The sequence below is a fragment of the Falco cherrug genome, chromosome 12 (assembly GCF_023634085.1).
Source record: "Falco cherrug isolate bFalChe1 chromosome 12, bFalChe1.pri, whole genome shotgun sequence".
Lineage (NCBI taxonomy): Eukaryota > Metazoa > Chordata > Aves > Falconiformes > Falconidae > Falco > Falco cherrug.
Window position 1 is genome coordinate 5,703,719 of NC_073708.1, and position 242,079 is coordinate 5,945,797.

The following is a 242,079-nucleotide window of genomic DNA, read 5'->3' on the forward strand; positions in this document are numbered from 1 at the left end:
ATCCTTGCTTTTCTTTTCTGCTCTGTGTGACCAAAGCATGTGAGAAGACCTCACAATCCTCCTGGGAGGATCAGAATCAGACTATTAACACCTGGAGGACATGAGACACCTTTCACATGCCACTGGTTACAGTTCCTTGATGGGTGGCCCAGGACTTCAGCATAGCCTTGCTTTGCTAACATGGAAAGCAAAGTCCCTGGGGCAATCCCAGCCTCAGAGGTGTGAGGGAGAAGCCTACTGCAACGAATGAACATAGAGAGATTCTGTTTGCAAACCAAAATGCTTCCCACAGGTATCACTGTATACACATTACACCTTTGCCACCCACAGCTAAGACAAGATGGTACACCCACCAATTCCACTTTCAAGCTTAATGAGTTCTGGCAGCAATCCTGACAGCTCAGCACGGCTGCTACTCACAAAGACCGTCTGCACCTTCCTACCCTCCCTCCCCGCTATCCTGCCAACAAAGCAACAACGACTCTTCGCATCATGGTTTATTCCCCCTCCATATGTACAATTAAGTGTATGCATGACCATTAAAAATAAGGCTACTTATATCATGGCTCTGAAACACATTACAAACCAACTCCATCCCCCCTCATGACAACATTCAAAATGCTTGGTTTCCATGGTGTGCAGAAAGGGGCAAAAACAACCAGACCACATGGGCGATTAAGTGGTATGGGGCTTTGGTAACTGGATCTAGAAGCTTCCTTCTCTAGCTGAGATAGTCAAACACAGCCAGGCCAGTGGGAGGGAGATCGTTATCCCACCACGTCCTGGTGAGGTCAGTCCAGGTCCCACGCAGCTGCAGGTCACCTCATCTCAGCACGTTGCTGGTGGCAGGCAGCAGAAGCCCAGGCTCACAGACAGCAGGACAACTTCAGGCTCCCCTTTGGAGCTGCCCCTCCAGGTCGAGGCAGGGGCGTAAGGAGAGGAGGAAGGAGAAGCTGCCCTTCTCGATGGCCAGAGGACTTCAGTCTCCAGAGGTGTCAACCTGGGTGACATTTCTCAACATTTAATGCATCTAAAAAAAAATAAATCAAAGAAACAACCAAACTGTATCATTATGGGATCTCAAAGTGAATTGCTTGCATGTCCAGATAAGGCTTAGAGACTTCTTCCAGTGGGGATGAAGAACAGTCCGGATGAAAGTACCTGGAGATGTGCAACGGAGGATAGCCCTGTGTGGTCCTGTAAGCTCCCTTCCCAAGTAAATCTGTTCCCATATGCAACAAGAGAGAATCTTCCAGCTTCAGCTTGTGGCTCAATAAATTTTATTATTCCTTTTTGTTTTTATTTAAAAGAATTTGTTCTCCTATCATAAAAATTAGACAACCATACCACCACCACCAGCAGCAGCAAAGTCTGTGGAGTTAATGTTGATGGCAGACAGTTCACTGGTGTTTCCAGTGTCTCAAAATGTCCTAGAAAGTCCATAAATGGAAAAAAAATCCAAACATGATGGTTTTGGGGAGGAACATCAAGGTGATTTTGGTTTCTTGTCCCACTGAGGATCCCAGATGAATACTGTAGCATATCAGCAGGACCAAGTACCTCATGCCTTGAGAGAAAACCCTTCATACCAGCTCCAGTACCTGATTAGTAGGGAAGACAAGACATTTAGAATAGGAATTTATGACACTCATTATCTCCTACATCAGCATATAGATCACTAGGACAGGACTGACCCTTCTGTCTCCACCCCTTACCCTTTATTCACCGGCATGCAATAATATCACGCAAATGGGATAAGCACTTGGCAAGGATCCCAATTTTGATGTCTCTCCGCACTATGATAAATTACAGCATGAAGCAAAAAAATCCACAGTTGCCTCATTTCCACACTCATCCCAATCAAGCAGCTCTTGGAAGCTTTGTAAAATGGAGATCAGAGATCTTGTCCTCTCAGCCCTCTGTGCTCACAGTTCCCTTGCCCACGCTAAGACGGTACAGCAGCCTCTCAAGGCGTAGTCTCGAGATGGCAGAAGAGTGACCATGAGGGCTGTCACAGCCTCTATTAACCTCGTTTGGTTTTACTGGGGAAGGCTCTAGAGCTTTAGCTTGTGGGTACTGTCTAGCACAGCATCTGCCCCCAGACTGGATTCGTCCTTTCCCAGACCACCCCACCTCCCCCCTGCACGCTGCCAAAGGCAAATGGACATACCCGAGCTCTGACAGCCCTGGCTGTTTGCACATTTCTCTGCCTTCCCTCATTAACAAGCAAACTGCATGACCAAAATCTCTCCCAATCACTCTCCTGTTGCTGCTGGATTCATTTCAAGATATTAAAAATATCTGTGCATTTTTTGTCCATTTTACTAAGAAGGAAGCAACCAAAGTAATGAGCAACCAAGTACAAGGCCTGCTATGTACAAGAGGCTATGGCATCCCATGCTGCAACAGCAGGAGTAAATAGGCTACTCATGGACTAAAAAGGTGGAAAAAAAATATGTTTTCATATGCAGTCAAACACAGATGACTCTGGTCTCTCCCCATTCCTTCTTTTTTCTGTGATTTTTCTGGGACTGTTCAGACCAGATATTCTGGTCTGGCTCCAAAGAGCTGCTGTTGTCAGAGGGATGCGAGAGGAAATCAGGATGAGAACCCCAGCTTCATGAAAGTGACAATTCAGAGTGTAACCAAACAGCAAGTAAAGCCCTTTATCAGTAGCTACAGAAAGCTGCCAGAGCTCTGGGCTACAAGTTTACGGTGTTAACCACCAAGCCTCAAAAGCACGGTGGAAGTCAATGTTGCTGTGTACAATCTGGGGTGGCATCAGACCTGGGGGGTCTCCAGAGGATCAGCACCAGCCTGGGTTTGAGTTTTTCCTGGCTGTCTGATAGACACGTGAAGAAAATACCAAGTATTTTCCATATTACACTTCATGGATAGAAATACATTGAACAGACAACCTGGAAGACTTTTAATTCAAGTGCTGAAAACCTGGCAAAATGCTGGCACCTCAGTGCACAGGGAAGGCTGTTGCTTTCACAAAACCCTGCGCTGGCAGCTGCCGTCTGTTACAGCCAGCCTGGGCACCAGGAGTAAGCAAAGCGAAGGAGCATCCCTGCTCATTTCAAACACTGCTCCAGCCGGCTGCACATCAGAAGCTCAGCTTCGAGCTCTGCTGTACCCAGTGTCAGCAGCAGCCGCCAGAGGATGGGCTGTGGTTAACGCACAGCCTCAGCTGCCACGAGAACCAGTGTGAGCCTGGGGAGATGCTTGGGCCAGACTCCCCATACTAGTAAGACCTCAGGAGCAGCGGAGGCATGGCAGGAGCTGGACGGCCACCAGCAGCTTTTCTACACCTTGCTTTAACTGGGTTTCATTGCTGGTGCACTGTCTGCTCGCTCTACCACATGCCAGAGGCAAATACGTCATTTAAATTACAAACTTCTACAGTTGGGATGACCTCCTCTAGTGGTTTGTCCTGGCTGTATGATTTCTCTGACCTTGCTCTTCACTAACAACAGATTCCAGCATTCAAGAGGAGATCTATGAAATAACTTACCTTAATTGTACCCTGACTGTTAGCAGCAATCAGCACGTTGGACTCCTGGAAAAAAACAGAAGAGGTACTATCACAATCTGCATTGCTTTTTTTTTTTTCCTCGCCACCCCCCCTGCCTTTTTTTTTCCTTCCTCCTGCTCCTTTTTGGAAGAATGAGCAGAGAAGCAGCAGTTGTTTTCACCTTAGCCATTAGAATTCTAGATAATTTCAAAGGGACTTAATTCTTACTATTTCCAAGATGCTTTCCAGGCTAACTCTTATAAAAGTTACACTACCTTGAAGAATTAGAAAGCAATAATCCTTAGTGCTTGTACAGAGCTTTAAATCTCCAAAGCAATTTACAAACATAAAATAATCCTCACAGTCTCCCCGTGAAGTGGGCTAATAATAACAATAATAATAATAGTAATAATATTAATCTTTTGGCAGCATATGGACAAAGGTCTCCAGTGCCCTAACTAAACTGCCTATCACCATGACAAAACCTCCCCAGCTCTGAGGCCACACCACCTCTCCCACAGCCAAGAGGTTTCAGACAAGTAAAACAAAGAGAAGAGATGAGAGTAATAGTAGATACACCCAGTTTGGAAGGGAAGATAAACAGAAGTCTCCAGCCCTGCTTTATGCACAAAGGCAGTATCTATTTACCTCCTGCCAATTGATGGAGTTGCATTTGGAGATGTCCTGGTTGTCTGCAAATTAATGGTCTGCTGCATCAGTCAGGCAACCCCCAGGCAAAAACTAGGAGACAGCGGCTGCTCTTCAGACTGCATTCCTGATGTGGCCAGCAAGTGCAGATGCACAAAAATTGTTCAGCCAGGGGAAATCCAAAGGAACTTGACTGTGCCAATAAACCTAAAGCATGTAAGTGCTGGGGTGCTGGCAACAACCCTGGAGATGCCAAGGTCAAACCGCTGCTCCCAGACCAGTGTCCCGCATCCGCTTTATATCCCCACTACTGTGCCAGTAGTAGCACAGACTGCCAAACTGCCTGCCACGAACCGTTTTCTCTAAAGACAGCTGATATCTTCTCAGACACATTTTTCGATTTCTCTTGCTGCTTCTATCCATCCCCAGACAAACTTGCTGCAATTATCCCATCGCTTAACACATGCATTTTTAATAAACTCAGTGACTAGAATATGCCCCGCTCCAAAGGGAGCAGACAGGCAGCTCAGCCCAGCCCCAACAGGATTGCACACTGCCTCGCCACGAGGTTCAGGACTTTGCACTGCCATCAGCTTTGAAGCAAAGGGAGAAAAAACCTTTTCAATGCACAAACCCACTGATCAGGTAAGAGTAGCCTTGTGGTGGACCGCTGGGCTAATTGTTATACATAGATTTGTTCACCCCGGTTACAATCATTAAAGGATTAGTTAAAACTCCTGATATTATCTCACCAATGATCCTGTAAGTCAAAGCTCCTGAAAAGAAAGTGTATCCTCAAAGGAAGCATATACTCCAATTTCCATTAATTTGGTGGCTAAAAGGGTCTAATCCCATGAACTGCTCAGCTTCTGGTTAGCAGCATTAAAATCAAAACCCACCAGGGGGAATGCAGCTATAGATGTGATTTGGGGACTAAAACAGGGACCGGGATACCAGAAAGGATTTTGGACGCAAGGGAGAGAGACCAGCAGCTATCTAGTGTGCAGTGCAAGAGCCTTGAACTCCTGAGTACAGATGATCCAAGGTTTGAATGATTCCTGTTTGCACCGTAAGCGATTGGTAATTCATCCTGCTGCTGCAGTCTGCTGGGGTACCACTGTAAATGAACTCTGGTTCAATGAACAGTTTTACCTGCTAAATAAAATAAAAACGCCAGAGGGTAATATACTCTCACTCCCTTGTTCTTCAGAAGCCACTGGGTTCTTTTTTCAGCAGGGTCTGAGCTAATCACCGCTCTGCTGCTTTCAGCCACAACCATGAGACGCAAACGGGAGCAGACAGCAACAAAATTAGCACCAAATCTGTCATCGAACAAACAGTGACTTGCTTGTTAAGGTACTCCAGCACTGCTTCCCTGGGAACGCAGCTAAGTAACTTGTTTTTAATCCTCTAAAGAAACAATTCTCTTCCTTTCGTGCTGCCTGTAAAACAGCCAATATATTCAACGTGTTAAACGCCTAAGCAAGTCGTGAGGTTGCTTAGATCCGTAGGTTTGTAACTCATGACAGCTGTGTGCATGCTGAACCAATCTTTTTGCCAAGACATGTACGAATGGAGTGACCATGTCCTCAAAACATGACCACCATGACCACTGAACTGGTAGAATACCCACGTCACCCACTGCACCACTACAAGCACCTGTATCTCTCAGGCATGAAAATAGAAGGTATCACCATCCATTGTGGTTGCATGTTCTACTTTACCATAATTCATGTTTCTAGGCAGAACAAGAAGGTTGAAAGGCTGGCCTTCCCTCCTCATCCCTCCTAAATTTGTTGTCTGCAGGAGCCAGGAACTCTCAAAGCAGAGGCAGGGGCTCTATTGGAGATCCACCCCAAGTGAGTAGTCCTGCTCTGAAGAAATCAGTTATTAAAGTGCCCCTTCTATGCATGCACCTCCTCCTACGGGTGGTTAGCACTTGTAGCCCTACTTCAAAGAAGAGGCAAAAGGTGCCAGCTACCTTTGCTAAAATAAAATTGAAGGAAAACAAAATGAAAACTCACAACAAAAACCAAGAAATGAGAGATTGCTGCCTGGCAAGCAACAGCATTTTGTTCCACGTGGTTGCTAATCTCAAGCATTACTGCACACTGGTGGAAAGCCACCGACTGTGTAACCTGATGAAATGTGGCAACCTCTCTTCTGCACATCAAAGCAGATAAGGAGAGATGGGTGGAGACGTGGCATGGTGCGCTCTGGTTCGCTGTGATGAGATAATGTGGCATCTCAACAAGCCAGGGACAGCCATAAAATTGATGGGGAACAGCTTAAAAGTTTTGGTCCTGTTAAGTCAACAGGAAAGAACAAGGCTCTGGGGATGACAGGAGTATGCATCTTCTTGTCTCTTGGCATTACATACGAATTTAGAAAGATTAATCGACAAATGTAGGGGCGTCTTAGGACTTACATTAAGATTAATACAGGGTGCAGGTCCAGTACTGCTCTAAGATGCTCCAGGCCTGTCCTGTGGTAAGCCTTATGAACAGCCTTCCACACATGCCAACTTTTTCCTTGACTGCAGAGGCAGTGTTGTGGGAAGCCTGAAGGACAGTTCCTTGACATTGGGAAGGACTTGACTCCACCACAAATCTTTGTTATTGCCTACAGCCTGGACACATATCCACATGGAGGTAGGCATTATGCAAAGTGAAGCTGTAAATCAGTCCTGAGTGCAAAGACAGACCAGGCAGAAGCACCTCTGCCTTCAACCTGACGCATCCCTGTTCTCCCAGATGTGGCACTGGATGAACATGACTGGTCCACCCATAGGAACTCAGGAGCATTTGCCCTTGGGATTTGAAGGGACTTTCATTGATTGTGCCAAACCAGCACATTCTTGATGGCAAAGAAAAACAAAATCAAATCTAGGACCTTCCTGAGTAGATGAAATACCTGCTACATTCACCATTCCAACAAATTATTCACCCAGTGACAGCTGGTTTTTGAAGCACACCAATTTCCTTCCCTCCTAGAGCCCTGTGTTTGGATGGCCCTGGGGAGACAATTTGTACAGGGAAGGAAGGGAGGAGAAGGAAAGTCTGGCTGACTGCTAGTATTCATGCAAGAGCAGTCGCATTAAGAAAATCAGAAATGCTCTGGGTGTTTCGCGAAGCTTGAGGAAACCCAGCTGAACAACTGAAAAGTTGTCAGTGCTGCTTCTGTGCAATAGGGAGTAAGAGACAGCTGAGGTTGTAGCTCTTCCACTCTTTCTTTATATCTTTGTGCAAGAAAACATGGGGGTTGGGGGGGAACTAAATTAATGTCACCCCAGATAGCTGTTAAAACCCCACACATCTCCTTGGAGGGACACACACTGATGCCCAAGCAGACTCAAACTCTATGGAGCAAGAGAAAATTCCAGACAGACCCTCTAGCTAAGCTGTAAATCCAGCCTCCCAGTAACTGCAGGGCTCATCTCCAGCCATCCCTCTTCCCTTCTAAAGAGTCACCATGGACACCTGACTGCAGCCACAGTGCTTCGGGAGTTCAGCATCCCTCCCCATCAGAAGGCTCAGGCAAAATCACAGCTGAGTGTTTACTGTCTTCTTTCCTGACACAAAAGAGACAGCCTGTCCCAAAGGGGCTCAAAATAGGCAAAATGAGCACAAATCACTTGGACAGTTTGTTTTTCCTTTAATGTAATCCTTTGTAAAACCACGCCTCCTCCATTATCCCGCATGTATCAGTCCTTGAAGTGAAATACAGAAGCTCACACTGAGGGAAAAGCTGGAGCATGGTCTACAGAAGAGGAGGAGCCTGGATGCTGACTTTGAAACATCTCGGTCCCCCTGTTGGGAGCGAAACTGTCAACCAGAACATTTATATGTGAACATAACCTACACTTTTGTAGCTCATAAATGCAGTAGTTTTGCAAAAAGAGACTCAAGAGTACTTGAAGGTTGGGAACTACAGTGGGTAGCTAACAATCACAGCCTTGACCATGTAAGCCAACACATAAAAGATACAGCAGCACTTCTCGGTGCTGTTAACCTGACAAAACAACCCTTTAAACAAACTTAACCAACAGTGTTTCCCTGCAAGGCCCATGCTGAGGAAAGAAGAAAGTTTGGCTAAAGGAGAAATGATACAACACGGACTTATTTCCTACTTCTGCTCTCCATCCTACCTTCCACAGATACCAGCAGTAACACAAAAGGCTGAAGAAATTGTCCCTTCGAATTGTAAAGATGCCAGTGGCGAAGCAAGATGTGTCTCCAGGTTATACATGCATGTGTTCATGCAAGGGACTGTAAATCATATTTCAGACTTTCACCATATTCTAAAATAACTACAGGCCACAAAGTTTGTGCCTCTTACGCCCCTTTTCTGCACAAATAAGTCATATATGATTCAAACTTCCAGCAGAGTCATCACTGAGGTAAGTGTAAATTTTCTGGATTTTCAGCTAGGTTTGTTCCATGGATTCACAATTAGGATTCCTAAAGCTTTCATTTTAAATTAACAACTCACCTCGCCACCCCAGCAGACATTTTTGCTAATGAATGGCTGGTTCGTCAGCAATTCCCTTTCAAGCAGACGGACTCGCTGCCAGCGAACTCTGAACACTCACTCAAAGGAACAGGAGCCTAATTAAGTAAAGTTGTTGATACAATAGGAAAATACACTGGGTGAGAAAGCCTGCACTCAAGTGGCCATTGCCTTATGTTATTTATAGGCAGAATAAAAGTATATAGTTGAACTAAATCTAGTGGTGTTTGTACAGAAAGCCCTTTAAGTAAAGCTACTCAGTCCTTACTGAAGATGGCAGCTATTACTTAGGTGCTGGCTTTTAGGACTGAGCTGCAGACCATCTGCAAGACATATTTCACCAAAACTTTTCCCATCGACATCACACACAAAGTCTTTTCATACATCAAAATACGTGAAAGCAGTTCCCCAACAGACCACCACTGCTTGACTGCTCTTCATCTTGTAATTAGCAGATTCTAACGGCTTTTCACTCAATTCCCCTGAGACTCAGTTATTTTCTTGTTGTATGACTCAAGTCAGCTTTTGTTTTTGAAAGAAAATTACAAATTCTAACCTAGGAAACACGATGAACCTCCAGCGTACAAAAAATCAAGATGCTTTTAAAAGCTAAACTGCTAGATTAGATCTCTTCCCAGCAGGACGATGTGCGGCACATGGAATTCTGTTCTTTTTATTTCCATTGTTGTGATACAATTGTTAGCAACGGAGGGGTGCACGATGGGGTTGTTAAAGTGGTGCACAACCCTCTACCTCTCTGTGTGCCAGAATTTGCCTTATATGCCATCACACTCACCTAATGTTAATCCATTTTGAACAATTTTAAGGGATTATTTATTATGTATACTTCGAACATCAGGCCCAAGCAAAAATTAATTACTTCTTTAAACCAAGTACTTTAAAGAACAAGGTCTTACATATAAAAGATGTCACATTTCAGGAGTGGCAACACCTGACTTGTTGTTTGAAACCTGGAATGGAACACACATGCCTAAACTGTGTCTTTTAATCCTTAGAAACTGTATTTTTATCGCATTCTGAAGGTAATTCCTTTGTACACACAGAGATAAAGCCTCCTCAGGCTTATCTGGACACCCCCCCCCACCCCCCCCCCCCCCCCAAAGCAACAGCTCAATATATCTGGAAAAGGTCTCGCCTGTGCTTCCTTCTAGATCCAGCCGCAAATACACAATCTTTTGGGTTTTTAAGTTTATAAATGCTGCACAATTACACCCACAGAGCATAATAAAGGTATTTTCCTAAAACATTAACCCACAGATTTACAGATGACAGCACTCCTTTGCCTTGCTTTCCATAGAAAGACTTGCCTACGGTCACATGCACACATGTATAGTTTCTTCTCACGTAGGAATTCATGGACACAGTATAAAGGGGAAAAAAAGCTTTCAAACAAATTAGTGTTTTCATCATCCTACATCACGCAGAGTTTGCAGCTTCTGCACAAGATGAAGCACGTCTCGCTAGGAAACATGCACAGGTAGAAATTCAACACTCCTTGAATCCCTCCCCTCATTTTTCTGCAATTCCAGACTTTAATCTCTGTACCAGGGATGCTTTTATCAAGTTTTCTGACACTTCCACATCTGGTATTTTCTAACCGCGACACTCAATACATGAATATATCCCTCTTTCCTGCTCCCTGAAGCAGCAGTCTTCTCATTTTTGGATTTTACACTTAATGCATTTTTTTACTTCTATTTAGACCAAACTCAGCACAAGAAGATGCTGTATAACTGGAAGCTTATTTGCTATCATATATACTCAGGTCTCTGTATTCACAGAGCATGGGTGCCCAGGGGAAGGCAGTCCAAGGCTTGCTCCAGTGACACACTCAAATGAGTAGTAAGCTATCTCCCAGCCAAGTGAGAAATCACTTTTTCTTAGCATGACCTTTCTTTTCAGCATGTAGCTCTCAAGAAAACGAGATCAACAAGGCAACTGAAGACCAGGCTAGAAGAAAATAGAGGTACACACGTGCGGTGCTGCACACAGACACGAATTTGCACCATCTTCTGAATTCAAGATGGAAATGGAGGCCAGTGAGACTGATGAAAGAGGGCAAAGAAAGCTCTGCAAATTTCCACCTCAGGAATTGTTGCTATATTACAGGCGACTGCCTCTATAATTTAGTCTTTCTGGAACAAAACTGGTTTTGATGAGCGCCTAATTTATTTAGAATTCAAGATGAGAATAACTCATCAGACACTTATTATTCTGCATCTACTGCAAAGTGAAGTACACAGCTCTAACAGCTGTTGCACACTCCCGATCAGGCAAGGTAGGGAGACATATGCTAAAACCAAATTATGGTGGCATTAACCCCCCTCCCCCAAAGGGCAAGTCTTCTCCTCCTTTATATGTAGGAATATTGAGCTCCACTGCCCATCTATCTGTGACAAGGTCTCTAAAGCTACTTGTTCCTGTGGTCGTATATCCTGGGATTTCAGACGCTCCCCATAAACAATATGCTCCAGGCCTTGAACAAAGCAGCAGCAGTATATAAATATAGTTCGCAATAAGCCTACAAAAAACGTATACATAAACATGCAACACATTAGCATCAATATTGCAAAACCACAGGAAATGGCTAGGCATTAGTTTAGTGAAAACAGCTTTTAACATCTATTCTCTTAATACTTAACGCTCCCCAAATATTCGTTTGGCAATTTTACATAATGCAGTGCTGTATGTCCCTTGACAACTGCACAGTCAGAGACCTGCATTTCTACCGCTGATACATTTTCCTCCTTTCTTTTCTACTTTTTCTTGCAGTCAGTCATTACATCATGCTGGAGGTGATGAATTTAATCTCTCCCTAGCCAAGGTCATGTTGCCCTGCCCATCAGTGCCGTATGTGGCAAAACCAAGCCCTGGGGTTGTATCATTACTATTGCTATCACTTACGCTTCTCTTCCGAACCGGCCTCAAAACCAAAATGAGCCATCTGAAGTAACGGCCACCAATCTGCATGACAGTATTCAGAAATGTGACCTAAAGCTGGTAGTTTTAGGTAGTGATTTTGTGCAGACCAATGGCAAACCATCGGGGACTGGAGCCATAAACAGAAATCAGCAGAACATGAAAAGCCTCTTCAGTCAAAACTACCCCAGAATAGACAAACAGTCCACCCTACAAGCACAGCCTACCATGAGTGCCACACAGCCCAGTCCTGAAGCACAGCAAGGACCACCACTCCCTGATGTTGCACTGGGAAGGAACAGATGCAGCTGGGAAACTCCTGAGAAGCTAAAAACCATCCTTTCCCACACCTCCTCAGTCCTCTAATTTACAACATATTCCTTGCCCTACTGTGAAGGGCAAACTCCAGTTTAAGCCCTGCTTCATGTTTAGCTGCTTGTCTTATGTCTCTTCCTTTCACTTTCAATGTGTTTCTCCCATCCCTCTTACCCTCTCTCTTCTTCCTTCTCCTTTTTGCCAGGTCAGTGCTTTCTCTTCCAGCTCAACTGTATCCAACACTCCTCAGTTGCTCAGTTCCCTCTTTCAAATCTTCTTCACACTTAAATCAGCAATTCCCTAGTTTGTGCAAGAACGCTTTTCATCTTTCCCAGACCATCTGTCCCATATACCCTTTAGGGCTTTTGTATCTGTGAGATCATTGTCCCTTGCATGGTATCTCTCATCAAACCCTGCTTCCAGCACTCTGTTCTTGAATTTCAACTGCCTCTTCCACAGCACCATGTACATCTTCCCACCTTCCCTTCCCTCCCCTTGTGAATCCACCTTTGAAAATCCTACTTACAGAACAATTTTCATTTCTTTGCAACGCCTTTGCCTCCAACATACTAGCACCCACACCAATGTGCACAACTTCCTTGGGTTCAGAACAGTTAACCTTCCTCTCTGGTCCCAGTAGCCGATCAACCAACCATATCTGCTCCCACAGGCTGCCTTCCCTTTTTAGCTCTGTTCTTCTAGGTCCTCAAACTCATTACTGCACTAGGATGACATATCTGTTCCTCTGGTCCCTGCCTGGCTGTCAGCTGCAGCTCATTCCCACATCCACCTCAGAAACATCGGCCTAGATAAAGAACAGAGGATAGATGAATATAAGGAGGTAGAAGTCTTAAGGTTAGACACTGAAACACCATGTTATTTTGTGGGAAAAAACCACTGCTGGGTCAGGAGCTTTGAACAGGAGAAGGTGATCCAAGTCAGCAGCCTTGCAGGCGCACACATGCCCCGGATAACCTTTCTTTCATGCTTTTTCCTGATACACAAGAGTGAATACCACACATCAGCTGCTGTCCTGAACTGATGCACGCTCCTCCGAAGGCCGACAAACTGTTTCTAAGTTGGGCCAAGAGGGATCACTGCTAGGTGATGCATCTCCTGTGCTCTACGAAGCTCTCAGCGTGCTGTTGATGCTGCCAGTGGTTTCCCTGGGCCAGGCACTGGAATCTGGATCCTGTTATCAAACCAGTCCCCAAATAGAAATATCACAAAATAAGCTGTTAGCTGGGCCAGCTCCTGCTTCCCTTCCTCTCCCAGTGCCATTACTTTCAGTCTCTAAATAGCAGAATGATACAGGCTTAAAACTGACCCAACCACCTTGGCATTAATATTTTAAATTATTAAGTCTTAGCTCTCTAATGCCAACAAATCATTTATATGTGCACATTTAATTAACAATCCAATCAGTAAAAACAACTTAGCATTCGCCCAGCACATTTTATCAGAGGAACCAAAGACACATTACAACATTAATTAAGTGTAACAAATGCTCTGGTAAGGTAGCTGAGTATTATCCTGCTTTGACATGTGGGGAAACCGAGGCAACACACTCAGTGGATTTGCCCAAGGTTAATCCAGATGTTCACAATGAGGTGCTGAAGAGAGAAAGCAAGGAGAAATACCACTGAGATTTAACTCTCCTAATAAACATTCCTTTTCTGAACTGCACTATTTACTTATTTGCTGATGAGAAATCTGTTCCAGCTGTGATCCTCTCCCAAACAGACTAGGGGCACAAACCACTGCTGTCAAGTATGCTAAAAATCAACCCTAAACTGCAGCAGCCTGCCAGGTGAAGCTGAATGCGCTGGGTCCAACTCGATACCCAGCTAAAGCCCAAGGTTTTGATGAACACTTAATGACCCTTTCCACCCCACAGTTCACACTATGCACACATGTAAGCTCATGGGATGCTGGACACTTGCCCAGCAGTCATAGGTCCTAGATCTACACTGAGTGTCTCCTCAAGGGCTCCAACAACTCATCCAATCCTTGGCGAGTTTCACACCAGGTTCCCATGCCAGGAGCATGGGAGAAGAGCAAGAAATTCCCGACTGACGCCGAGTATGCTCACAACATGCTGAACAGTCATGAATCTTGGAAAATATCAGGTGTCCCAGTATCCTCACTTTTCTACAAACCCATAGTTTAACCAGTCTTCAGGCCACACAGAGCCCATCTTGCCATCTCCTCTTTCCTTCCCACACCCAGGTGACAACCCCCACAGTGGCCCCAGACAATGGTGGCACCCACACTATTGCAGCAGCTCTGTTTGAGGACATGCTCCCTTGTGCCCTCAACTTAGGGGAGTTCTAGATCCAGCAGTTTTGTTTGCTTTCCCCATTTGGTACAGAAAAACACTGGTTTTGGGACTAAGGGTACAGCTGACAGCCAAATTTGTTTGCCCAAAGCATCAGGGATGGCTCTTTTGATAGTGCCTGGCAGCCATCTAGAATTCGGTCCAACAGCTCATACTGGAACAAGTTCATCCTCAATTTTTCCAAAAATCATGAGTTCTGCTCTGTATGCAAATTACATGCTGTGGAAACACTTTATGTTTCCCAATTACCATGTGATGAAACGTTTCAGACCCTGATGATGATGCCCGCTGCCAGTCCCTTTAACCCAAGTGCACACCTCTCGGCAAAGCTGGATGGATTTTTGCAAGTTCTCACTGAAACCCAGAGAGCTCATCTCTTCAACACCTTTGGCAACTGGATCTCTATGATTAAGGGACCCGAGTACAGACACAAAGTCTGTCTCATGACGGTAGGATGCAAAGCCTTCCTTCTCCAAGCAGAAGGATGCACAGAGTTGCTTATGAGACAATAATCACAAAGTCGACGGCTCCTGCATGGCTCCCAGTCTGAGACAGGGCACGCAGAAGATTAAATAACACGGAATTCACCTAATTAAAGCAAGAAAGAAAAAGGCTTGGCTATTATTAAGGTATTGAAGCTACCATAGGCTTAAGACAGGGCAGATAAAACCCTGAACTAACCTCTAGAGAAAGAGGTCTTGCAACTGTGTAACTGGTGGGAACACCTCCTGGCCAGTGCTAGTGGGACAGGGTGGGAAGAAAAGCCTTACTAAACCCTTCACATGAAACCATCCCCTCAAAGCAAAAGTGGAAGAACAATTAATCCATTACAACCACAGATGGTGGCAATCAATACAGGAGAACAGGTTAATCATAGGAGATGTCAGGAATGATGAAGGGAGCCAAGCCGAGTCAGGCTGGCTGGGTCAGCAAGAGGGGAACACTTTGGCAGGAACTCATGAAATGTCTGATGGACCGAGGAAATCAATTTATTTAAAACTGATAATGCATTCATACTCTGCTATTGTTCATTTTATACTGTTTGGCTGTCAACGGTTTGGGGCAAGGAGCTGTCACCTGCTGTCTGGACAACATCTAGTGTGGTGGGTTGGTCCTGGCTGGATGCCAGGTGCCCACCGAAGCTGGTCTGTCACCCCCGTCAGCCGGACAGGGGAGAGAAAATGTAACTGAAGGCTCATGGATCAAGGTAAGGGCAGAGAGAGACCACTCACCAATTACCATCACGGGCAAAACATGCTACAAAATTTAACGTATTGCCTCTGAGAAGTCAGACTACAGTAAAGAGAAATAATCCCCAAATCTTCAAACACCATCTCCTTGCTCCTCCCTTCTTCCTGTGCTCCACTTTACTCGCAAATTCTCTATCTGCTCACCCACAGGGGTGCAGGGGGACAGGGAATGGGGGCTGGGGTCAGTACACCACACACTGCCTGCCTCCTCCCCCTCCTCCCCAGCAGGTGGTCCCTCCCACAGGACCCCAGACTCCACAAACCCCTCCAATGCAGGCCCTTCCCAGGGGCAGCAGCTCTTTCATACTGCCCCAGCCTGGGTCCCCCCCGCGGGGTGCAGCCCCCTGGGCACAGCCGGCTCCAGCCTGGGCCCCCGTGGGGTCAGAACTGCCCCCAGCACGGGCTTCTTTCCCGATGGGCCCGGCCAGGAGCTGTGCCAGCATAGCTGCCCATGGATCAGGGCTCCTTCGGGCACCCCCTGCTCTGGGGAAGGGGGGGATCTGCCCCCCCATGGGCTGGGGGCTTCACCACGGGCTGCCCAGGAATCTCTGCTCCAGTGCCTGGAGCCCCCCCGGCCTCCTCCTGCCCTGACCTGGGTGCCTGCAGCGCTGCTGCTCTCACATTCTCATTCCTGTTGAACATGCAGTTTTCTTTCTCTATTTCTTAAATGTGCCATCCCAGGGGTGCTGCCACCGCCGATGGGCTCAGCCTTGGCCAGCGGCTGGCCTGCCTTGAAGCCAGCTGGCATTAGCCCCACTGGGCGTGGAAGCCTCTGCTATCTGCTCACAGAAGCCACCTCTACAGCCCCCTCTACCAAACCCTAGCCGCACAAACCCAATACACCTCATCCATTGCATCTCCTGCCAATTTTAACTTCTTTGCATCGTCCTAACAAAAATAATTTCCACCTTTAAGACTGGCCTGACACAATGCAAGCCTTCGAACTGTGTTACTGGATGGGCCAAAAGCCCGGCACCCACGGAAATCAAAGCTTTTGTTTCCCTTTAAGCCAGGAATAGTGTATTTAATAGCAACAAGAACAGAGTCACGGGTCTAAGTGTCAGCGCTGAGGATGCTGTCTGGGGGAGGGGGGGAAATGACAGCATGTAAGGATGCTGCATCTCCAGCAGAGGCTGCAGGCAGGGAGGGTGGGGGATTACACATCTGCAGGGTGAGCAGAGCTACAGGAAGGGGAAGGGAAGCACAGCAGGAGAGCAAAAATATCTCATCCCCTAGAGGCTACTTCCACCCAAAGGGCTGCAAGCTGCTCAGTGGTAAGAACAGAAGAGGGAAGGGTACCTGCCTGCAAGGTGGCCCAGCTCGTAGCTGCATAAGCTACTACAGGAAACATAGTTCTTGTATTTTCTATGTGACATGTGCCACAGAAGTGAAATCACCAGGACCCCATGAGATAACAGAAGAGACAAACTGTTTCTTGCAGAGAAAAATCAGGGCACAAACATTAGCATGCATATAAGCTTCATACCTATACTAATGCTATTTATAACATACACCGATTTGGGAAAGAGGACTTCGATATAAGGAATGGAAGTTTAATTAAGGTAAAACTAAAGTTTCCATTAATCTTGAAAGGATCATAACCTGCTGCCTCTCCTTCAGCATTCAATTCAGCTAATGCTGTAACAGGATCAAGCACAGCATTACACACCTGAATCCTCCCACAAGGCAGACAAGGCTAGGCAAGCTGTACCAAACCACACTGCCTTCTCTAGTCCTGAGAAATAAGAAGAGCCATCTCCTCAAATTATTGTTTCAAAACTGCCCCAAGTGCAGTGGGCAAATATTTTCACTAGCCAGGCATGCAGGAAAATTATGAAGGAGAAGAGATGTTGATAAACTTGAGATTGGCAATGAAATATAGCAAGAGCCTATACCTGCAAGCAGCAGGTTCTGAGGATACCCAAAACTGCGTTTAAAGTCACAAACAGAAGTTTACTCTTGAGCAGTAACTACACAAAACCCCAGCTATATTTAAATCTTCTCCCTGCATAAAGTCATAGGGTTAACTGTTTCCTGTCTTCTGTTCCTGTGGTACAGGGTAGCACAGGTAAGGATGGGGCCGCAGAGCAGAGCATCCTCCTCCAGCCAGCAGAACAATCTCCTCTTCATCTACAGCCAAGAACAGCTCTAAAGCTGGCCTGGCTTGCAGTTAGCATAGTCTTTGTAAATTTGTTATGACCATATGCAAAAGGGAGCTGAACTGGACTTTGAGCTGGGGCAGGTCTGCAAGGCTGTTTGGAAGAGAGCAATCTTTCATTTGTAAACTGGAAGATGATGGAATCTCTGAAAGCAGATACACTGAAGCCCACAAGCCATTTCTGCAGGTCAGTTTTCAAAGTAAGGCCACACTGCAAAATATCAGCTTTGATTACCAAATTTTATAGCTGGTATTGAAAAAGACAGTACAGTAAATGGAATTTTAATAAGGTCTGACTGTACATAAAAGGTGAAGAACTTCATTAAAAAAAACATACAGAGTGCAGGTGACATGTATGAGGTTGCTTCTCTAATATCCTACTACTGATGCTTTCCCCATTGCATTTATCTCGGGGGAGAAGGGAGTGGGAAGAGAAGACAGCTATGCCTTTGGTATTAAGAATGATGAGAGTACAGCTTTATAGCTTTAGTACAATAAATGCAAAGCATGACATCTTCCCTACTTCGTTCTGCAGAATGAACTATTCAAAAGATAATAATGAACTTTGCATCATCTAGAAGACTCAATTGTGCTCTGCTGCCTGCTTCCCTAATCCCATCCATCTAAAACACCCTCGAATCCGGAAGGATGAGTGAAACCAGCAACAAAAATGCACCTGAGAAATCAGAAATCACTGGGTCATTCAGCTGTTGAAAAGCATTTTACATTTAAAAACAAAGGATGTAGAAAAGAAAAACAACTAAAAACCCCACCAAGGACTAAGATTAAAGTCAGAAGAAAAATGAAGGATGTCTTTAGACAAGTTCATTGATTGTGAGAGGGGAAAAAAATATCTGAGCTCTACATATAATTTTTACTAGAGAGAAACTCCCTATTCTTTCATTCACCTTCCACTTTCCCCACTCCCCAAACTCGCTCACTCACCTCTCTCCTTCACCTTACCCTCCCCTAAGGAATACCAGGAGGTAGCCCCTGAATTCTAATTGCATTCGCTATTCTACTAAATCACATAGATTAGAATGGGCAAAATTAGTGGGACTCGCCTATCAGGCATTCTCTGCAATACTGGATGAGAAGTCACCTGAAGCTCTAGATGGGCTTTCTTTTGTTTATGGCCTTTAAATAATTCAGAGAGAGGAGCTGTCAAGCTGAATCTGCAAAGCTCCCTTGACTTTGGGCTTGCACTATTAGACTGCCTGCCTATTGTTTATGAAGACAAAAAGGAAAAACGTTACAAGATTGTATGTCTGCATGGGAGGGGAGTCAAGGACTAGAAGAACAAGGGCTGTCATGACAGAAGTCATAAAAAAACCAGATGGGAAAGCAAAAGTAGGCAATAGGTGAAATACAGATATACCAGCAAAGCAGCAAGAGCAAGTTGCCTGTTTGGTCGTGCTATAAATAAATAATACTAGCAGTTTCTTGTGTAATATAATGTAATTCTTTAAAAAGGAAAACTCCAAATGCGAATGGTAACTCTAATTAGCAATTAAAAGCACAACTTCTCAGCTATACAGTTGCAGCCACCTCTCCGAGCTCTCTCTCACTTCTGCAAGCCAGTGACAGTCATCAGGCACCGGGCCAGCACTTAATAATCGTCCCAAACCACAGAGAATAATTTCATCCTTTTTCCCTTTCTTCCCTTCTTTTTCCTGGGCTCTTCGTGCAGCCAAAGATTTACTAGGTCCTGCTTGGGGACACCAGCAAACTACAGGCAATGGCCCCTGGCATCCAGGGAGCTCACACACTTCAAGGTGCCTTTTAGATTTATTATTTTTTTAAATTACTCTGGGGCATGCATGGCTTTGATGGGGTTTTGCACAGTCATTTTCAATCAAAGCTGCAAACCTGGCTTTACGGCAAATGACTCTTCCTTGAAGCAGCAAGAAGAATTGAGAGGGCAGGGGAACCTCAGGACATGCAGCCCTGCTCCACCCATGCACATCTCTCCAACCAGAATGTAATCACCTCCACAGCCAGCTTGCTAAACCTAATGAGAACTTAAAAAAACCCCAACATTTTAATACAAAACCAATAAACTATGATTACAGTCTTGCTTTAAACTACTGAGCTGGATTAACTCTTGGCAATTATACTTAGCTCTGGATGCTGCAGACAAAACCCTGTCCAAGGGCTGTCCCCACGCGGTGGGCCACTGCAGCTGGGCAGCTGTCTCAGCACATTACGGGATCATGCACATGTATGGAGGGGAACGATCCGGTTTAGTTGGCTCACCTAAAGCAGACAGAGACCTCCACTTTGCTCTGGGAAGACTGCAACGGTGGACAAAACATATTTCTTTTGCCCACGTCTGGTCCCAAATGGTCCCAGCAGCTTCCAGTCCTACAAAATTTCATGATTAAAACAGCCTTTTCTAACACTGTCTTTTCTCCCGGGCTTCTCACTGTATCAAATCCTAAATGAAACATGATGTAACGCATGCAAATAAGCTGAAGAAAAGAGGATTCAAATAATAGTAAAATACCATTAACTGGGAAAGTTTAACTCAGAAGGTCAAAGACAGAAGAAAGATGCTGCAAGAGATGCTGCACAGGGCACATATGCATGCCCAACAGCTTTAAACGTGGCACTGCCGGCTCCCTTCTTACTTGCTCCGTGACTGCCAGCTAACAGCAGGGCCTGAAGCTGCAGTGCCATTAATAAGTCCCTAAATCTCCTGGCCTTGAATATGCTCCTAAACTCCGGGGAACAGCTTGCCAACGGTGTGCTGCCTGCCAGTGTCCTTACAGCAAGGCCATTACACAGCAAGCTGCTCCCCCCCATCTTTTTTTTTTTTCTTATAATTCTAAATAAGTATTGCCATCTGAAATAAGTATTGCCATCTGAAGTATTGCCAGCTCCCAAACATTGCTACCTGAGAGCAGGCTGTGATCAGTAGTCCTGAAATTAACTGAAGGGCTGTCAAGCTCACACGTCACAGGTCACAGCCTGGAAATCCTTGAATTAGATGCTTCCCCCCATGCTCTCTCCTTGGCCCTCCAAAAAGGCAAGAACCAGATGACACCCATACTCCTTTCTATGCTGTAATGGGGGATTTAGGACAACCTGATGGCTCTACATGCTTCCTGCTGGAAAACAGATTAAAAAAAGCCCCAACTTTAATTCTTAAAACCATGGTTTTGTTGTTAGCATCACTGGCAGCGAACATTTGGGGCTGGTGGCAGCAAACGGGAGTGGTGGATTGAATACGCTGCCCGATGGGCTTGGGTTGCTGAAGCCTGAGCTAGTCCTTCTCTGGGTTCCGAAAGAAGAAACAAAGCTGCGTCATGGTACTTAATTTTCCATCCTGGCCACTCCACAAACCCAGCAGCAGCTCATTTAACGGCAGACCTTCAAGCCACCAGAGGCTTTTGCAGGTAGAGTGAACCCTTCTTACTGCACGCCAAAATCATTTCTAGTTAATATACTACACAGATTTGACCCATTCCATACAACACCTCCTAAGAACTTAATTCTCAAAAAACAGAAAGCATTGTACTTTTTAATGAGCCAGCAAATGAGGAAAAAGCATCCTTCTTCATGTGACGTACTCACAAGCAGCTCTCATACACTTGTGATCTGTCAGCACTGCAAGACCGAAAAAGGCTTTCAATAAAGTGAGATCTGGGTAATGTTCTACATCGCTGTTTAAGGACAATTCAATCATCTTTGTTCTGGATTAAGTCTTGCTCCCGATTAATCTTAACAGAGCAATGAATAGGAAATCCACAACTCAGGAAGCAGGCAGATTTTATCTTTAAACCCAATTCACAAGCAAAATCATCTCTCTTACAATGGATAATTCTGCTACTGTTCAAGTTATTTTCACACAGTGGGTATAAAAAAATTATCTCTAGATACCTCAAATTGAAATGAGTGTTTTTAACACTCCCTGTCATTTTGAACGCATGCAAAGACTAACAATACTGTATCAAAAAGAAGAGCTCAACAATCAAGAAATCCATTAAGCTACCAACGGCACTAATAGCAAGAAAGGAAGTTTAAAAAGACTCAAGTATATAAAGAAAGAAAACCATGTCATTTTCCTACTGGGATTATAGGAGTGAACAAAACCCCCTGTATTGCAACACAGTACTTCTGATTTTATAATATCCTTCAGCTACATAAATACTGGAATACAAACCTGTGCTCTGCTGACAAAGGGTGAGGAGAGACAGACAGACATTTGATTTTTTTAAAATTTTTTTTTAATTTTTTTTAAGCTAACCTGCTTCATTCTCCCTCGATTTTAGATACTCCTTCTGAAGAGATGCTGCTTTTGACTTACTCCTCAGATGCCACAAAGCTGAAGCTGGAGTGTGCAGCAGGTACCCCCTGCTTTTCTCTCAGCCTGATGATGCCTCAAACATTTCAGAGCAGAGATAGTGAGAAATACAAGACAAAAATACAGTGGAATACAAGAAAATAAAACCAACTGTTCTCTGTAAGGACCACACATGACATTTCTTGTCACAAACCCATGTGTACTGCTACAATCATGAACAGAACAGCTCCTGTGAAGAGTTCATGATCATCTACTGCCCTAGCTATAGCTTTCAAGGAAGAAATAAGTGATAGTATAAAAAATGGCCTCTAAAAAAAAAAAAGCCGCACATGGCACATAGACAGTATGCATTTCTCTGAATAAGGATAGACTGAGATGATGGGGCTTGGCATGCATCACATCCATTACTTCAACTTTGATTTGTAGTGAGCTAGGCTCAAATTCCATATTCATATTTTACCTGAAATTAACACAGAAGTCCCAACCAGGCCAAGAATACACTTGTGTCTACATCATAAACCTCAACATTGCTCGCAAAGGGAAACAATGGAAACTTCAAAAATCTGTACAAAAATGAGTTTTCATAGCTTCTCTCCCCACTCTAGAATGGGTAATTCCCAGGATTACAATGAATAGCATAACCCAAAGACTGAGTGATTGTGGTGGGCTTACGAGGAGACTGTTCTTGTCCCTGCTTCTGCACTCAGACAGCTCTGCTCTTGGAGGAAAAAAAAAACACAAAAAAACACAAAACCAAAAAAACCAAAGAACCTTATGATGGGAAGAAAAGGGATCACTGCAGAGGGTGGCCAAGGTTTGATTTTGCATTCAAGGATACAACAGGAAAGCCGTAGCCAAACTGCACCCCTTCACCCTGTAACCATACATCTAGCCAAACATTTACTCAAAAGAAATCTCTGAAGTGGTATTTTTCTTATACAAACATATGAGCATCAGCAAAGTGATTTTTCAGTGTAGATCTTTACTTACTTTTGGCAAGGTAAATATATATTCTTAAGTTTTGAAACAAAAACCCACCCAAGTTCCCAGTGCAGGCTGCTGCCTGCTGTAATACTAGAATAAAAGTTTCACAAGCTGCTAACTCCTGTTTTACTCTGGATTTTCATGCATTTCCTAACCATTTAAATTTCTTCTTTCGCATTGTCAAGCCAAGTGTGAACCTAACAAAAACAGAAAGCTGACAGTGAGATGAATCTTTGTACTAAACAAAGACATTTCTATTTTACTGCCAGCTCTTTTCCCCTCCCTCTCTCTTTTTTCTTACTCCTGCTGGCCCAAATTTATCTTTTCAAATGCTAGAGCTAATATGCCAGTTGTGAAGCAAGGCACATAGAGAAGCACTATTAACCTCCTATTTTAATCAAGGATATTTCACTCTAAACAAGTCAAGACATCCTGCAAGCACATACTCCCCAGCCTAGACTGGCTTGCTATTACTTGTTGGTTGGAAGAAACCTGGACAGAGCAGTCTGCTTTGTAGAAGGTCTTCCTTGGAAGAAAAAAAAAATCATGTATGCCTGATTTACATTTGGAGACTTGGCTAGTGATGCTGAGCTTCTGCCAGCGCAGGTAGCGGGGAGAGAAGCAGCTTCTGCTGCAGTTAATTTATGTGCTATCTGCAGATTACAGGCAAAATGAACTTTTTTTTTTATTATTTAATAGATCTGAACCAATCTTTCTTCCCAGTATATGTAATATTGCTTATCTTCCCTCTAGTATCTCTCATTATTATAAACGGGAAACAATGCACTGTCTCATCTACCAGCTCCCCAGGCTGCCCCAGCTATACCTCTTTGCTTAACTTAATATTCACTTCAGACATACTGAAGTAAAACCAGAAAATCTTGTACTGCAAACAGCTCACTTCTCTCCAGCTTTAGCAACTAGATAAGAGCTTCAGAAGTGATTATGATATAACAATAACATATAAAAGATGTAACTGTTTGGAACAGCGCTTCCCTCGCAGAATTCAAAACACTTTGTGCAAGAGCGAATGCAACTCTTTTCAGCCGCACAACCCCAAATTTAACAGTATCATTTCTGTCTAAAAGGTACTCATTAAATCACTAAACATAACTTTCCTGCCATACTGGCTTTCTCTTTCTTCAGAAAGAGTGATTATTATAATTTCTGTGTATTCTATATAAAATAATTACATATCCTAATTACATATCCAGGTAGTTTCAATTCAGACACGAGATTGCTTTCTAAGGAGTGACTATTTTCACTCTGTGCACATAGCTAGCTCATCCATCATTAGCTAGAAATAGATCAGGACACCACAAAAAGGAAACTAAGTCTTATTTAAATAGGTTAAAAGATACAAATCTGTGTTGCTGTTGGAAAACCAGTCTGAGCAGTTGTTTTTACAAAGAGTATCATAAAAGCCTTAATTCTTGCTTTACTAGCTTGCAACATAACTGGCATTAAGCTGGTCACAAGTTACTGGGTTTCAAAATGCTCTGGGATTTTGTTACTGATAACAGAAGGGCAGGAAACATATGAAAAACTTCAGAGCAGTTGCCCAAAGCCAAGCAGTAACAATATTAATGCAGAGACCTACATAAAGTAATGTTTTTGCAGAGAAAACCACCTGTGCATAAATGCTTCTACTTCCATTTCACCCAGAGGTTAAATTATCTGATCAAAATCTTGTGCTGGAAAAAAAAGCCAACCCAGTTCATATTTTTCCACTTCATTTAGACTCTGTAAAACATTAAATCCTGCCATTAAAATTGCTTAATTAGGAGCGTTAGAGCAAAAGGTTGATGCAGCTCATGAGCTGTGACTACTGAATGGTGGTGGCCTGGCAGGCCTTGCCATCAATAGATACGCTGAAGAATACGGAGAAAGAGAAAAAAAGACAAAATTGTGAGGTTGCTTTGACTGTAACTGAGGCAGTGCCACTTGTTAGAGGGAATGAGGTTATAAACCCACCTTCAAACAGCAGTGACAGCAGACCACCAGCAGCAAGGGTTTCAAACACCCTTGACGTGGGAATTCTGCTGCTGCACTGAAGCAGACTTCAAAGGCAGTGGTTAGCCCAATGCCAATGGCTTTTCAAAACCTACCTTACTCTCTCTCACTTAGCTCTTGCTGGTCTGAAACCAGAGTCCTCCTTCAGCAGTAAGTGTTGAGAAACGCAGCTTTATCCCTGCAGCTTCTACCTGAAACGACCCCCTTCATCTGCTTGACAAAACACTGAATACTGCCCGACTCACTGAGGTTAGCTATGAGCGTTCAGACCTCATCTCACTGGCACTTCGTGCCAACCAGGGACTTGAGCAGACAGATGGCACTTAAAAACCCAAAAGCCAGCATGAACCTAGCAGTGGAAAAGTAAAGCAAAGGCTGCTCGCACAGGAGATGCTCTGACTCAGAGGAGACCAGCTTTAGTTGGAACTTGAGATCAGGCAATAGATGTTGGCTCAGTACCCACAAAACTTGCCTGGATCCTACAACGCATTACTGGTTTCACAGGGCTCTGCTCCAGGACACTACACTATACATAATAATCCCCCCCGAAAATACTAGGGATTAGCCTTCCTGCCCAAAGGCTAAAAGTTGTCAGGGAAGAGAAAGATCACGCCTGCCGCCCCCAATTCCCAGGGCAATAAAGGGGGAAATGCTGGTGAGGCACAACACTAAGAACAAGCATGGAAAGATAAGAGCTTACAACTCACATGAAGTAGGCTTCCAAGCACCATCTAAAAAAACCCCAACCAACCCCTAAACTGTACAACAGCCCAATAAAGTAATCTGTGTCTCTAGAACCCAGCAGGTTTCTGTATCAGAGTTCAGACCAAGGGGCCCAACAACAACACTGCAGAGGTTGGGTGAGAAGGGAAAAGAGTTGTTCAACTATTTAATTCTAAAAGCAAATGCTCTCTAAATACAAATCTGCTCTTTTTCTCTCTCCACTTCAATACACAGCATAAGGGTAACCGTGAGTATCACCCTAGTACAATTAATTTTCTATTAGGTTGTACTGTTTGGGACATAGTTTACCCAAAGGGCCACATGACACATACTGCTGCACTTCAGCCTGTACCTTGTAACATTATGGTTCAGTAGGGAGTTGGGGACAGAGTCAGGAATGAAGTCCAGGTTCCAGGTGAAATCCTGACTAGGGTTCATCTGTTATGAAACCCATACTTGAATAAAGAATTTATGGTTACTAAAGCAGCAGAGTCCCAACAGGAGAGAAACATCCACCTAGAAGTTTAATGACAGCCACAGAGAGACTTCTTTGCATCCCCAGTTCACAGTGTGTATCACTGCGATACAATTTGTGATTGCATTGGGATGCTCTTATTTTTTAAAGCCTAGGAAACAACAAGAGCCTGCTTGGACCTCTGCTTCCACCAGCAATGAACTGCAATCCATTATCTCTACAGCTGCACCATTGGGATCACCTACTGGAACTGCAATGTCAACAGCACTCAGAGTTATGTCGACTACTGTGTCATTGACTCGCTCTAGGAAAGAGATGACTCTAATAGGTCTGAAGTCCTCCTTATCTACAGCATGCTGTCTACTTGCCTTGGCATTAGGAGAGACTCATCAGCAGGCAAACATCAGCTGTAAAAGTCTGAAAGAGTAAATGCTGTCTTCATTCAAGAAACATGTGAGACTTTGATCTGCCTTCACTTCAAAAAAACATCAACTCCTTGGCAATTTTCTGTGATTATGCAGGGGAAAAGAAAGATATATGCCTCACCTTGCAGAAGGAGAGAGAAACCAAGTTTGCAAATGTAAAGTTAAAACCAAAAAAGAAGAAAAGCCTAAGCCACCTCTATATTTCTTGAAGAAGCTATTCTTAAAATAGAAGCGAGAATATCAGAGTGCTGCAGTACCACAGGGGACCTGAACTTCCAGAGCTGAACAAAAGCTACAGACTCATCCCCTCTGTTCACAGCGGTGGCTCGGCCAGCTGCTCTGCATTTCAGAAAGGAAGAGTTAACATAGGTGCTGATGTATCAGCCACCCGCTGGCATGCCACCTTGAGCCCCAAAACAGCAAAATAAACAGTGCGATACACTTCCCCACCCCGGACAGGAGGAGCACAGTGGACAGAGATCGGAGTTACCAGGGGATCACCCAGCTCCTTTCACCCCTGCCCACACTCCACTGCCCTGACCTGGAGGAAGCTCAGAGGGTGTTCTGCAACTGGGGAGAAGGCAATACAAAAAAAAGAACATTTACCAATATTATTCTTCTTCTACAGAAGACTCAAAATTAAACACTTTCTCCTAAAGCCTGTCATTTGCATAATCACATTATCAAGATGGTCTTTCATATGGACCAAAGTTTCAACACACAGATTTCAATATAATGCGTGAACTGTCTGATTATTTCTTCTTTCTCCGCCCCCCCCCCCCCCCCCAAAGTTCTGTGGCTGGACTCCAAGGGTTGTGATGGGAAATAAAATATTGTTAGTCACCTGAGTATTTTTAATTAATTCTCCTTAGCCACAGAAAAAATAGAGCCCAAAATAAGCACTTGAAGAGATAGGGGCAACGAAAGTACACGAGCATGTTCAGCACAAAGGAGCATACATACTGAACTTGCAACATCTTTTTCAGCAAGGTAAAAAATTTATTCTGCATATGAAAATAGTTTTCAAGCAGCATATAAAATAGTCGTGCTGGTATACATAGGTAACACTAAAATTTTTTGGGAAAAATATCAAGCATGATATATTTTTTGATATTCTGGGTTTCACTCATTTTTAATAAGGATTTGAGATTTTCAATTGAGTAAGGGAGCAATAAACATGAAAAAGGTAGGATGAAAGAGAAATAAAATACATTTACTACTAAGGAAAGTGTGAAGCAGCGAAGTAAAAAAAAAAAAAAAAGGCAAAGAAAACACTTCTTGTTTAAAGCATTGCCAATGGCCAGAGAGCAGAGGGCATGTCAAGAGGAGTGTGAAGCCATCACACAGACAGCTGTGAGCTTCATAGCACACGTGCTACAGGGCTTAGACAGCTTCCACAGGAGGAAGAAAAATCTTTGAAGATTTTCAGGCAGGGAAGAAAAAACAGTAGAATAAACCTGATCAAAGTCACATCTTGCTTTTTTTAAAAGCTGATCATTCCCCGCTTCCCATAAACTGCTGTGCATTTCAATCACGAGAAAGAAGATGAAGACAATCGTATTTCCATGATAAAGCAGTAGTGTGACACTGCACTGGAGAATAACGTGTATGAATACCAGTTTGGGAGATGCTGCACACAAACGGTACAGGCTAGCCCTCGTCTAGGAAAGAAAGGATGAATCAGAAAACAGCAGGTGCCCTCCCCGAAAGTACTGTGGTTAGAGCTACTCATGCTGCTACCTGTGCCACAGCTGGTATCAGAGGCAGGTAAGGGACAGCTTGGGTCTGATCACTCCAGGCAGGCATTTATCTCATAAGCTTTAGATTACTACCCAGGTATATCTTAACCAACACTTGAACAACTAGTTGAGGATGCTGCAAAAATAGAACACCACTGAGCTGAAGCTGGAAGTCAGAATCTTCACCAATTTTGAGACTTGAAAATTGCAGCAAAGCAGCACACACACAAAAAATTTTTTTTAAAAAAATCAAGTATTACACTTGTTTTCCCTCAAAAATCCCACTGGAATTCATATTTCAAGCTACAAGAGATGTAGTTACAGTCAATACAAGTTGCTTAAGAATGACACTGAATAAGCATTTAGTTATTTGGGAATGACAAAGGAGGTTTCATTTTTAATGTTCATAAGTCATCCAAATTAATTAGTGCTTTAAAATGGCAATGAATCACTTCCCGAAATAATTTGTATCGGCTAAATTAATTCCAGCGAAGCAAGCCAATTTGCTGATTGTAAATTATCAAGAGTCCCTGACTAGCTCCTGTGTACATTGTGTACCATTTATTAGGCTACTGGGAAACAAAGGATGGCTACTTTTCATCGGTGAACAAGATTACAGCCCTATTAAGTGACCAGCTTATTGTGGTACAATTATAGGTTTCTATTTAAAGAATTAAAGCCAGACATCATTACCAAAGTTGAATGTTCAGAGGAAAGGAAAAATAAACCGAAGGAAAGCTTATTTTCTGAAGAGATGCACCAAAAACCTATTTGAAGGGAGTACTTCCTATATCATCATCCTCTTAGATGAACAAAGAGAAGTTCAGAGATGCAAGACTAATTATGAAGATACTCCCATCATATGACAACGCCTAACAACCTGAAGCCTGGAGTACCAGAGCCTGCTTCTTTCACTTGTGGCTAAATGACTGTTTCTAGACTCCCCTAAATTAAAATGAAGCAACAACAAGGTGAGAAAACACGTACATGGATTTCTGCTCTCTTTGATCAGGCAGAGGAGATGCTTTCACAGAGCTGCTATGCCATTGCTCCGAGAGCCTTCCTCCCAAGCACCAGGAGACCTCTGCATCCATCCAGCATGTACCACCACCCGCCTGCTCACCACAATGAGATGGCTTGGTTACAAGTCTGCAGTGCTGTTCTCAATGGATCTGCCTTCTTTACCCCTCTAAAAATACATACATATATGTATATATGTACATAAAGGTTTACCTAAATTAATTTGCATGGCATTCTCCTGCTCTTATCTGCATCTCCTCACTGGTATCAAAGCCTCAACATTTCTGCTTGAGAAATCTTTCCCCAGCTAACCTGCTTATCGGCAGTAATGAATACTCATGCAAACAGGTACAAAATTAAATGGCTTCTTTACAGTGATTATGATAGATTGAGCCATGCTTAATCTACATAATCAAATTGCTTCTGTGTTCAGTAGTAATACCTTTTTCCTGTCCTGGGAGCAGGTTCAACCTTGCTTTCTCTTTTGACAGCTTCTTTCTGAGAAACACTAACCATGACTGGGAAAAGGGCTACCTGAGATGCAATTACTTAACACAGCTGTATGATGCACATCTTGAACTCTGCAATATGACAAAGCAGGTCTGAGCAAAAGGTATCTCCTTTAGGGAAGGGGAAAACATCACGTAGGACATAAAGGAAAAGAAAAGAAAGCACAAACCAGTCTCCTCCAGCTGCTATCCATCTACCTAGACATAACTGGAGTGACCCTCCCAAGACAGATAAAACATCTCTATCCACCTAGCTGCAGTGAGCTACTACCACTACTATAATTTCCTTTCCCTATATGCAAAAGCATCCCTATATGCAAGAGCACTGTCTGCTTACATGCCCATGTAATAGAAGGTACTTCCCAATCTCAAGACCAGATTCACATTTCAAATCAAGCTGGCTACATCTAGCCAAGGTACCAAGAACAAAGGATGGCAAAGGTATATTATAAAATCCATAACATTGGAAATAAAAGGATTTGGTTTAGGGAAGGTTCTGAGAAGCATCTCTCTCTAACTCATATATCAGGTCACTTAGGCTGAAGGCATCCTGATGCTTTTTCTACTTCAAAATATTCATCAATTTTTAGAGTAAAATGAGAAGTGGGAAATAATTTTCCCCACAAACTATAAGTGCTATTTAAAAAAATAAACAGCCTATTTACCTTTGTCCAAAACACAGCACCAAAAGCAGCAGAGCAAAGGTCTGCTTCCTGATGTACCTGCTGAAAGCTTTTTGTTTGTCCCTTTCCCCCCCAACTGCCCCCCGAAGAGTCTAACAAAACTATTAGCCTACAAGCTAGTGCTTATTCCTAAACATTACCTAAGAGTTGAAAAGTGAGTAAGACTGATGCAAAATGCTAATAAGCACTTATGGAGAACAATTTCTCTCCCTCATTATGGTTTGACACAGGTGGAAAGAGGGTGCTGGCTGGACCTCTACAGTTGGAAAGGTGACAGCTCTAGCAAAAAGGTCCCTGCATCTCTGTAAGCAAAGGAAAACCAATGCAGAAGGGAAAAGAAAAAGGGATTCTGGCAAAGGCTGCTGGCACAGCTTGACTTTGGCTCAGGAGGAAGTAAAAACTTGAATTACATAAAAATAGATTTAAGAAAGAATCAATGACATTTCATCTGAAAGTTTTAGTTGTTTTAATTAGGATCTGAGATTTTGCACTTAAGTGCATGAAGAAGTACATGTCCTCATGCTTCCCAAGATAACTGACAGATCTGAAACTTACTCATCTCATCTTGAAAGGTTAATTAAAGAACAATCCTTGAGAGCAGCACTGTAGGGAAACAGAGGACAGTCTGCTTTGCCGGGGAGCCCTGGGGAAAGGCTGGCACACAATGCCTGCATGTCCCCCCTGAGACACACTCCAGGTAGCAAACTGAAGCTACTGCCCAATGACTGTGGCACAGAGACAAGGAGACTGCTTTGAACCAACGCAGCAAAGCACAGAGAACAGGATGCTCACAGCAGCTTACTCATCACACTGCCTGCGGCTCTGGGGCAGGTTTCCCAGCCTGTGCTGGGCTCTGCAGGGCTGCTAGGCTGGAGATGCTTCGATGCATGCACCCTTAGGCAGAGCAGGCACGATCACCACCAGCGGTGGAAGGTAGGTGTGGTAATTCTTCTAATTAGGAAACTACAGCAGCCTGACTCACCCAGGATCTAAGTCTGCAGTTAAGCCAGAAATAGGCTGTGGGTTCCCAGATTCCCACAGATGCTGATGGCACTACGAGGCAAAGGCCCTCCCTAGTTCACCCGAGCACCATAAAAAAACACACGCTAGCTTTTAGGGGAGCTTGTATATATGAAGCTCATTTTTTTTAAAAAAAAATTGTGCCAAATTTAAGAAACATTATCAAAATGGAGAATAGAAGAGTTTCATCATTCAAGCAAGATTTTGCGGACATAAGTGACCTTTGGCTGTGCAGTAATTTAATTTCCTAAGAACATGAGCAAAGTCTCAATTAGGTCGGAGAGGACCGCTGTGCCGGTAGAAGAAAGAAGAGAAACGTGTAGCTGCATCGGTGAAGAGGTACTTCTCATCTCAGGGGGGGCTGGGGATATGGTATGAGAAAGCATTAAGGCCTTTTGGCAAAAGCAAGAAAGGTTGCTTGCTTGGTATGTAAAGCAGGACAGCATGCACCACAGGCAGAGGTGAAACATGGAAGCTAAACACTCAGCCAGTGGCTCTCAGATCACAGGCAGCTTTTTGCTGCTTTCTTTACAAACGAGAGCCAGGTACTGTGGCTGCCATGGGAGAAACAGGCTAATTTAGAAGAAGCCCAGGGAAAAAGAAAGGAATGATAGAAAAAAAAAAGATCAGAATAGCAACAGATTCTGAATGCTGCTTAATGGAGTGAAGGCTGAATGTTATTTGGTGCAATCTTGACGGCCCCGATTTAACTATTACGTTTTTGCACAGTATTTTTCAAACTTGTTATGAAGGATTGCTTCACAGCCTCTGGTGACTGCTCAAAAGTTTCTCAGTTGCTTAAGCAGAAGGTCTATCAGAGTAAAACACGTTAATCAGAAAAGACGACTGATAAGGTGCAGATGCAACAGGAATAACTGCAGGAGTGAGACACCACTGTTAGACTGTAGAAAAAGTAGAAAAAAGTGCCTGTAGAAAAGCTGCCCAGGAGGCCAGTGGGCAGGACAACCCAACACAGAAACACCGCAGTGAAGTCAGTTCAGGGAATGGTATTTCTGGACACACAGGTTCTTATGTAGCAGAAAGACAAACTATGCAACATCCAACAGCCACTCTCCGTTGAGATGTCATGTCTGTGTATACCAAATCCTCCTAAATCCCCAGCCAAAAAGAAGGTTGGTGACCCTACATGAGAGTCTCATGCCCACTGTTCAAACTACAACAGCCCACTTTTCACCTTTAAATCCAAAGTGCAGTTTCAGACACTTGAGTTTATTTTTGTTTTGGTTCAGAAGCATCTATCTGAAGTGAATTTATGCCAGTGACAACTGAATCATGGTTGTGGGGGCAGTTTCTTCATACAGAAACAGATTGGTAAAATTTACCCTTCCGAAACGCTATCTTTGTGAATGCAACATCTCAGGACATCAATTAGGCAGCATTCCACTTTAGCTAAATGGAAGACTGTATTTAGGATGAGCTCCTTTCCTCCTCCTCCCAACAAGCCCATTAAGTATCTGATCTGCAAACCCTTGTACATACAAGAGAGTTACTTGCTCAAGTTTGGTTTTTTTTTTTTTAATGCAAGGTTTTCAAGAGCACTCTGAATTTAAAAGCAGCATTTTGTTCTCCAGAGCAGCTCTGTGCCAAAAGGCCACTCTCACAAAAGCTGTGTCAGGTTTGCCTGCAGCATTAGTACACATGCTACGTATATGAATTAGGTGTCACTGGAACAGTCATTGAGGTGACTGAGTCTGGGCTCGCCTCTTTTACATATCTACTCATCTAAACACGGGGGCTGTATTTCAATGACCAAGCCCATACAGAAACAGTAACATCGAGATAAGGCTCCACACCGAGTACCTGCAGGTGCCTTCATTAAAACATCCAAAAACCTGCTAATGTGCCTACAAAAACAATTAAGTGCCAGAAATACAATGCTGCTTTTGGGAATTCAGATGCCAAGTAGAGAAATTCAAACACCCAGGTAGAAGAGTTAAGAGCACAGCAGTCCCTTCGCCCCCAGCATTTCAACTACCCTGCAAATCTTCACATTCTCATGCCTATCTGCAATACCCATAAACGGGAAAATACCAAGTGCAGTCAAACCCTCAGCAATTCTATTTTGTGAGAAAAAGCAGGAGGCATTCCTTTTGCACCCAGCTGGGTGTCTGAGCAGAAAGCTTACCCCATCTGGTAGTGCCCTCCAGCATACAGCACTCACAAACTCATTTGTGTCATCTTCTTTCCGGTCCTTGTCCAGGACACTTTTCACTGTATCAAACTTGAATGTCAGCAGTGTCTTTGAGAGGCCCTTATAGTATAGGTAAAGGGAATTATTTTCGCTTCCTAGAGATAAAAAAAATAAATATACAAGATTAGGCCCTGGTAGCAGGAACAGAAAGAAACAATGAAAGAGCTAAGAAGCCTTAAGACAAGACCAGATATTTCCTCCTTGTAGTTATCATCATCACGGTGCCCTGGCAACTGGGAGTACTCCTCAGCAAACTTTCACGATGCTTAGTAACAGGACCAGCTTTTATTACAAGACAACTGCAGTATGCAGCACACTTGCAAAATATACAGGATCCCAACCGTCCCCCATAACTTCCTTAGGGCAGAGCATCTACGCTACCACATGAAACACCACTACACTCAGCCTGCTCGGCGTTACAGCCCTAAGGCAGGTAACACTGTCACAGTTTTGCTTGCCATAATCAAGTATGACAGTTTGGTCCGTGGAGGTTTAAGTAAGAGAGACTAGACAGTGTGCAGGCTTTATTTAGAAATCCATCCCAATTTCTGCCTTGCAAATAGTACAGAGATCACAGAGAATACACAAGCTAAGCTCCTCCCTTCAGTGCTGGCACAGCTGTCCTGCTTACCCCACAGCTATGAGCCTGTCGCTGCTTTTCTACCAGGACCTGTGGATTTACAGAGGTTCAACAGTGTAACTTCGGTGGTGAAAGGACAGAAATGGCCAAAGGGCTAACTGCTTCAGGATGATTCAGCCTTCTAGGGAGCTGTTCACAATGAGCGTGTAGCTTCACCACACAGAATGCTGCACTAAGTGACAAGTACAGGACCCTCGTGTGGTCCAGGCTACTACCTTTCCTTGGGAAGATGTGTCAGTTCTTAAACTTGAAAGACTTAAGTCATATCAACAGCAACTACATTAGCAGCTGATTTTTGGTGACAGCAAGTCTGAATCGTCATAGACAAAGAACTCGTCTGAAGCAGGAGGAAACCAACAGAGCCCCTTAGGTCAGGGCTCCGTATGCCATTCCCTGAGAAGGGAAGGAAGGTAGAAGTTTAGGAAAATTGTCTGTTAAAAAGCCTATGCAGCTATGTAACACAACTTCTGATGTGCTTTGCAACTGGAGAGGCATCAGCTCCGAGGAGTCCCATTAGCGTTTGTCAGGATGGCTGCTCTACTCACCGCAGGCAATGTAGTCTCCGTTGGAAGCAAGCCCTACGAAATTCTTCTCATTGATGTGACCCTTGAAGGAGCGCAAGCAGTGAGGCTTCCCTACATTCCACAGCTTCAGCTGACTGTCTGTTGACCTGAAAACAATACCTAAAGTTACCCTGCTGCCATACAGCAGGAACTCCTCGCTCACAACCCTGGTCCTTAACACCCTACTTGCAAGGTAAACATAGGAAGTCTTAGTGCACTCCAGAAAATTTATCCTGCTTTCAATCATATGCAACTCAGCTTGAGCTCGGAAAGGTATCACATTATTTTAGAAGCCTGTCAAAGCATATTACACGTTCGAATAAAAAACTTCCCTGAAATATTACTCTTCCTTTTTCCTATCAATTGTGGAGTCCTCCACTGAACTGTACAGCTTTTGGGACATCACTGCCCCCTCAAGATCCAGGACACACTGATTTTTTTTTATTATTATTTTTTGGTTTTAAGCCTTTACAGCATGAACAAAATCTCTTCCCTTTTCTGTGCTGGCTGCAACTCTCATTCATGCCTTTACAGAACTGGTAAGAAGCAGTCTCCTCCCCCTCCAGCTGCCCTAAAAGCATGTTCTCCTGCCCAATACCAAGCAGCAGCATATAAAAACCTATAGGGGCTCAGAGTTGCTATTACCATTCAGCTGATGTTGTTTACTCATGTGTAATTGAGACTGCACGGATACAAATCTCAGACTTCCTCTTTTTTCACCTTGGCAGCAAAGCTAGACAGGACAAGTAAAAATATCCAAACTCTGTCAGGATTAAAACAAAACTGATGTTTTCCACTGTTCCCGTACATGCAAACATACATGCCTTCAAAATGTTTTTTTTTATTTGCTGTAAGCATACATCTTCCCTTTGGCAAGAGAAAGAAGGTGGAGGTACTCTCCTCTGCCTGGCAGAGCTCAACTGAAATGAAGATCCCAGGTTTCTGGGAGATACAGGATTAATTTCTTACCCCAAACCTGAGGGGACACCAACCTCTCTTACTTCACAAGAGTTATTCTTCAGCAGTTGCCAGGCTCATATTCTGGCACTCACTGACTTAAGGTGATGGGCTCCACAGTAAGGGAACAAATGGTGACGTGGTGGGATCAGAGCCCCCTGAAGCTACCCTTGAGGAAAGGAGTAGCGCTGTTTTGATCTTCAGTTCAAAAGAGACTGGGAGCAGGACCTGACAGCCTCCTGGGTGGGAGGGAGGGGAGGCAGGCAATGCTCCCCTCATGCAGGTTGTGTCACCCAACCTTGCTGCTTTCCAAATATTTAGAGTTGAGGGAAAAAAACCTCACCCAAGATCCATCAAATATTGCCAACAACACAAGACATTGGCCCTGCACCAATGTCACATTTACCTAAAAATATAGCACAAAAGAGGAGAGATGCACCTCGTGCTATACTGCAAAAACCTTATCTCGATCCTCAATGACAGCTGGAATGACAAAGGAGCGATAAGGGAGTTGCAGCAAGATTTGTTAGTCATTTGTAATAATAGTATGAGGTCAGATCAGAATGAAGGTATGAACTTTATCTGTAATACTATGACTTAAGCAAGAGTGCATTCCTCATCCCAGGTCTTGACTGGGGGAGGGGAGGAGGTGGGGGTGGGGTGGGGAGCTAAAACACAGTATTCAGCTTGATCTTTGTTCCAAATCCATCCCTGCACTACACTGCTGCTCACTCTTCCTTCCCTTCCCTTGTCCTTACCATCACAGTAACAGCACAGCTCATAGAAATGGCAAAAAGATATACACTGCTGCTTTTTTGGCCCACAAGTATAGGGAGGTACCTTCTGTGCTATTAGGGCAGATGTATTTTTAAAATGCTGCTTTTAAAAGCTTCAGAGTTGCCTGGAAACTAAACTTTCCTGAAGGCAGGGTAAAGCAGCAAAAGACTAATCCCTGGTCTACAAGTTGTCAGATTCCTGTGACAGCTTCTGCTATTAGCTAACCCATCAAGAAGACCTCGTATATACAGGCACTTAACCTCTATATTTTAGTAGCACACATTTTAGATGGCTTCATTAAAATAAAAACACTTAAAGACTATTACTAATAGAATGCTTTACTGTTAACAAATCCCCATCAAGCTCTAGCCACATTTGTGTTGTTTAGGATAAACATGCCATAAAAGAATATTATCTGCCACTGGACTGCAAAGAGAGGAAAAGACCATTGATCCTCCTGGTGTTGCACTGCTCTTCTGGTTTCATACCCTCTTCCAAAAAATATCATGGATGTGCTGCTCTGTTAGATCTGTCTCTCTGTAAATCAGCACTGCAATCAATGTGTTGTGCTAAATACCAGGCAGTTCTGAACACCCTTGAGGTCAAAAATCTAACTCTACAAGGCAAAGTAAATCAATGCAATCTATAAAACAGCTTTAGCTAGAAATCTAAAGAATCTGAATATACATATAATTTTTTCTTAAAAAGAAATCAGTGCTTGATTTTCGGGAATCACTACTGCTGCCTCCTCGCCTCAATTTGCAAAAGAAAGGCACGAAAAATAATCCTTTCTCTCTGACACTTCTTTCTATTCCTGCAGAAAAAGGTAGGTGAATCCTCCAGTTAGTCACCTCACCCTGTTGTTGCCTGACCAAGTCTGACAGCTCTATCGATATTCCTCCCAGGACTGTGGGCTAAGCTTTCTCAGACAGTTGGTTCAAGCAGGACAAGGCCACTCCGTCCTGAAACATCCCAGAGATGATGCTCCACTATATCATGGCTGTAAAACATTTCTAGCCTCCTCCTGCTTCTATTAAACCTTTTCTTCTTACTCAGATTTGGTTCAAAGCATTACATTTAATTTTCTCTGTGTTCTAGGTAAGAATCTGCACCCTTATAGACTGTTAATGGAAATAAGAAGAGTGGAGCTGATTAAATATAAACAGTATCAGAAGCCACCAGGGAATCTTCCATCACACAGTTCAGCTCAGAGCAACTCACTAGCGGCCTGAATACAACTTAAAATGCCTTGCGATGGCTCCAGGCTTCTAGAGCAAACTGTTGAAAACACGGGATAGAGCCAGGCTGGATAATCATGGGCTGGATACAGTGGTACACGCTTCCTAGGACTAGATCTACCCGTGTGATCCATCCCTGCTGCCCTCAGATGTTACCCCTGAGTGTGTTGAGATCAAAGATTGCCCTGCAGCCCCCCAAGATTACCTGGGTTTTCCCCACCATGTAAGAGGGGCTCACTTCTGGTTTATTGAAGAGGTTTGTAGCCAGCCCGTCAAACCTTTCACTGTGTTATTTGACAGACAAGCTCATAGCCACATGACTGAAAACCCACCTAGCCCTGAGGCAGCCACATCTGGCCACACAACTGAACAGAAGCTGTAGAATATTATTCTTCAGGGCCTTCATAGCAGACCTTATGGTCTCCTCTGGCTGAAAAGCTGCATCATTAGGACCACAAAACACAACACTTCTCCTTGTCTTACTTTCTAACTCAAGTATAATCCTAAAAAGGGCCTTCACAGAGCAGATAAATAAACTACCAAAGAAGAGATCAGTCAGTCCTACTCGATTTGCTTTCAGGCTGTGGCTAAACCTCCTCTTCAGACACAGTAGCGCCATGTGATCACTTCTGTTGCTCATCAGCTCTGTTTTACCACAGATTACTGCTCTCAGGGTTTTGCCAGCAGCCTTCTCTGCAGCAGAGCTCTGGTCAGAAGCACCCTCAGCACTCACAGCACTACGAGAGTCCACCTGCAGCTTCCCAAAGTCAGGGCTCCTGGTCTGGATCTGCATCTAGTTGTCTCCATATTCCTCTCTGTCATTTTAGCTCCACAAGACAGAGCAGAGCTAAGTGACACCAGGAATAATGTCTATTTTTGTCTTAGAAAAAAGCAATGATCTGCTTCCCAAAAGCACAGCAGCTAGTGAGCACACCCACCCACGCAGGCGAACTTGCACGATGGCCCTGAAGAACGCCAGCAAGCAAGGGCTACAAAGTTTTTAGCCTACATAAAAGGCAATACTTACGCAGAGACTATTTCTTCCCCACTCACAAATTTTGCGTAGGAGACTGCCTTGCGATGCCCTTTGAACACCATAATTGGCTGCTTAGTGTTGCGAAGATCGTAGTAGTGAACACAGTGATCTGGAGATAAGAAAGAAAAGGGACAAAATTTAATCAGCTGGGAAGGATGCACGGGACCTCTAATAGTCAGCTCACAACAAAAGTCCTGCCTGCAGCTTCTACATCTCACTTAAAGCCTCAGCTGGGATAAACAGTCTGCACTATAGCAAAGGAGTGTTTAAACAGGCTTCTTAAAATGGCCCCAATACTCAGTCCGCAACAGTCTGAGCAGCCTTTCAAAGAGTCAGCAAAGGAAAAAGGTGCACCCACATGTGCATGCACATACACACATCTTCCTGCAAACCCCACGTGGCCGGTGGGCAAGCCAGCAGCCAAAAGGCCTCTTGCCTCTCCTGCCTGCCCTCTTGGCTCCCTGCCCAGCCACTCACAAGTGCCATTTGTAGTTCCCTGCATTCCCTTCTTCCCCAGGCGGTGCCCCCTTGGAAAACTGCTGGAGAGCTCAAAGCTAAAAACTCGGGTCTCCTACTTAAATTGGATCATGGAAAGTAAGGATTAAATTTCTCATGCTTACACTAAATGGGTAACCTCCATACTTGTGTTTTTTGCTTCTTTCCCTTGACTTTATTAACAATCAACAGAGAATTAGCATTTCTGTTAATGAGAGAACAGACTAAATTCCAGTTCTTAAGATTTAATTTATAGATGTTCTTCAGTGACACAACCACATAAAGGGATCACAGAATTAGTGATACATTTTATTTTCTGCACAACCAAATGTCAACTCCCAAGAAAACAGAAAAACAAGAACAGAAAACCCCACAAGACCCAAGCCCCCAAGGCCCATAGTGCTTTTTCTGGCTCAACAAGGTTAATAAGCTTCTCCCTTCCTGACTTTCAGCCTTTAATGTTGAACTTCATTTAATTCTTGCCTGCTATTTTGGAAGCGCAAGGAGGGATGGCCACACACACGCAGGGAAACAGAGCTGGACGCCTTTCTCACCAAGCAACTTGTGATACCCAGACGTCAGCTGAAAACTGCTCTGACCCTCCTCCCACTGAAATAACACCCCACCAATGGAAGTTAATCACAAAGATTACATAGAAATGAATTTAAATGCCAATAGCTATGGTTATTTTTGTATTTGCACAGCATTTCAAAGCAGGGCTCTCAGCCGTACAAACAACACCCAGCTGTCTCAAAATCCCATGTGGTTTGAGAGATAACTGGATTTACATTGATCAGGCTACAGCAACCACCATCAAACTGGCAAGGGTAGCTTCTCCCCCATATTAACAGACTAATTGGATGGGGGGGCTGTGTCAGAAACACCTTCAGTAAAATGAGGTAAGCAGGCAAGTTGCCTTCCCCTCTAACTGCTTCCAGCACCTTGCTCTCTGCATAATATGATGGGTTCAGAGACTTCTCCTCTAAGAGCTTTCTGGCTTTCTCCCTCCTTGACAGATATGTAAAAGCGGACACTCCAAGCAGACACACCAAGTTTTCTCCACCACTTACACCGAACTGTCAAATTACCCTGTCGTGTTGAAACCCAGCAGCTATTGCACCCATTACTGCTAGCGCTGAAATGCTGGCAAGTGCTGTACCCCCGAGCACTCTCCTTCCAACGCTCCTGTTTCTTCCACCTCTGAAATATTAAATCCCTTCCCAACAGCCAACATCTATCAACCAAAACTGCAGTGTGTTCCTACCCTTTGGGTATTTTAGTTAGCTTTAGAACAAGATGATGCTCCGACAGGCTAATTCAATAAAGGGGTTAATTTTCAGTGGGACTCTGAATTAAGCATTAACACTCCTTTAACAAGATTTGGACATCCTGGTCCCTTACACCTCTCTGAAAACATGAGCTCAATATGTTTTCTCATCTGGCCAGTGGACCTGCTGCAGGAGCTATGAAACAGTTAACTAGCAATTGTTATTTTAACGAGCAGAATGATTCTAGCAGGGCTTTTTATTAGGAGCCAGTTAGCAGATAAACCTTTCAAGTCTGTTTTTGCTTACAGTTTCAACCTCCTCTCCAGCTGGCCAGTCATTAGGATACCTTTTGAGCATCAGATTTTATCCTTCAGAGGGTGGCAGTGAAAGGGGTACCTGTGGATGGCTGCATGTGAGCAGCTGGAGCAATGTGGAAAGGAAAGAGCTGTAGCAGGAAAGACAAGTCCATTTGCAAAGCAAATGCATGAAGCTGCATTCACCTTCTAAATATCGCAATAAACAGCTCTAAGCCTGCCGGCATCTGGCCCCACCACCGCATGTGCCTCTTGGCATCGGCAGGGCAATCAATCACTGTCTGCTCTCATCACAATAAGTCCGAGGGAATGGGCAAGGCCAGTGGGTTCTAAAATTAGCCACTTAATTATTAATTGATTATTTCAGCAGCTGAAGTGTTGGTGCCCAACTGAGGTGGTGGGTTTTTTTTAATTCAATTGAAGCAGCTATTTTTAAGTAGATATATGAAGACGAATGCTCACTGCATTCATTAAAATCAGAACAGGTGGTCATGTTTTACAATTAAAGAGATACTCTCTCTTGTAGGCCATATGGACTTTCCGAAAAACATGATAAAAATGCCATCTGCTGAGGAAGTAGAAGCCCAAAAGTGAAGCTAAATGAGAAAAATACAACTCCCAGGTACTCCAGCAGCAGACTCGCCTAGCAGAGTTTGATGAACCAGAATTGTCCGTGATGGGCTGCATCCTAAGCACGCCAGCGGGTCCAAGGCAAGGTGGCAGGGTTCTCCAGAAAGCTGAGAGAATGAGTTAGTCCTAAAAGGCAGCTAAAGGTAAAGAAAACAGAGTAGGCATTGAGGGGAATCAAATGCTTCTTGAACTCTGCAAGAGCCTGTAAGTGGATCCAGCATCCCACCACCGGCTCCTGACCTTGGCATCCCTGGAAGAATCATGGAACATACTCCATCGCTAACTAGTGATGCACAAGGTATTTGCTTCTCAAACACCAGCATTAAAATTATTATTTGGCAAATTTTTTTTGCAGCTCTACAGTTACCACCCCAACCAGAAAACTCACTTAGAACAATTTCAACTTGGAAATGACATTTCCACAGTTAAAAGCCTCATGGCCTAACCCTTGGGCAGCAACAGCTCACTGCTTTACTTTTTCTTTAGCGTTCAGGCTAAATTGAAATATATATGAGATAATAGGAAAGAACATGTATATATACCATAACAAATTAAACACTCTGAAGCAATTCTCATCTAGTTCAATGTCACTGCAGAAGCTGAACACGACAATTCTGCTGCTGCACCTTCTGAATTCAAATGTTTCCTGGCAGACCATATTTTATTTTACATATATTTTTTTAAATTTTTTTTTAAGTTATCTCAGAAGGCAAAAAGGGCAGCCAAGCTCTGCCACTGCTGCTGAGAGGTCTCTGACCACAAGCATGAGTTTTTAAATAATGCTTTTCCAAAACGCTCAAGAACAGCTGAGCCATCCAATGACAACTGGTCAAGAACTCAGATTTTTCCAAACTTCAGAAAAATCTCACCACCCTTTCAGTAAGAACCTGCGCCAGCAAAGGATGGCATCCCTGGTTGCTCAGTAGTTCATAAATTCGCAAGGCTCCAGCTGACAGGAACAGGGCAAAAAGGAAGGATGGTTTTGTGATGTACAAGGTGAAGTGATCTGCCCCTTCTCAATCTCAGTCCTCACACTCAGCTTGGTTGCAGGGGTGAGGACACAGCAAATAAACTGATGATATGGTTATGTGATCTTAGGAAATCAGGTTAAAAACTTCTAAAAAGAGAGAGCTGGAAATCGCTAATGGAGCCAGCAGCATCTCAGGTAATTTCAGAGTTGTTCAGACAGATGGAATTGCTCTTAGATTTTTGGTTGTTCAAACAAAAAAACCAAAAAAGACAAAACCTGTTTTTGCTAAACATGATTTTCCTTACTCTTAAGTCTGTTAATAAAACTCACAAAACAGCTGTTACTAGCAGGCATTAGGTTCAACATCACCTATTGCAAAGCTCTTAATGCGTGCTGACGAGCAGCAGCTCCAGAAAGAGAAGGCAAGGGTTAGGAAAGAGCATCACACAGCAGCTGTTTATCTTTCACTGAGTACTAGTACACGCTGGGTAGCAGCAACACACAGAAACTGAAGAGCAGAGCAATCCAAAGTAACATTCATCTTCTGGGTCATCTACTTCACCCACTTTCACCATGAACATTAACCAGCATGAGCTAACTCACAAGACACCGCCCCACCCCCCAGCTTTTTTCAACCAAAAAACACCTACTCAAAGGGATATAAAGCCAAGGACAGCATAACAAAAATTTACCTGCAATGCAACAGTTTTATATTCAATGGATGTAACAACTAGAAAGCCAAGAGCTGCATACAAAGGTTCTGTGGCTCTACTCTGGAAAACCAAACTGCTAGAGAATCAATGACCATTTTTCTTATTTCAATCATTTAGAAATGCGTATTTCTCGACTGTTCAATATTTAGATTATCAATCTATTAAAAAAAGTAATTTACATTACTTGGATTTTTCAGTGCTTATAGACTTGAGAATATAAGTGGTGCTCACTGCTACACGCCAGATGAATGTTACAGCCAAGGAGATGCCCATATTCAAAACCAAAGTTTAGGGTAGGCAGCCAGATGTTAAGTGATCTGTTAGAAGTCTTCTGTTAAAGCACATTTTGGACTTTTTTTTTTAAATAAAAGATCTTCAATACCAAACTTGGGCTCAAATTCATTTCATATATTAATGCTCTGGCTATAGCCTGTAGTGCTGCTTGCCTCATACTACAGATGCTTTACTGAAAACAAAGTTCAGGCTGGAGCACCACCTTTAATGTGTTTCTGTTGTGCTTCTTTGACCATGATGATCTGATCTGCTGCATCTAGTAACTCATGCCCTCAGCCAATTATTCCCTCAGCTTCATCTGTTTGTTTACCTCCACACGAAATTCAAGCTTGGATCAAGGCTGCCTGTTTTCACCATTGAAATTCTGTACATCAGTAGTAAGATTAAGAGACATTTATAGTCTGAGGGATGCATCTAAATGAGTTGTTCAACAAGATTTAAACAGTCAGAGCAGCTATGGTGCAAGATACCTCTGCTTGCCTCCAAATAGTCGTCAGAATTCAAGAGGAATGATTTTGTGGCACTTCATTCTGTATTTACTTTCATTGGTTAAAAAAATTATTCCCGAGATCCTGAGGGATACTTCCATGGCTCAATACATATTGAAGGGGTTAGCTGAAATCCAATTATTCATATTTAAACATCTACCTATAGAAATTGATCTTTCCTTTCACTTGTTTCTCCTCTGTATACCAAGTGTAAGCAAAATTATGCAGCATGCAAAGCTGACAGAATGAAGCCTTCAGAGCTACCTAAAACTGTACCTAAGCACCTCGTTCAGCAGGAAAATCTCATCATATCTTTATGCCTTCAAGTGTCCAGAGCCCAGTCGTTCAAACCAAAGCTGGTGTTTCAAGTGTCTCTAGATGAAAGCAAAGAATACACGTTGTCCTCCCTTAAGCGGTATGCCATGCAGGAGAGGGCAAGCCATCTTAAAGATTTTTTGTTGAACATAGGTAAACAAGCAGTAGAAGAACAGAACTTTAACGTCAAGATGGGTTAACCAAAAGTCTCTTTCAGCCAGGCTTGGTGTGATTTCTTGTATAAAAAAGCTTGCATCCTCAGAGGTAAAGCTTTTGGCTAGACTAAAAATGGAAACAGGATCAGGAAGCTCCCATGCAACCTCAATTTTCACTATTAAAAACTTCTGTTAGCGAAAAGAAAAGGGGAAAGAGGTAAAAAGGAACAACATCCTGACTTAAAAATAAACTCAGATCACTGTACTACAGCGTACTTTATCATAGTACACTGAAGATTACCTGGCACATTAGATGCCTTGGTCCTTACAGAAACCCCAAAAAAGGGCCAGGTAAACAAGTGCTGCTCTTTCTCAAAAATCTGAGAAAAGACAGACAGCTGCTATCAGAACCCCAGTCTTGAAGACAACACACTTTAATAAAAAGCTCCTTTAATTTGAGAAGAGACCTACAAAAGCTTCAGCACTCTCTTGACCTCAAAGCCATCTAACAAGCTTCATACTTTCTTAGAGACTAACTAAAAGCTATTAATAAGAAAACTCAACCTCTCCAGTGGATCTTTTACATATCTTCACGCCAGGAAACCGAGCCTCCCTGCAACGGCAGCGATATCAAAGGCTGGTCAAAAGACAACTCGGGATTTAATGATAAGGAAGACCAAACTGAAACTTAATCCTACGTAGAGTGCAACTTCTGTTAGAAACCCATTTTTGCTCAAGGGCCCTGAAAGTTGTAGAATAGCAAAGGCTGGAAGGGAACTCTGGAATCCAGCCAGTCTGACTTCCCATTCAAGCAAGTGACAACTGTGAAACTGGATTCAACTTGCAAATTAAATAATTGTGTTCAAGGGTCCTAATCAGTCAAGCTCTGAGCACTTGCAAAGACAGAAATTCTGTAGACTCTTCTCCCATCTTAGCTGCATTTAAAAATTGCTACTACATCAAAAAACTAGGGAGAATTATTTTTTTTTTAATCCAAATTTGCTTAAACTGTTAGTTATTGACATAAGAAAGGAAAGGCATTAGCCCACCTCTCAGCATTACAGCATTAATGATTAGGCAATTTTTGCTGCACAAGTTTCTGGCTTCTCAGATATTTCAGGTTTTGTTTACCTACTCCCACGTGATGGGGTGGCATGAAGCCCTGCCATACAACCTTAGTTCTTCATTAATTCATTTTTTTTTCCTTACTAGTGAAGAAGAAAATTGAGAACTGCTGAACTGCTGCCAAGCCTGTAATACCAAACAACAGCACTTAAAAAGATCTTCATGTGACTGAGGTGGCTTGCTCAAAAAGTTTAGGGTGGAGATTTAATCTCTCCTATGGCAGAGAGGCAGGCTGGAGTTTGAACATCACACGCGGGTCCTGCTCTGGAGAGTAGACTGGTGAACATAGGACAGTTGAACACTCCATCTTTGGCAATAATTCAGCTCAACAAGACAGGAGAACCTTCATGCAGGGACCACCAAAAAGACTATTTTTAATCTTGGGTCTCTTCCAGGGCAGAAGAGAGTACATAGAGGAAAAAATCAAGGGTCTTTATTACAGCAACAGAAATGCAGGGTGGCATTTGGGCATTTGACAAAGAACGGTGAGGAAGCCTTCCAGCCAACACACTATAAATGTCTTTATTTTACTTGACAGAGTAATACTGGAATGGGATATGATCAGCACAGGCTTTGGCCTATCACAAGCCATTTCAGAGAGAGAGGAGAATGTGATCATTTCCACTACATAAAGGAAACAGATGCTCTGGGGAGAGAGAAGAGATGACAATGCATTAGGGATGGGGGAAAAAAGTGGACTTTAATTCAAGTGAACAAAGCCTTGCACCAAAAATTAGCACAAGAATTTTCTGAAGAAGAAATTAGATAATATCGACAACAATGAGTTGACATCAGTGCCCTCTTTACAAACCATTTCCCTTACTGTAAGAAAGGAGATTAAAAATGGGTTTCATACAGCCTGAAGCAAAGAACCTTTGACAGACAAAACTATCTGGAGCATTTTGCTGAAGAATGCAGTGTGCTGTTTTCCACTTGCAGCATGACAAATCACATGAGAAGGAGAGAGCAGAAATAAATCCATTTTACCCCAACATCTTCCTGTAAAACACTGCAGCACAGGTAAAGCTAACTGGTATTTATTTTTCCTGTCTAAAATCTCCCCGCAAAACAAAACCACCACCCAATAAAACAAGAAAATTTTATCCCAACAGCCACTGTTACAGGCACATTAAAATGTTTGCTGGATATGGCTTTGTATTCACAATTTTCTGTTCCAGCAGAAGAAATCACAAGTACTTTGTTTCTATAACTAAGACAAAATTACCCATTTGACGCATTTGCTTTTTCTTCCTCTTTTTACCTGGAGTTCCCTTTGCAGTAAAGGAACAGTCCTTTCTCTGAATAACCTTTCTGTTGCCCTGCAGGAATCTGAGCAATCTCTTCTAGAGGCTATGCTCTGTTCCAGTTTGTTGCTGTGGGCCAATGCCCTTATTTTGTATTTCACATGTGTGCCCAAGCTGATTTGGGATGTGGTACTTCATGTTTGCTAGTTAGTTCTGCCTAGAAAAGTGGTCTCATACGCCATTCTACCAGACCCCCAGGGAGCTCCCGCACACCCCATCCTCATAGGTGTCAAACATTCAACAGCCATGCAAAAAGGGACTGAACTTTGGAAAAGCATTCAGTAGATATTCTCCCTGCAGGTCAAAGCCTCCCCCACATGCTCTTCCCTTACAGCTCTGAAGGCTATACAAGATTAAGCAAAGATTTATTTTGCTGGTGGCAAAGATCTTTTAAAAACCTCCAACCTTTCAAGTGAGGAAGCCACAGAGCCCGTGATGTTTGTGAGGAGATGAAAGGAAGTTTCTAAAGCAGAGGAAGGCACATGGGTATTTGGGGATGACAGCTCAATCTCATTTTCCTACTCTGCAATACAGATGATAGGCAACAGCCTCCCCCCAAAAAATTTTATTTAGGGAATTCAATACAAATACAGCATCCAAAATCTTATATTTAGGGAATCCAACACAAATCCAGTCCAGGTTTTCATTTAAACAAAGGAAGAGCACAGCTTTGAGAAGGAAAATGCCTGTTTCTGTTTGGCAGACTACATGACAAAGGAAGAAACATGAGAAAGGTTCACTCCATGAGAACTGAATTAAAAGAGAGCTAAGGTTAGATTAAACGTGTCTGGTAGCCTCAGTTTAATCTCTGGCAAAACCAACAGCACAATAAGCATCTTCTGCCTTTCCTTCTACCAAGGAAAGGCTCAGGAATGCGACAGCACAGGGTTTCAGGTTAGCACTTGAAATATTTTGACAGAGCTCTGCAGGGAAGACTATACCCTGCTTCCGCCAGTGACTTTCATCTCTTACTAACACCAGATGTACTACTCTTTTTTTAAAAATGTATATCAACACTAGCATTTCACTAAAGATCTATATCTCCCTCTGCTGAACAGATGAAGGGAACAGCAGCCTTGATGGGAACCGCCAACTGGGTTTTTAACCTTTGTATTAGACAGATTCCCTATGGCTTGAAGTTACAGATGACATTTGCCAGGTTATGGATAATGGTCTTTACACACTGGGGACATTTTTTACTGACTTGTCTAAAGCTTTTGACACAGCAGCCCATAAAACCTCCACCCTAAATAACTATTAAGGAGAGAAGGAGGAGACATAAAACATTAGATATCTTAATCAGTTGAGAAAAGGGCTCTGATGGGAGGGGGAAGCAAAACAGATTTCTCTAGAACTCCTTTGAAACTTTGACCTTTATGGTTTTAAAGAGCTACAAAGATTTCTCACAGGAGTAAGGGATATATGGGTTTTGTGCAATTCAAAGATTGCCTTCTATCAGACTGTTGGGAGAAAAAAAAATATTCAGTATGCATAAGGAAGACTTACTAATGTTACAAGACCAGTGAAGACAAGACAATAGCATTAACAATCTGTAGCTTTTGTAAGAATTCATTCTTTATGTCTGAAAGAGAAAAAGGAATTGTATACTGTTCAGACTCTTAATACAACTTTTCTCAATGGTTATGTAACATGTATGGCTCGATGTGCACCAGTGCATGTAGGCTGATGTCCAAAACAGGTTTCAAGACTCCTAGAACATGTGAAGAACAGTAATTTTACAGTAAAAGGTGCTTCAACCCGTGCTGCCTAAATGGACTACATCTCAGAAGATCCAAAACTTCTCACATGAGCACCAGGAGTCTTATTTGTCCAATGAGTGCTGGATCCACCTACCAAAGCCAAAAGTACTACTTCATTTGCTGAACAGATCTCTTCCCATTCAAGATACTTTCTGCATGCAGTATTTGCTCTTACTGCAAACCCCTGTCAGCTCTGGTTCTTGAAAGACTCCAAGTCCTGCATGTCACAGAGCTGCGACAGAGGGAAGGGGCAGCACAGTCATGACTCCCAGGGACCACATGCTCCAAGAGATCAAGATCACACAGATAATAGCTTGAGACATTAAGAAAGGCAGATATGAAAAGGAACATCTTCCCTAATATTTTAGGAGTGTATTTATGAAGCAACAACTTTAAGGTTTCTGTCACATCAGCAAACATCATACAAGAGCCACCAAACAGGCTTCAGAGCAGTCAAACTGGCTCTATGGAAAGCACAGGCTGCTGCCATATGCATTACGATATGCAGCTGAAGACCCAAGTTTGCCAAATCATCAGTCAAACCCAATTTTAGTCCGGAATGACATTTTGCTTCACTAGCCTGAGGAGATATAAGCCTTCCTATACTAGGTTCTGGAGATGGCGATCTGATTCATTACGTAAACTGCCCTCAAAGCAGACTCCACTGCAAGAGACAGCGGATATTAAATATCGTGTCACAATCGCTAATATTCAAGCTTCAGATAAGAACTTTTAAACCAAACCCCCAAAGGTATAGTGGGTCATGCAGACAAGGAAATAAGCACGGGAAAGCACATGATGATACACGGGTATCCAATGTGGAAAAGAAGCAATGTACACTAGCTAGGCAATGAAAGAAGTCATGTGAAGAACGCCTAGATTTGTACACACATCTTCTCAAATTACTTTGTCATCTTGAGATTCAAATGGCTAAGAGGGCATCTTCAGAGGAACCTAGCCCAAACATTCAAAATCTCTTCCCTTAAAAACTCATGCAATGCTTAGATACTATGAAAAGATACCTTTTGAGATGAAAGTCCGCACTGCATCTGCGGGTTACAGCTTTTTCTATGCAACGTGACCATCTTCACCAGTTTGTGTGGGAATAGAAGTGTATGTTACAAAAGTCTAAACGTGCACACTACCTAAATAAAAGGCTGGAACAGCTAATTATGCAGCAATCTGAACAGGAGATAACACAGGAAGCCATCACAGAGGATGTCATTCTAGTGAACAAGTCCCTCAAATAAGCTACCAGGAAAAACGCAACTTTGGAAACTGCCAAGGTTAGAAAGGATTAAACTCTAAGGGATGCAGCAACAGCTCATAGCAAGAGCAATTTGGCACTGCGAGGAAAAGATGAATCTTGGAGTTGCCTATCTGTTCCTGGATTTCAAGGCTCATTTCAATTTAAATTTGAATTTTGTAACACTGACTAAATGACTTCTACACCACTCGTAAGACAAAATGTTCAGGAAAAGAATATTTAAGCAAACAATTAGCAGGCTCATTTCTGCTAATAACAGATTTATCCTTTTCTCTAGAGAATCAAATGGAGCTTTTCAAGTTCATTTTATTCGTTCACTTGTTACTGAAGTGTGACGACCTCTGGGATAAAGCCAGGAAACTCCCAATAGGTCTCTATACTGTTACTCACTACTCATTGCAAACACTTTATCCAATACAAGTCAGAAACTACTTTTTGTGTGAGTTATATAGGCTTTTAAACTCTGAAGCTTATGTGAAATTTGCACACGCAGCATGCCCTGCACACCTCTGAGTGGTTTCACGACCCTTCATGATTTCCTAGGAAGCAGCTGCAGTGAGGCAGGAAGACACTGTGCACTGCCTGGCTGATCTGGCAGCATCTCTGATATGCAGACACAGGCAAGTCAGTTTAACTGCAAAAAATTGTAGGTTTAAGTAACACTGCACAGCCACAGCTCCCCTAATTGTCAGTCCTGAACAGAAGCAGAATGATCTACCCACCAGTGCCAGAAAGATTGTCTTCACCAGGACAGAAGGTAAGGTTTGATATTTTGCTTTCATTTACATCCCAGCATCCATGAATAGTGGTAACATTTAAGTCAAGTCTTCAAGACTTGTGTTACCTTAAACAATCCCACTAAGCCCAGTGCTTCCCCCACAGTAAGTACTGTTGGGACAGAAATATGATCATAACCATACTGGCCAAAACCAGAGATTCTTCCAAACAACCGTCAACTGACTGAAGTGCTGTACCTGCTTTCAAAGGTTACAATAAATAAAACCTTTGCACTGAATCCTGGAATGAGTTTAAGTTGTAAGGTGACAAGCATACACTTCCAAAACACGGACCTTGTCCCCCTGCTTCCCCTGCCAATAGCCTCAGAGATCACGGACTGGAGGAAGATACTGACCACCCACAAGAAAAGCCAACCTGCGGGTGAAGTCCAATACAAGTAACAGCAAAGTCCTGGACTGCTGCACGCCATACATTTCCTAAAGGCTGAATTCTGAGCACTGCTGTGAAGTTTTTACAGGCTTTCAAGAAAAGCCTAACCTTTGTCTGTGCCTTTGAACACTGTGTTCAATTCATACGCTAAAGGTAATCTTGTAGCTTAAGCCCAAGGAAGCTGCCTAACCCCACCCTAAACATGTCATATGTTCACACAAATAGATTCTTTCTGAGTGACGGCAGGCTCGCAATAGAGTACTTACCCATGAGAATCTATTAAGGTAAGACCTTGCTTTCAGCTGGAAAACATTAATTCTCTTTCCAAAAAGGTACACTGCCTTCTTGGTCATTAATATCACATCATTCTTCTGAGCTGACTGACAAGCCAAGCAAGTCACCCAGATGTGAGGCAGCATGAAAGGCTAGCTCTACAGAGAGATGTTGGGAAAAGAGAAATCACTGCTCCCATTACCGCAGCAGAAAAAAAATAATCAGTATTTCACCGGTCAAGGAAGGTCCCCAAAGTGGTCCCACTTGGACAACAGGTATATTAGCAAAATTGAACAACGCTGATGAAGCCACATGTGACCCTGAACTATAAGTGTATAAGGGCGATGCTAAGATCTTAAGAGGTGGGTAAATAGTTGCAAATGAATACAAAGCTGTTGACATAGCAACAGTAGTCCTTCCCACAAGCTGGATGCTGTGGATCGGTATTGTTAGTTTTGTGGTTGTTCAACAATGAAAGAAAGGCAGCAGCATTCAAAGCCAGAATACGATGCAAAACCTGCTGGGGAAGGGCAAGACCATCTTTGAAGGAAAAGCACTTTCTTGGGACACGGTCTTACTCAGCGTCACTGTATAGGTAGCAAAGGGAATAAGGAGAGAGAGCAGGAAAGGGGAGAAACCTCAGTACTAGGAGAAGACCTCATGTCTGCTGAGGATTTGCCCCTTTTAGTTAATGCTGGTCGCAATTTAGGCTGCCAAAAGACTGTCTGGGGCTAGCACTGCTGTTCTAGGATCAGGGCATGACCTGATCCAGAAAAAAGGCAAATTTTGGCCACACAATTGCAAGTATGAGGAAAGAGATGGAAAAGCACAAATTGGCTATCTCCAATGCAGGTAGGTAGTCTCAAACTTTGAGGCTTTAAGTACTAAACCCAACACACATCAGCCCTGCCCCACATTTCCCTGCCTTGGCCACTTTATCTGAACCCACACCATCACGAGTCCAAACTCGTGAACAGCACAGTGAAGTGCTTTAGAGACCTGATCAAGGTTAACACTAACTCCACAAAATCTTAAGCTCTGACCATGTTGCAGCTGTTCTGTTTCTCTCCTCTACCAATCTGCACCTCTCCTCAGCTTCCACTTATTTTGTGAAGCTCCAGGAGAGCAGATAGTATATCCTGCATCTCTCCACCCCTGAGGAACTCCTCTCATCCCCCAGTCCAACCTGCTAGACTTGTGGGTCCTGCAAGATAAAAACAGCGTGCGAAATGATGATGCATCTAATGTTAAAAACTCAGGAATCTGAAGTTTTGATGACATGATCTCTGCATAATATATAGGAAATAAAAGGTCAGTGGTAGCTGCTGACAGTATTACAGCATGCTGGGAATAAAGCATCACTACTATCAATAGCTACGCTTAGCTCACTAGAGCTAGCAGACAGTCTGATCTCACCCAGACTACACAACTTGGACATTCAGGCTGCACACTGCATGCATTTTCAGCCTCTTTTTTTTTTAAATTAGGGAAACTGTACTGCTAGAAAAATATATGGGTTGAGGGCATCAGTGCTATTGCTGAGGCAGAACAATAATAACTTTGGTCATGATTTATATAGCTAATTTCAGGATAAAACCCTATCTATTTTTAAAAAGAGGAAAAGACCACAAAATTACCTGTTTCTGTATTCGGCAGTGATTACAGTTTATACTGCCCAATGTTTCAACTCAGTAAGCATGCAAATAGAATATTTTATTAAAGTAACAGACAAAAGGGATCTTTTCTTCTTTATGTGCCCTCTCCACTGAACAGATTTTATCAAGCTACAGCCAGACATGCTAGCTTCCCTCTCACCTGAAGTGCCTGTCTGATTTTAAAAGACTTATTTCCCAAACCAAATACCTATTCCTCTCTTGTATAGGCTCTATTTCCAGTTTATTGCTCATTTATTAAGTTTTAAGCTACCAGAATGATCTTTTGGTCATCTAAAAGCTTTCAGAGTGAAGAGCCCAAAAAAGAAACATGTATATCATCCATATTAGATGGTAATCCCAGGATTTGCTTCTATAGCGGCAACTAAAGCATGGTTTTCCTATAGCATCTGAAGCCAAGCCAGTACTCTGTACTAAAGGAGAGTGCTCCACACAGAGATACACAGTCCAACAACACTTCTGACAATGGCTCCATCTAAATCAAAGCATCACAGCAATGCCTTCCATTATTACTACTGGTGTTTACCAACAGGTATACTGAAGCACAGAGGGTTTGACCAAGAAATCCATACAAATCCCAATCCTGACCCCCATCATGCCTTTTTCAGGAGGCATCATTCAAGGCAGTTGCTTTGTGTTCTCCTTCTGCTGCCAGTGATGGACATGGATCTGCAAAGGAAATTGGCCCAAGGGGGAAAAAAGATGTTTTCCACGCAACAAGATATGAACAGCAGTGCACGGTCTAGCAGAGTCAGCAGTCTTGTCAGGGAGAAAAATAGAGCCAAAGCTGCTGGAGCACTAACCCCCAATTTGCTCATTGTGCCACAAGGTTCACAGCCTGACCTTGCTTCAAAACCCATCACCACAGTCCTTCAGTTCACTCCCTTTATTTGGCAATACAGCATGGAAACTGGGCGCAGGTGGAAATACTATTTTTAAACCAAGCTGCCTGGTTCAGGATTTCCTACAGAGCCCTGACACTGCGGGTACATGACTGGCTATATACACTCCATTACAGCTGAGGGACACAGATGAAGGCCAGGCTGCCATCACACTCAGCACCAGACACGCAAAAGTGACCCAAGAAGCCCCCAGTTTGAGGACCAGAGGTCCTCAGCAGATAAAAGCCACACAGGGAACAAAAGGGCAATGAGACCATTTCAATAGGCTGCTGCATCAGCTCATAAAATTCATGGCATGTGTTGCTAGACCTCTAATGGGATTAAGTATCTTCCTTATTTTTCTGTAAAAGGGAGTTCTTCTAAAATCACAGAAAGTGACAGAAAGCACAAAAGGTACCTCTGAGTGTTTCACCTGTGCACAATATAGCACAGGCAGAGCTCTGTCACAGTCAAAACACTACTAAAATGAGAAGGGATACGTAAACTGGAGACAGGGTAGAAAGGACCTTAAGACAGCCATCCTTTTTCTCTGCAGAATGCAAAGAAGGAACCAACACAGAGATTTACAGAGATGCTGATTAATTGAAGCATCTGATTAGGAAAACCTACTTCAAAGAGGCATTCTGAATAGATAGATGTAAGTGGGCAAGATTCATTTGTCAAGGGCAGAGGAAAATGGTTCCTTAAGCAAGGTGTGAAAGAAAGACCTTATGAAAAGGTGTTTCAGCTGTATCAATAGTTAAGAAAGACCCTCAAGAGCAAACAAAACCAGGAAATGAAAATTGAGAAAACCATAATGTCAAAATGTTAACACCAAAAAAAGTTAGAACTGCAGTCAAAACTGTGTTGAAGCGAGCCATGCTAGCTTGTAAGCTATTCTGCCTACAGAGAAAGGGGGAATTGAAATATGTATGATTAGTAATTTAATAACGGTGTATTAAATCAATTTACTTCCTTCTTTCATCTCAAATATTAAGCACCAATACTTCCCCCACCAAACATTTCATCAATTGCTTATCTCATCAAGTCTTAAACCATAAATACATATATAGACACACATAAACACAGACACATATATAGCATTAATTTCCATCAAATGAACAAATAAAACAAGACAGCATATACAGGAGCAGCACTTCTGCATAAATACTGTACAAAACTGTTGGGCATGCAATGCTAGGGAGTCTTGGCTCTTTCACCATTGACCAAATCACTGAATAAGTAACTGAAACTATTTTCAAAACTGAAAATCCTCTTAGCAGGTGAACAAGCCAAGGCAGAGCTAGGACAGCTTTCTAAAATTGCTCACTACACTGGTCGCTGAATATGTGTTTTGCATTGCTTATCTTTATTCTGATTGGGGGCGGGCAAATAGGAATGGCCAAGTAAGTGTGCCCAATCTGCCTTTTATTTTTTTTAAAAAAAAACCTACAAGGAAACCAGCTTTGAGTCTTCCTTTATTAATTTTTACATAAAGTTAGATTGCTTTTTCCATAGATTAGATTAAGTTAAACAAGACTAGCTGAAACTGATGGAGCAAAAAAACTTTGTCTCCATCATAACACATTAAACAGGACTGGTTTACTATATGGAGTACGAATGCAGACACTAACTCATTTCTTTGATTTGACTTTTTTCAGAGTTCAGAAATAACTTAAAAACTCCAGTATTTCTTTTAATTTCATATGCCATTTTTTCACATTTTTATGGCTGAAAGATCAATTAGAATTCCTTTGTGGGAAGTCATTCCCATCAGTTCAATTACTCCATGTAATTGTTTCAGCAATCATAGTTAAATATCCATTTTAATTTTTATTTAGAGACTCAATTACCAGGCATCAAGCAGATGTAAACACTTTTAAAATTTTAATCTTTTCTCACTCTTATGCCTTCTTCCTGAGTACAAATAGCATTTCACCCCTCAGCATTCTCTAAGTCATAAAAACGCCCATGTAGACATTTAAAACCTCCATGTAACTCCTGATGCTCACTAATGCCTCTTTCCCAAACACACTTGTTGAAGACGAGCCCCGCGTGGTTTGCTGGATGTGGCTTGGGGATAGAGATGCTCCCATCTGCTTCCATCCCACGTGCCCTACAGCTCTGAAAGCCTTCATAGATTTATGTGTGTGTTATCCCCCCTCCGCCTTTCAAGTGGAAAGGAATCCCAGTTACTGATTTATCAGGAAGAATTCTGTTTTGTAGTGCTTCTACATATCTATTTTAATCAGTGGCTGACGCATTTGGGGCTGGTGCGCTCATCTTTCCCTAGAGCCTTTCACAGATAGCCCCTTTCATTCAAATGCTGCTAGTAGGTATTGTAATTCAATTCTATTCTTGCATGTAATTCACTAAACTTCAGCAATATGCCTGTCGAGCAAGTCAATATTTTACACTCCAACTTGAATCCATTTTTTGCAGTGTATCAAAATGCAAATTTATTTTTTCCTACTAAGAATCACAATCAAAGTAGAACCAGCCTGGAAATGGGAACACCTAAATGAAATGGCAAGCCACTGGTTGCAAGAACGATCAACGTATCTCCTGAAGTCCAGAGATAACAAATGTCATCAGAACATCTAGTTACAAGTGCATTAAAACTCCCCAAGGGGAAAGAAAATACGGAGTTGGTTAAATATTTATAGGTACCTCTAAGTTTCAGTTGTATTGTGCTATGCACGCAGCAGTTTCCTCCCAAAGCGATACCTGCTCTGTTTTCAAAAAATCTTTGTATTATCACCAAGAACTATTTAATGTAAGTGAATGAAAGGCTCATCGTGCCTTCCCCACTGACTACTTCAAATAAAACCATTAACAATGATCTTTGCCCAATGTAGGAAAACAAAAGCCCACCCATGGGGACTGTAGTTGCAGCTACGGGAAACACGCACAGCCACTGTTTTATGGCACACCTCAGGTAAAACCAGTTAAAATTCCCAGTATGGCTTTGTAGTATTTATAGAGTAATGCTATAAATCAGAAAGAACAACTATCACAGTGTTAACACTTTGCTACGAGAGTCTCACAGCTGAGCTTTGCCTGGTTGCCTTAGTGACCTCAACACACACACTGGGAGGCCACTTGCTTTCGTGAGCTTTTATCTCTGATAGAGGCACCCAAATTAAAAAGCCAGGCTGCAGGATGAAGTTGACACTTGGGTATCATGATGTCTTCTGGGTGACTGCACATTTGAAAAGCTTTGCCTCTGAGGCGTTTTAACTGCAGACACCTCAGTCTTGGGCACAGCAGTCAACCTCACTCACATCTTGGGGGGGAGGTGGGGGGGGATAAGAAACAAAGGAAGGAAGAAACAATATTCTTTGCCCAAAACCCCTTTTACCTACCTGCACAGCCAAAAGCTAGGTGATACCTAGAAGAGGGGCTGAATTTGACGCAACACACATTAGCCTTTGCCTCGATGCTTGCTACTGAGTTGTCCAAGTTGGTAGACCACAGCTTCACTAGAGGAACAGAAAAAGAGAAATGAGGAAACAGGAAACAACAAGAAAAAAGTCAACCTCATTTGAAAGGCATAAAATCTAGTTATTTCATAAATTAGATCCTGGAAAGCCTCAGTTGCCAAGATGTTAGTGATTATAAAGGGTCAGTTGTCACCAGCAGTTGCCAAGTTTGAGAACATTCTCAGGTGCACACTGTAAATATTGTGACCACCTCTATACACACACGAGATCTTGAAAGTCTCTATCCTGCATGGCTGAGAACATCAGAGCAGGTGACTAACCACGTTATAATCTCAGCATTTAAGACTATGGCATGCAGATTCACATAACCAAGAACAGGAAGGCTTCCATTCTTTTTTGTTTTGCCCCTTTGCTCCAACGCAAGAACTCTGTGCTCCATGGCAGAATTGCTTTGCACAGAATAAATATACGCAATTGTATGCTTGAGCACAGCGAGTGAGAACAACTTGTTTTATTCTCGAGAAACTGGCACAGGCAGGAAAGAAATCAGTATGCTGGCTTCCTATGATGATATATTCCCTCAGTACAAGAACTCTACTGTTCTACTAGGCTACCGTGTGAACGCCGATTAAACTATGCAGTACAGAATGAGCTCTTCCCCCAAGTACCCACTTCAGTGCTTCACAGGACAACCAACAGAAAAAAAAAAAGCAGCTTTTCAAAATACAGCCTCCCCCCACCCCTCCAAACATTTCAAGTATCATTTAACCTTAAGATGAAGACTGACAGGTGCTCCCCACGTAGCCAATCTTACTACTAAAAGCTAGAGATGAAACACTTTGCCCTCTGCCCAGGTGAAGGGGCAGCATATTGGCATCAAGCCCCACTGATGCCTACAAGGCAGAAAATAAGATTTCAGTGATAGCCCCCCCCTCACTTTTCTTGCTGAGCGGGTTGCACAGTACTTGAGTACCACGATCGGCACGCTGAGGTAGGAAGCAGAACAAGCTGAAGCCGATATTTGAACGCGCAGGAGCTACATGTAGGTTTAATCCCCTAACACAGCTCCTCATGAGCCTGGGCTTCTTCAGATCTATGGCCCATGGCTCCTCTGCTGTCTTTTTACAGAACGCTCACTTTGGAGGTGAAGTGAGCAAAAATGGCAAAAGAACATGAACCTTGTTACCTACTGTAGTTGACACATGAGGTAAGCAGTCTTACGGTATGTCTCCCCACCATCTGACAGGTCCTCTATCACCTCTTGGTCGGTTTTCCCAGGAGCTTTTTGAAGGAGAAGTAAGGCTGCCACATGGATAACCCAAGGATGTTTTACGTGGTCAGGGATAAGGAGGAACACTGGCAGGTTCACTCTAGTACACCCGCTTTTAATAGTACAGGAAGCAACGAAAAGCAACGATATTGCGCTACTTGTGACCATAACTAGGAGAACTGCTTCAAGATGAAGGAAATACAGGGCTGCTCTGAGCACACCAAGGAGTTACTTTAAATACCGCATTGTGTGGGTATTTGACAGCTGCCTGGAACCATTATAAAGCAGCACACACATACACTAGAAATACAAACACTGATGCATACTGCATTCACATAAGCATTATGTACAATTCAACGAAAACAGCGCCCACCCTGTTGTTGGTTTTCAGAAATAAATCCATTCTCATTTACCAGAGCTATAATACTCATCCAGAACATCTAGCTACATTACTAAATAAAGCCAAGAGCTTTGCAAGCACGGCTTAAGATGCTCTCTTCTCCCACGTGAGACTGGATGATATACCTCCTCCATCATGTTCTGCGCTTGGGGGCAGGGAGGGGAACGAAGCCAGGAAAGACAACTTTGCAAAACAATAAAACATTAGCATTTTGCTTCAATGAACAGACACCAGGAGATGTATAGTTTAAGTTGCAGTAGCAGAAGAGGACATAAACTTTATGGATGAGATGCTACAGGAAGAAAATACCGCAATTACAAGAGGATGCTGTCAGCAGACAGCATTGCTTCAACTTGAGGCACGCAGAGAGGTTCATGACTTCACAGTTCAGAGCAACCTTCTGCCCAAGTCTAATACCAAAACCACACAGGCTTGTCTTGAAGCCTTCCAACCAGGTATCAATATTTGAAGTTGCATCTAAAGCAGCCAAGTCTCTCCTTGACACCACCTCTAGTAAACTAACGGCCATCTGGTCTCAGTTTTGTAGGAAAAGCTGAGGGCTCAGTTTCAATTTGGCTCCTTTTTTCATTCAAGTTTTCAGGTCATAAACTGAGCTATTTAATCTGGTGAAGTCAGCCCATGTGTTCAAAGCCATCATCGTATTTGTTACAACTGACAGACAGATAGCAGTCTGCAATTTCTGTGATCTAACTGCTGTGGGATACACCAGGCTCCAATTACATCTTAGTCAGTACCATAGAAAAGGATGTATGCGACATATAACGGCACGTAATGAAACATGTCAGGTTTTACCTGGAACTGCCCATTATTTTTTAAAAAGAACTGACAGGTTAATAAAGAATAATTCATAAGGATAGAGTTTATTTGCTGTAGCTTTCAGCAATTTTGCTGAGGTTGAGGCAGTAATTATACAACATACAGATGTCTTGATAACACCTAGAACTGTGTTGATGAGACAAGCAACTATCTGAGATTGACTATTTCTAAAACACATGTTCTCAAAGCATATGTTTCCTAATTTTGCAGCTGCTGAGACAGACATCTCTATATGGTCAAATGTCTATACCTTAAAATAGTAAGAAGATGCCTCCAGAACCCCATTTTTGATTTAAAATGTTTAGGTCTTTTCAAGATATTTTTTATTTGGTTGGAGCTTTACACTGAATGTCTAAGTTTCTAAATTAATTTTCTGTACATCAGTTCTGTATCTAAAAACCAGCTAGAAGTGGCAGAAGCCTATACTACAATAGCTGAAAGTGCCAATGTGTACAGTTGGTACACTGATGGTAAGGATATTTCATCCAGACTGTCATTCCTGCAATTCTTATCCTCTCACGTGATGAAGAGCCTGCTGTTACTCAAAAAGCTGCAAACCAGGAATAGGGTATTGCTACCAGAAAACTCATTTGCACAGATTAGAGGAATCCCTAGGAAAGGAAGGAGGAAGCTACTGAATTGTCCTGCCAGGCAAAATTTTTGATCTATTGCCTTGCGCGGGGGTCAGGAGGATGATGTAAAACTGCTGACTGTTAGCAGGCAATGACCACAGGGTACTTACTCCTCCTTGCATAAGATGCAGCCAGACAGCTATTTCAGCTGATATTTTAACTAACAACATGATCTTGACCTTTCAAGGTATTCCCAATTGAATTCAACAAACCCACAAATCTCCAGGAAGTTTTTAACCAGGAAAATGAGCAAGCTGAAACTTCAACCTGGTATTTTAAGAGCAACAAACACCTAGACCTCCAGCTGGAGTCAGCAGAAGCTGAAGTAGTATCACCAAAAAATGAAGCCCCAAACAATCTTCTGAAGTCCTCAACAAAGCTGAGAGGCAAACTGTGACCTGCAGTTCTCAGGCTAGTTCCCTCTCCAGAAGGCCACGCTTGGTTTTTTATGAAGCCAGCTCTGCAAATCTGTGTGTCACCCCTCTGAATTCAGGGGCACTATAAAAAAAATAAAAATAGAAAATAGCTGTAAGCACTGGTACCAATGGTCTCAACTAAGGCAGCATGGAATACCTTCCTTAGATGTAATGAAACAGATGCTTTCATTTCTCCTTGCTGTAAGACAATAAAAAGTCTCCTCTTGCTACAGCTCAGAGCTCTCAGGTGCTCCTGTTCTGCTCCACCTCTCCACTTTGAGCCAGGCCCAGTAAAGGGACTACAGCTTGCAGAAAGGACGTAAACCCAGGACTTTTTTCAGTTGAATTTGTCAGTACTGCTTGTATCTCCTCGAGCTTCAAAAACAACCCCAGAGCAGAGAACAAATGCTTGATCACTCCAAAACAGGTCTCTACCCCAGTGGAGACTTAAATTCCACCCACATGGCATCACAAAATATTTTACTCTATCTTATCTGCTAACATCACCATGGCCATTAAACTACTTTCCCAATCCAGAAGAGCCAGCTGTAAGTCATTAGCTAAGTGCACTAGCTCCAGCCCTATCCTGGCACTTTGATAGCATCATTTTGCCTTCACAAAATTAAATAATCTTTTCCCCTCCAATAGCAGAAATACACTCTTTCCTACTTACATGAGCATCATAGCTCCTGCCATTATTACATGCATAAAAACTGAAATTAAGACTGTGCCGCTTCCCCAAGCTGCCTGCAGCACAAGTAAACACTTTAATTTTGCTCACTGCTGTCTAGTTGGCATACTCCTTTGGGTCCCTATAGACATACAAAACTACCTCTGCCCCTTTAAAAGAAAAGGGCAAGACAACTGTAGATTAAAGTAAGGTTTTCATGCACAAAGTAGTTACTTTTAATACAGTAATGCTTTTATGCCCTTATTTTCTGCTATTAAAGTAGAAAGATCTTCCACAAATAAGCATCTTGAATTATCTTCAACTAATGATCAGGACAACGCAGGACCTAAAGCCCAAGGATGCTGTTTCTAATTATATCAGAATCATTTTATCCCTAATAGCACTCTGCTTCTTAGCACGCCCTTTGCTGTGCCTGAGCCCTGACAGAGACAGCTGCGAGGCACAGGATTTTATCTAAAAACTCCTTCCCCAATACATGCCTACCAAGCATACCAAGTACTTCAAAAATTAGCTTCCAACTTGAAAAGACCGAACAGAGACAGGCAGATACACAGGCAGGCAAGCAGGAAGCACGGGCGAAGCTGTCACTTTTTTGCTGGCTTGTCCTGACCACTTGACAGGAAAGTGTTTTACTTGTGCTTTCTGGGGAAGCGCAGCGAGATTAGCTCCAATTGCTCTGGTCACACCAATATCTATCAGCACTGAGATTTCTTGTTAGACAGCCCAGTGTGGCCTTCAAGGAGAGAAACAAAAAGGACAAGAACAGTACATAGATCTTGGCTTTCCACCAGATGCTGTACCTGCCCAGACATGTCTGACTGTACCCAAAGCTGGCTAGAACTCCCCCACGAACATAAGCAGAAGGACAAAACTTTACGTTAGGCAGGTTTGAGCTATGACACTTGTCATAGGTGTTACCTTTTCCTCACATCTAACCCTTTCACTGTGATCACTGATATGCAAGGTGGACACTCGATTTGAACATTTGCTACTCCTGCTCTGTACCTTAAGGACTTCTAAAATCCTTGTTTATTTCAGACAGTTCCACACAGGTCTCCATTTGTCTCTAATGGGCTTGTTACACATGCAAATCACAGACAAATCATGGTAGAAGTAAAGGATAAAGTGTTCTAGCCCAGTTTTATCTGGAGAAAAACCAATATACCTTTGAAAGACCTTTATGAGTTGAAATGCAAGTTAAGTAGATCTGCAGACTTTATTACAATAATTTCTAAGTAAACATTTCTAGAGACTATTACTGATGTAGTGAACTGTTCAGAGACAGGAGCCTTGCTTGCAGCTGGCTTTGTAAAACTGGACAACTTGTTAACATGCTAATAAATGCGTGTCTACCTGGCAGATAAGCTTTTTCAAATGCATAGCATGAGTTGGGAGCAACCTGATGAAGAGGTTGATAGTTTACAAGGTGAATGTTCACTCCTCCTGCATTTAAGCACATGGAACACACTCTTGACATCCACCAAAAATCAAAATAATTTAAAAATCCACCCTAAATATAAAGTAATCATTAAAGCTGCATTTTTAAAGTGGAATTACCAGCTACATTAAGACTGCCAAATGCAATTGAGGAACACTAATACAGCTTCCTTTTGAAACAGAATTTAAAGTATTTCAAAGGGGGGAACGGCTTCCAAGGTTTAATGCTTATGAAAAATTAATTTATCATTTCAAAGAAAATCATGAGGAGCTCCATCCAGAGTAGTATCAGTGGAGAGTTGATCCCCACTGAATACAAAAGGAATGCTAAAGCTCTTGCTGCTTAATAACAGTAGTTTGATATTGTAAACTATGTAAACAAGATAAAATCTTGTTCATTAGGGATGAAGAGGGATGAAGAATACTACATATCACTCAGAGCTATTTTTTCTTTAGAAGTTTCTTTTTTCTTTGAAAAGGAGGAATATTCTTCCACCAGTATGTTGGGAAAGGGCTTGTCTTAAGGGTCCTCCAAAAGCCCCTGGTCAAACGGATCCCAGAGTGTGGAAATATGAGTCACTCCCAGAGCTCCCATATACCACCCAGCTCTGTTAAACTCTGAATGACACATTGCACATCATGAAAGTGGGAAGCTTTTTGTTGCACACAATCTTTAACATTCAGAGCTACAGGTAAAATAGCAGCAGGCATTTTTAACTTCTGCTTTTTTACCTACAAACTCATTTTTGAAATATAAATACATGCTGTTCTTTTGGAATGCCCCAAGGCTTTAATTCAATAAGTTTAACTAATGTTAAAACACATTTTGCTTTGTTTAGTGTTCTGGAAAACGCTAGCTAGAGAGCATATTACCCAAAAAAACGTGAACATCACACCCAAAGATCTTAATCCAAACAAAGCCTCTCTTCTCTAAGATTCAAACAGTTCAGTAATATCTTGACCCACTGCCACATCAACTACAATACTGAGGAATCAGCTGCTTGAAATACCTCAAAGGGAACACGGAGCATAAGCCTTCTGCACAGAGACTGAAGGAAAAAAAGAAAAAAAAAAAAAAAAAGAAGAGTAATACCTTTGGCATCATCAGACCCTGAAGCCAACAACTTTGGATCCATCAAGTTAAAGTCAACACTCCAGCACCTCTTCTCATGCTCCTGTTTAGAGAAACAAGAAAAACATTGCATGGTAGTGAGCTATAATCTGCTAAACTAGTAACAGAAAACACACATGCTGTTCAGTATAAACTGTCAGCAGAGTCCAGAGAAGTTTACTGTGTTTAGAAGTTTCTCAAAACATACCTTTTCTCCAAATCAGACTAATGCTTGTAGTATGCTAAATGTGCCATAAAATCAGAAAACAGTAGAATGTCAATTTTAAAAACTAAAACTGATATATTGTTGGGGGGTTTTTTACTTGAAAAAAAAATTTCCAGAAATATACATTAAAGGCCTGTTCTTGCAGCATGGTTTAACTGGCTGTGGTTCCACTGGTCCACTGTTGCTTCTTATTCTAGGAGATCACAACTGTATCTCCCAATACCAGTAAGATGTCCTTTCAAAATCATTCCAAACACCTCCTCTCTCTGGAAGTCCAGGAAATCCTCACCTTTCTGTTGAGTTACTAAGTGAAACTGCCAGTGTCTAATCCTATGGTTTTCCACTCCAATATTCTTATAAGACTGCACACTCTTCCATAAAACACAGAAGAGCTGTATTTGCTATGCTGGCACATGCCATGTGGAAGCAAACGCTGCATTGAGTGAAACCTGAAATTCAGTCAAACCGTTTGTTTAAAGCCTTCACACGGACTTGCAAGACTATGATGATGAAAAGCTCGCCAGGACAAAGTCACTAAAGAATTTCTAATACGTGCCAAACAGATGTCAGTATGCATGCCCCTATGCAAATCCAAATAAAAAAATAATCAAGTAATCTGATAGGAAGCAAAATTAGTTTGTTTTAACATAAGCAACAGCTGGTCCTCTCTAGGTTCATTATTCAGCCTCAAAGAAATGCAAAATGTATTTGAGAGGAAAACAGACAAGATTTATTTTGTCCAGTGTAATTTCTTTCTAATTGAGATATGCAAAGGATTAGTGAAAATAAGCATTATAAAGTGTCCAAAACACAATAAAGTAGTAAACAAAGGCTAAATGAGGAATTAAAACCTATGCTGAACTGTCAAGAAGGGGGAACTAAAGGCCAGTCTGCTGTTCATTCAACATCACTGACCAGTTTCAACATACTATGCTCCCTACGCAACATCCTGCAGCACTTCCAACATCTCCGCAGACAGAACCACCTCTCTTCCAACCTCCTTGTTCTGATCACAAGCCTCCCAGAATCCATATACAGAAACACAACGCTCAAACTGCACAAAGACAAAATGCCAGATACTTCTCCTGAAACAGGTCTTGCTGTTGAGCTCAACCCACTCGTGTGCATACACTGCCCTGCTGAGCACAGGACTATCAGGAAGGGTTCTACCTACTGCTCCATTCTCCCAGCCTTGCCACTTAAGTCTGCATTTTGCTCTTCTGCTTTATGAGCACCTGCAGCAGCAGTCACTGCAGGATTTTGCAAAAGGCTTTTAACAAAGACTGAAGTGGAACAGGTACGGAGAGACAGAGGTTTCTAAAGAAAGGCAAGACAAATAACTTCCAGAAACTCATTTCTCCCTGTGCAGATTCCCTGCCTGAAGAGCAAGAAAACGTCAACTGCCTCATGACTGTGACAAGAAGATATAGCTGCCTCCATCAGAGGACTACAGCTTAATAAAGCTGTACGGATAAGATGCATTTAGCAAACAGGAGGAACATCCATTTCACCCTTTGGAATGGAAAAGCCTATTTGCTGAACTAGAAGCAGAACGTCAGACTGAATGCCGCTCCCTCGACGTGGACCATGGTGTGGGCAAGTGTTGTTCACTGATCGCGTTTTACCTGGTAGACCTTGGATCTTTGTCCCGTGAATCCATCCCAGAGGATGACTGTGCCTTCATAGTCGCTGCTGGCTAGCAGGTTCTTGTGGTAACTACTCCAGCTGATACAGCTTAAAAAGAAAGACAGCCCTGGTCAGTCCTATATTAAATCATACTTAACAACTCAAAAATCACTCTTGCAATACGTCAGGAAATAAGCTTCCTTGCAGAGCAAGCAGCATTTGATCAAGCCACCCACTGAAATACTCAGGAAAAGACAAAACCAAAACCCACCAGAAGTAACAAACCTTCTTCTAGAAATGAAAAGAAAAGCTTTATTGGCTGAAGTGACATTGCCCCTCCACCCCCACCCCCTAATACAAAGTGCTAGTTTTGGGGTGGTTTTTTTTATTCATCTCTAACACCGCAATTCTTTTGCTATTTGAATTTCACACAAATTCTCACAGAAGGCTCAGGGTTTGACTTCTTAGCCTCTTGCCAGTAGCTACTACTACTACCATCATAAAGATTACTACTTACCTAACAGAAGCTATATATGAAAAACACATAGCTTGGATGTTAAATCAACCTCTCATCTGGTACATATGTAATGTTCTATACATGTACCAACATGCAAATGAAAGTATGACTTCTAAGAAACTACTTCCAACTTTCTGTAAATGCAGAAAGACTTCTCTTCCTATCAGAAGGGAACAGCAGTTTTGTTTGCTATGGGCAGTTGAGAAGATGTTTCTGATTGAGAACTGCAAAGTATATTGCACAAGTTTATATTTTAAACTGAATTAATTGGCCATGCAAAACTAAATGACAATTCCACCAGCAAATTCTAACCATCAGCAGACAAAACAAGAGCAGTGACACTGCCAATTCACATTCGTAGTGTTCTGGCACCATGCCTCCACTGACTCCCAAAAAATGTGACAGAGATAAGAATTTGTAATACTTGTTCACCGATTTTTGGACCATCTGGCAGAAAAGCATGCCAGCTGGTATCAACTGTGATACATGCAGGAGAAGCTGAACTGACAGGTCCAATTCGTGCAGTTCAAACAGCTCTGACACAGTTAACTAGATTAGGGTAGCCTGGGGGCCAAGTTTTAACCAACAATATAAACTAGAAGTCCATGATTCTGTAACTTTTTAGTACTGCTTTGATCAGCGCAGCTACCCATTGAAATATCATGTAGGTACAGGGATACTGACTTAAGATACTGACTTATACCTTGGCAAATTCTTGGTTCCACTGCACACTTGTATCCTTGGGATTTTACACACAGAACTGGAAAAATCCTTCTCCTTTAAGGTAGTTAAATATTAACACTTACTTTTCAATTATTTAAACAACAGCAAGCAGCACTGGTGTTCTGCTCCTGACTACGGTCAAACAACTTACTGGGGTGTGAGTTTTATAACTACAGAGGGACTACGCACACCAACCTCTACTAATAGCTCACCGCTATTTAGCTGCGTGGAATCGACAAGGTTATCTGAGGTTCTGGAGCAGCCAAATAACAGGAGACAAGAAACTCATCTGTTTTTTAAAACAAATTTGAAGAAATACAAGGAAGGAATAACATGCTATTGGTGCTTGCAACAGCAGGAAACCACTGAGTGATCCAAAAGACGTCTAGCTCTGACCACCTCTGTCTGCACAAGTTTACCTGTAACTTACAGAAACAAGACAAAGTCATCCAACAGAAGCTGCTTTCTGCAAGCCTCTTGCACCACCGCATGACACTTGGAGAAAGCCTTCAGGACACACCTTCCCCAGTGGATCACTGGGAGCTTTCTTTAGAATGGCCAGTACAGAGGGACATGTGACAACACTGCTTTCAACCTGTCAAACACTTCTCCCTCTACGGACCTTATCTATAGTCTGTTCACACACTTGCGCATTTCCTTCTTATAACAGCAACTCTTGATTTTAAAACTTTGCGTTCAGAAACTTAAGTAGTTTTATCTACCCAGCGACATTGTCTTTAACCACTACCGGTTAAGGTGATGGTTGAGGTGACACAGCTCAGGCAATGCTTTCCCTGGTTTCACCTCTTCCACAATATATCACTAATTAGAAAATGTTAAGTCTTCTCAGCCGTTATAGCTAACAAGGGCTGTCCATAAGTGTATCATCAAGGAGCTATGATTACACCAGCTCTACTACCGTTAGGTACCCACAAAGAGAAGTAGGTCTTGACAATCCATGATTTACTAGAAAGCTCATTCAGAAAGGCTTAAGTGGCTCCCTAAGGACCAAATGAAGCTGGCAGGCACTGCCCACTCAGACCACAAGGTGAAGGCTGCAGCAGCCTGGAGATAAGTATGTCTGATGTCTGGAGTCTGGTTTCCAGGCAGAGCGGTCAGTCACTGATGGAAGCAAAAGCAGTTCAGAGCCCTAGAGCTACAACGCAGTGAGGCTCTGGCTGGGAGCAGTCTCCAGCTAGTAGCAGGGGGAGCAGACACTGCACTAGACATTTATTGATTCAAACCTGTGCCCCCTGCCATCTTACCTCCACTCAAGTCAAGGCTTCAAGGACCTTAAGGGAAAAAAAATAAATCCGTAAAGTGTAGCCATCACACAGAAGCAGGAAGAATAGCACCCAGGGTCAAATCTTAGAGACAGCAGTCTTCTACCTGGACAGCTTTGAGAGTCCGTCAGGCAAGCAGCATCAGCAGGTGGACAGGGTCCTAGAGAAACGCAGACATGCTGGTGCCACCTTGGCTGGTTAGAGGACAGATGCTTCATGCTAGGGAAGCACAAGATCCACACCTGACCAGCAGAAGAGAACCAAGTATGGCAAGTTGAACTATGAAGAGGATAATCATAACTGAATCGGCCCAGACATTGAAAATTAGGAATTCCTGAACAGGCAGAAAATTAAAGGACAGTTTAACAGTTCTGTTTGAGATGCGACAGATCCAAGGATATATGAACTGTCAGGTTTGTAGGGGCAGGTAATATGTTATTGGATCAATCAATACAGAAGGAGAAAAACGAAGGGTTTCTGTGCCCAAACCCACGTCTGTTAGGTCTGGCACAGCAAGGATCAAGCTAAGCTTTCTGTCCCACTGAAGTCTGATGGAGTTAATGAGGGGTTAACACTCACTTGGAAAGCATTTGTAGATATCTGAGAGGGGAAAACAGAAACTGACAGGTGAAAGATGTTTAGGGATTTACAGCCACTAAGTGGTTCAATTAACACCTTTTAAGTCACACACCATAAATCTTTCATTTTTAAGGAATATGATTAAAGGATCATAATCAGACAAAACTAACCCTGTTCCAGCTCTCTGCCTTAATTCTCCCCTCATCACCACCCAACTCTCTTTACAAAGTCTGAAACCAGAACTTTCTCCTTGATACTGCAATATCTGAGTTTCTTTATAACTTAAATTCTCAGAAGTAACCATTGTACAGCACAAATCAGGGTTGGATCAGGTGGAGGGGAGCTCTCTCCCCAGGTAAAGGATGCTTTTTACCAAGGACTGACTGTCCTTTGGCTATATTCTCTGGCATCTGTAATGATACAGGCCTGAAAGAAGGCTGTCCTGGAGCTGGGACATTACGATGTTCCTCTCTTCACATGGCTTCCCTGGGACCTACAAAGGGTTGAGAAGCTACTGCCATTATCCCCTCCAGGGAAGCACTGATCTTTCTTCCACACCCAACATGGGCAATTTTACTGAAACTTCAAAGACATCTACATTTTGGGGTTCCCTTGAGATATTATCATGGGTAACAATTGAGTCACAGACTCAAAAATGCAGGGGGGGAACAAGCTGGAGAAGAGGAAAGGAAAGGGCAAAGGTGAGACAGACCAAAAGAGGCAGCTTACAAAGTCCTCAAACAGGCTAAGCATCAAATCCCCAGAAGTTAAAAAACAATAGCCTTTGGTAGACAACATTTAGATGGCCTGCAGCACATTCAGTAAGAAATTGAAATGTGGAGGCTATGAGATATAATACAAAAATAGCTACCTAAGGATGAGATAACGTATAATTCAGCACTGGATTAAAAGGAGTTGTGTGAGGCCATCTTTCATTTTAATTAAAAGTAGCTCTACCCCCCACCCCAAGTTTTGTTTTGTCCTTTAATGCAGAAACAGGGCGACAGTTACACCCCATAGGTTTATCTTGCCATTAAGTTGTGATAGCTTTCCTTCCTAAGAGACTGGCCTGGAGAAACGCTGGCTGAAAGCTAATCACAGACCTGTGAAACTCTCTCCTAACCTTGGCATCTGATCCAAACACACAGAAATCCTGACCCCATAAAGATTTACGTGCATCCTTCATTTTATTCAGAGACACAAGTTGGCCAGCTCAGTTAGCTTTGTCAGTTACACTGATGTTTATTTCATGAGCCAGTATTTTTATGGCTGAAACATCTCAAATCCAGGATCAAGTTACCTGGTGTCAACCACCCCTCTGGCAGTGAGAGTTAAACAGAGTTAAAGCTTCTAATAAGGCATAAACTGCTGTGGTCTGACCTGCTTCCGACTGCCAAGTGCTTCGGATGCAGTCTATTACCATGAGTCAACCAAGGCCCAGCAGTTTTAGGACTGAAATGTTTTTAAAGGGAGCGATCTATTACTGCAAGGAACATCCACATGAATAACAGCGCTAACCAAATACTTCAGGGACATACAGAACTACATTACCATTATAAATATTTTTAAAAACCAACAACAAACTTTCTTCTAATTAATTCAAAGAAAACCTCTAGCAGGGTTAAAAGACAAATGCTTTCAAAGAAAAACTTCATCTTATTGTACAGTAAAGCATTTACTCTGAAAAGCGGAATTAATGAGAAGTTGAAGGTACAGTTCCTTATAATGTGTTTAGTGTCAAATTTTTTCTGCCTTGGAAATATGGGTATTCAATACAACCACTTCTAAAGTTTCTTGGCATAAAGAAAGTTATACCTCTTCAAATAGCAAAGACACTGTGATGAAAGACACCATACAACAAGTTTTTGCTTAATTTAAGCTTAATAGCAAGAACTGACTGCCATTTTAAAAACTGACAGCAATATGCCCATGAACTGCTATTAGAACAGAGAAATCACACATTTGATCTACTGACACTGAAAAATGAAAACAATCAAATACTAGCAGCCTCCTAAAAAAAGCCTACCAATGCTTTGCTTTTACTGCAGTTGACTAAACAGATGCAGCCGATTTTGGAGGTTTGTGGTAACATCTATCACTGAAGTACAGATGCTGCAAACACAGAGTGGTGAGCATGCAGAATACTAAACATGGATTTCAAAAGCGTGTTTACCTAACCACACTTGCACATCACCTATTGTCGATTAATGAGGCCTAAAGCCAATTTCTTTTGCCTGAATGCTAGCTCTCCTTATTTTTCTTCCCCTGGAACCTATGGCAAAACAACAAATCTGCCTCTTGAATAAATCAGAGAAAAGCCGTGGCTCGCTGCTAGCTGTTCATCCTCTTCTTGTCCTTTCCCATCTCCTCCTGCGCAGGGGGAGCCGCAGATTATAGTCTGCCATAGCTAGGGACACAGCAAGTCATAATTAGCTCACAGGGTGCTGTTTATAGCTACTACACAATGCCAGGATTTGTTTCTTGTACTGAAGCTATGAATCTGTAAATGGGATTTTTATGAGGATTTATGTGTCATCTTGTGTTTTTCCTGGAAGCTTATGCCACTGTCGTTCCCGGGGGATGCGATGCACATTTACCAGAAACCCAACACACCAACTTCCTCCCCGTTCTTAAAAATAGGGATAAGAAAGCTCAGCAGATCATGAAAAAAGAATGTATTTAAGAAGCAGGTGGGTGTAAAAAAGGGGGTTGGAGAAGAGGAAGAAAGACTCAGCTACAGCTGGTACCAGGGCTCTGCTCCAGAAAAGCCTACAATCAATTACTGCTGGCATGAAGCTCAACCTTTCAGCAGGCGCCCAGCTGGCACACATCAGAGCACAGCTGGGCTGCTGCCAGCCCTGTCCCAGGCAAGGGCTTCCCTTCCCGCAGCTGCTCCAGGCCAGCAGACTTGCTCTTGGCCAGACACGAGTTCTCACAAATGCTGTCACCTGTCTGCTTTTAGAAAAGCCCATCAGAGCTGCTGCTCCTCTGAAAGCTGAGTCACCAACATAACCACGAACAATTTATGTTCCAGCATCATCACTTTGAACAATGTTAACCAGGATCGATTTAACCAGAAGAGACATGTCACCAAATGCACACAGACCCCCCCCATCTCTGCTAGGAAGAGAGGTACCACCCATGTGCCACAGCAGAAATACATCTGTTTGCAATACCAGAAAGGGCACTAGCAGGAGGACCAAGTCTCTGAAAGAAGCTGCACCTCCATCCAAATTAAGATCAACAGCTTTAAGCCAAAGTTTTTTTACGAATAGCAGGCTCCACTTGTTTAGGTTTTTTTATTATAATACAGGCACATTTTCAGCATACTGCAATATTCCATAATGAAATTACAGCCTTCATATACAATTTCTCCCTCAAGCTACGCCACTTCAGAATAGCAAGTTATTATGCTGCTCGACACTGCGCCAGCAAGCCCCAGCGCCAGTGACTGGCAGCACAGCTAATGGATACAGCAAGGATGCATTTGACTGACAGCCTAACTTTATTTGTCAAAACCAAAAGCACCCACATGCTGAAGGAAGGTTGAAATAATGTGGAGGTGCCAATGGGGAAAAAAAAATTAATGCGTTTCTTCAGAGGAATGAGAGAAACTAGGGCAAGGAAATGAAAGAAGAGAAGCCTGTCCACCTCTGCTGAGGCAGAGGGTGTCAGAGGATAATGCATAGATATATGTATATATATAAAATGTATATATGCATGAAATTTAAGAAAGATGAAATCTTGAACGCAAGCAGTGTCTTCTCTGGAGCACAAAGCTGACAAGAGTAACATCACTGAAGGCGCTAACGCAGCTCTCCTCACCAGCGGCTGCCGTAGAAGGGAGAACAAACAACTTCTTAATGCCTGGCAGGATCATTGGGGCAGATCCCTGTCAAATTTGAAGCAGCAAATTTGGAAGTTGTCTCAGACAGACTGAGAAATACCAAACACATTGCTTTTCCCCTTCCAATTAAGGTAAAAGGTATTAATCGGCTGCTAGATAGTTCTCCTATTATTCTGCTCTTGTCTCCAGAATAATGAAGCTGAACAGCGTGAACCTCTGCCATGACTCAGGCAAAAATGCTGAATGTTTCCCAAGTCCAGCAAAACACAAGCTCCATAATCAGTATGGCTTATCAATACAAATCCTTCTCAGACTGTTTTTACCCATCTTGAAAGCCAGTCCCAGTGTCAGTTCCATTTACATCTTTGCCTTTATAAAATAGTGTTACACAATCCCCAAGAATAATCAGCCTGAGTGACATGGGAGTGCCTGATCTATCTTAAGAAATGTGTCAACTACAAAACTAAGTGCGACTTTTACACTATAAAGTAGGCTTGCAAACATTATTAATCTTGCTGCACAACACTTTTTGTAGAAGCTGGACTGTTGTATTAATTTATTACTTACACTTTTGTGGGTGCTTTACTTTAAAGTGTAGAATACCAAATAAAAACAAACGAGTTCAGAGAAGCTGGAGAGTTTTATTATACTACCAGATCGGTTTGATTGCCTGTATTATTTACTTTTGAGCTTTAACGTAAGTTGAAAAGCCTAATTAAAAAATTCTGTTAACCAGATTCTTTCAACTTAAGTTCTGACATGACAATCCATTTCTTTGGTTTAAGTCATCTAAAAAGTTAAAAAAATAGGTTGACAGTACCGATAGCAGCACAAAAGCAAAAAATCAAGCAAGGTCTTTTCCCAAGAGCCTGACATTATGAGGCCCAACAGAACAGTCCTCCAGGCAGACAAAAATTCATAGGCAGAAGGTGCAAATGAGGCACATTTCCTGAGGACTAGTAGCCTTTCAGCAGAATGGAAAGGATCTGGTTGATGAAGAGAAGAGAGCATGAAGGAATTGATGGCTATTATGAAGAAGTAGGCACAGAAGTTACCTTGAGACAAGCTAAGACTTTACCTGGAGTATATCCGCTACTATGCTTTTACCCTCCTTTTAACTGAGTAGGTATCCAACAGCATTTGGAAGGAACACAAAAGCAATCCACTACCTTATGTCCCCTTCTCCTCCAGATATGTTGGCCTGCTACTATCTTGGATGAGCCCAGCATACACAAATAGCAGTGCTTGTACTACTTGATTCCACCCGGAGTTCAAAGCAAGCTCTCCATCAGCTCCTGCTTTCCTCCTTTCCCCTCCCATTCCCACAGTGGATAAAGAAAGCAAAACAGCTACTGCACAGAAACAAGCAAATGGAAAAGGCCCTCTTGAGTTCAAATGCAAAGTCAATGCCTACCTGATTTTGGAATTACAGGTCATTTCATTCTCAGGGTAGTGAATATCCACCGCATCTTGAATGACTGTACCATACTCATAGACTTTAATCTTCTTTGTCACCCCAGCGATGGCAAAGTAGTCACAGTCTCGGTCGAACTCAATACTGAGGAACAAAAGCACAGGTTGAGAACTGTGTAACACAACACACACACTTACCAGCAGGGTATTATACCACCCAAACATCTTGGTGTGGTAGAGCTGAGAATCACTATCTGCAGTTAGCAAATACCCTGTTCGGAACACCTTGGTGAGGTCTGGCACACACATCAACAGCACGGAATTCTTGCTCTTGGGCACCATTTTTAATCCCCTCCAAATATACCCACAACTTCATTTATTGAAACAAGACTTTCTGTGATAGCACAATCTCCCTCCCTCAGCCAGGATCTTTGTTCAGATGCTCTAGAGGTTTTGCAGTTCAGCTACACCATCTAACACAGTGTGGCACCCAAATGTCAAAGCTGACAACTCACCCTGAAAATGTGCTTAACATTCAGCTGTATGCTCGACAACCAACATGCTACAGGATGGCTACCCATGGATTTCTCTTGGTTGCACTGCTTCATCTCTTAGCTCCTATATATAGCAGCTCAGTGAACTTTAAAGTGTTAACACAGAGCAAATGAGTCTCTGTGGAAAAAAAACCTTCTAAATTCCCTGAGTAACAGAGGGTCAAAACATATATCATCAGTAATGTAAAAAACATGCTTGCTATGACTTCCACTCAGAGTTGCTCGTGGAAACAGAGGCAGCTTCTTTCTTGAACTGCAGGGCAAGTTTGTAATAGATATCAATGAAGTTGGAAGTAAAAGCAGTCACCTCATAACAAAGTTAAGCTGAAAATGAGAAAAGCCCGAGGTTGTACATGAAATACATCTGAGAGAAAGGCAGGCAGCCGGTTATAAACTGCTAACGTCACTGCTACCTTCGCAGCTTAGAAGGGCTTGAGAGAAATCTATTAGACATCTAGCAGTCGGGGAAGTAAAGCTGCTTCCTAGGAGCTGGTCACTGGAGGCAGGGAAGGGTGGATGTGCCTACCTCCCACCTCCCTTCAGGAGCATCAGCCTCAGTGAGACAACAGTTTGCTACTCTTCCCAGTGAGGGTTTGGGGGTAGCATTTCCCCTTAGCGACCAGGTTTCTGTGATCAGCAATCAGTTATCCTCAGTCTCTTGACTAAGCAATCAATCTATTACTTTGAGAGGTCTCTTTCAGGGTTCTTCCACTCAGTAATTCATTTCAATCTCTACCGTCCCCATCACATTATTTCCAAGAAGCCAGGGTGTTTGTGAACCAGGCAGCAAGCTCTGAATGGCAGAAGAGATGACTGAGTTTACACTGATTTCACACTCATACAGCTTGAAAAATCCTGAAGGCAGAGGTATTTAAGGTACCTTTTTACAATTAGGAAGCATTAAGCTAATTACAAGAAAAGAGAGGGCTCCTTGGGCTGCTCCCACAGCAGCTACAAGCTAGAGTTTTCTACCCCTCAACATAACTGAGAAGTCAAAGGCACTGCAATGCTTTCAAGGGAAGATAAATTTAAATGGCAACAGAGCTTTCAAGTCCTTTTAAAGGAGATATCATCAAGTTATTTTTAACCTATGGAGAGAAAGGATTGTTGATATGCAGTCTGATGGTATAAAATAATTCAATGAAACAGTCTGCAACTTGGCCTTTTAACTCAGGCAGCTAAACTTCTCCAATGCAGTGGCAGGAGACAGTCCCACTCACAATTGCTTGCTTGCTAGAGGAGAAATGAGCTAGTCAGGTCAAGCCTACAAAATCACAAGATGCCAAAAGGAAAAAAAAAAAAGAACATGCTTACAGCTGGGGAATCAAGCAAGCATGCATCTATTAAAATAAAACGGGAGAGGGAAAGAAGTCACCTAGGCAGCCAGACTGCTCTCCCCCTACCCCAGATCTACCCTAGTCTAATCATTTTTTATACAAACAGGACAAAAGCACCACGCAGGCCTGTCTTGTCAGCTCACCCCATTCTACAGAAGAATTTTACAATCGAAAGCCTCTAACAATAGAACGGATTTACTTGTACCACAATCTTAATTGAACTGCTGTCTCGGCTCCTGCTTGCTGCCCTGTGGATTCAGGTAAAGTGCAACTAAACTGATGGCAGCGATTCATCCTCTTGGATTCAATTTATATCCTTAGCCTTCTCCTGAAGAAAAAAATTAATGTTTTACAATGTCTGGTAAAAAGCCAAGTTATTAGAACAGAGCAGAACCTCTCTCACCTGGGGTGGGTTTGCTTCTCTAGCATTAATTCCTTTATTTCTATTTTTTTTTTTGGAAGAGGCATACTGTAGACATAAAACCCCTGAGTACTTCATTATGTCTACAAAAGTTAACACATCATTAGAAGAATTAATAAAAAATACTAACCAATGAAATTGATTATCAGACCTGTGACCTTCAAACAGCATCGAAGAGGCTGCAGGGAGAAAATGGATGCAGAAATAAACCACCACCTGTACAGATGTTTGTTGGCTGCCAGACAAGCAGGCAAACCCAGCACAGGATGCCTGACACCACCTTGCACCTTGGCCTCCGTCAGCTACGTGCAGTCCTGGTGCAACAAGCGTTCTCATTATCTGCCATTTGGGCTTTTAGTAAGCAACTTGGGAAGAAAAATATGAACAAACAGAGTAGCTAATCAAGTGGATTATTTACTATATAAAACTATTTCTAATATTTGCAGATCTCTGCTTCCCCCTGGACTAATCAGGATTAGGACAAACAGCCCACTTGCATAGCAACAGTTATTTTGATGCTTTTTCCTACAAATCTTCTAAATATGTTTAGTATTAAGCAAGGCTTATTTGCATTTAACTAGCTCAATGGTATTCCTGTCACTTACTGCTTGAAGTCTTTGTGTCAGTGTAAGCACTTGCTTATACACAAGCTTATCCATATGAAAATTTGCAAGCAAATTTAGTTTTGTCAAAAGCCACAACAGGGCCAGCTCTGAAGAACAGCAACAACATTCTGGTTCACAGGTGATACATTTCTACAGTCAAAGTGAATTAGTCATTAGCACATTAACATGCAATAGAGTAATAGGAAATACTTTATCCTTTTTGTCAAAAAAGGCCATTGAGTCAAGTTATAAACCAGTTAGACAACAGCATCCACTTCACATGTGGCAAGAGGCACAGTGCCACCGGCGAGTCAAAGCAACATGTAAAATGTGTGCGCTATGGCTATTAGCATCCTGCTAAAATAAGAGCAATGTGTTTTGGTAACACTATTTTAATTAGACTTAACATAGGACTGACAATGAATGTTTTCACTATTTCAGAGGGCAGATGGAGCACCAACTGTTTGTGCGTGCTACAAACCTACCTCAGTGCTAGCATGAAGCAGCCTCCTCTAGAGACAGGAGACCAGTTCAGACATTGTTTTTCATTTGTTTAAGGAAGCACTGGTAGTAAATCATATTTTAGATCATTTGAATATCCAGTTAAGTACCTTTTTGGACTAGCAGTGGTCCTTGCCCCTCAAAGATGTAAATGTCAGAAGCAACTAACAATTGCACTTTTTTTTTTAAAAAAAAAAAACCCTACTTTTAAACCCCATATTTCTGACCAACAAAGATTAGCTGAATTTTTATAGGAATCTTTTGGGGACACAAGCCTGGATATTTGAAAGAGATATGTGCAACATAATTTACTTATAAAAATCAAATTGAAAGGAATTGATTGTTTTGTTTTAGGGAAAAAAGAAGAGAGACATCTCCCATTCCCAAGTCACTGTTTTTGTTTTCTTAAGTAGTTAGTGACCAGCATCCTACACATTCTCAAGGGTTCTGGTTCCTTTGCTGCTTATCTTCATTCTCAAGTCTGTGAGATAACAAATAGTTTTATTTTAATGCTAAAACCTATGACCTTGGAGAGCACTTGTAGCTAACAGATGGAATTATGAAATAAATGGCTTCTGAAATGTGTCTGAAGGCTTGGCGTGGTGTTGAGGGTAGACCAGTGGGGAAAGAGTAAAGAACAAGTATTTGCCAGTTCTGCCATTGTATAAAGCCTTCCTACATTTGCATCCTGATGGCTCTCCACATCCCAGGAGGATGCACTGGAGTTAGAGAATGCATACAGATGGGCAGCTAAATTGATTAAAAGAATGGAGCAGCTGCCTTACCATAACAGTTATGAACAAGGCGACAGCAGAGACTAGTGTTCAACAAGTCACTCCACTAGAGCTAGGAAGCATTCACCAGAACATTAATTTGGGACAGATGAGGGTTTCCCTCCATCCCAGCTACCCTTTAAAAGCCACACGCACATTCCAGGTACCTACTCCTGCAAGACATGACGATGCCAAAGTGAACGTGACAACAGTAATCCGTGAACAACTGGTCCATACCAAATATTAACAGAAATAAATACAGATATACCCTTTAGAATCTGTGACATAGCAACTGTAGATGCTGGGAGGCCGCAAAAAGACAACACTGCAGGCGGTGACCAGGTTGACATGCTCTGTAGTCTTCCACAGGGACAGCATGGGTCAAGATGCCCTCCAAACCCACCCCTGGGGCAGCTCACACCGTACTCAAAATCATGGTTTGAAACTCCCCAGGTGTCAGACTGGAGGGGCACCTAACCCAGCAAGCCTCCGTGAGAAGCAGGTACGTGCTATATCCAACTCCTCCAAATCAGGAGGGGAGTTTCCATCTAACTGCATTAGCCTTTAACTGCATCACTAGTTACAATTAAAGGTCTGCAGCAAACTGCACCTCTTCCTTTTCCATACGTACACTCTACAATTGCTACTGTAATCATAAATGCCTCAGCCCTGACTTGGTAACGAGATCTGTGACTGTAGGAGTTGCCATTTCCACAAATTAGATGACTCAGTTCCTCTCAAGGGACTATATATACACATTTTTTTCCTTCCTGAATATACCAAGCCTTCAATTCTACTTCTACCTAATATGGTGCTTTTTTATTTCTGTATCTAACCCCAACTCCTGTCTTGCTGTGGCCCCATATTTAATTGCAACATAAATAAATTTTTCTTAGTTTGGGGGGACTTAATTGGTGAGAGGAAGGAGAGATGACAACAACAGCTTTTGCTCTTCACTTACACTTCCTTGAAGTCTTTCTCACTCTGTGCTTTCACTCCCTGGCCTCTGAGTGATACCCTGTCATTTCCAACAATTACAAGTCCCACACCTTACAGCCTGGTTGCCTATTTCCAAACCCTTTTTGAGGCACTGAAGTCAAAGATTAGAAATTTAGGTTACAATTCAACACCATGACAACTAGTGCAGATTGTTCAGCATCTGGGACCAATACAGAAATTGGTATTAATATCACACACCTGAGAGACTGTTTTTACAGCAGACTGATATTTTAAGGCTAAGTAATTAGTGTCACTAAGCATGCACTAGCATACTAATTCGTAGTTTTTAAAAAACAAAGCTATACTCAGGAATAGGAAGCTGCTATTATAGTCCTCAGATTTTGTGCTCCATCAGCTCAAAGTCTAAATCTTGTCACATAAAAATAAAGGCTACTGAGACAAGGTGTATCAAGTTTCATTATCAAAAGACTGTTTTGCTAAAGCTGTGAGTAGCTGAAAAAAAATGTTGTGTTTTTTTTTAATAAAGCAACAGTTGCATTAGTTACTTTTACTCCAGACACCACCTAAATAAGGTCACTGCTGCTATTTCCATCCTTAACCCACACCACAGGGACAAGGACAGACCAGCACTGGTTGAACATATTCCCCAATTCAGATCCCTGTGCTACAAAATGTTTTCCAAAAATATAAACTGAGCAAGCACACCATGATCCCAGACAGGTTACTGCAGTTTCCACTCAGGAAGGACTGCTTAAAGAAAAACTCTTGAATTCTCTAGACTGCTATACAGATAGGTAAGTTAAATGTATAAATGAGACTCCCCTTAAATGCATTCTATTGGAGAGCAAAGACCTTCATCTCCAAGATTCACATTAGTTTGTGTTAAGACATTACTGCCAGATTACCAGAAAACTGCCAGATTTGTCCTTTAATCAAGGTAAAGTTGTCTTGGCTACTATAATTACAGCCTCTCAACAGATCAGATTCAAATCTAATGGAAGTGTAATGAAAACTGTGGGACAGAAGACCCCAAGCCATTTCAGTTTGATCCCAAACAACTCCAAGGAATGGGATATTTCAGCTCCAGGTTTAGCAGTACCAGCTGCTGCTGAATGCAGCCCAAGCACCCATCCCTGCCACAGCACCTCCTCCAGGCTTCAAACATCTGCTAGGAATACACTCTCCCTAAGCAAACTTCTATTTGTAGCATAAAAATAACACTAGCAAGTCAGCTCTGTGTCGATGATCTTGCCCCCCAGCACACTCAGCTGGGAAACAGACAGGAAAGGGTATTACAACAGTTCATTGAAGCCTGCACCACAGAGAAGGATGGTCCTCAGCTCCAGGCTCCTTTGGGAAGATATTACCGCACGCGTCATGCTGCAGTCACACTTTCAGCATCTTTCTTGCAGCCACAGTAGCCTGGAGTTTTATTTTGCTCTCTTTGAAGAAAGGTATAGAAAGGTACCATGTTGACAAAGTAATGTCATTAGACCTAGTTCCAGGCCTGCTTCATGCTTACAAAAGTCCTTTTAAGGGTAATGAAATGCCATCAGTTCTAAGAAAGACTACTTAGCAATACTCCCATTCCATAAAGAGCTTGTTTAAAGGAGAATATTAAATCTGAATTGAGGAGGTTTGTTGGACTTAGATCCATCTCACAGCTCTGAAATCAAAACCACCGGAGCTACTTTCATGTTTTGTCATCACTAGATAAAACAGTCATTCCTTTTTTAAACCCAATGAGACACTCTACTATGCTATGAGATTAATTGTGCTTCCTGGGATAGCTCAGCTTTCAGAATCAGGATCCCCTCTATTTCAGGGGGGAGCAAGGGGAAGTGACCCTGAACCAAGCCACCTCCAAGTACAACCCCAAACCTCCTGGGAAGCCACAGCACACTTCCAGCCTTGTCTGTAAGACTACAGAGCTAGAGACATACTGTTCTACTGCATAAGGGGTTTTTTCATACATGTATTCAGGGGAACCTGGCGTAACTAGCACTAATGATGAGAAAGCCTATAGGGAACTACTGAATTTTGCAAGCAACTGAACCTAAAGCGTATTGATAAAAAGCCACTTTACTGCTAGGCGATGCTCTTCTGCATGCTGAAGAGAAGATGACGACAATCCCAGGGTTTATATGCCAGATACACAGACGTACAATGAGCCAAAGCCACTGCAAACAACTACTATGCAAGTTAATGAGGATTAGATTCCGTTTTTCCATAAACACCATTTTAAATAAGCTAGAGTAGGGAAACGTTAACTAAAAGTGCCAACAGTTAAATACAGAATATTTCTTACGGCACTATTTAAAATCCAAGCCAAATTATCAGTCTGCCTGCTGCAGTATTTTGAGTAACCCATCTAATATTTCAAAACCAGGATCTGCCATTTCGCCCAGCTGGGCTGATACACGGTAGGTTACGAACACCTCTGACAGTAGCAGGAACACAGCCTCAACATTAGAAAATACTAAAGTGGAAGAGACTTTAAGTCTCTAAACATACTCATCTGCTTTCTTTCTGCATTCAAGCTTGGGAAATGTTTCCAGAAAGGAAGGTGGCAGCCTCTGCCTAAGCTGTAAAAGGAACAGGTTTGAGGGGAAAAAACCCACCCCTGCTCCACAAGTTGCAAGGTTGTATGTGCAGCAGTACTGTCATATCAGGACTATGCCATTAAGTAAGAAGGAACTCAATCAGTTGTGATAGATGCTGAAGTACCTTCTAAATAAAAGGCCATTCAAAGTTTGCAAGCTTGCTTTCAAGCCACCACATTTATTACTACAACAAGAATCTTGTTTCTCTAAAACTGAGCATGGCAGCTGCTGACAGAGCTGAAGAGGCAAGGGAACAGATATCTGAAAGAGTTTAGCACAGGGGACATCCACCAGTGCTGGGAGACTGTGAACAATGCAGTCCCTCCAATTCATGATTGCTGCATGATTTAGCTGCACCAGTGAAGATGTTTCTGCCTCCAGCTGACCACACTGCCAGAGGTCCCACTCCTCAGAACAAATCACTGCCCAGCCCAGTGCCCCAGAACACAGCCTGCTATATCATTAATCCCAGCCTCCCAATTCACCTGACACCACCACCAGCTCTTCTGCCAGACACCCCACAGCAGAGAATCAGGAAGGACAGCTGGAGACAATAACCTCTTTAGACCCCTCAGCTAAATCCAACAGCAACTGTGAGTCAGGACACCAGCCTCCATAAATACTGCATCCATATGCCACTGACAAGCCATTTTGAAGAGCCAAAGAATAGGCTGGGACAATTAACTCCCATGGTCCTGCTGCCTGGTATTGACAGAACAAGGTTAAAACACCATTTGAAGTGTTTTTTCATCCAACTGCCAAATCTGTTGCAGGAGATTGTTTTGAACCTTTTTCTGGTCAGTATTTTGTATGCTATCCTTAAACTATTCTTCAGAAAGAGGTACTTATAAATACCCTTAATTTCACAGTCTCGTACAGAAAAACTGATCTGACTTCCACATTCATTTGCACAAAAACAGACACACAAGCGTCACTTTGTAACTTCCTCTACAAAACATCCATGCGGTATATAAATCCCAAATCTGTCTTAAGAGTATTTATTAATACAGATGATAATAATCATTAACTCAACCCCTTTTTCAGACTGAGCTGCTTGTAAGGTGATTTTTTTCTCAGAACTGTGTTTAAGCCCACATCATACATCTTTGCATGCCTTAACACACCACCTCAATATATTTTTTTTTTCAGCTGCCTACATTTAATAGACTAACTCCTTCAGTTAGCAAGGAAGGAACAAACAAAAAATCCAAAGGAATACTAATGCTTTTCAGATAATCACCTCCTAGCAAATTCAGACACTTCCAACAAATACGGCTAAAGAATATGGCTTTAATAAGCTACAGAAAATCATATCCTATTAATAACAGGCTTGTTTCTTCAAAGCAGGCACATAAGAATTCACTGTATCAACACTCAATATTGAAAGCAAGCTATAAAATTGGGGGGTAAATTAAGGGAAATTTGCCTTTTACCAACATTGTCACCATGGAAGTTCTGCATATAAGATTCTGTGAAACCACACCTTTCGTGGCTTCCAACTCATGAGGCCAAGATATAGCACTACTACCTGATGATAACCGTTATTACATGAACATCAGGAGGAACAGAAGGGCAGCTGCCTGCAGCCTCACAGAAAAGGTTTCTGTCCTGATCAACAAGGGGTGGATGCAATGATGCAATGCAACTTGGACATGGTACCATCCTCCTACCCTGAAAATAGATCTCTCAGAGGACATTCCTGATGCTACAGCATCCATTTTAAGTTCCTGCACTTTCACAAATCTTCTCTTCAAAAAAAGCCCAGTCTTATTCTAATAAATACAATGTTTTTACATTAACCCCCATTTGTGAGTGAGGGATCCCAAAGTTCATAGGAAGTGAATTTCACTTTGCACTATGTGGCAAAGCCACATGAGGACATTGCCTCTCCTTAAAACCTAAGGCCAGAGGAAGATGCTAGGCAGACAGTCAGGGACAGAACCTGACATTTCTATCAAGCTAACCATTTATCTTTATCACAAGAGTATAACCCCCAAGACTTGGATGGCTCTGGTCCAAAATCCTGCTCAGAGCAGAGGCAGCTCTTTGGTCAGACCAGTTTGCTTAGGGCTTTCTCCAGCCAGTTCTTGAATACCTCTGAGGATGAAGCCTGCACATCATCTTTGGGAAGCCTACTTCAATGCCAGACCAGCCAATGCTGAAGCCAGTGACCACAACACAACATTTGCCAAGAAATGGAAACTACTTATATAAACTGCACAAAGTTTCTTCAAGATATAAACCAAAAAAACCACCCAAAAAAACTTTGAGCAATCACTGTTTAATACATTTGTTTAAAAAGAGACTTCCCGAATTCATCAAAAGGCTCTTCAATATTTTAACATACCATTTATAAAAATTCACAAAGTTTAAATCAAACTAACAAAACGTCACCTAATTATCTGCAGATGGAGACAAGTTTAAAGCACTAAGAGAGCTTAATGGGAAAAAGATCTTCCTACTACCAAATAGTCTGAAATTACTAGGAAAAAAAGTGAGGTCCCAGTGGTGGTTGTGCAACTTCATTAACTTCCCAATTTCAAATTATTTAAGTTTAACTCCTAAAAGTGAAAGCTTAAGTTCATGGAAGAACAGGCTCCTCTCTGCAGCATCACCACAGTCACCAGAAAGTTTACTTTTCAGGTCAGGACTGGAGATAGGAGCAGACATGCTCTTTTCTGCTTTCCGAGTCCCTTTTTGTACTAGCAGCCCATCCTGAGAACTCAAGAGGGCTACATGAGAGCTGAGAGCATAACTCTGAATTCAGAGATCTTAACTGACGTCTGTATAAGCCTTCTGCTGGGCATGAGTCACATTTAGCTTCTGCTTGAGGGATCCAGACCACAATTATGTACTAGGAAATGTATCAGTTCTGCACTCCAGAGAAGGGAAAGGCTCTGTACTTAGCTCTAATCAAACAAACCTCCCTCTCGGCCCCAGACAACCTCTGGTCTATGGGCCAAAACCTCTGATGAAATAATTTAAGAGAACCACAGGATAAGCACAAACTTCAGGTAGGTTCACAGCATTAGACTTCAAGTTTCCTCAGCCACTCTGTAGTTCAAGTCTCTTTATTCATGCATTTCTCTCCCTCCCAGCTGTGGAAACAGTCCAAACAAGACAGATCCATCCACAGTTTTGAGCTGCCACTTGTATTTAAGAGTCCATTTAAAAAATGATTTATTTAACACAGTATAAGAAAAATTCAGCCCTCCTCATTTCTCATCTTCTCAAGTAGCAGTATCTACTGCACTCTGAAGCACAATCCTGTGAGGGATAAACCCACTTACATTTCTTTCATTTATCTTTACCACCAAGATAGAAGCATTGCTGGTCACAAACTCAGTAAAATGGTTCATCTAATCCTAGCCAGCCCAGGGTACTCAAAACAAGGAGGAAAAAGGAGCTTATTATGGTAGACACAGGACTAAAAGGCACTTTGTTAAAGTCTGGATCTGAGAATTTATATGGACAAGTAATTGTAGTCCAAAGTAAAATGGAAACAACAAACAAGAATGGTTCAATGAATACAGGGGGGGAAAAATACCCCTAATGGATGGGTTTTATTTTAAGCTCACCTTTGAAGAAAGGATTTCAGGTCATGTTAATGAAAGGGTCAACAAAAAAATTACAATTTTGAAACAGACTTAATTGTACTGTTTGAATGCTAAAAGAAACCTCTTAATCTCTTATTCATTACATAAAGGCAATGGAAAAAGCAAGCAATAAATTTTTTTTTTAAAAAAGAATAATGGACCCCAAATGTAAGATCCAGTTTTTGAACACTGTCTCAAGATCAAACAGATGAGATTAGTAAGGTTTCAGCACCCAAAAAACCAAGCTGTTTCTTTCCCTCTGTGTAAATCACTATGCCTTTAGATAAATAGTTAGTCTTGGCCACACAAACCCCTTTGGATGTAATTTTAAGACCTTTCAAAGAAATGGCAAGCTAACCCAGAAGAATTTGAAGTTTGAGCAGATGACAAAACCCACACCATTTGCCCCCAAACATCAGGGCCTCTGGGAGAGATGTATTCATGCTTCCACCAGACCTGGGAACCACCCAGCAAGGAGAACCAGCTTTCCAATAACCAGGTTTCAGACAGACATCTTTCCATAGTCTGTTTCTTGGATTTTTCTGTTCTTTTTTTTTTTTTCCTTAAAATATGACAGACTGCCACATTATTCTCTGAAGGCCTCTGACAGTGCTAAAGCAATTTTCTACATAAATCATTGTAATGCTAACACTGCAGTTTACAGACTCATCTTTAAAAGAAAGCCTTTACTATTTACTGCCACAGCAAGAAGAGAGAAGAAAAGTTAAGCTCTGCGACTGCTCTGTCTGGGGGCTTAATAAATGGAAAAATTTATTCCTTGGCCCAGTTCTAACAAAACTTAATATACTTGTGAAAACCATGTAAATACTTTGTACTGAGGAGAACAGAGTGTATAGTAAAAAAATCATTTAGCATATCGAGGTACATGTACCAGCAAGCATGCTGGAAGTCCCCCTAATGTTAAAGCAAAACTGAGCTACCAGCAATTGCAAAGCTTTGAATGCATTTTCACTTTACATCTTCCTTCATCTGTTTTTCTTGAAGCAAATGGGGGGGGCAGGGGGCGGAAAGCACTGATGGTTGTCAGTTTTGCTTGTACCATGCTTCTGAGCAAGGTAAGAAGGCTCTCCCTCACTGGGCTTACGATCACACTGCGTGCACCTTTCCAAATAAGACCATAACCCCGTACATGAAGATGCACAGCTCAAGTGTCAGCGCTGCACCCCCTGCCCACAGCCCTGCGCTGCCAGCACTGCAACAGACGGCTGCCACCACGCGGATGCTGCACGGCTGCCGCTGGGCTACCAGCCCAGCCAGGCTCAGCACCAGCCCCCTGGGCACGCTCCCTGCCAGGCTGGGGAAACCTGGAACCGCAGAGCGCAGCCCTGGCTTGTCCCCTCAGCCCAAAAAGCAACTCCAGCTTTCTTAATATTTCATCACGTTTTTTACAGTAACACAACATACATAGTATTGTTTATGCTCTTTTATTAGTCCTCAGAAGCCCAGACATTCATAAATATGCTTGTGGCAAGACACTCAGGAGAGTACTGTTGCTGCTCGGTTCCAGAGGTTTATCCAGCCTGTTTCTATACAGCCTTTAATTACATTTTTCATCCTGCTACCCTAAACTCTTTGCAAACATAAAGCTAATATATCTTTAAAAGCTCTTTATTTAAGCTAGCTGATCTTTTGGAGTCCAGTGTGTTAACCTTGTATAGGCTTAAAAAGCAAGGCAAGCCAAACTTGTATTCTATCTATTTGTAACAGCAGTTTATTTTCTTAAAAAAAAACAAACCAAACAAACAACAAACCAAACTAAATTAAGTACAAGGAAGTTTAACTTCCAGTCAATTCTACTTTTATTCTTAATATAGTTAAAAATCTCTTTAAAAGACTTTTGAAAATATTTGAGGATTGCTTACTTATTGACCTTACGTTGGTTTTGTATTTAAAAGCATTTGTCACAACAGCTAAGCAGCAGGACTCACTTTTTACCATTTAATCAGTGTTTCCCACTGCATGCCCAGGAGCACCTTTAAAAAGCAGTGCAGGGGTCCAAACAAACAATAGAGCTTCTCACAGCATTTAAAAGTGAAAGTGATAAGCTTTTCAAGCACCCCAATAATTAACCTGGCTCATCCACGGGTACCTAAAACCTGCTCCTTTATTATCTTAAGCTGCCATGACCAAGACACACACCTCATTTAGCTTCACACTCTCCGAACTTTATTAAATAGTCTATTAATTTGGATGAACAACAGCGAACACAGAAATGTGTTCGCCAACACATACCTACACGTAAACTCTTGCTTAACAAATTCAAACTTTAAAGGAACTGTTTGGATAGCCAGAAGCTAACAAGAGCTACTGCAGCAGCACATTCAGCAGCCCCGCTTCACCAAAGCACTTAAGGACATGCTCAGATGTGAACAGCCTTACTCAGCTCACACACTAAAACCCCCAAAAATTTCTTAAATGCCTCGATAAATAAAAAGCATGAGGAGGGGAAAACCTTGAGCTGGAAGCCAAGTTATTTTGCAGTTAAATGCATTTAACTACAGATTCTAGCACTAGCTTGGCAGGAGGCCCCACAGTATCTTCATTTTAACACCACACATACTTCACAAACATATTTCACCCAAGAATTATAATGCCTTCAAAATAGGAGCAAGATTTACTGCCCTTCCAGCATTTTCTAACCAAATACCACAAAAACGCTGCTTTTGCAGAATGTCAAGGAGAAGAAAGGGCAAAGGAGCCAAATCCAATCCACACTGAAGTTCGTAGCTGAGGAAGTTTGTCTACATTGCAGTGAGATTCCCATCTGCATTTCATTGCAGCTAGTGTGAACCCAATCAGTGCGGGTTAAATATACGTCAGATCAGCGATTACTGTGTTCTGGCCTCTGTGGCTAAGTCAGACATTGTACATTCCTGCTACATATTGCAGTAGTTAAGGAATCAATGCTTCTTTAAAGAAATATGTATTTCATGCTACTCATGCCTCCATTTCTTCACACAGTGCATATTTCTGGGGTCTTTCAAACATCCAAGCTGTTCTGTCACTGTTCGAATGGCCCCTTTGTAAGGCATCAGATCAAGATACAGGAAATCTGAGTTCATCATGTCATTGCAATGTTTTTCAAGACCTCAGGTATGGCCACTTTGGATCTCCTGAACCCCATGTATAAAAGTGATACTACTTCTCTTCCTCAAAAGGTTGCTGTAAACAAACACACTTAAATTTGTAAAGTGTGCCTGTAAGAAGCTAACTGGTCTTCAGTCTATGCCATGCAAAACAGATCTCCCAGTTCACACATTGCATCATTTTTTCCACCAAACCAGCTCCAAACAAGCTACCACAGACTAATTAAGTCCCCCCCAGGGTATGCTTCCACAGCTGCTGAAACCAGTTTAAGGTTAGGGCTGTTGTCAGGTCCCAGCCTCTCCCCATCCTTTGTGCTCACTTAAGGCTGATCCCTAAGGGAGCTGGTTCATGGAGTTAAACTAGAAGAAAGTAATTCTGTTGAAAGACAAGCCAACGGCATCTCACCAGTTAAGTGTTCAAACTGATCCACAGGAGGCTCAGATGAGCTTCAGCAGCAGTGCACAGGACGTGACCACCCCACACAGCAGGGTATACAGAGTTGTTGTTAGCAAGAACGGAGCTGTTGAGTTGGCGTTACCACAACCACCCCCTCCCTAGTGTTTAGCACTGTAAACAGAGCTTCCAGTACCCAAGAGTTCAAGCAGTCACAGTTAAAAACAACTTTTTTAGTATTTGCCATTACTACTGGCTCTACCGACAGCATTTAAAACCAACACTTAACACTACCTACACCAAGCAAGATGGATGTTTCTTAAAATGCTAGGACTGCATCACTTACAATGCAACTACACTGACACGAGGAGGGCTGAGCCTACAGCACAAAGCCTGTTGTATCACAACAGCTGCAGATACTGGCACCGCAAAGGTTCTGCACTCCATCTTGAGCAGCACCAACGGGAATAAGAGATACTACTGTGGTACTTGAGTGTCTTTGCAGATCGATGATAACCACACATGGGCAGAACTGGTTTTGGGAAGTGACTGCAAAGCGTTATGTACAGCCCATAACTTGTTTAATACAGGTTATTAACTCTGCCTCAACAGCCTATGTCAGCATGAGATGCACCGTCAGAGCTGCAGTATATCTTACCTGGATACTATGCTGGAACCATTGTAGAGGTCACTAGCGTAAGACAGCGTTGCCAGGGGTCGGACAGAGTTGTAGCGCGTGAACTTGGATAGACACTCCTGAAACTCATCCAGCTGGCTTGTGGTTCTGCTGTCATCTAGGGAGAGGCAGCAGTATGGGGGAGGACAGAAAGAGTGAGAAAAACTCAGCAGCAAACAAAACCCCCCCCAAGATTCATGTTTTCACATGACACTACCACTGCTTGCTACCTGGGGAGAATTCTTGGTCAAAACCTGGTTCTCTCTCACCTCTAGCATTCCCCAAAGGTGGTATGATTTTTAGAGCACAAATTAAGTCTTTCCACTGCAATGCTGGGTGAGCCTACCATGCTGAGAATCTGCCTAGAAATCACAAACACAACTTTCCTGATGAGCTCTGAATTTGAATAAAATAAATGAGCTTAAGGGCAATAGATTATTTACATAAAACCTTTAAGCATATCAAAATGCACTCAAACACATCTAGTTTTCTGTGGAGGTGAAAGTATATTCCTTTCCCTATACTTCTGTTACAATATGCCTACATTTGGCTTCAATTAAATTCAAATACTTTTAGTATAAAATATTTGTCTTGTTATTCCAAAAGCAACAGAGCTAAGAGTTGTTTCAGAGCTGGAGAAGGAAGACAAGCATGGAACCAGAAGACTCCCCATACTATACATTTTTTGAAAATTATGACCTTCAACAGACAAGGTGAAACTGAGCCAGCTTGAATAATGATGATAAATATTCTGTGGGAAATGGAACAGTATACTACAAAAGTTAAAACTGAACTGTAATGTAGATAGCTGAAAGTCATTCTCCGATTCCTCAGAAGACTCAACTTCTCTTGGTATGAATGGAATTCTATTTAAGTGATTTTTAGAATGCAGTATTTCCTGATCAAGGAAGAATTCCTAACTTACAGCGATGCCACATGGGCAAGTCAGGGTTCCTAATAAACTCATACACCTGCAGTCAAACATCAGGTAGAGCCTTCAGGCTTTGTAATAATCCCCAGAATTTCCAGCCATTCTCATTTCCCTCCTCTAACGCTCCCACCTTCACTTTGTCTTTTTGCACCAGTGCAAGGCAAGGGAACTACAGCGGAACTACAGCTATCACTGCTCTCACAGCACTAACACACAGCACCTCAGTTTACAGCTACTGTACACCTTGTCTTCTGGTAAACTACAGCGTCCACTGTAGCAGCAGAGAAACCACACACACAGCTTACACAGTTGAGATCAAATTCCACCCACTCCTTAAGTTATCCTTATCTGTTTCCTTATCAGCAGCATAAGGAAACAAAGCTCCACTTATTCGAAAGCTTTGGAAATATTCGGGTGAAAAAAAGGAAGATGCTGATCTATAAAAGCAAGATACAGCTGTGACTTCTTGTGGGGAAAACAGAGGGAATAATCACTTTCTGCACGCTGGTAATTCCTTGCCATCAGAAGTTATCTTGCTCTACACTTGTAAAGTATTTTGAAGCGTCCCTTATATGCTATTTAATGTTTCATCATATAAAGGCACAGTGAAGGCTAGTAATTAGCATGTTCAAGGGTACTAGCATATACATTACTCACATCAGATGGATTAAAAGGGGAAAATGAACAAAGTGCTGCTCCAACTTAAAATCATCAGCACCTGACCATTACAGGAAACAGCTCAAGAAGAGCATAAACATCCGTCAGTGTTTTTCAAAGACTGTTGGCTCCTTCGACACTACGATAGGAACAAACAACTGCTACTCTTCCATTTCCCTCTTTTAGAGATCAAGCACACAGTCATCTTATAATTTATTCTGTGTCTGTGCTTGGAAAATGGAATGTTATTTCTCCAGACATTTTCCCTAAAGTGCAAGGCCATTTCATAATTAGTTATATTCTGTCTCCACTCCCTACTAGAACAGTCACCAGCACTTCTTGCAGAAAGCTTTAAATCCACATTAAATCCTATTTAAAATGTGTCAAAAAGCAGGAATGACTTGAGAAGAAAACTTAAATAAAGGATAACCTGTGATACTTGATTAAGAAAAAACTGCACTTGCAAATCCTCCACTCTGTGCGGCTGACATGAATACAAAAACAGTTTCAACGCATTCATATTTATAGCTCCAATTATGAAGAAAGATGTCTTCTACAAGAGAATGCTGGGAAAAGCCCCAGTTGTTATCCTTTGTTAATAAGTATTATTTTAACAAACAGTTACGCATCACCAAGGTAGCATTGCATGCAAACATCTTGATGTGATCTGAACTACTGTATTCTGCCAAGCACTTGCCAGTACTTCACACAAAACTGGCTGGTCACATATAACTGGCTTCCCTGATGTAGCTGAAGCACTACTGAAGCGCCCTCTCAATGTGCTGCATTCTCTGTTAAAATTATTTTGCTGTGCTTGATGAGAACTGAGCCAGTCATTGCTCTGAAGTAGGCAGAAAATACAGACATAGCTAAGAGCAAGCTCCCCTAAAACACGCTGCAGCCTTTACACTTAAAGCCAATTTTTTTTAAATTAAAAAAGAAAAGCCTCATTTTTATTTAAAGTGAATAAAACTTAAACTAAATTCATGGAGAAAAAAAAAAAAGAGCAGGGGTTTCTATCCCAGCTGTATTGCTGAACTCTGTCCTGTGACATTGGTCCTTGCCTTCCAAAGCTACAAGATACTCCACTGCAGCAACCTCTGCCTGGTTCCCTTTTGTCCCCAGGTTTCTCCCATCCCCTGACAGCTGGCTGTGCCCCACTCCTTGCTGCAGTTTGTTACTCTTCATATGGGCTGCAGCTCGCAGGTGCTGAGTCTTCCCTGCCACAGCCCATTGCCTGAAACTTTTTTCCCAAAGCTGGTTTCCTCCCTAGAGGGGCTGCAGAGCAACCCTCCCTGCCCTCAAGACATCTTCATTTGACCCATTTGTTTAAGAGAATCTTGTCATGTAATTAAGAACCATCCATTCACTAGGTAACAATTACTCTAGCTGCTGTCACACTGTTACTCAATTATGAATGAGGCAATCTAGGCAATTGTGAAAACAGCTTCTAATTCTGCAAAACAAGCCTTAAATCTAAGGTGTGCCCCATGGGACAACAATGCTGCTGCACATTCAGCTTCTATACTCCAAGCCATTTGTTAACCATGTCTCAATCTAGACAACATAAAGGATAACCTCCAAGTGTCCTATTCCATGCTAAATACAGGAGAATTTATCAGTTTATGTTTATACCTCTGTAGTATTTCAACAGCAGTGTTTTTTAACTACTGTGTTTATACCACCATCTAGTAGAAAGACAACCCTACTTTCAAAACATTTGCGTCCTCAGAATGAGCATCAGCTAAATTGTTTATTGTGGCTTACGTATTGCTCTCTATTTACAACGAAGGACATGTGCCCCCCAGAAGTGACAGGATGAAGTTTTCCAAATTTAGCAACTTCAAAGATTGGCCAAGAACAGCAAAACTGGATGATCCGAGTAACACATAAATATGTATGTATAGCAACATTCCTGTGCAGGGAAGAAGTGAAAGCTGCTCTCAAAAGCAAGTCTTTTCTGAAGACTAGGCACTGTAAGAGGTAACGGATGTCAGAAGCTGAACACCACACAAGAGGAACTCACCCGAGACACGTGTCATCCTGGTGGAAAAATAGCAGTGCTCTAGGTCCTCAAAATGAGCTGTGAGCCGCTTGCGTCGTGAGGCTAGCGTGCTGTTATACCACGGCTGCTTTTTGGTCTGAATGGAAAAAAAAAAAAAAACCACTTCAGAAAGGTAAAGCCAGGCCTGGGTTCCATTTCAACAAATTTTACCAAGTTATAAACAATTGATACATTATATGTGAAGGGTAAGAAATGTAAAGTGACAACAAATGAAGATCTTGCCACTCTCAACAGCTCTTAGGGTCCTACGCTGCACCCTTTCACTTGACAAACAAGAAAGGCTGCGTTTAGGCAGTTCTTGTTTCCTGAACCTTTGCAAATTTATCAATTCCAGTCTCACACACAGGACAGACAGCAGCAGCCCTTTGGGAGTCACAGCTTGCATTTATACAGATAGACACCAGAGGCCAAAGATAGCAGGCTTCCAGCTTCACAAATCAGACTGTACAACAAATACTTCCTAGATCCCTGGCAGAGTTCTCATTAAAAAGAGAAGGAGGTGTTTAAAGAGTTAGTGAGTTGCTTCAAAAGAAGTAATTTAGTAACTCTCTGTAAAGCTAAGCAAATAAGGATAGAAACAGAAGACACCATTGAGTTCAAAGGTTAATTGAATAGTCCATGAAACTTGCCATTTCCCAACCTACCCAAGCAATAAGAGGCAGAAGCAAAGGAGTGAAATTACGTAAGTAAGCTCTCCTGAAGCAAAACAGAAAATACAGTACTTCTTGTTTTAATCACTAGTAAGAACAAGGAACAAGATCCCCTACTACACAAAAAGCATGACAAGCACCTTGCTTTAAATTACATTTAAGACGACTCAGATATCACATACTGAAAGCTCATGGGGAAGTTTAAAGTAAGATTTGAGACCTACCAAGCTCCTTAATGAGCCACCTCCCTGACCACATACAAGGTCTGCAATGCCACTCAATGGCACTAACAAACCCACTCCATGTACAACTGCCCCTCAATCCATGCAGAAGAATGAGCTTGCCCTCGTTGCAGCCATCAAGAATGAGCTAAGTTTACAGCCCACTCAAATTCTGCTTATACCTGTATGAACAGTAATCTAACATTTCAGGGAATAAGCAAACCCCAAGCAATAAAGCCCTGCAGACACCACATCCCATGTGGGGCCCCAGCTATACATTGACACTATGACACAGACTTGCATGTTGATGGCACCTACGGTCTGTGCAGCTTGTTTTGTATTGAAAGCAACTCCAACCTCAACACACAACTAAGACACTGGACAGTAACCCTACAGCAACAACTTTCGACCACAATTTTCTCAAGTTTCACAGCTTTAAGAAATGCTTAACACAACACTTTCACAGCATCCTCGTATTAATTCTGTGCACCAGCTTGCAAGGGCTCCAGCTTCTCTCAGCACATCAGGAATGATTAGGGCTCAAGATAACTTCAAGCAAAAAGCAATCACTTCAGTCTTAAGACGAGCCACCTGCAACATGATGAGCAATAGAACCCAAGGCCAAGCCTGATCTGCCAGATGAGTCCAGTCCACATCAAGATGGAATCAATCATGGTAAGTATACGCCTGCCTCCAGCTCTCCAGAGGCAGATCCCTACAAGCAGGTCTCAAGCTGGCACATGGCAACCCAGCTGTTCTGGGAATCAATCTGTATTAACCCATCTCCATCAGATCCTCCTCACCCAAGCATTTTAAACTGCTCACGTTTTACCAAACATACATTCAGTTTCTCTTAAGTCTGTTCCCTGGCTACTTGTTAAGCAGTGCTGGGAAATGGGGGGGGGGTGGGGGAACCTACAACTGAAAAGAAACCATACCCAAGCAATTTTTATTCAGCTGCTAAAACTACTATGGTTGTCCAAGTTGAGGATTAGCTTGGATTGCTCAGTTATCATCAGGAGCTATTTTACTGTTTTATTCCCATCAGGTGCGCTGAAGAGTTTTCTAGCAACTGGGGGAAAACTTCATAGCTACACTCAGGATCCTTATTTCTAGCAGAAAAGAAAGGTACTGCCACTAAATACTGCCTGCAGAATTCCCCAGGGCCTACGTCCCCTATTGTCCACTATTTACTTCTGAAGTTCACTTCCTGGAAGAAAACAGTCTTGAAGCTTTGCAGTATATAAATTCTTCTCCAAAATGTTTCTGAGTAATGTGCTGAGTAATTATATTGAGAAAGAAAGCTATTCTCTCCATCCCAGCATAGCTTATTACTGCCTGCGGTGCGCAATCTGTAGTATTGCCATGACTGACAATTAGGAAAAGGTACAATTGAATCTTTATTCTTACAACTGTTTTTATGGTAAAGTCTTGCTGAAGTTAGGCTACCTTTAGAATGAAGTGTTTAACTTCAAGAGTTCTCTTTCAGCTCCCCATCCAAATGTATATTAAAGTTTAATACAAAAATTTGTACTAGAGTATGATCTTGCACTCTTGAGGACAAAAAAATAATAATTGCATTTGACAGAAAAGATTATACTCACACAAATAAGACTGTCACATGCAGAATGACTAGAAAGCCTAGGTTGTTTGGTTTTAGGCTGCTTGTTTTGTGTACTTACCAGCCACATAGCTATGTTATTGATTTTATCTTTGAAATAGAAAGAAAAGTAGGAGACAGGTAGTGTCAGTGGAGAACAAACACACTACCAGAATTCTGAACATAAGCTTTCCACATTTCACTTGCCCTCTGAAGTGAGGTAGAGCTACAGTTCTTTGTTCAAGCAAAAGCCTCCCAAGACCACAGAAGCAGGAACAACAATTAATTTTCCCACAGACTAATAGATGGAATTTTCTAATTACCAATTAGTTATAAGCTGCAAACCCAAACCCCTGCATGCACACCAGCCCAAAATTCAGGTGTTTTTTCTTCGTATCAGCTACTCCACCAAATAAGATCCAACAGCACTTCCACCTGTTAATTTACACTGTGTGCCATGGATGGCCCACCACCAAAGGACACCAAAGGCACAAGCTGGCATATCACCAACAGTTTGTCTGTGTAAATCAAAACTGTTTAACCTTTTTGAATCTGTGAGCTGGAAATCAGTGTCATCTTCCCAGCCCAGCTGAATCACTCCAAGCTGCAAGACTACAGTAGTGCTGTTAGGCATTTGGCAGGCGCTGCAGATCAGACAGTTTGGAGGCTGCCTGCCAAACAACTTTACTGTGTACACAACTTTTTATTCTCTATGTGAATTTATAATACAGTCTGTAAAGCCTTAATGGGGGCAAACTACAAGACAGCTGTATGTTTGGAGGATTAATGTTTCTTGTTTTGAAAGTCAAGCTTGATCTAAAGCTATTTAAGTCAATGCAAAGGGTCAGGGATTTGCCTTTCTTCCCAAATGCTGCCCACTTGGGAGATGAAGAGCAAAAAATATCCCCTATTCCATGGAAGGGTCAGCTTTGGGAATAAAGTCAGATGTCTAAATATATTACTCCAGATTTCTCCGATAGTGTCAGTGTAAACACTCAAAACCATGCAGTCATTCCTACAGCTGTAGTCTTGGCTCCAGTTTGCCCATATAAACCAGTTAAAAGCATCTGCGAGACTCGAGCTGACCAGCATGCGGGAAATGGATGTAGTTATGCCTGATCTCTGCCCAACCTCCACGTTCACTCTCCTGTCCCCCCGGGTGCAGACACATGTATTACCTTACCTGAGAGCTGCCACTGAAGCCTGGGGACTGGCTATACTCCGTGGAGTCAATGAGACTACTGCAAAACCAAGAGAAATAGTCTGCTTAAATCACTGTACAACCATCCTTTATCGTTTTTAACCTGTTTACTATTCTCCCCTTTACATCCTGCAGCATACTTGCCATTGAAATCCATTTTACAGACAGGGAACACAAGGTTATTTTTTGTCTGGGAGGATTTTTTTCTTTTTTTAATACAGGGATCTCCTACAGCAGAATGCTGTCACACACAATTACGTGTAGTCCCATCTAATAATTTCTAATTAGAATGCAAAAGCATATCTTTTGTATGAAATACACAGGATGAGATATTTTGAAAATAACATGCTACCATTGGTTTTCAGTTCCTTTAAAAAAAAAAAAGAAGTTTAATGCCATGGCATTTGAAACAGCACTGTGAAGAGAAAAGCTAGAGAAATCAGCTTAAGACAGACACCAATATTCCAGACATATCTGAAGACAGACAAAACTGACAAGTAATGAAATACAGAAATAAACTAGAAAATACTGATAGCCAAGATTACTATTATTAGAAAGTGCTATACCATATATAGCTACATAGTATCTATAATGACTCAACATACCTTAGATACACGTTTTCAAAATGTAGCACAGATATGCAAACTCAAGATATTTAACTTTCAAAACTGCAAAAGGTTATACTGATATAAGCAGAAAACATATGCAAGAATACTGAACCACCTATGGGCAAAATATTTAGCTCTCACAGTAAGACACCAGAGCCAGATAAAAACACCCTTATGACTCCAATTCAAAATACTTTTAGGATAAATAAAAGGTTACTACACAAGAACACCATTTTATTAATTATCCAGAACCCGTTACAAACACCACCACAATCATTTCTAGAAGTCTTTATAACTCACTTGCTTCTGCTACGTCATTTGGACAGAAAAGAAACTATCTGGGTTTGTTATTCTCAGATTTATGAGGTAACCTTAGATTTAAACATTTCTTGGGAAAACTGAAGGTTTCTTTAAAAAGCTGCTAGAATACTGATAAAGGTTCCAGGTTCTTTTGAATAGATGATTGTACCTATTGACATTTGCCTAAATGCTGCTAGAACTGATGCACAGATTTGCCATTCTTGGTCACAAAACAAGTGGTTTGGCTGAATTGCCAGTCAGGGAACCTGTAAGTCTAAAAGGATGAAACAGTGGTACTAGTGCTTAAATGTTTCTGAATGTTTTAAGGCTCTCCAGGAGGTGGAAGGAAGTAGAAAAAGAAGATGAGAGATGATTTTAAAGTCTCAGTGGTTAACTTCTAAAATAAGATTGATTTGGCTTCTGTTACAGGCAAGACAAAAGCTGCAAAACAAGAAAATCTGAGAGATAAAAATCATTGTTTGCTGCAAGCTATTGCAAGGGAGAAAACAGCAGAGCTGTTTCAGCCATGGTCAGGGATAATGAACTTTAAATTAGAACGTGGCCACATGAAATAATGAAACACATACAGCACATCCTGCCAGGAACTGCATGAACAACAGTCTCTGCTGGAAAGTGATGAAAAAGTACTCCATTCTGAGACAGGTACAGTGGCAATTAACAGCAAAACACACAGAACTTATAGCATCTGGTCTCATTTTGCTGCAGGTTGTCTGGTGATGTAAAGCCTTCAAGAAAGCAGACGTAATCTCCCTAACCAGAATACAAATTCAAAGTCATTTCTGTGCAGTGCCTGTAGCCGAGTTAACTGGCATATGCTTGAATGTTTTTCCTTTTAAAAACAGGAAGCAAATAATCAGAAAATCACAAGAGCTCCCTCTGAATTCTTTTTAAAAAGCTGTAACATTAGGTTCAGTTAGGAAATTCAGCTACACTAACATGACAGATTTAAAAACCTGTAACAACAAAAACACTGCAACCCATGGACTATAAATCCCATTTGTTACACCTTTAGAGGGGCAGAAGGGGGTAATTAGAACAAATGGAGGGGAAGGAGATCAGGATTTTACCAACTAAATCAGAGTTACCAAGACACTAATTTTTAGATCAGAATTTTCCTCCAGAAATTGTTAGTGACAGTGTTATTGCTATTACTCATGAAGACACAGTCACAGAGAAGTTGCTTATTTGTATCTCCTGTTTGCACCATTTACTGGTAGCAAAAGTAGCATGCGCACCTGTTCAGAAAAAACATACAGAGAACTATTTGTTCTTTTCCCTTATTCTTCCCCTCTTGTTCTCTATTAGTATACAAACCCAGCAATCTGCAACACTGTAAACAAGTGCTGTGCTATTACCCAATTTAATATTTCATCATACCCTGTACAGGCTTAAGGGAAAACACGTGTTTCTCGAAGCCTAGAATGTATTGAACATGATAACCATACTTTTTTTTGCTACAGAACTTAAGGAAGATGTGGGCAGGCATAAAAAAATTTCACATTTTGATGTTAAGAGTGTGGGAGAAAAGCTACAAACAAGAAATAGAGAATTAATGAAGCAAGCCTGAGATTTAGAGGAAGTAGATGAATAAGGGGCAAGTCACTAGAGACCAGATAAAAACAAACTCTCAAGAACTCTATTTTCTTGAACTTTAAATTCAAAGGCTAAAGAGATTTTTCTTTATCTGAGTACAGGTCTGTGATAACCTTGTAAAAAATTCTACCAATGTCTTACAGTACAATTATATTTCATTAGCAGGGTGTTCAGCATGTTAACAAGTTATATTCCAATTTAGATATACCATTTTAATTCACTGATAAGTCATACAGTCTCCACAAGTTTAATAACATTTTAACATGGAAGGGCAACCACCTCAAACTATATTTGTATTTCATTCTTAGTGGTTCACAGCATCTCTAAAATACACTTCAGAGATTAAATATTTCAGTTAACAGAGCTGAAAAGAAATCAGCATATTTTGAAGCTCCTATCAGTTGTTCTGCAGCATTCTTTCCAAGGTGGAATCAAAGTTACAGTTTTTGAGATACTCTCCAAAACTTACATTTAATGTTGAAAAGAAAATTAATTTCAAGTGGTAGACCTTTAATGGAATCCGAGTTCTGGTAATTCAAATCAATTCAATTACTTGATTTACACAAAAGTGTCAGGGATAGGGCAGAGACAGAGGTTACAAGAGTCTGGCAACAACTGACACCTATTCAGACACTTCATGTATTATTTTCTCTTTAACAACTCAAGACTACTTAACACAGGAATATCACAGAAAAAAAAACCAAACCCACACAGAAAAGGGATCTTCAAGCTGAGAGAAAAGGCCCGTCTCACATACTGTAGAAACCCCCTAAATATCCTATTATATCACACCTTTTTTTTTTTTACTATTGGTATTTTGTACCAAAGGAAAAGCCCAAAAGTTCAAGACACAGCCAAGATGGAACCAGACAGGCATAAGAAGATGGGGCAAGAAAGAACCAACGGTCTCTGCACCTGCCATGGTCTAACCCACCACCATCTTCCAGCAGACCTCAGGTGAAGCACATCAATCCAAAGTCACTAAAATATTTTGGATGTTATCTTTTTAAAAGCAGGAATGAGAATGATTGACCCTAGGGATGTGAAATAAACAGGCATAAAGGAATAAACGGAAACCTCAGTAGGTTGTGATACTAGTGTAGGTATCACACAGCAGATTCCACTGCCTGCCCACCCGTGTTCCCCCTGCCCCCAACTCTTCCACCAGAACTCTTGGGCTTAAAACATTACTGCAGCTGCCAACAGATAAAGTTCTTTGGTAGCTTGTTTATTAGCCTGGCTCAAGTAAGGGGCACATTTCTACTCATAAGTACAATCTCCTGTTAAATAGAGAAAGGCTTCTAGGCCTGAAGGCTTTCAACACATAACAAATTCAGCCCAACCAACACTCAAGCTTTCCCCAAGCATCAGTACCATGAAGCAAACAACAAGCAATCTATTTAATAGCCAATAACCATTAAACTACTAGTAGAACCCAGCAAGTATCCCATCAGCTTCACAAAACTGTTTCTTGGCAGAAGAGCAGCAACCCACACAAAAAAGCAACGCACCTGCACACAAAAAATTAAACAAGCAGTGAAGAGCTGAATAACAAACAGTTCCCATCCATCCTGGCCATATTCCTGTGCTTTCCCTCAGGACCAGCCAGGGCTTCACAGAAACATGAGAAATTCTGGTCTCAGTGTCCAGAAATAGCATCTTTGTACGAAATCCCAGCCAACAGTGCTAGGCTCCTTACCAGAGCACTTATCTAAATCTCCACAGGGGAGAAAATCTGATCATTTTTTCTTACTTCTGGGCTATTAAGTTTAGAGCTGCTAACTGCAGAAAAAGTACCAGTACAATTTCATAACAGAAGTCAACAGTTTAGAGAACTCTTAATAGTAGAGATAGAGATTATAACTCACTAATGTAACCTGGCCCTGTGATGCAAGAGCTTTCTTACAATAAGAAGACATGGCTATAAAAGGAGGGCACTTCAAACCCTGGCATATGCAACTTGGACACAAGAAGTACCTGCAATTTTGCCATCAAGAAACCAGACTATGCGATATTCCAGACAAAAATCCAGATTGAAAATGTTCTTAGAGGCATTTCATTAAATCAAAACAGACAGCAGATAAACAGAATCAATACACTGTATGTTTTAACTTTTGACCCTGTCAGCCCATACCTTTAGCCATTCACAGTGAGTGGGGACACCAAAGGACACCAATATCATACAAAATTAAGACTTTCACACGTCAAGTAGAACTGCTTAATGTTCAGAAAAGGTAGCATGTATTTAATAGTAATGTTTCACACCATAGCCAAGCCTTATGACTCAAGTTCTCTGATCCACACACTACATTTAAAAGCATCAGCTTTCCACAGCATCTGGTTTAGAGTAGACTTTTCATCCCACTGCAGACTCTGGTGGCTTCTTCTTCACATATAATTTTATACCGATCAAAAACAAAAGGTGTAAATATGGCACAGCACTGAAAACTGGTTTTGCTTGTGTTTTGCCCATGGCACGGAGAGGACTAGCAAGCACAGTGCAACATGTACAGCTTGGAATACAAATTCTGACTTGTGAGCTCCATACCTGTGTGAAGGTGAGGGAGCCTCGAACTGTGGCACCGTACTGTCCTCACTGACTGGGGAGTACAAGCCACTCATCTCCTGGAACAGAAAGCCATGTTACAGCAAAGCTGACAAAACATGAATAGTAGGCACTGCCTAATGTATGGTGTTCACACAGTAATTTTTTGTTTTTCTAAGCAGTTAACCAACTGTATCTATATTTATTCAACTCTCACCTAGAAGTCTTTACTATACCCGAAGAAACACTGATTTTATTTCCCCCTCCCAGTTATCATTCTAACAGAATTTCAAAAAATCCTAAACTGTGGCGCTTTTTGCCCCCAGATAGGCAGTTCTGGCGTTTAAGCTCAAAAAAAAAAATCCATGCATTTGGTTACCATCCAGTTGTTTCTAACCCAGCACCTCCCTTAAACATGGCAGAACAAACAAGCTGTAACTTTATTTTTGAGCTTGGTGCAAACTTATCTAAGAGCCTTTGGAGCTGGAAAGTAATACTGGATATGTGTCACAGCAACAACAGCCACGAGACAATAGGGCAAAGGTGGTATCACACCCCAGACTTTAAAAAGGATCTAACAGTTTTCCATGGGGCAAGTACAGAAGAGACAGACTTTGCACATAAACTTGGCTTTGCCATTGCCAGACTAAATCACTGCTGCATACCCAGTGTGAGACTGCCTTTCATCCGTTTTAGAAATGGAAGCTATGCAGGATGCTGCAGCTCATTAGTTAGGGGGGCAAAGTGTTCCAGGACAACATTAGTGGTGCTTTTCAAATTCCCACTAGGTGCCCATTAATTGTCAGGTAGAAAGTAGGATATTTGTGACAAGAGGGATCCCAGGCTTCAGAGGTCAGAACCAAGGTCACTATCACACACCTGACAGGTACCCCAGCTCCAGACCACTGAAAAGCCTGATTAAAGAACAGAAAAGTAGGTAGCAAGATATTCTTCAACAGATCCCACAGCTTTGGGAATAGCTTTTCCTAGATCTGAAGGCCTATTTTACCAGTCTCAAGGAAACTTGCTATAACATGAGATTTATATATATAACAAATTTATTGCCCAAGAGCTGAGAAACATTTAGGGAAACAGGTCTGAAAAATGCCGTTATCTACCAAGTTAAAATTTGTGTAGCTACCAGCTGAAGGGAAGTTTCTGCAGTTGTCAGTTCTATTTGTATTTTGGTAATTCCTCAGCATGTGTATAAATTGGAAGTGAAGAAATCTAGAAGGCTTTTAGGCAGTGGCTGGGAGCTTATGTTGACTGCTCAAGACAAGCAAGAAGAGAGAAGCAGACCTGCAAACTGATTCACAAGAAGCTTTAAGGGAATGCTATTTTGAGAGGTGGCAGTCTGATGCATTCCTGAAACATCAGTTTCCTATTCAAAGATCAAACTACTAGAATGATTAGAGGGAAGGACCAAGGAGGAACCTAAGGACTCAGTAAGGACAGAAGGATTGAGTTGATGGGTTTACAAACACTTGGAGAATAATTCTTAGCAAAAAATCTCAAGAGATTCCCATCATTAAAGAATTAAGATAATTATAGCAGGAGGCAGCAGATTGCTTCTGTTCCGATATGCAGAAGGCACTGGTCCTGCTCCCACCCAGTTTCTGCATCACAGCTCTCTTGTGCACCCCCCAGTACCTCTCCATTTTAAGAGTGGCACACTGCTAAGATTTAAGCAGCCTGTGCAAATAGCCAGAACACTGCAGCATACAAAAATCCTAAGTTATGATCAATACAGTGGCTGCTGATTTCTAGCAATTATTCTAACTTAATACCAACACAAAGAAATTGAAATATATGATTATATGAGTTAGGTTTCAACAAAGCCCCCTCTTACCAACCTGCAGCTTGCACACATCAACTAAATGAACAAATTAAAGAAAGAGCATCATCTGTTCATTTTCCCATTACTGACTCAAATGCCATAAATTTAACACAGCAGCCCCAGAGCAAAGCAGACAGCTTGATGAAAATGAAAAATTGCCAGAGTCAGAACAATGTCTGGGCACCTCACCTCTACTCGTTTAATATCTTCTTCGAGAACACTTAGCTCCTTCTGGATCTGCTCCAATTGCTGTGGATAAGAGAACGGGAGACATCTAAATCAATCTGCACTGCACCACCAACAGGGTAAATTACAATCTTTTCAGAGAGGAACCCGAACCATCTTAACTGGCATGCTACACAATTCAAAAGTCACTAGGAAGTTCATATGCATAGATTAATATAAGGGATGCACGCAAACCATGTTTAAGATAAAGTAGTTATTGTGGAAACTGCAAAACAAGAGCACGAGGTACTTTGATATCCATCACCTGGAGACACACATAATTGAAAGTAATACTATTATGCTCCTCTAACATCTTTCATGCAAGGTATTGATAACTGGTTCACAAACACTGAATGTAATTAGAAAAAAAAAACACCATGCAAGACAGTGATCATTTCACCTTTCAACAAAATACAAAATGCTTTGCTAAAAGGTCTCAAGAGTCTCTTGCTAGCAGTCAACCTGCCATTTGTCAATTTAAACTTACTGATAACTTTTTCTAATAGGCAAAACCCCACCTATTATGACCATGGAAAGATTTGCTTCTGGCACCAAGCAAGCACCACATGGCATTTCTTTCAAAGGTATGGTGTAATCCAAGGTAAGTATCACAAACTCAAATCAATTAGAGGGCTATCCCTGAAAGGGTCAGAAGCGGACTTCCCCTCTCATCAGCCAACATTTTCCCTTCTTTGTGTCACACAGGATTTTTCAAGTTTTTCCAATTACTTTTCAGTCAGCCAGCAACCTGGCTTCACTCACCTCTAGCAACTATGAAGCCACAGACCTGACAACTGCTCACCCCTAAGCGAGAACATCATCTACTCACCAGCTCCAATTCTCACCCTCATTTAGAAGACATGTCCCATCCAAACACCCACAGAGCCTATACTCACCCTTGCAAGCCTCACACATGCACTTCTCTAGGCAAGAGCTCCAAGCCTAGACGTAAACAAACAAAACTCAGCTCCAATGCGTGTCTGGTTCACTAAGACACACCAGTCTAACAAATACACTGAGAACTGCAAGTCCACCTGACTCCTCAATTCACAACAAAAATCTACAGACAGCTAGCACTGTGGCCTGTGAACAGAAGCTGCTAACAAGTTAGCAAGTCCGCTGAAAGCTTAAGTACAACACATTCTCTAAAGGCCAGGCAAGTTTCTGTCATTTTTAATTTACAAGGGAATATCAAATTACCCAAATCCAAAGTTACTAGTATTGCAAGACATTACTCTTAGTATGACACTCTCAAAAACATTTGGCAAGCTACTCCCAAGGACTTAGTCACTTGAGTGTTTAAGCTTGATCCTTTAAGTGGTAGAAAGTTTTGCTTAAACAAAACCCCAAGTTAAACCCTCTATTGATCAGCATTCCAAATATCTGTGTGCTCTGCATTAGATAATCCACCATTTTAATTTACTTTTTCAACATTAAAAAAAAAAGCTTCTGTCCCTGGAGAGAGGAGAAGAAAAGACTGCTGGGTCCACTCCTATTTAACATGGCTTCTTCTTCCTTGGAATGAGATGTGGTATTTATATCCTAATCTTTCTACTCCACAAGTTTCCATTTATATTTAATTTGAGTCACAGATAGCACAAGTTTAATGGTTTAAAACTAGACTGCCACGCATAATTTACAGACCACACCACAACAGAGAATTCCATTCTCACTTGTGAAACCTACAGCAAGAATAGCAGGTGGTGCTATAGCTCCAAGATTAGCGGTAAAGTTAAGTGACACTTGCACAGCATGGGTGCTGCCTGTACTCAGCCCTAGCAGACAAATACCATTAGTCCCCCACTTTTGTAAATCCCATTTTAAAAAGTTACAAAACCACTTCGAAGTTCCAAAGTTACAGCAAGGAAATTAGCTATTCTGCAACATACTGGCTCACAGCCAAACTGGATAACTGAAAAACAATTGACAGCTATTGCCATCACATAAACAGGAGACCTTTTTATAGGAACAAGAGATACCTTTTTACTGGCCAGCTTTTCACTAACTGCTACACAGAGCCAAAAGTATAAGATCTGGGACTTCATTTACTAATCCCTCCTTCAGTTACAGTAAGGTAAGCAATTTGAACCTACCATAAACTTACCCAACAGTAGCAAGCCTAAAAACTAGGCAAGTGTTTCATGCTTATTTTAGGAAAGGTCTTCTCATACCATCAGCATCAAATGAGTTACTAATGCCCACTTTGAGGCTTTTTTTTTTCCAGTAGGTTGGCTGAAGTGTTCCACAGTTTAGCTTTAATCTATGAAAGACCTTAAATCAGTCCACATTCATTCCAATTAAACTTTGAAAAATGAGCCTACTGATTTATAATTGCCAGCCATTGAGGGACATTAAGGAAAGATAAATGAATTACAGTCCTTGCAGTGTATCCAGATTTATGGGCCCTTAATTTGATTTTCACTACGTTTGGCACAGAAAGCAAGCCAAGACCTGTCCCAGTGATGGGCAGAATCATGCCTGTCAAACTTCAGATAAAGTCAGCAAAGAGAATGAACACTGAAACATATGCTAAAATAGAGGCACATACTATAAACTTTCTTCTCAGATACAGATGCTTTCCCAGAACGGAAAAGGCCAATGTGAACAAGGAGAAAGTTTCAATCCAGCAGTTAAACCTCATCATACCAACTCCACTGCATGAACTATACAGTAAAGTAGGTATATTAACATCCTGGTCCCAAGTTACTCACAAACGCATACATACAAAAGAAAAACAAAGACCTCTAAACAGCCTAAGTTTCTTAATAATCACTGGAAAAGGGATTTCAGGCATAAAAGTCAAGAAGGTACCACAGTAGGAAACACAGGCTCTTTATCATTCTTTTTAGGTAACCTTTCAGACCCAAACCCCTTTCACACCCACAAAACACTCCCCAAATCCCTCTAGTTTGAATCTCAAGCCATCTTAGATACATGCGCAAAGAGTTCTTCAAAGACAGCTCTCAGTCTGGACTACATTGGTGGGAAGCAAACCCCTGGTTAGAGTTGCTCAGAGGCAGAGACATCCTACCATACTACTTCCACATAAGACTCTTGGGTGGAAATACTAATTTGAACTTATACAATGCTAAACACCGGGACACTGTCAGTGTGTTTTCAGTTGGCTATCTACAAGTGCAGCTGGGCACAGCACTGAGGTTTCATCCTTGGGCTTCCTGCTTGTCCTGGGCCAAGGGCCCCTCATGAGGCAGTGACTTCATTCTTTACATTTGTACAGCAGACAGAAAGCAGTTCTGACTGCATCTCCTGGTGCCAGTTCTAAACATATGCAAAAAAAACCCTAAAAGCTCAACAGAGCCTCCCAGTGCCACACAGACAGCCTAGAAAGAAACAGCCTTGAAAAATGCATAAGGGAGTCATACACCCTTGACCAACTGTCTTTCCAATTCTAGAAAAAGCATAAGTAAAGAACAACAGAAGTTATTTTCTACAGAAATACTGTGAAATCCCCAACACTATTCAACTGAGGGGCTTAAACAGACCATCTGGATTCATGCTTTTGAAAGCTCAAGTCACATTATGCTCAATCACACACACCTTTAAGGCTCTGATCCAAACCCCTCATGCATTCATCACAATACACACTGTAGAACAAGACAAACAGATGTGACCACTACCAGAGGGAGCATCTTTTTTTCCCCAGACACACATAGCCATTGTACCAACCAGGACAGGGCAAACAAGTATCATCTGTCCAGCCGAGGACGACAAACCAGGTAGCCTCCACAGATAATCCCTTCATTCTATCCCACAATTTCAACCATCCAACATGATTCTCTTCCTACTTCTTCCATCAACTATTGCTGTAACAAACTTGAGTGTAAACTTAAGTATCAACAGCTGAACCTCTCCTAAAGGTACCCAGCGAAATGAACTTCTTCCTGCAGAACTATGTACCTCAATAACAACTATACAGGAGTAAGATCAATTTCTTTCTCTGGAAACCAGTTGAAAGTTTTGTCTGTCTCCGGGTTTTCCTTCCATTATTGCTTTGAATACAGAGCCTGTTATACCAGGCAACTACGGCAAGGAAGTAATCTTCAGAGTTTAGAAAGATTTTAGCCCTCTTGTAAGTCTCACTTATTTTGATGTAACACTTCACTGTTACAAAGTCTTCCCACAAAAAGAAGAGGTTTAAGTTAGAAAGATAAGAACACCTGAGCCACCACAAGTTACTTTCTTTGGTGAAACATGGCATCCAGGCTGTAGACACACTGGGCAGTCCATCTATAACACATTTATCTGCAGGGAGTATTACTTCTCTCCGATCAGTATTTCCTCCAGATAGCAAATGTTTCCTCTTAACCGCGGTAAAGCTAAGAGAAAGGTTTGAGAATATCCTGGTTAACACACAGAATTCCTAAAGGTAGGAGATGCCTGGCTGATCAAAAATACATTTCATATCTTGAATTTTCCTCCCCCTCATTTAAATCCTCCAGTTTGGGTTGCAGGAGTAATGCTTTGAAGACTTACTGATAGGGTCCGATAGAAAAATGTCAAAAGAGACAAATATCTAGGGCAGGGAACAAAGCTGTCTAAACATTTAGATTAATTGCCTTAAGAGTTTAATACATCTCTGTACATACCACTTAGCTCCTAGTACTAGGGTGCCCCCTCTTTCTTTGGAAAGACCTGTCCCCTGCAGAAAGGGGTCTGCTATTATACACTGATATTTATACAATAATCTCTAGCTTGCTGCTCATATACTACCTGTATCCTTGGCTTATCATCACTGCAGTCAGAGCTCATCTCCCATTGAGTAGCTTAGAAATGCAAATAGATTTAAAATAATCAGTTAAAGTGCAGTGAATAGGAGGGAGATTACTATAGCTATAAATTCACCTTAGGAGTCCTGGAACATAATCAAGACTATATGACAACATAAGAGCATGACTGATTTCTAGATCTGTCACCTCCTCTTGCTTACTCATTAGTTCATCCATGTGTGTATGCGCAGAACAGTAAGACTTGACAGGTGAAGCGATTAACACAAGGTAATGACATCCCTGGAGAATTCATGCTTATAATTCCCTGCAATTATCCTACAATAACTAATAACTCCTCTTATTTTTAGTATTTAACATGCTTACAATATGGAGTAAGTGAAGACAGCTGGAGAGATACATACACTTAAGGCTGGAAAAAATTATAGCGATTCTGCTGAGCAAGCACTCAGCGCCACCAAACTGAGACACTTCAGGGTTACCTCTCTGTCCCAGGATGTTTACCATCTAAAAACAGCCCCAGGCATTAGCAGATGTGCAAGAGGGTTTTTTTTGTTAGAGAGACTTAATGTGATATTATTAGAAAGCAAAAGCCCACGAAACATAAAAACAAAGTGACAGCTGCCAAGAGAAACATGAATGCACCTAGGGAACATCACCTGCATGTTGTTGAACTTCATTTGTGATACTAATAATTAAGCTCAATTGTCTTTCAGTAAGCAATGGCGCTACTTCACAGATATAGCATACACCCTCCATCAGGTAGCTGAGCTAACAAAGTTTTAGGACAAAATATATATATATATAATACATATGGTAGTGTCTAACTTCATTTCAGATCCTGACAGTTAGTAAGGCCTCTTTTTAAAGAGATAAAATTCTCCCCAGTTTTATATTCTTGTATTACCCGATATTATCAGTGCTCTCACAAAGCATTCAAGATGAAAGAACATGTGATCATATGAAAGTAAACAAAGTTAAACTTGCAAAAGTATTTATGCAACACAGCTAAGCTAACAGCATTAAAATTCTGGCATGAAAATATGAATTTTAAAAAGTCATGAGCTGTTGCATTTTGTTTCCCTTGAAAACAGGAATAAAAAACCCGAAATTGTTTCATTATTAAAAGTGACCTTCCAGACTCCTTGTACCCTTGGTTTCAACAGAAGAGACCGTTGGATAAAAAAAATTGGGGAGTGTGCATTCAATTAACTGTGCACACATACAGAAGCCATGCTAAGTTTGCCTTAGAGACAACTAACTATTGCAGATGATGGATACATTTTGGAGGGGAAAAACACATCTGTTATTTTGTTGGAAAAGTATTTAAGCTTTAGCTGTTTTAGCCATTTTCAATCTTTTTCAAAGTAAGAAAATGTTTTACTATTGCCAAGGATTTATTTTTTTGCCACATTGCCACAGGTCAAAAAGAAAACAAAATATATTAAGAGAAAGGACTTGCAAACACCTTTGTGCAAAAAAACATGCAATAAATTTGAGCTTGAAAGATCAATGTTTTGGAAAGTTCTGAACACATCAAAACAGGATTTCTAATAGAAACTTCTGCAGGTGCTGAACCTCACCTTTTTCTCTTAGAAAAAGTTATAAAAGTGCAAGAAATAGGTATTTGTCAGAATACCTGACTACAACAATATTCTGAATGCTTAAGCACAAACCTATAAACATACAGTTTTCTTTAGATATAAACCCCCTCCAAGAAGCTCAAAAGTCACCACAGCTTGAAGGCAGGAGAAAAAAACCCTCACAAATCTTATGAGTGAAGCAAGCGAAGAGGGTTACATATGGTTAACTATATGCTCTCAATATATTATGAAATTATACTAGTACACCAACTCTAAGGCAATATCTGTATCAACTAACAAAGTACCTAGTCTCTCTGCCAGAACTTGCAGTATGTAATAAGTAAAACCTGTTAATAAAATTGTGCAATAAAGTTACCAAGGAATATTACATTCCTTTAAACTTTCAAGCAAAAAATTTGAAACAAGCACTGTCATATACAAAAGAAGCTTTTTTATTTTTAAGTTCTTAAATGTTACAGGCTATGGCTTACTAAGTGAAATTGCATTTACTCTGCAGTCATCTTTACTAGAACCAGGTTTGAATTAGGAAAGTAAAAAAAGGTAGTGTTCCTCCCCAAATAAAGACTGTTCATATGACTCAGTTATGTGCCGTACATTGTGGAAGTGTTCCAGGGCCTGAAGTGTTCTTTAAGTTCCATTTGTACTTAAACGGTCACGTGTTACAGCATCAAAAGAAACTACACTGAAGTTTGAAGCTCTGATAATGCAGTAAAGCAGAAGAGGGTTATTAATATGGCCACTTAAACCCTTCTTCTCAGCTTCCAAACTAGCACCTCATGCTTTCTTCAGTTTGGATACATCTTCTCAACCAGCTTAACGCAAGCCTTTTTTTCCCCCCCAAATAGTAGCTCCTCTTATTATCCACACAGAAAACTCCCTCCAGAAAAGAATACTTGTCACAAACGCCACCAGCTACAGAGAGGACCTTGGCACTTAGTAGAAAGGAAGCATCAGCTGGCTTAGTTTACTCTATGGGTATAGGTTTGTGACTGAAGACAGATTTTGGTAGTTTTCTAAAACTATCCTACTGACTGGTCTGCATTTTCCATGATTCTACCCACTGGTTTTCATCTTTCTTATCCCAATCAAGTAAAAAGACAGACTGCCATCAGACTTGCTGCTAAGTCCCCATTTCCCTCAAAATAAATGGCAAGACCAGACGCTAACCACTATGGCAAGGCAAGAACTGACAGGCCTGCACAGAGGTCTTTGGAGATGTGACAGTCTGCAGAGGAAGTCTTGGAAACGGAGGGAACACATAAGCAGGGACACAGGGAATCTGAAATAAGCCATGTGTCCCAATAGGTTTCAGGATGTTCCCAAGACTGTAGAGGATCTGCAGCCAAAATTAAATTTCTTTAGCCTTTAAAGAGATTCTGTCCATGTACATTATTACTAAAGCAAAGAGGCAGATACAATGAGATGGGAAAGGGTTCCCAGCTGCTTAAAATCAGTGGTGGGCCACTGTGCTATAGTATGTTAAAAACCAGAAGCTACACAATTTCCCTTCCCTTCACCCTTCCCACTCAGCACATGCAAACTAAAGGAGGTGTCAACAGCCCTTCCTTCTGGGAGAGTTGTTCTCAGTTTCAACTGGGAGGGGAGAAACCAAAGTCATCACTGACTTTATGGTACTGCCCCAAACACTCTTACACTTGAATCACCACAGGACTCCTCACAGAAGAGCACCCTGCTAAGTTGTGCATGAACCTCCAGAAGCACTTCCTGCTCAATTCACCTCCTAGACAAAGGCAGCATGACCAGGAAATACCTTAATGGTCCTTCAAGCTGCACTGAATCCTGATGGAAGGTGTTTAATGAATGCTGATTAACAATGGCTAGAGCCTGCATTACTTCTGTAGTGGTCAAGCTTCTGAAATTCTTTGCATAATACTAAAGACTACAAGAAATTTCTTGAATACAAGAAAATAAAAGGAGATATTCTGAAGATCTGAGAGGTGTTTGTAGACTGAGTCACCATAAAGTAACTTGTACCAGCACTCAAAAAAATGAAAGCTAAGATACCTCAATGGTTTTGAGCAAGGCTTGTATCTTTACTGTTTAAGTAAAAATAACTGTAATACCTATTTCTCCTTTTTTTCCAGCCCTGAAGGATCAAACAAATAGTATGCTTCATAGTGAACAGAAGTGGAAGCGTGCCATTTTGTCTTCACCAAGACGTTAAGTATGGAATATCTTGGCTCATTTTCCTTTGACATTAAGATATCATAATAATATCAGATATAATAAACAGTGTTTTCATCACTTTTCACAGGACATCATGCCTAGACTAGTAGGTCTTATACTCTACAAATGCAGCTTTACCTTTGACTCAGTTTTCCCCTGTAGTTAGTCCCTTTCCATTACCATTGTTGGTTCTAGTCAGAAGGCCATGGATATCTGTTGGTGGACAGACTTCAAACAACTTGCTTTGGGATGATTCCGTAACCAGGCTTTCAACCTATTCTGGACAAGCATTCTTACACCCTTTGCCTTTACATGGCTCAAGTTTGACCTTACAGTCACACTGTTGGGTCTTATGTTCTTCACATCCTTTATCAGAAACCATGACCTCCAAGAAAGCTTGTCCTACCTGTGTCCACAATCATTTTTCTAGGTTTCTGGATTATTTCTGGTATTATGTTTTATACATTGCCTGACATTAAAAATTTTAAGTCCCAAATGATAAAAGACTGTATACATGATTATGGAACCCTCTTGCATTCCTTGAGACATTCATAGAGAAAAAGGAAAGAGCAAATGTATTCTTTTATGGCACAGAATTAGTCATGGCATTTGATACACTAGAAGAAAAAAATTTGAGAGTGACAATTTCACTCCTTCCCCTTCTTTCAGTTTTCTCATCACAGAAAAAAAAAATATGGTTTCAAGAAGTTGATGTAATTTTACAGCAAGGAATCTCTACCTTCCCACATGCTTCACCAGTGTGAGACAGAACGGCAAGTGATTAAAAGTTGAAGCTGTCATATGTAAAGAGTAATTCTCCTTAAAACCCACATGTCCTCTGCCTGAGATTTCCCCAAACACGCCTTGCCTTTCTCTTTGCAGAGGTAATGCCTGGCTAACACATCACTTAAATGAACTGGTAGAAAGCAGCAGAAAGCACCTCACCCACTGAAACACAAAGCAAGTTACCTCTCGTTTGTTTCTCCTGGCAACTTTGAGAAATTCCATAAGGATCTGCAATTGGGCAGCATGGGACTCCTGTAAAACAGTAAATAAGGAAGTGTAACTCTTCCATACGCATTAAGAGAAAACCATTAGTTTTATCTACAGAAATCCAACTTAGCACAGAAACAGCTTTCACTTAGAGGTGAGGAAGAGAAAATAGCTTAAGGCAGTTTTAAGAATGGTAGTTTTACTTTGCCTCACAGGTTTTAAGGTGTTATTTGACTCACAACAAGTTTTTACATGAAGGCAGAAATTGTAACACCTCTTGTTTGTGCATTACTGAAGACTAGTAAGTTGAGATGTGTTTCAGGTTTTTTGGCTGCTGCATCTGAAATCGGTTTTGGAATACAGGTTCCTCACAGACCCACCTTTACTCTGGAGAATCATTAGCATCCACTTCATGATTAAAAGACTAAATCATTAAGTATTTTATATAAAAACACCTCCCCTCAAAATTAACATTTCTGTTAAGCGATTTCTGAAGATTTCTCCAGAGTGGAAGAAAACAATAAAGCCACTGATGGAATTAAAACAACCCTTTCCAATCTTTCTGTAACAGGTCATTTTCCTTAACCATTGGCTTAATATTTTCACCCAAATTGGCCACAAACTTGACAGGACAAGATAAGAGAAGCACAGGAGAAAAGAAATAAAACCTATATTCCAGCATTAATATAGCCCTAATCCTATTCCAGCATTCCGAGACTTATTTTCACAACCTACCAAAATATTTATTGTTAAAGGACTGTGAACATACACTCAAAAAGAATGAAGACTTAGAAGCACACAGAATCAATAAAAGGAAGATGGGACAGGACAAGTAAAGAGATTAGGATGCAAGACTACTGCTTTTCCGAGGTTATTTTCTTCTTCCCCACCCCGTGACAATAACAAAAGTGAAGCAAGTAAAACTAGAAAAGTTGTTTTAAATTGTTAGTGTCAGATGTGTTTCTGGTTTTTAAGGCTTAATATCCTTAAGAGATATTTCTGCTCAGAAGCATCCATACTTCCATACTCAGTCCTGTGCTGCCTTTGTTTCAGATTTGACACAAGAATGCTTAAGAAAAAACAAAAGAGGTTTTACTCTGAAGTAAAAAACCATACTCCCACCATAACTTCATTGAACCACAATTAAAAAAAGTTATTTACAAGACCCATGCAATAACATAACAGAAAATTTTTGCTAGTAGTCAGTAAACATTTTTGGGTTATTTTCCTTCCGCAAGAACCACAAGTTGTGTAAATATTGACTCTGCAAGAGTAAGATAAGCCATTCCCAAATATGACTTTTCATCACCCGTTTTAAAGCTCCATTAAAATCCACCCTCCTACCTGAATTTCACTAGGCCAGATTTTGTCATCCAGTTTAGTTTAGAAGGTACTGGCTCTCCTAACTAGAAAACAGTCACTTGAGAACAACAGCATGGAATGGCCAGATGCATGAGAACTATCCTAAACCAACTACATTTCAGTTAAGTCCTAGGAACAGCTCACTTCATATTGTATAAATCTTCAAACCAGGCTCATAAACAAGACATCCGAGCTTTTCTTTCAAGCATTAAATACTAAAAAGTCTTCAGAGATGGCACTCATTCAGATTCCATCAATTGTGGCAGATACTAAAAGGTGTTATCTTTTTCACATGTTCATTGAGTTTATTCCTTAACCTATATTTTGGACTTCTTCATGCTTACTACCAAGAAATATCTGATATTTACTTGTGCAACAGTCAATTAGCAAGCATTTTCATATGCACTTCCCTGTTCTGCTAGCCATTTCTCTTATCCTTTTCCATTTTCCCCTGCTTGCTTATATAACCCTGTCATGTCAGCAGCAACACTAAGCACGTTATGGGCATTGCAGTTGAAATGTTACTTTGCTACAAAGGTCAGTGAGATGGTCAACTTTTCAACACCAAAACGCAAGAGAAAATTCTGACTCATTTGGAAACAGAACCTTACTTCAAGAAAATCAAACCCTGAAAAGAGAAAAACTAGACAATGGTGTTCATTTAAATAAGACAAGAGAAACTTCTTACTGCTTCCAACTGCTTCTTCTTTTGCACCAGCAGCTCCAGCATGAGGTTGACGTTAGCCAAGTCAAGATTGTCTTGATCAGTTCCCAAAAAATCTTGAATTATCTGCCACCTATGGCCATTCTAGAAAGAACAAGAGATGTTGGAGAGACAGTGAGTTCAAGCCACCCAGGGCTATATCTAGCAACAGATACTAAAAAGAACACTACAATAACTTCATCCCTTCACAAAATTTCAAAACAATTTTCAGGAATCAAAATTCTCAATTCTACCACATGTATAGGATATAGCTCTTCTGTCTGCTGTGTAACTGCTTATCTTATTTGGGAGATATTTGTGCTTCATGACAGCGCAGCTGCTGCTGCTAGGAAGAGATTATTTCACAGCCACAATTTTATCTGATTTGTGCCCTAGTTTCTGAGATGTTTCTATGGGGAGAAAGAAGAAAAATGTTTATATAAGCTTAGTTGGATTACATCTATCTGAAATACTGTTAAGTGGCGATACCTTTTAATTTTTTTAAGCTAAGTAATAGGTAAGCCCTCATGCTAAATTCAAATGGAAGAAGGTAGTATCAACTTATCTTTTCTGCTTTCACCTCCCACACTACTTCTCTTAAGAGTATTTTCACAGGAAATGTGAGAACTGGGAAGAAGATGGAGCTCAGCAGGTTGATCTCATTTAACCTGTTAGAGCTGAGGACTCCTCAAGGAGCCAGCATACTACTGTGCTGCCCATTCTTCCCTACAGGCTGCTTGGTCTTCTTGTCAGTAGAAAAGTATCTTTTAGTACAGTAAAACCCAAATAATAGGTTAATGCTAATACAGCCTTACATCAAAAAGCCTGAGGAGCCAACAGGAACAGCTCAAATGTCTTTCCCTTCTAAGAAACAAAGCTGGATTAAAAAATCCTGTTCTAAAAAAGCTATGACACTAGATTAAGACATTTAAATTTGCAAGTAGTAAAAATACCATCCAGTCTAAACCAGACATATTCTCAGAAATTGCAGCCTATTTGTATCTACTCAGTTAAGAAAAATAAAATGTAACAACATCCATATGCAACAATTTACACAACTCAACAGAACCTGTGGAAGCCACACAGGTAAAAAAAAAATCATCAATCTGGAACAACCAGAAAAAAATGTAATTTATAAGCAAGTCAACAAGATTTGAGACAAACTAACATATTAATGTACTACTGCTCCACTACTTGAAAAATTTCAAAGATGCCTTAAAGTAATTTCTTCATAGCACAAACCCATGACCGAGAAATGGTGCATTTGCTACAGCACGTCTTGAATTACTTCTCTTAATAGCAGAAGTAATACAAGCAGAGAATAAGCACATTAAGGAGCTAGTACAACAGCAAGGTTTCCCTTTTTAGAGATGTCTGTATTTTTTATTTACTGCCAAGAGGTAGACAACATCGTTTTGGGCACGAAGTCATGGTAGATTTCCATGTACTGGCAGTTATCCAGAACAGATGCATCTACAGGCATGGCTTTTAAAGGTGCACTATGAGAGAGCAGAATCAATTTCCAACAAGTTACTGAACATACCTTCAGGTCAATTGTGTGCATTTTAAACCAGATATGGTTTATGCATATTTTATATTAAATATGGTGTATTCTATAATGAATATTAAAAACTTACTGTAACTAAGCAAGCCAATGAATCCTTAAAGCACCTAAACCATACAACTGCTGAAAACATTGGTTTCTGCAACACAGACCCTAAATTAATAACACTTCAATGGAGGGGGGTTAACTGACAAAACAAGGGCTCTGTAATTGTTAATATTACTTTATAATGTTATCTGTGAATTACAGAAGTCAAGGAAGCCAGACATAGCAGGACAAATATGCAAGTTTCCTGGTTCATGTCATATATTCTTTTTGATCTTAATGTACAAGAGCATCCACTACTGCTGTACAGGGGTTTTCATGAACTGAGAACACAGATCACACTCTGATTCTATGACATGAAGCAAGTCTAGAAGATACCCAGGCAGTTTTATCTGGGATCAGAGCCAGAACACCAGGACTCTGAAAACATCCTTCTCCCTCTTGTGGTTGGTATTTGCCTTCCTCCAATTTCCCTGTAGAACACGGCTTCTCGCACATGATCAGACAAGCGCGTGGCACTACTAGTCATCCATTACTCTCATTGTAGCTGTAATTTCGAACACTGAATGAAAATTATTACCTTTAAACAAGTGTTCTTCCATGGACAGTTTCCCAGGTTATATTCAATACACCATATGACACCTCGCTATGCCAGCGCAGCTTGCCTCTACACATATAACGCTGGCAGGAAGACCGCGAGTTAACAAGGTTGGGGGATCTAGTCCCACTGCCACTGATATTGCTATTATTCCCTCATGAAGCAAGCTAAAGCATCAGCTCAACAGTGTAATTTCTTTTAAGTAAGCCATGTAATGACCCAATTGCTGTACAAAATCATAAAATATAAAGTAAGAAAGTTGGAACATACGGTGCTACTCACTGAATGGTCCAGTTTGAGTCTTTTCTCCTCAGATCTTTGCTTCTGTTTAAGAATAAGTTCATTGACTAAAAAAATATAAGTAATTAGGATGTCAGAGAAGGGATGGATTTAGAGTTAACACCACCAGTACAAAACTCCTCCTCTATATTTTTACTTTAGTTTAGTTCCACAGTAGGTTTATCAGTAATTAAAACAGTAGAACATGCCTCTGCTTTTGTCCTCACAGATTTATTCCTCAGTTTATTTTTGTAAAGTATATAAATATTATCTTAAAATCATCAACTCATACAAAGCCTACATGTTCCCCAAATTGCTTCAGTTCCTTTTGCTAAGCACCCATGGTTCTTTGACAAAGTTTTTCAACTCCAAGGCAGAAGTATATCATAGAAGAGTATGCAGGAGATAAAACATTAACTGGTTTATCACTGGCTGAGAACAAGTACATCTGAACAGAACTTTTTCCTTTAATCACTATGTGCATTTCTAAAGATATATTTTTGCTACAGTTTTATTTCACACCAATTTAGTGAATGGTGCAAAGAGAAAGATAACTTCAACCCTTCCCACACACACAAAAGCTCTTCCACCTCCAACACAGCCCTCAAAGCCCTGAACAGGCACATGGAAGCAATGTTCTCCAGCCTAACATATACTTCCGGATCTGCCTCAGCATCATCTTTGGCACAACATCTCTGGATCTAAATCAGGATGCTCATTTCCTAAGCATTCCTTGGCAGGTGTGGCTTTTGATCTATTTACTATTAAATGGGTGGTATCCTAGCACATGAAATCAAGATTTGATTTAGTTTTGATATTCCACATTGCAATGTGCTTCCTTTGATGTTTTCTTCCCATAACTAAGTTTTAAGTTCTATTTCCAGTTAGGAATATTTCCTTCTTCTGTTTACAAAGCAAACAATTAGGATTGCATATAGGTATGTGCATGAATATTTTCTCTCCAATTTACACATATATACATCACATGGACCTTACTACAGTAGCCAAAACAGCACAGTATGCAATTTGCACACACACCCCCCCCCCCCAGTGCCCATGCTTTGTAAACAGGGCATGTTCTCAATAAGACAGACACCGGTGCAAAAAAACACAAAAGTAAATAGAGATTCAGATCTCTAGCCATCAGAAAAACATCTTCATTTTGCCTTTCTTAGCATGTAAACAGCAAGTCAGTGTCACTACTTCAACTCAGCATACAGAACTACTAGAGGTAGTGGAGTATTAACCGTTTACACCACTAACCACTCTTTTTAGTATATAAAACCCACAGTTGACCACAGGGCTGATGTTTGGATTTTGTTTTCAATATCCATAAGCTAGCTGTTTATAGAACGAATTTATAAATGCCTGACTCCTTTAAAAACTAAGGTGTTTCTCATGCAAACAAGCCTAGAGCTCACCTAAGAAGTTGGGATAGAGATGATCTATGTTGTCCACAACATAGTTGCATTTGGGACATCTGTTGTTGTCCTCCAAGCTCTGGTGAATACATTTATAGCTGTTTAAAAATGTAAAAAACAAACAAAAACAAGTGAGCAAACATGAAGGAACAGAACATAAGCAAGTAAGTAAGTAAAATCAACCTTTTATAACAGGTACTCTGCTTTGCCAGCTAGCAGCTGCATTGCCAAGATCCTACAGTGGAGTCAAAATGTTCCAACATTAACTCAGAGCATGCTACAGCAGAAAGACAGCAAAGTTTCTTGGCAAGGATTACAAGAGGTATTTATGTACTTCACTCTTACTTCCCTGAGGATTGTGGTGACACTGGATACTTCAGCCACGCTTCCCTCCCAAATTCATGCCCCTCTTCTACAGGTACAGCTAACAGACTGCATTATCCAGAAGCAACTCTTCTAGATTAGCCAAATACTTAGCAAGTGACATTAAAAGCTATTACACATTTTGGGAAATTGAGCAACCACCTTCATCACCTTCTCACATTTCCCCCCCCCACTCTCTGGCTGTTATACTCTCACCAGAGACTTCAGAGGTGCTCACTGTTGAGCTGTTAGCTATCCGAGGGACAGAGTAACTACAAAATGCACTATAGTACCAGATTTAAGCATCATATCAAGAACCTAGCTTGATGTCAACTGCTGGTAAAAGACATGTGACAATGTTGCTCTGCTCTTTCTAAATAAAGATATTTGAACGCTTCTCATCTTGGACTTCTAAAAAAAAGTTAGGGATCACAGGGATGAAGTGTTACTATAGAAAGCACAAAATCAGCTGTTATCTTACCTGTTGCAGGTCAAAGCATTTCTGAAAGCCAACCGAATCTGCTGCTTGAGGAAGTGGTTTACACTACTAAAATACTACTTCTTGTAAAAGCTAGGTCATTTATTTCTAGTTAATGGACACTATGAGAATTCAACACACTTGACATTAGAACATCATGGCTCCACACCTGCCCCTGGAGGGTGTGGTTTTGTTTTGTTTTTTTAACTTCTCCACAAAACATTCGCTCCTCATGACAGCCAGAGATAACACTGAAAAATAAGTGGACCCTGGGTAAATTCAATACAACAGAAACAAGTCTGAAGCATACTCCTCAATTTTTGAGAGGGAATTGCAACAGACAATGTGCAAGCCACTTCAAATTGTATATGGTCTTGCACAAAGGCAAGGAGGACCTCCCAACACCAAGAGTCAGTCCCAAGACCTCTACAAAAGGTGGAACCAATACAGGTAAGTTGACAAACTGTTCTGATGCTACCAGAAGTTTATGATCATTTTGTTTCTTTACAGGGGAAATATGGTAGCACAACATCTTTTGTTTTAAATACTAAGACTACTTTTCTTTAACCAGACTGGTACTCATCTTTTAAAATCTTATTTCAACCTCTTTCTTCAATGCAGGGATAGAAGACAAAGTAACAAGAACTCTGAGGGAAAGGGATTCACAGCAATGTCAGTCCACACATGCTGTAAGAGATGGACATTTTGCGCAATACAAAAAAATAATCTTACCAGAAGCTGTGTCCACATTTCGTCATGTAGGCTTCTTCAATCATATCAAAACAGATGGGGCTGAAAACAAAACAAAGCCAAAAATCACAAAGCTGTCTTTTTATGTTAAAAAAAAAAGGAAGGAAAGTATTATTAACTCAAAGCAGCCACCTAATCACCCTTAGGGAATATTTTCTATTTGTAAAATGAAAGAGGACACACAAGTACAACAGCAACTGGGTAGTATAGAGATCAAAAGGGGCAATCAACAGCTTTTCGAACTCAGAATGATACTGCAGTTTGCTACAATTAGCAACCAGGTAAGTGTTCAGTCTTGAAGCTTTCAACAGTTGCAAACCCCCAAAAGCCTGCAACAAGCAAGGTTACAGAAGAACCTTCTAACCATCTGTACTAGCTCTCAAAATGTAAAAAAAATGGTTTTGACATGAACAGACATAAGGTGTTTATAAATAACACCAAAATTAGTTTATTCTTCCTTTTCTCAGCCAATAGCTATCTATAACTTTAAAAAAGGATGCAAAGAGGCAGAGCAGAAAAGAAATAGTTATTAGTTCTTGTTTGCATGACATTATAAGTAGGAGAAGGTGCCAACAAGGGAGGTGTGCCTGCAGAGCACTGCCAGGCAGCAGGCAGGGCTGAGGCTGCTAAAGAGCACAATAAGGTACAGTGCAACCAGAAGATAGAACAAACAGTCAAGCATGGCTTTAAAGTCAAAGGAGAAGATGGGAAAGGTAGAATATGGGTCTGTTCGTAAGGAAGACAGAGGAATGAATGGAAACAAGGGCTTTAGTTTTTTCCAAGACTATTTAGTGACCAAAGCACAGCCAGCCCTCCAGGAGGGATCACCAAAAACCAAGCAGGGAGCTGAAGAGTGGAAGGATGTACAAGCAAGCAGTGCTCTACAGGAACCCAAGTACGACAAGAGACAGGAATACAGTGAGATGGGTAGTGGAAGAAATCAGTCTCATCAAGTGGCTATGACATTTGAAGGAAACAAACACAAATGGAAGTAGACAAGAGCTGTGCCTTACTTCCAGTGACTCCTATGGCTACTGTCCCCAGTAGCTGGTAAGATATTCCGTCACATACATGCTCATCTTCAGGTCTTGGCTAGCTATCTAGTGAGACACTGTGGACAGCAACGTCACAATTCTGCACATAACACACGTACCTGCTGTGTCACAAGCTTCACCTTGCTTTCAAGCCCTTACAGACATCCAAATGCTCTCCTCACACTCCTGCATGTCCACACCAGTCTCAGTTCAGAAAGGTTTTCAGCAGCATTTGTTTTCTTCAGAAACAACTTCCTCCCACCTTCTGCCAACAAGGCAGTTCCCACAGAATGAGCCGTTAATAAACTGTTAACTTTTGAAAAGCAGGAGTCTTTTTGAATCCAAGATCAAAAACCCAGATCAGACTGAAGCAAGCAATGCTTGGCAGGGGAGGGGAGCACCTTAATTTCTCCCCTTGTTAGCACTCCACAGAAGTCACTCCCCCTTTCTATCATCCATTGTAGAAGATACTAAAACTTGTTACCCCATTAGGCATTTAAAAATAGGGATGAAAAATGCTCTTAAATAGTTATTTTTAAGCCCACAGAAGGGAAGCTGTGGCCTCTGCCAATGCAATCCCGCTCTGAATCACCAAACTGAAAACCAGGGATGCCTTGAAAGGTTTGTGCAATCTAACACACAAACCAGGTTGTCTTAAATATTCCACCAAACTGTCTGTATAAACACAACATATAGGCAAACAAATCAAACTAGAACATTACTCTGAACCAACTGAGCCACCTCAAATACTTTACATGCACCTGTCGCTCTTCCACCCTGACAGACACTTTTCTGCACTTTTTTCTTGAGTAGCACCAACTTCAAAAGTTCCAGTCTGTGTTTCCGAGTTAGAAGTTATTTAGTTCCAAGGCACTGTTTAGTCAGAATAAATTATGACCAAATTTAGCCAAAAAGGGAAGATAATAGGAGGAGAATTAGGCTTCTTTGTACTCTATTAGCCTGGCATGTTTTAAGAAGTCACACACTTAAGTGTTACATGAGCATCCAAGGCTGGTTTCCCAAACTTCCTCTTCTTCACACCAGTTTGATTGGAGAAGTGACAGAGGCAAAACAGTTGAGAAAAAGCTATCAGAGCCAGCAAAGACGGCCATTCAGTGCCAGGGTCATTGTTAACCAAGCCTGAAGTTTCCATTAAGAACTGTTTCCCCCGAAACGCTAACTGATTTACAAGTGGAAACAAGATTGATGTTTTTTAATATTTACTGAAGCCAAGCTGGCTATAACACATGGAAGTTGCTATGCACCAGTTGTTTTAAGTTAATCTAACACACAGGGAAGGCTAAGAAAGTAGTGGAGTGATGGGGACTTGAGACACACTACAGCTTGCAGTATACACCAAAACTGAGAAGAGGTATGGTGAAATCAAGGCTTCTCTGCATGAGATAGTTCTTAACTCTATTTGTTTTAAACAGCAGAGCCAAGTACAAAGGATGCAAATTACTTCAGCAAGCCAAAAATGTCACTGCCTTATTTACTAACAGCTTTTTTTATCCGACACTGCAAAGACCTACCATTCTTTCTCTATGCAGTAGACCTCAAACATTTTAAAAATAATTTTAATCAAGTTCATGCCTCTAAGTTTTGCCAGCTGTTGAGAAGTGCCTTGAAAAGAGCACTACCGTCACACTGCTGCTGCCCAAACACCTGGCTGGAGTGGTCACTATAAAATTAAAACACACTTCAGATTTCCTTCTGCTCCACAGCAAACAAGACCTATTACAGTTTCTCCCTCCTATTCTGCTGCTCCTTGGTCTAAACATAGAGCAGGACTTGCTGCAGGCTCTGTCCTTCACGTGGAAGGTGGCCAGGATGAAGATCACTACCATTAGTATCTACTGAATATGAAGCTCCAACAAAACAGATCATAAAACCATCATTACACATGGTACATAAACAGCTCCCTGTGGTTTTAGCTTGTGACCTCCAGGGTCAGTTTGCAGTAGTCTTTAAAGGGGTTTGCCAGATCACAAACACATGAATAACTACACCCAGCCCATGCCTAGCATTAACAGGTAACCACCTGAGGTAAGAACTGTTTTAAACACCCATGAACCTGCAAGTCCACCTTCAAACATGGCACACAGTCCTACCCATACATAAGCTTGTTGTGCGTACCCCTGCAGGTCAGTATGCAACATCCCCTTTTCCATATGTTCTTACCTATGGCAGAGGTCAGAAACAACTACTGGTATGAAGCAGCCACGTCCAGGGACCCAAGCAGATAGTAACTGGTTTAAAAGACATTTAGTCAACCACTATTTGGGAGTAATGTCAGGGCAATTACATTGCTGGACAGGCGAAAATTCTCTGATCAGAGGATTCCCTTTCAGATCTTCTCAGGCAAGTGGAAAGAGGCCTGGCTATAGGAACAGCAAGCTACCTTTAATTCTACACACACCCTGCAGTAAGAGAAACAGTTTCCCCTTTTACCATGAAGTTGTCCAGTAAGTCAGACCTATTTGCCTTCCTGACTAGTTACACATTTCCAGTCAGAAGCTGATACATACCACACTTGCAAACTTGTGAGCCTACACTTGCTAAACATTTCACAACCCAGACTAGCAATGTATGCCAATGTTTACGTTAAACCTAGGCCTCATATTGCTAAGACAGCACTTTCAGAAGACAGGCAGGGAGGTTGCACACATTAACACTATTTACAGACTTTCCACTTGCACCTTGAAGTTTGAAACTCACCCAAACTTCTTTATGCTTTCCCACTTTCAGTCGGGTACAGACTGAATCTACCACTGAGTCCACAGCTGTGGCTAACATCAACTCACAGCCCATGTTCAGAAAAATTATCAAATGTTCCCTGCAGCTGACAGCATCTTGAAAGTGTCCTTACAGGGAAAAAAAGAACAACCCAGCATATGGTAAACTTCTGCTTCTCACACCAAGATATCCAAAGCTTGTTTAAATCAATTATTTAAGGCTGCACATTCACACACACCTGTCTTCTTGGACAATGCTCAAAATTCCAGAGCTGCCCAGTTGAGTTTGTTTCTGCACTGTATAACTGTATTGCTAACTAAAAAAAAAAAAATACTACTATTAACTTGAAGCTAGTGTTAATACTTAACAATCAGCCCCTACAGCCCACAACAATACCAGAGTTCTTCACTGCTGTGTAAGTTAACTAACTATAACCATTGTCTGCTCTTAAAAGTGTCTGACCTGCACTTCAAAATGCCCAATGTATTTCTCATAAATACCAGGAAAAGGGGGACAGGACATTTTCCCAGTTACCTCAGTTGATTTTTTTCCCCCCCTCTCACTTTTTCAGCCAGCAGCGCTCCTCAATGAGGAGTGAACAGCTAATTACATGTTCTCCTTGAAGCATGCACAGTACTTACCTGCAGGGGGAGGGGGAAGATACAAGAAACTCAGCTTTTTGAACCATCTCTAAATACTTCAACTGGCCTACAAACTTGTTATGGGTGTTATTTTCCCTTTAAACACCTTCATTTCTACAACAGACAACAAAACAAGAAGTGACAGCTGACTAGAAAGGGATGGGGAACAATGGTTGTAGACCACTACTGCCAGAGTATAACTGTGAAGGGAACAGAGGGACATGGACATTTGCAATTGCATTATCCCCTCTGATCAGAAAACCCACGAGCAACAGCAATGCAACCCTCTCCCACACCAAATGCCCTTAGATCCACCTAACATGGCCTAGAGCCTTCAGCCAGAGCAGGCCAGCTGATTACAGCTGTTCTCTCATCTTATATCTGTTACTGAACAAACCAATACTTACAGTAATAAGCAGTAATATTTTATTATCACTTACTACTAGTAAGAAGTACTTACTGTTTTTTCTGCCACTAACTTCTTCGCAGCTTCAGGTTCTCACTTTGGTAGCAAGGATGTTTGCTACCTACTCTGCTAGACAGTTTACAAAGCTGTAAAATCAAGTCTGCATATTTTTGCCACAATTCCTGTCCCATAGAGACATCAGACATCTAACCCTCACCTGTAAGTCAGAGCTGTCAATGTCATCTGGGAAGCTGTGGCCCATTTCTCTTCCTTTTTTTTTAAAAAAAACCCTGTTTCTTTCCAACACATGACTTCCCCACAACTCAAGCTTCTTTCCAGTATCTCTTCACTGTTTGCCTCTCAGATGTGAACACTTATCCCTACTTTCTGTTCTCACATTTTAGTACATCCAACCAGCTATAAAAGTCAAACCTATTCCTTATGTCAGGAGGTTTGAAACCCATTAGTAATGGGCTCTCTTTGAAACTGCAAATCACCAACAGTTCTCAAGCCACCACACATTGCAGCAGGCCTTGGTCTACCAAGTCTGCTGAAAGAGTATTTCCAGCTACGAGCTGCAGTTTTGGCTGAATATTATAAGGACAGCATCTGAATGGCCTCAAAAAAAGAAAAAACCTTTATCCCATCATCACAGAAGTTTCCCGCTCATGTGGTTTTAGGTGCCAGAGCAACACAAACCTTCTTGCTGTTTGAAACTAACCAACCTTTCCCAGCAACAGAGCTTCACTGGATGTGTCAACCACCACGGGACTCCCTGGATCCCCAGCCGGAGGGGCACCAGCTCCTGCACTGGCTCCTCGTCCTGGGCTCAGCGGGGGCCGTGTCCCCCAGCACAGGCCCGGCCCCGCCGGCGCCACAGGGCCCAGGTAACAGGCACGGACTGGCCGTGTCACCGGGCTGCGTGAGGACAGCCCGCACGCCGCGGGTCCTGGCCGCAACGCTGGGCTGCTGGAGCGCACCCGGGGGGGAACCTGCCAGGAACAGCCCGATTCGGCTTAAGAACAGCGAGGGTGAAAGCAGCGCCGCTGCACAGGGCCCAGAGGCGGCCCCAGCCCCGCAGCGGGGGAGCCCCCGGCGCCATGACCCCGCCAGGGCGAGCTGAGGTGAGGTGCGAACGCCCCGCTCCCCGCGGGGAGCCCTGAGGGGCCGCTGCCGGCTGCCCCGGCCTCCCGCCGCTATCACCCACCCCCTGGGCTTCCCTCCGGCATGGCGGCGCCCCGGCTTCCCTCAGCGGGGTAGCGGGTGCCGCTATCGCGATATATCGCGCTCACCAGACAAAGTCGTTGCTCTTGTCCTCGTAGGAGTTGATGAGCCCGTTGCAGAGCGGGGTAAGCAGCGGCCTCTTCCTGCTGCTGCCGCCGCCCGCACCGCCACCGCCGCCTCCCGCGGAGGAGCCGCCGCCACCGCCGGGCCGCGCCGCCGCCGCCAGCCGGGCCAGCCCCGCGCCCGAGCCCGACACGGCGGCCGCCACCAGCACAGGCCGCGCCGCCGCGCCGCCCGAGGAGGACGAGCCCGGCGCCATGGCCGCCGAAGAGGAGGAGGAGGAGGAGGAGGAAGAGGAGGAGGCCGGGGTAGCGGCGGGCGGCGCGGCGGGGTGCGGCGGCAGGCGGCTGCCCGACATGCCGAGGCCGAGCCGGGGCGGGCGGAGCGGGGCCGACGGCGGAGCGGCCTCAGCGCATCCCCGCGCGCGGCACCGCGGGAACAATAAAGTTCGTTCAAAGAGAAAAAAAAAAAATTAAAAAAAAAAAAAAAAAGCGAGAGAGAGAAGGGAGGGGGCAAAAAAAAAAACCACCAAAACAAAAAAAACCCAAAAACCCAACAAAACACGCCCGCCCGCGCGTCCCCGGCCCGGCGCTTGTTCAAGCTTTATTGACAGGCGGACAGCCCGCCGCGCATGCGCGGCCCGGGGCGGGGCGGTGCTGCCCTCGGGGCGGGGCGGCGGGGTCGGGCCCGGCCTCCCGGCCGCGGCGAGCCCTGGGCTCCCCGGCGGCTCCGCACGGCTCCTGCGGGCGGGCGTCCCGCCGTGCCGCCGAACCCAGGCCAGCGGCCGGCCGCGCCGGGGGGACCGCGGGCCGGGAGCCCGCCCCGCCGCCCGCCGCTCCTGCCCGCCCCGGTGCAGGCCGCCCCCCGACAGAGACATCGCTCCCTCAGGGACCCTCACCCTCAGCGCACAGAAGTCCCTCGGCGGCGCCGGACTGCGCCGTGCCTCACAGGCCGCTCCCGCCGGCGGCTGTCACCTGGGCCGTGCACCCCGAGGAGCTGCCCTGTGCCTGCACGGCTCACCCCGGGTACCGAACGCTGTCCAGCTCCGCGGAAAGGCCTCCAGTAGTGAGTTAACGGCTTTCGCCGGGCTTCAGCCAGCTCCCTTCGCTGCCTGGGCAGGCAGGGATCCCAGTGACATGGCCCACGGCGCGTCCCTGCTTCCCTACAGTAGCCCGTGATTTTACAGAAGCCAGGGCAGACTGCTTTCTGCATTAATTAATGAATAAAGTTCATTTATGAATTAAATAAACGAATGAATAAATGCATACAGTTCATTTATTCATTAAGTTAATGAATGAAGTGTTAATGAACAATGCCTCAGAGATGTTTTGGGTGTGAGGGAAAATGTCATCCCAAGACCCTGACTTCTGCAAGCCAAACAGAAGGGCTTATGGACCACGGCACTTGGCAAAGCCAGAAGTACTGCACAGAGATACCTGTTCCCCATAATTTCTCTTCCAGCAACCCATAGAAACGTATTGCCTGCTTTGCATTGAGTAACTGTATTGTCTACAGTCAGCTTTACCTGTCTAGGGTTAAAGAGGCAGCTGGCGAAACACTAGGGCATTCCCTGAGGATGGTAATCCTAAACCCAGGTATGGGAAAACGCCCAGAGAGATCAGCTCTGTGGCACTCCTCCCAGGGAAGACAGCAGAGTGAGCTTTCAGTGGGCTGTAAAACCAGTATGAGAGCTGGTAAAACTGGTCTGAGAGAAAAAAAAGGTGGCTTCAGGTAGGCAGTGTTGGTCAGGAGACCTCTCTGGCATGCAGCAGGGTGGCAGGGACAGAGGATCACAGGTGTCCCAAAGAGAGCACAGGGAAACGCTGCTCCTGATTCACTCTGGAGATGCTGCTACACATGGAGAGCTGTGGAGTGCCCCTCTTGACATCTCCTCTCAACTTCTGCTTGAATACCGTTGGGTATTTGCCTCTGTGTATTTATCCCTAATGGTGGGGGGTGGGGGGGTGGGGGGGAAACAAACCAAGACAAAACAAAACCCAAACTGTCTCTCTGAGGAATGTTAGTGTGTAAACATGGATCTGTGCAAGACAGAAAATACAAAGGCAGCTTCTTTTTGAGATCCAGGTCAGTAGTCTTACCTTTACAAGTTGACATCTGCCATTATAGTCACTCTCATGATTTAACTCTGTTGCTGTTATTAAAAAGTTTCCTTCTTAGAGTTTTTGAGGTTCTTTTTAGTGGTTTGGTTTGGGTTTTGGTGGGGTTTTTTTAGCTGTTGTCTTCCCCTGCTTTCTATAAATAGCCTTCTGACTGGCAGGTCTCCATAAAGACACTGAAACATATCAATTCCCCCTGTTTTCAGTGGGAGCAAAAAAGAACTGTCTAAATTTGAGCCTGTCTGTTTGGGTCTGTGTGCATCATATTTCCTATTGCTAAGAGAAAGCAAAGTCTCATTTCCTTGTCTTTCAGAGGGACCAAAAGCTTTATGGATGAGTGTCTGCAATGCAGTAGTATTGGCAATAGGACATCTAGATGCTTCACACGTACTGAAATACTGGCTGATCCTTGAAAAGTCTTGCCATTCCTGACTGTGCTTCAGGGAGGAAAAAATGACACACATAAATGCTGTTAAAGATCAAATATGTGCCCACTTATGGCCTTCACAACAACACCTACACCCACAGGCCTGGCAGCAAGTGTGGCATCCAGCACTTTCAGCACCGAAGGACCAAATCCCTAATACCTGAGCTTCAGGATATAATTCTGAGCTCTTGGAGGCCCTCTAAGCAAAGACCTTCTCTTCACTGCCCTGATGCATACTGAACAGCCTCAGGCTTCTGGAGATATTTTTTTCCTGGGGTTACCTTGCATTACCAGTTCCAAGATCAATGTTTGCAGCCTGAGGGAAGATTAGATGCTACTTCCTCGAGATGCCTGTGCATTGTAGTGAGACAAAGGACATGGATAAACTCTCCCAGTTTTAAAGTTCACTGTGGATGGAGCACTGCTGGGTCAGGTATCTTCCAGGCCCTGTTAGCATGAAATGAGGTCTAAGAATTCATTTGATACAGTCCAAGTATCGACAATGCTGTTATTAGATCCTATGGCAGGGGTACCAGAGTGAAACATGATATATCAGCTGTAAGAGTTTTTTTCATAGAACTGTAGAATGGTTTGGGTTGGAAGGGACCTTCAAGATCCCCTAGTTCCACCCCCTGCCCTGGGCAGGGACACCTCCCACCAGACCAGGTTGCTCCAAGCCCCGTCCAGCCTGGCCTTGAGCACTGCCAGGGATGGGGCATCCACAGCTGCTCTGGGCAACCTCTGCCAGTGTCCCACCACCCTCACAGTAAAGAATTACTTTCTAATATCTAATCTAAATCTACCCTCTTTCAGTTTAAAACCATTGCCCCTTGTCCTATCACTACAGGCCCTACTAAAAAGCTTGTCCTCATCCTTACAAGCCCCCTTCAAGAATTGAAAGGCCCCTTTCTCCTCGGAGCCACATCTTCTCCAGGCTGAATAAACCCAATTCTTTCAGCCTGTCTTCAGAGGAGAGGTGCTTCAGCCCTCTGATCATGTCCCTGTGTCTCCTTCAGCCAGCAGCGTGTCAGATGCTTGCACCTTCTTGCGGTTGGGATCCCACATTGAAGCACAACTCCTGATGGGTTCAGGACAGACTGGGGTTTCTTGGTGTGAGGACATCCATCTGCGCCCTGGTGTAGGTCTTTTTATTTTCAGTAGGTCTTTCTGGGGTCCTGTTTAGGCTCAAATCTGCCCCCAGAAGACTGCTTGTGTTTCCTTGCTTAATCTGGAATTACCTTTGTGTCTCCTCTTAAAGGAGATGTCTATCTGCCTTCAAAGGTGTGTGGAGCACAGCAAGGCAAACACCTCCTGCCCAGCCGGTAAACATGACCCATTCCTGACTGGCCTAACCCTTAGGCTGAAAAAAAATCAGTTACTCTGGGTAAGATGTCTCCAGCTACAGCCCTTAGTGGTTACTTTATACAAAGTATAGGTTTCTGACAGACATACATTTTGGAAGACTGGCTGTAGTAATCTGCTTTTATTTTTCTCTGTTTTCCAGCCTCTGAAGCCGGTTGATGACTGTGTCCCTAGCAATGAAGTACCAGTTCTGTGCAAAAAGGGATGATGATCTCTACCCGTGGCATTAAAGGAAGGAGCAGATAAGAACTGCCTATAGATGAATGAACCTTAATAGCGATATAGATCCTGCTCTTCTGGGTACATAAATCCTACTTATTATAAGCCCTGAGTCTGTGACTTTTACGACTGCGGCTCCATTTACCTGCGCAGTTGCAGCTGTGATACCCAGTGGTAGCACAGTTGCCGAAAACATTAAGGGCACTCTGCATGGATCACCATGCAGCAAGACTGAGACTTCTTCCGCACAGAGCGATGTGTCAGCCAGATGTTTGTGGGAAGTGACAGTCACCTTCCGGGCTCTGTTCCTGACTGCTGATGACTTATGAGGAAAATTACTTCTGTTTCCGTTTCTGAGCCCGTTGCTACCACCTAATTTCCACCGGGATCCGTTAGTCTGTTCAGGAACGCAGCAGCCCCCGCTCAGAACAGCCACCCTGGCTTGAGAATTGCTGCTCCAGAGGTCATTAGAGTCCTTTATTAATAATCATTGCATTAACCTCCCAGCTAGCCAGTGACAGAAATGCCATTTCTCCCATTTTATAGCTGAGAAAAATGAAGCGTGGACAGATTCATCACCTGGTTACAGAGTCGATGGGAACTCTTAATGCTCCATAAATCTGAAAATTAGGCTGTCAGCAACTTCTCCTAAAGAAACCTGCAGCAAAGCTATCCAGGGGACCCAGTTCCTAACCATCAGGTACGCTCCCTCCCCAGTTTACTGGGAGAAACCTGGACACTTCTCCCTGAATTTGAATTCCTGCAGTGAGACACAGGTGTGGGGATCTGGAGGGCATGGTCGGGCAGGGAAAGAGAGCTCAGGACTCCCTGCCCACAGCAGACACACCTGCTCTGCAGGGCAGCAGTACCCACTTGCTACGTGCACAGGGGAGGGCCTCTGAGGAAAGGGCACAATGCACTTAATGATGGCGTTTTGACAGAGGGGTAGGAGTTAATGGCTCTTGTAGCAACTCAGGTACATGCACAGTCATCACTTGAAACTTGACTGTGAGAAAATATTTGCTTATTAAAATACTCAAACTAACTCAGGCTGCATGGGATATGAGGGCAGCAGGAATTGGGGGGACTGGTTTTGGTTTTTTTAATTTCTTTTCTAGTTCAGTAATGCAGAAGCAAGTAGTGGCAGGAAGGAAGATGCTTAGCGACATCTATTATAGTTAAGATTATACAGAATTATTAAAAAAAAAAGGATTTCTTTCAATGCTTTATAATAACACCTTTGCCACCTGCAGATGGAATTTTATGCACTGGCCTTAGGCTAACTCCAAGTTGGTGTAGAGATTTTGAGCAAAAATGTTGTAACCATTTTCAGAAATGAAGAATCAGCAAAATAAAATATTAACATTTACTGCTATGTTTAAAAAGCTCTGATCCTTTAAAGCAAAAAACAAACAAACAAAAAAGTGTCTGGGAGAAATGTCACCTTTACACTGCAAACTACATCATTCAGGTCTTCTGAAGAGGCATTTGACTTGATAGAACTAAAATGAGGTTTAAATCATTTGGTGATTCTTCTGTAATGAAATACTGTCTCCAAAGTTTCCAGGCGCTACAAAGACCCCAAAAGAAATGCACATGCAACTGCTGTTTCAATGTGTGTGCATTGAAGCAAAGCTACAGAGGAGCTTGACTTCATTTCTGACCTACACAAGCAGAAATACCTGATTCACTGCTCAAAATTATGAAATTTCCTTTAGAAGTGAAAAAGGAAGATACCATCTTGTTATTAAACACCGCACTGTAATGCATGTGCCTGGGGGTAGAGTGAAGGTTCTCTTATGGCACGTCCTTTTGCTCTGAGTCTTTGACCTTGTATTCAAAGAGTGGGCTTTCTAGGAAAATATTAACCAAACCCTCCACTTGGCATAAGCCGAGCTAGAGGTAGTTTCTCTCCCACACGTGCTTGGCCCAGCCTCGGCTTGTGCAAGCCCAGGTCGGTCTCAGGACGCTGCAGCTCTGCCGAAGTTTGCTGTTTCTCATGCACTGCAGTAGCGAGGCGAGGCTGCTCCTTACCCAGCGTAGCTGCTACCGTTGACACCCCCTAAAACCTGGCCAAGCTCAGCCCCTGCTATGGTTCCCACTCTCAGCTAATACACTATGCCTAAATACAGACATGATCAAATTCATTCCTTCTGTAACTGCACTAATCCTTTTAATAAAGATGAATTCGGCATCTCTGTCAAGGGTGATTTCTTTCCCACAAAATATGATTGACGCTGAAGTAGTTTATGTGCCCTTATAGTATGGAACAGGTCTATTTAGTGGCTTGCAATTGTTTTTTGGAGCGTTAACATGTGCTGCTCTCTCCTGTGAACTTCCCCCGTTATGTTACAGACAGCAAAAGTCATCTGTCTTCAGTGTTGCCACCTGCTAGGATTTACTGCATGGCTTGTGAGCGCTGATATTTTCTTGTAGCCCCAGCTGCCTAGATTTGGTGTTTCCCTGAGCCACGTTGCTCTGCAGTATTTTTAGGGAAGTGCGTACCTGGTCTTTGCGGTTATAGGGGCAGACTGGAAAAAGTGAGCTGTAAGATTCAGGAAGTGAAACACATATAGAGAAATCTATTTCAAATTTCAGTATTTTCAAGCCTATTGAATGACTATATTAAGGTTGACCAGCCTGAATATTTTCCAGTCCACTTTCATTCGTTGGGGTTGGTGCAGATCAGTGGGTTTTGAAAAAATTGCCCTTCTAGGGAAGGCAGCTACCAACAAGGGCATTTCAAGGTGTGATCCACTGAACTACTGACGGTTTGCAGCCTGGGAAATTTCACACTGCCCTGTTGCTTCTGCCAAGGATGAACTCTGCCCGCACAGGTGAGCTTCTCCCTCTAGCCCACGTGCTATTCTTCATTGCCCAAATCAAACCCGTGCTGGGCACAAGGAAATATCTGGTGCGTCTCCTCCTTCAAGTAGGAAGGAAAATGATGTCTCTGCTGGTTATCTGGTGAGAAAAATTATCCTAAGGCCTTTGCAGTTGGCAATAAAAGTTGCTGTCTGAACCGACCTGAAGATGCCTGTGAGCTGACAGGTATGCACCACTCCTGCCCTCAGCTCGCTGCTCTGCTCTCCTGCATCACCTCTGCCACCTGCAGCCCAGGATGACCCACCACGATGCTGTCTTGTCACCCACAGGCCAGAAACAATAAGGGTTTGTTATGATTAAAACCCCCAAAGTTCTGCCTGCTCTCATCCCTCCCTGCGCATGTGACCAGGGAAATGCGGTGTGATGCCCAGGCTGAATGCCAGGGACTACGCACAAAACTCAGCACCTCACCACCCCTGGCCCTCACCCACTGACCTACTCTGACACCCTAACCCAGCCAGGTGTCCTTTTCACTTTTACTACCCCCATACATTTCTTTACCCCCAGGTCCAGCCCTGCAGTCCCCAGACGTGTGCGTGTATCACTCTCTGTGATACCTGATCACTGTGTAACCACCGTGCTCTTACAGCTGATTTTTTTCTCCTTCAATCTAAAGTGGGAGAAAGATGGGCAGGTGTCAAATTCTCTACGTCTCCCCCCATATGAACATGGATGGGAGCAAAGTCCTTGCTTAGTGCCTGCTTTGGAAGCAGATTCCCATGAAAAGCAAGGAGCCAACAGCTCTGTCACTGTGGAGGTGGGCCCCAGGGTCTGACCTCCAGCAGAGAAATAGTGGAGAGGCAGGAAAAAGGAGGGTGACAGGACAACTTAAGCTCTGCCCCTGCATGCAGCACTGTGCCACCTGCCAGGACCCTGGGGGCACCAAAAAAGCCTTGGCCCAGGTGCTGTATTGAAAGTCAAGCCTGAGCTTCTTCCCTTGCGTGGGATGTAGTGCAAGAGTGCCTATCCCTAGTGCTGCCTTCTGGCTGGACCTGGTGCCTGTGCTGTAGGCAGCTGGTCCCTAGTCCTGCCTCTGCTGCTGCTGCTCCTGGATGCACCTAGGGCCGGACTGCTTTGCTGTGCCTGGGAGTGTGGATGGACCCGGTCACCAGCACCCGGCCCTGCCTGCTGTGCTCACGCTGCACCTTGCTGGTGGGTGCCCTGCTGTGCTGGGGTCACCCGCAGCTCCTGGCTTGTCCCCCTGCATGGGGCAGCCCTCTGCTCCCTGACATTAGCAATTGCAGGTGTGGCTGTGCCCTGGCTGCTTCTCCTGCCTCCTTTCTCTTTGCTAAGCTGGGCTGATGGCAGGTCACAGGGGTCAGTGCTGCAAGGACGCCCCCCAGAAGAGTCCGCTGCTGGCTTTGGGTAAGCTGGCAGGTGGCTGGCAGAACTTGCTTGTGTTCCTTCAAGTTTCCTGGTACCTTTTTCAAACTAGAGCTTGAAAAAAGCGTTCTGTGGCCTTGTTGCCCCCTTTGAGCGACTGCAGCACCCCTGCACTGCCTTGCTTGCCCTGTCCCAGCCCCTGCCCGCCCAGCCCTGCTTGAGGCAGGGCACAACTTGGGCTTTTGTGGCCAAGGGCCTGCCTGGAGGAGCTGCCCTCGCTGGGACAGCCTTCAGCCCAGGAGCTGAGAGTGGGTTCGTGGCAGTAACATTCTGAAATGCTTTATTAGCATCAGGGGATCAGGCGGGGAATGGGGAAACCCCCCAGGCTCCAGGAGAGAGGGTGGGTTTGGGAGACCTGCTGCTTCTCACTACCAGTGTTTACCATCAGAGGGCAAGCTCAGCCCAGGCGAAGATGCTCCATGTGCGGTTACTGCAGCCTGCTGCTTCCCAGAGCCAGCTCTGCCAGGGCTGCTGCTGCCAGGTAATGACAAAGGAAAGGGAGGCCATTTACCGTTCCTCTCTCGGGGGACAGACCCAGCTTCCCATCTCTGCCTGCTGCCAGGAAGGGCTCTGCTCTCCAGTTCCCCTGAGAGAAAATCTTGCTTTGCAGGAACAACCCTGACCGCAGTGAGTGGCCAGGATGATGCTGTGAGCTCCAAGTCAGATCAGTTTAATGCAGAAGAGATTCCCAGAAAGCAGCAGGTTTGTGCTTTGGCATCCCAAATACAATACAACCTTCTTTACCCTCTCCTCCTGCAGCAGAAATTGTATTTATGGCTGAGAATAGACTTTGAGCAGCAAGTGGAGAAGTTGTGCTGGCTGGCACTTGCTTTCTATCCAACATCTTGCTGCTCTCCAGAGCCACCAGTGAGCGTGGCTGCAGGGCCCCAGCAAAACTAGTGGCATTAAGGTAACCTCTATGGGAGTGGTGCCCCTCAAGTGCTTCAGATGCATCATAGAAGAGCAAAGAAAATTGCTTTACACTGCTGCAGCTCTGACCTCTCCCAGGAGCCCCATGTGCTGGCATGTGGTCTCTGCTGCCAGCCCAAGACCCTCCATGCTTCCCAGGGCATTTGGTGAGGATTTACATCTTGCCAGCTCCCCCCTTTGCCTCTTCCAATGAATCTCAGTTTTAATCCACACCCCCCTCGTTGCCCAGAGTCGTCCTTTAAAAAGCCTGACGCTGGAGAGCTTTTCAGAGGGGAATAATGAACCAGACGCTTTCCCCGGTGTCTCTCTTTGTTTTTACAGCCATGGGTCTCCCCTGAGGACAGAGAGCCCTTTGTACTATATGGGGTCCCCTTACAAAAGGGGGCTTGTGAACAGAGCATCCTCCCATTGGGTACCACACCAAATTGTGGGGTGTTTTTTTCTCCACCTGCCCTCCTAGGCAAAGCCAGTGTAAAAACCCTTTCTGCATGCAAGGGACTGAGCCAATAGCTTTAACCTTGGAGATGCATGATGCATGCATGTAGCATCGCCTGGTGCCATCATGCTGCCCGCCCTCTGCCTAGCTGAAGGGTGAACAAGGGGTTAACCTGGTTGTCATCTTCTCCCCTGCCCAGTTGATATTGGAGTCAAGCCACATTTCATTCTCTAGATGGCTGATAATTGAATAAACTCTGCATCTCGAGTGAATTTAAAACCAAGACAGGAGCTCTCCCCACCAGAAGTCGATACGTTTTTGCTAGCAGGGATTTTTGTCTGGAGTTAATGCTGCAGCTGCCTCCTCCAGGGGACGAGGGCATGCTTGCAAGCTGTCGATTTTGCCTTATACTGGGCTTTAAATTTAGGTCTCTGTGCATAAGGGAGATCCCTATTTCTATTCCCTGCTAAGGGTGAAATCTAGGGCTACAGCCTCCAATGGCCTTAAAACTGTTCAGCCTTAAATAACTTGCTGATGGTTTGGTCTTGCCCAGGTAATACAGGGAAAGGAAGGCAGAGGGCTGCCCGCATCGCTCAGGTGCCCGACTCTGCTTAGATCCCAGTGCAGATAGAGGAAAGCAATGTGATGCAGCTAATTAACATAATGCTAATTAAATATTGGGTACTCCTCATGTACCCTTTGCAATAAATCACTCTTAGTTTCAGGTGGCGAATTCTCTCACTGTCACTTAATATATGGATGCACCACGGACCTAAAGAAATCCGTCTCCTGCAAAGTTGAAACGGGTGATTTACTGAGCTGTTTAAAACATATTTGCCTTGGTCCTTCTTTGTATTCACTCTTCACAGATATTCAAACAAATGCCTTTGAGTCTGGGAACCAGCAGCTTTTTGGCACGTGTTCATTTTGCAAACAGGGGCATTCACACCAGAAACGCAGTTCTAGGATTTCAGAGCCACGTGGTGGGCAGACAGAGATGTGCCATGCAATCTGTGCCCCATCAGAAATACCTGGCGCAGCTCGTGTTTCAAACTTCACTGAGCAAAATAATTGCACGGAGCTGTTTACTGTCAGTCTGCTGACTGCATGTTATTAATAGGAGAGATGGAGTGAATAATTAGGATTAATGACTAAATTAGAGAAAGTTGTCATCTATTCATGAAGAGTTTGCAGAGAGAGGCACTGTTCAACAATTAAACTGGTAGGGAAAAATGATTCATTCCTCTTTGCAAACATGCTTTACGTTATGCCAATACATAAACACCCACACCTGGCCCAATGTTGAGACTCCAGCTTCCCCCAGCCCCATTTTGGTGCTCAGGCTGGTGTGATGTGATTGCCAGAGGTGCTGGGGATCCCCTGCTCTGCTGAGCTTCCCTACCAGGCTTCGGATCTGGCCATCTGTAGGAAGGCAGGGGCATCTATTTTAAAGTCTGAATTGTGGTCTGAGGATCGTAGAATGGTTCGGGTTGGAAGGGACCTTCGAGATCCCCTAGTTCCAACCCCTCTGCTGTGGGCAGGGACACCTTCCACTAGACCAGGTTGCTCCAAGCCCCATCCAGCCTGGCCATGAACCGCTCCAGGGATGGGGCATCCACAGCTGCTCTGGGAAACCACTTCCACTGTCTCACCATCTTCCTTGTATCTACCACAGATCTACCCTCTTTTAGTTTAAAGCTGTTACCCCTTGTCCTGTCACTACAGGCCCTGGTTAAAAAAATATAAATCCATCTCCATTTTTCCTATAAGTCCCTCCTAGCTATTGAAAAGCCCCAACAAGATGTCCCCAGAGTCTCTTCTTTCCCAGGCTGAACAACCTCAACTCTGTCAGCCTTTCTTCAGAGGAGAGGTGTTCCAGCTCTTGGGTAGTTTTGGTGACTCTCTAAACAGGTCCATGTCTGTCTTGTACTGGGGACCCCAGAGCTGAACATATTACTCCAGGTGAGGTCTCACGAGAGCAGAATAGAGGGGGAGCACGCCCTCCCCGGGCCTGCTGGCCACGCTGCTGGTGGTGCACCCAAGGCACGGTTGGCTTGCTGGGTTATGCTGGCTCATGTCCAGTTGTCACCCACCAGCGTCCCCGGGTCCTTCTCTGCAGGGCTGCTCTCAACCAGTTCATCCAGATTTGGGCTTCTGTTTTGGATGCTGACAATCAGTTTGTGGAGTTAGAAGAAACTTAATGTTTTCTGCTGCCCCAAATACTGCAAACTCATGGTGTGACTATGGTAAAACTAGCCAGAATGGGGACACCAGGAGGCTGGGGCTGTTGCACCAAGAGTGGAAAAAACTGAGAAGACGGCACAGGAACAGACTCCAAAGACACCCAAAACTGTTAGAAAAGGAATAAACTGTGTCTTGAGGAAAAGGCAAGGAGTGATTGGGTTAAAAACTCCAGCTAAGGAGTTAGGAAGAATGGAGGAAAGAGCTTTCTGCCAGGAAAAATCAGTGAAGCACTGGGAGATGTTGTGGGGAGTCCCCGTGGCTGACAGAAGGATCCAGCCTTGCTGCTGAAGCACCTATAGAGAAATGCCAGCTGAGGTTTGCCCCATGACCTGGGATGGCCCACCAGTTCCTCCCCCACTTCTGGCTGAAGGTGCTTTGTCCTTTCTCACGTAGCAACTGTGGAGGATAACACGTGGAACTAGACGTGGATGTTCAGACAGTGGGGGAGGCTTGCAAAGGCCCAAGTAGGCGCCAAGGGGTAGGACTCACTTTAGCTAGCTTCAGCCATCCAAAAGCTGTTGCCCAAGATCCCTCAATTACCAAAGGACTGAACAAGCAACTGTCTGAGAGTGATTCATCCCTTCTGCTCCTCAAATATCTGGGATACATCAACCTCTGGACCGAACTCTTGCTCGTCCCACCAGAGAGGGAGCCTGGGTGATTTGCTTGCTTTAGACAACCAAGCCAACCAACCAGCCTCACAGGTACCTGAGGTGAGGTGAAGTGAATTCAACCTGAGCATTACAAGGATTTTCCATGGAACTGCCCAAGCGAGGCCAGGTACCCAGGGGTCTGCTCAACCTGTACAAACCCTCCTTAGACTGCACCAGGAGTTATAGATTGACCAATGTCAATATACCAGCCCTCATGCACACTTACCTCTCCTCAATCACCCTCTGCCTGCAAACCCTTTTTTTTTTTTTGAGTCTGGTTCTCACCAAGGCTGGGGAACTGCTGAAAAAGGTCATCCCACAAAAGTTCACTTCATATGTTTAAATCCATTTGTTTCCAGGCAGGAACTGTACTCGGGGTGCTCACTATCCCAAGAACTGTTGAGCCAACTAATTTTCTGGTGGGAAAGCCTGCCAGCGTGTTGAAGGCTGAGGGAATTCTGTGGAACACGTTCAGAAAGCAAATGATTGATTCATCATCGTCGGTGGTGGAGAACTGATTCCAGGAATTATGCATGTGCCAAGCTGAAGCTTGTTGAAGCCAGGGAAAAGGGATCCTTGAATTCGGGTCATCAGTCAGCACAGGGAAACACATGGAGGTCCTGGTACAGGAAAGCTTAACTTCCAGCGTGTGCTCAAGCCTAACTAACCTCCGTTAACGTCAACGGAGATAATATTAAACATGAGGTCAAGATTTTGGATAAGAATGGTTTATGGCCTGGAGGCTTACGTGGAGAAGAAGGTCAGGCCAATGAGCTGGGGTGTTTGATACTGAGGAATCTAATCAAGGAGCTCCTGCGTAAGCTGCCGCATGAATCAGGGAATAATTCGGGATAACAGACACATCTGAGTAATTCATGACCTACTGGCAGACGATTCACACAGACAGGCAACATTCATCACTGACGTTATTTCTTGCAGAGGTCTTCTTGGGAGGCTTATGGGTCTGTGGGTGGCTCCATCTTGGTGGAGTTCATCAAGGGAGAAGCTGGGAGCAGCTGGGACCACAGGGACACCCTGGCATGCGTTGCTGTATGGGGGCAGAGCTGGTCCTTCACCCACCAGCAGCCCAAGAGCCATTGTGCAATAGGTGCTTTGGGCAAAGAGGGACCCTCAGGTTTTTCAAGCTATCCTTGAGAAGAAGGGGATCAAGGTGAGGTGTGGGGGACATTACTGTAGACCCTGTATCCTGTCCCTGCTCCACCACACACCTCCTGTGTAATCATGTTTAGACCTGCTTTATAACCTACTTTCCCACCTGGAACATCAGTGCAAGTCTCTGCTTTCAGCTCCCAACATTGTCTGGGAGATCCATCAACCTGCTGTTCACCAGGAGTCATCATGAAACAGTCAGCACCATAAATATGGAGGGAGCCTAGCCTGGAGCTCTAAAACTTGAAGTCAAAGCATAAGACTGAAAATCTGGAGAAAACCAAGCTTCATTATCGCTGTTCATCACAAAACTAGTTTTCCAATAGCTAAATACCCACTCCCCACCCTCCCACCCCCCGCAGTGACATGCTGCCATGGGATAAAATACCCACCTTACCTCTCCAGCCCGGACACACACCGATGCTATGGCACTTCAGCTGTATCTACAGTTCGGGTTGTGGTTTGCCATGCTGTATCTGAGATACCGCATCAAACAGGGAAAGGTTTGAGCCTGACACCATCAAATTCCTGTTTGACAGTGAAATGGCAGTGCTTTTCGGGAGCTTCCTTTGGGTGCACCATACCTCTGCCCATCTTCATGGACCAGGTGACTCCAGGCAGTGCCAGGTACCCCAGAAACAGGAGATCCCTCTGCCCCTTGGGAGACATGGTCCAGCTGTTCCACCCAGCTTGAAGACACAAAGGGGAGAAGGAGGCACCAAGCTGTTGGCAGATGAGGTAGGAAGAAAGTATCATGGGGCTGACATGGCTGGGTTGCACCTGGAACACCACCAGGGAGGCAAGGGACAAGGAGAGCTTCCTGAGACCCCAACAGGAGACCTGCACTGACTCCAAATGCACAGGGAAATCTGCTCCAAAACAGTCATCTGTGCGACTGGTGATTTGCCAGAAAGTCTTAAAAAAAGTAAAATAATTCCAAGCACAGCTGGAGACAGAATCAACAGGGACAAAGAGTATCTTCACTGCGTTTGTATGGTCAGCATCAGGCCTGGAGATGCTAGAATAAGGAAGAAAAAGAAAGTAATCGCTTTTATTGCCCTGGAAAGCACAGGAAAGGGAGGCAGCAAGTCAGGTCCCTGCTCAAGTTTGGTCAGGGCGTCACTGGGCTCTTGCAGAAGATATGAAAGGACTTGCAGCCATCCTGCTCACCCTCTCCTTCTGCGGGATGTACCAGCACAGCCCCCATGCCACCATGCTGGCACCCACCAGGCACCCAGCCACCTCCCTGCAATGGGATGGAGCATCTTGCTTTTCCCCAAAGGGCTCCCTCCTGGCCTTGGAGATGGGGAGTAGCTCGGGGCAGTACAGATCTCCTCATCCTCACCTCAGGACGTGAACATGGACCCGATTTTTGTGCATGTCTCCCAATTTTTGTGCATCGTTTGTACCATTGTTGGTGCTTTGGACCCTCCTGCATGGGAACTGTGCTCTTTCCCTGCTAGCTGGCATCTGCCTGCATGCCCCAGCGTGGCAGATAGCCATCGAGCAGTTTCCACTTAGCTTTAAGAGTGCCTATAAAAAGAGCTTGACAAGATCAAATGCTAATAGAGAGGTTTTCTGAAGGTTGAAACTGATCTGCTCGAGGGCATTTGTGACGGGGAGATGCCAGAAGAAACCAAATAACCAGTGCATTGTGGAGTAAATCATTTGATCTTAAATATTCTCCAGGAAGGGATCCTATGAGGGGGGAAAAAACCCTGCTAAGTGCTTGGAAAGCTGTTGCTCTTCTAAATCTCCCCTTTGCTGCAACATGTGTAGAGCATTGCCATCCAAAGCTATGGATGACAAGCGGGTCTCTGTGGGGGACTTACTTCCCCAAATCTGTCTGAACCATGTAAAACTTCAGCACCCACATCATCCTGCCCCCGTGACATCCATGGATGGTGTGGAAAGCCCCCTCCTGCTGCTTGTATACTTTGGTGCCCCCCCCCCCCCCCCCGCCCCTTTTTATATCTGAAGGGGCAGCAAACAGTCCCCTGGCCCCTCGATGGCTGGAGAAGTTTTGGTCGCATCCTTGAGTACTAGCCCTCCTCACAGTGGGCAGGAAGGTCCTACCAGCAGAGCTACAGCCCCCTGCCACCCAGCAGCAGCACAAAGCAGTGCCCATCTCTTACATGGGCTGGCTGGGTGTCAGTGTTGGCTGCTGGGGGTTAGCTCAGTGCAATTCAACCTGAACCATGGTGTCTGGGAAGAGGTTCACAGGTTGGTCCTTGATTTCTCTGAAACGGGGATAAGGATGTCAGTATTGCTCCTCCAGGACAGGGATCAAGAGTTGTAGCAACAGCAGGGCAAGCTGGAAACACCAAAATGGCTCATTCGAGCCCTGCCAGCATCTGTGTCCTCCCCCTGGGTGAGGATGAGTGTCTACACGAACAGCACCCATATAACTGGAGCCATCGGGTTTTACCTCTCATGAGCATCTAGGTGCAACTCTCCCAATTTCCAGTCCACACTGGTGGACAAAGGCTCCATCTCCACTGATTTTTTTCACAGGGTAGATGCTGAGCCAAAAATGGCCTCAGTCCTGCTAGCATCATACCACGGCTGAGCCAGGCCGTCTGTTTCTGAGCAAGTATATTGGTGGGAGCACAGGACCACACAGCCGTAGTTACACAGCCCTTGGACCAGAGATGGCTCCCAACCAGCCGTGTCTGAGCACAAGCATGGGTCTGGCCCCAGAAAAGCCAGGAAGATGGGTCTTTAGGAAGAGCTGGTTCAGATCATCCAGCAAAGCATCACCAGGCAGCTTGGGGACCAAGGAATCCCCAGCTGTCCTGCGTGTGGTCCCCATCCTTGCACTCCCACTCCTTCTCCCCCCGTTTCGTCTCTGCCGTTCTCTCTCCACTTAATGCATCCAGCACATAAAAGTGAGGTTTCCGAAAAGATCTCTGAACCCAAAGAGACAGCGGGGAGATGGAGAGAGAGAGGGAAAGAGAAAGAGGTTTTTTTAATATTGAATTAAGGCTGTCTCCAGTATTATTGGATTCCCATAAGAAGGCAGCCAGTTAGCCCACTGCTTTAGTGTCCTATGAATATTTCATTGCTTGACTTAAGCTCAGTGAAAATAGTTTCACTACACAAAAGCACCTCTTTGGCTTGTGGACTTCTCTCCAAGCATGTGGTGACTGTCCGCTTGCTCACACTGGCTATGAAGTCACCCTGGCTTGCAGACAGCCATCCGACACTACAGCAAACTGAATTTGTCCAACCCAGGTGATTTTTTAGGCATAATCTGCCCAGGAATTTCAAGAAGATAACTGGTCATGGCTCAAAATGTGTTGGTGGCTTGCTGGGTCGGACTGCATGAGTGCTGCGGTGGTGCTGGCAGCAGTGATGCTCAGTGCCCGTGCTTCCATCCACCAAGGCAACAGTGGAGAAAGTACATGGTCAGGGAGGTCGTCTCACCTCACTTTGACCTACCAACTTGGCTGCAGAACCGGGGATAGAAACCCTGCATCTTAGTACCCAGCTATGGGCCCTGGTCTTGAGGATCTGGGTCTGCTTTGTTCCCCAAAGTTTAGACTCTTACCTGGAGTTTCTCTGGATAATCCAAACCATGAATTGCTGGAAATCTTTCAAAACCAGGCTCTTGCACAAAGAGTTGGTGACTCCTGCTTTCAGACAGGTTGTGAACCCCACTCACCAAGGCTACGGGGAATCCTGATGCAAGAGCATTGCTTGCCCCCTCTGCATAGATGAAAATGGTCTCAAATACCATGAAAATAGCTGCATTTTCCTTTCCAGGACTGCATTTTTTGGAAGTGCCAGTGCCCTACTCCTACCAGCCCTTGCTTTTTCTCCACAAACCAGGCAGGAGCTTCTTCTAAGGTTACCCAACTGTCAAAGGTCCCACTCAGAGACAGTAGCAGCAAGAACCTTTTTCTTGTTTATTAGATGAGCTCAGAGGTCTCCTAACCACAGCACTTAATGCCTCTCCTTGCTCTGCCAGTTGCCATCACATGGATCTGGAGTGATTTTAGACCGGAGGGGGCTGGCTAATTCCATTCCTTTCTTCTTTTTTTGTCCTTTTTTTTCCCGCAGTCTGAAAATCCTCTTCAAAGGCAGAGAGGACAAATTAATGAGAATTAATTATTTTATTGTAGGCAGGGTAGGTAACACTGCTTCTACTGAGGTTACTCAATACTTCCCATTATAAGGCTGTGTTTCCCATTGCTTAGAACAATGTCAAAACATGGACATGTAGGCAGAAATTGTCTCCCAGGGATTTGCCTTGGCTTGAACTTCTCCAGAAAACTTCAGCCAAACTGGGTCAGCTTTTTCCAAGAGGCAAGGCAGGGGAAGGCCATTTGATTTGCCTGTGGCCAAACACCCTTCCCAAACCTCCTCTGGAAAGCTGTCACACCCCATGCTTCATGTGGGGAAGGGAAATCTGGAACCTCTCGATGGACCCCCACTCTCAAAAAATACCTTTTTCAGCTGCAAAACCCCTCCCATTTTCCCCAGAGGGGCACAATGCCCTTTGCAGCTTATTTAAGCTTGTACATTTGTTTTTCTTAGCTAAAGTTTCAGCAGCTGTCCCTCAACCTGCTGACCGAGAGGTGCAGGCGAGCACTGTGGTGGTACACACGGCAGGCAGCTCCAGCGCCATCCTCCCTGAGCCATGGCTCCTGGAGGGGGGAGACCTGCATGTCTCCTGCACGACTGAACCTCTGCACTGTCCTGTCCATGGCCAAGGGGTTGAACTGTCCCTGTAGAGCCTAGGATAGGGACAGACAGCAGGAAAGGGAGCAGAGATCCCGTTTCTCCTTGCTGGGCACCCGTCTGCTGCAGACAAGGGGCTTGCAGGCACCTTCAGACTGTCACAACCACTTGTCCCTGATGAAAGATGAGAAAAGAGGTGGCAACACACTTCCTGAGCAAGTTTCTTATGGTCATAGATCATAGAATCATAGAATGGTTTGGGTTGGAAGGGACCTTCAAGATCCCCTAGTTCCACCCCCTGCCCTGGTCAGGGACACCTCCCACCAGACCAGGTTGCTCCAAGCCCCGTCCAGCCTGGCCTTGAGCACTTCCAGGGATGGGGCATCCACATGACACTTCATTTTCTCCTTTTCTACAAGGTGGGGAACCTCTCTCCCTGAAGTTACAGGAGGGTTGCAGCCCACTATTGCCTGTGACACCCTGTGAGGTCTGACTGCAGAAGGTGCTGCCCCTCTGCAGAGTCCCAGGTAGGGAGAGCCAGAGACTGTGGGCGCAGCTGTTGCTGTTGCACACTCATGAAGCACAGGAGCAGCACGGTCTTTTCCTCACGGATGAGAAGACGCTGCTCCAGGACCGCACCACCTGTCCCCTTTTGCAATGTAATCAGGAGAAACAAGAAGTTCTCTGGGTTAAATGGGCTCCTTGCCTGCTGATGGCGTGGGGTCGGCACGCGGCACGGTGGCAGATCGGTCCCAATTACAACGGCAGACCCCTCCCGTGCCTGCCTTGGGTCTGCCCGTCCTAGGCTTTAATTTTCTAGGAGGGTGATGGCGGGCGGCTCCGGTTGACGTCAATGCAATTGTGTTAGCGCTGCTGAAAACCAGGCCTGCGTCGTCTGCCCCAGCAGAGCCCGCTTGGAGCGCAGCGGCTCGCCGAGTGGTTTGGCATACATTAGGTTGGGTAAGATGGATTGCTCGGCTCCTAACTAGGACAGATAGATAAGCATAATGGATGGATGGTCAAAGAGCAACCGTGCTTTAGGCAGATGAATAAATCACTTTGATTGGTCATAGATAAACAGGAGATGCCAGCGGGACTCGGCTTTCAAAGCGGGGTGCATCCAATTTGAGCCCTACGATTGTGTTTAAGGATCTAAAAGCCATTTGAAATGGACTTTGTTAATTGAGGAAACCCCATTCACAGCACTCCTGTGACAGAGCCAGGGTCGCTCAGCACTTGGGGCTTGGCTGAGAGCCCCAGTCCCTCCGGTCCCCTGGGAGGGAACCTCCATTCTGAGATGCTACTCCCCCATGCTGCCTTTTCTGCAGAAGAAGAGGTGCTCAGGAAAGGGAGAGGGGCTGCTGAGGGAGGCTGGCTGCAAGACCTGCCTTCTCGCTGCCTACCTGTTGGCAACCACCACAGACCACGAGTTATCCTGGGTTGCATCCTGGGAGCAGGAAGGTTCTTCAAAAGGCTTTGCAGTACATGCAGTACCCTTAATTTTAAAGGAAATTTCAGCTCTGGCATCTCCAGCATCTGGGGATGGGGCGATGAGGTGATACAGAGTTAGTATGAAGGACACATCTCCAGCAGCTGGAGATGGGGCACTGGGGTGATACAGGGCCACCATCAAGGAGGTGTCTCTAGCCTGGCCTCCTCATGCTGCAGAGGACTGCATTTACTCACGGAAGCCTGTGTGCTCACTGGGATGGCACCCAGCAGGCTCTCAGCCTGTGACATGGGGACATCTTTCCCACCTGAAGCAGTGGACAGTGTGTGCCTGGTTTCAGTAGTTTGGGCACAGGAGTTGTGGCTGTTCCCATGAGTGTCTGATCCCATCAGGATCCACACTAAGGGCATGTAGAAATGCCACAGCAGCTGCAGATCAGACAGAACAACACCTCCAGCCTGTGCAGGGATGGGGCAATCTCTCAGTGCCCATCCAGGGCAAGGGGCAGCCCACAACTTGCTGTAACAGGAACACTCAGTGTGTTGTCACTGCAAGGGCTGTGCCCACCCAAAGCAGCTGGTCGGGATGTCCCTGCAGATGTGCTCTCATGCTCCGCACTGGGCTGGTGCAAGTTCTTGGTGCCCATGAGCATCCCATACATCCATGGCCTCCCTGCATATGCCCAGGTGAGTATGGCTTCATCAGAAACTCCCTCTGAACCTCCATCCCCAAATAACCGCACTGGTGGGTCTGGTTAACAGTGCTGGGCTGCTGTGGCTGCTCCCCCATGCCAAACCACAAGAACCAGCAATTAGGCTCTATCTCAATTAGACTTTGCTCACACCACCAGCTGCCAGCTTGTCCTCAGGAGCCCAGCTCCAGAGATGCTTCCTGCCTTCCTCTGAGGGCTGAAGCAAACCCTGAGAGACTCCAGGAGCCAACCAGCAGTGTCTATCTCTTGATCCATCACTCCCACCAGCTCTTTAATTTCCCCCAGCAACGGAGCAAGCCAGGATGATGCCTCGGCCATCCCCTCCAGAGCAGCTGGGGTCCTGGATGCAATTCTGCTCCCTTACCAAAAGCTGATCCAACCCCTTCCCACCAGCTGGCCCCTTCCTTCTCTGTCTGCTCGTTGCTCTAATAAGCCTCTGATCAATCTCAGAAGGAACCAGCAATGCAAGAATGGCAGATGGGGAACAGAGCATGAATATTAATTAGCAACGAATTCCAAACAGAGGACTTTAATTACATTAAGAGCACAGGCTTGGAGGCAGTGACTTACTTCCTGCTGTAAATCTGTTGACAGGTCATTTGCCACAGTGGTGTCAGTGCTCCTTAATGAATACATACATCTCAGGTGCTGGTATATGGGAGGAAACAAGGTCTTACTTCCAAAATGCGAAAGCAAGCCGTTGCACCAGCGAGAGGGCTTCACTCTCGGGGAGGATTCAGGGAAGTAATGATTCGCATGATTACCTGGTAATAATGCACTCATTCTGGGAGCCAGGAGCTCTGCTCGTGGGGCTGGAAACCTCCCATGCGTGAGCCAGACCTGCCGCTTTGTTATATGTGGTGTGGTCACTGGGGGGAGACCAAGAACCGCAGCGACACCGCTGGGGATGGGGTGGGTACTGGTGGGGTCCCCACCGCGCTGGCACGCTTGGGTGAGTGCAGTGTGCCTGGACCACTGCCCACCTCGGACATGGGCACCCCAAGGATGTCCCTTGCTGCGGCATTTCACCAGCTCGCACGGGGCTGACGTGGCTTCGTTGGGGTGGGGACACGTCTCAGCCCCTTTGGCAGCCTGGCAGGAGAAATCAGTGCTGCAAGGGCAAAGGGTTAGCCAAAAGGTCCACCTAGCCAGGACTTTGTCTCAGCCCGTGGGCAGCAGCAGGTGGAAAAGCACATTTTCCCCCAGCACGGTTTAACCACTTTCCCCAGGAGGAAGGCAGCTGACGCAGGTGACCTTCTCTACCAGCAAAAGGGTCTCTTTGTTTTAATCCCTCAAACTGGCACGGGATGGCGATGCTGCCAAATGGCCCCTTACAGGGACAACTCTATCTATACTAAGGGATTTTGCTGGATGTATTTGCCCTGAGGTTTTCCGCACTGCTAACCAGCTTGAACTAAGAGGGTCACATGAGTGTCAGCATGCTGATATCCCAGCAAGACGAAGCTTTAGCTTTATCCTCCTTCATCCTAGCTGCCTTTAGTCTGTGGAGCAGCACATTCCTCTGCAGTCCCCTGCAGTGATGCTGGAGAGCTGTGCTCTGGCTAGGGGTAGCACCCATCCACGGACCCCTCTGGTGAGTCTGCTGGGCAATGGGTGATGCTCAAGGGATTGCTACATCCTTGGAGCTCCTCCAGCTTGGCCCAGTAGCCCCATATCTATGGTGGTGGGCAGTGTGGGGCATGGTGCGTTTCCAGACTCTTCAGGGCCTGGGTGAAGGCAAGGAGGGAAAGAACCACTCTGGGCAATGCGGGTGGAGTGGCAGCATTGGGTGCGGTGGCGTGGGCTGGAGTAAGGAGATAATGTGGGTGTCTCTGCTGGGTGGGCACACTGAGCTGCAAGGGACTCTAGAGCAGCAGATTCAGGAGCTGGAGGCTTGCACGGGAAGGGCATGCCAACAAACACTTTCTCATCTCCATGCTTAACTGGAACGACCTTGCCTAGTGGGTCTGTACCCATCCAAAGTGATCTCGCTGATTTTTCTGGCTCACCTTGGACCGGGACTCCCACTCTTCTCCCGTGTTTCTTGCCAGCACAGTGAGGCTGGCAGAAGTTGGACGTGCTGCTGGCCAGCTCTGACAGCAGCACCGGAGTGAGCTCAGAGGTGGCTCCAAGTAACCCTCAGCACACCAGGGATCACTCATGCATCTACAGCTCCAAAAGAAGCCACAGAAATGGTTGAGGGGAAAACCTGACACAGGAATGAAGCTTAGAAGAGCTAATTAGGTCTGGCTGAGCTGAGGGAAAGTCTACAAAAGCAGGCTACAAAACCACAATGGGGTTAGCACCCAGGAAGGGACTGATTCGGAAGGGGTGGTCCTTGCTAGCAAGGACCAAGGCTTTCACGTCCATGCCTTGCCCTCCTCTGCTCAACAGCTGTGGTGAGCATGAGCACTCTGGATTGAGATGGTCTTGAGGTGGCACCAAAGTGGGGATCAGGTGGGAAATGCCACAGACATTTTAGGAGCAAAGGTGCCAGCCATCCTCAGAAGATGTCTCTGTGCTTTGAGGTGGGCCAGAGAGGTGGGCCATGACCACAGCACCATTACTAAACAGACACTGAAAGCTAAAAGCTCAGGAGCATGAAGCCAGAGATTCAAGGGCTTATGTGAGCTTCAGCTAACTGGCATAGAAAGTGCAATGTGACAGAATACGTTCCAGTGCTCCAGCAAATGGAGATACCCGCTCTAGTTGCAAAGGCTGGAGGAACCAAATGCTTTTGGTGCCTCCAGCTCACACTACTTGTATAGACTCACAGGTACCAGGATGCCACTGGCACGAGTCTTTGTACACCCAGGGTGCACACCCAGGGCTGCCATCACCTCTAACAACGTGGGTGCAAAACCAAACTGGTTACAGAGTCACATGGGCAATGTCCAGCAAGCAAACTAGGAAGCCACTGGGAACTTGCTGAATAACAGGTGGTCCCAGAGTCCAACTTTTGGTCTCCTTCCTGGTCCGGTGAAAACCAGAAGGTGTGTTTTGCCCAGCCTGGGATAATCACTTTTTCCTCTTGCTTGGGAAGAGCATGCATTTCTGTTTGCTCATCCTTTCTTCCACCTTTTCACCAGGGCTCCAATCTGCCCCGAGGTGGGACACAAATGAACCGAGTGATGCATGTCCATGGCACAGATGTGACCTGAAGGCTACAAGCTGCCTCAGCAGCTGGCACATGGGTTCCCACCTGCCCGCTCCCCTGCCTGCAGCTCTCCTGGCAAGTCTATTTTTGTCTCTTCTAAAAGTGAGTGGGGAGGGCAGAGGTGCTTCCTTGTTGTGATGAACTTGTCCAAACCTCAAACGCTTAAAACCCTGCTAGCCAGCTTTTAAGAGCCGAGTCTGACTCTTTCATGCTCCTTTTCATTGCTTGCTGCCAAATTATGAAGCAGGTTCTCCCTGCTGGCCCGGGAGCAGGACAGAAGATGTTACAATGACAGTGTATTTTGGGCCAGCAGTCAGGAGGCACCTCTAACCCACACTGCTGACCAGTGCCAAAAATCCTGCTTTAGCTGGAGGACAGAGGCAGCAAAGCTAACAAATACAGACCCTTTGCCTCCACCCCAGCCAACATGCTCATTTGCTCCTGCTCCATTTCTTCCTGCAGCAGCTGTTCCCTGGCTCAGCTCAGATGGAGAGATGTTGGAGCTGGATTTTGAGGAGCTGCTGAGCTTTGCATCTGCAAAGCCGCCGTGCCCGGGGTGGCACAAGCCCTTTCCCCCTCCCCTTGTCCTTCAGATACCTGTGTGCCAAATTGAATGTTCGCTCTGTGTCTTATTGACTGGCTTTAGCAAATGGCTCTCCTGCTTGGGTGACACACGGAAAGCGTATATAAATGCAAGAGGCAGAGCGAAGGCTATCTGGAGATGGTGAGGCGTGTTTGTACAAGTAATTGCTCTGATACTCCTGTAAGGAAAGTCGTGCTTAGCTAGGGAAGAGATGCTATCGTATGAGGGGCACATTCAAGGGGGACTAACAAGCAGATGTTGGCGTGGGCACGGGGGCAGTGAAAACACAGCAAGGTCATGTAATTATGCCCCCTGGATTTACTACTGGAGCTGCCATGAGCATGGTGCTCTCCTGGAACTCCTGCCAGCATACCTTGGCTCTGCTGGGGTGGAATTTTGGAAGCCTGAGTTTGTCCCTGCGGTGTTTGTACCAATGTGCTCCTCCCGTGGGTGCCTGCGGAGCTCACCTCCTCCTCTAGGATCCTGCCTCTGCTGCTGGCACAAGAGCCATGCAGCATCGTGCCTCTCCCATCTCTTCTCTTTGGCAGATGCTTCCCACCCAGCTGGGATACGGAGATGCACTTGTACCATCCTGACTTAATGGGGCTGAAACTCCCCGATGACAGCGGCAGAATGGAAGTGAGAGGCTCATTTCCTTTCTTCCCCTGCTTTTTCATGTATGCTTTTCCTCCATGGCTGCTGGAAGAGCTACATTACATAAAGGCAGATAAGTCCCTGCCTTTTGCCTTTTGTGAACGACTGGAATAATTTTCAATATCTGAGACACCCCATCTGGCAAAGGTCATGCTCTGTTCTCTAGATGGTCTTAATTTAGCACCTGCAAGTTCTTGGTGAAGTGCAAAACTCCAGGGTGTGGGAAGACCCCTGGAGGCTATTGTGTAGGGAATGTCTTCCCTATGTGGAGATGTGAGCATGCTGCTGATCATTGTCCTCACCTCCCAACTGGAAGTAAATGGTTTTTACTGGAGGCTTGCAAGAGCCCTTCAGGGCACAGCTCTGCTGCAGCTCAGGGCTCCAGTGTTGACATCCAAAGCTGCTCTGAAATAGCTGCACCTGATGGTAATACACCAAACCAGCTTCAAAGTGCCTTAGTTGATGTGCCGACGAGCGCCTGGCTAGTTGGCTTCCTCCACGGGCTCCCACCTGTTGCCAGGGGGTTGGTTGCCACCCACTGTCTGCAGGCTGCGTGGCTCAGAGCAGAGGTAAGGAGGCAGATGTGAGGTGTGAGGATGATGGAGCAGACATATCCTTGGCTGGATGTTCTTTGCTGTTATTTAAAGTTCATTCCTTGGCTCCATTGCCAAAGAAGTTGAGGTTGTGTACATCGCTCATTGAATTCTTGAGGTGGGTATAGCTGAATTCGGCAGAGGGGCTTGGAGAAACCGTTGTCACCATACTCATGGGGCTGAACAGCACAGGGAAACCCTGCTAGATGTCATGGGGTGGTGGGAGTCCAGCCTTCCTATCAGACCTTGGAGAATCCAGGCAAAAGAGCCTGTGGGAGGCCTTCCCAGTTGTCTCCTGTCCCTTAGAGGTTGTGCCCAATGGCAAGGCTCAGGCACACAAGACATGGGACTCCAGAGGTTTTGCTGCTGGATTTTCGTTGTGTGACTGTAGGCTCTTGTTGGCGCTGGCATCAGCAGCGGCTACACACCAGGGCTTATCTCCAGACCTACCAGAAGCAGGAAACTCTGCAAGTTCCCAAGCAAACCTCTGGTGCGGGAGGCCAGCATCTCTGACCTCTGGGGGTCCTGCACGTTTGAACAGGCTCCTAATCTGCTTGGGAAAAGAAGGCAAACTCGGAAGGGAGAGGAGGGAGGGCTAGGGCTGTGCCCTGAGCGGGGTCAGCTGTTGCTCATGGCTTTGATTGCTGAGGCTTGCTGTTGCAGACTTGCAGGATTTGGCTGCCTGGCCATGAACAAAAAAGCTGGGTTCTCCCAGAGCCTTTATTTCCATGTTGAGATTGCCAGTGGTTTCTCCAGGAGGAGTGGAGCGAGAGGAAGGCTTTTGTTGATGGCTTTTGACAGGCGTGGGGAAAAGTACAGCTCAGCCTCAGCTCCATCTAAAATGCTGCTCTTCACTTTCCCCCAGCACGGGCTGAGCCTGCACTGAGAACCCCGCTCTTATGGTGGGTTCACCCCACCATAACCCCAGCTCAGCATCACACTTTGATGGGGCTCCCGGCTTCCCCCTGCCTCCTTCCAGAGGCTCCTGGCTGGGGCCTTGACGTGGGACCCCTGCTCCTGCCCAGCACCAGCAGCCTGCCTGCTTCAGTCCGCACCCCAAAAAACGCGACTGCAGAAACCTGCAGCCTAGAGGGTCCACAGAGCAGGGGTGTGCCAGGAAGGACAATGCATGGGGAAGCGACGAGGAATATCCAGCCAAAACTATGTTCTACCACCACTTTCTCCTCCTCCTTCCTCTCATCCAGCATCCTTTCTCTTACTCCTGAGAATCAGCAGATTTGAACTGCAGCTGGACCCTGCCTGGGATGAGCATCTCCATCCAGGTGCTGCATGCAGGGATCCCTGGAAGATGCAGGGCCATTGCATTGCTTAGCCAAGGCAGCCTGGCTTGGAGCTGAGACCTCTAACAGATGCCCTCCCTGCTTCACCGAGAGACAGAAAACATGCCGAGAGTACATTGCCACCCTTCTGCCATCTTCGAGTCCCTTGACTTATCCCCGGGGCCAGTCTTCACTTTACATGCAGCAAAATCTTCACATCGGTCAAGCTAATTGCTCCTTTTTTTTTTTTTTTTTATGGAAAAAAACCTACCCAAATGGCAGGGATTTGCTCTGTAGCCTGTAGCGGTGCTGGGATGGGAACAGCATCCTGGCATCTCTGCTCCCCAAATGCTGACCCAGCTGGGTCAGGTGCGCCCACAGTCCTGCCCTCCCCATCCTCCCCAGCCTCTGCCGGGCCCCACCTTGGCAGCAGCTGCAGGGAGAACCTGCCTGTGTGGGGATGGAGAGCGGCGCAATGATTCATGCACTCGGCTGCCTGCTCCGCTGGTTCCTTCAATCCCGCCAGGCTGGGGCTCAGGCAGGCAGGGCAGGGGGAGCCGGGAAGCTTTCCTCTGCTCTCGCTCATCTCCTCCCCAAAAAGCGAGTTCCTTGGTGGGCTTTCACTCCTCCTTTGCAGCTCCTGTGGCGTACCAGCCCAACAGACAGTGGAGCTATTTGTGGGTGTCATTTTGTCAAGTGAGTGGCTTAGCCCAGGCCAGAGCCTATATATAGAGGCCTCGCTTGGGTACATTTTTGGAGGGTTTTATGGCTCCAGTGCTGGATTCAACCCAGCCAGGCTGTCCCTGAGAAGGCAGTGCTGCTGAACCTCTGGGATGGCAGCACATGCTGCTGAAGGTCTCGTGGACTTGCTTCTTCGGAGTACCCAGCCTGATGACTGAGTAGGGCAGGGTGCTGTGTGGCAAGATGATTAATAACCGCTTAATAAGGTCACCACCATTCAAAATAAGCTGTCCCGTGGGATCCGCTCTTATCAGGCCCTGGTAGACAGGGCTATCAGGAGCTCAGTTCATTCCTGAATGAATACGCACTATAAGCAACACTTGCTGGCGTTGGCCCCAGGACAACACTCTTGCTGGGCCACCCCACCAGTGCCAAGCCCCGAGCTGGGTTATCTTCACATCATCACTGCTGGCGGGTGGGCACTGGTGTGTTCGGTGCAGGCAGGAGAGCCGCAGACCTCACCACCTCCCTGGGAGCGATGGGTGTTCTTGTTGTGCTTGGATGTAGTTCACGCCCAAAAGGTCCTTGAGAGCCGCTCAAGCTCCTTTGCATGAGCCAACCCCACTCCACCTGGCCTGGTTCGCCCTCTGCGTGTCCTCCCTCCCTCTCCACACTCCTCCAGCCCAGCCTCACCATGCCCTTACCTCTCCTTACCTACCTTCCTCCTTCCTGGGGGGCTGGCAAAGCACTGTGCTCACCCCTCCTAACCCTCAAGTTTTTCCAGCACCTTTTTTTTCTATCTCCCCTCACTGAAGCACCAACTCCCCCCCAGCTTCCTCCCATCACCCTCCCACCTTGAGAAGACAAAAAATCCCAACCCCATGCAGCCAGCTCTTGCTGTTTGCTCTTAAATCCCTTCCCTCCTGCCTCGCTGGTTTGAAAGCCTGTACCCTGGAAGGGGCCTCCCAGCTTTCGCTGGCAACCCTGCTTCAGACTGACCGCCACAGATAGTGTTTGGGAGAGAAAAAAAAAAAAAAAGAAAAAAAAAAAGAAAAAAAAAGTCTTCTTGCCGAATCTCCGTGCTGAAGTTTTCCTACTCTCCCACACTGTGTGCTGGTGCGATGGCACCTCTGGAACCAAGAGGAAACTTTAGGGGGCTTGTTTTCTCACCCATATGCTCCGGGTAGCTCTCCCCGGCAATGCCAGTGCTGTACTGTCTGACTGGGTGGTGGGTGAGATGCATCTCCCACTGCTGCCTGCTCCCTTGATGCATCAATACGGGTTTTTTCGGCTTTTGGATGTGGCTCTTTCCCTCTCACCCAGATAAGGGACCTCCAGCCCACCTTTCTGCACGTGTCAAACAGATGGGACCATTGTTTGGGGAAGGAAAAAAAACGAGAGAGAGAAAAAGCAGCAAAATCTCTGACTTCAGGAGGACTCTGGGTCTCTCTGCACACACTGACCCAAGACCATCTCTTCCCTCACCAGGGGAGGGCTGACGGGGGGTGTCCCCTTCTTTCACCTTCCTTTCCTCCCCCCTAGCTGGTGGAGATGGAGGATGGAGCCAAGGTGGGCAGGCAGATATCACACCCCGAGCTACAACAGGAGAAAACACGGGCACGTTTCAACTTAGAAAGAAAAAACCCCAACAAAACCACAATTATAAGGGAAAAAAAAAAAAAAAGAAAAGAAAAAGAAGGAAAAGAAACCAAGTGCCGGACTGCCAAGTGGAGGAATGAGAGAGGTAGCGAGTGTGTCTGTGGGGAAGGCTACTGGGCCAAGCCAGGAGCAGCCCAGGTTGCCACCGCTGATAACGGCAAGGACAGGGCAGGTGCTGCCCCAAAACCGCCGGGGCGGGGAGGGGATGGGACCCAGCGCCCGTTTGGTCCCTCCACATCCCCTCCCCGCCAGCATCCTGAGCAGCGCCCGGGAGGGCGGAGGGAAAGGGAGGGCGATGCTCCGCACAGGGGTTTATTAGATTGGACATAATCATCTTTAAATAAGGCAGCCCCCCCCTCCACACCCCTCCTTAGGGGGGGGTGGGGGGGTGGGGGGGAGCAGAGCGCCTCGGGGCTTTCTAGATAAGGGCGTCTAACGCATCCCCCGCTCCCGCAGGCAGAGCCGGGCAGCGCAGGGAGCCGCGCAGGGGCTGCCGTGCCCCGGGAACCCCGGCTGCAGGCAGAAGGGGGGTCCCCGGCGCGGTGCTCTCGCCCTCCTTCTCCTCCTCCTCCTCTTCCTCCTCCTCCTCCTCCTCCCGCAGGAGCAGAGGGGAGGAGAGCGGTGCCGGGGAAAAGTTGGGGGCAGCGGCTGCGGCGGGGGCCGGGGGAGGATGCCCCGGCGCTGCCGCCCGCCGCCCCCCTGAGCGCCCCCCTCCCCCGGGGCCGACCCCCCCCCCCCAACACACTTCGTCCCCAAGGAGGATGCTGCGCGGCGGGGCGCCCCTGGCTGCGCTGCTGCTGGCGCTGCTCAGCCTGCCCCGCGGGGACCCCCGGCCCCCCGAGCCTCCGCCGGTCTCCGGGTGCGGGATGGAGGCACGGGGCCGCCGGGCCGCCCCTCCGCATCACCCCTACGGGCTGTACCCGCAGCGTCCCGGCGCGCACGGGGCGCTCGGCGCTGCCGCCCCGCCGAGCTCCGAGCGGCCGCGGAGCCGGAGACCTCGGGGCGCCGGGGGAGGCGGCGAGGAGCCGGGGGGAGAGGCGGACGGCCAGGGCCGGAGGGAGAGGCTGCGGGGCCGGGGGCCGCAGGTGCCGAGCCCCCCCCGGCAGCGGCCGCTGCCCGCCCTGTACTTCTCGGGCGGCCGGGAGCAGCTGGCGGCGCGGCCGGAGGCGCTGCCCGACATCCCGCGGGAGGAGTTCACCCTGGAGGTGTGGGTGAAGGCGGAGGGCGGACAGAGCAACCCGGCCATCATCGCAGGTAAACCCCGCCGGCGGGCGGGCGGGAGGGATGGGGACCCGACCCCAATCCCAAAACCTCCCCCCCCGGGGCGGAGGAGGCGTGGGGGGGGCTCACCTGCCTTCTCCGCTGTGGCAGGTGACACCCCGCGCCCCCACCCGCGTCCGCAGCACCCCAGGCGTGAAATGGTCCTCCTTCCCTTGAGACCAAACCCTAAGACATCCCCTCCCCTCGCTTTCCCCCCCGCCCCGTCCTTCCAGCCCGCCCCCCCCGGCTCCTGTCTGGTTTCTCCCTCTCCTCCCGCCGGGAGCTGGAAGGTCCCTTGGAGGGACGCGCTTCGCCCGACAACCCCCTCCCCCGTCCCTCCCCCTCGCCCCGACCCCGGGGCCGCGGGCAGGCCGGGGCTCGCCGGGGCTCCCCGCCGGGCTCAGCGGCCGCGGCTGCCCGGGCTCCCCGCCCGCCTGGCCGGGCTCCCGGCGGGTCCCCGGGGCGGGCGGCCGCACGGTGGCAGCCGCGCCGCACGCACGGCCCCGGCCCCGCACCCGGGCCGTGGCCCCCGGGGCTCTTCGGGGCGGCTGCGGGGTCCCGGGGCTCTGCGGGGCGGCTACGGCCCCCGGGGCTCTTCGGGGCGGCTGCGGGGTCCTGGGGCTCAGCGGGGCGGCTGCGGCCCCCGGGGCTCTGCGGGGCGGCTGCCGGCCCCCGGGGCTCTGCGGGGGGGCTGCGGGGTCCCGGGGCTCTTCGGGGCGGCTGCGGGGTCCCGGGGCTCTGCGGGGCGGCTGCGGCCCCCGGGGCTCTTCGGGGCGGCTGCGGACCCCCGGGGCTCAGCGGGGCGGCTGCGGACCCCCGGGGCTCAGCGGGGCGGCTGCGGACCCCCGGGGCTCTGCGGGGCGGCTGCGGACCCCCGGGGCTCAGCGGGGCGGCTGCGGACCCCCGGGGCTCTGCGGGGCGGCTGCCGGCCCCCGGGGCTCTGCGGGGGGGCTGCGGGGTCCCGGGGCTCTTCGGGGCGGCTGCGGGGTCCTGGGGCTCAGCGGGGCGGCTGCGGGGCAGGGGTGGCCCTAGGTGCCTCGTTCCCGGGAATCACCCCATCACTCTGCTAAGGCAGGCAGGTGGTGGGCAAGACTGATAAGGGGCGGTTAGGGGAGCCGGGGCTGTTCAGCCTGGAGAAAAGGGGGCTCAGGGGGTGCCTTATTGCTCCCTACAGCTGCCTGAAAGGAGAAAGGTTGGGATCGGTCTCTTCTCCCAAGTAACAAGCAATAGGACACGAGGCAACAGCTTCAAGCTGTGCCAGGGGAGGCTTAGATTGGGTATTGGGTAAAACATCTTCACTGAAAGGGTTGTCAGGCACTGGACCAGGCTGCCCAGGGACATGGTTGAGCCACCATCCCTGGAGGTGTTTAACAGATGTTCAGATGTGGCACTTAGGGACACGGGTTAGTGGTGGGCTTGGCAGTGGTGGGTTAATGGTTGGGATCAGTCTTAAAGGTCTTTTCCTATCTAAACGATTCAATGATTCTGTGATGGAGAGCCTGAGGAGATGGAGAGGACTGGCACACAGGCACAGAGTGGGGCAGATGTCACCTCCTGCAGTGGTGCTTCATGCAGCTGCACCAGGATGGGTGTTTGTGGCAGGGCACGAGCACAGCAGGACAGCACAGTGATGCCGGGCAGGGCTGGGAATGCGTGGCAGTGCCAAGATGTACAGCTCTCATGGGATGTCTGGGGTCCCCACAGCGGGGGCTGTGTTTCTGTGCTGCCCCAGCCAAGCTGACTGGTTGGGGAAACCCTCTCTCTATCCCAACTCTCCCTCCGCCTGCGAGCGCTCCTCTGAACCTCCCCCTGCTTTGGTCACCGCCTGGCCCATTTCCTTATTTTCCCTTCCCGGCTCGCAGAGGTGAGAGCTGTATCTTTGCTCTGGAAGAGGGAGGGACAGGCTAGAGGCTGGGTGGCAGATGGGAAAAGCAGCTGTGCACAAGGAAACTACCTAGCGCTCCCCTTGCTGTCCACCTTCCCACCGGGGTCCTTGCTGCCTCCCCGCTGGCAGGCAGTGGCTTGGGATGCACGGAGCACACTTCCCAGCCATCACATCGGCAGCGCAGCTGTTTGCATCTGGAGGTCTGGCCTGCAGGTGTTGGGTTTTACTTTTCCCAGCTAGCCAGTGTGGTGGTTTTTTTTTTAATTATTATTATTTTTTTAATTAATTTCCTTGTGGAGGGTGGGACCTTTGTTAGTGCTGAAAGCACCGACAGTGGGTGCTGGCACTCACTTGGGTAATATCCCCCGGCCTTCGAGCTCCAGGGTTTGAGTCAGACCCCGGCACCCCCGGCTGTCTGAGTCACTGTCCTTTTCCCACCGTCTCCCTACAGCTGGAACCCGGGTGGGTGTGGGTGGTGAAGGGGGACAGGCCAGTGCTGCTGGTGTTTCACGCGAGCAGATGATGCAGGCAGCTGCCAGCCCTTCGACAGGTGCTGGCTCTGCCTCTGATCTGCTGCTCCTGCTCCGTTGGGAGAGAGGGGAGTGAGCCGTGAGGTGGTCCAAAGCTGTGGAGGAGCTGGAGATGCTCCAGGTGTCCATGTGGTAGGGAAGGTGGGAGGAAAGCAGGGCAGAGCTGAGCATCTCCCAGCACCATTGCCAGGGAAATAAGGCCAGGTTGAGCAGCTTCATCCAGGCAAAGCAAACTGTCCTGTTGGCTGGTGTGACTGCTGCTTGGATTAAAGGCTCATGGGTTGGGGCTTTGTTCCTGTACATGTCACATTTTGCTTTAGAGCCACCCTGGGTGGAGCTGTTCATACCTGTTAGCCCCTCTTGCATGGGAGGGATTCTGCTGGGGTATAACCCCAATGTTCTGCCACAGTCACCCCCAGGGAAGGAGAGTGGTCCCTCTTCCACATCCTTCTTTGGGCAGCAGATGAGAGTCCCTTCATGTGATGCCCTTTCTTTTTCTGCTTTTTTTTGTCTTCTCTCCATCCATCCCTGCTTTGCTTCTGTAAACCCCAAAGGGATTTCCCCTTGTGCCTGGCTGAAGTTTGTTTTTACTCACATGAAAGATGGTTTTGTTGGGTCAGAAGATCCCTCACCAGAGGCAGTCCCACACTGCTGTGGTTTCTAAGCCCAGGTGTCCTTCTCAGGTCCCCAAGCTGCTCACCACTGCACGTCCCAAGGGGTGACCATCCGCTCAGGCCAGCTGCTCTCATGGCACAGCTAGGGGCTCATAGCCTGCGTCAGACCCTCCAGAGCTTTAGCAGCTGATTTCCCCCTGGTATCCGAGTCTCAAAGCATGGCTGAACTATGCCTTGTGCTTCAAAGCTCCTGGCCCCAGTGGGAGAAGATGCTACTTCAAGTGTGGTCCTTACAAAGTGGTGCACTTTGTCTCTTTGGAGGCTTTTTCTCCATAGGACACCTTTCCTGGCAGACACATTTCTCTTAATTTTTTGCACTGTTTTAAATGCTTGTTTTAAACCCCAAAGCTATCACCCTAAGCACTGATGGACATCGCACACCAGGTTAGAGATCCCCTTTCCCACCTGATGGATCAGAGGGAGAGCTGCACTTACAGGTGTTGAGGAGATCACCTTGTACCCCCTCTGCAAACAGCTCTTCCCCTTCCTGCTGGGTTGCCCCAGGACAAAAGGCCAAGTTCCTTGGCAGATTCCAAGGTCTTTGAAACTGGTTCCCTGGTGGTTTCTTGTGGACGCCCTCGGGAAATGTCAGCACCTGGTGCTGGATGGCTCTGCTTCACCATTCTGCAGTGGTTTCCAGCCTTGGAAGGTGCTGCTCTGCCTGCACGCTCCTTTGCTGCCACTGCACCAGGATGGCATCCCTGGCCATGTCTAGGAAACACCTGCCTCTGCTGTGGTGGCTTTCCTGCCCCTGTTGTAGAGCTGACGTCGGCCTTACTTGCATCCCTTTGATGAAGTCGCCAGACCTGGTTTTAGGCTCATTTAAGGTTCTTTTGGCCAGGTTTGAACTTGTCAGGCACTTCCAGGCTTGGCTTGGCTCCTCATTGGTTTGCAAGGATGCTAGTTCACACTCACCCCAGAAGGCTGCTCCACCCCTGACACTGTTTGCCCTGTATTTTCCTTAGTGTTTGATCAAATTTGGGGCACTCTAAATCACTTCAAGGTGAAATGCATAAATTTTCCTAAGAGAGGAGGTACCAAGCCCTGTGCCTGGTGAGGACCAAATACTAGAAGATGGCTTTCAAACATGCAGGTCTAAGCACCTGTCAGCCAGCACCCAGCCCAAAAATACTCTCCAGCTTTGCCTTCTCACGCCTGCAAGGCTCCTTTGCCTGTCTCCTGCTTTTTTGGCTTCTCCTTGTCTCAGCTTCCTCTGGTCTTTCTGCTTCCCTTTCACAATCCACCAGAAAACAAGAGTTGGCCAAAGCCCATCCGCCCACGGAGCCTTTGTGCATGGCTGCCTTTGTAGTGAGCAGTGGCAGGGATCCGTGCCCAGGGTGGTTACGACCATGGGATGGCTAATAGGCCACCACCCATCTCGTCCTTGGTGAAAGGCGTGGATGGAGGGAGGGGTGCCGCTTCCTGGGGTGCGGTGGGGCTTGATGTGACCTTTGCCAGTCACGTTTATGAGGGCTGGTGGGGGAGATGTGGGGTCATGGTAACCTGGCTTTAGTCACATCCCCTGGCTGAAAGCCAGGAGATCCTGCTCCTCTTGGAACTCCTGCTCCTCTACACCTCTGCCTCTGTCCAGCCTCTTTGCAACCCTGGCAGCAGGTACAGTTTCCCCAGAGTGTCATGCTGAGCGTCCCCAGGGACAGGTGAGGCAGTGGGACAGGGCAGGAATGCCTTGTTTTGGCCCATGATGCCCTGATGTCACAGAGATGGGCAGGCAGTGCATGCAATGGAAGTGGCATGGTGAGGGGCAGGAGAACTAGTGCAGCAGGGAAAAGCAGGCTGGAGCATAAGAAATACCTCAGCAGTAATACAAAAAGGGCCTCCAGGTGCAGCAGCAGGTTTCAGCAGCATCAGGGCACCGCTGCATCTGGAAGTGATTTGTTGGGGTGGTGACTGAGAGACGGTGGGGCTCCCAGAAGATGCCACCGGTGAGGCTCAAAGTGTGCCTTCAAGCTCACTCACCCCAATGACCTGCGTGAATGTCCTGGCTGTGGTGATTCAGGAGCTCAGAAGCATTTATTCCAAGCAGTGGGTCCTTTTGCCCTTGCCAGTATTTGTGCCTTATGGCCATTCATTCCCAAGGGTGTTCGGTGCCTGTGAGCCTCTGGTTCTTGACCATGGGTGCTCAGCAGCCTGAGTTTTGGGGAAAGTCAGCAGAGCTCCAGGTCTTGCCCAGCCTAAAACACAGGTTTGCAACATGCTTGGGCACACAGGGAGAGGCTGATCCCAAAGCTATTCCTGGGGCTGGATTTATGCTCGGGAGACCTTAGGGGCTGAGGAGTGCACCTGCTTGGCTGGAGGGAGTGCATCCCCTCTGACCCTCGCCCGCCTGCGCTGGATGCATGACTAGGAGGAAAACTGGAGCATAAAGGAAAGCTGTAAATCTGCCTGGAAGCTGTCGGGGAAGCAGTCCCTGGAGGAGGCTGTTTTGCTTTGGGTTGCTGTGCTCTAATTCTTAAAAGCTTTGGCCTGCAGATAAAAAGCTTAGCCTCTAATCCCATCCCGCAGGAGTGCTCCTGCAGAGAGCAGCTCAGAAACACCTTGCTCTTCAGCCTCTCCTCCCGTCCAGGCTCTTCCTCCCCTCTCCAATCCCACCTTTCTGGCCCTGCTGTCCCTCTTGGCTATTCCACCTGCTCATCCAAATGATTTTGGATGGGGGATGAGGAGTCCCCCCTGGTGCAGCACCTATTGCCCAGCCTCTGGCCACCTTCATTTACCCACGGCAGCGGGAGCCTCCCTGCAGCCCTGCCAAGAGCTGTCCTGCTGCCAAGGACCCGGCTCGTGTGCCGGGGAGGAGCTGCAATGCTCTCTGGTCCTCACCAGCTCTCCTCTCTCTCCATCCCCATCCCCACTGTAGGTGTCTTTGACAACTGCTCGCACACGGCCAGCGATAAGGGCTGGGCACTGGGCATCCGCGCCTTGCAGCTCGGTGGCAAGAAGGATGCCCGTTTCTTCTTCTCCCTCCGCACGGACCGGGCAGCCACCGCCACTGAGGTGACCGCCTACCACCGCTACCGCCCCGAGGCATGGACCCACCTGGCTGCCAGCTACGACGGGCGGTGGATGGCCCTCTACGTGGACGGGGCACGGGTGGGCCGTGCTGGCGCACAGCGGGGACCCCTGCACAGCACCTTCATGGCCTCCTGCCGCACGCTGCTGCTGGGGGGGGACGCCTGGGGGACCGCGCATGCTTTCCGGGGACACCTGGCTGGGCTGGCCCTGTGGCAAGGCGCCCTGTCCCAGCCCCATCTCCAGCGTCCCTTCCTAGAGGGGGCAGCCGGGGGGGCGGCAGGGCTGGCTCTGGCCACTGGCTTCGCCACCCTGGAGGAGCTCTGGATGCCTTTTCGGGAGGGTGCCTTCCCCCAGCAGCGGGTGCTGCCATCCCTGCTGTCCCCTGTCCTACAGCCACTGGGCCCCCCTGCCTGCGGGCAGACTGCCTGTGATAATGTGGAGCTGGTCTCCCACTACAACCAGCACTGGCCGCTGCGGAGCGGGAAGGTGGTGCGGGTACCGGGTGGTGAACCTGGCGGAGGATGATGGTGGGCGGCCAACGGTCAGCCGGGAGCAGGTTTGGTGGCAACATCAGGCACTGAGTGAAGCTTTCCGACCCTACAACATCTCCTGGCAGCTCAGCTTGCTGGAGGTACGCAACTCCTCCCTGCGCCGCCGTGCCATCCTCCTGGGCTGCGAGCCCAGCAAGGTGGGCAACGAGCGCTGTGACCCCGAGTGCGAGCATCCCTTGACTGGCTACGATGGCGGGGACTGCCGCCGGCCTGGCCGCTGCTTCTCCTGGAAGCGCCGCGATGGCGTCTGCCACATGGAGTGCAACAACATGTTGGACGACTTCGATGATGGTGACTGCTGCGACCCACGGGCCACCGACGTGGCCAGAACCTGCTTCGACCCTGACTCACCTCAGCGGTAGGTGCAAGGCTTGGGTGGTGGGGGGGTGGCACATCAGGGGATGGGGTACACCCTCTTCCTGACACCCATTCTGCACCTGGGTGTTGCTCCTTACTGGTGGCTTTCTGGTGTAGGAAGGCAGAGGGGCATTTTCCTCCAGGATGGGTGTGCTTGCCATCGATGGCGAGTAAATCCCTCTGTGATGCCCTGCCGTTAAATGTTTTTCCCCACCAAAATGAGGATGGGCTGATGGGGACACCCCCTCCCCCAGACAGGGGGTTCCCAGTGCAGAGCTGCCAGTCTCTGGTGACACACCAGTAGGACTGTGGGCATTCCCAGGGTGGGGCAGAGCCGCCCCGTGCAAAAGGTGCTGCTCCCCCTAAGCCCCCTGCATGGGATGCAAGCGGGTGATTGCTGCCCCTTCCCCACCTTCCCCGGACCTGTCTAAAAGCCTGATTTCTGAATCTATATTCAAAATGCCTTTGCCTGAGTGCTGGGGGGGGGGGGGGGGGGGGAAGAAGGAGGTGACAATGCTAGGTGTGAGTGGCAGGATTTGGTAAGGTGTGGGTTGCTGTGTGGGAGCCTCCCCAAACCTCACCCTGGGGAGTGATGCTGCCAGGGTGATGTCCTTGGCTGGGCACAGGCAGGGGCTGATCGAACCCCACACCTCAAAGCGAAATGGTGGTGGGGGGAGAAAATCCCCCTCTTCAGTCAAAGGCATGGGGTGGCTGCTCAGTGCTGGAGGAGGACGTGTACCTTTACCTTGTGCCACAGGTGCAAAACCCTGCAAAACCCACATTACTCCATGGAGCATCAACCCATGGTGTTAGGGGACCCTTGCTTTCCCTGCGGCCCTTTGGAGGCAGCAGCTGAGGCAGGATGGAGAAGGGGATCCCCCAGCATGATGGGGGACTCCGGGGCAGCAGGGACAGTGTCCTCAGTGCGGTCAGTGGCTTGCACACACCTGCCCTCCTCCTCAGAGCCTCTGAAGTGCCAGCAGCCCCGCTGATGGCTTCCAGCACTCAGGGCTCTGCCAAATGTGCTTTCTGGCTGGAGAAGGGGAAGGGAAAAAAAAAGTCATGGCTTTTCCTTTTTTTTTTTTTTTTTTTTTTTTAAGCTGTTTCTGTCTCAGTGTCAGAGCAAATTGCTCATTCCCTGTTGCTGGCTCCCAGTGATGGGCAGAGATGACTACTGGAGCGGGAGAGGTGCAGTGCAGGTGGCAGCACCTGGGGAGAAAAGCTGCAAGAAAGGGTTTTAGGAACATATTGTTCCTTTGATCTTCTTTCTCCTTCACTTTTTTTCCCCTAGGCTGTGGGAGCAGGTAGGCTGTGGCCATAAATCCTTTCTTCCCAAGCCTGCTTGTTCTCTCTGGTGCTTCCCAAGTGGGACACAGAGGGAGGAGGGATGGAGGTGTCTCTGCTCAGGCGGTGGTGATGGGAGAGGAGCAGCGCTTCCCTTCCTCCCTTCCTGAGCCTTTCTCACACATCCTTCGGTCATCTGAGAAAACACGGGAGGAGGATGGGGAGCCTTTCTTCCAACACATCCCCCTGGCCACAGAGCCTCACACCATGCCTCTGCCTGAGCACCCAGTCAGAAGATGTTTTCCCACCCCTGGAAGTCTCTTTGGTGACAAGCACCATCACCGCCCTGTGCCTCCCTTGTTTCCCATCCCTGTGAGCGAGCATGGGCAGCGCTTTCCCGAGCACGGGGAGCTGGGCAGCTGTCCTGCCCTGCCTGCATGGTGGCTCTCCTGCCTGTGCAACAGCTCCGCTGGTGCTGGCCACGAGCAACCAGCGCCGCTCGCCTTTGCTTCGGTCCTTGCTCTCTGGGTGTAGTTAGAGAAATGTTTTCATCCTCAGACAAGAAGGGTTCCACCTTAAATTAAAAAAGGCCAAATTTTTGCTGGTATGAATCAGGGCTTCCATTTGTCAGTATTTTCCCCTGAAAGCTGGGAAAGAAAAGAAAAGAAAACAAAACAAAAACAAAAACCTTGCTTCTGTGGGAAAGGAATGGGAAAATGGGAACACTAGGGAAATAACAAATCTTTTGCAATTTTCTTTCCGCAGACCTCATTGGCCTGTGCAGAAGATGAGATTGACAGTTTGTAGGCTAAGCTCTGAAAAACGTAATCCAGTGTGCCTGGCATTTGGGAAACCTGGGGGCTTGAGTTGAATCCTGAATTTAGACACAGAATTGCTGCTGAGCAATTCTGACCTGCCTTTGGGTGGCTTCTTCAGAGGTGCTGGTAGACACCCCCCCCGCCCCCCCGCCGGGGCTCATCTCTGCTGAGGGTACCCTGGCTCCTGGGGATTAATCTATATGTTTGTGGGAGAACCACTGGGAAATTGGTAACGTGGGTTTGGGAAAAAACAAGGGCATGGCCAGGTCAGTGTTGATCCCCCCAAAGCTGGTGGATGAATCCCGAGATATACAACCAGGCAACCTTAGCGCAAGGTGTTTTGTTCAGGCAGAGCTTTGGGTTTGCTCGTACGGTATTACACTTAAATGAACTTTTATAAGGAGCAAGGCAGCTGGGGAAGTTAGAGAAGATTTTTAGGGTGGAAGCCAAAACAGGAGAAATAACGTGAAATAAAATTTAACAGACTGCGGAAACGCGGTGCAACAGGAGTCAGGTGCTTCAATGGGAACAACAGTTTTCGGTCTGTAACTGGAGGGGAGCGAGCTGGCTGCTGCCCCACCGAGATGCCTGTGCTTTTTCATAGCTGTGGCAGACCTGTGTTTCAGAGCCCAGGAGGGAGCTGCAGATCTGGGAGAGCCGAGGGAGAGGGAAACCCCACTGCAGACAGCGCTCTCCAGATCTCCTTTCAGATCAAGGTGGCAAGACAAAAATGTTGGGATCTGTTTTGATGGAGTAGATCAGTTCTGCTGTATTTCATTTCCAGGCTCTCAGGAAGAGTGGTTTGGATGCAAATGTTTCTTAATACAGCTGAAAATAATCCAAACGAGGAAGAGTGAGACACTGCGCAATTTCTTACTAGCATTGTAAACAGATTCAGTTTGTTTTGGTGAAGGGTCTCGATACCTTGTCTTAACTCACATGACCTTAAGTGCTCATGCAAAAGCTTTTACCATCTTAGCACATCCCTCATTTAAAATCTCCTTTCCTTGGGCTGCAGCTTTGGGAAAGGCCAACCGGAGTGAGAAGCCTTAGGAACAGCAGTAGCTCTAGTGCTTCTTAGCTGGTGGACATCTCAGCATACTTCTAGGGCCACACTTCGTGCTAGTGTATACCCTCGCCCATGCTTAGCAGGCGAGGGAAATGGGCTTGGGAAGGAAGAATTATAAAGCTCTGGTAGGGATAGACCCCGCTGCAGCTGAGGTAGGAGCTGCCCCCAGCTCTGGGATAGGAAATGATTGTGAAATGATGGCGGCGTTTCTGTGCACAACACCCAGACCATCAAGCCATCTCGTTGAGTCATTCTTGCACCTCCTTTAGTAGCATGTGGGACACAAGTCCCACTATGCTCTAAGCCAGCTGGGCCACCACCCCTGTGTACAATCCACCAGTGGGGCTGTGTTCTTGTGGGTGAGGGAGACTCGAGGGAGAGCTCAGGTGAGCAGCTGAGTGTAGACATCCCCGCAAGGCACCACAACAGGAGCCATAGGAAGCAAGTCAGGGACTTCTTATTCGCCCTGACCCACCACATGAAGAACAAGGGGCCAGGCAGTGGCAGGAGAGCTGCCTGCTGTCATCCTTCACCCAGTCTCCTCCTGATTTCAAGCATTTTCCAGGAGTTTCTGGTAGTGTAATGCCAGGGTCTGGAGTAAAATTTGCCTTGATTTGCTGCAGACATGCATCTTCTTGCACTGCCTGAGTGCTGTTGTAATTGGTGCTCTTGGAAGGAAAGCAGCAACAGCTCATTAACAGCAATTAACACCCAGTGAGGGTCCCCCTCCGGCAGTTAGTCAATGAGAGTCTGGTGTGTGACACAGTTAATGCGAAGAGAAAAACTGGAGAAGAGCCTGGAGAGCAAAGTGGAGAGCTGAGCCTTTCATCTCAGTACCCAAAGTAATGGCAGAAAACACCCAAGTGACAAAAGGAGGTGAAAAATGACAAGGCGTTTCCAGCCCCTTGGTGGCCTCCACAGGGATGACCACAGCTGTGATATTAAAGAGTACCTGATTAACAAGACACTTGATGGGCTTTAATGCAAGCTTAGCTGGCCTCCCGTCCTAAGGGAAGGATGCTTAATTGGGTTAAAGCTGCTTGGGAGCCTCTGCTGTTTAAGTGGTGTCTTCAAAAGCCAGTCCAGATTAACCTCACTGAGTGTCCTTTGTGGACAACCCCCGAGGATGAACAAATCACTCCGAGCTGTTCTTCAGCACTGGAGCAGCCCATTGTCAGGAGGTGTTCAGCTGAATGTGGTTGTACTGATAGCATAGCAGGTGTCAGTTTGAGAGCAGGATGGTATCTTGGGGCAATAGCTGACCTGCCCAGGCTTTAATCCCAACCAGATGGTAAAACAACATCCAAATTAGCTGCTCACTTCCTTTCCACCTTTTCTTGCTACAGGAAACCTCAGCAGATCTTTCTCACTATAAAAGAGGGCAGGTATGTGTGATGTCACTTCAAAATTATAAGCCCTGGGGATAAAACCTGAGGTCTCTAACACTGTTGCAGAGCACAGATTCAATGGGTAGGTGTCTGCAAACACCTTAATTTGTTGCTTGTGGTTGTTGGTCACTTGAAGGATGGATTGGAGAGGGTGTGTTATCTGCAAACCATCTAACTCACAAGTGTGGTGTGGAAGAGACTATTTGCTTGCCTAATGCTCCTACAAGGAAAGCATAGTTAAGAGATGCCCCTGCTCAGGATTGGAGCTTTGGCGCTCTCTGCCACCTCTTGGAATCCCCCTGGCCTGTACCCAAATATTGGCTTCGTGTTCCCAAAGGACCAAGCCTCTAGCGTTGGACTCAGGTCTTAGGGCTTGTAAGTGTGGTGATGAGGGTATGGGTCCTCTAGGGACACCAAAGTGGTGGGTTCACTGGTTTCTGGGCTTATTGCTTCTCTCTAGTAGACCTGCTGGGACTGGGGAGGTGCAGTAACAAACAGGGATTTTTGATGGAGTCTGGTGGTTTCTTGGTGGATGCTTTAAAGTTTCATGAGAGTGGTTGGATTGGAGCTCCTAAAAACCCCTTATTCTTTACTTGTAGGAAAGCCCAATCTTTCTGAGCTTTCCCATTGATTGCTGCTTTCAATACTTGGCAAAGATGGAAAGGATTGTTGGATTGGCAGGATGTCTACTAAGTTGCTTGCTCATGTTGGGACTTGGAGGCTATGTTTAGTGGAAGGTGTGTGTCCCCATGGCAAGGGGGTTGGAACTGCACGATCGTGAAGGTCCCTTCCGACCCAAACCATTCCATGATTCTATGAATTTGTCTCTCGGTGACTCAGCTTGCCCAGTGTCCTAGCCTGGAGACAAAGACTCCAAATTTGCTTTTGACTTTCTCAAAGTAGATTGGAGGGTATTTGGCATGGATTACTCCATAGTAAGCATCTTTTGCTTTGTGCCAAAGGTCATATCAGCAGTGGGATTTTGCTCCAAGAGGCAGGACTCAGGGTGGTGAGACCGTGCCTGCACTGTGGACCTGGCCAGCTCTGCAGCATGTTTGCATTTATGCTGCTGGGGAACTGCCCACCTTGGCCTCTGGCTGCTGCCTTTGCTGTCCCTGCAAGATATATTTTGTTTGCTTAATAGTCCTATTTTTTCTTTCTGTTTCCTTGCTTGCTGTGAAGGCTGCTCCTTTCCTTCCATCTGATGCACTTGTCTGTCCTTGTGTCCCTTGCATCTCTCAAACGTTATTATAAATGAGGCTATGAGCTGGGTACTCCAAAGGCCTCTTTAGGGCTTTTCATCTCATGAAGGGGTGAGAGAGGGAGTTTCTAACCTTTCCAGGGTGGGTTGATAGATAAAAGGAAAGGGTAGTTGTGGGCTGGAATCTCAAATGATGAGAGGTCTATGAGGAGAAGGTTGGGAGTGGCAGAGGAGGTGGTGATGGGAGCTCCAGCATGGAGGCACACTCTCTAGGGCACATGTGGCAAGATCAGGGTATGACTTGGCCCCTCTAAAATGGCATCAGCCTAGAGGGACTGCTTTCCAGGGTGGAGGTGACACCAAGGTGCAGCCATCCAAGGGACTATGCAAGGTTTTGGGGACACTAGTCAAAAGTAGAGGGCTCAGCACAATGGCTCCTGGTGGGACCAGAGTTCTCTCATGTTACCCCAGGAAGCAGAGGAGCATGAGGATGTACAGGTGTCCAGGTCCAAGGGGTGGTTGGTGCTAGTCAACGCAGCTTGCTCTGTGTAGCGAGCTGCAGCATACTGCTGATGTGCCCAAATCTTTTTCCATGCATGTTGGGGTGCTGAATGTAGAAAAGAAAATCTCCAGTAATTGGTTCCTTTTCTTCCCAAGGTAGAAGACTCGGGAGTTAATTTTCAATAAGCCTCTCCTGGAGGATGAGTTTTGCTGGCTCCTGCAAGCCTTCCTGTGGGGATGGAGCTGCCAGGCAGAGTGTTCCTCAAGGAACCTGCCAGGTCCCCCCAGGGGTGACCATGTCCTCTCAGGAGAGGGAGAGCACAATCTGTGTGTGGATGAGGGGAGACGATCCCTGCCCAGTGGCTGTAGGCAGCCTGGGTGCTTTCGGGGAAAACAGCTGTCCCAGATGTGAGCTATTGTTCTAGCAAACACCACTGCCTTGGGGGCTCACTTGAGGGGGGCCGATTGTATCAGGGTGGCAATTGTGAAGGAACAGCATGTGTTTGATGGCTGGGGGAGTGTCGCTCTTTGTCTTGATGTTCATCCCTCCCCAGGGCTCCTCCTTGTCCGACTGTACCCTTGCCCATGGATGGAGGATGCCAGCCAAGACTCTGGCCTGGCTAGCGAGACCCCAGGAACCGAAACGGCAGGGTGGTGAGAGGCTCGGCAGCCAGCCGGTGGGACACCGTCATCTTGGCATTGACGGGGTCTCTGGGATGATTTAATCCCCGTTTGGGTTGGCAGGCTGAGCTGCGGCCATTGGAGTCATTAAGTGAACATACTGCTTTTAGTTTTCCTTGGCCCAGCCACCACCATTATTTAGGAAATCAAATTGCCCCTTTGCAGAGGGTGATGGGGCGAGGGGGGATGGGGCCAGCAGAGCCCAAACTCACCAGGATGGTGTGAGGCATGGGACATTGCTGGGAGGCTTTGGGGGAGGGCAAGGATGCTCACCCTTTGCGACTGTTGCCTGCCAAGGGTTGTACTGGGGACCAGAGAAAGCCTCGGATTTTTTTTCTTTTATTTGTGGTTAGTGTATGATCGTTACATTACAAAACTTCCCCAATAAATTATCTCACGTCCTTTTTATATCCACGAGGAAGGCATTTTTAGAATGCTGGCTTGTGCGCACCGCGCTCCGACTGGGACACCCAATTGCCTGGACCTAAAAATAAGTTGGAGGCTTGGGACTTGGTTTTTCCCCTTAAAAGAAAAAAAAATACATAAAAAGCAGTGGAGAGATTTTGGCTTGATTAGATTTCTTTTCCTCCTTTTCTCTGTCTCGATCCCTTTCCTGACTGATATCAAGGCTGCAAGTTTTTCTCCTTTGGTGAGAAGTCCAGGGTGAATTAGCAAAGTTCTGGATCTTTTAGCAAGACTGGATGTTCCCACCACAGTGAAGAGTGCCTGAGGTGGGGTTATTGACCACAGGGCTGCATGGTTCCCCCTGCAGAGCTAGGCACTGTTAGCTTAATGCCCCTGGGAGCATCATTCCTGCTCAGCAAATCGATCCACTGTTGTCAGCCCTTTTAAAGGGTCCTTCTGCCAGTGCCCAGCAGATTCCAGTCTGAACAGATGAGGCAGGTCAGAGACTGGAAGGGTGGCAGCCTGGTCTTCTGCCAGCCCATACTGCCCCACTGATGGATGGGCGTGCCCATTGCCGCCTGCATCACTCATCCTTCCCCAGCCTTGCAGTGCCCGTCTTTCCTTTCCTGCTACCCCGCTAGTCAGGGAGGCTGGATGAAGAAGAGACTGACCTTTGCTTGGTACTTGGTGGGCACCAGAACAATTTTTGGAGTTCAGCTCAAGCTAGGGGCTCTGCAGCCCCCATGCATGTAGAAACCAGTTTGTGGTCTTGCCCCTCTGTACCAGCCATGCCTTCTTTCCGGAGGGGACCGAGCTGTCTCCTGCTACAAGTTAGTCCATGTTTCTCTCCAGCCTCAACCGGTCCTAGCACAGAGCTCCACAAGCACTCTGTCTCTCGAGACCTAGCGCTGATGATGATACTGGTGGTGATGTGCATCGTTGCCAGCTCCTTGGCTGGACCTTTCGTTAGTAGTGTAGCACATCCTCGCTGGTGCATGTGCTGCAGGGTCATCTTCACCACGCTCATCCAGTCCACAGCTCTCCCTCTTTCCCACCAGCTCTGTGAGATCTGTCCTATGGAGGATGCTGTGGGAGGTGGGTGGGAAAGGAGGAGGCACCTGATGAAACCTGGATGCTTATTTTCCATTGAACAGCAGTGGGATGTGGGTGCTTAACTTGACTAGGCTTCTTTCAAAACCCTGCGCGGCAAAGGTCATGTCATCTAAGATGTTTGCAAACACCTGCCTGTGTTGTGGTCAATGATAATCCTAGGTCTTCAGCTTGGGAAACTGAGGCACAGAAGTCTGGGACATCTTGCCTTGCAGTTATGCAGCAATGAGGTGCTGCCATTGATGCTGGGGCTCTGGCCTCCTGCCTCCTGGTCCCTGGATGAGGAAGAGAGGCATTTAATGAAAGGAGATGAAGCTGCTTAGTCCTGGCTAAATGCAAGGTTAAAAATTGTGCTCTCATTTATGCAGTTCCCTTTTGTCTGGGGTGCTTTGCTGAGCTTCCTGGCACTGAGGCTGCTCAGCCGTGTGAAGCCCACACAGTGCTGGGGGAGGCCAGGAGCGCTGCACCCACCGCTGTTACCTCCTCTACCTTTCCTCAGCAGATTATGAAATGCGCTATAAAAAATGTCAATGAAATCTGGCTCCTGGGGCACTGGCTTGTTTGCAGAGACCTTAAGACTTCCCGAAACCTGGAATGTTGTTTTGTAACTTTGCTGCAAAAAGTAAGAGAAGCTGATTTACAGGTCTACTCTTGTGGGTTAGGCGGGACAGGGCTTATCTATGCAACCATAGACAGCTAAAAAGTGCTGTAAGGTTTGGTCCTGGCCTGGGATGTCTTTGATTTTGCTTTGAAATAAACAATCCAGGCATAAAGTAAACCATAACTGGCTTTGTTTAGCTTGGAGCCTGCTCTAGAATAACGTGCCACTGCTGAGTTCTGCCTTGCAAACCTGCAAGGGGCTGCAAACACGCTTCTCCATTTCCCCCAGCGCTTCTCGTTTGACATCTCTCACACATGTTCTGTGCAATGCCAGTGTCTCACCAGCCAGCACCTACACTGTCAAAAGAAGGCGAGTGCTTGCCCTGCGCAGTGGATAGCTGCTTCAAAGCATGGCGGTGTGCGCTGGAGCTGGGATGCTGCCTGTGCTGGGCTTTGGAGCTCAGCCACCCAGGGCAATGCTGGGCTCCACTCCTTCCCCAAGCTGCTCCTCTGCTGCCTTTCTCCCTGGCGGGGCTCTGCTCCTTCCCCTAAATGGTTCAAAACTGGATCTTTAATTCTGCTGCTTTTGAATTCTTCCCATCAACTTCCCCTAAGCACTGCTGTTTCCCTGTTTTCAGGCATGATGTCTTGTGATGGCAGCTCCTGTCTTCTTGCAGCCCTTGTAGATGTGCAGTAGCTTCCTGACTGGCTAGGAACACTGCTAGGTCTTTCAGATGTCCAGGCATGTGCTCTGCGGGAATGATGATGCATTTTCTGAGGCCACTGTGGTGGTCTGAGCCTCCTTTGTGCCTCCTGAGAGTGAGGGGTCAGTGCTGGGCACAGCTGGAAAGCCCAGCTGGGCAGGGTCCTGTCACCCAGGCAAGCACAAGCCCTAGGGTTTGCCCTCAGAGCCTACACTTGTTCAGCAGCATTGCTCCTTCCTCGTGTGCCCTTGGGGTCCAGGGGGTGGAGGTGAGTGCTGCTGCAAGCAGGTGGGACGCTGTGTTATGGACCTACTTGTACTTGGGGATGGCAGTGAGGGACACCTCGCTGGGATGGAAGCAGGCGCTGACCTGCAATATTTGTCTCCTTTGCTTATTCCACTGACGAAGAGAAGCAACAGGCTGTGGCTCTGAACTCTAATTCCTGCTTCGTTGGGTTTTGGAAGGGGAAATTAAGAAGGAGTGGGAAGACAGATGTCCCTTCAAAATCTGGGAGGTTTTGGTCCTTGATTTTTGTCTGGCTTATTCTATGGCAGTGGCGTGTACTGAGCCTTGCTGTCCTGCACATGCATGGCTTGGGATCTCCACTTTGCAATGCCTGAACCCACAGTCTGGTTTCAAACAGATAAAAATCTTGGGCATCTGTGTTCCTCATGAAAAAGGCAGCCAGAGGAGGGGAGTTGCCCCTGTGATGGGCAGAGGTGGGGAATAACTACAGCCTTTGTAGACCTTGGAGAGTTGGTGGGGTTGATAACCCTAAATATGTGTCTTAGTGGTGGGGGTGTGTTTAGTCAGGACTCAGACACCATGAAATAAATACCAGTGTTTAGTCTGTTCGTTGCTGCTGGGGTTACTTCTTAGTAATTAGCACATTCCTTTGGAGTTCACTCCTATTGATGTTTTTGGGGTGTGTGCACTAACCCCAGGATAAACACAGATTTCTGCCTGGGCACTCCTCTGTAGGATTGTCAACTGGGCACCCAGTAGGTTGAGTTGAAGCCCAGGAGTCTGAGGCACACGTGGCTTTTCAGCTCCCACGGAGCTCTCCCTGGGGTCAATGGGGGTGCATCATCCATGGAGCATAAGTTGGTCCATGTGTCCTCTGCTCCCACCGTGAGAGCAGCTGGGAGCCCTGCCGCTCTGGAAGCTTGACTCTACATCACTGCCCAGTCTAATGAAAGACATCCCTGCACCTTGATGGGTCTCAGGTGGGTCGTGTGTGTTAAGATGATCTCACCCGTGAGGGAACGGTAAGCCTCTCTGAGGAAGATGTGGCCATGATTCACTCTGATACAAATAGAAAGGCCAAACAAGCAAATGGAAACTCCCTACTGACCAGGTCCCTGCAATTTAAAAGGGTTTTTACTACCTATTCCAGTACGCATTTGAAAATCATACGCATTTACTCTTACATACTACAATCAGATGGTTTTTAAGCCATTAAGGCCCATTGGGTCAATAACCACCATTTTCAAAAATCTATTAAATACCCATTTCCGTGGAAATAGAGCTTTTACAATTGATCATGGCTACCGACTCCCATTAAAAAAAACCCCAAATGCTATCAACTCCCCCAAGATGTAGAGCACTAAAACGCAGATTGCCGGGACAAATTTATCCCAGGGGAAAGCTGATGGCCCATTATGCTTAAGCAACACAAGAATTGTCACATAAGCCAGGAAGTTTATGGGACTTGCATGGATTTGTCCTCCCTGAGGGGATAAAAGGAAGGTTCATGGGGTGAATCAGTAGTGTTAACAGAAGCTCACAGCCAGCCTCCTGTGGGAGCTTTTTGGGAAACATTTGGTTTATTTTGTATTAACTTTCAAGTGTGTACAGGCTTTGGTTGTTTGGCAGAACCAAATGATGCTTTAGGGCTGAAGTGCTGTAAGAAATGATTTTGTAATGTCAGAAATGTAAGAAATTGAATTTGTGGGTCTGTTCCTGGTGGCACAAGGGTTTTCCATGTTGAATTACACAGGGATGTTACAGCTCTGTGTTTGTATGAGGGAAGCTGTTGGGAAGGTGACCTTGCACAGATGAGGTCCTAGTCTCTCTGCCCTGGGAAGGAAGCCCTTTGAGGCTGCTGGTGTTGTGGTGGACCCCAAATAAGGCTGTGGGGGTGTGAATGTGGTGGGATGGCAGGGCATCTCTGCAGGTTGCCTCTGGGTAAGAAGTAGCTCGAGATAGAGGGCTGGCGAGCAGGGGCTTGACAATATGGAGGAGAAGGGGTGGGAAGAGTGGACGGCCCCACAGCAGCATTGCTGGTGGTGCCTTCCGAGCATGGGAGGCGAGAGCTGTGCCAGTCCTAAAATATACTGCACAGCAAAGGGGTCCTGTGTGCCCCTGCTGAGCACTGGTGATATGGTGGGTTACAGCTCTGGCAGCTTCACCTCAGGAGGTGACCCAGAGGGCTGGGACCCATCAGTTGGCGGTTGTCCCCTGTGAGAGCAGCTCTAGTTTTCAGGGCATGCACCGAGGATGGGGGAACAGCAGTGCAGAAGAAAAGAGTCCCGGCCCTGGCTCCCACATCTTGGCAAAGAAGCACAGGAGGAGCTTTGCGATCCAGCTGTCCTTTCCGATTAGGGCTTTGCTGCTCACCGTCTGCACCAGACAGCAGCACCGCTCAGGATGCGGGCTGGCTGCTGGCGTCGGCTGAAAGCTGCTGTGGCCCCTTGGAAGAGAGGTCAGGTAGACCCTGCCGAGCCAGAGGCCATGCTTCCCTTGTTTGTCTTCCTTCATGCCTCCTTCAATCAGCTTCACTGCAGCCCTCTGCTCCCTCCCACAGCCCGGGGTTTCTCTGCCGTGTGCACTGATCCCAGCCCAGCGGTCTCTCTTCCTGCTGCCCTGTCACTCTCCAAGCCCTTTCTTGCTGGGGATGATGTCTGTGCTGTGGGGCCATGTCTAGATGCTTCCTCTGGTGAGGCCACCGTGAATAGATGCCCCTTCCTTTCCAGCAATGTGGTGATGTTGAGTGGTTATTTATGATGGGAATGGAGGAGGCAATGTGGTGGATTTGTTCCCCCTTCTTAAAGGAATTTAATTAGAGGCAGGTGAAGGGGAACATGTGGGTTCCTGTCCCTGGGGAGAGTGTAGACATCTATCCCTAGAGCAAATGCTGTGGGACTTTATCCTGAGATCATAATGTAATGGCTTCTGCGTTGGGCACCAAGACCGTTTGACCATTTAGAATCATTGGTGGTTGGGCTTGGTGCTTTCTGCAGTATGGGACGGGCTCCTCCAGGACCTCAGGAGAGTCTATAGGTCTATCAAGTAAGCATAACCATCAGAATTTTTTTTGAAAACTGAAATGCAACTTGGACAAAGTTCTGGTGCCTGGGTCAAAATGAGTGGTTCTCAAAAACCTTACCTCCCCCTAAGATGTCCTAGGGCTGGACAAGCTGTGGTGCCCATTGTATGCATGGCAGCGAATAGCTGAGTGAGGCAGTAAGGCAGCAGGGCACAAAAGTCACAAACCCAGTGATTTTTCAATGATCCAAGCATCTGATGTGCACGTGATTAATCTGTGCTGAAGGAATTGTTGCTGAACATCCCTGTTCCTTCAGAGGAGGGAGCTCCGCACTCTTGTGGCACTGGCCAGAGATCTCAGGGGTGGCTGATGATACAGATGCTGGAGCACCACCAAAATAAACCTCAAATTTGCAAAACCTCCAGAAAGAAGTCACGAGAGGAGGCTGTATCTGAAGATAGTATTGGAAGGTGAGGTCAGAAGATCTGCGAGGGGGTGTGCACCCATTGGTATGGGTGTCCTGAGGATGCCCATCATGCAGCAAGAGTATGGCTTGGGGTAAACCTCTCCTGAGACCCTCATGTATTCAACACAAATGGAGTGACCATCCTTGGTGCAACTCTCAAAACATGAGTATCAGTGTGCCATGTGCAAAGAGCCTTAAAACTGGTCACTGCTCTCTTGCCCTGTACGTAAATCATCAATGGAGCTCTAACGAGATCCAGAGAGGAAAGCAACGTGTGGCAGGAAAGCAAACAGTCTCTGAGCAGGCTGGTGGGGAGGAATTAACATGGATTTTCAAAGCCAAGTCCCCTGGCATGGTATGAGATGCAAAGACAACTCACTGATGCCCGACTGTGGCTTCACTCTACGTTAAGAAGAACTTTGGATGTATAGAAATCAACTATGGTGATTGTGGAAGCCCTCTTGAATGCCTCTATGTTAAGATCTGAGGGGTTGTCTCCAAGTGGGATCTTACAGTAGGCATCTGCTACCGACCTCCAAACCAAACTGCTTTTTGCCCCTTTTTCTGTATCCCTACATCCTGCCCCTTTCAGAACTGGGACTCGCTGCCACCTCCCCGGCAGTTCACCCTCCCACCCAGTCCAAGTGGCACTTCAGCTCCCACCCAGCTGCTGCCACCTCTTTTTGCCTTTTTCTTGAGCTCCACTCCAGTACTATGCTTTTAATCTTCTTCCACCCCACAAAAAGGGAACTTGAATTTTGCCTCACAATCTTGAATAAAGCTGGAGACCATGTTAATCCTGTCCAGGGATGCATCTCAAGTACACTAAGCTTCAGCTCCACCTTCCCTGTTCAGCAGATCTGCTCTTTCCTTTTTCTGCTCTTTTTTATTTGTAAAAGGGTCTTCTACTTTTTTTTCTTTGTCTGTCTTTTTTTTTTTTTTTTTTTATTCCTCCCCACAGAAGTCAGCTTGATTTCAGGGCATTCCCATTTCACCCCATTCTGTCTGGCAGTCTGGTCATGTCTGCTGGTCAGCCCTGGTTTTCAATTCTTAGTTCAAGACCTGTGTTCATGCCTCCGTTTAAATTAATCTGAATCAACTCATTATTAGTTCTGGCAAAGTTTTCTTTCAGCTCTTCCGTAATTTCTACGCTGCTTACCCAAACCAGGTCTAAAATAGCGTTGCCTTTGGCTAGTTCAGTGATGATTTAATGAATAACTTTTTAGTGAACATTTCCAGGAATATCTGGGCCATGCCATTGTTAGCAGCATTTATTCTTCAGTCTATCTCAGGGCAAAATGCCCTGCAGGGCTTTCTGGTCTCACGCTAATGTTATTGTCTTTCTTTCCCAAATCTGACCTCAAGAAGTTGCTTACTACCATCTGATGAAACTGGGAGCTTGCCTGCTGCGTGCTAGATCTGCAGCCTTCTTGGTCCCTTTCCCCAGTAAATCTATATGGAAGGGTCACAGCCTCAAACCACAACTCGTCTCTTTGATCCCATCTGCAGCTTTGCCAGTGCAACTCCCTGACCCTGCAGCATCTGCTACTGCTTCAGTCCCAAAACCAAATGCACCTCCCACGCGGAGACTGAGGGTTATCTCTGAAGCCCACAGGAATTGTTCATGCATAAGGGAAACGCCTGATGCTGAAAGCCCTTGCGTTGGAGTGTTTTGTCCTGTCACCCTCTTTGATATCTTGATACTAGGTGACTCATGCAAATTTTAAAGTGTCTCTTAAGCAGTGCTGCCAGTGATGGCTGCTGTTTTTTTACTCATGCTGTCAATGCCTTGGAGGTGGGTTTTTGCAGGCATGTCCAGGAGATGCATGATGCCCTTGTCCCTCGTGTACCCAAATGCTCTTTGGCTGGAGTCCACCACGCAGTGAAGATGATGAGAGACTCCTGAGGACTGCAGAGGCTATTATTCCAGCAGTGTTGTGCCTCCTGTAGTCCCAGGGGAATGTCTGGTTGTTCCTCAGCCTTCACTTCACCTCTTGCATGTGTTTTGCATCTGGCTGTGTTACCAGAGCCTGGCCAGGTGAGAGTCATTGGATGTTGCTGCCTTGCCAACTTGTCATGATGCTGGCAATGATGTTTGTGGCATACCAGCATAGTGCTGGACTGGAGTCAGAGCTCCTAGACCATGGTCATGGGGATGCAAGTAGTCTTAACAAGTACAGAAGGACTTAAGCTTTTGGCTAAAAATACACCATCCCCTGCCCCAGCTGCATTAATGCCAGAAACTTCAGGGCAGGTAAACCCAGAGTGGCAGGCAGCTGCGGTTACAAGACCCACCATCCCAGTCTGGAGGCAGACAGAGAAATCCATCTTGGGTTGTGTGCTGCACCAAGTTGGTACCATGTCCTGCTCATCCTGTGCTAGTGGGCTTTGTCCGCCTGCGGCGGGGCAGAAAGGAGGCAAGGCTGAGCACCACCTGGGAATTTGTGTGATGGGAACAGGGAAGAGGGTTCACAAATTCTAGCCAGGATGATTCATGTATGCAAGCAGTGAGCACAAGTCTGGAGGGTTATATCTTTAGACACCCCCCCCCCCTAAAGAGTCACCATGGAGAGGAGCCCTTTGGTGGGGTAAATTGGATGATGTTCACTTTGGCTCGCTATCTGGAGGAGTATCTCTCTTTGCTGATGATAAGGAGACTTTAGAGAGTCTGTTCTCTGAAAATATCTGTGCCGCCTGATTCAGCACCTGTCTTCATGGATTGAGTTGTGGCTCTTGGGCTTGTGGCTGCTGCCTCAGTAGCAAGGTTGCTGCACATTGCATTAACCCTTTGCAGCCTTGGGCTAACGTTGTCCACACACAAAAATGTTATTGGCAGGCTGGTGCTCATTCCTGGGAAGTCTGAGGGACTCCTTGTTTGTCAAACAGAGTTTTGGGGGAGTAGGAAGAGGAATTCCCTTGTGGTGGTTGAAAGGCATGAAAGAAGAGCCAGGAATCCCCTGTGACTTCACTAGGCTGTATGGCTAGCTGGAGCTGGCAGGGTCTCAAGTATTTTCCAGCTGTCCACGGAGGGCACTTGGACAGCTTCCACCCAGCCCCACTCCCACATCCCCTCTGATATGTCTACAGGGAAAAGACTCCTATTTTTGAGTTGCAGTGGAATTCCTGTGGCATTACACACTGCATCCTTTGCAATACCCAGAGAATTCAGTTTGATTTATCGTGCTGTGGGGTACATGCTGGCCTTGCTTTTAGTTTGGAAGTGCCATCTTTTGCCGGTAATGGCCACTTTTGTGGCCCCAAGGCTTCCTGTTGTGATATGGCTGTCACTAAAAAGTGCTGCTGCTTTCTTCTTCTCCCACCTTAAACCACATCAGGCTTGCGTTACAGCTTGGCTGTCCATTCTACTGCCCCACAGATTAGCAAATCCCACCTCTCTCCCACCTATGCACCAGTAGTGGTCCTGTTGCTGCTGCCAGAAATTGCTGCCTGGAAAAGTAGCAACAACTCTGTCTCTACAGAGTATGTCAGGTTTTCTCCTTTGACCAAGTCAGCTCAGAGCCTAACTTACAACCATGAGTAGAAAGATGCTGTCTCCCCCAAGGAAACACATGAGAAAGGGATGTGAGAGTTGTACACAGAGGCCTGGGATCGTGGATGGAGCATGATTTTTCAATTGCTTGGAAAGGAAGCTTTGGGTCTTTAGACCTTAGTGTGGTAAGGTCTAGCGCAGCAGTAGTTTTCCATGCAAAGCTATAGCTATTTGACGACTCTTCCCTTTGATATGATGGGATGACGCAGAGAAGGTGGGGCAGGGCTTTGAGAAGACTGTGTCCATTGCTTCCTGTCCTCAGTCTGAAACATGAGAAATTTGTATTGGACATCAGGATACTATTATTTTTTTTTTTTCCCATGAGGGTGGTTAAGTACCACAGGTTGCCAAGAGAGGTTGGGAAACCTTGTAGCTGTTCAGGCCTCAGCTGGACATGGCCTTGAGCAACCTGATTTAATTAAACGTGTTTTGAACAAGGGGGTCAGAGTTGATAGCCTGTGAAGATCCTCTCCATCTGTGGTTATAAGTCTAATTCCACTAGTTTCTGGTGACATGGTTGATGAAGCTGCTGGACTTCGCTTTCCTTTCCTTTTTTGATAGTAAGAAATGTCACACAATGACAGCACATCCTTATGTCCCATACAGAGCCACGTGTTCTTGACCCAGCACCGGGACCCCGCAAGCATCAGTGTGGCTCCACCATGCTGCTGCTTTCCCATCTTGCTTTCTGTCAACCGTGAGTCTCACAAGTAAAATAGTACACAGCGTGGGGCCTAAGCCTGCCTTAGATAGTCAGCTAGTGTAATTTGGCAGAACTTTAAGTCAACAATATCACAGGCAAGCACCTGTTGTGAGGGAGGCTGTCATATCTGGAGTCATTCCCTCAAATGCCATCATTTCAGATGGTGTTCATGCCCACATCCATCTCTAATAATGGCAGTTCGTAGCCCTCCCACCCCTAATCTCTCTCTACTATTGCACATACTCTTCTTGCAAACTCCACTCTCCCAGGGGTTCAAATACTCCCTAGGTCCAAGTGTTGTTACCATGCAGCTGGCTGCTCACCAGTGAGTTTTGGATGCTCTTGGGAAAATAATTTGCTTTGAACCTGGCAAACCTGATGGTCCTTTTCTGTCTCTCTTCTATTCTCTGCCCTATTCTTTGGGGTTGTTTGTGTGAGGTTGTTTGTTTTTTTTTTTTTTTCTTCTCAACTGATAGCTGTACCTTCATGTGTTCTTCTGGCCTTCCTTGTGTTTTTGTGTTGGCTTGCAGTGCTCACCCTGCTGTAAATACCACCTAGTTTGGAATACTCTGGTCTTGTAGGCATTGGGAAGCTATTTGAGGAGCAGTGGAGAGGGCTGTCATTTAAGCTGTTTGTGGAGACCGAAGGCTGCTCTGCCTTCCCCCTGGGGAAGATCACAGAAGTGCTGAAGAAGAGGGAGAGCATAACCTTGGCAGTAAGCAACAGGCAAAGACGCCAGTTACATGCTCCTTGTCTAAGCTAAGGGTGCCAGTGGGAAATGTGGATTGAGGGGAATTGGAGTTGCCCATTCTAGAGCTGTTTTTGTCTTGCTCGTGTTTTCGGGGACACCGGCAGGATGTTTGTGCTTTCCATGGCGTAGTGGGTGAAATTGAGGTCCTTTCCTCTCCTTCTCCATCCAACTCATCTAAGCATCTCTCCATGCTGGAACTGCTCCCTCTACCCCGACACGGCCTTGAACCATGCAAATCTCTCAATGGAGGAAATTACGGTTATTTATAATTAAGGGTTGACAAAAAATGTTGCTAGTGTCAAGGGACTAGCAGGCGACAGCCAGAAAAACATCATGTCTCCAGAAGAGGGGCGGCGGGAATATCCCTCTGAATAGGGCTGACGTCAGCTCTCGGAATTTGGACAGCCTGGACGGGTTTGGGGCTATTTTTCCAAGATATCATAGGTCAGGAATCAACGTTATTTTTAAGTCTGTCCCCCGAGCAGCTCTGGTGCATGAAGGAGACTTTTTCTCCCCCTTCCCCCTCCTTATGCTCTATTTCTATGAAACTTTTGCTTCTCTTCCTTCCGAGTCATGCCACAAATATGTCCTTCAGGTTTATTTATTCTTCTCCCTATCTATTCCTCCCGGCCTGCTCCCGTCTTGGTTGGGTTGAAGGGATGGCGTCAGCGTGGCGCGTGTCTGGGATGCTCAGGCGAGACATCACAGGAGGAGATCATGTTCTCCTCATTTGCCGTTTCCGGTTGAGAGAGTTTTCTCTCAGCAAGCTGATGTGGCTGAGGAAAATGTTCTGGGAATGCTGCTTTGTGGTGGGAGATCTCAGGGCCTGGTGAAGACAAGCTGGTCATCTCATCTCTCCCTTAAATTCTGCCATATAGTCCAGCCAAGATTTTTCTAAAGTAGCTGAAGTTTCAGAGTTGCTTTGTCGCTGAGAAAAGGTAGGTGAGATGTCTTCAGCCCAGGATGGCCTAGTGGGGCTGACTGGTAGAGAAGAGGGAGTCAGCAGATCCTGATTATCTGACACCTCCCAAGTCAGCAGTGGCTTCTGAAAGTCTCTGCTGTTTCAGATCCAGAGAAGCAACCTTTGGGTTTACCAAGCTCTGTTGCTCATGCTGTCCTGCTCTAGTCTACTTCTGGAATCCTGCTCCTCTATTTTTTCCACTTTTTCCTCCTCCTTTTCCATTTACTGTAGCAACCTCTCTTTTTCTAAACAAGTTTCTTGGTACAACTTGACTAGGGATCTTGCCATCGCAAACAGTTTACTTGCGCATCTCTCGTTGGTTTCCCTTCTCACTTCACATCTCTGATGAGAATGCACCTTTTTCCCTTAGCCCGTGCTTGGGTCTTTGTCCTTCCTTTCATGACCCAATGTAGTGAGGAATGTGCTACCGGCCACCACTTTTACAGACGCTGCTCATTCAAATATAGTGGGTGTGCCTGACAGCTAGCCCAGTGTAAAGAAATGATCGTGTTCCCCTTCAGAATCTCTCCGTGCAGCTCGAAGATGCCAATTGCTCCTGGAAGCATGGGAATAAGTGAAATGCTTTCCACCACCTTAATGTTGCTGTTGGCCTCATGCTGTAGGTTTAGTCATTCTTATGACATATTTCCACAATAGTGCGTTTCCATCGTCATTCCACAGTGATGTATTTGAAGCCTTTCCATGAGTGTTTTCCTTGCTTAGAATCTCTTAAATTAATGGCCTCACAAACCATGGGCCATGGTCCTCAGATTCTGAAGGCTTAGATACAGTGTCTTCCAGGGCTACCTGTCCGAATCCTGTCTCAGCCCATGAGGTTAATGGTACTGATGGTGGAAATGGTAGTACTTGATTTAAAAGAGTATCTGGCTTTTGCAGCACAGCCCAAGGCCCTACAATCCCACTATTATTATTACTGGCGTTATTACTGTTATTATTAAGTTAGAAGCTGATTGTTTTATACTGCTGAGGACATGAACTCCCTAAAGATCAACACTGGGACTGTTGGTGTACTAGTGAATCTGCTATAGACCTCTGACCTGTGCAGAAACAACCACGCAGGGGAGAGAGTGAAACCTAAATTTCCTGGCTGCTGTGTTGATTTTTTTTTTTCCTCCAAGTGCTGAGACACACACCGCTTTGTGAGGGTAATTTCATGGATACCCAGACACACTCACAGGTGTTACTACTCTGCTGCAATGCCTGTTGCCTACTCACCTCTCCCAGCCCGTTACCTCCCTGTGCCCTTCAGAAACGGATGTCTTGGATATCCTCATTCCAGTATTTTTTTCTGTTCCTGCAACTCTTTATTCCCAGCTCTGGAGATGGGAGGAGACAGCCAGCAGTGTTAGGAGGCTTTTCACACTAACCATGCCCTTTGATGGATCTCCAGAGATGTCCCCCTCTCCCCTTCAAGCTTATTTTGGGAGCTCCTGTGCTCCCCTGCCCTGGCTCCTGCAGACATCCCAGACCTCCTCTCAGAGAGGATTCAGATCCCGTGCAGAGAGACAGATTCACGTGAAGAGGGTCCTGCTGCTGGCTCAGTGCTGGGGGGACCCAGACAGTGCTCTTCTCAAAGGTCTGTTTTGAGCAGAGCTGGAAGAGACATTCCTTGGAGCAAAGTCAGAGATACCTTTTGCTCATGCTCTTCCTTCTACAATACACAGGGATGGGGCGAGGCAGCATGTTTCTTGGTGTGTTATGTGCCTGTGCCCGGCAGGGACCCTTGTTCTTGCCATGCACTGCCACTTCTGGCATACTGGTTGTCTTGGGGGAGGAGTTCTAGTGGAGGGCTGTGGTTGTGAGCTGCTCCGGACAGACTAGAGAAGCTGGAGAAGAGACTTCTTGGCCCCTGTTGGAAAACCCTCCCTTCTCCCAAGAGGAAGGTTTTGATGTCCGTTCCTGCCCTGCCCTGCATCAGGGATGAGCCCTGAAAGCCCTTGTTGGAACCTGCTGGAGTTCTGGATTTCTTTCTCTTTCCCAACACCTTGAGGAAAATGCACTTTTCCCCTCCCCCACATTCCGCTCTTCTGATGCCAAACCCCTTCTCTTTTCCTAGCAGGACTGACCTCTGCCTTTCCTTCCTTCTCTCATTGTGTCTCCTCCCATTTTTTGCTCCTTTTATGCTATTCTCTGGGATATTTTCTCTCCCCATTGTTGGAAAACCTTCTCTAAGAGTAGAACTCATCAAGAAAGCTGCTGTAGTTACTAAGATTTGCATGACTGCCTCCCACTCAAACCTCCCACTAGCAGAACTTGCACCTTACAGAGCAGAATTAGTAGTGTCATAGGACATAGTCTTGGAACTTGCTGAATTTGCCATGCTTTACACAACGCTGTTGGCTTCAGAGAGTTGAGAATGGGGCGTCCAGGTCTGCTGCACCCTTTCCAGGCTATCTGTGGGTGGCTCCTGCTTTTCCTCTTTGGTCTGTTGAAGTCTATGCTGACTATCTCCTCTCCCTTGTCCTCGCAGGGCGTACATGAGCGTGAAGGAGCTGAAGGAGGCACTGCAGCTGAACAGCACCCACTTCCTCAACATTTACTTTGCCAGTTCGGTGAGGGAAGAGTTGGCTGGTGCTGCCACTTGGCCGTGGGATAAAGAGGCCCTTAGTCACCTGGGTAAGTAAGTAACCCCCCTCATGTGGTCTCAGGGTTGTTGGTTTTCCTCTCTCTTGGTTGACTTTGCAAAAAGAGGCAGCCATGATTTGGCTCCATATTGAGGATGTTTGATAAGGAGGTTATGATAACAGGCTTTGGGTGTACCAATAGCTGCTGCTGTGAGGAAAGGAGCCGCCTGTTCCCCATGTCCATGTGGGAAAGGTGGTGAGGTCACGCCCTGACAAGGGGCTTCCAGGTTGTCATGAGAAAATTTAATGGTGAAGGCAGTGGGACAGAGAGCTTGGGGAGAGCTGCAGGTTCACCATCAGCACAGGCTCTGGAGAGGGGTTTAGACTCACATTTGGCTTCTCTGGGGACCTTCTTGGTCTAGCTTTCAGGATCCTGGAAATGGTGAACTTCACTTTGCAGCATGTAAAGACAAACAGATAAACCAGGAGTATCAGTGATTTCAGAGCTGCGGCTCCAGGTTTGAATGAGTCCAGAGCTGACCAGGTAGTGAGCACTGGCCGCTTCTGAATCCAGTTGCAAATGTGAGGATGACTAGCAAATTAAACTATGTTTTTATAAATTGGCTTACTACCTGCTAGAGGCAAGGTTCTCCCTGGCTTCGGTGAATTCAAGGCAGACCTTTAAGGTCATCATCCCTGGCAGGCTACCAAACAGTCCAAATGGCAGCTGCTTCACCAGAATGTAAATGTATTGTGTGTTTGCTCCTGTTCCTGCTGTCTCTCTTTTTCCTGCCGCTCCCTCCACTTCTTCAATGTCAGAGTTTTCTGGCAAAGTTCTTTACACTTTGCAGTCAAAACATCTAAAGTGTTTCTCAGTAAGTAACTGGAAATAATTACTCCTGACACCTGCACAGCAGACCTAGACCTTCTGCTTTTACAAGTGCGTGATGTTTAAGCCTTTAAAGTTTTACACGGCTGTTAAAGACCTGTTTTAAAGTTCTTTTTTGCCAGTTTCCCTCCCTCAATGAGTTTCAGGACTGTTTTTTCAATAGCTTATTGCTATATTTGCCTGTTGAGGAAGGCAAATCTCCATGAAATTTATTTCTTCAGCTTCCAGAAATCACTTCCAAGGCTCAGCCTGACAGTCATCTTACTACAGCAAGTGCTTCAGCCACACGTGTTCTTTTCAGACCACTCCCGATGGCTCACAAGGACCTATATGGAGGGGTGATCTGGGTGACTGTTTTCATCAAAAGCTTGCGTTTTGCTCCGTTCTCACAGTTTTTCTCCATCCATGGACACAAGAGGTGGCACCATCTGGAAATGTTGTATCAGGGGTTTGCTGCGGAGGTTCAGGGGGAAAGGGGTGTTGCTTTGGCTCTGGTGCCAACGCTGTGAGGTATGAAGCTGGATCTGAACTTCTGTGAGGCTCTGGTACAGACTGAAGGCTGGTTCAAGACTGTCCTTGGTTTTCGATTTAAGCTTGTTTCTCCGTAAACAGTAGGTTCTACCGCATCATCGAGTGTCCTACGCGCAATGTATATTATTGTCCAGCACAGAAGGGACTTAGGACCGAGCAGGTCATAAATATATGGCTCTTGACAAAGCCTCTCACAAGAGGCTACCGGAGAGCCTGGGTAGATGTGAGGGTAAAGTAGTGAGGAAAGAGCAAGGAAAACTTTTGGAGGAGTGACTAGTCATTTGAGGAAAATCTCTGGAGCGTTAAGGACCTAACAGTGACGAGGGGTGGAGACAGGTCTTTGCATAAGAGGGGGGTCTGTCTCCAAGATCCCCCCGTGCCACTCCCACTGATTTTTCCCTGCGTACATACAGACCCTCTTGTACTTTGGTTCTCCTCCTGAATCAAATTGGTTCCTTGAGTTCGACTTGACTTCTCCAAGAAGCTCACCTGCCTTTTGGCTCCAGAGACTCTTGATCAGATTTTACTCTTTCTGAACTGGACTTTCTTAGACGTTTTCAAGGGAAGTAGTGTGAAAACTTTCTCTCCAAGTGCGTTCCCTTCTTCTATTTTAGCAATTCCTCTTATCCCAAATTCCAAACTGTTCTCCGTCAGTTCTTCTCTAGATGTTTTTTAATCTGCCATCTGGACCTTGAGCTCCCTAGAAACCATTCTTCCATGAACTCTGAGCGTATTTTTCAGGAGGGTGCTCCTCCCTTTCTGGAAGTCTTCAGTGAACTTTGTTTTTCATCCTCTTCTCACCTATGCTTGTTTTGGACTACCATAAATTAAGTGACCATTCCTATGCTGATGACTTACAGATCTATTGCTCTCTTCCAGATTATTTTCCTGAGTAAATTTGAATTTCAGGCAGCCTTTCTGAAGGTTGAGGGATGTTTTACCGTCTTAGTCCAGTAGTAATACCAACCAACAGCAACTACATTTATTGAAGCTTAAAAGATAATTACTGACCTGCAGAGGTTGAACTGGTCTCTGACACTTCTATAGGCAGGATTTGAGCTGCTGTGGAGGTCCTAGAGAAAGATGGCTTGCAGCCAGCTAGCAGCAGAGGTAGAAGGTCTCAGGTCTGTTTGCACTGCTCCCTCTAACCATACTGTCTGTCTCAGTCTTTCCACCGTAATCAGCGAGTTGCTCTTGAATTCAGAGTTCTTGCTTGGAATTTGGAATGAATTTTATGAGAACTTAGAAGTAAATCTTTTTAACTACAAAACACAAGGAGTCGAACAACTCCTATCCTATAAAAAAAACCTTAGCTTTCTGCAGTGGAAAGCCTTGCCTCAAAAACCCTAGCGATGTAATAATGCAGACGCTTGAAACTTCATGCGTAGCTGCATGTGAACTGTATTTGCATGAACATGGTCAGAAGGCGAGGGAATTGTGAATATTTGATGTTATAAATACTTTCTGTAGTTATATAAGCTGAGGCCAGCTCATATATCTGGCTGAGGTCACTGGATCCTGACGGAGGGCCAGCCGTTCCATCAAAGGTACCTTAAGGCATGGCCATCTTCCTGTCTGACTAACTGTCATGCGTCTGTTCCATTCATTGCTGTGACTCAGTGTCTGGGGAAGACTGGCCCTGTGATACAGGTTCAGCTTTGTGGTTTGCTGTTTAAAAGATCCCATGCTTGCTTGAGCATGTGTCCTCTGCAGCAGCCCTGACCCAGGAGCAGGTTGGGGGCTGGCTTGCACCAGCATCCTTCAGCATCGCCGTTGGTTGTAACTAGAAGCAGGGCAATGTCCTGGGGCTGGGAGCTCCCACGGGATGTGTGAGTGAAGGTGAAGTGGGATCCACACCAGCACTAATCGTTCACTGTACTGATGGACTGGGCATCTCTTGTTGCTGGAGTACAGTTGAGGCTTGGTCTTGAGGACATTACCAGCTCTGCAACTTAGCTTAGGTCTGGTCTGGAGGGAGAAGGACGTTGTGAGGCCAGACCTGAAGCTTTCCAGCTTCCTGGGCTTGGCTGGGTAAGCAAATCCAAAGAAGACTCTGGTTCACCTGCCTTGGAGTGCTGGGCCCCCTTGATGTCATGGGACCTGATGCTGAAATTTTTATTTTGGTTGTATAAATGCTGACCTTGGCGGTCTCCTTGGGCTGGTTCTTGGACACGAGAGGGAGAGGTCACTTAAAGCTCAATTTAGCCCATCTCCCAGGGCAGGAGGAGGAGGAAGAGGTGAGGAGGGAAGCCTGGCCTGCAGAGAAGGGAGTGGGGAGGCTGGTCTTGTTGGGATGTATGAACCCTGCTACATCTTGCCTTCACAGCCAGGACCCTGCAGAGAGGAAATACAGCTTCCTGGTCCAAAGCTAGGAGCTCTCCCAGCTCATCAGGGAGCTGTGGGGGCAGGGAATGGAAGGACAGGGACATTCTGGAAGGAAGGCAGAGTTCTCATGCCGTTTCTAATCCTGCCATCTAATTAGTTGTAAAAAAACTTATTAAAAATATGATTGTCCTTGTGGAGCGTGGGGAAGGAATGGGATGGGGAAGCCAGCAGAGTGGGCGGGGGAAGGACAGGGTATCCCAGCATTGGCATCCCTTCCCATGACAGTTTTCTCTCTCCCTGTACTGGAATCTCATTTATTCTCCTGCCTGGGAAGAGCATTTGGTTTCTGCTGGGAGGAGGACTGCTTGGTCGCAGGGCCTCCAGTGCCCCTGGTGCTCAGACTCGTTCCTTGTGGTTAGTGCTGCAGGATGGGTGCAGGGCTTTCACATCTCATTTACTTGTTTACGAACACTATTTTCCTTCTGTGTGTGCATTCCTCCTTTCAGACCTTTAGGCAGGCACCCCCCTGCCTTGCTCAGTCTTGGGTTTGGCTGCAGAGATGTCTTTTCTTTCTGTTCTCTCTTCTCTCATGCCCTGTTTTGATTAAAATGAGAAGCAGCTTTTTTTTTTTTTTTTTTTATGTGCCCACTGGGTTCTCCATCAATGGGATGCCCTTTGCTATCTATAGTATTTACCAGTGTGGTAACTGAGAGGGGGATGCCTTGCAAAAGCCTAATGATTGACAGGACACAACATGAAGGTCCCCGAAGGTTTTTTTCAACCTCTGTACCTTCTTGTGGCTCATTTCCAGTCAACTTAAAGGGTCAAGAGCTGGCTGATGGGATGCAAGATTTTGTGCTTTGTTTTACAGCTGAGGAGAAAGGGAATGCAGCTACTTTGTGACCCATCCTTTGCCTCAAGACAAGCTGCCCTGTGCCTAAGATTCACACTGCGGGGAGCAAGAACAACAAATGGGAATTTTTAGCTAAGAAATGGTGCTACTTGACAGGTCTGTGGTGTCTCTCAGCCCTTCCATGAGCCACACACATAGGACACTCCATAGAAGAGGCCACCCTTATTTCTTCACCCTCTTGCAACCCTGTTTGGCTCAAGAGAATTGCTCAGGGCATCTCTGAAGGCCTCTTTCCAGCCCTAACCCAATGTTCACCCAGCATGGCTCCACCAGAGGAGTCGCAGACCTGCTGGTGTCCTGCCAGGGACACCATGATCTGAAGGAATGCCCTGTATTTGAGGACATGAGGTAGTCTAGTAGTGCACGGATCTGATCCAAAAGCAGATTTCAAACTGCCTGTGCTGTGGCTGGAGACAGGATCACATGGTGGCTCTCCGCCAGTTTTAGCTTTGCTGGCAGGGGCAGCAATCAGCAGCAGAGATGCAGTAGCAGAGGCTCTGCTGTGAGGTAGCTGGCACAGCAAATCCTCCAGGGCCTTGCAAAGGAGGGAACAAGCTATGCTGGAGACAAGTATTCACCGTACTGCCATCCAAGTTGTCTGGGTTAAAAGTAGTTGGGTAAAACCAGTCTCCCATGCTATGGAGGTATTGCCTGGAGTTAACCTGAGCATGTGCTGGGGGCTGCTTTTTACCCCCTCATCTTGCTGATATTCCCCAACCCCTGCGCTTCCACTGCAAGGCAGCATGGAAAAGTGGATGGAGCAAGGAAACGAGATGAGGAAAGGAGAGGAAATAGTCAATGAAAAGCCTCAAAGCAGGGAGAAAAATGCAGATTTTCCAAAGGGATTTTCTTTTGGGCAAAATAAATAAAAGGAGACCAGAGAAGAGAGCTGTGTCTGGTTCTTGAGTATTCTTTGGGGACAGTTTCCCCAGCAGGTGTGGTACAGAGCTGTCGGTACAGGGTGTGCGTCCCAGGTCAGGAGTTGGAGATGCTGGCAGTGAGCAAAGGGAAGGTTCTGCTCCACCTGGCTTTCCTCAGCATCATTGATCCTGGCTCTTCCCATTGCACACGGGTGGGCAGGAGAGGAAAAGCACCTTGTCCTGCAGCCAAGGGACAGCTTTAGGCAGGATGAGCATGGGTTCTACCCAGCTCCCTACTGTTGCTGTCAGTACAAGGTGGCAGCTCTGCACAGTTTCGGTGGGACTTTGTACCCATGCCCCAGCATCTCTGACAGTTGAACCAGCACCGAAGTGCCTTGGAGATGAGCTGCCCCTCCGTGCCCCCTTGTGTCAAGGAATTGGGGTGCCCCAGTGGAAAGTAGGACTGTGATGGCTGAAGGGCTTTCACTTGGTGCACCTTGCCCACATGCAGACCCCTCTGAAGGGGAGGAAGGGATCCTCAGAAACTGCGTTTTAGGAAATCCCACTCTAAAATACACAGTGAATTAGGGTCAGGTTTGTGATAGAAGCTTAGTGCATTGTAACAGCACTTCATGGGAGTTTTTATTTACTCCTTAGGGTCTGATTTGGAAGTTGAAGCAGTAGATCATTGATGTTTTCTTAGGGGTCAGAGGCAGAGCATTTGAATTTTCATATGGACTTGTGTTGAAGGTGGCTTCTAGATGGCACAGCCAAGTGTCAGGACTTTGCCAGGCACCTCGTTGTTCTCACTTGCCATGGGAGCTGGCATGCTTTAGCTACCTGCCTAGGCTAGGGAAGGTCTTCTATCCTCTGGTTCAAAGGGTCGTCCCTGTAACCTCACAGCATGTCTCAGTTTGATGCCCTGGCTCCAACCCTTATTTGGAGTTGTAAGCGTGAACCAAAGCAGACACTGAATTATAAACATGCAAAAGACAGAAGGAAGCGGTAGCTGAAGTGATTGAAGATGTTGGGGGAGTGATGTGATCAGAAAAGGGAGAGAACCCACCCACACCATTCCACACCAAGAGGGCAAAGGATCCTCTTCCCATCCTCCAAGAAGGTCCATCTCCAGGTCTCCATCTGGCACCTCATTTATGATCTGCAAGTGCAATGAAAAGAGCTTTACCTGGCACAGGTGAGTAATGGCAGTGCCTGCTGTCTGTGTCTCTGGGTGATGTTCTCTGTACTTGCAATTCCAGGTGGAGTTGTTCTCAACCCTGCTTATTATGGTATGCACGGCCACACAAACACCATGATCCACGAAGTGGGACATGTTCTGGGGCTGTACCATGTCTTTAAGGGAGTGAGCGAGCGGGAATCTTGTGACGATCCCTGCAGGGAGACAACTCCATCTATGGAGACAGGAGATCTCTGTGCTGACACTGCCCCCACCCCGAAGAGTAAACTCTGTCGGGATCCAGACCCCACCAACGACACCTGTGGTCAGACACATTTCACAGGAACACCCTTCAACAACTACATGAGTTACACAGGTAACGAGTCATCGTCATTAGAAAATTTTAAGGGGTCACCTTCCCTAGAAATAGGGGTTTCTTTCCCATCCGCCTCCACCAATACTCCCTTCCCTCGTTTCCTAACTGATGTGGTCCCCCCTGCTCCGCTGGGATGGGGCAGGCTGCAGCCTGTGCTTGCAGGAGCATCTTAGCCCCTCTCTTGCTGCAGGCTGGTTCCACCCCTCCGTTCTTGCCAGTCTCTGGACGTGCATTGAGGCCAGGCTTGTCTGCCTGGTGGTGTGCCTTTGTTCTCCACTCCTGAAGCATATTATTTATTATTATTATTATTATTGCTATTAATACTGCTATTATAATTTTGGACTTTCGAGTTGAGCCCTTTTGGCTCGGTTTCCAAAGGCATGCTGCAGAGGGCTGGTGCTCCTCCTGGCAGCCCAGGAGGACGAAAGGTTGAAAAGCAATTCTGTCGCACCCTGCTGACCCACCGAGTGTCCCAGGCGGGTGGTGGCACTGGCCAGGCGGTAGAGCTGGTGTTGAGCAAGTGCAGGGCCGTGGAGCTGCTGAGGCAGTGCCATCTTGTGGCTTTGGGGACACACGACACCAGAGGGTCCTGGCAGGAGAAGCCACCACATGCTGGTATCTCCCAGGTCTCCCCAGAGGTCCCCCCCAAAGAGTTTGGAGATCGGGAAGGGTGGACATTGCCATGCCCCGCTGGCCGATCCCTGCCGCTCTCAGCCTGGCCTTTCTTCTCCCAGATGATGACTGCACCAACACCTTCACCCCTAACCAAGTGGCCCGGATGCATTGCTACCTGGACCTGGTGTACCAGCGCTGGGGCCAGAGCAAGAAGCCCGCGCCCATCCCGATCCCTCCCATGGTCACGGGGCAGACACAGGACTCCCTCAGCATCTACTGGCTGCCTCCCATCAGCGGTGTCATCCACGAGAGGTAATTTGCGATGGGCTTGGGCTTGCACAGGCGCCCACTAGAAGGGGTTCGGGATCCTCTGTGGTGCAGACCCCACCATCCCCTTTCCTCCCCAGCCATCTCCAGCAGAGCCCTCAGACACAAGAGCTGGGCTGCTGCAATGGCCCCGCTGGCACATGGGCTCTGCCATAATCTTTCTGCTGTCGGGGTGCTGGGAAGGGAAGCCAAAGAGCATTGGGAGGCAAAGCCAATTCTTAAACCCCAGAGTGCAATCATGGAATAAAAAATGAGCTTCATTTAGCACTTATTGTATAAAATAGCTATTTACCAGGAGGAAATGCAGCCTTGTGGTTAAGGCAGGGAGCTCGAACCGCAAGAGCTGGGTTTCATTCCCAGCACTGTCACGGACTCACGGTGTAACTAACTGGGGGTAAGTCAGGAAATTTTTCAGGCCAGAGAAACGATGCCGAGAAACCAGAGTTGTTTGGCTGGTGAGCAGTGCATGGCCCCAAGTGCTCAGCGGCTGTCTTCCTTCTCCCCAAAATCAGGGAGTCACCAGGACCTGGATATAGCACCAGTGCTTCTATTCAGCAGCCTTTCTTATTAAAACATTGTGGTTTCCACCAGGTCTACGCTTTTATTATGGGACCACAAGCACATGTTGAAGAGCTCCTGAACTAGTTTTAAAGCCGGTTGACAAAGTGGTCCCTTGCAATTCAAAGAAAAGGGCTGTTTGAGGGCAGCTGGGACACTCTTGGATCAGTGTTGGCTGCCTTTTCAAAGAACTGGTGCTTTCCATCACAGGCCTTTCACCCAGGGATAACAAGAGCACGTGCCTGTCACCCTCTGGGCATGAGAGCCTCTGAGTGCTGGGTGGCCTCGAGTCATCCAAACAAACTGTTTCTGGGGAGGGATGGAGTGGTTTGGGAGCAGGAAACCACAGGTCTAGAAGGCAGGCACTGGGTCTTCGGATCCATCCCCAGCTCTTGCTCATACGCTGGTCTGGGATAGGGGTCCTACATCCCAGAGATGAACTGGTCAAGGAAAGGGGCTGAAGCTGGCCCTTAGCACAGAAAAGTGCCTTTTTCTTTCCTGGAGGGCACAGTGGGAGCCTCTAACTGACATTATCATGACCGATTTGTATTGCAGTAGTGGTGGAAGCCAAAACCTGACCCTGGGGTTTAGCAGAGACAGACCCAAGCAGTTTGGGTACGAAAAGGTGATTCAGTGGCTCATCCAAGCCTACCTAGAGAGCATGTAGAAAAGGAGAGATTAAACCCATCTTGTCCCACAGTCATTCTTACTTTCCTGTCTCTGCTGAAGCTTATTCCAAGCAGGCTGATATGCCCAGGGGCTTCCTGAGAGCTTAGCTTTGCTTTTCCAACTTCCCATCTGATCCTGCCCGGGCAAACGTCGATGGAAAATTAACCAGTCATGATTAGACATGCCAATGGCTTTGTTGTTCTATCTGCAGGGAGCAGGACACGCTCTGTGATGACTGTGCGGAGGATGGCACCTTCCGTCAGTACGTGCACGAGGCCTCTTCCCCTCGGGTCTGTGATTCCTCTGGCTACTGGACCCCAGAAGAAGCAGAAGGTAAATGTCTCCTCTCTTTCCCTGGCTGTAAGCCCCCAGACAGTGATGAGATCTTGTTGGGAAAAGAAAAATAAGTTGTTTTATTTCTTTTAGAGAGTGAGTTGTCTCCTCGTTGGGGAGGCTCTTTAGTGCAGGAAGGACTTCTAGGTGCCCGGGAGGTGCCTGGTAACTGCCAGTTGGCTTTGGGCAAAAATACACCCTGATATTAACCCCAGTCATTGCCCAGGAAGGTGTTAATGAGAGATACTGGTCAGAGAGGCATTTCATTGAAATTAGTCTTGTGACATAGATGCTGGGATCTTATTCAAAACCTCAGGGGCATCCACAGGCTTTGATGCAGCCTTGTCCAAAGGGAGCGAGAGGACCTCCTTGCTCAGTCCCCCTGAGTCTGTACCAGGTCCTGGGTAATCTGGGTTGGATGCAATTCCTCGCTGGTCAGGTGAACAGCAATGTGTTACAATTCTCTCATGCCGAGATGCAGATGTTGGTTTAGAGACCCACCTTGTGGGCATGGTGGTGACTTTCAGGGTCATGCAGCTGCTGTAGGAGATGTTGGGCTTTTCATGCTGCCCAGGCAAAGCAGAGGAGGCAGGAGACCAGGTGAAAAATATCCCATGAGCTGTATATGGTGCACGTGCTGCTGTTGAACCACGTGGAGCCAGAGGATCTGTTAGTTCTGTGCATCTGCACGTTTGGGCCACTGAAGGTGACTGTAAATGTGCTGGGGTGGCTGTAGAGAAAGTGCAGTTTGGACATTATTACACCTTTGGGATGCAGCCCATGGTTTGAGAAAAGAGAGTTGGGACGTCGCTGAGATTCTATGTCTGAAAACTCTTTCAGCATCTCTTGCTAGCATTGCAAGTTGAGGGGGGGGAGCCAGGGATCAACTTAAAGAATAATATTTGTGCTTATTCAGCAATACCAAATAAATCAAAACTTAGCTCCTTTATTGTCAGTGGTTCCAGCTTCCCCTGCCTGTCTGATGCACTGGCAGATTCAAACTGCCTCTGGAATTATTGGATGTTGTTTTCTCCTATGCGTGACCTGCAGTTATTACAAGTGAATATTTGCTCAGGTGAGAAAGAGACAGGTTTTATGGGTTTTAGGAGACTAATGGTTAAATGGATGCAGGCTTTGAACTGATGCTGGGCCCTAAGAAAAGTTTGCAGTGGTTAATGAAGACCAGGGTGTTTCTACTACAGGATGGTGAATTCCAGTGATGTTTTCTGGGACCGAAAGCCCAATGATACGGTTGTCTTTGCTGAGTGCTAATCCATCACTGTGGGAGGCAGGCTGGGGAGCTGAGGTCAGCCTGGGCACTGTTCAGGAGGTCCTGGTGGAAGAGCAGCCTTCCACAGCTGCTTCCCTGGCTTGCTTTGGGCCTGCTCCATTCCTGCCTGTGACCTGTTCCAGCACGTGCCTTGTAGAAAGCTTCAGTGTCTGCTCTGCTTATAGCAGAGAGGTCCAACCTTACAGAGCCACTGGGACTCAGCATCCAGGTGCCCTTGGCAAGCCTTCTGTGCCCATGAGATTACAGAGCAAGCTTCACATCCCCCCTGCTGTGTCCAGGATGTGTCTAGAGCATGGCACTGTGACCAACTGCAGTGTGGATACCATCGCCCCTGTTCTAGAGGGCTGTGAGACACCAGATCTGCCAAGTCTTGTGCTTTCTAGGACGTTAGGGCAGATGCCACCAGCTCTGGCACATGCCTGTGGTGGGTGCAAGACTACATGGGTGTGCAGCTATGGCACAGAGATGCTTAAGCACCTACAGGATACTGCAGGGGGAGGATTGCCCCTCTGGGTCCCCTGTGAGGTCAGCTTTCACCTGGTTCTCATCAGCTTCCCCCTTGTCCCTTCTGCTCAGGCCCCCCTGATGTGGATCAGCCCTGTGAGCCCAGCCTGCAGGCCTGGAGTCCAGAGCTCCACTTGTACCACATGAACATGACTGTGCCGTGCCCTCAGCCGGATGGCTGCATCCTGGAGCTGCGCTTCCTGCACCCCGTCTACCCCCATTCCCTCACCCTCTGGACCACGTACCTCTCCACGGGCTCTCCCAAGGCGCTGTCTGACATTGAAGTCCTGATGGAGCAGGGGGAGTCCATCCACCTGGGCCCCTTGGACACCTTCTGTGATGTCCCCTTTACCGTGAAGCTCAACATCCCCAAAAAGATGTACGGAGTCAAAATCTACACCTTTGACGAGAGGATGGAAATAGACACGGCTTTGCTGACCTCCATGCCCCACAGCTCTCACTGTTCCGCCTGCAAGCTGATCCAGTACAGAGTCCTCCGCGACCCCCCATTTGCAAGCGGGTCCCCTGCCACCCCGGCACAGGCGCACCGCCAGTTCATTGACACGTGAGTGATGAGGCCACGCTGTCACAGGCTGACTGGGTGGCTGGGACAGTTTAAATGGCTTCCTTGGGCTGTGCCTTTAAACCTCTAGATGGTTTTGCTTGTGTCTTGGTGTCGTCCCCGCCGGCCCCCAGCAATTGCCACATTCAATACCGTGAGCTGATTCCCTATTTGGCGTTGGGGAAGCTTGCTGCAGACCCCCCATGCTAGCGTGACCCTTGCCCGTGAGCCCAGGCTAACTAGAAAGAGCTTATTAAACCCGGAAATATCTTCCCCATCAACACAATAAAATGATTGTTCGAGTTAATGCCGCTTCTCCCCAGCTCAGACCCCAGGGAAATAAGCAACAGCCCCCCCTGCACGACCTGGCAGAGACCCTCTTCCCACAGTCTCTGTCTCTGGCAGTTGAGAGTACGAAGACATATGTCAAACTGTGATACTGCCCGGGCACAGGCACGTGACTTCTGTAGCCGTGGGGAGCAAATCTGTTGCAGATGTATGGGCTGTTCCCTCCTGCTCTCTTCTTCAAGTCCTCTCTGTTCTTGCAGGGAAGTCACACCCGGGCAGGTGTACCGCTACCAGGTACAGGCAGTCTCTGGGACGATTTCAGGAGAAGCCTCCCCACCGCTCATCCATGTCCATGGAGCACCCTACTGTGGGGATGGCAAGGTGACCACGTAAGTCGGAAAACTCAAGCTCTCAGCTGAGGTTCTTTATGCTGCCAAGTCATCCTGCCCCAGCAAGAAGCAACGGGCTGGTCCTCCACGCATGGGTGCTTGGCTGAAGATGGGGCACTGAATCCCTCATCAGTCTGGATGATAGAGCTTGTGTTTTGTAAACTGCCACATGCCCAGGGGATGGTCTTTTTGAGAAGCAGGGTCTGGATGAGAGGTCCAACCTGAACATACTCCATGTTGGACTGCAGTGCTTGGATTCTGGCCCATCTCAGCGAAGTGCCGCACAGTCTGACCCCAAAGGGACCTACCTGCCTTTGGGACTGGCCAATATACCTTCTTGCCCAGGGCACACAGTGGTGGCCCTGCAGGATCAGGTTCTGCAGCAAGCTCAGTCCCACACAGTGTGGTGGTTTTAGAGAGCTGTCTCATCTTTGTTTAGAGACCCCAAATGATGAGGGGTGCACTGCCTCCACACTGAGAGACTCCAACGGTTCACCTGCTCTCTCTGGGGATAATTATTTCCATATTCCAGCTTTTTCACATTTCAACTTCCAGGTTGCTCAGAATCGCTTTCCTTTGAACACGGCTTTCTTAAGTGTGAGGGAAGTGGGTAACTGAAGCAAGTGCAGGAGGGATTGTGGTTTTATACAAGACCCAGCAAGGTACAGAGGCTTACGGCAGGGCTAGCTGCTGGAGCGGTGTCATCTGCTACGGTTTTAGGATGAATTCATACTAGCCGAAGCCTTGGTCTAGACAGAGTGAACAACCCCTTAGGCTCCATTGTCAAAGTTGGTAGAAAAGTGAGAGGAGCAGGAATAGGCAGATAGCAGCTGAGATTTTCGTGTGGGAAGCTTTGTCTGTGAAAGTTTTTTTCCATTGTACTGTTTGTGGAAGTGAGCCAAAAGTGGGAAGATGGGACACAGTGGATCTTCCCTGTTAGATGAAGGGGGAGGTGGGTGAGCATCACAAGATGTATGTCTGAAGGTTTTCTTGCTCATGGTGTTTGGCATATGTAACTTTATAATAGGTACAAATTGAGGCATTTTTGCCAGCTTTTCCCATCAGGTGTATTTTCTACAGCATGAGGACAGAACCTTTTCAAGAAAACTACGTGGGCTTTTTTTTGCTTGTGAGATGCCATGCATGTCAGCTGGGGGCTGATTCTTGTCTCCTCTTGGGCTAACCTCCTCTCCCTCCCACTCCCTTTCTCCTGCCTCCCGCTTCTCCAGCTCCCACTGAAACACAAGCCCCATCTCAGAACCTCCTGCCCTCTCCAACACTTGCTTTCTCCAGCAGCAAGTCTTCCTGATGCTTGGTTCTCTACTTCCCTCGTTGCATATAGTTTAATTTTTTCCCCTGTAGTTCTTGCCTCAGGTCCTATAAGAAAGTCACAGTACAGTCATGCCTCCTCCCATATGCTGTGCTTACAATCTCTTTTGATCACCTGGCAAGATGTGGTATTTTCTCTCTTCTACCTTATTCCACATGTGGTCCTTCCTCTTCTCCCTGCTTCTGTGGAAATGGAACCAAAATTAGGGGTTCTCACTCATGACTGGGCAGAAGCGCAGAGGTGTTGAGTCAAGGGTGGTGCTAACACATCTGGCTGTTGTCTCCTTAGGAGCCTGGAGGAGGAATGCGATGATGGGGACTTGCTGGATGGAGATGGCTGTTCCAGGAAGTGTAAAAAGGAAAAAGGGTTCAACTGTGTTGGTGAGTCCAAATGGATTGAGACATCCTTTTGAAGCAGAGTCAAAAGTGTGTGTTATTCATGCTGCTCCTCAGAGCAGGGGTGATGTACCTCAGGCAACAAAATGTGGATTTGCAGCTGGAATGAGCCATAGATCTTGTCAGGGCCTTGTGGTGGGAAATCCCAGGGTCAGCATGCCTCCTAGGACAGCAGAAGATGTATGATCCTGGAGTCTGGTTTGTAAGCAGGTAATCCCTGCTCTCCTTGCAGGGGAACCAAGCCTGTGCTACGTGCATGATGGGGACGGGGTGTGTGAGCAGTTTGAGAAGACAAGCAGTGTCCTGGACTGTGGTCCCTACACGCCTGATGGATATGTGGATCTGTGGGCAGTCAAAGCCTATGCTTCCCATCAGGATGTGAAGTCCTGCCCTGCTTCCTTGGTCACTGGAGAGCCTGTTGTGAAGGTGAGTGAAGACATGGCCTAAAAAACCAAAAAAAAACTTTTCTAGCAAGGCCCGCGCAGTAAAGCTGGGGAAGTCACTGCTGCAGGAGTGTGCTGAGGCAAACCCAAAACCTACAAAGCAGCTCTAGCAGGGCTCAGTGGTTACTGTATTCCCATGCAGGGAGCCAGTAGAAGACCTGGCCATTTCTCACCCCCCTCTTTCAGTAGTCCCTAAGCCCAGGAACTGCAGTACATGGAGGGGTGTTTCACCAAGGCAGGGAGCACCTCGCCTGACCATGCAGTTTGCTAAACAGTGACACCCCCCTGTCCCACCGGCTAAATGCACAACTTTGAGCATGTGAGTAGTCCTACTGCTGGTTTAAAAAAAAAATCCCGTCAGTCTAATACCTTGTACGGTCAGGGCCTGAAAGGATCAAACCATGCATATATCAGCATCTGTGCTGCTCTCAAACTCTTTGATCTGAAGCCAAGGAAAAATCGATGGGAGAATTCCCATCTTTCATACGGGCTTTGGAGCAGGGCCTGGAGGTCTAGGACAGGATTTCATCTGATTAGTGTTAGTGTGGTATGTGTATGTTCTTCCCCAGAAAGCTGAAGAGCAAGAAATACATAGAGAGGTCATCTTTAGCCTTTTATTGACCTAAGAAACAACCTTCTTGAGACCTACAGCGTGATTAAATTGCTTTTAGATTAGACAGGTGTACATGTCTAATGAGATGCCTTGGGCTCAGGCGTCTGCTCCTCTAGAATGACACACATCTGCCAGGCCTGTGGGGTTGTCTGGGATACCACAGGGTATCGAATGCCCAGAAGACTGGTATTCAGGGACATGAATGACACCTTTGGATCTCATCAGCCCAGCCAAAATCAGGAGGCTGTGGCATTACCTACCATCTCACAGCTTGGCTCATTATTTCTTACTCAGCCCCACGGATGCCATGGGGTGCTTGAAGAGCATAATTACAGCACCTCAAAATGGCCAAGGCCCCCTGTGCACACGTGTGGGTGGTGACACGTCACTCCTGCTTAGGGACCCACATCATGTCTTCATGCTAGGAACCAACTTGGGATCCTTCTCAGTGTTTGTTGACTCTTCCTTGAGGTTTTGTAGGTGGTGTTTCTTTCTCTCACTTTCCTTGCTTCTTTCTGTGCTGAAATAAATCTCTCCTTTCAGATATGTAAATCCCACCTTCACGATGTGCCAAAGGACCTTTCCCTGGCTGCTTGGTTCCCCTGCAGTCCCAGCCAAGACAACGCTCAGGATCCAGATGAGGAGAGGATGCCCGTGGGTGATGGAGGAGTTTGGCTCAAGGTAAGTAAGGACGTGCAATCAGGCACAGAAGAATTTGATTGTCTTTGTCCCAGCACTTCGGTGACAAAGACCCATCCTTTTCTGTCCTGTAGGAGCTACAGCAGTCTTAAAAACTGCTCAGATAGGACTTGGTATCCTATGAACTCTTCACAAACCCCAAATGCCTGTGGCTGGATCTTATGTAGTTACCCCATTCCCACTGTGAACAGCAAACCCATCCTGGGGCAGAGTGCCAGGAGAAAGAGCGTGCCTAAAACCAGAAGCCCACAAAAATGTGTTGAGGCTGAGAAACAACTTGCTTCTGACTGTCCCCTGCCATCAGGCTGTGCCGTTACACCCGTGAAGGGTGGGTGCAAGCTGTGTTTCAAGTCCTAGCTGCCTTTGCTCCCAGGGCTGTGCAGAGCACCAGGAGAAGGTTGGATATAGTCTGTCGTCCGGAGGGGACCAGAGCCCTCCAGGCTGCTCCCGAGCCCACAGCAATTGGCTGGGGCATGCAGGTCCTCCTGCTCCCCAGTGACTCCAAACCAAAGGAGGCACTTCTGTGCCCAGGGTGGTGCTCTGGTAGCCCAAGGGGGGCTCGGGGGCTGCCTTTGGGAGGACAGTTTGGAACGGTCAAACCTCTCTGTCCCGACACGCAGAGGAGCAGGACAGAGAGCTGAGAGTTAGGCCAATGTGGCTTTTACAGTGTTGATTTTCTGACCACAGACACAGTTTAGAGGTTTCGTGGGTGTTGCTTGGCGTTGCTGGAAAGCTGGGCCCTGGCGCGCTGCTTCCTCCGCGGTTCAAGGGGCACCTTGCCCTGCTTTGCTCCAGGCCGAGGGCCTCTTCCCAAGGCGCTCGGACGACTTGGTGAATCGTCAGACCTGAGTCAATAAACACTGTTATGGCCCCTGAGGTCCTTTGTGTCTCCAGAGAGCTTCCTTTAGCTGGTTTGCCTTTCCCCCCCCCCTCCTTTCTTCCCTGTCTGTGTGCTCGCAACCTACTTTCCGGCTTCAGTCTCTGGCCGTGACAAATGTGCCTCCTTTCTTCCATTGCTAGCGAGAAGGCAGCAGTCTCCCCCGCTGCCCTACCTAGATGAAAGCTCGCTTTCCACTTCTCACCAGGGGTTAAAGCGTGTTCCAGTTTTATTGGAGCTTGTGGTCAGTTCTCTTCCTCTATGGATGTTTATATTAAAGACTTTCATTACTGGTTCTCCGTGCTCTCTCTAGGAGTGCTATTATTTTCCGCCCATAAAATTATTTATGGACTAGTAATAAATATGCCCTTTTTCTTTTTTTCTTTTTTCTTCCCCCCCCCCCCCCTTTTTATTTTTTTAATAGAGTTTGGCTGATTGGTAACATATTGGGTTAGGAAAGACAGCTTCTTGTTGACAATTCGCCTAGCAGACCCGCCTGCCCAGACAGGAATGGTGCTGTTCGTGCACATGTGTCCGCACGTGTGCATCTTGTTTCATGGCCACCAACTCCCATGGACATTTTCAAGCTGTTGCACCTGTGTCACCCGGGTGAAAGCCACACCACAAAACTCATCAGGTGGTAGGAACTGCTTCCTCCAGCGTTTCTCAAGAGGTGGCACCAATGAGCAAGGGAAAGGCTGGGACATGCTGTAAGGAGGCTGAGGGCAAGAGGGGTGTGTGTCTGCCACCTGACAAAGCATCTACCACGTACCTTGGGTCTGTCTGCAGATGGGAATCGTTAGGATTTGCAGATCTCCAGCCATGCTTTGTTCTCGGTTTCTAACACATCCAATGAGCAGAGAAATCAAAATCACTTGTAAGTTAAGTCAGGATGTCTAACATGCAGGAAATTAAACAGAAAGGGGGAGAGGGAGGGAGAAAAAATTAAGAAGATAGCCTGCTGTGGCCAAGCACATAATAGGTATTAAAAAGAAAAAAGGATTTGGGATGTTAGGCAGGTCAGCTGCTCTTGGTCTAATTTGTGGCCAGAGTCCTTCATCTCCAAGTAGGGCTTCTTCCACTGTAGGAAGGGGAAAGACTAAACCCTCCACCTTAAGCTGTGTAGTCCAGGGAAAGCCTCACCTGACTTCTCCAACCATCTCTCCTCCCCTGAGGAAGCACGCTGGGAGGAGCGGGCAGCAGGTGGCTGGGTAAAATCCGGCTGGCCCTCTGGAGCTTCCCAGCTGCAGCTCTGTCCCGGCTGGCTCCTCCGAGCAGGCTGTGAGCACTGCTGGCTCTTCTTCGGCTTTCTTCTCTTCGTGCTTTCCTTTCCTCCCTTCTCGCTTTCCTGTTTCTTCTCTCATCTCTCCCTACTTTTCTCAGCAAGGGAGGCTGTGGGGAGGTACCAAACAAAAATGCTTGAGCCTCCTGGTCCGCTCCTTGCAGCCGGGCCAGCCCTCCATCAGAGCAAGCCCTGGCCAAGCCAGCATGTAAGCAATGGTGGGGACTCGCTCGTGGGGTGTTTGCTGCCGAGCACCTCCCTGCAGGGTGGGAGCCCTGGGATGAAGTCCAAGGTTTTCTTCTGCTCCCATGAGTGAGCAATGCCTGGCGTGGCACGCACCACCCTGAGGCTGGGCTGCCATCACAAACTGTGTGGTTGTCCCCTCCGCTCCCACAGTCTGCTCTTTGGGCTGTGCCCAGCCAGCTGGGACTTGTCCTCCTCCCAAATACATCTTCACTTTGATTTTCTGGGCTACCTCCACATCAGCACTCAACAAAAACAATCCATGGGGTGGATCTTGCTCAAAACACATCTCTGCATTGGATGGGGGGGTACCAGGGTGGGGGAGAAAAACATTTCTATCTTCTTACTTCCAAAGAACATCTGTCCTGCCGTGACTGATGCTGTGAGTTTCCTGGCTGCCTCCTGTAGCCTTCGGGGCTGTAGACAAGTGGGGAGCTGTTGGCTTTCTGAGCAGACAGGGCTTCTTCCTATAGATCTTGCCATGTGTTGGGTGATGGATAGGTTGCAGTCACTCTGGGTACTGGGGCTGTCCTTTGGGTTTGGTTTTTTTTTAAATGGGAATATTTCGGTGGCAGTGCTAGTAGCTGTGTTCTCTGGGTGCCTTCCTTGCCCAGCCAGCACCATGTGGGGTGGGAGCTGGAGCCTGGTGAAGGGAGGGCAGAAAAGGCATTATCCAGGTCTCAGTCACGAGTTACTGGATTATAAGAGCAGCAAGTGTGGAAGCTGGGAAGATGCCATAAATTTATGGTGAGGCTGAACTGATACGTGCAGCGAAGGGGAGTCAGGAGGGAAAGGATTGTCCCTGCACCCTTCCTTCCCTACTTTCTTCTCACCCATTTGCTGCCCTGCACATCCACAGCCGCTGACCCCATAAGGCTGCTCCTGCTCTCCCCCCACGCTCCCTCTTTCTCTCCCTTTTGCATGTATGGGATCAGAACGGCTGTATTAGGTATGCACGCTCTCAGGGTCTCTCTTGCCCTCCTGTCCAGGTGTGCTTTGAGAGACCTGCGGTGCCCACCTCCCTCCTGGTCTTCCTGGCCTCTGATGGCACCATCCCAAGCAACCAACACAAGCCGAGGGTCACTGTCCAGCTGAGCGATGTAGATGGGCTGAACCACTCTTTGGGTGAGCAACCTATGGGCTGTGGCACCAGTCTGTGCTGTCCCAGCAGGGACACCAGGAACCCCCACCGTTACTGCAATATCTCACTGGATTGGGTGCTACATCCCCTGTCCCCCACCCTGCAGCATCTCCTGCTTCCGAGGTAGTCTGTTGGGATGTGGCGGGGAGCAGAGGAGGAAAATCAAAACCAGAGAAAATATCTCTGGAGCTGAGCTAGTGGCTTCTTTCTTTACTCCATCTCACAGGGACGTATGACCTGTCATGCCAGCACAACCCCCTTGTCATCAATGTGACTCGTGGACAGGAGGACCCTTCTCACCAGGCTGCTTCAGTGCTGCTCAACTTCTCCTCCCCACTCGTGGGCATCGCAGCCGTGGCCTTGCGGACCTCAGCTCAGCCTGGCTCCTCTGAGCCCACCACCTGTCTCCTGCAACACGAAGAGGGACATGGTGATCAGTGCTGCAGGTATGGTCTCCTTGGAGCACTTCCCAGTTGGCACGCAGAATGCCTCCCTCCTTTGGGGCTTTGTGCTTCAGTTCTGGAGTTTTCATCTACTCACTGAGTGTTTTGGGACTGTTCTCAGGTGGCTTTTGGGGTGCTGGAAAATCCAGCGTAATGAGTCTTGGCTTACTTATCTTGCTGGCTCGGGGGGAAGGCAGGAAAATTGTGTGTGATTATGCACATGGCCCGTGCATCTGCACAAAACTGGATTAAGGGACTGTTCTTGGTAGGAAAACCAAGCTCCCTCTGCTGAGGTTACCACTGAGGGCTGCTGCTGAAGCTGAAATGTTGGCTTCTTCAGCATGTGCTTTGCAAGCTCTATCTCTATCCATTCCAGTCTTCCCCAGATTGTGGGAGGTGGGGATGAAGCTGTCCTCCTCCTCTCTGTGCTGGCTCCCATCTATCCCGGGCTCCTCACCAAGTCTCACACTGCCCTATCGTAACGTGGTGATAACAATAATAGTAGCAACAACTTTTTAATTTACTGATGTCCAGCCCTTGCAGGCTGTCATCTTAAAGCTGCAAACGAGAGGTGGCATTTGCAGAATGGGTGCCGCTCTCTGAGCGGGTTGTGCTGGGGAAAGGACAGGGAAGGACCATGGTCCAAACCAGACTAAATAAAGGTGGCAGAAAGAGCATGCTGAGCAGAGGCATGACCCAAAGAGAAATGAAAGGATGGTGCTCAGCTCTGTCCTAGAGGGGTAGTGGGGCTGACGACAGCCAGACCCGCCAAGTGTGGCTTGGCTTTGGGACCCCGGGCTCCCTGAAGTTACAGGCGTGCTGCCGATCCAGCGCTCTGGTGCAGCCAATTACTCAAACCATACCACTGAGAACACTGATTTTGGGTCCAAGCTTTGCTGGAGCTGTGGGGATATTAAGAGTCAAGGGCTTTGGCTCGGGTCATCGCATCACTGCTACTGTCATTTTTCTTCTGTTGATGGCCCTGGATGGACGAACATCCCTGATAACAAATGAGTGTGCGTGTGTTTGTCTAAAAGCTTGTGGGATCACAGTATAATTGATTTATGTAGAGTTCTGGAAGCCATGAATATTCTGCAGTTGCTTTTTACTTTTTTTTTTTTTTTTTTTAAGTGCATGTGTGATTTATACAGAAACATAAATCTTAGTGAGTCAGCATATAAATATTATTCCTAGCCTTACATTAAAGGATCAGCATCCACCTGAAATGCAGTCCGTTTCCTCCTGGTAGCCATTACAGCTATGCACACACATGCTTCTAAGACCCCAGCCAACTGATGTGGTTTTTCAGTTACATTTTCTTATCCTTTAAAATAATTTTGCGCCCTCATTGCTTGAGAGCTTCCCCCTCGGAAGTATCTGTAAGGAGGAACAGACTGACCGGACACAGCTGAGCATCACCTATGGATGGGGAGAAGCTCCTATAGGGACAAACAGAGGGGGAAATAGATGGTTCTCTCTTAAAAATCTCATTATAGATGAAGTACAAGCCCGTTTCTGTATCACCAAAGTGCACAGAGTTGCATGTTGTCCCCTTTGCATGGGCATGACAGGACCCAGCAGGATCTTTGTGTCTTCTCCGCCTCCTCCTCTCACTGCTGTCCCGTGGGCTCCCTGTGGCCTTGGCTTAGCTGTGCTATGTTGAGTTGCAGGTTACTCACATGCCCTTAGCGAACACTTGGAGTAAATCAGATCCCCAGAGTTTTTGGAGTAGGAAATGCTATATATAGCATTGCTTTTCTGGACAAAAGGCTTGAATATTTAGAGGGAGGTTAGGCTTACAGCCTCCAGTAGCCCCGCTAATAATAAAGGATCTGCCTCTGTTGAGTCAGGAAACATCCAAGTATCCTTCCCTTATTATATTTTTAAGATCTGTTTCGGCTCCAAAACTATTGTACAGCACTATTCTTATTTTTAACAGCTAATAATCCATTTCTTATAAGGCAGGTGGAGTCTGGGGGGAAAAAAAATCCCCTATAAAAATCTGGGAATATAAAATCTTAAGAGGTTGAGAGACATTTGACTGTAAAAGATCACAGAAGATCTGTATTATTCCTGTAAAGAATTGAATTGAGTGTTCACATGCACCCAGTCTCATATATACAGCACATGCATGTGAGTGCTTTCCTAAAATAACCCAAGAAAGGGACAGTAACAAAAGCAACAAAGAAACGAGGTTTCCTGACTTGATTCTAGAAATGCTCGTTGCCAAAATAATAAATATATGACGGCTTGGTATTTCTGTAGCACCTTTCATCTTGAAAGATCCCGAAGTGCTTTGCAGGCTGGGGAAAAGAAAGAGATTATGTTTTTGCTGATGAAATGCAGCCATCTCCAGCAGGTCAGGGTGCAGCAGGCTAGGAAAGTACACCCTTGTTTTGAAAAAAAAGAGTTGCCTTCTGCTTTCAGACCCGCTTGAAGCACTGAGAGCACTTGCAGACTAAAGTAACACGGTGTCGGCCCCTCGTACCTCACTACCAGCACCAGGAGCCCCGTCTCCACTGTCTTTGCCAGCAGCTCAGGGCTCTTCCTTGCTTTTTATACGCAATCACAACTTTACGAGGTCAAGTAGAAATCAGACATTTAATGAGTTTCCGCCCAGGAAACTCAAACTCTCCAGCTTTCATCCTTTTCTTTGTATTTTAAAACAGAGCCACAGTTCCTTCTGTTTTCCTTGGTACAGGATATATACTGAACTAGGGGAACATTTTTCATTTCCTCAGTTATGTTTATTTTTAGCTTGGTTTTATTTTGAGTGTGTTTTATTTTATGTTAGCATATGCTGGGAAATGCCTTGGCAAGTTAACAGGAAAGGTGCTACAGAATGCAATCTGCATTGTGTTTGTCTTTCCTGTGTGAGTGCCCTCCTCTGCTCCCCCAAAAGTGGGTTTAGTGCATCAAGAGGAGTCTGGTTTAGATTCCTTTTGTATGGAGAGTGGAAGCTGGGGAGAGAAAATAAGATGGAGGGCGGCATTGTTTACATGTTTTCAATTGCTAAACTTTATCCAGGAAAGAGAAGAGGGCCATTTCCCAAGTAGGTTTTATTTGGCTTGTTTTCTTTCTTTCAACTGCCAAATTTATGAAGGATCAACTTGTGAACTGTGTCTGTGCTCGGGTGAAAATTTGTGGGGACCCTGGGTGGAGATGCTGGTGTTTCATTTCCTTCCCTCTGGTCTAGGGTGCCCTGTGGTCAGGGACCATGCACAAAGTGGATTGACCCTTATGTGGGCATACCAAGGTCACCTCTGATGGGCTGAGCCGTGCTTGGGTCAAGATGTACCTCCATCCCCACTCCGTCCTCCCAGTGTCTGCCCAGGCTCTGCAGGGGTGGTGCAGCTGGCTTTGGGAGCTGTGTCTGCCTCACGTATCGCCTGAAGGTCTGGTCCCTGCCTCTTCCAGGCAAATGCAGCCTCATCAGAACAGGCTGTGACTGCACTGCACCACGCGTATCCTTTCTCCTTGGCCTGGAGGAAAACGCCTCCTGAGAATGAATCTGAGGATCAGCTGTCCTGCGGCATGGGCTCACCTCGGCCTCTGCTTCTGCCCTTGAGACTTCTCCAGGTGCCTCTCCTCTGGCATTAAATCCCGTTGACCTCTAGCACTTCTCTGGTGGGTCCCTGGCTGGCTGACGAGCAGCAGTTGCCAAGGCTCTACTGTAGGACTTGATCATTTGCTTCAGCTGGTGGCTTCAGTGTCCATCTGGAGGTGACAAGGGAAGCCCTCGGAGCACAGGGACTATTTTCGTGGGCTGCCCCATTCTGTTTGCTCTCTGCAGCCTAGTCACCTTCTGGAGTTTAATGCTTTGCATATGGGCTTCTTTTAGGATGCGTAAGGCATCTTCTGTCTTTCCCTGACACTGGCTAGTCTCACCTAGAAAAAAAATATCTCCCAACACAAAGGCTTTTCACAAATTTGATCCCTAGTCCAACATGGCAGCTGACCAGCTTAGAAATGAGGTGCTTGGTGTCACCTCATGGAAAGGGCCACCTGGTCTGACAAACTTGTTCCAAGAATGGCCAACCCCCAATACATTGAGGGAAGGTGAATTGCAACACAGAGTAGTTGTGTGAGGTGCAAGGCAGCTTTTCTTCCTGACCTTGGCATGGCTCCTGACGAAACCCTGAAGCTTGATCTTGATTCCTTATTCTCTTACCAGTACGGGCATTGCATGAATCCCACAAACCCTTCCCTCCTTCCCACGTCCATTGAAGAAGGGAACGAGTGCTGGGAGACCCTGAGGTTTGCCTGCAAAGCCCTCAGTGTACCACTGCCGCCAGCCTGCCCCCATTCTGCCTTGCTTTCCCTAGCATCATGTACAGGCACTGGCATTTTTCACAGAAACTGGATGAAACATGTCCTTTAGAAGGCTCTCTTATCTCACGTTACAGGCTGCAGGAGGTGATGAGTCCACCATCACCCTTGCTGAGCTATTCTATATCCAGTAACCCTCTCCGGAGGAATTTGCCTCCTATTTCAATATGAAAGTTGTTGCTTTTGCTCCATCCCTGTTGAAAGGTCTAAGTGCCTCCTGTCAGCAGGTGACTTTCCTGTGTATCTGTGTCTGTACAGAGTGATCAGATCCTCTCCTTATCTTCTCTCTGTCGTGATAAATACGTTTTTCTCCTTAAATCTTATAGCATAAGTCTTGCAGTCCAGCTGTGGCTTCTGCTTGCCAGCTCCCTTTTGAAATCCCTCTGCTATTTCTATGTCCATCGTGGTGATGGATGTGGATCAGAAGTGAATTGCTCTGGACAAGATAGGAGGTGGTAGAAATGAGGTACGGTCTGTTGTTGTGGGGATCAGATATGGATAAAGGTGTTCTCTGGAACAGCTGAATATGCACCCTCGAGGAATACTGGCAGGTAAATCCCACTTGTGTGCTGGCCTCGCAATAGGCAGGTGGACCATCTGCCTTCAGGAAGGAGTCAGGCCAGCTGCCCTCAGGAGTGATGCAGGTATGGTCTGTCCTGCCTCAGCTGGGAAGCTGACTGGACCAAACGTGACATCCCATTCAGCCTCATTTTCTGTGCTTCTATCAATGTGTTTTGATGTAGCAAACGGCAAAAAAAACATGGAAAGAAATTGGAAAATATATGAAGATCGAACAGCTCTTGCTTCTTCTCCCTTTGCCTTTACGGCTATGGAGGAGCCAACAGGACATTTGACATCTTACTGTTGCCTCTTCTCTGTGAGGTAGATGACAGCCGATGACTCACAGGGATGTTATTTTTTGCCAAGTTTCTTTAGGAGTCACGTACAGAAGCAAACAGCTTTTCTTGAGATGGCAACCTCAATGAAGATCGTAATCAAGAAGCATCACCACTGTTGGGTCTGTACACGTAGCCTGCTCCCACAAGGACGGTTGCCATCAGATTTACTGGAAAAGTGAGACCTTTCCCCTTCGTGAGAAACATGCCTGAAGGGAGAAATTCCCAAGTATTTCCAAAACACGTTTTCTCACTTCCTAGCTATTCTCTTTTGCTAGACCACATTGGGGTAAACACTTTTTATCTCATTGGTGTTCAATGCTACAATTCAGACTCCACCAGACTACATGCAGTGACTACTTTTAACTTCAGGAGATTTGGCTGAAGCCTTTACCCTTCCATCAACATCTTCTATAACCTCCCCCCCCTCCCCAAAAATTTGCACCATGAGATGAACTTCTTATAATGATTTTCCCCTGTTAGAGTTGGAGCTTGATGATAAGGGTTGTTTTAGCAGCAATCTTTGGGTTGAAAGTTGGGTTAGATACTACAGCAATTTATGGGTGATTTATTATACTTTAGGCAGCTGCACTGTATTTGGCTTGGCTTAGCATTGAGTTGGGTAAATCCGTCAATATTTTTCTGGGTTCCATGAAATAATTGCTGTAAAATGCAAAATTGCAGCTTTTCAGGATTTGGGGTTTGTCACAATAAAATGATGTCTCCCTGCCAGCATTGCCACCTCTGGCTCCATGTGCTTCATTGCTGGCAGTTGCCTCCTGCTTTTGTTCTAGAAAGATGAAGGATCTCAAAGGAAAAGTTATGCTCTGGTTTATAGAACTGGTCACATTTCAGAACAAAGCTCTTATCATTCCAGAGCAGTTAGGGTCATTGCTAGGCAGAATTTCACAAATTTCCAGATCTGAAACTTTCTTTGATGTATGAGTTATGGGACTTGGTGAGCCCAGAAAATCACGCAGGCTGGTGCTGATGTGGAATAAGTAGAGAAGAAAAATCTTGCTATTTTGTAAAAGTGTTGTTGACAAATCATTAGTTTGAGTTTCAAAAGATGCTGGGATAAAAATGGAAAATTTTTTGGAAGTTTCATGCAGGAAAAAAAAAACCAACAACCACCAATGTATTGGCTTGTCCCGCATCTTATACGGCCTGAATCAGAAATGGGCAAAAGTCAGGAGTTTGCAGCTGCGATACAGGAATTTCATTTATCATCAAAAGGAGAAAGAGCTCCTTCATGCTGAGATCAGAACTGGGCTAACTGCACCATTTCCTCGTCCAGCCTTCGTTAGGTTGTTCCAGCGGCTGGGAGCAGTGATTTATTCCATCACTTTACCCGAACCCTGGTAAGGCATGTGGGGGCCGGGCTACATGGCTTTTTTTTTTTTTTTTTTTTTTTTTTTTTCCTGCCTGCTTTTCTGTGCCATCAGGCTCAAGGTTGTCTTGGCCCAGAGTATTACACTGATAGTCATGATGATGTTGATAATAATAAAAGAAGTCATCAAGGGAAAGTTTGTTAGTAGAGATTATATATATATTTTTTTTTTTTTTTTTTTTGTTAAGCTTACTGATATATTTGAGAAAATCAGACAGCTTTCAGTGATTTGAGCCCCTCTTCAAGTCTGGAATAGCAGCACCAGACTTCAAAGCTACATATAGGATGAGAACAACTTGTCAGAACTTAGTTGGTAGGTCTCAGATCATTTCCAAAATAAAACCCAGTGTGTATTTGTGGGTTAGTCACAGAGCAAATGGTGATAAGTTAGTTACCTTTTGGGGCAAAGAGAAAGCTAGTGATTTCTGAAATATATCTATATGCACATAAAGAATGTGTGCGTATTTGTGTGGTGTATACAAAAAGAAAGATTTTGATGTTATGCCCTATAATTATCAATCCCTTATGTACAACTAATCTAGTTAACGTTTTGCATATATAATAATACAGTAAGAAACTTGCTGATCTTTTAATCTACTTTATACCAGCATTGCTGGTTATGTTTCTGAGCCGGTAGAAAACCAAAATACACCCAGTAGTGCTGAAAAGGATCAGTGCTTTGTTACTTGTGATGTAATAACAACGTACTGCTGCTCCACCAGTGCCAGCAGAGCTGCTCCAACCAAGCACTTGGCCTGGCTGGATGTGCCCAGCGGGTGCCACCAACTGTCCCTCAAACCGCTGCTGTGATGGGTGCACACTCTGTAACTCAACCCAACATCACGAGCAGACCAAGTTATGTGTCTTGGGGTCCTGGTGTGGCCACCCAGCTGACCTGTAGCCTACAGCCACTCAGTGAACCCGCTGCTCATGTCCCAGCTTCACTTCTAAACATGTGGTCTGTGATTTGGCTAGATAACCTCCGTGTGCCCGGATGCACGCAGGGGTAAGGACTTCCTTGTGGTGCTGTGTCGATGTAGCACTGTGGTAGGAGGGATGCTGCACACCAGCTGCGTCTCCCCACATACCCATGGCTGGTAAGGAAGAGGATGGGATGCGGGACCAAGGCTGCTCAGCCCCTTTGGCACACGCGCGTGCAGAGACACACACATGAGGAGGTTTAGGACAGTGGCTCTGTCACGGGGAGGTGGAGTTGGGGACGGCAGCATGTGTGCATGCGTGTGCCGGGGGCACAGGCAGGGAGCAAAGCAACTGCCCAGAGAAGGTGACTGCGGGAGGGGAGGGGAGAGGGCTACAATTGGTACCAGATGCCCTCAGAAGCTAATGACCTGACAAACGCTGTGCTCATAAAACAAATTCTTTAAAAAGGAAGCAAATGGAAATATAAGCTAGTGAAAGAATTTGCAGCAGCTGCCCTGAAACCATTTCTCACTTCATAAACAGGTCTGCATTGAAAAAACAGCCCCTTTCTTCTTGTTCTTCTTTGTGGTCCCCTCCTGTGCCCACCGGCTCTTTCAGGGCTGTGGCCTACAGGTTTCCACCGTGTCTTTGGCTCGGTGGACTTGTCCAGAGTCAACAGCACATTGCGTTCTCTTAATGTCTGTGTCGGCACCAATATTTTTTTTAATTTTTTTTTTATATTTTTTTGTGTGTGTATGTCGTTTGTGGGATTTCTAGCTGTGCATCTTTGGCTGGAGAGATTGAGCGAAGGCAAGAGGCAAAGGCTGCCTCTGCTTCCCCTGCGTGAAATGCAGCGCGCAAAAGCTGTCAGCAGTCCCGTGCAAAGCAGGGAGCAGAGGGGAGGCAGTCGGGTACAGCTCCCTCCCTTCTCTCCCCAGTTATTGCCTGAAGCTGCAGCACCTCTGGCCCCTGCCTCAGGAGGGCTGATGTCAGTTTTTGCACCTATGTAACCTGGTAGAAGATAGAGCCTAGCCACCAGATAACCAAGGCGTTTTCCTGTGGGAGCTGTCGTGTCAACCCCATATTTTGGCCTTATTCTATCCCAGGTATCACAGAATGGTCAGGGATGGAAGGGATCTCTGGAGATCATTTGGTCCGACCCCCTACTAAAGCAGGTCCACCCAGGGCAGGTCACACAGAACCACATCCAGGCAGGTTTTGGATGTCTCTAGAGAAGGAGACTCCACAGCCTCTCTGGGCAGCCTGTTCCATGCTCTGGTAATTAATCTACTGGCTGCATTTCACTGATGGAGGCCATAGTCCTCTGGCCAGCACTCCACTAGGGGGTTACTTGTGATGCTTAACTCAGTGGTACCTAACAGCTGGTCCCTGGTGGGAAGCTGCTGTGGTGAGGGGTGCTGTCTATTCCCAAGGGACAGGTGACACATAGCAAGCTTCCCTGGGACCTTCTGTAACTTGAGGTGGTGCACATCTCACCTTGGTGGCCACAGCTGAGTCTGTAGAGCTGGACAGGTGTGTCTTGAGATGGTCTTGATCCCAAAGAGCATGGCATCAACGTGGACAGGCTTGAAATGCTACATGGGCTTGTGGGAAGAGCAGAGGTGCTGAAGACCAGCAAAGCAGAGTGGGGTGGAGGAGACAGCTGCAGAATGTCCAGTTCCTCCCTTCCATCACAGGCCATGGTGTAGCTGTGTGGACGTGAAGCTCAGGCAACTCTGCTGCCAGGTCTGGAGGGGACTGGACACAGTTTGAAGAACGTCTTGTGGATGGTTCCCTAATGTCTGCAGAGGTTTCTTCTCCAGCTTTCTTCTTTCCTTGCAGGTGGAGAATCCTCTGTGGATTCTCTGATGTCTAATACAGGTTTTGACATACCCGTGACCCTTCTATCAGCAGAGGCTTTAAAAAAGTTTCTTCATCTTTTCCTGACCACCTGTTGCTGCAAATCTTGTCTTATTCTGAGCTAAGGCTGACTGAAATTGAGGTGGGATTCAGAAATTACCAGGAAGGAGAAACACCCAGTGTTACTGTCTGGGCTTTGTTGCCTTTGGGAAGTGCAGATCTCTTGCTGCTCACTGTCTGTCCCCAAACACTAGTGTCTGAGACATGCGTGAGCGGAGTATGTGTGGGAGGACACATGTGAGTGAGGTGTACTCCCTACGGCATTGCAAAGTGCAGTTTCAGGTCTCTTGCCACAAGTTCTCTGGTGTCCAGTATGATTTGAGCACATTGGAGATGAGAAATTGTCACGTGGTAGAGACCAGCTTGCTGCTGAAAAAGCTGCAGCTCTCAGGAGGGTGCTACAATGCCTGCTGTTGGTAGCCTTACTCCTTGTGCGTTCAGGAGTGCTGCCTGAGAAGGACCACCTGACACCAACTTCCCCATTTTGGCCATGGGAGAGTTGTGGCCCTGCTGGATATGTCATCTGCCTGCCCTCTCCCTGTCACCTCCTTCCTGTTGCTCTCTTGGTCCACTTGCAGTGAGCACCACCAGCCCCTTTGGTGCCAGGCTGTGTGCGGGCTCCATGCAATATAGTCAGCACGCCCTGGGGCAGAGGAGCTGGCTGTAGGCAGAAAAGTCCCACCAGACAGCACAGATTTTGGAAGAACCATTGTTGGCTGTGCCTCCTTCCATCAGCTTGGAAGGACACAATGGTCTGTGGGAAGGTGTCGGCTGGGGTTGGGCCAAGGTCCAAAAAAAACGAACCCTCCTGGCATCATTGTCAGGTGCACATCTCTGTAGGTATCTGTGACCTGCTGAGCATCCCATCCAGTTGCCACTTGGAGAGAAGCCCTCCTTGCTGAAGAAGCCTTGGGGATCCACTTGTTGATTTCTTTCCTCTTCTCCCCCATAGCTGTGTCCACGGTGCCTGTGCAGGATCGGGAAGCTGCACACGGGCGCTGCTTGCTCACGCTGCCACCCTCAACTGTACCTCCAACAGCCCACGGCACATGGCGTGCACTGTCACCTGCGAAAAGGGCTTCATCCTACGCTCTGGCAATGGGAAGAGCCTGGGCTCAACGCGGGTGAGTGGACCTCATGGTGGGGGCGACCTTACATCTCGCTGGACTGAGTGCTAGTTAAAAAAGATTTAACCACCACGAAGTGGTTTGGAATGACCCCAGGACACCTCGTACCTCCAGCCCTAACCTCCTTGCTTCTTTTTTAATAAACGCCATCCCAATGGAGGCTGTGGTGCTGGACCTCTGTGCTGGTGGTCCTGCTCTGGAGAGCCCTCTCTTCCCTCGCTGCAGTCCTAGATCTCCCAGCCCAGTGCTGCCTGCAGACCATGGCTCTGCCAGGCTAAAAGCTGCTGCAGGGGGTGTCCTAAACCAGGGTGATGCACTCCCACGGAGGGAGAGGTAGACGTTTCTGTTCTCCAGATCGGCGCTGCTGGGAGGGTTAAACATCCCTGGGATGTTTTCTCTCTTAAAGTTGAAGTTAGTGGCTCAGGAAAAAATGAAGTCATTGTGGAGCGACTATATTTAGAGGCAGCCGACAGCACGGAGAGTTTTTCTTCCTTTGTGTTGCATTGCAATAAAGCTGCCCATGCCAGCAGGGCAGCGCAAAGGTCACTATGAAAGAGTTTGTCCCGCTTTCCATAGGGCTGGGGGATGTCTTGTAAAAGCTACAAACCAGCGTGGCTTTTAGCTGTTGGGAGAGGAGACCTGGGACCAATGTGTCCTTGGGAGCTGAGCTTCCTTGGGTCTGCGCAGTCACCTTGGCAGGGTTGTGGGCACAGTGTGTCCCATCCTTAGGCTGTTCCTGGAGGGGGAACAGGCGTCTCCGGGGCTGAGCTGGTCCCCGTGCCAGCCTGAGCAAGAGCGTGAACTCACAGGGGGTGGAGACAGATGGAGGTGAGTCAGGCCATGTCAGCAGGGTGGACCTTCCCTCTCCTTGGAGAGCTGCAAGCACTCGTGGTGCCTGGCGGGCAGGTTTCCCGTGCTGCAGCCATCGGTGTGTGCCGAAGGAGAGATGGGTGCTGGGAAGTGCAGTGGGGCAGCTGGGGATGCACTGCTTGGCCCCTCGTCATGGGGGAGGTTATTAATTACACGGCCACACAGCTCTGTGGGCCAAGGCATGCCCAGGGAAAACAAAATGTTCCCGTTCTCTGAAATGAAACCGCACAGAATAAATCTGCCTCGGGTGACAGTTTTCCTGTGTTTGGCAGCGAGATGGGAAACTTCTGGACAGAGCTTCACGATGTGGCTGTCACAGCAGATGGTAGCTTGCGAGCGCCCTGCCCTGAGCCCTCCAGTGATGTTGCTGGTTTGGCTATGTGACCCTACTCATCTTGAGGCATTTTAGGAAAATGCGCGCAACTCTCCCCTGAGCATCCTCTCCACTTGGATCAGCTACACCATGATCCTGTTGCACACCCAAGAGTACCAGACCCAAATCTAGCAATGTCCTTCAGAGTCACCACGTCCAGGTTCAATCAAAACATGTTGGCTGGAAGGACAGGTCACACATTTGATTGTCCAAGCAGCGTGGTTGTACTCAGCTGGTAAAGAGGCCTGCAGGAATGGTGTTAGTGGTTTGGGAGTGGAAATCACAGTTGGGGTTGGAAGGGACCTTTAGAAGATCATCTTAGTCCAGCCCCCCTGACATGGCTAGGGACACCTTTTCACTAGACCAGGTTGCTCACGGCACACGGTCACCCACCACTGTTTTGATGAAGTCCGTGGCACACGTTGATCATATTTAGTGGTGGAATCACTGGGGGTTAAGTTCTCATGCAGTCCTCAGCTGTGTAAGATGGGCCATGTATTTAGGATTTGTAAATGAGGTGATACAAACCTCTGATTTCTGTGGGGTCTGTGGGCTGAGGCATGAGAATTGGTGCGTTTAGGGAAAAACAATCAACAGGACAGCTGCCTGTCAGCAGCTGAAGTAAGATTTGATCTTTTAGAGGGGAAAACTGCAGCACACCGAGCTGGGAATAACTTGTAGCTCAGAAGGTGGGTAGTGTATCTTGAAGGGATTTTCGTTTTTCCCTTAAAGTGCTCTGGCACTGCTCAGACAGCGTGCATGCAGCTAACATTTTCTGGAATGCAAGCAGTTACAGACCGAGAATCAGAAGGTTTCTTGTGCAGGTGGCTTGCACGTTACCCCAAGGGTCATTCACCACTTTCACACCCCAAACATCACCCCATGAACAGGTAAGGGCTTTGTGACTCCGTGTCTAGAGCGGGGAGAAAGGGGGCACTGGGGGAAAGCTCTCCTTGTCCTGAGCCCTGGGTCAGCCCTTTCTGCTGTGGTGGCAAACCAGTAGGTTAAAGCTCACTCACAGGACTCTGATGGAGCCTTGCTTTCTCTGCAGCAGGAGGTGGTGCTGACATGCAACTCGGGACAGTGGGACAGATCTGTGACTTGTGACCCTGTCGACTGCAGTGTCCCTGACCAGTCCCACGTGTACTACGCTGAGTTCTCCTGCCCCAAGGGGACCACCTACCTGCAGAGATGCTCATTCTCCTGCATCCACCCAGCCAAGCTTCAAGGTATGGTCTGGAGCGCTGAGAGATTTAACCACCCTTTTCGGTGCCACCTTTCCGTGCCCTGTCCTAAGCTGGTCAAACAGAGCATTGCTATTTTGAATTTCCCAGTTATTTTGGCTTCTTCTAGGCAGGTGGGCTCTTTTGACACTTCCTGAAATAGTGGGCATCCTTCCACCACCTTGAGCGGAGATACCATAGTGTGGGGTTATTCCCTCTGACTCCCATCCCTTGGCTGGCAGCCCTTATCCATCCACCTCAGGGTATAGGGATGTCTTCTGATAGCCGGTGAGGTCTGGCAGCCTCCAGTACTATGGGCAAAAAGGAGTCAAGAAGCGTGGAGGCAGCCAGCACGAGCAGACAGGGAGGACTTCAGAGAGCCAGAAGTGGCTCAGTGCCTGGTGGCGGTGGAAAAGCCTGTGGTTCAGGAGGCCAGGGGCTGTATAAAGCTGTAGAGACTGATGCCCACAGCTGCGGAGCAGTCTGGGAGATGTTCACCACCCAGACACACAGCAGTCCCCCAGACATGCCATGGCCTGGCTTTCATTCTGCCGACTCCATCGATAGCCGCAGGAATGTTTTTAAGCCAAGGCGGAGAAAGAGAGCTACTGTTCCTGTCTATACAGGGCTGAGCTGGATGGGATTTCGGGAGTAATTGCCTTGACAGCTTCAAGCATTGGGACTTTATGTGAGTTTCCACCAGTGCCTTCGCTCTGAACAATCACATACAACAAATCATTTTAATGGGTGCCCTATTTTATGGAGACATTTATAGCCGAACTGTATGAAAATCTTTTTCTTTTTTTTTTTTTTTCTTTCCCCCCCCCCTCTTTTTTTCAAAGTTAAATCTAAGGAGCAAAAACTGCGGAGAATTAAGGTCTCATTTCATGACAGGGGGGATGCCAGCAGATCCCCAGCGTGGGCTGATCAAAGGGTAGCACGTGAACAACGACCCAACAGCCTGCATCCTGCCCAAAAAGATGCCTGTTGCCCTGGGTGGGTCAGCTGAGGGCAGGGCTTTCATCTGATCTTTCACTCACAGCTGCCTCTGGTTCCCCCTGAAGTCAAGAGGAGGTCTGCTGTGCTCTCCCAGTGGGAAGGCGTCCCCTCGGTGGATAGCCCTGGGTGACTTCTGGTGGCTGACACGATGGCTGGTGGCGCTTGGCCAAGGCTGCTGAGCCATGTGGGTGAACTCTTTGAGGTCCAGCCGACTCGGCTGAGCTGGTGAGGCAGGGACGTGCTTGATGCTTGCTCTCCCCAAAGGCTCTCCCCTTACAGGCAGGCTCTCAAGGCTAGTAAATGCTAAGAATAGGCAAGGAAAGGATGACACGGCTGCACGGCGCTCGGGTGTGGGGGATGACCCTCAGCAGTGCCAGCCTGCCAGGTACTCAAGCAATGAGCGGCGGCATGGTCCAAGAGCAGTTGTAGGCAGAGCAGTGACCCCATCAAAAGAAACTGATTCTTGAAGGGAGTGTGGAGCAGTCTGGCCGCACTGGGAACCTGCTGATCCAAACCTCTCAGCAGGAAGAGTAGTATTTGCTCCAGTCCAGCTTTTTTTTCTTGCTTAGCAGTTCCCAGTGAACCATTCATCATCCCCACCATGTGGGTGATGCAGTCCTGGACACTTACCACAGACACCCAGAGCTGTGCAGTTTTGGCCACCCATTAGCTGGGTCTACCAAATGACTTTTTCTTTAGAGGGACAACAAAGAGTTGGGCTGTAATATTCAACCCAAAGCTTCAGTAACGGGTGGTTTGAATTCCCAGTCACACCAGTTTAAGTCTCCCGCTGTCCTCCTGGCACTTCCCATCTTGGGCTGCACATGTAGCTCAGGGTATGACCGCTTGTAAGGGTAGGAAGAACAAGCTGCAAAAAGCACCTGGGGGGAATGAAGGTGGGCTGAACTACATATGACAGACAGGTGTCATTCACAAAAGCCCCCAGCCCACAGAAGGTTATGCGGAGACATCACCAGAGAGGGAGAAGTTTAAATGAAGGTTTGGGGGAGATTTGCAGAACCCAGATCCTTTCTCCATGCCCTAGGAGTTGTTCCTTCCCTGCTTCTATCTGCATTCAGGGAGTTTCTGCCCCAGCTTGACCAGGCATGCAATGGAGTCCATGGTCTTTGTATTTGTTGCCTCCCTTGGCAGCAGTATGCTTTCTAGCAAGAGGACTTTTGCTGGTTGCTCCGAGCTTCCCTCAGCAGGTCTCCATCCCTGAGTCATCTGTTAACCCCAACACACTTCTCTTCTGCGGTCAGGAACAAACCAGTGGCTGACCTGCTTGGAGGATGGTCTCTGGTCGCTCCCCGAAGCCTACTGCAAGCTGGAGTGTGATGCACCCCCTGCTGTGGCCAATGCCAAGCTCCTGGTCCCGCGGTGCCTGCAAGGGAACCACGATGTGGGCTCGGTCTGTCGCTACAAGTGCAAGCCTGGATACCACGTGGCCGAGAACGCAGCAGGCAAACCTAAGAAGTAAGTCTGTGGTGGGTCTGTTATCACAGTTGCCTTCCTCTTCTTCTCCCCACGGGAGCAAGGAAGAGAGGTGATGGTATGCTGGCAGTCTGATTTGATGGATACAAGGTAGTTCTCTCTGGTCATGCAGATTTCTTGAAATGCAAGCGGCATTCCCCTGGTTTAGGTGAAAGGAGGTGGGAACAAGGTGTAAACTGCTGTTACATGCACACATATGTTAAGTGCCTTAAATTAAAGCACGTGAATTCTCCCTTGCACCTCAATGTACTTGTCACTTGGTGAAAATGAAGCCTGTACAGAAGTGTTTGCAGGCTCTCAGGTAATTAGATGTAATAAGATGCTGGAAGATTCCTGGAGCTGCTCTCTTTCCTAGAAGCGATAAAACATAAATCAGGGCTATGGGTGTTGTAAGAATGAATGACTGCCTTTTGTCAGGGTTAACATTTTACCCCCTGTGCATCTTGGCTGAATTTAATCTCAAGCATTGGCATTTCAATTAGAGAAGATTTTTCCCGATGCTTCAGGGAATAATTCCTGGTGATTCACTAGCCCTGTTCCCAGCCAATATTGGGAGGCTGGGGGGTAAGCAGCACTATGTCTGCGATGCCTCCAGCTGAAGCCCCCTCGGGTATGGTCACTACAGATTCCCTGGCACTGGCTGGGTTCTCCCCAGAGTCTTGATGCTAGCCCAAATCAGGTAATTATGTGCTAATTGTTTAATGCCCCCTTCCAGTTTTAATTGGATGCAGACTTTGTCTCTACTTTGCTCTGGGGTAGGGTTGTTGTGCGCTGAGAAGCAGTTGCCAAATTTCTTGCCTCGTAATGAAGGAAGTGGTTTCTGTAAACAGTTTTTTGCAGTGTTAGGAGCATTTCTTGGGCCGAGGGGAGCTGGGCAAATTATGATTATGGGCTACGATCACATGGACTGCTTTGCAAACTGCAGAGCAACTTGCTTGCCTGTGGCATTTCAGGCGCTGGGCATGCAATCAGATCAACTCAGCTTGCAAAGTTAGGCCATCACAGTCATGCTGCAGCGACTGCTCATAAAAAAGATGCCCTCTGGGAGTTCCCAAGGCTCCTCTGATGTGTGTGTAACCACCATGGGTCTGAGCAGCCCGTGGGACGAGTCAAGGAAAATCATGCAAAGAGGTTTGTTTTCATAGCAATGCACAGTGACATAGCATTTTCACATTTGCTATTATCACTACTACTAATTCATCTAACATCTTTGATGGTAGAGTACGATCCTGTTATGGTAAGCAGAAAAAACTTTAACAGAAACAGAGAATTTGTTGCTTGCTTGTCATGCAGATTAGCTGCTTTTTGAGTGGCCTGATGCAAAGCAAAAGCCTTTCCTTGGAAGTGTAAATGTCAGCGTACTGTCTCATCTGGAGCTCTGGGTATATGCTCGCTCAGCATAAGTACAAACCCCTTGGCCCATGTAGTGAGTAGCAGCCACTAGCCAGTAAGCGGGCCAGTCGATTGCTGGAAATCCTTCTGGTGCTTCAGCCCTGGCAGGCGGAGGATGGGAGCTGCCAGAGTGAGAGGTTGCTTGCTTTGTTCAGTCCAGTTTTGGAGAAGGCGAGTTGTTGAAGGTGATGGAGAACTCTGGAAGGGACCAGCACTGGTGGGGTGCAGGTTCCTGATGTGCTGGTGTGCAAGCAGGGTCTCCGCTGATGATGGGGACAATCAAATTGTGGGGTCTTCTGAAGTCTTTCTGGGTTCAACAGACCGAGTTTTTGATCTGTTGTCTCCCTGTTGGCCATCAGCACAGCAAGCACCAGCCTTGCTCAGGGATTTAGTGCCATACAGATATTGATGGGCATAAGAAAGCAAGACTTGCTCTGTGTACTATACATTGGACAAAAGTCAGGCACGATCCCCAGATGACACTGAAGACTTCTCATGCCAGCTAACCACTTCAGCCTTGGAAATACAGTCAGGTTCCCTTTGGATTATTCTTCTAGCTCTAGCGATTTGTTCTTTTTAGAGGGGGATGCTGGAGAGAGTACAACCCCCAGCTGGCCTTGCCAACAGCTGTGGGGCTCGGACTGTTCTCCAGGGAAGATGGAGAGGTGGCTTTGAGTGTCTGTGGGTTCCCAAGGGATCAGCCCTCTCTTCTGTTATGTGAAAGACATGCTCAGATTCTCACAGAATTGTTATAAGAAGCTCAGTCATTGCCTTCAAGGGTTGCTTGCAGGCACCTTTCCTTCAAGGATGGCTCTGGATCCCCCGTGGACAGGCACAGCAAGAGGAAATTCAACCCAGCCAGGACTCAGCATTGCCTCCTGACTAGCTGCTCTTTTGATCAGCCTTTTGCAGTGTCTTTTTCTCTCATTCACCTCTTAAAACACCACGGTTGCTACAGCTGGGTTGGGGACCAAAGGCCTGGGGCTTTGCTCCTTGGGTGGTAGGGCGACAGTGCCCAGCAGACCTGAGCTGTGGCTGGGATCCAGCTGTCTCGGTACAAGCTGTGATGCTCTCGGACACAGCTGCTCATGTGAGCCCCTCACTTCTGTTTCATTAGTTGAATTTTACCACATGGGCAGTAAGGATGCTTAGAAAGCTCCTGCAATCTTAGATGAAATTCATTTCCCATAGCCTAAGTGGAAAAGAAAGGGGATGAAGAAACCCATTGTCTCCAAGAAGATGCTTTTATCTAGTAAACTGGGTGAGGAAAGGCCCTTCAGAAATTACTGTTTGTCAACAAGGGATTCTGGAGGAAATGCTGGTTTTATAATCAAGGTCCTGCCAGGGGTTTGCTGCCTTTCTGCTGGCAGGATCATCTGAATGATGATGCTGACATGAAGGGCAAAGCTTTGATGTTTCCTAAAGGAAATCTGTTTTCAGCTTGGAGAGTCCGCATAACAGCCTGGTTTCCAGCTGCCAAGCTATTTCACATCCAACTCCAAAATAATGGTAACAAGGGGAACTTAACGTATACATTTGAGCTTTGTACTGGGAGCTGTCTGGTTTTGGGTAGCATCTGTCCAAAGGCAGCACCAACTCACCCACCCGGATCTGTCAAGGAGCAGCGGCTGGCCTCGTCCACAGCTGCAGCATTGAAAGAGCTGGCCTGAAAGTCAGGGGTCTGATACTTCAGGGAAAATAGATGTCACCCCCTCAGTTGTCCTTGCTGTTGCTTCCATCATTGAAGTGTCATTTGAAGCAGGTCTCCAACAGGAATATCTAGGGCATCCTTTAGAGGAGCCCGCTAAAGCTGAGAGGATGCTCTCAGTTTGGGGACCGAAAAGGTCAGCCCCTGGCAGAGGGGTTGTTTCACTTGCCCAGTGTGGGATGATTCCTTGAAGAGGAGAGATTTGGGGATCTTAAAGCTACCTTTGTGTGAGGGGTTGAGCCCCTTCTGCTAGCCTGAGGAAATACAGCAAAGAACCACCAGGCACCCAGGTCTTTTAGGCAGCTTTGAAAGTCCCAGCTTGCATTTTTGACCAGAGGTCAAGGGACCGCAGCACTGCTCCCCTGATGAGCTTCCATGGAGATGTCAGCCCCTCTGCCTTCTCTCCCTGTTCAATGACTACAGAGATCATGAAAGAGGGAGGGGGAGGTGGGAGAATGTGGAGGAGAAAACTGACTGGAAGGAGGTTAGCAGACCAGGGGCTGGAAACGCATCAGAAAGATCGCAGCGGGCAAAGCAGGACAACCTAACCCGGGAGCGCCGGAGTGCCACAGGGCACCAAGCCACTGTACATTTGTGGTGGGTGCAAAGGCGTGGGGCACCCGCAGCTGCTGCCCACAGCTGGCTCCTTCCAGATAAAAGGCAAACACCCGCACGGCTGAGGGAGCCGAACAGCCAGGTAAAGAAAACACAGGCTGTCAACCGGACTGCTGTGACACTTCCACCCCGAAGATCTCTGATGAAGATTTACAGCCCAGGTTGCCCAGGCTGTTTGGAGCACAGCAGCAAAGGTTCTGCAAGCTGGTGTTGCTTTCCTTCAATTTATCAGCATATCTCCCTCCCTCCCATCTATTCTTTTTGAAGCCATCAGTCTCCTGCCCTGGGACGTGAGGCTTTAGGCTTGTTTATCGTTGGTCCTGTATGGTGGACCCAGTCCCCCTGAGCTGGCTGCCCCAGTACATGGCTGGATCCCAGCCAGGCTCCTCCACGCTCAGCTCCCGGAGCTGGGTGAGGGCTCATGCCCTCACATCAGATGCAGCCCTTGCTGGCCTCAGATGTCTCCCCTGCCTCCTCTACCCGTTAGGCATCCGCTTGCCCAGTTGGAGGGGGAAGCTTTGACTCCGATATTCCTGGCTTCCTTGTTAATCCTCGAGAAATGCTACTAACCCAGATCAGAAGTCGAGGGGTCGGGAAATTTCAAGCTGCTGTGAGGTTGTGTTTTGGTTTGGGGTTTTTTTATATATCTATATATAAAAATATTTTTTTCTAAAAAGCCCCTCCCTCCCCTTCCCTGTGCCTTAATATAATCTGCTCACTTCATATGTGCGGCAGAGGTCCACACACCACCTTCTACCCTGGGGTCAGCCCAGGCCAGCCCTGTTTGAAGCTCCCTAGCAGAGATGCTGGCAGTGCAGTGAACCTCCAGAGCAATGCAGTTTCTCCCCCCAGGGCCAGGGTCCAGGAGGAGGGTGCAGGTCTGGGGAGAGGTGGGAGAGGCTGTGCGCAGCTTCTTCCCCTGCTGGCATTGCTCCAGTGCCACATCAAGACAAGGACTCCTGGTGAAAAATGATGGGGCTGCAAACCACAGTGTGCACCTGTGCAAACTGCAATTCCTGCAGCGCGTCCTCTCCACTCTCGGCCCCTCTACCCCAGGTCTGCCTGCAGCTCCTGGCAGAGGGCCTCTGAATAGGCAGAGGAGCAACAGGGAGGTGCAGTAGCTGCATGGGCTATACCCTGGTGGCAAGTAGGGGAGTGAGAAGCAACAAGTGGCTGGGATGCTCCTGGTTTGTAAAAGTGTTTGCCTGAGGCATCACTGTTTTGGTGATTCCTATTGCTGTAATGCCATCAGCTTAACTGCTGGTGATTTTCCCCTTGAAAGTTGTTTCAAGAGGGGGGAAAGTGCAGCAAGGACCTGGACATCCAGCACAGATCAGTACCTCTTGGCACGTGCCTTTGCTTGTCTTTAAAGGTGGGCAAACCAAAATGTTCAGATATTGGAGGAGGCAAGGTCTGACAGGGACATCTTCAAAAAGCAGTGACCACTGTCCCAGTAGAAAGGGTGAGCAACCGAGAAAGTTAAATCAGGGGTGGGCTGAAACCGCGGGTGCCTAGAATGGGATCCAGAGTTGCTCCTCCTCACCACGCTTCCAAAACAGTACGTAGTTGCAGTTCCCTTCAGTCAATTCCAGGCTGCTGCTCTTGGGGTCACTTTGCAGCACCACTTGCTGCTCTGGTGCTCCCACCATGGCCAGCTGTGCTCCTGGTGTGGTCTGATGGCAAGATTTGTGCAGAGCTCTGCTCCGGTGGGCCTGCCGCATCCCCTCCCCTGCCTGCCTCCGTGTTACCTGCTGGAGCCTGAATCCACAGCAGGAACCTGCTGTCCCCCTTATACAGTCTTCAGGAAAAACAGATCTCTGATTTCTGAAGGGAGAAGGGGAATCTCTAAGAGCTGCAAATGATTAAAAAGGTGACAATGTTTCAAAAAGCTGTTAAATTTCCCACGCAGGAGTTCCCAGCAGAAATGTGATGGGGATGGACACCAGCTCCTGCCCTAGGTCTGGTGGTGGGATGCAGACAGGGTCCCCTAACCACTCTGGGCTGTGTGACCCTGTGCTGTGCACTGTTTTGGGGGGCCCCACACAATGTCTACTGCTGCTCAAAAGGAGGGGCAGTTTATTGCCTTCCCTGGGATTTCTCTAACCCAGTTAAACCCCTCTCTGCGTACCTGTGGCATGTTATATACTCCATACCGTGGCACCTGGAGCCCCGCCTGCTGGCATCTGTGGTGGGAGAGGGCAGGGGCAAAAGTCTCATTAAGGATGGAGCAAGCTAATAAGGGACACTGGGGTGGGGAAAAGTCTCATTAAGGATGGAGCAGTCGGCACTGGCTCAGGTAAAGCCCATCAGCCCTGTCAAATCCTGCATGTCAAAGTCTGGGGTCACAGTGACATGTCCTCATCTGGGAGAGCGGTCCCCAGCCAGCTCAATACCTCGTGGGGTTTTGATGCCTCTGTGTCAAAGGTGCGGTGTCTCTGTCGCGGCCAAGGACAGGAGACTGAAAAGTGGGTGGGCTCTGCTCCTGGACTTTTTCTTCTTCTTTTTTTTTTCATCATTTTTTTGGCAAGTAGTTTGTGCCTGTGCTGGTTTAGCAGCACAGGATGGTGTTGGTCTGCTGTGGTACAAACAGCCCCTCTGCGAGAGCAGGATTGACAGATCTGGCTGGAGTACAAAGAGGAGCCTCAGGAGTAGCTGGGCACAGGCCAGCAGGATTTACTGGTGGAGGCTCACTCAATCCAGCAAAGTATGTAGCTACTGGCGATGGGACAAAGCAACCTGGGACACACAGGGGCTCGGGGCAGAGAGGAATGGTTTAGGGGCACCATGAGAGGTGGGGAGCAACAGGGTGGTGAGTGCAAGGAGAAAGCATCCAGTGCCCCTAAATCAGTGCAATCCCCCCAGCAAGGGGAAGAAAAGCTCCTGGTTGACCGTGGACTGTCCCTTCAGGAGGGACCTACCCACGGTCAGGGGTGGGATGGCATAGGAAAGCCACATGCGGGGGGCTTGGTTGTCTCTAGGCTGCTATTGTTTCCGCGGGATGCTTGGTGCAGCCAGGGTGGGGTTGGTTTGGGATGCTGCAGCGCAGTCTGGCATCTGTGTTTCCCCAGGAAGTTTCTGAAGGTCCAGTGCCTGGAGAGTGGGCAGTGGGAAGAGGGACGCTGTGTCCCTGTGGTGTGCGAGCCACCCCCTCCCGTCTTTGAGGGCATGTACAACTGCACTCGGGGCTTCGAGCTGGACAGCCAGTGTGTCCTCAACTGCGAGCCGCAGGGACAACAGGTGAGTGACTTTGGGGCAGGCAGAGAGCAGCCGAGCACCTGAAAGCAGCTCCCTGTCCTGCTGCACAGGGGGGCCCCGCTGCAGCTTGGCCATCCCCAGGGCCAAATGCCCTTGTACCCCCGAACAGCAGTTGCCTTGCAACCCCAAAGCTTTTCTTGCTGCATACCAGCCATGGTACAGGGTGCACCACTGCCGGGGGATGCTCTCCTGTTCCCTTCAAAAAGCAGTGGTCCTAAGCAAGCCTGCTTGTCTTGAGTGAAAAGGGTCAGAAAGCAAAAGTAGAGGGTTTCCAGCAGGTTTTGGGAGCTACTGTGAATGCATGTGCCTGGGATGATGGGCAGTCTTGCTGCAGCGGGTTTGCTAAGCCAGGGGCTTGCCTGGGGATGGAGATGCTGCCTGCCAACCTCTTCCACCCGGGTTTTCCATCCAACCTGCTGGAAGGATCTTGTTAAAAGAAGTGTGGTTGATTCCCTCTGGTGGGGTCCAGCAGCAGCTGGAAAACAGTTTGCTCTCTGGTCAGTAATGTAAAGCATGCATAGGCTGGACCAGATGGCTCCAATGCAGCTGCCCTTGAGAGCTTCCCTCTGGACTTCACTGGTGGGAGGGGGGGTCCCTGCATTTTGTTCCCCTCCAGAGCTGGGCAGTGGCCGGGCAGGTGAGCCCTGCTGCTGCTGCTGGTAACACCAACTGCTCTCCCTCTGCTTTGCAGGTTCCTATCATCTGCACCAAGGAGGGCTTATGGACAGAGGAGTTCAAACTGTGTGAGAGCTTACAAGGCACTTGCCCACCGCCCCCAGAGCTGAATTTCGTGGAGTACAAGTGCGAGCAGGGGCACAGCATAGGTGAGGGCAGACAAAAGCTAAACATAAAACTAAGCCTTATGTTGACTCAGCCCTCCTAGAGAGCTGAAGGTCACCATGACTCCTCTTCTTGTACTAATCCCTAGGAAATTTATGGAAAAGATCCTGTTTTCTTTCTTTTCTATCCTCTTTCTAAACGCAGACGCGGGGTGGTTTTAACCTTGTGCATGCCCTGGTTGTACTTTATGGGCAAGACCCAAAGCTAAAGCTGGCTCCAGCGTAAGCATCTTTCTGCAGAAGGAGCAGGAACACATCTGTAGGGCAAACTCAGCCCTTTGCATCTTGCTAATCTCTAGCCCTCTGCCCCACCCCCAGGGTCTCTCCACTTGCTGCTTCTGGCGTTTGCACATTGAATGTGGCAGGTCCCAGATAAAAGCTGCAGTGACAATTGTGTGTAACAGGGCACTTTCACCAGATGAGGGACCACATCATCCGTTTCTTTCTTCAGGACTTGGTCGCTTTGTGCTTTCAGGAAAAGCTGCAATGCTCAGTCACGGTCGTCACATCTTGTCTGGCATCCCGCTGGACAAGGACACTTGAGGAAGCCTGTATCCCTGTAAAACAAAACCACCGGTCATCCAGGCCTGAGCAAACCAGGCTGAGGCCAGTCTCAGGGCAGGGGCTGCTAAGGTTAAGCTTTGGACAGACCCGATGTGAGACTGGGGTTAGGGCTGGGATCCAGCTGCTTTTCCAAGGTGTTCTTTACTGGTTTTTTCCCTTCCTGGGTCCCAGGAAGGCAGTAGGAATTCAGCGTGGTAGAAAAGCTGTGAAAGGTGCTTCCTAACGCATCCAGAAACATCCCATAGCATCTAGGTCAGATGTTTTCATGCTGGATCCCACATACTGCCATCAGGGATTGAATCTATCTCTTAGGGAGTGTTCAATTTTCCTGTCATCTGGGAGAAAGGAATTGGCTACAACCCCTGTAGGCTCTTGCATAATTCAGGATCTGGGGAAGGAATTGCCATCCCAAGTTGGGAGGAAAAGGGTCTCCTCTATGTCTGTCTCTGCCCTCAGTGAGGAGGCTACATGTGTGGGTTTGGTGTCCTCCTGTAAACATCATTGCCTGGCTCCTGACGAATCCCTCAAGGCTCTTTCTCATGCCACAGGTGCTGTGTGCATACCTTCCTGTATCATACCTCCCAGCGACCCCGTCATACTGCCCGAAAACGTAACTGCTGAGACTATGGATCACCGTCTGCAGCCCACCAGAGTCCAGGTAAACGGGGAAGTGGGGGGTCCTCTAGCAGGGGGTTTGCTGGCAGCATAAAGGGGAGCTCCCCTCCTCTCTATCAGGTTTTTTTTTATAACCAAAATCTCTTTACTTTGTCTGAAGAAGGGTAAGACTTGGAAAGACAAGCAGCATAATGAGCTCAGGGCTGGCTGGCTCTCTCCAGGGAGCTGCCTAGGCTGCACGCTCTGGAGGTACCTGCTGTTCCCCATAACCATGTTCCAGTGTCCAGGTCCTCCTCCCTCCCACCACTCCTTTCTCCTCTTCCCTCCCCTGCGGATGCTACTGCACAGCCGCCGGCTCTTCCACCCCTAGGTTCAGCATAAGTTATCAGCTCATAGGCCAGCTTTCAAAGACTTGCAGGATACCTCAGCGAGCGAAGTTAAATGCAGGAATCCCACTGATTTTTCAGGATGTGCCACATGGCTAAACCTGTGAAGCTGCTGCTACTGTCAGCCAGTGTGCTGGGAGAGCAAAGGCCACCCCTGGCATGGTGTGAGCCTGGGTCACCGATAACCTGGCAGCAGAAATGCAACCCCAGGCAGGCATCTCCCTGCCAGGGAGAAGGCAGGGCACTGTCAGCTGAAAGGTGTCTCTGGCTGCCAGGACCTTCTGGCCGGCCGGTTGCCTCTGCTTGCTGGAATGGGGGAGCCTTTCTCTCCCTATCTCTTACTCATTTTGTAGGCAAAACAGCTCAAATAGTTTGGATCCTCAAGGCACGACTTTCCCAAAAAGCAGCTCGGCCGGGATAGTATTTCTTAAAATAAAAACGAGATGCATAGGAAAGGAGGTGGAACAAAGAAAAGCAGTCTTCCCAGGGGCCAGTGCTCCCATCCAAATGCTTTCCCCTCCTCCTGGGAACCCACAGGAGGCCCAGCATCATGCCTGTGGATACTACTGTACGTCGCCTTGAATCAGACCCACGATGGATTGCTACCGGGGGGGTGAGGATGCCTGGGGCGTGTGGGATGGTTAAGCACGAGCCTTGGAAGGATTCCTTGCCTTTGAGGGATCGAATGGCTTGGCCCGTTGAGGCAGTGGTGTTCGGCTTCCCTTTCACCACCACTGTGGGCTTTCGTGCAAGGGAGGCATTTTGCAGAGAGGAGGAGGGGAGGGGAGGCGTTATTTTAAGAAGCAGCTCTCCCCCTTGCCAGGAGCTCTCTCCCTGGACCATCTTGTTTTCCTCTTTTCCCTGGCTCTTGCCTCTGCTCCCTGCTTTGCTCCTCCAAGCCTTCAACAGCTTGCAGTTCCCAGGAGCTGCCATGCTCCTGAGGTGATGGAGAGGATGGGGTGAACCACACAGGGAGCTGCAGAGGCCAGTTGGGGAGGGCATGGTCTTGTTTTGCTTTCAGCTCTGATTCATTGTACCCCACAGTCAAGCAGGTTTGTCCCTCTGCCTCTTATTTCCTCAGCCTGGAATATGAGTATATTAATATGAGCATGCTAAAATGCTATTCAAGTTGCACAACAACCAGATATGAATCACCCCAGTAGGACTAGGATGCAAACAGCCTCAGGGCTGAAGCAGGAGGCAGCTAGCTCAGCCAGCATCCTCAGCCTCTGCTCCATCTGACGGCAGTTCCCTCCGGCTCTGCCTTCCTCGCACTGCCTGGGGATGGCCAGGACCTCATCCTGCCCCAGCCCCATCACGGTCTCAACCGAACACGTAGTGAAAGGACCTGCAGCAGGTCTGTGTGGGAAGAGCTGCCCCATCCCCATGCCACCCAGGACTGCTGGAGCTGGTCTGCCTGATGCTGTGCATTTCAAGTGGGAGGCTAGGAGAAACATGCCCCTCTGTGCGAGTCCCGTGCTGTGAAGGGCATCCTAGGACACTTTCACAGGCCAGCCGTCGTTTTATGGGGCCTCAGATTTCAAAGTCTGCCTGAGCTTTACAAGGAGGAAATTGCTTGTGTGGTGGGGCTTTTCCTCCCCCTGTGTAATCATGAGTGCTCCCCACAAACCCCCGCTGAATGAGCGGGGGGCGCGTTCCAGCGCGGCGAAACTGAGCCCTTCACATCTTGCTCTTGTGTCCATTTGGCTGCAACAGCTGAGTTTGTGCCTCGTAAATACCAGCGATAACCTCAGCTCCACAAGTGAATGTGAGTCTGGTGTATCTGCTCCAGGCCAGGTCCGGGGAGGTGAGTCCTCCTGGGGCCCCAGCAGGGGTTGGTGAGGAAATTGATGCAGGCGCTGAGTGATGGCGGGCTGAGCCCCGCATCCTGTACAAGCAAGAAGCTGGTGAATCCAGCATCAGTGGCAGACTCCAGCCTCGCATGGGCCTCAGCGGCTTCCTCCCAGCAGCAGCTCGTGGCCGAGTCAGCCACCATGAGGTGGTACTGCCAGCCAAACCCACTTCTTTGGTGGTCCCTGCCATTTCCCTTTGTCTCCCCCCAGGGGTTTATCTACATATACATACAAGTGTGTCTGTCTAGCCTCTGCCTTGAAGAAAGTGCCCTGGTTTGTGGGTGAACCAGGTGCAGCTGCCTTGGGTTTGATGCCCTTCAAAGGGTTTCCCACTGGGCGGAGGTGCAGGGAGGTGCTGCTGTTCTGCACCACGATGACCAATGCAGTGTTGTGAGAGACCCTCCACCTCCATAAAGCATCGGTGGCTGTCGCCCTCCTTCTGCTGCCTCACCTAACAGCTCTTTTCTCCTTCTCTTCTCAGCATATCGTCTGCACGGGCCGGTTGCGGTGGTATCCAGACCCCTCTGTCATTCACTGCATCCAGTCGTGCGAGGTAAGCCACCCTGCCCACAGCAGGAGCCGCCTGCTCCTTGTAGGAGAGCTCCTGGCAGTGAAGACTCACTCCAGCACAAAGCCGGACAGCTTTGACTTTTGCTCCGAGCTGCGCCAGGGCTTGCTGGCTGAACAGAGAGACCAGAGCAAGCGTCCTTGGGTATGGTCCCCCCCAGCCAGGGCAATGCTGGGGAGAGAGAGCTGCAGAAAAACCCATTTCCTTCCCTGCCTACTTCTTGGCCAGCCTGGGAAGAATGTTCTAGCAAAAGGATTTCACTGGCAAGGGGTATCCCCAAAAAGTCCATGCTGACTCCAAGCCTGAATATTTCCTTAACCAGAACCGCAGTTCTAGAGTAACACGGATCCAGAAAAGCCCTGCGTGACTCACACGTCCAACCAAAACAACTAGGATTTCCAGCCTTGTACATGCAAAACAAACCACTCCTGAAGAATCTGCAGACAAAGAATTTCTTGCAGAAATTGGTTAGCCGCTCATTTCGCTTTGAATAATGACCAGGCAGGAGAAAATCATAGGCAGCTTGGAGTCAGTTCGCAAAGGAAATTAAAAATAGGCAGTCTTTGTCAAGCACTAGTTGTTATTATGATTGAGGATAAAAGGAAAAAGGGGGGGGGCGGCGGTATTTTGGAATGTTGTATGTTGAAAATTTGGGATTTTTACCAAAAAGGAAAATGTAAATGAAGTTTGCACACCAAAAATAGCTTCGGGTTTTGCTGATTATTTTTTTTCTGTGCTCGTTTCAATGCAAATGATCGCTTTTGCTCCCCGGTTCTGCCTAGCTCAGCTCTTTGTCAGCTGAAGTGTGGGAGAAAAGGCAATGCTGCAGGGGGCACGTCCCCGGGAAGGAAATGTTATGGTCAACAGGTGGTGCAGCAGTTACTTCCCAAACTCGACAGCTGTGTTGTGTGTGTCTACTGCAAAGCAGGGGCTGCAAGCGTAGGGGAATGAGGCGCTGTTTGCTGGAGAGATGTCTGATGGTTGAGTACCAGAGCTTAGTGATGGATCCTCCAGTGCTTGGCTCTGGGGCAATGTGTTCAGAGTAGGAGGAGGTTATGTGCAGGAGCAATCCAGATGGTTTGGTGATGCTCTCTGTGGTTCTGCTAGCAAGGGAGAACTGTTCCCTATGCTCTCTGGGAGTTGTTCCTTCCCAAAAAGAAACAGATGGGGTGCGAGGTGCGCCTTCTTCCTTTCCTGCACAGCTTGGGTGACAGAAGGCCAACACAGGCATGAGGATGCTCCCTTAGGCTCAGGTACACTAGGCTGACCCCAGCCTTTACTCCTCCATGGTTCCTGCACCTCACCTTGGGTCTGTGTCTTCAGCAAGAGACCCTGTAGGGAATGATGAAAAATGCCACCTGAATTGTGTGTGTGTGTGTGTGCATGTGTGTGTGTGTGAGAGAGAGAGCGGGGGGGGGGGGGATCAGCTATCTGAAGCCCCAGAATCTCACAGTAACCATCACTGTCTTCTCACTGGCCACCCAAACGTGCTTATGGCCAACATGACCTCTTTCTGTTCCTGGATGCTGTCATCCCCTTTTACTCTTAGAAAGCAATCCTAAACAGCAGTTTTAGCACACAGGAGGTTAAGAAAGCAAAAAATATTGCTGTGTCCTACCAGAAGATGAAAAGTCCATGATCTTCATCACTCTTGTAGACTTTTTAATGCCTTTTCTGCTTTCAATTAATCTTTCATCAGGAATGTCCAAACAGTACATACTCTTCCAGCTGAGGTCTCACCAAAGCCCCTGTACAAAGCTTCCTTGTGCTGGAAATGTCTCTTTTGATAGGACCCAGGACTATCTCTGCTATTTGTGCAGTTGCATCAGTCTGGCAGCTCTGAGATATCCCGAGGTTAACAAGTACACCCAGACCTTTCTCTGCCTCCTTTGGTGCCAACCTATGAGCTCCAAGCTAACAGCAGATGTTTTACCATCGGTACAAGAGCTTGCCCTTCGATTTTATATGAGCGAATGTCATCCTGTTTCTCTCTCTAGTCCTTTGGGTCGTCTAACTATTTATCAGATATCCTGATCCTCCTTGGTGGAACAATGCCTTCTTCCTCGTTAGAAGTTTTATCAGCACAAGCCTATTTTTAAGGTCACAGTCACTCACTGTAGTACTAATGAAGATTAATCCTCAGATAGTTTCTTTCACCCTGATGCTCTCGTTTCTGATACAGCTCACAGCCACCTCCTTTCTGTCGTCCTCCTCCTCACTTCTCACGTATGTGTCTGGTTATTCTTTTCATTGAGTTTTCTTTTACAGTGCTGCAGGTTGTTAAGGTTGGACTGATAAGCCAAGTCTTCCTAGACAACTTTTTTCTCATGTGTTTTATAGTAGTCACTACACCATAAAGAGTAACTCTTACCAAAACCATCTCATTCAAAGTATCGCTCTGGGAGCTGCTGCTCGGCACTGGGAAGAAGGGAGATGTTACCATTCCCCCTGTTTGGCCACAGAAAATGCCCTGAATGTTCTTTCCACCTCATCTGTGCTGGCTTCCATCCTCATTCCTACTCTCCTCCTGCTTCCATCCTCATGACCAAAGGCACTGCAGCTCTCAGAGGCCACTTACTGGGGACCCAACTTCTCGTGGGATGTGGGAACATCAGTCACCAAGGGCTGGATAAAGATGGAATATAACCTTTAATCCTTGCTGCATGGTGCTCCCCCCACCCCCCATCTCTTTTTTATGTTCTTCCCTTCATATACCTGCAAAAGAAATGTTCTGCCCCTGCAGAACATAGTCCCTGCTGGTGGTCTGACGTGGTTCAGCTTGACTTGTCATATCCGTGGGACATCTTAGTCCCAGGTTCCTCCTCATTTCACAGTAACCCCTCACTGGAGGCACCTCCTTTAGGAGCCCAGCCTCTGTTGTCTGCTGGGCAGTGAAATGCTGTTCCAATGGACTGTCCAGGTCACCTCAAGTCTGAGTCACCCATCTCCACTTGTAGAATGGAGACCGTTGTCCCTGTTTGCCTCCACTGTTGTCTCTCCGTTAACTGCTAAGTGTGTGTTGGACGAGGAATTTTTCTCATCTGGACACTTCAGTGAAGGGAACAACCCTACGTAAGAGAAATCCAAGCCACCTGGCTGCTCGTACCATCTCTCCCTGATGGAGTCACTTCAGGCTGGGGCATGGGAGCAGTAGCCAAGGCTCAACCTTCCCAGCCCCAGCTGGAGCCCTGCCTTGCATTGGAAAGTTCAGGTCACTGTGCAATGGTGTTAGAGGGATTCTCGCTCATCTTTATTGTATGCTGGCAGCGGATCAGCCTGCCTGCTCATCCCTCTCACTCCTCTCCCCACCTCCCTTCTCTTTCCATTAATCTGGTCATCCATCTGCCTCCCGGTCTCTCGCTGCGCCTTGCCAAGTTCCCCATCACTGGAGCAGGGAGGCACGTAGTTCCGTGAGGGAGGGAGGAATGCAAACCCTTCCAGGAGCCCGTCAGGAATACAAGTTAGCGCCGAGCACGCTTTGTTTCTCAAGGGCCAGAGGAACACCTAATCCCCTGCCATCAGTAGAAAAACAGATGGCAGCACCGGGGGAGGGGGCTTGGGCCTGGGTGGAGAGGGGAGTGGAGGAGGAGAGGAACCCCTCCTCACTGCTGTGGTTTGGGAGGAGGCAGTCATGGTCCTGGTGGTGTGCTCGGTTGCTGTGAGGGAGGTGTTTGTAACACCTGGGGCAGGTTCTCCCAAGCCATCCTGAGGTGATCACTCCTCAGCCATCCTTCTCCTGTGCCCAAGTGAGGCCATTGACTTCAGAGGAGGAGACAGTGTGTACTGTGATCCATTGGACTATTCCTGCCATGGTCCAAAATAGTCTATGCCTGAGTGTGGCTGTTATAGAGCATCTCCTAGTCTGTGCAACTCACTAGCTCTGCTCCCATCTATCTCCCACCACAGAAGGTCCTGTGGTTCACATTGTGGCTGTGATTTAGGTGAAAAAGTTAACTTACTTGATCTTCATCGTGTTTACCCAGTGTTACCACAGGATGGAGTAACCACCACCGTCCTGCTCAAATACGCTCAGAGGAAAGGCAGGCTGCTCTTGCAGTGATCAGGGTGAATCTGGGCAGGTTTTTTTGGGCATCCAATACATTTCACAACATGCTGACCTTGCTCCCACCTCCAGCTCTGTATCATCATTGCTTGCAGCTAGCAAAAGGTTAACTGCAAGGGATTCGAAGCAGCGTGTTTTGGACAGACCAGCTGGAGGCAGAGCTTCATGCTGATATGGTTGGAGCTGGACAAGAGCTACTACAGCTGCGGTCTGCCTCGTAGGGTAGCAATTCCTTCCTGATATGACTTGGTGCCTTCTCTGGTTGAGGTTGGCTTTGCTGTGCTGTGCTCTGAGCAGCCCTGCCTGTGTGCTGGGGGAACAGATGCTGGCTCTGCCTCACACCCTGGGTGAAGGAGGGCCATACTGGAAAGCTGTTGTGAGCATGAGCTACTAGGAATTTCCCAGGTCTTCCCCACATGAGGACAAGGTCTCACTGCCCTTGTGTGTGCTGCTGGTCATGTTATCATGAGCATAAAATACTAAACCATTCCCTGTTTGGTGGCTTTCCTGAGGTATTTACGGTGGAAATGATGCAATAGGGGTAGAAGTATGTTTGTGGTTGCAAGTTGTTCTTGAGTCTCTTGATCCAACAGGTAGTCAAGGACCCCAATGGATCCTTGGCTCTTTCCACCAGCATGCACAAAACCCTTGCTTGGCACATCTGCGGCTTGTGTCCAGCATTTGTCAGCCAGAATTAACCCCTTTGAAGGCACATGCAACAGGGATGGTGGGAAGCCTCATCTAACAGCGGGGTCCTGCGGTGCTTTAATGTGATGGGACACAGGGTGCAACTCGCTCCCTCGGCAAAGCACCGCAGCTGGGGTCTAGCTGCCTCTGCTCCTCACCTTCGGTGGGGCTGGGGCCCTTTGACTGTCCCTCCACCCAGACTTGGGGGGACTCTGATTTTGTACCACGGCAAAGCTCAGCACAGGAAACCAGGCAGAAACATGGATGCTGGTGGCATGATCTGTTCCAGGAAAGAGATCCTCTTCTGCTCTCCTGGGGCTTAAGGCAATGAGGGCTACATCACCCCAGATTCTCCAAGGAGACCCTCCAGAGCAACTAGGTAACACAGCATGGCCAGAATTTAGCCATCCTCTCGTGATGCTCACATCATCACTCTGTCTCATCTCTTGTCCCGGGTGGGAGCATTTCATGACACCTTTATCCAGTCTGCACTCTTCGGCTGTCTGGCTTTGAAAATGCAGAGAAGATCCTACTGGAAGTGACTGCTGCTCTAGCAAGCGGGCAAGATGGCAGACACTGTGACTGCTATTCCTTCAAGTGTCTCACCAAAGCCAAAGTCTAAAGCCCATGTGATCCAGGTGACCAAACAGGACTCGATGAGTTGTCCTAGATTCTGGTACATTCAAATTTTGGATAGTATGTGACATGCTGGCCTCCACATGTCAAGAGGACACAGTGGAGTTGGAAAGAGCAATCAAAATTATGAAGGGGATGCCACAGCTGCCCTTCAAGGAGACTCTAAATCAGCTGGGACACTTCAGTCTGGAGAGCAGAATGCTGGAGGTTTATCAATCGCAGAGCTGCTGGGTAAGATGAATGCAGAAACCCCTGACATGGGGTTTGTTTCAAACAGGTGAAGGGAAGTGCTTTGGACACAGTGAGACTCTGGCTGCCCTGTGAGGCTGCAGGGACGAGTAGCAGCTTCAAATTCAAAAAGGGATTAAACAAATTAGTGGACATCGGGGCCACAAACAGATACCGAAAGGACCAGGCAGAGCTGTACCTTCCACCATGCTTAGTGCAGCAAGGACAGATAGTGGGGGAGCACAAGGAGTGTGGACTGCAGGGTAGCAGTCATTTTGGATCAGACCTGGCCCCGACTGGTGAAAGCAAAGCCCTTAATGCTGGGGAAGTGGAAGGCAGGATGGGGAGCTCTCTAAATACCTGCTGGGTACGTTTTCATGCTGATCTTGGCCATGAGCAGCACAGGCTGCTTAGCGTGCGATACAGCCTTCCAGGGGGATGAGCCCAAAGAAATCTGTTCCTCTTCCAAAAATCTCAGTTGAAGCATACTTTTCCCAAAGTGTGAGGAGATCTCTGTCCCCTGCACACATGTAGAGTGGGATTACAGAAACCTTATTTTCTTAAGAAACAAAGCAGAGGGAAATAAATCGAAGACACAACAGCATGGTGCAAGGACATGGGACAGGCACAACTCTCCTGCCTGCAGGGACAGGCTTACAGAGCCCAGAAGATGGGGTCCTTTTGGCACGGGTAGGACCCACAGCATCCAGGCACACCACCAGTGGTAGTGGAGACCCAAAAGGGGTGGAAGCAGCCTCAGCTCTCCCAAGCCTTACTGTGCAGGCTGGCTGGCACCTGGGATGCCCTGACCTATGGCTACTTCTCTGCCTCTGCAGCACAGGTGCCACCCCTCCATCCCTGTCCAAGTCCCACTTTCCCCTCTCCTGGAGGTCACAGTTGTGCAGTCAGTGACACAGAGTGAGTGGAAAGCCACTGAAAGCACCCGCTGAAATAAAAATCAATGAGTCGCTTCTGATAATAAACAAACATCCCCAAGCACAGCCCAGCCAACTGCTCTTCCAACACGAATATTCATTCCCCTTCAGCTCCTTCATCCCTCGTACATTGTTTTTCTTTCTGTTTAAGATCTGTAACAAGAACTTGGCAGAAACCAGATACAAGTGGGTCAGGAGGCCCTTGTGGTTTTCAGGGCTTGTTTTCCATAACCCGTTCTATCTGCAACATATTTTGCACAAATGGCTTGGCAGGAGATCTAATCCATGGCAGCGGGCGAGCTGCTGAGGGCAGGATTGCAGGCTGGTGCTCGTGGCATTGAAGTCCTGGCTTCTCTCATGTGTGCAGCAGCAGTCCTGGGAAAGGTGAGTGCTGGGGACCTATCTCCGGGAGCCACCATGCTTGCCAGGAGCATCTTCCTCTGCTCCCCTTCACTTGTTCTTTCCTGCTTCTGTTTTATTCTCCTGTTAGAACTGAGATCAAGGTGTAAAAAAGGGCAAGGCTAAGGACCCCACCATGAACAAGTCATGAACACACATGCTTTTGTGGGAAGCAAAGAACCACTCTGGTGTGATGTTCATCTACACCAGCTTTCCATCTCTTTCTTCTACAAAGACCTTTCCAGATCGCTGTCTGCCGAGACGAGGGGGCCCTGAGGCACAGAGCAGGACAGGGATAAAGGACTGCATCCCCATTTTGGTAGCCCCAAAGTGCCACATAACTCCCTCTGAAGCAGAAGGGTGGCCCAAGCCCAAATCCTTGGCCTGGGACACAGACCACA

General features: G+C 46.5%; 2 protein-coding genes, 1 long non-coding RNA gene and 1 other non-coding gene across 9 annotated transcripts in view; 2 read left to right on the plus strand and 2 right to left on the minus strand.

Annotated features, from left to right (window-relative positions):
- Positions 1 to 482: 482 nt before the first annotated feature.
- Positions 483 to 128,207, minus strand: COP1 (COP1 E3 ubiquitin ligase). Of its 2 annotated transcripts, none has more exons than XM_055724421.1 (20): positions 127,721 to 128,207; positions 121,594 to 121,653; positions 120,021 to 120,118; positions 118,603 to 118,667; positions 116,099 to 116,218; positions 114,025 to 114,093; positions 104,484 to 104,543; positions 102,461 to 102,537; positions 97,373 to 97,430; positions 93,680 to 93,794; positions 90,048 to 90,183; positions 74,540 to 74,683; positions 66,176 to 66,284; positions 64,307 to 64,388; positions 57,453 to 57,569; positions 38,987 to 39,104; positions 34,970 to 35,094; positions 33,719 to 33,879; positions 3,518 to 3,562; positions 483 to 1,601 (listed from the first exon to the last, which is right to left on the minus strand). In XM_055724421.1, exons 1-20 carry the CDS (start codon positions 128,068 to 128,070, stop codon positions 1,584 to 1,586), a joined length of 2,127 nt encoding a protein of 708 aa, XP_055580396.1. In that variant the 5' UTR covers positions 128,071 to 128,207; the 3' UTR covers positions 483 to 1,583. The 2 variants fall into 2 exon arrangements, with proteins under 2 accessions (XP_055580396.1, XP_055580395.1); XM_055724420.1 differs by having other exon boundaries at positions 118,591 to 118,667.
- On the minus strand, positions 19,894 to 20,038 carry LOC114016971 (small Cajal body-specific RNA 3). The gene has a single exon (XR_003561756.1). It is a non-coding gene; the product is annotated as a small Cajal body-specific RNA 3 (non-coding RNA).
- Positions 128,208 to 128,401: 194 nt separating the features above from the next.
- Positions 128,402 to 134,031, plus strand: LOC114016966 (uncharacterized). 5 transcript variants are annotated; one of them, XR_008734714.1, is made up of 3 exons: positions 128,446 to 128,777; positions 131,515 to 131,640; positions 131,761 to 134,031. It is a non-coding gene; the product is annotated as an uncharacterized LOC114016966 (long non-coding RNA). The 5 variants fall into 5 exon arrangements; XR_003561746.2 differs by lacking the exons at positions 128,446 to 128,777; positions 131,515 to 131,640 and adding exons at positions 129,699 to 129,797; positions 130,143 to 130,689; XR_003561745.2 differs by lacking the exon at positions 131,515 to 131,640 and having other exon boundaries at positions 128,402 to 128,777.
- Positions 134,032 to 157,752: 23,721 nt separating this feature from the next.
- The window catches only part of PAPPA2 (pappalysin 2), a 97,185-nt gene continuing 12,858 nt past the window's right edge, over positions 157,753 to 242,079 (plus strand). The window contains 21 exon segments of the mRNA XM_055725315.1: positions 157,753 to 158,245; positions 164,213 to 164,862; positions 164,864 to 165,276; positions 187,227 to 187,372; positions 194,098 to 194,391; positions 195,126 to 195,318; positions 196,772 to 196,893; positions 198,761 to 199,253; positions 199,799 to 199,927; positions 201,546 to 201,637; positions 201,885 to 202,078; positions 203,252 to 203,389; positions 206,799 to 206,934; positions 207,177 to 207,396; positions 217,802 to 217,973; positions 220,271 to 220,448; positions 222,704 to 222,917; positions 229,719 to 229,887; positions 230,597 to 230,729; positions 231,857 to 231,966; positions 234,644 to 234,715. Of these exon segments, the coding sequence (XP_055581290.1) occupies positions 157,753 to 158,245; positions 164,213 to 164,862; positions 164,864 to 165,276; positions 187,227 to 187,372; positions 194,098 to 194,391; positions 195,126 to 195,318; positions 196,772 to 196,893; positions 198,761 to 199,253; positions 199,799 to 199,927; positions 201,546 to 201,637; positions 201,885 to 202,078; positions 203,252 to 203,389; positions 206,799 to 206,934; positions 207,177 to 207,396; positions 217,802 to 217,973; positions 220,271 to 220,448; positions 222,704 to 222,917; positions 229,719 to 229,887; positions 230,597 to 230,729; positions 231,857 to 231,966; positions 234,644 to 234,715 (4,761 nt within the window).

Coding starts and splice junctions, on each gene's coding strand:
- COP1 (XM_055724420.1), bottom strand. CDS start 128,070: ATGTCGGGCAGCCGCCTGCCGCCGCACCCCGCCGCGCCGCCCGCCGCT. Junction 121,654..127,720: donor AAGAGCAACGACTTTGTCTG/GTGAGCGCGATA, acceptor TTTTGTTTTCAG/CCCCATCTGTTTTGATATGA. Junction 74,684..90,047: donor GGTTCCAGCATAGTATCCAG/GTAAGATATACT, acceptor TTTGTTCCTCAG/TATTGAGTTCGACCGAGACT.